Source organism: Budorcas taxicolor, chromosome 24, assembly GCF_023091745.1.
Source record: "Budorcas taxicolor isolate Tak-1 chromosome 24, Takin1.1, whole genome shotgun sequence".
Classification (NCBI taxonomy): domain Eukaryota; kingdom Metazoa; phylum Chordata; class Mammalia; order Artiodactyla; family Bovidae; genus Budorcas; species Budorcas taxicolor.
The window spans coordinates 20,700,491-20,988,848 of NC_068933.1; the positions used below are offsets into that span (position 1 = coordinate 20,700,491).

Consider the following 288,358-nt stretch of genomic DNA (forward strand, 5'->3'; position numbering starts at 1 on the left):
AACTGGGGTCTCCTGCATTGCAGGTGGATTCTTTACCAACTGAGCTATCAGTGAAGCCTTTTACTCCTATACAAAGGCACAAGACAACAGGAAAAAGAATGCATTCAGAAGCAATACTTCTTTTCTGTAAAAAGTATTCTGCCTTTTTATCATTATGAATATTTTGTTCATATATACACATGTATGTGTAAGGATCTGTAAATCTACCTTTTTGGCCATTATGTACCTAATTTGGATTTTAAAAGTCCAGATAAGGGGACCATGTCTTCTTGAATAGCATTGGATTTTAGCCCCCCACCCCCCACCAATTCTTTAAATAGTTATAGATGGTAAAGAGTCTGCCTGCAAAGCAGGAAACATGGGTTCGATTTCTAGGTCAAGAGATTCCCTTGAAGAAGGGAATGGCAACCCACTCCCATATTCTTGCCTGGAGAATTCCATGGACAGAGGAGCCTGGTGGGCTACAGTCCATGAGGTTGCAAAGAGTTGGACACAACTGAGTGACTAACACACACACATACGTAATTTTTTGTGGTAGTGAAATAAACATAAAATTTACCATTTTAATGAGTATATTCAGTGCATTAAATACATCACAATGTTGTGCAACAGTTATCACTATCTAGTCCCAGAATATTAGTCACCACACAAAAAAAAAACCCTAAAATTGTTGTGAACTGTGGTGCTGAAGACTCTTGAGAGTCCCTTGGACTGCAAGGAGATCCAACCAGTCCATCCTAAAGGAGATCAGTCCTGGGTGTTCATTGCAAAGACTGATGTTGAAGCTGAAACTCCAATACTTTGGCCACCTGATGCGAAGAGCTGACTCACAGGGAAAGACCCTGATCCTGGGAAAGATTGAGGGCAGGAGGAGAAGGGGACGACAGAGGATGAGATGATTGGATGGCATCACCGACTCAACGGACATGGGTTTGGGTAGACTCCAGGAGTTAGTGATGGACGGGGAGGCCTGGCATGCTGTGGTTCATGGGGTCGCAAAGAGTCGGACACGACTGAGCAACTGAACTGAACTGAATCTCACCCCATCTTTCTGCTACCCCCAGCTTCTGGCAACCATTAATTTGCTTTCTAAGGGTTTTCCTATTGTGGGGATTTCATATAAATGGAATTATACAGTATGTGACTTTTTGTGTCAATCCTTTCATATACATTATAGTGTGTATCAGCAATTCATTCTTTTATATGGCTGAGTATGGTTTCATTGTATGGATACACTTATTTTGTGTATCTGTTCATCAGCTAAGAGTCATTTGAGTTGTTCCATCTGTTGACAGTTATAAAGACTGCTTGCTGCGTGCCTTCATGAATGCATTTTTGTTTGAACATCTGTTTTCAATTCTTTTTCAATTCCCAGGAGTGGAATTGCCGGGTCATATGGTATGTGTGGGTGCTTAATCCTATGGCATATTAGTCATATGGTATGTTGTATGTTTAATTCATTGAGAAACCATCAGATTGTTTCCAAAGCAGCTTATTCATTTGACATTCACACTGGTAAGGTACAAGGGCTCCCTAAGGTACTTTTCCACATGCTTGCTAATACTTGTTGTTTTTCTTTTTAAGTTATGGCTGTTCTGGTGAAATGGTATCTCATTGTGATTTTGATTTAGCATTTGCCTAATAACTAATGACTCTTGAGTATCTTTCCAAGTGTTTGGTTGGTTGGTTTTGTATCTTTGTCCTAATGTTTACTCAAGTCTCTGTCCATTGTATTAGATTCTCAGGGATTCTGCAATAAAGTACTACAAATTGATGTTCTATTTAAAACAGCAGAAATTCATATTCTCAGTATTCTGGAGGTTAAAAGTCCAAAATGAAGGTGTTGGCAGGGCCATGTTCCCCTGGAAGTCTACAGTGGAGTACACGCTTGTCTCTTCTTAGCTTCTGGTGGTTTGTTGGCAATCCTTAGCATTTATTAATCTGTAGCTGCATCCTGCCGGTCCCCCATATGGAATTCTTGCTTTGAGTTGCCTTTGTCTAAGGACATGTCTTACAGTATTAGGGGTCTACCCTATTACAGCATGACCTCATATTAAAAAATTATATCTGCAACAACCCTTATTTCCAAATCAGTCCTTCTTAGGACTTTCATGTATCTTTCTTGGGTAGAACACAGTTCAACCTACAACACCCATTTTTAATTGGGACTTTATCTTTTTGTTGTTGACTTGTAAAATTTCTTTATACAGTCTAGATATTAGATTCTTATTAGATTTGATATACAGATATTTTCTCAAATTCTGTAGATTATCTCTCTTGAAAATGTCCTTTGCACAAAAGTTTTTAGTCTTGCCAAAGTCAAATTAATTTTTCTTGCTTGTGTTTTTAGTGTTATAGCTAAGAAACCATTGTGAAATCTAAGATCATGAAGATTTTATGCCTATGTTTCCTTCTGAGAGTTTGAAATTTGAACTCTTACATTTATTAACAGATCTTTGATCCATTTGGATTTAGTTTTTTGTCAATGGTATGAGGTAAGTGTCCAACTTCATTCTTTTGACTGTGGAATCCACTTGTCCCACTACCACTTCTTGAACAGACTGTTCTTTCTTCATTAAAAGGTCTCAGCACCCTTGTCAAAAATTAAAAGAACAAAGACTACATGTGTATTTGGGGCTCTCAGTTTTATTCTGTTAAGCTACGTGTTTATCCTTATGCCAGTGCCTATTTTGGGGACCTTGTAGTTGTCAGTACCAATGTTTCCATTACCATAGTAAATAAATCAGTTTCGATATTGGGACCGTTCCTCTTTTTCAACACTCTGTGCATGTGTTAATCACTCGTTTGGGTCTGACTCTTTGTTACTCCATGGACTGTAGCCCACCAGGCTCCTCTATCAGTGGAATTCTCCAGGCAAGAGTACTGGAGTGGGTTGCCATTCCCTTCTCCAGGGCATCTTCCCAACCTAGGGATCAAATCTGGGTCTCCCACATTGCACGCAGATTCCTTGCCATCTAAGCCACCAGGGAAGCCTTTTTCAGCATTGCTTTGGCTATTCAGGGCCCCTTGCAATTCCATGTGAATTCTGGAACCAGCTTGCGTATTTTTGCAAAAAGCCCAAACACTGATGGATTTTAATAGTATTGCATTAAACTTGCAGATTGCTTTGGAGAATACTGCCTTCTTAACAATATTGTTTTCCAATAAATGAACACAGGATAGTTTTTCCATTTAGTTGGGTGTTCTTTAATTTTTTACAGCAATATTTTGTATTTTTAGGTCCTTGACTAATATTTATTCCAGGGTATCTTACTGTCTTTGGCACTACCTTAAATGGAATTTTTATTAATTTCCACTTCAGACTGTTCATTGTTAAATGTATAGAAATACAGCTGATTTTTGCATGCTGACCATGTATCCTGTAATTGTGATGAAGTCATTTAAATTTTAAAAACAATTTCTTTAGGATATGTTTAATATGTAGAGATCATGTCATCTGTTAAGAAAGATATTGTTTTGGTCTTCATTTCAAATTTGGTTGTCTTATTTCGTTTTATTTTTCTGGCTAGAACATCAGTACAATGTTGAAAAGAAGCGGTGAATGTGGGGTACTCTCCTGTTCCTTAGGGGGAGAGCTTTATTAAGCCTTCCACTGTTCAGTATAATGCTACCTCTGTATTTTTCACAAATATCCTTTATCAGGCTGAAGAAGTTTTCTTCTAACTTGTAATATTAAGACTTTTTAGAACCAAAGGGTATTGAATTTTGTCCCAATGATTTTCCTTCATCAACTAATGTTATTATGTAGCTTTCCTGCCTTCATTCTTATTAATGTGATCTGTTACACTGATTTTTTTCTAAAATCAGTTAAACCACCTTTACATTGCCAGAATAAACTCCATTTGGTCATGCTGTATCAAATCTTTAATATGCTGTTGGATTAGACTTGCTGATATTTTGTTGAGCATTTCTGCATTTTTTTTTCCAAAAAACATTTTTCTTTCTTTCTTTATTTTGTTTACTTTACTTTACAGTACTGTATTGGTTTTGCCATACATCAACATGAATCTGCCACGGGTGTACATGAGTTTCCAATCCTGAACCCCCCTCCCACCTCCCTCCCCATACCATCTCTCTGGGTCATCCCAGTGCACCAGCCCCAAGCATCCTGTATCCTGCATTGAACCTAGACTGGCAATTTGTTTCTTACATGATAGTATACATGTTTCAATGCCATTCTCCCAAATCATCCCACCCTCTCCCTCTCCCACAGAGTCAAAAAGTTTGTTCTATACATCTGGGTCTCTTTTGCTGTCTCGTATACAGGGTTATCATTACCATCTTTCTAAATTCCATATATATGTGTTAGTATACTGTATTGGTGTTTTTCTTTCTGGCTTACTTCACTCTGTATAATCGGCTCCAGTTTCATCCACCTCATTAGAACTGATTCAAATGTATTCTTTTTAATGGCTGAGTAATACTCCATTGTGTATATGTACCACAGCTTTCTTATCCATTCATCTGCTGATGGACATCTAGGCTATTATAAACAGTGCTGCGGTGAACATAGGGGTACACATGTCTCTTTCAGTTGGTGTGTATGCCCAGCAGTGGGATTGCTGGGTCATAAGGCAGTTCTATTTCCAGTTTTCTAAGGAATCTCCACACTGTTCTCCATAGTGGCTGTACTAGTTTGCATTCCCACCAACAGTGTAAGAGGGTTCCCTTTTCTCCACACCCTCTTCAGCATTTATTTCTTGTAGACTTTTGGATCACAGCCATTGACTGGTGTGAAATGGTACCTCACTGTGGTCTTGATTTGCATTTCTCTGATAATGAGTGATGTTGAGCATCTTTCCATGTGTTTGTTAGCCATCTGTATGTCTTCTTTGGAGAAATATCTATTTAGTTCTTTGGCCCATTTTTTGATTGGATTGTTTATTTTTCTCTGGAATTGAGCTGCATGAGTAGCTTGTATATTTTTGAGATTAGCTGTTTGTCAGTTTCTTCATTTGCTATTATTTTCTCCCATTCCGAAGGCTGTCTTTTCACCTTGCTTATAGTTTCCTTTGTTGTGCAGAAGCTTTTAATTTTAATTAGATCCTATTGTTTATTTTTGCTTTTATTTCCAGTATTCTGGGAGGTGGGTCATAGAGGATCCTGCTGTGATGTATGTCGCAGAGTGTTTTGCCTATGTTCTCCTCTAGCAGTTTTATAGTTTCTGGTCTTACATTTAGATCTTTAATCCATTTTGAGTTAATTTTTGTGAATGGTGTTAGAAAGTGTTCTAGTTTCATTCTTTTACAAGTGGTTGACCAGTTTTCCCAGCACCACTTGTTAAAGAGATAGTCTCTTCTCCATTTTATATTCTTGCCTCCTTTGTCAAAGATAAGGTGTCCATAGGTGTGTGGATTTATCTCTGGGCTTTCTATTTTGTTCCATTGATTTATATTTCTGTCTTTGTGCCAGTACCATACTGTCTTGATGACTGTGGCTTTGTAGTAGAGCCTGAAGTCAGGCAGGTTGATTCCTCCAGTTCCATTCTTCTTTCTCATTTCTCATAAGGAATTCTGGTCTATAATTTTATTATAGTGTCTTTTCCTGGTTTTAATATCAGGGTAAATGCTGGCCACTATAAAATTAGTAGGAAGTATTCACTCATCCATTTTTGACGAAGAGTTCAAGAAGGATTAGTATTCATTTTTCTTCGTTGGTGAATTCTACCAAATTCTTGAAGCCATCTGGTATTGCATTTTTATTTACTGAGAACTTTAAAAAATTGCTCTGATTTTCTGGTTACAGGTCTGTTCAGATTTATCTTCTTGATTCACTTTTGGTAATTATGTTTCTAGGAATTTGTCTTTATCATCTAGGTTATTTAATTTATAGTTGTACAGTTGTTTATAGTACTTTTTATAATTTCTGTAGGGTAGGTGTTAATGTTTCCACTTTCATTTCTGATTTTGGTCATTTTTTTTTTTTACTTAGTCTGAAAAGGTCAACAAAATTGACAAACCTTTAACTAAAGAATCAAGTTTTGGTTTCCTTGACCTTTTCTATTGTTTCTCTATTCTTTGTTTCTCCTTTAGTCTTTATTATTTCATTCTTTCTGTTACCTTTGGACTCAGATTGCTATTCTTTCTCTAGTTCATTAAGCTAAAAAGTTAGGGTACTGGTTTGACATGTTTAAAATACAGACATTATGACTATAAATATTTGACTGTTGTTTTCACTGCATCTTCTAAGTTTTGGTATAAAGTATTTTTTGCTTTATTCAAGTATTCTCTAATTTCCTCTGTAATATTTTTTTCCTTTGATCCACTCACTGGCAGCTTAAGAGTGTGCCATTTAATTCCATGTAGAATTCTTCATTGACCCTTGAACAGTGTAGGTTTGAACTGTATAAATCTGCTTATACACAGATTTTTCAATAGTAAATAGTAAACAGTACTACATGGCCTGTGATTGGTTGAATCCCTGGATACAGAGGGCTGACTATAATTTATATGCCCATTAATCCCTGCCTTGTTCAAGTGTCAACTAACTGTGAGTTTTCTAGTTTTCCTTCTTTTACTGATTTTTTGGTTGGTTTCATTCCATTGTGTTTGGAGAAGCTATTTTGTATTATTTCAATATTTTAAAAATTACCAAGGCTTTTCTAAAACAGTCTATCAGTTCAGTTTGTTGTGCAGTCATGTCCCATTCTTTGTGACCCCATGGCTGCAGCACGCCAGGCTTCCCTGTCCATCATCAGTTCTCAGAGCTTGCTCAAACTCATGTCCATTGAGTTGGTGATGCCATCCAACCATCTCCATCTCATCCTCTGCTGTCCATAGTCTATACTGGAGAAGATTACCTGTGGAATGGGGAAGAATGTGTATCATGCTGGTATTGAGTGTTCTGTATATGTTAGAACTTACTGGCTTATAGCAGTGTTTTTGTTTTCTATTGGCCTTTTTATCTTTGGTTACCATTTGCATGGAATATTGTTTTCCACCTATTAACATATTTGTATCTTTGGATATAAAGTGAGTTTCTTATAATCAGCATATAGTTAGATCATACACACACACACATATATTTAATTTCAAAAAAATTACAAAGTATAATGAACAATATTTTATATCCCTCAAATTTTTTCTGAATATATAGGGTCACACTTGGTGAATCTAAGTAGAAGAATATTAGATATCCATTCTCAGAAAAGTACTTTCCTACATGTACCATACAATTTTTTTATATTCCCCTTACTAAAAAAGTGGAAAAGATAAAGAGGAAAGAAGGAAAAAAAAATTAAAAAAATAAAAGAAAAAATACAAGGCAACACTGATCTGTAAAGTATTTCATGTGTACATTCTATTTCAATTTCACTATACACTGCAGTGTGTTTACCACCAAAAGTTTAATTTCCATCCATCACCATACCATTGGCCCCGATTACCCATTTCATCCTCCCCCACCTCACTCCCTCTTTTCCTCTGGTAAACACTAATCTGTTCTCTGTATCTGTGTTTTGTTTATTCATTTATTTTTTATATTCTACATATGAATGAAATTATATGGTATTCACTTTATGCTGTTGGACTTATTTCACTTGGCATAATACTCTCAAGCTCCATGTCATGTCAAGATTTTATCCTTTTAAAGGCTTATCTGTATTCTGTTGTATATATGTGTGTATCTGTTATACACATCCATGACATCTTTATCCATTCATCCATCACTGGGTACTTGGGTTGTTTCCATAGCTTGTCTGTTGTAAATAATGCTACAATGAATATAGAGGGGCATATGTTTTCAAGTTACTGGTTTTGTATCTGTGGGTGAATACCCCAAAGTTGAATACTGGATTCTATAGTAGTTCTAGTCTTACTTTTTTGAGGAACCTCCATACTGTTTTCCAAGTGGTTACACCAATTTACGTTTGACTAACAATATATCAAGGCTATGGTTTTTCCAGTGGTCATGTATGGATGTGAGAGTTGGACTGTGAAGAAAGCTGAGCACTGAAGAATTGATGCTTTTGAACTGTGGTGTTGGAGAAGACTCTTGAGAGTCCCTTGGACTGCAAGGAGATCCAACCAGTCCATTCTAAAGGAGATCAGTCCTGGGTGTTCTCTGGAAGTTCAGTTCAGTTCAGTCGCTCAGTTGTGTCCGACTCCCTGTGACCCCATGGATCGCAGCACGCCAGGCCTCCCTGTCCATCACCAACTCCCGGAGTTCACTCAGACTCATGTCCATTGAGTCAGTGATGCCATCCAGCCATCTCATCCTCGGTCGTCCCTTTCTCCTCCTGCCCCCAATCCCTCCCAGCATCACAGTCTTTTCCAATGAGTCAACTCTTTGCATGAGGTGGCCAAAGTACTGGAGTTTCAGCTTTAGCATCATTCCTTCCAAAGAAATCCCAGGGCTGATCTCCTTCAGAATGGACTGGTTGGATCTCCTTGCAGTCCAAGGGACTCTCAAGAATCTTCTCCAACACAACAGTTCAAAAGCATCAATTCTTTGGCGCTCAGCCTTCTTCACAGTCCAACTCTCACATCCATACATGACTACTGGAAAAACCATAGAAGGAATGCTGCTAAAGCTGAAACTCCAGTACTTTGGCCACCTCATGCGAAGAGCTGACTCATTGGAAAAGACCCTGATGCTGGGAGGGATTGGGGGCAGGAGGAGAAGGGGACGACAGAGGATGAGATGGCTGGATGGCATCACTGACTTGATGGACGTGAGTCTGAGTGAACTCCGGGAGTTGGTGATGGACAGGGAGGCCCGGCGTGCTGCAATTCATGAGGTCACAAAGAGTCGGACACGACTGAGCAACTGAACTGAACAATATATGGGGGTTCCTTTTTCTCCACATCCTCTCCAACATTTGTTATTTCTTACCTTTTTGGTAATAGCTGTTTTGATGGGTGTGAGGTGATATCTCATTGGGATTTTGATTTGCATTTCCCTAATAGGTAGATGTTCAACATCTTTTCATGTGCCTGTTAGCCATCTGTGTCTTATTTAGAAAAATGTTTATTCAGATCTTCTGCATATGGTTGTTGTTGTTTTTTTTTTTTTGTTATGCTGCTGCTGCAAAGTCGCTTCAGTCGCGTCCAATTTTGTGCGACCCCAGAGACGGCAGCCCACCAGCCTCCTCCGTCCATGGGATTTGCCGGACAAGAGTACTAGAGTGGGTTGCCATTGCCTTCTCCTTTCTGTTATGAGTTATTTCTAAATTTAGGATAACACCTTATCAGATATGACTTGCAAATATCTTATTTGTTATTCTTTTGTTGATGATTTCCTTTACTGTACAGAAGCTTTTTAATTTGATGTTTGTTTATTTTTGCTTTTGTTTCCCTTGCCTGAAGAGCCATAGCCAGAGAGATATTGCTAAGACCTAAGTCAAGGAGCATACTGCCTGTTTTCTTCAAGCAATTTTATATGGTTTTAATCTTATATTCATCTTTAATCTATTTTGAGTTAGTTTTTATGTATGGTACAAAAAAATAGTCATTTCTTTTTCATGTGGCTGTCCAGTTTTCAAACATCATTTATTGAAGAGAGAATTCTTTCTACATTGTATGTTCTTGTTCCTCTGCTGTAAATTAAATGTCCCTGTGTGCCTGGGCTTATTTATGAACTCTAAATTCCCTTCCATTGATCTTTACATCTGTTTCTTGACAATACTGCACTGTATTGTTTGCTATAACTTTTTAGTATAATTTGTAATCAGGGAGTGTGATATCTTTTTTTTCCCCCCCAGAATTCCTTTTTCCAAGGTCTTTTGTGGTTCCATACAAATTTTTGGATTTTATTTCTATAAAAATTGTCATTGGGATTTTGATAAGGATTTCATAGAACTTGTAGATTGCTTCAGGTAATATGGAAATTTCATAACATTAATTCTTCCAATCCATGAGCACAAAATATCTTTCTACAGTGTTTAGTGTACAGGTGTTTGACCACCTTTGTTTGACTTTTCGGTATTTTATTCTTTTGCTGTGATTGTAAATGAGATTGTTTTCTTAATTTCTCTTTCAGTGAGTTCTTTGTTAGAAGAGAAGCAACATCTTTTTGTATACTGATTTTTATACCAAGCAACTTCGTATTCATTTATTATTTTTAGTGGTGTTTTTGATGGTGTCTTGATGGTGACAGCTGTGGGTTTGTCATATATGGCCTTTGTTATGTTTAGGTATTCTTCTATACCTGTTGTGAGTTTTTTAATCATAAATAGATTTTGAATCTTGTGAAAAGCTTTTTTTGCATTACTGAGATGATCATATGCTTTTGTTTTCCTTTTTTTTAAAACGTGGTATCATGTTGGTTGATTTGTAAATGCTGAATCATTCTTACATTCCTAGAATAAACCCCACTTGATCATGGCTATAATCTTTTAAATTTAGTATTGTACTTGGTTCACTAATAATTTTGTTTGGGATTTTTGCATCAATGTTCATGTTTGTGTTGTCTTTGTCTGGTTTTGTTATAAGGTAATATTGGCCTTGAATTTGAGTAGGAGGCATTCACTCCTCTTCAGTTTTTTTGAAAGTGTTTGAGAAGGATGGTTAATAAATCTTCTCTGAATGTTTGGTAGATTTCACCTGTAAAGCTGCCTGGTCTTGAACTTTACTATTTTGGGAGGTTTTGATTACTCTTTCAGTCTCCTTACTAGTAACTAATCTATTCAAGTTTTCTATTCCTTCTTTATTTAGTTCTGGAAGTTTGTATGATACAACAAACTTACCCATTTCTCTCAGGTTGTCCCAGTTTGTTGGTATATAGTTGTTCATAGTATTCTTCATAATCTTTCATGTTACCATGGTATCCACTGTAATTTCTCCTGTTTCAGATTTTTTATTTACCTGAGCTTTCTCAATTTTTTCTTAGTGAGTCTAGTCAAAACTGTCAGTTTTATCTTTTCAAAGAAACAGCACTTAGGTTTCATTGATCTTTTCTATTGTGATCTTAGTTTTTATTTCATTAATTTCTGCTCTGATCTTATTTCCTTCTAACTCTAGGCTTTTTTTTTTTAAGCTGTTGTTTTTGGTTCTGTTTCTGGTTCCTTTAGCTGTACGTTTGTTAGTGTTTCTTGTATCATGAAGTAGGCCTATGTAGCCATAAACTTCACCCTTAATGCCACTTAAGCTGTATCTCATAGTTTGGTATCACATTTTCATTTTTACTTGTCTTCATTTTTAAAATTCTGCTTTTGAGTCCATAGTTGTTCAGTAGTGTATTATTCAGTTTCCACTTATTTGTGATATTTTTCCAGCTTTTTTATGCAGTTGATTTTTAGTTTCATACCATTATATTGGAAAAGATACTTGATATGATTTGAAACATTAAATTTACTGAGGCTTGTTTTGTGTCTCACTGTATGGTCTATCCATGAATGTTCCATGCATACTTGGGCATTTTTATTCTGTTGCATTTGGATAGAATGTTCTGTATAAATCTGTTATATCATCCTGGACTAATTGTTTATTTAAGGCCACTCTTGCCTTGTTGATTTTCTGTCTGAATCATATATCCATTGATTTAAATGGTGTCTAAGGCCCCTACTTCTATTGTGTTGCTGTCAATATTTTCTTTACTGTTAATAACTGCTTTATATATTTTGATGTTCCTATGTTAGGTGTATATATGGTAATAAATGCTATGTTTTCTTGAAAATTTTTCCTCTTTTCTTTATATAATGTCCATCTTTGTCTATGTTATATTTTTTGGCTTAAAGTTGGTGGTGTCTGAGAGTGGCTACACCTGCTTTGTTTTGGCTACTATTCAGAGGATCATCTTCCATCCTTGCACTTTGAGCCTATGTTTGTCTTTAGAGCTGAGATGAATCTTGTAAAGGCAGCAGATAGTTGGCTTTATTTTTTTTTTTTAATCCACATAGACAGCATGTGTTTTTTGGCGAGTTCAAAAAACATGTACATTTAGGGTGATTATTGATAAATGAGGAATTAGTAATGTTATTTCACTTTTTCTGGTTGCTCTATATATCCATTTCTGTTTCTGTAACTTTAATTTGGTGGTTTTGTATGTTTTTATCAGTTTCCTCTTTCTAAATATTTTGTGTCTCTACTCTAGGTGTGTTTTGTGGTTATCATGAGGTTTGGATAAAATTTCTCATAGATAAACTAGTCCTTTGCTGACAGCATCTTTATTTGCCTCTACAAATGTAGTTCTTTTCTTTCCCTGATGTTTTTGTTGATTCAAATGATCCTTTTGTGTTTTGGTACCAAATTGAAGTAGCTCTAGTTATTTTTATACTTTTTCTCCCTTTAATTTTTATGCTATAATTGTTTCACAACCTGTTCTGATACAGAGTTTCAGTTTTCTGTCTCTGTCCACCTCAGTTTTATGTACTTTAGCCTTTTTCCTTTCAGATGGAACTTTCAATACTTCTTTATAAGGCACGTCTAGTGGAGATTAACTACCTTGGCTTTTGTTCATCTGGAAACTCTTCTATTTCATATCTGAAGAATGACTCTGCTTAACAGTATTCTTGGCTGACAGTTTTTCTTTTGATATTTTGATTCTATCATTCCATTCTCTCCTAGCCTATAGAATTTCTGCTGGGAAGTCAGCTGATAGCCTAATGGGAATTCCTTTGTAAGTTACTGTCTTTTTCCCTCTGGCTGCTTTTAAAATTCTTTGTTATTGACTTTTGCCAGTTGCAATCTTCCCAACCCAGGGATTTAACCTGCATCTCTCGCATTGCAGGAAGATTCTTTACCATGTAAGCCACTAGGGAAGCCCAGTATGTATTGGAGGCCTTTTTGTGTTGAAATAATTAGGTGTTCTCTTAGCTTCATGAATTTTATATATAGTTGCTTCCCCAGAATTTGGAAGTTACCAGCTAGTATTTCCTGAAACGAACTCTGTGCTCTTCTTCTTCTGGATACCCATTATTTTCATGCCGTTCTTTCCTAGCAGAGTCAAATAGTTGTCATAAAATTAGATTTAAAAAATATTCTCCTCTACCTGAATCATTTTTGGAGTTCTATCTTAAAACAGACCATGTAAAAGAGACAATTAGCAACTCATTCCCAATGTTTTCGAATATGGTCTATCTATTTCTTCAGCTCCAGAATTTAAGAGTTTAAATCTGGTAAAGTGTTCTTTCTGTTCATTAATCTGATTCTTGAGCTCATTGAACTTTCTTATTTTTTTCATAGCTTGCTTCTTCATGACAACTATTTTTAATTCTCTTAGATTGCAGTATTCTGTGACTTGAAGTTTGGCGTCTGGAGAATTGTGCTTTTTCTCTTTGTGACACTGTTACCATGGTTTTTCATTCTGCCAGCATATTTTGAAGTAGGAAATACTTTTCTTCTTTAGGTAAAGCTTGCCTTTTACTCTGATTTTAACAATTCAGCAAGTTGATAGCTAGAGGCCTTTGTTTTTCAGTAGGTGGCACGATAGCACACGTTACTGGTGGTTTCTTCTACCTGGACTGCCTGTGGCTATGCTTGAGAATCAGTACTTTTTACTTCATGGTGTTTGATAGGTCTCTTAGGTCTCATAGACTTTGCTCATTTGTCCTTCATTCCTTTTGGTTTTATTCCTCAGACTGGATCATTTCAGTACATCTCTCTGTTCTGCTGTTGAGTCCCTCTAATGAATTTTTTAATTATGGTATTTTTTAGTTTCATGATTTGTATTTGATTCCTTTAATAATTTCTATTTCTTAATTCATAGTCTGAGACATTGCTAACCTTGTTTCCTTTAGCTAATGGTTTCATTTAGCTCTCTGAATATGTTACAGACAGGTGGAGTTTTTATCTAGTTAAGTCCAATGTCTGTGATTTCTCAAGGATAGTTTTCTGCTAATTTTTTTCTCTCCTGTGAATAGACTGTTTTCTTGTTGTATGCTTTTTTGAAATTACTCATTTTAAATACTATAATATGGCAACTCTGGAAATTAAATTCTGCTCCCTCTCCAGAGTTTCTGCTGCTTATTGTAGGTTGAACTTCTTTAGTGACTTTCCAAAATTGTTTTTGTAAAAACTGCATGTGGCAAGTGAAGCTTCTGTTTCATTAGTGGTCAGCTAGTGGTGTGACAGAGCTTTCCTTAAATGCTTAAAGTCAAAAAGAAAAGAAAATGAGAGAAAATACTCTCCTGGTCTTTGCAGATTGACTGTGTTTGTTGCCCCTTCAACACTTACCTAGGGTTTACACCTCCACTTTGGCCTCCACCTCCTGCTTGGGCTTCGGTGTAAAGACTGGCAAGAGGTAAAAGCTGAAGGTCTTTGCACACTTTTTATGAAATGTATTCTGCCTTGGGTTACTGGCGGGGCCTTCTAGATTCCTTAGAATATGAGGGTGCTTTTTGAAGCCCTTATTTCCCAGAGTATGTCACTCCCCAGTTTTCTGGCCAGGCTTTCAACTCTGTGTGTGTTGTTTGTCGCAGCTATTATCATTTGCCTGGGCAGCAGCAGCATGTTCATTTACCTTCAGAGTTTTTAGAGAAACACCCTTTGTGTGCAGCCCTTTTGCTACCCCGAGTGACTTCTGAGTTAGGTGAAACAAAGCCAAGCCCCTTGCCTCAGTTTTCCTAGAAGCCTCCAGAAAAATGAGAACACTGTTCCTTGGGAACAAGGTCCGTTCTGCTTCCTCAGAACCAGATGCCCATGCCAGGAAGACAAGCTGCCATTTTTTTGAGGCTGACTAGGGCAGAAGGCTGAGGAAAAGTAAGATGAAATGCCATTAAACTATCCTCCTGGGTTTCAGTTTTTATTTTTTTGCTTTTTAAGCATTTACTTGGCTCCTATAAGACTTAAACTACTTTACAGATTTTCAACAAAATTAACAGCAGCCAGTTTTTGTCAGTTTTTCTAGTGTTTCTATGGAGGGGCTAGGTCCCTAGAGTTCCTCATTACGCTATTTTTGTATGCATATTTTTAATGGAAGTAGATGCACCAACATTTGGGTGAATGTAACATGGCTTTCCTATTAGTCCGAATATGTGATCCTTTATTAAAACTTTGTGTACTTATACTCTAGTTATATCATAAACATCTGCATATAGTCCAGAAAAAATAAGTAGGTAAAGAAGGAACATGGAAAATTTTCCATGGAAAATGACAGATGTGCTTATGAATCATATAAGGAAATTCAGGAGTGGATTCATGTACATACTTGTACCCTTTGAGTATAACTGGCTACTATGCTCACCCATTTTCCACTATTAGAAATTAAGTCAGTTTGGCTTCCTGCTGGAATAGGAAAAACATCTTGTTTTAATGTTTTAAACTTACTCAGTTCTGTGGACTCTGAGGAACATTAAGTCTCTAAGAGGCCACTCAAATGTTTTGACCCTAGAGGCCAGAGCTCATGTGTTTGCCCCGTAAACCAGTTCTTCGTGAAGCACAATGTTCAGTGTCTTTGATCTTGGTATAGAGTAACCACTCTCTTCATGTACCTTTGTGGGAGGGTCTCCTAATAGCAAGAAAGGGAATACTCGACAAGCTCTTTGGTTATAAGTTCTCATCTCCCCAAATCATCATGCTTGCTGAATGATAACTGACAAGGATATTCCTTCACATGACAGAAAAAGAAAAATTACAGTAAACACACAACACTATTGGGCTTACTCATGTGAATATCTAACGTAAGGAACAATGTGCTGAGGAAAATGGAACACTTTATTCAATAGATGTTATTACATTAATAGATGAAATTTTCATACTAAGATTTAAATGGAATTTTACTCCTTTAGATGGAATTTTATATTAAGATTTTTCTCTCCAACTGAGTAGGCGAGTTAATTCCTTTTATTCTAACTGGAGATGGTTAAGCATAAAATCTGTTTTTAAGAGAGACTTCCATGCAGTGAATCTAGCTGAAGTAACATTGAAGGATGTAATACACCACATACAGATTCATTTTTCAATTTAAATTATTTGACAAAAGTGAAGATATCTTATGTTTTGTATGTGATTTTCCACATGCTACATTCTGAAAACAGACTACATTTGAGCTAATTCCTGTAGTTTTGTCTGTAGCACTTTCCAGGAATGACTTATTTTGACGCAGACTTTTTTCCTTTCCCTAATTCAATAATTGCCTACTACAAAGCAACAGCTTTTCAAAGTGAAACTCAGGGCGGGGAGGGGGGGTAGTCATAGGTGGCATATATTTAATATTTGGAGAAAATTACAGAATATAGGCTAGAAATTTTTTACTAATCTGGGATAGGGAAGTTCTCTTTACCTCAGTCACAGTGTGTGAGAAGTAGCTGACTTTGGTCATAATTAAACATTATTAGGCAGGCAATTAAACAGAGAAGGCAATGGCAACCCACTCCAGTACTCTTGCCTGGAAAATCCCATGGACGGAAGAGCCTAGTAGGCTGCAGTCCATGGGGTCGCTAAGAGTCAGATACGACTGAGCGACTTCCCTTTCACTTTTCATTTTCATGCATTGGAGAAGGAAATGGCAACCCACTCCAGTATTCTTGCCTGGAGAATCCCAGGGACAAAGGAGCCTAGTGGGCTGCCATCTATGGGGTCGCGCAGAGCCAGACATGACTGAAGTGACTTAGCAGGAGCAGCAGCAGCAGCAGGCTTTATAGAGAGATTAGATGTGTGCTGTTAATAAGAATTTTGAGCTTTAAAGGAACAAGCAAAAGTAATTGTGTAAGATAAAGAAGCTTTTACTCAATGTAAAATTTGGCCTCAAACTCCGAATTTTGATGCTCATCCTGAATAAACTTTAGAAAAGAGAAGAGGACTCTAATGGATTGAGATTTACAGGTCAAATGCTACCTAGGTGTAGACATTAAACAAATTATTATGATCACTTACTGCTTTCCCATAAATGCCATTCCAATACTGAATTGATCATTTTGTGTACAGAAACTGGGAGAGTAAACGTGATTTTAAATAACAGATTTTGGGAGCATGTGTTAACGTTAATGTAGTTGAGAATTTACATCATGATTTTTACTGAATATCATCGTGTTCCTTCCTGCTAGCACGCATACTATCCTGGGATTTAACTTCATATATCCTTGCAGGTTTTTATATTTCCCATTCTTTACTGAATTTTACAGGTACAAAACGTGTAGTTCACTGGACATGCACATGAGCCCTGGTTTGAGACTACATAGCTGGGGCTCCCAACTAACACAGATTTCCATGGTCTGTTACTGAGACCTTAAGGAAAATTTGATAACAAAGGCTAAAAAAGTTTATTGAGCTGACTAAAATTAACTGTGCTTCTAAATTCTTTAGATTGCATCACAGAAAATGGAAATTCAGGTTTGAGAGTCTGAAAGCCCACTCATGAGCTCTATTTTTCCTTTGTGGCTTTCAGCTTCCAGTACTTAAATAAGTTAGATAAAATATACATTTCCTGTCTAAATGCCTAATTTACAGAGTTGCTATGAAGAAAAAAATACCCTAACAAATGGGAAGGTGCTTTATAAGCTAAAAGACAATATACAAACATAATAATGGTTAGTCTCCTATATTTGCTTTTCAAGAAAGTTTCACTAAGTCCCTCACTCATATTAGGATAACTACTCTCTATCAGGGCTTACCAGGTGGCCCTAGTGGTAAAGAAACTGCCTGCCAGTGCAGGAGATGTAAAAGATGGGGGTTCAATCCCTGGGTTGGGAAGAATCTCCTGGAAGAGGGAATGGCAACCTGCTCCAGTACTCCTGCTTGGAGAATCCCAGGGACAAAGGAGCCTGGTGGGCTACAGTCCATGGGGTCACAAAGAGTTGGACATGACTGAAGCGACTTGGCACACATGCACAGAGTCTCTGTTCAGCTCTGGGAATAAGGTTTTGATGACTAGCCTCTTCCACAGGACACAAGGGGATACCGTCCCCAGTGGGTGGGTTTTGTGGCTGCAGGTCTGGATTTGTGGGCCACACTTCTGAGTTGGGGAAGACTTCGCTCCTGGCTCTGGTGTGCTGCTCCCGTTGCCTGTGCCCTGAGGCATGCCGATTTAGTCATGTTTGCTGTAGATTTCTATCCCGGGAAGGACCTCCGCTTCCCAGGGCAGGCATCCGTGTACTATTTGTCCAGCTCTCTGCCCCATCTCCTTCATCTAGTTATGATTAATAAGAACAAAACGCTATTTGTAACCATACACATCCTTTATACTGAGACTGAGGAAAGTATAATTTTTCAGTACATGACATATTTTCATGCATACACCTATCTCTGTACAATCCCAAGAATTTTTGAGGATACATTTCATAGTTTCTCCTTTACTAACATTATAGTTTTCTTTACTAATGAGTGAACAGCTTAAAAGCATGAATTCATAATTACATTGTTGTTTATTTCGATCTATAGCATACATATACTGTAATTTGCTGGAAAACTCTTCACTGTTGCCTTTATTCATTCCATGTTAAATTTAACCATCCGTGTCTATAAATTAAGTTTACTAGGAAAACTCACATTAAAAAAAAATCAATTGTACAAGGAACAGCTGGATTATCACAATCAGCAAGGAAATGGACTCAAGAATTGGAACTAGTATGTCTGGGACACTTTGTCTTCATGGTAAACAGTCACTTAATGCAAATCCCACTCGGCTTCACTTAATTAAAAAGCTGAAAAAGAAAGAAAATTCTTTGCTGAAAATAAAACACAGTGTGCTTTTTATTCTATATTAACTTAGTACAGATAAATATAAAATAAAAATGTAATGTCATATACAGTTACATTAATTCACTTCATTGTAATTTTATATCAGGGCAATTTCTGTGAACTAGATCCTGTAATGGGATCAGGTGAGACTAGGTCAGGGGTGAAAGCAGATGTTGATAAGAACTTGAACATATGTTGGTTAAGTTTGGTTAACTTCTGTGAGCCATTCTCAATGTTAGCAAGACTACTAGTTAAACTGGCATTTAAACTGATAACACAGGGGAAGAAAGGGAATGAGCTGAAACATACACTTGGATCAGGTCATTTCAATATCTTAGACAAAATACTTTTTCTGGTTATTTAATCAATATGCACTTACTTAAAATAACTAAGAATTTTATAATTTCACTATATTGAACAGTCAAAAATAATTTATTATAAATCATAATAAAAGTATCATCAGGTTCTGATGAAACAACACAAATAGATGTTTATACATATAGAAAGTAAAGTAACTCTTTTTGCCTTTATTGATTTCCCTAGGCAACACTTTTATCTATGAAAAGAAATGTAAGTTTGTAATACCATAAGTCAATTTCAATAACATCATTAAGCTTTTGTTAGCTATTTGTACCTTTCTGCTAACGTGTAGCAAGTTTGCTTTTTATAGTCTTGACAAAGTTAACTTTAGGACAACCAGATATGAACCAATTGTTAATTAATATTAAAACATTAATATTAAAAATATTAATGGTTACTACAGTTGAAAAACCATGTAGTTGGGAAACTGTTCAATCTAATAAGTTTAATACTCGAACACTTAAATTATAATATCCTAGGCATATGTTACTTCGTCTTTCTGAACCTCGGTTTCCTCATTAGTGAGAAGAATGCTTGTTTTGGATGATCTCCAAAGTTCTTTCCAGTGCTAATGTTTATTTTAATCCTGTGATACTATATAAATAAATAGTAAAAAAAAAATACACATTATATAGCATATATATACTATATAGTGAATATAATATACTGCATATACTATATAAACAGTAAATATAAAGCATATATTTAAATATATATTATCTCTGTTAGTTTATAATATATAATAAAGCAATTATGCAGTACAGCCTAAACTTTTCATTACCCTATCTTTTTCTGAGGAATTACATATTACAAGATAAAAATCAAGTGCTGATGTCTAGAGGCAACAAGACATTGCTTCTGTTTTTTGACATAACAAGTTATGACTTAAGTACTGCAAGGGTAACACTGCCATGAAGATCAGCAGTAACATTCCTCAGAGCATTAAGATACTGCTGCTGTTCAATCCACCCAATCTTTAACAGTGGTGGCAAAGCAGGTGTATATTATATATATTATATATATATATAAACGTGTAGATGAACACTTTGGCTTTCTCTGTCCTTAGATATAAGGTTGCCCTCAAGATAAAGCTAACTGACTGACAGTTAAAAAAGAAAACATCACCATAAAATATTTAAAACTGTAATGAAAGCTGCAAAACTTACAATTTAAAAAATACCTGACAATTTACAGGATTTTTTTTTTTAAATAAAAATAGTCTGAACATTTCAAGCTATGGAACACTAAAGATCACCTTTTATAAAAATACTACTATCATAAAAGCAAGAATATGACCCTTTATGATCATTTTATGCTTGCTAACTTTTTGGTTCTGGGAAGATTAAAAAGGTTCTACTTTTATATGTTGTATGATTGTAACAATAACAGTGTGTTAGGGAACATGGGCAGAAGAGACCTGGGTTTGGAGCAGGGATGAGCCTGGCTTTGGAGCTGAGGCTGAGGTGACAGTGTGGTCTGAGGTCTGGTTCTAGGCCTTAGGTCAGAATTTGGCATGTCTGTTGGGACCGAGAAGTCATCTGTAAGGAAAAAGGAAGGTCTAGGAGTATCATGTTACAAAATCCAGGGCATAAGATATTCAAGAGGAGATAGTTAACTAGAATCCTAGAAGGGTTATGTAGGTTGCCACATGAGAAAAGGCATCTGGTTTGATTACTAGGTGGCCGCTGGAGACCGTATTACATGTGAAACATGTTCCTTTTCTCCTCCTGTGAAATATGAAGGAGGCACCAAACAATGGTTGGTATTTTGTTTAGACTTCTCTTTGAGTAACTAATTCACCTGTTCCCCAGTGTTTTAAAACATCAGAATGGATGCAGTGCTCTTGAATGAATGAATTCTGTCCAATTGAGATCAGGTTAAATTCTCTACCGAGATCTTCAGCTGGCCAGAATTTTCTTGGCTAAGGTTCTCACTTCCTGTTCTCAAACTAGGAAAGAAGTCAGAGACTTCTGGGCATGTCCTGGCACTCTGTCACACAGAAATTGCTTACATGGCTAAGGGGCAGCTGCTGATGTCATCTTAGAGCCAAAAAGTATAAAAGGGAGGAAAAGCCTTGGTTCTTTACTCAGAACAAGGATAGGCCACTAGCGAGTTCATGCCTGTTGCCCTGGCCTTGGAGTTAGTAGAACTTAATGATTCCCTGTTCTTGGGATTTTCTAACCTTTATCTTCACAAGCGTTCTAAGGGATGCCAGGGAGAAGTACATGATGGCTGCCAGCCAGGCCTCTTTGGCCAGAAACCCTGGGGGCTCTCTTCTTTGTGACAGAAACTTACCAAACCCCGAAAAATCTTCAAGTCTTAAGTACATGATCTAAAATAAAGGCCTGAAGAAATTCAGGATTTTATTAGGAGATGGGAAACAGATCTTTGCGAGCAGTAAGCTTTCTGTATCTGTGGCTACACAGGGTGACAGCTGTCAAGTCTTACAACTGCTAAGGGCACATCTGTATAGCCTATAGAGAGGGGGATGTTTTGGAAGAGGCTGGTAATTGTTCATAACTCTGTGTGGTCAGAAACATGGGTGCTGGGTCTGGGGGAAAAGACCAATAGAGCTTGTATGTGGGAAGAGGTTGGCGGTCAGATAAAAAACAGAACTTAGGGAAAACAGGAGTTTTCTCATCTTTCCCTGCTTTCAGGGGGTTGCTGAATGGTGGCATTTCTGCTGGAGTAAGAGAATTGTATTTACACAATGGAAATAACCCTCCAGAGAGCTTCCTTTGCTGTGTGTCTCTGCTTAGACCATGTCTTCTGAGGTCTGAGGGGTGGGAATGTGCGCTGCAAAATCAAAAAGCCTAGATTCTGAGTTTTCTATTAAAATCACGTTGGATTTATATAGAGGTTCCTAATATCTAGTTTTGAATTACCAAACGTTGATTAAAAAATTAGTCCATGTTTAGAAGACTTGTATTTTATTATTGTGAACATTAAGACTTATATTGTTAGTGGGAAAAAGGCATCTGACTACATTTTTCCTCGGCAGAATTCAATATATTTCTGTCAGCTGTATAGTTCTGTTTTCTTCCCTAAAGTAATAAAACAGAAATAACCAAATGCAATCATATTTTGTTTGAAGTGGAGGGCATACACATGCATATGAATATTATTGTTTAAAAAAAAAAACACTGTGCTTGTCAGTGGTTAATTCTGTGGGCCAAAGTCTATTGCTAGAAAGTTTATCTAAGGACTTGTTCCTGTAGCAGCTAAGTACAACAGCATGACTGCAATATGAGATCTCACAGTTCAAAGTTACCTTTCATTTGTGAAACAACAGTCTGCCACAACTTGTCTTAACTTATGAGATAAAGATTATGGCTGTTATCTGAAAGATGAGGAAAACTGAGGCTCAGAGAAGATGAAAAGACTTGCCTGAAGTTACAGTTTTAAAGTGCCATGGTCCAAATCTCATCTTCTCACTCAAAGTCCAGATCACTTTCCAATACACCACAGTGAAATACAACAATATGGAAAAAATAGTCCTTGAGATTTGATTTCCACTTGTAAAATAGTATTACAAAGACAGCACTGTATTCTTTATGTCGACCCTCTCCAGATCTTCACTGACTCATCTCTAAGTCTTTGGTCCTTCATGGTACTCCTCAAAGCTGGAACTCAGCATCAGAAAGGCAATCCCAGTGAAATTATTATCAATGACACATATTGTGGGTTGATCACCACACCATTTCTCTGCTTTCTATTTGTATAGCTTGAGACCGTATTTTCTATTTTCCCTACAGATAAAAGATCTACATCTAAGTAAGATATAGAAATGAATGGGATATTGTTACATACTGCATGTCCTGGGATATTTTGCCTTGCTGTGCTGGTTCATTAGTATACTTGCCTCAAAATTCATCAGGAATGTCTTTCATGTCTAGCTATTATTTTGTACTTTCCATTATGGAATGTAGACTGATTTTTTTTTTTTAACTCATTATTTCTCAAAGTAACTCAAAGGAACCAAAGACATCATGAATTACAGGTATCTTGTTAACAGTTTCTATGTCCATTGAAAGCTTAATCAGTGTATATTTTTTGATGCCAGCCAGCTCAGGGTCGATTTGAGGTTGCAATAAGTATCTTTAGAGCCCAGGTTTGAGGGACACTGTTTGTGCACACTGCACCCCTTCAGTGTGGTGGAACAACAGGACAACTCCATGGGGGTGTCCTGTGACGTGAGTCCACCTTCTGGAGTTGTGCAGTGTGGCAAACCAACACTCTTCTGTCCGCTGTGTTTCTATCTTAATGGTTCCTGTTGCATTTACATAAGGAGTACATTTATAAGATGCTTCTGAGTAAACATATTTGGTTAGTAAGTACACGATGAGCACCTACTATGTGTAACACTCTGGAGATATTAAAAAGGCACAGCCATGACCTTCTGTAAGGCACCTTACAGTACTCTAGAAAGAAAAGAATGCCAACACACAAAAGTTACATATGGATATTTAATGAAAAAGCTAACGTGGTAAAGTGCTATTGAATAACCAAGCGCTGAAATGGCTAAGGACAGGCAAGAGGTAGGTAAGCTAATTTCTTCTGAGAACCTGCAACATTCCATGAACTATAAATTGATGATGTAATTTATCCCCTTAAAATTCTCAGATACATATTAATTATTACTCCAAGTTTACAAATGAAGAAATAAGCTTAACAAAGCTGTTACCCAACCCCATAAAAACATACTTTTACAGGTGAGGAAAAATGAGACTGAGAAGTTAGTCCCAAAGTTAGTGATGAGAGGGTGTAAGATTCAAACCTGTATCTATGCCTGCCGGGCCAGAGTTCTTAACTGTCATACAAAATGATATACTGAATTTGAATTCATGTCTTGGATTCTAAATATTTTCCCATCATACCACACCATCTCTCCAAGACAATTAAAGAATCATAAACAGGTAGCAAAGTGAGAGAATTAGTAGAGAATGCATAAACAGGTAGCAAAGTGAGAGAATTAGTAGAGAATGTTCTATGCTATTTTCCTACTCAGAGACTTGATCTTTCAAATAGTTTTATAGAAATCTTTTTGAAGAAAACTTTTGAATCAAAGTATGTCAGGGGCAACCAGTGGGAAAGTAATTAATTACCCATAAGAGACGATATTCATGCATGAACACTAGCACTTTGCTCTTGGAAAATGGAACAAGCCCTAAAGCTAATCTTTATTTAATATACAAAATGAATTCTTGCTACCACTAGAATACAATTTCTTTTTCTGAACTATGGGTCAGATGGTAATTAGATCAAATTCTTAATATCTTTGTTATTTCACTAATTTCAAAGGTTTTGAGAGCCCAATTAAGTTCCTCAGAAGGTTCAGGGAAAATCTAATCTTCACCCCACTGAATCATGCAAATAAAAAACAACACTTGCTTAATTTTTAGCATAAAAAAAAATCCTGCTCAGGAAAAATTAAATAGGTAAAATATTTACATCAGAACTAATAATAATAATTAGCAGAAAGTAGTTTTTGAGTAAGTAATACTATGTGCCACATACTAAGTACTAGGCAATGTGCTAAGTGACATGATGTCAAAGAATGTAAACATTTCCCACTTAGAAATGAGAAAACCAAGGTTTAGAAAAGTTACTTAACTTTCCCAAAGTCTCTGAGTTAGTAACATATAGATTAAGGATGTAAATGACGGAAGTTTGCTTACTGAAACTTAAAAGATGATCTGGGAGAATTTAGTCATAGTATGAAAGATGCTGATACTGTAGGGAAAAAACCCTTAAGACCAAAATGTGGGGAAGATTTAAGGAAATAGGGTAAACATATAATAGACTTTTATCCCTTTCAGCAAGCACACAGTTCAACAACAAAAATATCAGTGTGAAGTTTTGAGAAAATAAGAAACACATGAATGTTTAAGGTTCTGTGAAGTTTAAAATAAAAATGGAAAAGCAGAAAGATCATTCCATACAGAATAAATTAGACTGTCGATCAATTAAAAATTGTGAGGCAATAAAAAATTATAGACATCCGTGGCATTTCCTGGTATAAAAGTTAAAAATCGCAAACCTAAAACAGACATCAAAGGCCACCAAAGGCTATGGTATTACACCCAAGAGTGGATTATGGCATTGAAGCTGAAGCCCTTGCTAAAGATGTTTTTCAATTAGCAGAGGGAGTTATGTTCAAATGTGCATTTTCAGTAAAGGATATCGCGCATCTTATCCAGCATCAACCAGAGTAGGTAGAAGAGGGAGGGTTTTCCATTCTTTTAGAAGAAAACTGTTTTTTTGTCCTGGCAGCTCATCTCAAGGACAAGGAAATGGTCTTGTTTAAGAAAGTCTTTTTTTTTTTCCCGTACAAGCGTACTTCAGTGTATATTGGTAAAAATGATTGGGGGTTGACTTACCTCTTGGTCACGAGGGTTTATGATACATTATAATAACCACTAACTCCCTTTGAATATGGACGTCCACATGGTCTTTTCAGTAATACGAGGCCAGGGCATATCTTCTGACATATGGAATAGCCTTTCTCTCGTTATTTTCTCCTTCCCTACGAACTATCATTTTCCAATAGGAACAAGGTTTTTTTTGTTTTTGTTTTTTTTAATCAAATCATATTATGCTGGTGCCACAGAAACATATGCTGCTGGGATTGCAAAGCGTCCCTCCAGAATATGGCACTATGTTCATCACTGACCGAGCCTCTCCCACAGAGTAGCTCAGAAGGAAAAGGTTTCTTTTTTCTTTTGTACTGACATCTCATCTTTTAACTCCTGGAGAAGGAAAAGGCTACCCACTCCAGTATCCAGCTGGGGTTGCAGAGTCGGACACGACTGAGCGACTTTCACTGTTCAACTATTCCCAAATGACTTCTCTCTTCCTTTTTCTCATTTATTCCTCCTCTCACTCTGGCTTCTGCATCACGTTTGCTTTTTCTCCAGTGAACTAGCTGGATAGATACTTTCCTCCCCACTATGCTACCTGGTTTCTAGAATTTAGCTCAGGATTATTCCAGTTCTCTGGTGTATACTCTCCTCCTAGTCCTTTGGGCCACAACTGCTCTTGATTTGTTGTTATTACTGTTCAGATGCTCAGTCCTGTCTGACTCTTTGCGACCCCATGGACTGCAGCACGCCAGGCTTCCCTGTCCTTCACCATCTACTGGAGCTTGTTCAAACTCATGTCCATTGAGTCGGTAATGCCCTCCAATGATCTTGTCCTCTGTCATCCCCTTCTCCTGCCTTCAATTTTCCTAGCATCAGGGTCTTTCTAATGAGCTGGCTATTTGAATCAGGTGGCCAAAGTATTGGAACTACAGCATCAGTCCTTCCAATGAATATTCAGGATTGATTTTCTTTAGGCTGGTTTGATCTCTTTGCAGTCCAAGGAACTCTTGAGAGTCTTCTCCAACACTGTGGTTCGAAAGCATTTAATTCTTCGGTGATGAGCTTTCTTTATGGTCCAACTCTCACATCCACACATGACTACTGGAAAAACCATAGCTTTGACTAGATGGACCTCTGACGGCAAAGTAATGTCTCTGCTTTTTAATACACTGTCTAGGTTTGTCAGCTTTTCTTCCAAGGAGGTTGAGTCTTTTATTTTCATGGCTGTGGTCACCATCTGCCCTGATTTTGGAGTCCAGGAAAATAAAATCTGTTACTGTTTCCATTGTTTCCCCATCCATTTGCCATGAAGTAATGGGACCAGATGCCATGATCTTAGCTTTTGAATGTTGAGTTTTAAGCCAGCTTTATCATTCTCCTCTTTCACTTTCATCAAGAGGCTCTTTAGTTCCTCTTCACTTTCTGCCATAAGGGTGATGTTATCTGCATATCTGAGGTTATTGCTATTTCTCCCGGCGATCTTTATTCCAGCCTGTGCTTCATCCAGCCTGGCACTTCACATGATGTACTCTGCACAGAAATAAGCAGGGTGACAATATACAGCCTTGACAAACTCCTTTCCCAGTTTGGAACCAGTCTGTTGTTTCATGTCCAGTTTAAACTGTTGCTTCTTGACCTGCATACAGGTCCTCAGGAGGCAGGTAAGGTGGTTGGGTATACCCATCTCTTGAAGAATTTCCATAGTTTGCTGTGGTCCACACAATCAAAGACTTTGGCATACTCAATGAAGCAAAAGTAGATGTTTTTCTGGAACTATTTTGCTTTTTCTATGATCCAACAGATGCTGGCAATTTGATCTCTGGTTCCTCTGCCTTTTCTAAATCCAGCTTTAACTCTTGATATGAATAATATGTTTATTATCATAATCATTCATAATAAAACTGATTAAATTTCTGAGAAAAACTTTATTCTGAAGGAAAATGATGCAATGAATTGAAAACAAATCCCAAAGCAGTATATAACATTACTAGGGTAACCTTGGCATATATCCATGGGTTAGATTAATAAGAGCATAAAAACGTTCTAATGCAAAGCACATGTTTTTTGTTCACAATGCTCCCATCTGCCATATTTTGTTAGCTCTAAGGGTTGCTGTAAATGTGATAAAAGGAACATATATAACCTGTCCTACCAACCTTACAAAGCAAGAAGATGAATGACTGGAGAGGGATAGTATAAGAGGGTGGGATGGATTTATGGAAGCTTGATGAATGATGCATCACTATATCCATGGAAAAGACACAATGCAGAAACAAGCAGAAGTTCTTAAGAGTCTGATGAGGAATACTAGGAAGCTTTAAAGTGATAAGAGATGGTGAAACCAAAAGAACGATTTAAGTAGGGTCCAGCCCAGCAAATCACAGAGCTCGCGAGAGCTGGGCCACAGCCGGGTCCCTGCCTTCACGTCTCTGTAATGCCAAGTCCCACTCTTTCAGTGTACCTGTCTTCCCAGGCTGCTGCTTGTTTTTTAATGCTGGGTTCTGTACTGATGCTGTTTCTTGGCAGCACTTTTAGGGGTTTTCATCTAAACTATGTCAAATTTCATATTCATAAGCCACCCTGGGGCGTGATTTCCATCTGACTTCTTACAGGACATTTCATCTTACTTCTCAGTCTTGGAGATGGTCTTGATCCCTGCCTCCTGTACAATGTCATGAACCTCCGTCCATAGTTCTTCAGGCATAGTTCTTTAGCTCATACTCTATCAGATCTAATCCCTTGAATCTATTTGTCACTTCCACTGTACAATCGATAGGAATTTGATTTAGGTCATATCTGAATGGTCTAGTGGTTTTCTCTACTTTGTTCCATTTAAGTCTTAATCTGGCAATAAGGAGTTCATGATCTGAGCCACAGTCAGCTCCTGGTCTTGTTTTTGCTGACTGTATAGAGCTTCTCCATCTTTGGCTGCTAAGAATAGAATCAATCTGATTTCAGTATTGACCATCTGGTGATGTCCAGGTGTAGAGTCTCTTCTCTTGTGTTGCTGGAAGATGATGTTTGCTATGACCAGTGCGTTCTCTTGGCAAAACTCTATTAGCCTTTGCCCTGCTCCATTCTGTACTACAAGGCAAAATTTGCCTGTTACTTCAGGTATTTCTTGACTTCCTACTTTTGCATTCCAGTCCCCTATAATGAAAGGACATCATTTTGGGGTATTAGCTCCAGAAGGTCTTGTAGGTCTTCACAGAACTGTTCAGCTTCAGCTTACCAAGAGAGCTTTCCATGCAAAAATGGGCACAATAAAGGACAGAAATGGTATGGATCTAACAGAAGCAGAATATATTAAGAAGAGGTGGCAAGAATACACAGAAAAACTGTACAAAAAAGATCTTCACGACTCAGGTAATCATGTATGATCACTGACCTACAGCCAGACATCCTGGAAAGTGAAATCAAGTGGGCCTTAGGAAGCATCACTATGAACAAAGCTAGTGGAGGTGATAGAATTCCAGTTGAGCTGTTTCAAATCCTGAAAGATGATGCTGTAAAAGTGTTTCACTCAATATGCTAGCAAATTTGGAAAACTCAGCAGTGGCCATAGGACTGGAAAAGATCAGTTTTCATTCCAATCCCAAAGAAAGGCAATGCCAAAGAATGCGCAAACTACCACTCAATTGCACTCATCTTACACACTAGCAAAGTAATGCTCAAAATTCTCCAAACCAGGCTTCAACAATACGTGAACTGTGAACTCCCAGATGTTCAAGCTGGATTTAGAAAAGGCAGAGGAACCAGAGATTAAATTACCAACATCCGCTGGATCATCAAAAAAGCAAGAGAATACCAGAAAAACGTCTACTTCTGCTTCACTGACTATGCCAAACCCTTTGACTGTGTGGATCACAACAAACTATGGAAAATTCTGAAAGAGATGGGAATACCAGACCACCTGACCTTCTTCCTGAGAAATCTGTATTCAGCTCAAGAAGCAACAATTAGAATGGGACATGGAACAACAGACTGTTTCCAATCGTGAAAGGAGTATGTCAAGGCTGTATATTGTCAGCCTGCTTATTTAACTTATGTGCAGAGTACATCATGCGAAATGCTGGGTGCAATGAAGCACAAGCTGCAATCGGATCAATAACCTCAGATATGCAGATGACACCACCGTTATGGCAGAAAGCAAAGAAGAACTAAAGAGCCTCTTGATGAAAGTGAAAGAGGACAGTGAAAAAGTTGGCTTAAAGCTCAGCATTCAGAAAATGAAGATCATGGCATCCGGTCCCATCACTTCATGGCAAATGGATGGGGGAACAATGGAAACAGTGCCAGTCTTTATTTTCTTGGGCTCCAAAATCACTGCAGATTGTGATTGCAGGGTAGCTGAGACAGTAAAGCGTCTGCCTACAATGCGGGAGACCCAGAATCGATCCCTGGGTCAGGAAGATCCCCTGGAAAAGGAAATGGCAACCCACTCCAGTACTCTTGCCTGGAAAATCTCATGGACTGAGGAGCTTGGTAGGCTACAGTCCATGGAGTCGCAAAGAGTCAGACACAACTGAGCGACTTCACTTCACTTCACTTCCTTGGAAGAAAAGTTATGACCAACCTACAGCATATTAAAAAGCAGAGACATTACTTTTCCAACAAAAGTCCATCTAGTCAAAGCTGTCGTTTTTCCAGTAGTCATGTATGGATGTGAGTTAGACCATAAAGAAAGCTGAGCGCTGAAGAATTGATGCTTTTGAACTGTGGTGTTGAAGACTCTTGAGAGTCCCTTGGACTGCTGGGAGATCCAACCAGTCCATCCTAAAGGAAATCAGTCCTGAATATTCATTGGAAGGACTGCCGCTGAAGCTGAAACTCCAATACTTTGGCCACCTGATGCAAAGAACTGACTCATTTGAAAAGTCCCTGATGCTTGGAAGGAATGAAGGCAGAGGAGAAGGGGACGACAGAGGATGAGATGGTTGGATGGCATCACTGACTTGATGGACATGAGTTTGAGTAAACTCCGGGAGTTTGTGATGGACAGGGAGGCCTGGCATGCTGCAGTCTGTGGAGTCGCAAAGGATCAGACATGACTGAGCAACTGAACTGAACTCAACTGATTCTTGTTGGCTTAGGTGCTCTGATGTGTAAGGAGATCTGGAACTTGCTCTTTACCTTCCTCCGTTTTCTGTCAACTAAATAGGTTTTAAGAATCATATAACTTATGACACTTTCCTTTTTATAATTTAGATACCTTTCATTGACCCCATAAATGCTGTAGGTTGAAATGAATAAGTGTTTTTTAAGTAAATGAAAACTTGAATAATGGAAATATTCTTCTTCAGATTCTGTTAATGGAATACATGCAAGTCAAACTGAGACTCTAATCATACAGAACCATGATCCTCAATCTTAGGGTAAGGGAGAAGAAGAACAGAAACTTCATCTTTCTTGGGCCTACTTCATCTTGGATTTGATTCTTCTGACTTCGTATTTTCAAAACCAAAATGAGATAGCCAGACAGCATCAAGAATAAAAACCAAGAAACTGGAGACTTTACTTGGCCTTTCTTATTAAACTTCTTGCCCTGAGACCTCATGTTTTTCAAAAATTATCTTATACTGCAGACCAGATTAAAGGCAGATGGTCCCACAGCTCACATCTGATATTCAGATTTCTTCTACTCCTTGAGTACATTTATTTTTAATGGATGTGAGAAGTCCTGGAAACGTGCCTCTGCCCATATGAAAAGATACAGAGGCAGGGTTGAAGTGTTTTACTCTTTATGATAAGCCCTTAATCAGATCTGTCATGGGAATAGTTCTATGCCCCAGATAAAGCTACACATGGCTGCCATCACCTATGAAGAAACATTTTCTTGAAGTAATTGCCCAGTTCACAATGGCAACCCACTCCAATATTCTGGAGAATTCCACAGACACAGGAACCTGGCAAGCTACAGTCCATGGGGTCACAAAGAGTCGGATACTACAGAGCGATTATCACTCATTCACTCACCTGCAAGAGGGATGTAAATTATGAGATTTTATTTTCTGTCAATATATCATGAGCTCTACTATCTCAACAGAAAGTGCTCAAAATCTTGGAGGAAAGGGACCTTTACTTCTTCACTGGGGAGGAGGATGCTCCCTAGAGAAAGTGGAATACTTATTCCTTTGAGACAAGTTAAGGGAGGAATGGTCAAGAAATGAACCTGTGCCTACTTCCTGACCTGGATAACTGTAATCTGGTTTGTTAGCTGTATTTTGCTTTAGTAACAATAATAGTTTGGTTATAATAACATTGCTTCAGAATGAATTTTCAACATCTTCCCATCCCCAGTTATCAAACTATGTTGATGAAAATCTTAGGAGATGTTCTTTTATGACAGCTTGTAGTGACCAGAGATTCTTTTATCATTTCATTTTCCATTCATGTTGCCATTCTTTATTTGAAAAAGCTAAAACTTTGAAGAATTCAAACTATGATGGAGTTTACTGGACACTGAACACTAGATTATATGAGAAAAAATTTGTAAATGAAGTAAAAATCATGAATAGGCAAACCAAAACAAGAAATTTTGATAAATTCCACAAAGTTGAAAACTCATTTTGTTATGTGTGTGTCTGTATATATATGTAATGTATACATACATGTATATATCTGCACACACATACATACATATGTATGCAACATATATCTAAAATGAAACCATCATATACGAAGGAGGGCAGGTACCATGCCTTATATATATATCTCCTTCATTTAATCTGTGCTGAACACATAGTAGGTGCTCAAAAACCTGCTTAACAGAGTAACATGACTTTGCAAATAAGGTAGCTACTTTATATTAATCCTTAAATACATGTTAGAAACATAAAAACATGAAATTCGATTTATTCTATTAGTTTAAAATGAAAACATTCATATTAGTATAATGATATTACCTGTAAGGGTAGCCGTGGTACTTGGAACGAAATATTGAAAGTAAAAAACTGAAGAAGAAGACCACCAGGCCTAATCCCACGAGACAAATAACTAGAAAGAAACAGAAAACTCCATTAGTGTAGACACACACAACACAAATGTTTATATTTTTAAAAAGCACTCAGTTAATTACACATACTTACATGTAACAGCTCATGGCACATACAGGTACCACAAACCAGATAATCATTATTTTCCACATTCTTCTCAATGACAATTTACTACTTGGAGTATGAAAACAAAACAAAACAAAAGTGGTTGATCTAAGTTTTTGGATGGTATTCTTCTCTTACCGAATTCCTACAAGTACTAAAACGCCCCCAGAGGGAAGAAAACAAAACACAAGAAAATGTGATCAACCACAAATGAGATTATTGGTCCCTGCACTGTGAAGTACTGGTTATATTAGCAGAGACATCTACAGTATTGGAATGTGCAATATAATTTTATTTTCAGATGCCATGCAATATTTACAAAGAAATGTAATTTTAGATGATTGGCTAGATTATTGCTTCAGTAAATGCCTGTTACTTACAAGTGATAGTTCATCCCAGCATACCGAAAGCCGGTAACAAAGGCTTGGGGTGTGAGAAAATACAGACTGTGATAGTCAAAGAGGGAAAACCAACCCTAAATAGCTGGTGATAGTGTTAACGCATTAGTGTTCGTTTTACAAAGGAGCAGGTGGTGAATGTCACAGCAGAATACGCTGTGATTTAGGTTTCCAGCATCACTTTATCCCTCACAAGTTGACAACAGGGACATTTTTTCCCTTTCTGTTACGGTTAGGAAGATTTTACTCTAAAGTAGGTGACTAATCAAATATATATTATGAAATATATGCAAATACATCTACTAGATTTTTAATTAAATTTGCTAGTAGTAAAATCTTTAAATGCTTAAAAATATGAGCCAATTAAATGCAGGTAGGTTTAGAATAAAAGAAAATATATATTTAGAGAAATGGAATTTTACCTAAAGCTGCTCTGTAAATAAGTTCTTCTAATAAGAAATACCTAAATATTCCTTAAAAATAAAAATTATGCATGATACTTATATCCTTTCATTAGTTTCAGGGAATTCTTTAAAAACACTGGACTATCTAATATGATTAATTATAAAAGAAAGGGGAAGATAAAAGAGATTAAACACACCAAGACAGAAGAAAACAAGGGAGATTAAATAATTCTATATGCTTCTATAGTGATGAACTATAATTTTTAAATTATTCTAGCATATAAATTAGACCAGGTTTAATTACAATCCTAGAAATCAGTAGAGACTTTAGGAAATTGTTAAGACATGATCCAGAAGCCTGTTGATCAGTTTTCCTTCAACTCTGTAGGAATATCACTCTCTCAGGTTTGAGAACAAATTGTGAAAAATCCTAAGTACTTAATAGCATTCAGTTGCAGCCTCTGTGACATTTCATATATAACACACATGCAGGTGAATTCCAAATGAAATTTGGCAGAAAATAAAGCAAAAAAAAAAAGGCTGCTGAATACTGCAAAAATGAAAACCACCTTTTCCCCCTGAAATTGTAGAATGCCCAAATAGACACCAGCCACTTGATGTAGCAACTTTGCTTATAATAATCTTAGTGCACCCAGGATGAATGACATGATGCTTTACATCTTCCTACATTTGGTATGACCACACACTTCTTCCTTTCCTCAGTCTTTTTCCAGGAGCTGAGTAAAACACTTTATCACTCCCTTTGCTGTTGACAGTATGAAAAGGTAAAAAGATAGGAAACTGCAAGATGAACTCCCCAGGTCGGAAAGTACCCAATATGCTACTGGAGATCAGTGGAGAAATAACTCCAGAAAGAATGAAGAAATGGAGACAAAGCAAAAACTACACCCAGCTGTGGATGTGACTGGTGATAAAAGTCAAGTCTGATGTTGTAAAGAGCGATATTGCACAGGAACCTGGAATATTAGGTCCACGAATCAAGGCAAATTGGAAGTGGTCAAACAGGAGATGGCAAGAGTGAACCTCAACATTTTAGGAATCAATGAACTAAAATGGACTGGAATAGGCGAATTTAACTCAGATGACCATTATATCTACTACTGTAGACAAGAATCTCTTAGAAGAAGTGGAGTAGCCCTCATAGTCAACAGGAGAGCCCGAAATGCAGTACTTGGATGCAATCTCAAAAACGACAGAATGATCTCTGTTTCCAAGGCAAACCATTCAATATCACAGTAATCCAAGTCTATGCCCTGACCAGTAATGCTGAAAAAGCTGAAGTTGAACATTTCTATGAAGACCTACAAGACCTTCTAGAACTAACACCCAAAGAAGATGTCCTCTGCATTATAGGGGACTGGAATGCAAAAGTAGGAAGTCAAGAGATACCCGGGGTAACAGGCAAATTCGGCCTTGGAGTACAAAACAAAGTAGGTCAAACGCTAATGGAATTTTGCTAAGGGAACGAACTGGTCATAGTAACATCCTCTTCCAACAACACAAGAGAAGACTCTACACATGGACATCACCAGATGGTCAATACTGAAATCAGACTGATTCTATTCTTTGCATCCAAAGATGGAGAAGCTCTATTCAGTCAGCAAAAACAAGACCAGGAGCTGACTGTAGCTCAGATCATGAACTCCTTATTGCCAAATTCAGACTTAAATTGAACAAAGTAGGGAAACCACCAGGCCATTCAGGTATGACCTAAATCAAATCCCTTACGATTATACAGTGGAAGTGAGAAATAGATTCAAAAATTAGATCTGATAGAGTGCCTAAAGAACTATGGATGGAGGTTTGTGACATTGTACAGGAGGCAGGGATCAAGACCATCCCCAAGAAAAAGAAATGCTCAAAGGCAAAATGGTTGTCTGAGGAGGCCTTACAAATAGCTGAGAGAAGAAGAGAAGCAAAAGGCAGAGGACAAAAGGAAAGATATACCCATCAGAATGCAGTGTTCCAAAGAATAGCAGGAGAGGTAAGAAAGCCTTCATCCGTGATCAGTGCAAAGAATAGAAGAAAACAACAGAATGGGAAAGACCAGAGATCTCTTCAAGAAAATAAGATACCAAGGGAACATTTCATGCAGAGATGGGCAAGATAAAGGACAGAAATGGTATGGACCTAACAGAAGCAGAAGATATTAAGAGGTGGCAAGAATAAACAGAAGAACTATATCAAAAAGATCATGACCCAGATAACCACGATGGTGACTACAGCCATAAAATTAAGAGACCCTTGTTCCTTGGGAGAAAAGCTATGAGGAACCTAGACAGCATATTAAAAAGCAGAGACATTACTTTTCTAACAAAGTTCAGTCTAGTCAAAGCTATGGTTTTTCCAGTAGTCATGTACGGATGTGAGAGTCTGACTATAAAGAAAGCTGAGTGCTGAAAAATTGATGCTTTTGAACTGTGGTGTTGGAGAAGACTCTTGAGAGTCCCTTGGGCTACAGGGAGATCCAACCAGTCCATCCTAAAGGAAATCAGTCCTGAATATTCATTGGAAGGACTGATGATGAACCTGAAGCTTGAATACTCTGGCCACCTGATGCAAAGAACTGACTCATTGGAAAAGGCCCTGATGCTGAGAAAGACTGAACACAGGAGGGGAAGGAGATGACAGAGGATGAGATGGTTGGATGGCATCACTGACTCGATGAACGTGAGTTTGAGTAAACTCCAGGAGCTGGTGATGGACAGGGAGGCCTGGCGTGCTGTAGTCCATGGGGTCGCAAAATGTCAGACACAACTGAGTGACTGAACTGAATTGAACACTTGATATGCACCGTGGGAAATGTGTCTCAAAATGTGATCAAGTAAAACAGAAGCTATTTACTTGATTCTATGTGGTAAAGCAAAGTAATGGAACTGAGGTACAGGCACATGGGGAAGGAAGAGGACTCAGGAGGAGTCAGTGGTGACCCAACAAACCATGCACTGCAGCCGTTCCCAGATAGCATACTTGTGAGAAGAAAGTGCTAAGAGGGCACAGACGGATTCTGACCTGGGCAACAGTAACCACAGCACTTGCATTACATCCAAAATAAAAACCACACTGGGATCAAAAGGGCTAATTTCAAAATATATTTCCCATTCCCCACTCCTTCTCTCTCTCCCATGCACTCGCTTGTGCACGCTCTCTCGCACACACATACACAATTAAAGTGGCAGTGGGTGGGGGTTGAAGTGATTTTATATATATATGTTACACACTCTTACTACTTTAATGTGACAGGATGTATGATAAGTAAATGAACATGTAAGAATTTGTCCTTATATAAATACTATTCATTGGTCCCAAGAACATCACATTCTTTATGCAAATGATAAATCATAAAGTGATGTTCTGAACAATGTTTAACTAAACAAAGTAAAGCATCCATTGCTTCTGTGGTTTCTTTATAACAGTATGTAAATGGCATCAGGGGAAATGAGGGTAAAAGATCTATTGCATCCAAAATGTTTCAACACTCAAGATCCCTAAGGATTGTATTTAGAAATCACTATGACTGACTGACATTCGTGTCACCATAGCTAAAATTCCCACAAAGAAAATAAATCTGGATTTTTATTTTAATCTTTTTAATAGGAGTCTTCTCCAGATGCCTATGTTCCTCATACATACATTCTGGATTTTAATAGGGTTCGGAAATGCAAAGCATATTGATAAAAATCTTAATTATAGGTTTGTGGAAGCATAATCATAAACTCACATAGGGACTTTATGTCAATTATGGAAAGATTTGTGGCAAGAAATACTGAATTTAAGGCTCTCAGACATTCTTTGACCCATGCTCCTGAGGGCAGAAGATTTTCCTATGTGTTTTTTCCCTTTTCCTGCCAAACACACTTCATAAAAATGTGTCATCTCTTATTGGAACTTCCTGAGGGGAACAGTTCTGTCAAAGGATAAAACAGTCACCTGGTTGAGACACAAAGCTGAAACTCAGTAGAGCTGTGAATGTTGGAATATCATTGGAAAGGCAAAAACCCTGAAAAAGACAGTACCAAAAGATGCCCCCTTTCAAATTGTAGCTCAAAAGAGGTTTTGGAGGTAGTTGGAAGGCATTTTAACACTTCGGGGTACAACACTTATGCACAGACTTCTCTGTCTGAATCAGTCCTTGAATGCACAGATGACTCTTGTTGGCATAGGGGACACATTATTAGCCTATAAATCCTCTGAAGACTCTGTCCCTAGAACTTTCCCCCTCTTCCTGTACGGTGGACATGACCAAAGAGACCATAACTTCAGCAGAGGTAAATCAAACCACCCCCAACAAGGGCAAATAACAGCTTTTCTTTATACCCAGTTCCACAGAAAAGCACCAATCCCATTTTGGAAGAAATGTATTTTTAAATATTTGTGCATATACCACACATCCAAGAAAGAGAAAAAAGTAAGAAACACTGCGGCTGTCTTCAAACCAGAACCTTCCTTTAGAAGTTCGTTTACAAAGGACTTTTTATCTATTTCCTATTTGATTTAAATGAAGCTTGACTAAAACAAACTTACAAAGATACCAACACAGAGACTTACTCCGTCTTTTTCCAACATCTCCCTTGGATGTTGCCGCTTCATTTAGAAGAACCATCCCCATGGTGATAGCAGCATCTATAGTAATTGTCAAGGAAACATTAGAAATAGATGCAAATAAAATCTATTAATTGTTCTGGACCTGAACACCATGTGTTCTGTACCAGAATGATTGAATTACACATGCACACAGAGGTGAATGCTACTTACTCTCCTGATATAAAATTACTGCTTTTCATGTATTTAAATAAATATGCCTTGATTTTTAGATTCCTGCTGCTGCTGCTAAGTCGTTTCAGTCGTGTCCAACTCTGTGCGACCCCACAGACGGCAGCCCACCAGGCTCCTCTGTCCCTGGGATTCTGCAGGCAAGAATACTGGAGTGGGTTGCCATTTCCTTTTCCAGTGCATGAAAGTGAAAAGTGAAAGTGAATTTGCTCAGTCATGTCTGACTTAGTGACCCCATGGACTGCAGCCTACCAAGCTTCTCCATCCATGGGATTTTCCAGTCAAGAGTACTGGAGTGGGTTGCCATTGCCTTCTCCTACATAACCTCAAACTTTGCTTGGTGAGACTTTTAAGGTCTAATTCTAAATGCTCTTAAATTCCAGGACTGTAATAGTGCATATGAATTATATACTCTCAAAACCAATAAAGATATTTTACCTTATACATAAAGATATACATACACTAGTTACACTTAGAATGACATTTCACTGGACAATCACAGAAAATTAGAATATACTCAGCATGGAACCAACCAACCAGCCTTGGTGAATGCCTAATATGTGCAAGAGAGAAAGCTACTAAATACCATCCCCTTGCCTGACAAAAATGTTCCTGTTGTTGTTTAGTTGCAAAGTCCTATGTGCCTCTTTGCAAACCCATGGACTGTAGTTCGCCAAGCTCCTCTGTCCATGAGATCCTCCAGGCAAGAACACTGGAGTGGGTTGCCACTTCCCTCTCCAGGGCACCTTCCCAACCCTGGATTGCCATTTCCCTCTCCAGGGCATCTTCCCGGCCCTGGGTTGCCACTTCCCTCTCCAGGGCATCTTCCCGGCCCTGGGTTGCCACTTCCCTCTCCAGGGCATCTTCCCGACCCAGGCCTCTCTTGCATTGGCAGGCAGGTTCTTTACCACTGAGCCACCAGGGACGCCCACCCGACACACATATATACATACCACTAAACTTTGAGGAAATTCATGATAACAGTTTGAAAACTTCTGAAATTTAGATAAGTGTAAGTTCTTTGAGTTTCGATTGTGTAGTGATGGGGATGTTACCAATAATTAACTGATAGAAAAATTAAAAGCTTGTTTCACTGAAACTGCTGATAAACAGGAAATTGACTGCTTAACTTAGTTCTTTGAAGCAGACTGATGGGATTGATGTAGATCCTTAAAAAGGAGTTCAATTAGGATTCCCCTTCCATTTTTTTCTGGCAACATCCTTTTATATTCATGTATAATTCTAATCTATCCACCTAAGTGTACAGACTTGAGCTACTGACAATTCACACAGACTTCTGGATTAATTTATCTCAAAAACATTTTCTATAAATATTCAAAATATAAATCACATTTAAAAATTATTTTATATAGATATTACAAACAAAACAAATATTTATTTTATGATGCCATCTACTGAGAAGCTTCCAAAATTCTTTCCAAAATATAACATTGGGGGAAATAGCACTATTTTTTATTTCTGGGGGAAAATAAAGTTTAGAAATTAGATGCTTTAAAATTTTAACTAGATGAAAGCTGTATATTAAAACATTCTCAGGATAAAACTGGATACGTAAACACCCATGTGTACATTGTATGTAAGTGTTATTAGCAGACAGAGACAGAAATAGTCACTTAGGGCGAAGTTATTAAGCAAATTACATTTTATTAGATATTAATTATGGTCACTCAAGTGTAACACATACCCCTGTTAATGGCTTTGTAACATATATATATATATATACTTACAAAAAAATTTACTACTGTTCCCTCTGTAGGGCTTCCCTGATAGCTCAGTTGGTAAAGAATCCACCTGCAATGCAGGAGACCCCAGTTCGATTCCTACATCAGGCAGATCCGCTGGAGAGTGGATAAGGCTACCCACTCCAGTCTTCTTGGGCTTCCCTTGTAGCTCAGCTCGTAAAGAATCCACCTGCAATGTGGGAGACTTGGGTTCAATCCCTGAGCTGGAAAGAGCCCCTGGAGAAGGGAAAGGTTACCCACTCCAGTATTTTGGCCTAGAGAATTCTAGGGGTAGCAAAGAGTCAGACGTGACTGAGCGACTTTCACTTTGTCAAAAATTGCTTTGTCACTTTGGCCCTCTGTAGATTTGAAAACTGTGTGACCAACGTGTTTCTCATTTGATTAATTTTGAACTTCACACAAATTCAAACAGTGTTATTACAAATCTGTAAGATTTTCATCAGAGTATACTGTTATTCGTTTTCTTACTCAAGGGCATTTGTTTCCAAGTGTTTGCTATTAGAAATACTCCTACAAGGAATATCTTCTTATATATACATGTGAAATATTTTTTCTAGGGCCTACACCTAGAGGTAGAGTTTTTGAGAGGCTGATACGTGTAGTTTCAAATTTACTAGGTATGATCATATTCTGTAAAACAAGTAGTGTTAAAAGAATTACCATTTCTTTACACTGCACTAACACAGTTTTGCTGAACTATTGATTTTATCAAACTGTTGAGTAGAGATCTGTCTCACTAGTGAGTCAGAGTTTATCTTTTGATATGTTAATTCCTTTTTTTGCTTAATTTTTTGTATTATTTGTACTTTTTTTTTGCCCATTCCCCATAAGTATATTTGCCTTTTCTTATTATCTTTGAAGATGCTTCAGTTTTTTCTGAATATGAATGTTTTGAAGTGTTATATACAGATTCCTCTACTTGTCTTTTAAATAGTTTACTTATGCAGAAGGTTGTCATTTCAGTATGGTCAAAATTGTTATTCTTTTCCTTTATGAGCTTTGGTTACTGTTTCTTACTTAGGAAATTAATTCCTATCCCTAAGTCTTAGAAATATTCTGTTAGTTTTAGATATACAGTATTAAGTGTCTGGACATTTAAATACGTTAGGAACTAATAATCACCAGAAGTCGAGTAACCACATGTCCCATACAGAGTTACTGCAGATTATCAGCCATATTCCTTATGTTGTATATTACATCCCCATGACTACTTTAACACTGTAAGTTTGTGCCTCCTCATCTCCTATCATCTCCTCTACTGCTCAAGCCCTCACCCAGCTGCCCTTTGCAAACACCCTGTTTTCTGTATCTATGAATCTGTTTTCGGTTTGTTGTTTGTTCATTTGTTTTTTAGATTCCACATACAAGTGAGTTCATAAAGTACCTGTCTTTCTCTAGCTTATTTCACTTAGCAGGCTCTTTTAGATTCATCCGTGTTGCTGCAAATGGCAAGATTCTTCTTCTAACGGTTGAGTGTTTATGTGTGTCTGTACCTCGTATCTTCTTCACCCGTTCATCCGCTGATGGGCAGCTCGGTTGTGTCCATATCTTGGCTACTGTAAATAATGCTGCACTGAACAAAGAGGTGTATATATCCTTCTGAGTTATTTTCATTTTCTTCATGTAAATATTCAGAAAATTACTGAATCATATGCTGGTTCTATTTTTATATTTTTAGAAACTTTCCTACTATTTCCCATAGTGGCTGTACCAAATTAGATTCCTCCAATCCTCATCAAGGATTATTTGTTGTCTTCTTGATGACAGCCATTCTGACAGGTGTAAGGTGGTACCTTACTTGGATTTTATTTGCAGTTCCTTGATGATTAGTGGTTTAGACTATCTTTCCACGTGACTGTTGGAATTACGTCTTCCTTAGAACAGAGTTTAGTCCACTTAAGTCCTCTATCTATTTCTAAAATGTGTTGTTTGTTTCTTGATACTGAGTTGTATGAGTTGTGCATCTGGATATTAACTGCTTACTGGATATATAAACTACAAATATCTTCTCCCTTTCAGTAAGCTACCTTTTCATTTTGTTGATGGCTTTTTTTCCAACGTGCAAAAAGCTTCTTAGTTTGATGTAGTCTCACTTGTTTATATTTGCTTTTGTTTGCCTTGTCTAAGGAGACAGAGCCAAAAAATTATTGCCAAGATCCATGTCAAAGAGCATCCTGCCTGTGTGTCTTCTTTGAGGAATTTCATGGTTTCGGGTCTTACCTTGAAGTCTTTAATTCATTTTGACTTTATTTTGTATATGGTGTGAGAGAGTGGTCCAGGTTCGCTCTTCCACATGTAGCTGTCCAGTTTTCCCAACACCATTTATGAAAGGGGCTGTATTTTTCCCACTGCATATTCTTTCTTTTTGTAGCTTAATCAGCCATAAGCGCCTGGGTTTATATCGGGCTCTCCAGTGTGTTCTGCTGGTCTGTGTCTCCACTTTTGTGCTGATTCTATACTGCTTCTATTACCATAGTGTTTTGTGCTGGGTCCTCATGGCTGTGTGGGCTTTTCTCCGGTGTGGAGAGCAGGGGCTACTCTCTAGGGGTGTGCAGGCTTCTCGTTGCAGTGGCTCCTCTTGTTGCGGAGTGTATGTTCCAGGGCACGCAGGCTTCAGCAATTACGGCACGTGGGCTCAGTATTCGTGGCTCATGGTCTCCAGAGTGTAGCCTCAGTAGCTACGGCCCAAGGGCTTATTGAACCGGTGTCCCCTGCATTGCAAGGTGAATTCTTAACCACTGGACCACCAAGGAAGCCACACAGCTTTTTAATATAGTTTGGAATCACGGTCTATGATACCTACAGCTTTGTTCTTCTTTCTCATGATTGCTTTGGCTAAACAGGGTCTTATGCAGTTCCGTGCAAATTTTAATTATTCTAGTTTTGTGAAAAATGGCATTAGTATTTTAAAATCTGCAGATTGCTTTGGGCAGTATGGACTTTCTAATATCTTTAACATAAGGCAGGTAATGTCATTCTTTTCCTCAGAGTACTCTTTACTCACAGTGAGATGGAAAGTTAATAATTTAAAGACCTCAAAACGACCTCCAGGTGGCACCTCATTTGTACTGATCCACTTCCTATACTGCTCTGCCCTTGTGGGCTCTTACTCGTGTCCATGGTATTTTTTCAACAAGAAAAATCCTCTGCCTCAGGATCTTTGCACTTGCTATTTCTCTATCTGAATGCTATTCCCCTCAATGTCCATGTAACTCACTCCCTCACTTCCTTTGGGATTTTGATCAAATGACAGTAGAGAAGCCTCCTTTGAACACTGTACTTCTTATCCTGCTTTATTTTGCTCTGTTATCATTATTTTTTAAAAGGAATTTAGAACATGTATCTTTATTTACTGTCTCTCTCCTGTCACTACAGTGTTAGTGCCCAAAGGGTAGGGAGTTTATTTTCTTCACTATCTTACCCAGTACCAACTAGGCTCTGATATACATGATTGTAATCCTCAGTTTACACATAAGGAAACTGAAGCCATCAGAGAGATCTAAATAACTTGTGCAAAGCCACAAAGTTAGTGAGTAAAAGGTGCAAACCAAAAGAACATAGAAGAATTGAAGCAGGATGGTAACAGGGTTAGAAGAAAATGATGGAACAGCAAAGGAACAAAATAGTTAAGTCTGTTTAACCATGTATATCTTTATGCTAAGCATAAAATTTTATATCAAGTGAAAATGCACTTAACAATATAATTGCATCTCTTTACAAATAATAAGAGAAATTCAGGCAAAGAAAGATAATAAGTTAAAAGCAACTGTCTTGGGGTAATAAGGTTGTGGGGTCTTGTTTTCTATTATTTATACTCTACAAAATAGTAGTTTGCAGACTTTTCCTGTGAAGGCCCAGAATGTAAATATTTGGGGCTATGCACACTGTACGGTGTATTGTTACTATTCAATTCTGCTACTGTAGTGCAAAGTAATCACAGACAATTCACAAATGAATAGGTGTGGCTGTGTTCCCATGAAACTTAATTTATAAAAATAGCAGTCAGGCTGGAATTGAACCTCGCTGGTCCTAGTTTTCCAACCCCTGCTATAGAGGATCTGAAACAGTGCCAAAGATACTCTAAACTGTTATGTCTGAGAGGAAGTTAGCTTTGCTCTTATGTGAAAATGAAGAAATGCAAAAATCCTTGTACACATAATCTCAAAGTAGGAACTTTAAAGCAAAGAGATTATTAGATATAGGTGTTATGTACAACCCCAATGTAAAATATTTTATTAGAGAGCAGCAGGATCAGGAACTAAGTGTGAGTTTTTTACTTAGAATGTTTCCCGCAAAAGTGAGTTTTCTAGTCATTAACAAGGAAAGAGCTGTGAACCTACTTTAAACTTCATGGCTGTAACTGAGATACATGAATTACACTAAATGGCTTTAAACTGGCCAACCCTCCTCTTTTATCTAAAAATACTTTGGAGCTTAAAAACTTTGAGTGTTGAGAATTATTTAGGTCAAGTTTTATTCTGTCAATGAAAATAATTTTTGGCAAAAGAGAGCCTACATAATACTTATCATTTGGGGAAAAAAATCACATTTGTAATGTAAACATTTTTAGATAATGTACTGATTTATAAACACAGGAAGAAGCTTTGACTCTAACATCTGTCAGAGTTAATGTGTAGGTCTTCCTTTATTGGGTGGAAGGCTGACTGATTAATGAAAGCTACAAATCTCTGAGAGATTCTGTGTCAAACTCTGGAATAACAAATACATTTCTGTCATTAAACTGATGGGTGTAACCATTTGACTAAGCCTTATTAAAGAATCTCAACATTAAGAGATATAAGTATATACCAGCTAAATGGTAATGTTCCTGAAACTTTTTCTGTTGTCCTGAGATTAATGACTATGCCTACACAGACACAAACACACACACACCTTTGTTCTACTTCATGTATAACTTTGCACATCTGTATTGATTAATATCATATCATTATACACTTCAGCTACTATGCACTCTCCAGCCCCCTGCTTATCCTGTCAATCACTTTCTTACTGCTAAAAAAGTCAAAATATTGACATGATCCTACATAAAATAGGAGCTGCTGTTTGTGTAAATAACAAAATCCACAGAAAATGAATATCCTAGAAATGTATGTGCACAGAGATGCACATACATTTGCATTACATTATAATCCATTCTCAATCACAAACGATGTTAGGTTTACTATGGCTCCTAAGAAGAGACCCAGGATTGTCAGTTTAAAGATAAATGTGAACAAATGTTGGGGAAAAGTCAGCATATTGTAGAAGACTTTATCTAAAATATCTTCAACTTGTATCCATCATTAATTTTTGTTCTGTAGTATGTTTCCCCTTGGATATAACACATAAAAAGAAACATTTGCTGTCTATCATAGATTCAAAATAAGTCAGAGTAAAACTATACTTTCATAATAGATGGAAAGCAAATGTTTTTCTCATAGGAAAAGCAAATGTGATCTTTATGAAAACACATATTTTATAATATTTAGAAACAGTTGTTACTGCTAGTATAATCTTTGCCTTTTATATCAAAACCTTTACTTCTAATTGGTATTTATCTTATGTTATCTTGACATCCCAGATAGAGGATATGCAGAATTAAGGGACAGGTCAGAATTTGTATACTTGACAGTAAAGCCAATCCAAGAACTCGTGTGTCTGGTTTCCACTACCATGTAGAACATGTCTTGGTGAATTTAGATCAGATTCAAATTTCTTAGCAACGTATGGAAAGATATTTATTATCCAGCCAACTAACCTTTCATCAGTCTGCCCTGCACAGTCTTTGAATACTCTTTCATTTTATGTCTGTCTACCTGTTACACCTTCCACTGGAATATTCTCGCCCACTCATTCTCCACCTGGGGAGAACTCCTTTTGTACTGTATAAAAACCCGGCTAAAAAGTCAATTCAACTTTTCCATGCAACAGGTTGCCTCTTGATGCCTCATACTAATAATAATTATTTTTCTATTAGCCTACCTTCTTCCAAACAGCAAATATATTTACACCAGGTGTTAAAACATAACTGAATCAAAAATTTTAAAAATATTTTATTTGGAAAAATATAGAGATTTATATATTAGCCTTAGTTCATATATTCCTTATTAAAATGTCATAACATTTTTTATTATTTTTTAAAATAGCTTTCTCTCAAAGACTACTTAGGATTTCTTTCCCCCCTCCTAAATAGGGTACTGAAATAAAAGACTACTAACAGGGAAAAAAATCTTATTTTTACTAAATGTCATTCTATAACCTATGATATCAAATGACTCCCATCTGTTCATTCTTAGATTTTTTAAAATAAATTTTGTATGTAGCAACTGCATCTAATGATCTGGCTTACTAAATTAGGAAGAGAAAACCAAAAGGCAGAAATATTCTCCAAAGATAAACAAGAAGTTACCACCTGGAATTTGCATTTTTTTAACCCACTCCAGTATTCTTGCCTGGAGAATCCCATGAACAGAGGAGCCTGGAGGGCTACAGTCCATGGGGTTGTGAGGGTCAGACACAACTTAGTGACTAAACCACCACATAAAAACATACATGCAAATTACAAAAAAAAAATTATAAAGTAAGTTTTAAAAAATTAGTAGATTTTGCCAAGTAAAAGTAAAATCAGAAATTACTATATAATGGCTTCTTCTAAACTTTTATTGATGATTTTAATGAGCCCACCATTTTAAGACATTTTCTCTTTTCATAGATATAGGCAAATAAAAAGAAGAGCAGCGATAAAGCAACAAATAGTTACTGGCAGCAGAAAGATAATACATTTTACTGTTAAAAATCTACATGGAAGACGTCATACTGTTTGTAAAATTTCTTTGCGTCCTAAATCTCAGCTTGAGGTCAATGAGCCACGAAATGAAACCTTGGGGAATTTCTGCCATACAATGGAATGACGGTCTTAACACACCTTTTCATTCCTTCTGCTAGATATTTCTGATTTAATAGCTGCTTTGAAAGAAGTATATTGCTAAAAAGCTACATCATGGATTGAAAACAGAAAAAAAAAAAAAAAACAAACTATACAAATAAGAACCAAAAAGTTACCTGCAAAACATATTTCCCCTTTTCTATAGGTTCACTTTCTATAGTTTCAGTTACCCACAGTCCAAAAACATTAAATGGAAAATTTCAGAAATAATTCGTAAGTTTTAAAGTAAGATTCAAATGCCATTCTACCAGCATGATGAAATCTCACATCTTTCTGCCCTGTTCCATCTGGATGTGAACTGTCCCTCTGTCCAGAGTGTCCACCCTGTGTTCACTACCTATTCAGTCATCACTCAGCAGCCATCCTGTTACCAGATCAGCTGTCGTGGGGTCACAGGGCTGTGTTCAGGTGACGCTGTTTACTTAATAGTGGCCCCAAAGCACAAGAGTAGTGATGCTGACAGTTTGAATATTCTCTTACTATGAGAATATTCAAAGACTATTTACAGACTATTTACAGAGAATATTCAAAGACTATTTACAGACTAGTAAATAGTCTGTAAATTAACCTGTACCAAAGGTATGTATGTCTAGGAAAAAACACAGTTCTTTCTCCAAACTAAGGCAAGGCAATTAAATTTTGTGGGTTTTAGTTTTCCTAGCTATAAAATGACGTTTTGCTCTAGGAGAGTTCTAAGAATCCTTAAAGGTTTAAATAGTTATGGTTATATCAGATACTAGAAAATTGAGTCTAGACTGCTTTATTTGAAGATGAACCTTGGTAACCAGGAGAGTAATCAAATTTTATAAATGACACTATAAGGCACACTTTAGATCCTGACAATGACTCAGTACATTCAACTCTATAAACTTAACATACAAACGTATCCACAGGACTCACACAAATGTCAGTGTTCCCCCAAAGTACAGCTGTTTGCCCCCAAATTAACCTTACTTCATTCTAGTAATATGTAATTTGTTTTTTGAAAAGTGAATCGTACCTCTTTCTTCTACCTGTAAGTCATAAATTGTACTGTATTATCTGATTCATAACATTTAGTCTTCCATGTTCCAAAAAGATGTCTAATTATCCTAAATCTTCCTCTCATTTACTGTAACATTTAAGGGAACTAAGATAATTTTTTATCCTGCTTTTTATATAATAGAACACTTCTTTTTCCCCTTTCCCATTAAGATTCTAAAGGGGAAAACCATACAGACATCACAAAAAAAAACTCTAGCCAGAAATAATCAAAAGCTATACTTCAAAATTCAATAGTAAAAAAGAGAAAATTATAACCTATTAATGATTTAGAATTTTAAAAATTACATGGTAAGAGAAAATAGCATAGGAATTGGAAAATTAGTCACATGGTAAAGTTTAAAATTTAATGTCTCAAAAGTCTTGATTATTTGTTAGGAAAAAAATCAATTTGATAGCATGCAGCTCTGCTTTGTTCTTCTCAACCCATCAGTATTTTAAAGGATACTTAGTACCAGAATAATGTGTGACTCTGCCACGAATTGGACCTGGCTGCTCCCATGAATGTAGCTCTATAAAACAAGACAGAGAAGCAAAAATTACAATCTGGGGAAAAGCAGGGTTTTGGCAGCTTTTTCTTTGTAAAATTCTATACCTTGAAGATTACAATGGATGAAGCTATGAATTAAGTGCCTATTTATGGTTTTGGAATGAAATAATTAGTTATTTTTGAATAAAATAATTATCAGTTAACTAGAAGTAACAGATGAAGCACCGGTGGCTAATGTCACTGTCAACTGTAGAAAGCAACCTACTATCAGAAGTAAACTTAGTATAATTTGTTAAAAGGTTTACCACAAAAACAAAACAAACTGTAATGATTCTTCCAGAGCCTCCATAAAATGTACTTAATATAATGTAAGGCACAGATTAGAGGAACTAAGATTAATGACTCGACATCCCTTAAAGTAAATAAAAAATGACCAATCAAAAGTTAATATGACTCTTTTCTACACTATCAAAGTTTTTAAATTAAGGATAGCTTTATAAATACGTTTATTTTTAACTGATTTTTTTCAAAACATAATTATTAAAATTGTTTCATCCTATTGAGAAAGGTATAGTTTCCTACACCTGGTAAGAACTATATTAGTTGATACCAGTCAATTATAAAAATTTGACAAATATCTCCATGCAATATTATTTTGCTTCCAAAAACCTGATTCCCACAGTAGTTTGGCTTTAATGGAAAGAGTATTTAACTAGAAGTCAGGACATTATTCCTTTTTGTCCTTAACCCTGGGTATGTCACCCAGTCTCTCAGATCCAATACCCCTCATCCATAAAACTAGAACTGGATTAACCAAGTCCTCTGATCTTTTTGAAGCATGTACAGTCTTGTGTGTACTGTTATCGATTTTGTCTTGGTATTTTCATGTAGAGACTGCTCTTGGTACTCCAGACTAAGCTACCTTTGTTTGTATCTCTAATTTCTCATTCATAGTGCAGCTGCCTCATTCATGTATTTGGACATATTTTTAAAGAACAACTTCAAGCAAACCAACTAAAAAATAACCATGTGTGGTTTATTTACACTATAGCTTATAAGGAATACTGTCACATATATTTTCTATTAAATATTACTATATTAACAACAATGTAGCAATAAAAATACTATAAGCAATGTGTTTGATATTACTTTAAGTCTGATTAGAAACTAAGACTCTCATATCACAGAAATGAAGGTTTTATTATTCTAATAACTATAGCAGCATAGATAATATCAAATACATTGATACCAAGTACTAATAACAACTACTATTAAGCACTCATTTTGTGTTTAACACAAGTTCTACATGCAATATTGCATTTAATTCTAATAGTCATAACAAAGGTATTTTTATTACAGCCACTTAATCAATAAGGTAACTGAGGCTAAACAGAGGTTAAAAATTGCTTAGGTTTTCACATCTGCTGTGTGTAAAATCTGAGATTTGAAATTAGGTCTGTATGATTTCAGATCCTGAGCTCATATTCACTATACTATTAATACTTAGTTATTTGCTGGACATTTGACAGAATGCTTCATTCATATAGATTATCCCATCATTTCTTAATAACTATATAAAGTAGATATTATCATTGTATCTTCCAAATGAGGAAACTGAGATATGGAGAAATGAACTAAATTAAGATAGCACAACTAGTAACTGGTGAAATTTGCAGAGCAACTTGGGTTTGACCTCCAAGGTCCATGCCTTTCCCATCATATAATAACTTATCAAAAGACAGGAAGAAAACCTAGTGGAAAGTTTTATAAAAGTTTTTACTGGTGATCACAGTTAAATATTGACCATTAAAGTAATTAAAAAATCAACATTTATGTGACTGACTAAAATATCTGACTCTAACAACACAGAATAAGATGCCCAGATGTATGTGACAACTGTGAGGAACTCTGCCTGGATTAGAACCACAGTGCAGATACTATGCACTTATTTAGGCAATGGGGATATCGAGTGTAACAAAACAGCAAACAAAATGAAACAAACAAAACCAAAAAAATGCTTTCACAAGCTTACACATTCAAACTGTGAGAACACATTTTGTCTGCCAAAGTGAGACAGAGACATTACTGGCACATATAAAAGTCAGAAGAGCAAACACAAGAATATAAGAACAAGCAAGCACTCCAGAGGTCTTAAGTGCTGACCTTGGAGGGTATGCTTCATTTACAGGGTTACCTAAAGCAATGCTTAACACAATTAAAATCTAACTAAGCTCACCATTTTAAGCTAGTCTTTAATATATGTATTTAACTGATGCATGTACTTTGAGAATACTTTGGTAAGAAGGAACAGAGTAATTCCTTGACAGCTTTAGCAAGCATGATGTTCATTTATATTCTTTCCACTTGTGATTTTTACTAATTCTGACAAGGGAAATGTCAGTAACTCATGGAAATTTAATCCTAAATATTTATTTAACTTGGAAATGGCAACCCACTCCAGAACTCTTGCCTGGAAAATTCCATGGACAGAGGAGCCTTGTAGGCTACAGTCCATGGGGTCGCAAAGAGTCGGACAGGATTAAGCCACGTCACTTCACTTCACTTCACTTACAAGTGCAATGGGGAAAATCTGCATGCTTTTTGATATAGGATATCTCTTTTTCCCATGGAGATCTATTTTGACAAACCATTAATATAAACATTTTTTTCTTGTCCAGTCAATTGAACGCTTACTTCAGAGCATAGGAACCAAAAAGAATGGGTCTTAAAAATTATCATAAAATTAATTACTATATCTTATTTGAAGTTTGCATAGCATAATGATATAAATAACATATCTGAATAATATGCTTAATTTTAGTAACATACTTGACAATAAAAATTAGTACACTTAAATATAATAGTTCTCTTACACAAGAGTATCAGAAAAGAAATTGGAAATTAAGCTAAATATAGTATATGTCAATGAGGAAAGAAACCTCGTTCCATGTAACTCTTTCCTTTTTATAATGCAGAATTTTTATTTTTATCAGAGTATAATTACTTTACAATGTGTTAGTATCCACTGTAAAGTGTATCAGCTGTAGGTATACAAGAGTGCGTGTATGCTCAGTCATGACCAACTCTCTGCAATCCCATGGGCTGGGCTCCTCTGTCAGTGGGATTTCCCAGGCAAGAATACTCGAGTGGGTTGCCATTTCTTTCTCAGGAGATTAACAGTGTATATGTGTCAATCCCAATCTCCCACTTCACCCACCCCCCTTTTCCTCTTCATCTCCATACATTTGTTCTCCATATCTATGTCTCTATTTCTGCTTAGGAAATAGGATCGACTTCACCGATTTTTTTGGATTTCACATATATGCCTTAATATATGGTATCTGTCCTTCTCCTTCTTACTTCACTGTGTATGACAGTTTTTAGGTCCATCCACATCATTCCTGACTTCTTGGGAAGATGGTATCAATCATATTGCTCTGCTTTTTCAATATTATTTCAAAACTGTGTTGGTAGTGAGTGATCATTAAGGAGTCTTTTATAAACATAGTTCTGAAAATATTAATGACCAGTATAGACCAACACTGTTGTTAGGTTTCAGTTAAAATGTCTGAGTCGGTATCTTTATCCTGGATCTGCCTCAAGTTGTGACCTTGAAAATTACTCTAAACTTCAAATTGTTCAACTGTATAATGAAAAAACAAAATGTGAGAAATGAATTATTAATAGGTAATTCATGTAAAATACTTAGGACTAGGCATAAAATCTGGGTTCTCCTGCCAGTGAATAATTTTGTTTTAAAACTTCTTATTTAAGTTTCTAATAAACTAAGATTAACTTTATAAGCCTCAGGCAGAAGCAAGATAGAAAAAAAAAATGTGTTTGATTAACTTTTGTAAAATGTGTGCATACGCGCTAATTCGCTTCAGTTGTGTCTGACTCTTTGTGACCCCATGGACAGTAGCCCACCATGTTCCTCTGTCCTTGGAGTTCTCCAGATGAGAATACTGGAGTGGGTTACCATGACCTTCTTCAGTGGATCTTCCCTACTCAGTGACAGAACCTGACTTCAGTTAAATGGACTTTGGAGCAAAACTAAAGATGCTAATATAAGCAGAGTACAAAAAGTTGTTCAGATAATATACAAAAGCAGGAAGTCACTCCTGTAAAGACATTAATAATAGGATTCAATCTAGTTATTTTTCCCTGAAAAGTGTTAGTCATTCAGTTATCCCCAACCCTTTGCAACACCAGGCTCTGTGCATGGAATTCTCCAGGCAAAAATACTGGAGTGGGTAGCCATTCTCTTCCCCAGGGAACTGTCTCGAGGCAGAGATCAAACCCAGGTGTCCCGCTTTGCAGGCAGATTCTTTACCATCTGAGCCACCAGGGAATCCCAAAGTGTTACTTTCCCCTACTCACTGATAAAATATATACTGGTCTCCATTTGCTTTGGTGTAAGTTCCTTACAAGGAAAAAAAAAAAAGCATGCTCACACCAATCCCAGAGAGATGTGAGTTTGAATTCTGATCACTGAAAAAATGTAAGTTATTTTAAAAAGAAGCATTTATGACACCTGGGGTCTCTGTGGTAAAGAATCTGCCTGCCAATCCAGGAGACGAGGACTTGATCCCTGGGTTGGGAAGATCCCTTGGAGAAGGAAATGGCAACCCACTCCAGTATTCTTGCCTGGGAAATCCCATGGACAGAGGAGCCTGGTGGGCTATAGGCCATGGGGTTGCAAGAGTCGGACATGACTAACTAAAAAACATTTTATGACACCAAGAAAATGGCACATAGAAACTAAGATTTGATATTGTCTGGTGTTATACAGATGCCACTTTCAGCTTAACATCAAATCCACAAAAGCACTTTTGGTCCCTTCTTTCACTTTAAAATACATGATTGTAGGATGAACTAAGAGCTTGTCAACAGCTAGAGGATACACTGCTGTGATTATCTTTTACTATCACGTGGATTCTTTCTGTACCATCTTTTCATGCAGCTGGATATCAGTAGGGAATGTAAACTTTATTTCTGTTCATTTTCTTTCCCTTCTTGTTTACATCAGAAAAAATTACCTGTGTGAACCCTTTCAGCTTTTTTCTGTGCCTCATTTACTATCCTCCAGTACAAGGAGAGCAGACACATGAAATTTAAGAAAATATTTAAGTGATAATCCCTCAACTGTCTAGCATATGATTCTCACTCTGCAACAGAAGTACTGTAACAGCAAAAAAAGAAAACATGATGATTTATTATCAACATGAAGACAGAATGTAGGAGAAAAATCTTGTATTTCCCTTGGCAGGACTTCCAAGAAGTCAAATGAGTTTCCTCCTTGCTCTTAAATAAACTTGTGTCTTTAATCTTGGCTATTTAAGATCTGCCAGTAGAAGAGTAACTGCTTTCCTGATCAAAGCCTACATACAGTGAGGGATCCATTTTTCATATGTGATTGTCAATCTTTTTTTTTTTTTTAACCACATAACTCTAAATAAAGAAGATGCTATTTTAAAATGTACAAGTTCGCAGGAATGCAGTAATGACACCATAGTCCTGAGTCTCCTTTGTGTGCTCAGGCACCCAGAATACTAAAAGGAAGTAAATCTTTATTATTTCTTTCTCAGTTTCTTTGTGAGAAGACAGACATCTAGGAAGAGGTTTTTTTGAACTGTTAAGACAAAATATACTTTTTTATTTAGTGTTAAGTATAACAGAAGTATTCAGGGGCAGTCTATGACCTTCCTAATGTATGGTACTGTGATCTTTGGAGCCAATTACTTGAGTCTTTAGTAAAAACAGTGTGAGAGCAGGCAGCAGGTGGGCAGGCTTCTGCTGGCAAATGGGAGTGTCTGGATCACCACTGTTGGTGCAAAACGAGTGGGAATCCCGAGGTACTTAGCACTCTGACAGTCTAATGAAAGATTTCTCTATTTCTCGATACTTACATATTCCTAGTCCTTTCTTTGAGGCACTGTTACATAGTCCCAGTCCTTTCTTTGAGGTCTTCCTATACATCAAGCTAGATAAACTTCTCTGAGGTAGCACTGGTCCTTACAAGGCTGTGACACCGAACAGCAGGTGTGATATAGATCAGACAATAGCTCGGCCAAGTCCTTCTGGACTTGCCTGAAGTAAGAGATATAAATAGGGATTACCTACATCCAGATGGCAAAGAACACCACTGTGTTGGATTTCCCCAGGCTAGGTAGGTATGATTGGTCTTATTCAAACTCTTCTCTACACAAAGCGTCAGCCCCGCTAGTACAGTGGAGACACACCTCTCCTTATGAGCTTTACCTGAATTCAGTGACAGTAAGATCAGTAGTTGAGGTATTGTAAACAGGGGAGGTACGGGAGAGAACAAGTAACAACACAGAACAACCAAAACAAAAAGCTCCAATCAATTCTAAGGAAATCATAAGCAGAATATGCTGAAATAGTTCATCATAACTGCTCCTCCCTGGAAGGTCAGGCAATGAGAACCCAAAGTGCAGGCAGGCCTGAAAAATTCTGAGGAGACTATAAGACTACCCTAAAGCCCAGACACTAGTGAGACAGCTACTGGGGATAAACTGTGCTTGTAGAAGCACCTTCTAGTTTTTGAACAACAAAACCGATACTATGACTGATGAGAGAGCTTCTCATATTCACTGTGCTTTCAAAATGTCGAGAGGTTAAATATATGACAACATAGTATGACTGTTTCTTTCAAGTGTACAGCAGAGGCTGACTTAAAAGGTCCTATGACTCAGCTTCTAAGTACATTTTAGTAATTAATATTTTCTTGACAGCCCATTTTCTAGACTTATCAATTCTTCTATTCATCAATGAAAGAAAACCTGGAATGCTTAACAGAATTACTCTCATGGAATTTTTTTGGTAACTAAAGTAGTAAGTTCAAAATGAAAAGTTACTTGTTAGATTCTTTATTTTTAAATCCAACTGAATAGCTTTTGATATGAGATACACTGAATATGTAAATTTACAATGCAAATGTTTTGGGAGCTCTGTCATATCAGATATATATGAAAGGTGTAATAGAGTAAAAGTATATATGGGCTTTTTTCCTTTTTATCTTTCAGAAAAAAAATCACCATCAAGGAACATTACTATTCTCATGTTGTTATAAATGTAATCTAAAGTACAACAACAACAACAAAATACAACCAAGGTAGCATGAAGCTTACAAGTCACATTATTCTATGTTAAACAGTAAAACCACTCATTTCATATCACTAAATAATTTCTATCTGTGACTGGCCTAAGAAATGCACTAGGAAGATAGCTTCTCTGCCCTTCTAACTTTGCAAATAAATTGAGTGATTTCCCTCAGGAAAGCCATTTAACCTCTCTTTAATTCATTTTCCTGGTACAGATCATTTTTTGTTGTTGTTTTTACTTATGGGCCTATTAGGTGATAAAAAAGATGTTATTATCAAGAGAAGTCTATAAGATGGATTTAAACAAAAAATAAATAGGACCAAAACAAATATAGGACCACTGTCTTTTGAAACAGTCTCTCATATTTTTCTTCTTTTTTGGATTATCTGTGAAAATGGATATTTACATCTTCCCTCTCAGTGCTCACATGATAAGTCTTTGATAATCCTCTATATGAAAGCATATTCATGTGGATGAAAGCACCCTGAGATGCTAGGCAATTACTCCTTAATGATGAGTCTTGTAGTGTGTTTATGAGATAATTCCCTGATCACTGTTTGTACTTGGTATTTTTCCCTGTCACTTCCTCACTGATTGCGACCGGAGTGAAACATCGCTCAGTCTGGATCCTGTTGCATCACGTGATACTACCTGCTCTGACGGGTTTTCTAGTCCAGTTTCTTCAGATGCCTTTAGTTCATATCCTTGAAACTTCTTGTATATTGTCTTAGAGTGATACTCTCTCTAAAGTTCACCTAATGCCAACTGATTTAAAAGTCCAGCGTTATCCGTTTTCTCCGGATGTCCAGCATCACTGCATTCTGATGAGTAAGTCTGGAAAATCACTGCCTCTAAATCTTTGACATTAGAGACTTTATCTTGACATTTGATGTGAAATATAGCACAATGGGATGATAAATGAAACCTGTCTCAGAAATGAAAATGACACTGATAAGGACTCAGATATTAGACCCATATAACACTGCTGACAGTACCCTGGATCTGCAGGCCTTGAGAATGGGTTTAACTCATGATGGATGGGCCTGGTTTAGCCTGCTCATCTGCCAAATGAGACATCAAATTCTTGGGTGTGATTTTCTGTTTCTTTAAGCTTACTACTTTGAAAGCTTCAAATCAGTTGCATTTACCTTTATACTTAATCAATATACTAACAATGTGAATCCAGGTATATAGCTAGTATTTTGTATCTAGAGGCTAATATACAGCTTCTGGTTCTTCCATAAAGACTTCACAGAACCAAACACAGCAATCGTCTTCAATAGAAGCACCACACTGACGGCTGGGGACTCTGGTTACAGACCAGGCTGCTGTGTCGGGTGGGGCGTGTTAACCAACCTGTGGATCAGTTTCTGCATCAGTAGATCAAGGGTGTTATAATAATGTACAGCATTCAGAAAAGTATGACAAGTGAGCCTTCCTTAAGTGTTGGCTATCATTATTACTATTTATTCAACTGATATTTATTGAATGTCTGATATGTGATAGGCACATTTCTAGGCACTTGAGAAAAGAGTGACTAGAACAAAAATCCCTGGCCTTGTGGGGTTTATTGGAAAAGGAAATGACAACCCACTCCAGTATTTTTGCCTGGAGAATCCCATGGACAGAGGAGCCTGGAGGGCTATAGTCCATGGGGTTGCAAAGAGTAGGACACGACTGAGCAACTAACACACACACATAGGGTTTATAGCCTAGTGTTTGTGCACATGCGCGTGTGTGTTGGGGGGCAGGAAACAGCGGGGGAGAAAAGCCCAATGAATATAAATAAAAATAAAATATATGGATATAATAAATAACAAAATACTAATATATGGAACATTAAATTGAGACATCAATTTAAAACAAAATCTACATACTCATTTATGTATTTGGGCTTATTAAAAAGGTCACTAAAAATGGTAACATACTTTAATTAGTAAGGGCTCTATAACTGAAATATCGAAGAGATAAGTTACATCATTTGTCCTTGACGTTCCTTTCTCTTCTCACATTTTCTCCTTTAGATGATTCATACTCTTCAATTCAACAGCTCTTGGTATGAAAGACTCCTTCTTAGCCAGGTCTGTAGTGTTACATCTTATGGAGTAACCACTAATTGGATGTATCTACTTGAACACTCTAAAACCAAATTTTTTTCAAACATGTCACTATTCTCTGCACAAAATTATTTATCTTGGCCAGACTTCTGTACTTCTGTCAATAATGCAACATTTCTTCTAATGATCCAAGTTTCAACTTTACCTACATCAATCATAATGCCAGTGAACATGTCCTATCCTGTATTTGCCTTTTTTTCTATCACTTTGACACAACTGACTGTGTATGGATGTTTATCGTATCGTGCCTGAATTATGGGCACTCTAATCTTTAGTCTCCAATCTCTCATTTCTAGCTAAATCTTCCAAAATCTCCACTTCCATCAGTCTACTGCTTACAAACCTTTGAAAATTTAAAAATGCTTAGAGGCCACAGCTCTTGGCAGTAAAGTCAAACACTTTTGAATCAATCGATTAACCAATCAAGCCAACGATCTAGTCAGTACTTAACAGTGAGAGATGCTATATTCCATAAAATGAGAAAACAAGTACATGTAAAAAACCATGGTGCTTTTTTTGCTGAGAAAGAAACACGGAACATGCACACGGAGATCTCCAACCATACAGACAAAATAAGGGCAGTGTGCTTAACATTCTAGAATTAGTAAACCAATATTTGAGTCTGTGCTTGAGTTGCCTCTTTGTAAATCGGGATAATAATTGTATCTTTCTTACTGAAAACTGCTACTGGAGTGAACAGATCAGAAGTTAATTAGCTACTAAATTATACGGTATTTAGTAAGGACTCTATAATTTAGCTATGTGTTCAGTGAGTTCTAGAGACATATAAAAGATGAAATTACTGTTGGGTGAAATGGAAGGAAAAGGCTCCAAAGATGGTTAACTATAAACAGGGTATTTCAATAGAGATTATGTTGAGATACATTAGGAATGTGCAGAGGGGACTTTAAACAGGTGGACAGTGACAAGGAAATTAACAGAGGATGGGAAGGGGTTTGAAGGTAGACATGATTGGGATGCCACAGTAAGTACACTTTTTCTAACACTATTTCCATTAAAAATTATATCTCAAAAAAAATTATGGTCCCCAAACATCCTATCCTCATTTTCACCTTTGTATGGGTTTTCTTAAGGCTGTTCCATTTTTCTTCTTTCTGATCCATATCAAGGAGCAATCATTATTCGTACTGGGTAACCAAAATTTAGCGTGATTTAATGCCAACTCTAATTCTACCTCTTCTAATAAAACTTTGCCTCAGGGTAATGAATAGTTAATGCCCTTAAATTAGTATAATACTATCTATAACATTTCATCTGTATCTTAGTCACATATGGATTTATAATTAGGATTCTAGCCTTAAAACTCACATGAATAACACTGTCTCAGGAAAAAGGATATATTACTTGTAGAATACAGAATATTTCAAATTTTTAAAAAAGAGAACAGGCTTCAAATACTTGCTTCAACATATTTTAAAATAATTAAATACAAAATATATTTAAACCCTAAAGTAAAATGTGAAATGACTGTAAAACTCTATTTAGTGTAATTTAGGAATTTTTAAAAAAATCTAGAGCATTTATTAATAACTGTATTTTTAACATCTTAGATGAAGCTAACAAATAAAGTTAAATTCCTCAAAATAGCATAAAGTACAGTTAAGCTCAGGAAATATAATATATATATATATATATATATATCTTAGAGAAAAAGTAATGTTTTAAACAACTATGTAGAGTGAATGTTATTTAAAATTAATAAAAGCACTGTGTACTCTTTTCAAATTTAGACTGAGCTCATTAAATAATATTTGTTTTAGTAAGAAATTTTTGCCAATAAAAATATTAACAAGTAAACATTGATATTTGGTGGTTATTAGTATGTACTATAAGCACATAATTTCAAAAATCGTATCTCTCCAGAGATTTCAAAAGTGTATTCCCAATCCAGGGATCGAACCAAGGTCTCCTGCATTGTAGGCTGATTCTTTGTTTGTTTGTTTGTTTTTTAATTTTTATTTTTACTTTATTTTACTTTACAATACTGCATTGGTTTTGCCATACATTGACATGAATCCACCATGGGTGTACATGCGTTCCCAAACATGAACCCCCCTCCCACCTCCCTCCCCATAACATCTCTCTGGGTCATCACCGTGCATCAGCCCCAAGCATGCTGTATCCTGCGTCGGACATAGACTGGCGATTCGATTCTTACATGATAGTATACATGTTACAATGCCATTCTCCCAAATCATCCCAACCCTCTCCCTCTCCCTCTGAGTCCAAAAGTCCGTTATACACATCTGTGTCTTTTTTGCTGTCTTGCATACAGCGTCATCATTGCCATCTTTCTAAATTCCATATATATGTGTTAGTATACTGTATTGGTGTTTTTCTTTCTGGCTTTCTTCACTCTGTATAATTGGCTCCAGTTTCATCCATCTCATCAGAACTGATTCAAATGTATTCTTTTTAACAGCTGAGTAATACTCCATTGTGTATATTCTTTACCAACTGAGCTATCAGGGAAGCCCTCCATCGTTAGTAATGTACTACAAATGTTCTTGTGTAGTAGTATTTGCAAAGGAGTATCTATATGTACTTCATTTTTTACACATAAATTATTTTGTATATAATTCCATTTTTAAAACATATACTTTTTCTTTATAGATTTTAAAAATCTTACCTGAGAGATTGCAAATATCAAAATGTGAACTTAGCCTCACATATTGAGAGTTTGTGACACTGCAAGTATACACGATTGATCTAAAGTCTAAAAGCTTCTTTTCACTGTGCTTTTTCTCTTTTTTAAAAACTGGCTAATTCATAATAAATTACTCAGATTTGTTCTTCATCAAAAATACACAATAAGGGGAAACCAGGCACGCACAGATTTTGTATTGGGATAGTTAAGGCCAATCAAAACTCAAACTATAGATTTAAGATTTTGTAATTTTCTGTATGCAAATTATGTCAGTTCTAAAGAGGTATATTTTAGAAGAAATATTGTCTGGAAAAAATAAACAGAAACAAGTGTCTTTCCATCATATCTATAATAAAATTCTTCCATGAGTTTTTCATTATAATCAGGAAGGAAGCACTTTTTTCCTAAAAGCCAACGCTACTAGGAGAAATTTGAAATGACATTTTACTGATTATTTTTCCATCAGAGTATCTTTTACACTATTTTTTTTAAGTTTATCAGAGGACTGTTGATCTACAATGTTAGTTTCAGGTGTATAGCAAAGTGATTCAATTATACACACACATATATGCACACAAACACATCCTTTTTTAAAATTCTTTTCTCATATAGGTTATCACAGAATAATGAGTAGAGTTCCCTATGCTATATAGTAGGCCCTTGTTGAGCATCTATTTTATATACAATAGTGTGTATATGTTCATCCCAAGCTCCTGATTTATCCCCACCCGGCCAAGTTTCCCCTTTGGTAACCGTAAGTTTGTTTTCTATGTCTGTGAGTCTGTTTCATAAATATGTTCATTTATCATTTTTTTCTTTATTTTTATTATTTTTAACTTTACAGTATTGTATTGGTTTTGCCACACATCAACATGAATCTGGCATGGGTATACATGTGTTCCCAATCCCGAAACCCCCTCCCACCTCCTACCCCACACCATCCCTCTGGGTCATCCCAGTGCACCAGCCCCAAGCATCCTGTATCCTGCATCAAACCTAGACTTGCGATTCGTTTCTTATATGATACTATACATGTTTCAATGCCATTCTCCCAAATCATTCCACCCTCTCCTTCTCCCACAGAGTCCAAAAGATTGTTCTATACGTCTGTGTCTCTTTTGCTGTCTCGCATACAGAGTTATCGTTACCATCTTTCTAAATTCCATATATATGCGTCAGTATACTGTATTGGTTTTTTTCTTTCTGGCTTACTTCACTCTGTATAATCGGCTTGTTTCATCCACCTCAGTGGAACTGATTCAAATGTATTCTTTTTAATGGCTGAGTAATAATACTCCATTGTGTATATGTACCACAGCTTTCTCAGCCATTCATCTGCTGATGGACATCTAGGTTGCTTCCATGTCCTGGTTATTATAAACAGTGCTGCAATGAACATTGGGGTACACGTGTCTCTTTCAATTCTGGTTTCCTCGGTGTGTATGCCCAGCAGTGGGATTGCTGGGTCATAAGGTAGTTCTATTTCCAGTTTTCTAAGGAATCTCCACACTGTTCTCTATAGTGGCTATACTAGTTTGCATTCCCACCAACAGTGTAGGAGGGTTCCCTTTTCTCCACACCCTCTCCAGCATTTATTTCTTGTAGATTTTTGGATTGCAGCCATTCTGACTGGTGTGAAATGGTACCTCACTGTGGTTTTGATTTGCATTTCTCTGATAATGAGTGATGTTGAGCATCTTTTCATGTGTTTGTTAGCCATCCATACATCTTCTTTGGAGAAATTAGATTCTACACAAATGGTATACATGATATTCGTCTTTCTCTGACTTACTTTCAGTTCAGTTCAGTTCAGTCGCTCAGTCCTGTCCAACTTACTTGACTTAGTATGATAACCTTTAACACCATCCATCTCTAGGTCCATTCATGTTACTGTAAATGGCATAATTTCATTGTTTTCTTATGGCTGAGTAATATTCAACTGTATTTATATACCACATCTTCTTTATATACTCTCTGTCAATGGGCATTTCAGTTGGTTCCATGTCTTGGCTATTGTAAATAGTGCTGCAATGAACACTGGGGTGTATGTGTATTTTCAAATTATGGTGTTCTTCTGGATATATGCCCAGGAGTGGGACTACTGGATCAGATGGTAGTTCTACTTTTAGTTTTTTAAGGAATTGCTTGCAAATGCTATGTACAAATCTGATTTTTTATATGACTGAAAAATGTCCATCTGGTATTTAACAACATGGAAATCCCTGGTGAACTAGTGTGATTTTCAGATAAGTGATGAATACAGAAGCCAGACGGAAGGACACTGGGAGCGACCAGAATGAACTGAGATCATGGGCACAGACAACCCTCACATAGTCAATTAGGTCATGTTATGACTGCAAAGACCAGGAGAGAGGTATGCTACTGAGAAACTTTAGCAACAAACCATGTGGAATACATTAAATCAAACTTTATTTATGATTTTCCAAAATATCTTACAAGTGGCAACCAAGTAGACAGTAGACCTTAACAGGAAACGGTGTTGACAAGGAGGATATGGTTGAAAAAGAGGATAGAGATTCTCAAGAAAGGTTGATCTTCATGTTCTTGGGGGACCAGTTAAGTCCCTTGGAAGCAGGTGAGAGAACAGAAAATAAGAGATCAAAGAAAATGGACAAAGATGGAACAGCAGAATAAGCAGGAGTAAGAGAATAGAAGAAACTGAATTCAATGATATTAATTCCAAGTTTGAAAGCTTGGATTTGGAACTATTACAGATTTTGATGAGGTTTCAGGTAGTTCCCAAGTGAGCAGTTTAAGTGAAATGAACAAGTAGGTTATAGAATTTAAAGAGAAAAAATTGAAAATATGAAGCCAATATGCTAAACAAGTAGACAGCATGGGCATTCTGAAGAAAGCAGTTTTAGAGAATATATGTATCATGCCTGGAGACAGAGTGAATTAGATACCCTTTAAAAGTCTTTTATCCCTCTAATCTTATTTTTCAAGGAAGTTACTACATGATTGTCTTCAATATAGTAAAAAATAGGTCTTTTCCAAAAAGAGTATAAATGACACAAAGAATATTCAGTCCTAGCAGCATCATTTTTATAAGTGCTACAAATCAACTTAATGGGATTTTTTTCCTCTTGAAAATATTTTTTTAAATGGCTGCACAATTCTAATTTATCCTACTTAATTGAAATTAATATATCATATTGTGGCTACTGCGATGTTTAACAAATCACAGCAATATACATTCGTACTTTCTTATTTATGATTTACTTTTAAAAGGTTCCTAAAAATATAGTAACAACCTGACTGTATCAAACTGGGGAGAGAAGGAAGGAATAATTTTAAAAACAAATTCTCAAATAGAATAATGAATTGTCAAGTAAAATTTTGAAAGTGGAAAACTTGTTCAGTAAAAGATAAAATATGGTGGCAATTAGTATCATCTTTAAGGATTTAACAATCAAGGTAATACTGTGCACCTAAAAATATTTTCTTGAGCAAACTAAACGAAACTCAGTCAAAACTATTTACAGCCTTAAATTGCTTAGTACACGAGGCCTGCACAGCGCAATACACTTATCTAATGTGAAACTATCAGAAATTCTAAAACTGAGTCCTTTTTTAGTTGAAGGAGAGGTGATTTGCAATACTGTGTTAGTTTCAAATGTACATCATACTGATTCAGGGTTTTTGCAGATTATATTCCATTACAGGTTACTACAAGATATTAGGTATAATTCCTTGTACTATACAGTAAATACCTGTTGCTTACCTAGTTTATGTAGTTTATATATATGAATCCCATATATATTGAGTCCTTAATTACTGCTTAAAGCAATTAAAAATATATATACCTTTCTTTTTCTTTTATGTGCTTAGTCGCTCAGTCGCATCCAACTCTTTGCAACCCCATGGACTGTAGTCTGCCAGGCTCCTCTGTCCATGAGGATTCTCTAGGCAAGAAACCCTGGGAGGGGACCTTCCCAACACAGGAATCAAACCTGGGTCTCCTGCACTGAAAGCAGATTCTTTACCATCAGAGCCACCAGGGACGCCCAAGAATACTGGAGTGGGTAACCTATCCCTTCTCCAGTGGAACTTGCCAACCCAGGACTCAAACCAGGGTCTCCTGCATTGCAGGTGAATTCTTTACCAGCTTAGCTACCATAAGATATGCTTTTGGTTTAGAAAGAATCAATAGCACATATGCTTTGCAATTTTTATCCTTTCAATCTTCCAAGTAATGTTTGAGGGGGGAAAATAAGTAGAACCTTCTATGCCTAGTAGACTAATTCTGGAACCATACAAGAGAAGGGGGAGAACCCCAAAATGTGATTTTAGGGCTTAAGGAGTTCAACACTGGGTAGAAACTTTTTCAGAAGAAAAATGTTATGAATTTTTATTATGAAGGAGAAAGTTGGTATGGAGGGAAGATGACAAGAAAACAAAGGGAGAAAAAAGAAAAGGAGGATATGGTTTGGGGAGTGATGCTTATTACATGGCAGTACCAGGAGCAGGTCTGCACTGAGCCAGAAGGCCTTAAGCTTCTTGTATACAAAACACAGGAACCTCCTGAGGGGTCTGGCTCAGCAGTTAAAGCATCTGCCTCCAATGTGGGAGACCCAGGTTCAATCCCTGGGTTGGGAAGATCCCCTGGAGAAGGAAATGGCAACCCACCCCATTATTCTTGCCTGGAGAATCCCATGGATGGAGGAGCCTGGTAGGCTACAGTCCACGGGGTAGCAAAGAGTCAGAAAGGACTGAATGACTTCACTTTCACTTTCTTTTTCAAGCAGAGTGTGGCCTGGCTGCTGGAATGCAGGCTACCTTCTGTTTCTTGATCTGGTGCTGGTTTTACAGGAGTGTTCTCTCCATTAAAATGAACTAAGCCTATTCTCTATGTCAGTTTCAGGAGGAGAGGGTGAGATGTATGGAAAGAGTAACATGGAAATTTAAATTACCATACGTAAAATAGATAGCCAACAGGAATTTGCTGTATGGTTCAGGAAACTCAAACAGGGGCTCTGTATCAACCTAGCGGGGTGAGATGGGGTTGCAGGGGAGCTGAGAGGGGGGTTCAAAAGGGAGGGACTATATGTATATCTATGGCTGATTCATACTGAGGTTTGACAGGAAACAACAACATTCTGTAAAGCAATTATCCTTCAATTAAAAAATTATTAAAAGTTTTTAAAAAATGAACTAAGCCACACATGATTTATGCACTTTCTTAAATTTATGTAATGTTTCTATTAAAAAATCTCAGATATGTAAGTAAATAAACTCAGGATTGTGCTACTAGGGTACATTTCTGGATACAAGTTTCTGGAATCTGCATTTTAACAAGTACAGGGGGGTGTATACAGCCATTCTAAGACATAAATGGAAAAACAATAGTTGAGAGGTTCAAAAGTAAGTTCTTTCATCCTCTCAGCAAATGCTTTCTCCTGCCACAGGCATTTCTGAGTATTCAACAAATCTGCTGATTTGAAACCCTTTACTCCAGTCATTTAGAAAGCAGATGGATTACTGACTATAGACTAGGGATCAGAGATCATTTCCGTCCTTACTTTTTACTTACCCAGGCTTAGGATGTACCAGGCCCTACACAGGATACCATAAAAATGAGAAAAAATCATAGTTTCTGCCTTCAAGAAGTTTATAATCTACCTTAAATAATTCCATAGTACCTAAAATACAAAGCAAGCAAAAAATTAAGTGGTATAAGCAGCAGCAAGCAAAGCACTGTAAAAGAGGAAGGATGCAGAAGCAGACAAGGCCTCCTGGAAGACAGCATCAAAACTACATAAAACTTAAGTGTAATTTCAACAGATGCGAGAAGAAAGAGGAAGCACTCCTGAAAGTGCAGGTAGGAGCACTGCTATGCTAAGGACAGCATAGGCTGTAGATGGCGCTGCTGGGAAAGAAGTAGTCAGAGATGAGGCCAGAAATGCAGGCTGTCACTACCTGTAGGAGTCTTGGATAAAAGGCAGAAATAAGTATGCCTAATTTTAATTTTACAGGAATAAGGAAGTCACAGAGGCCATTTGAACAGAAAGGAGACACGATTGTAAGTCACTTCAGGAAGGTGAATCCGGAAGCCACAAATTTAATCAACCGTGACAAGATGAAGGTAAGTCACCATGCTACGTATCACAGTGATGGTGAATCAAGGCTACACAGATCTGGGTTCTGTTGCTACTCTACCTGATCGAGCTGCTTAACCTGAGACACAGCTACCACTTGTAATTAGGGGATGGGAGAGAAACGACTTCATATAAGGGCACTGCAGACACTGAAGGAGGCCAACATGTCCATTTCCTAGCACCTCAGAGGTAGTTGGTCATTGTGATCATCATCGTCATCCACTTTTTCACATGACTCAAGTTTTTCCTATGCTAAATATGGTATATTTAGATGGTTCACCTGAGTTTGCCTGCAGCTAAATCCTGATGAAGAAAACAAAACGTTAAGACTTCAGAGAAAAAGTGAAGAAGGTGTTAAGATACATGTAAGAAGTTCAGATTGCTAAAGAAGAACTAAGATGTATGTGAAATAGTCAAAAATACACAAAATGTAACTTTTCTAGTAGTGTGTTCTCATTTTGTTATACTTGGATTTGGGCAAAAGCTTCAAGGTTGGCTTTGATATCTCTAATTATAGAACTGTATGTTGCTGTCAAGAAATACAACTAAAAAAAACTTTCTTTTTTTCAGTGGCAAATAAATCTGCCTACCTGACCTCCCAAGATAGATTACACTGTTTTTACATATCCTCGAGTTTTATGTATAGTGTTTCCAAATGTAACATGGTTGAATATTTGGCTGCTCTCTTTTTTCTAGTCAGGCTATCTTTCCTATAAAACACATCATTTTTGTTTCTGACTTCTCATCGTAGTGTATGTATGGTCACTTAGCATCTGGAGTACTTTCTATTTTCTTTTGAACCAACTGAAATATGACTTATCAAATATTAAATTCAGTACCACTTCCAAAATGACACTAACAGATGAGGATGTATAATTCATATGAGTCAATGATCAGGATTAGCATTCTTATAGTTATCACTGTTTATAATGTTGCTCTGGATGGCTGAATCAATTTTGTGACTTCACCTGCAGCTTAATTTCCCAAATTTAAAAGCTCAAAATAATGGAATAAAGAATAAAATAAAGTTGACAGTTTAATACATGCTTCTCTGGAAGTACTTTAGTTTTGTGAAGTATTGAAACTGTTGTACAGTGGAAGGGTGTTAAGATGTTCATGACCAGATCTCTGCAGTCAAGAGTTCAATGTGATGTATGTGTCATCCATACAGAAGGAGTAATTATGATTTTATGTTCCTGTTATGAAATATTTATTATTGCATTAACATGTTTTATATTACAAAACACATTTTAATATAAGCAACGTAAAACTGTGTACACCACAGAAACATTGATAGTAGTGTTATCTTTTCTCCACTCCTGCAAACATAATTTCAGAATGGAACCTTCTTCTACTGACATTTCAAATGCTTAAGTATTCTCATCATGACTCTGTATCTGTTTGACTGGTAAGTACAACATAATGAATAAAGTTTGGAGAAAACCATCTTAATAAGCTTACTTAAGAACCAGTATTTTTGTACCTAGTTAAATATCTTTGCTAGATTATATATAATGGGTCTTTGTTCCATTTCCTGGGGAAATTGCACCTCAAAATAAAGTGCTGTTCATGGGAAATAACATTTTCTTCCTTTTCTTCTTTAACTGACCTTTTGATTAAAAAAAATACATAGAACTAGGTTCTAAGATGAAAATAAGAGGCAGATATAAACTAATACATCAAGAGATACCATAAATATGGGGTATAGGGTATGGTACCTTTTTAATTTTTTATTTTAGAGTATTTGATTAGCAATGTTACATTAGCTTCAGTTGTATACAGCAAGTTTTACATATACATGTATCTATTTTTTTACGAATTCTTTTCCCATTTAGATTATTACAGAATTTTAAGCAAAGTTCCCCATGCTACACAGTATTTCTTGTTGGTTATCTATTTCAAACACAGAAAAACATACACATCAATCCCAAACTCCTACTTTATCCCTCCCCTTCACCTTTCACCTTTGATAACCGATTTTTTTTGATGTCTGCTTCTATTTTGTAAATAAGCTCATTTGTGTCATTTTTTTTAGATTTTGCACGTAAGTGCTATCATGTCTTTCTCTGACTTATTTCACTCAGTATAATAATCTCCAAGCCCACTATGGTACTGCAAATGGTATTATCTCATTGTTTTTAGTGGCTGAGTAATCTTCCATTGTGTGTGTGTGTACACACATCATGTATTCTTTATCCAGACATTTATGTCACTTCCACGTCTTGGCTACTGTATCGGCACTGCAGTGAACACTGGGGTGCATGTATCCCTTTGAAACATGGTTTACTTTGGATATGTGCCCAGGAGTGGGATTGTAGGATTATGTAGGAACTCTATTTTTAGTTTTTTAAGGAAACTCCATACTGTTCTCCATAGCAGCTGCACCGGTTTACGTTACCACCAGTGTAGGAGGGTTCCCTTTTCTCCACATCCTGTCCAGCATTTATTGTTACTTTTTTTAATGATGGTTATTCTGACTGGTGTGAGGTGATACTACATTGTAGTTCATTTACATTGCTCTAATAATTAGCAGTGTTGAGCCTCTTTCATGTGACTTTTGGCCATCTATTTGTCTTCTTGGGAGAAATGTCTATTTAGGTCTTTTGCCCATTTTGATCGGTCTGTTTCTTCACATTGAGCTACATGAGCTGTTTATAAATTTTGGAGATTAATCCCTTGTCGGTCAAACTGTTTGCAAATATTTCCTCCTGCTCTGGGAGTTGTCTTTTCTTTTTGCTTATGGTTTCCTTTGCTATATAGAAGCTTTTGAGTTTAAGTTCCAGTCGTTTTTTTTGTTTGTTTGTTTGTTTTTATTTCCATTACTCTAACAGACGGGTTGAAAAGATACTGCTGCAGTTTATGTCAAACAGTGTTCTGCATATGTTTTCCTCTAGGGAATACTCTAATTTAATTCTTTTACATGTAGCTGTCCAGTCTTCCCAGCACTGTTTATTGAAGGGACTGCCTTTTCTCCATTATATAGTCCTGCCTCTCTGTCACTGATCTATTGACCATAGATGTTTGAGTTTATTTCTGGACTTCTTATCCTGCTCCATTGATCTACATTTCTGTTTTTGTGCCAATACCACACTGTCTGACCGAATTCATTGATGAGCTCTAGTAGTTTTCTGGTAGTGTGTTTAGGATTTTCTACATATAGTTTCATGTCATTTGCAAACAGTGACAGTTTTACTTTTTCTTTTCCATTTTGAATGCCTTTTATTTCCTTCTGGATGCATTTTCTTCTCTGACTGCTGTGGCTAGAACTTTCAAAACTATGCTGAATAAAAGCGGCAAGAGTGGACATCCTTGTCTTTTTCCTGGATCTTAGAAGAAGTGCTTTCAGCTTTTCAATATTCAGAATGATGTTAGTTGTGGGTTTGTCATAAATGGCCTTTATTATGTTGAGATGGGTCCCCTCTATGCCCACTTTCTGGAGAGTTTTTTTAATCATAAATGGGTGTTGAATTTTTTAGAAACCTTTTTCTATATCTACTGAGATAATCATATGATTTTTACTTTTCAGTTTGTTAATGTGGAATATCACACTTGTTGATTTGCAGATACTGAAAAATCCTTGCATCCCTGGGATAAGTCCAAGTTGATCATGGTATATGAGCCTTCTCATGTATTGTTGGATTCAATTTGCTAGTATTCTGTTGAGGATTTTTGCATCTGTGTTGATACTGGCCTATAATGTGCTTTTTTTGTGGTATCTTTGTCTCGTTTGGGTATCAGGGTGAGGGTGGCCTCACAGAATGAGTTTTGGAGTGTTCCTTCCTCTGCAGCTTTTTGAGAAGAGTTTCAGAAGGATAGGTGTTAACTCTTCTCTAAATGTTTAGTACAAGTCACCTGTGAATTTTATCTCTATTATATTATATTGCATTATATTCAGTAATTAAGTCACATGCAAGCCAAGCAAGGAGGATGAGAGTTTGCCATCATCTGGGGAATTGACAAGCAAGAATCTCAACAGTTCTTCCCTGTACTAAGGTCTGAATTGAGCAAAAATAACAAGAGCATCAGTGCTGCCACCCTTGAAGAGCTGTTTGCAAAAGACTAGCAGAGACAAATGCATTGTATGTATCTCTCCGTGCCTAAGAGTTCACCACCAAAAGGACAGAGATTTATTTAAATATATAAGAAATCCAAATACCATGCATTCTTCGGGCTTCTACTGACAATGTTTTGTAATTTCTCTCTAACCACTAATTCTTTCAAGGGGCGTTCCTTCAGAAATTTCTCTCTTGAAACTTGCAAAGGCATGGTTTTTACTTACACCAACTCATTACAAAAATGTCCATTCACTATTTGATGGTACAGATATGAAGCAAACAGTAGATACTCTCTTTTCATTTAGTAACTAGGGACAGTGCCAATACTGCGCACATAAACAGGTACTTTCAACTCACCTCTCTGGAACCCCATTACCTATCGTTCTCAACCTTGCCTAGTAACACTGAAACCAAATGAGCTGATCAAATCATTAGAAAGTTCCGAGAAAGTCTGTTCTGTTTCTGTTGTTCAAATGTGTAAGTCTGGTACCCAGAAATCAGTACTTCTCCTCCCCATTCAGACATATATAAAGAATAACAGTCAAGCTTGAACACTGCAGTCAGTAAGAGTGGCACTGACAGAAAGTAAAGCAGAGAACAGTACTCAGGACAGTGAGGACTTGCATGTCTGCCCTGGGGCAACAGCTGACAGAAATGGAAGCATGTTGCCTAGAAAAGAGTCCAGAATGATACCCCACCTCACATTTGTTCAGCTGACGTACAGAAATAAGAAGGCACTTAACTATGAGATTTCAGTGCCTGGGGAGGAGAGTACTGGTATTAGGTATGTCAAAGAAACAGTCTTCAACCCAATATAAGAAATACCTTCCCAACAAATGAAGCTACAATTGGCTGTTCGTGAGAAAGCAAGTTCCCTCTCATCTAAATTGTTTAAGAGGCTCAGAAATTATGATTTAATATGGATGTTATAAAAGGGCTCCTTACTCAGAGAATTCTGGCCTTGATAACTTTAGAATTCCTTCCATCTGTAAGATCAATAAGAAAAGTCTGAAAATTAAATGCCACAATAAAAAGTCTATAAAAATAAAAAATAAGCCCCATGAGACCCTGGAAACAGAATCTCTCTCTCTTTTTCTTTACCCCAAATGTGCCATACTGATTCCTTATCTAATGGTTCTTCCAGTCTCATCACATCACCGTTACCTTGGCTGCAGCCTTAATAACTTGAAATTCAACAACAACCTTTTAACTTATCTCTGAGAACCGAGACCATCTATGTCAACATGACTTAGTAGTTAGTTCAAAGAAATCTTTGCCTGGCAAAGATAAGACTATAAACCAAAAAACAACCTCATTGTGCTTCACGTAGTTCTTACAGATCCATTTATCAGAAACAATAGTCTGGACACCTGGATGAACAGCTTACTTGAAGATTTTCACCTCTAGGTGTTCAGTAAACCTATTCTTGGAAAATTGTGGGCAATTCAGATCAGCCATCTGCTTTGAAATGGCCAATGTAAACTATTTGAGTTCAAATCCCAAGACCCTTATAAATACCCCACTTCTGCTTCCTACTTCCAAGACATTGCTAAGGCTTCCTTACTGCAGGAAGATCTAATACATTTAGTTTTGCTTTATTAATGACTGGTGACAATGTGGGGAGTTCCACATCTCCATGTACCAACCACCCCTCACCCCCAAATACCTACTATACCTACTGTAAAACCAACTCCCTTCCTAAAACATTACTAATGTATTGTTCTATGGTTTAAAATATTTAATAGTAAAACTATATATTTGTGTGTATATATCTATAAATACACACACTCACAAAGCATCTTAAATCGCAAAAACACTGTTAAGTAAAAATATCGAAATATATACTCTGCAATTTTTTCCTTAAGTTTTCAAGCACAGGCAAATTAATCTATGGCAACGGAAATCAGAACAGTGATGTCATATGAGGGAGGGGGGTGCATATGGAAGAGGGCCAGAAGAAATCCATGGTGGGGGGAGGATACCAATAGTGTGTATCTTCATTGTTATGGGTATATAGTATACATATTAGTATATGTGTGTGTGTGTGTGTGATGCATGTCCAACTCTTTGTGACCCCGTGGACTGGAGCTTGCCAGGCTCCAGTCCATGGGATTCTCCAGGCAAGAATAACGAAGTGGGTTGCCACGCCCTCCTTTAGGGATATATGGGTATATGTGTGCATATGTATACACACACACACACACACACACACGCACACATATGTGCATCAAAGCTTCTCAAGTTGGAAGTTAAGATTTGCACATTAGACGATACATTTTACTTCCATAAAAAATTTGTGAAAGTCAGTTTTTAAACTTGTGGTTCTGGGACTTCCCTGGTGGTACAATGGGTGGGAATCTGCCTGCCAATGCAGGGGACACAGATTCTATCCCTGGCCCAGGAAGATTCCACATGCTGTGGAGCAACTAAGCCTGTGAGCCACAACTACTGAGCCCATGTGCCTAGAGCCTGTGGTCCATAATAAAAGAAGCCACTGAAATGAGAAGCATGTGCATATCGAGTAGAGAGTAGCCCCTGCTCCCTGCAGCTAGAGAAAACCCGCGTGCAGCAACAAAGACCCAGCACAACCAAAAATAAAAATACACAGAAGTTATAAAACAAAAAACAAACCAAAAACACCTTGTGGATCTGGACAAGATGGAATGGATGTCATTCTTCTCATTCCTCATGCTAACTATTGCCCCAAACCCTGAATGTTATTTATATATGAAACATAAGAAGGCTCTGAAAGGTAGAGAGAAGAACCCATATAGGCCAGGGACCTCAGGAACCAAACAACAATACATCTTAGGGTCTCTTTGTACTTATGTCCTGGACTGGATGATACTAGGTAAGCAGGAAGGCCAGAAACAATAGCACAGACGGAAAAAATCTCCAACAAGAGCCTGCTCTTTCTAGTCAAAAAGGAACAAACAGAAAGCAGGAAAGAGCCACCTCACAATACAAAATCGTTTACACATTCTCTCACAGCACACCACATCACTCTGTCTTCACATCATCCCACGATTTCCTACTGCTCTTATGATTAAGAAAAAATTGCCACAAGGTTCTCAAGGTCTTTCATAATTGAGCACCAAGTTATCTTTATAGCCTCAGTTTTCAACATTCACAGACACTAATCACACATCAAATTACTTCTTGTTCTCTGAATGAGGCATATGGCTTTTGTTCACTCTGTCTTCTCTATCTTGAATACATTTTCCAGTTGTCTTTTGCCTGATAAAATTTTATTTTTCCTAAGATAACCAGCTGGAGGAAAACATCTTTCATTCCTTCTTACTCTGTGTGCAAACATCACTTTGCTTTTTATCAGGATTACAGCTTTTGTCACACTGTATATGAAATGAATGCTATGCTGACCTACATCCTTACCTGAACTGTATAAACTCAGACTATTGTTACAATGCTGGAGCAACATAGAGTGAAAAGCACACAGCAGTTAGTTCTTGAATTGAACTTAAATAACTTGAAATGTAAATATTTCCATGGTATCACAGAGATGATAATTTCACTTTCTGATAACAGAAAATGATAACCTCATTATTTCCTGAGTCGATGCCACTGGTTTCCTAGACTCTGAGTTTATCTGAGTACAAGTGGATTTGGATAGTTATAATATCATCACCAAGGCTTACTGCTATTTCCACAATCTTGTCCATTTCTGCAGTCTCAGGTACATGCAAAGGACAAGGTATTCAGTTTCCAAAACAGATAAGGAAGTCTAAAAAAAACTGGAAAAACTAGCTTAAAACTCAACATTCAGAAAACTTAAGATGATGGCATCTGGTCCCATCACTTCATGGCAAGTAGATGGGGAAACAGTGACAGACTTTATTTTGGGGGGCTCCAAAAATCACTGCAGATAGCGACTGCAGCCATGAAATTAAAAGACACTTGCTCCTTAAAAGAAAAGTTAGGACCAGCCTAGAGAACATATTAAAAAGCAGAGACATCACTTTGCCAACAATGGTCTCCCTAGTTAAAGCTATGGTTTTTCCAGTAGTCATATATGGATGTGAGAGTTGGATTATAAAGAAAGTCAAGCACTGAAGAATTGATGCTTTTGAACTGTGGTGTTGGAGAAGACTCTTGAGAGTCCCGCATACTGCAAGAAGATCAAACCAGTCCATCCTAAGGGAAATCAGTCCTGAATATTCACTGGAACAACTGATGCTGATGCTGAAATTCCAATACTTTGGCCACCTGATGTGAACAACTGACTCATTGGAAAAGACCCTGATGCCTGGGAAAGACCGAAGGCAGGAGGAGAAGGGGCTGACAGAGGATGGTTGGATGGCATCAGCGACTCAATGGAAATGAGTCTGAGTAAACTCAGGGTGATGGACAAGGAGGCCTGGCGTGCTGCAGTTCACAGGGTTGCAAAGAGTCGATCACAACTGAGCGACTGAACTGACTGCCATGAAGTGATGTGACGGGATGCCCTGATCTTTGTTTTTTGAATGTTGAGTTTTAAGCTAGTTTTTTCACTCTCCTCTTTCACCTTCATCAAGAGGCTCTTTAGTTCCTCTTTGCTTCCTGTCATTAGGGTGGTATCATCTGCATATCCGAGGTTGTTGATAATTCTCCTAGCAATCTTGATCCCAGCTTATAAGTCCTGGAGCCAAGCATTTCGCATGATGTACTCTGCATAAAAGTAAAATAAGGAGGGTGACAATACACAGCATTGACGTACTCCTTTCCCAACTTAGAACCAGTCCGTTGTTCCATGTCCAGTTCTAACTGTTGCTTCTTGACCTGCATACAGGTTTACCTGGAGGCAGGTAAGGTGGTCTGTTAATCCCATCTCTTGAAGAATTTTCCAGTTTGTTGTGATCCACACAATCAAAGGCTTTAGCATAGTCAATGAAACAGAAGTAGATGTTTTCTTAGAATTTCCTTCCTTTTTCTATGATCCATGGGATGTTGGCAATTTGATCTCTGGTTCTTCTGCCTTTTCTAAACCTACTTTATACATCTGGAAGTTCTAGGTTCACATACTGTTGAGGCCTAACTTGAAGAATTATGAGCATGATCTTGCTATCATGTGAAATGAGCACAATTGTGCAATAGTTTGAACATTTTTGGCATTGCCCTTCTTTGGGACTGGAATGAAAACTGATTTTTTCCAGTACTGCGGCCACCTTTGAGTTGCCAAAGTTGCTGGTATATTGAGTGCACCCCACGTATTTAACTTATATGCAGAGTACATCATGAGAAATGCTGGAGTGGAGAAGCACAAGCTGGAATCAAGATTGCCGGGAGAAATATCAATAACCTCAGAAATGCAGATGACATCACCCTTATGGCAGAAAGCAAAGCACTAAAGAGCCTCTTGATTCTTGATGAAAGTGAAAGAGGAGAGTGAAACAATTGGCTTAAAACTCAACATTCAGAAAACTAAGACCATGGCATCCGGTCCCATCACTTCATGGCAAATAGATGGGCAAACAGTGGATACGGTGACAGACTTTATTTTGGGGGACTCCAAAGTCACTGCAGATGGTGATTTCAGACATGAAATTAAAAGATGCTTGCTCCGTGGAAGAAAAGTTATGATCAACCTGGACAGCATATTAAAAAGCAGAGACATTACTTTGCCAACAAAGGTCAGTCTAGTCAAGGCTATGGTTTTTCCAGTAGTCATGTATGGATGTCAGAGTTGGACTATAAAGACAGCCAACCACTGAAGAATTGATGGTTTTGAACTGTGGTGTTGGAGAAGACTCTTGAGAGTCCCTTGGACTACAAGGAGATCCAACCAGTCCATCCTAAAGGAAATCAATATTGAATATTCATTAGAAGGACTGATGCTAAAGCTGAAACTCCAATACTTTGGCCACCTGATGCAAAGAACTGACTCATTTGAAAAAACCCTGATGCTGGGAAAAATTAAAGGCTGGAGGAAAAGGGGACAACAGAGGATGAGATGGTTGGTTAGCATCACCAACTAAATGGACATGAGTTTGAGTAAACTCCGGGAGTTGGCGATGGACAGGGATGCCTGGCATGCTGCAGTCCATGGGGTCACAAAGAGTTGGACATGACTAAACTTGAGTGCAGCACTTTCACAGCATCATCTTTTAGGATTTGAAACAGCTCAGCTGGAATTCCATCACCTCCACTAGCTTTTTTGTGGTAGTGCTTCCTAAGGCTCACTAGACATTACATTCTAGGGTGTCTTGCTCTAGGTGAGTGACCACACCACCATGGTTATCCATGTCATCAAGACCTTTTTCATATAGTTTTGTGTATTCCTGCCACCACCTCTTAATCTCTTCTGCCTTGGTTAGGTCCTGGCCATTTCTGTCCTTTCTTGTGCCCATCTTTGCATGAAATGTTCCCTTGATATCTCCAATTTTCTTGAAGAATCTCTAGTCTTTCCCATTCTATTGTCTTCCTGTTATTTCTTTACATTGTTCACTTAAGAAGACTTTCTTATCTCTCCTTGCTATTCTCTGAAGCTTTGCATTTAGTTGGGAATTTCTTTCCCTTTTCTCAACAATTTGTAAACCATCCTCAGAACACCACGTGACAAAATGTGGTCCATGTCAACTGTGTTTATTTCACTCTGCCATAAATTATACCCCCAGGATATACAATGCTATGTTTTTTTCAGGCAGACCTTCAAGATACTTATTTTATAACTTGAAATTCATAATCTTTGGCCAGTATTTCCCTATTTCTCCCACCTTCAACCCCTGGTAACCAACACTCTACTTTTTCTCTATATCTGGCTTTTTTAGATTCCACATATAAGTTATACCACACTGTATTTGTCTTTATCTGTCTGGCTTACTACACTAAGCACTGTAACCTCAAGATTAATTAAAGTTTTCAGAAATGGCAAGATGTTCTCATGGCTGAATACTGTTCCTTTGTGTGTGTGTGTTTATATATAACATGAGATCTGTATCTATATCGCACACTTTATATATCCATTCATCCACTGACATACGTTTAGGTTGTTTCCCTATCTAGGTTTTTGCAGATACTTACTTAGCAGTGAAATTGTTGGATCATATGGCACTTCTATTTTTGATTTTTGGAGTAAGCCCATACTATTTTCTTCACGGCCCAGATAATCACGATGGTGTGATCACTCACCTAGAGCCAGACATCCTGGAATGTGAAGTCAAGTGGGCCCTAGAAAGCATCACTACGAGCAAAGCTACTGGAGGTGATGGAATTCCAGTTGAGCTGTTTCAAATCCTGAAAGATGATGCTGTGAAAGTGCTGCACTCAATATGCCAGCAAATTTGGAAAACTCAGCAGTGGCCACAAGACTGGAAAAGGTCAGTTTTCATTCCAATCCCAAAGAAAGGCCAATGCCAAAGAATGCTCAAACTACCGCACAATTGCACTCATCTCACATGCTAGTAAAGTAATACTCAAAATTCTCCAAGCCAGGCTTCAGCAATATGTGAACCGTGAACTTCCTGATGTTCAAGCTGGTTTTAGAAAAGGCAGAGGAACCAGAGATCAAATTGCCAACATCCGCTGGATCCTCGAAAAAGCAAGAGAGTTCCAGAAAAACATCTATTTCTGCTTTATTGACTATGCCAAAGCCTTTGACTGTGTGGATCACAATAAACTGTGGCAAATTCTGAGAGAGATGGGCATACCAGACCACCTGACTTGCCTCTTGAGAAACCTATATGTAGGTCAGGAAGCAACAGTTAGAACTGGACGTGGAACAACAGACTGGTTCCAAATAGGAAAAGGAATACGTCAAGGCTGTATATTGTCCCCCTGCTTATTTAACTTCTATGCAGAGTACATCATGAGAAACACTGGGCTGGAAGAAGCACAAGCTGGAATCAAGATGCCAAGAGAAATATCAATAACAGATAGGCAGATGATACCACCCTTAAGGCAGAAAGTGAAGAGGAACTAAAAAGCCTCTTTATGAAAGTTAGAGTGAAAAAGTTGGCTTAAAGCTCAACATTCAGAAAACGAAGATCATGGCATCTGGTCCCATCACTTCATGGGAGATAGACGGGGAAACAGTGGAAACGATGTCAGACTTTATTTTTTGGGGGGCTCCAAAATCACTGCAGATGGTGACTGCAGCCATGAAATTAAAAGAGGCTTACTCCTTGGAAGAAAAGTTATGACCAACCTAGATAGCATATTCAAAAGCAGAGACATTACTTTGCCAACAAAGGTCCATCTAGTCAAGGTTATGGTTTTTCCAGTGGTCATGTATGGATGCCAGAGTTGGACTGTGAAGAAAGCTGACTGCCAAAGAATTGATGCTTTTGAACTGTGGTGTTGGAGAAGACTCTTGAGAGTCCCTTGGACTGCAAGGAGATCCAACCAGTCCATGCTGAAGGAGATCAGCCCTGGGATTTCTTTGGAAGGAATGATGCTAAAGCTGAAACTCCAGTACTTTGGCCACCTCATGCGAAGAGTTGACTCATTGGTAAAGACTGATGATGGGAGGGATTGGGGTAGGAAGAGAAGGGGACGACAGAGGATGAGATGGCTGGATGGCATCACGGACTCGATGGACCTGAGTCTGAGTGAACTCCGGGAGTTGGTGATGGACAGGGAGGCCTGGCATGCTGTGATTCATGGGGTCGCAAAGAGTCGGACACGGCTGAGCAACTGAACTGAACTGAAACTATTTTCCATAGTGGCTTTATCAATTTACACCCCACTGACAGTTCACAAGGACACCTCTTTCTCCACATACGTCCCCAACAATGTATACCTCTTATTTGTGATGATAGCTATTCTGACAGGTGTGAGTAATGTCTCAAGGTGGCTTTCATATGCATTCCCCTAATGATCAGTGATACTGAGCATCTTTTCATGTATGTTTAGATCATTTATATGCCTTCTTTGGAAAAATGTCTTCTCAGTTCCTCCGCTCATTTTTTCATCAGGTTTATATTTTTGCTATTGAGTTGTATGAATACTTAATGTGTTTTGGATGTTAATCTTTTATTGGATATATAATTTGCAAATATTTTTCCCATACTGTAGGTTGCCTTTCCATTTTGATGATTTCTTTTGCTGTGCAGAGATTTTTTAGTTTAATGTAGTTAGCCCCACTTATTTTGTTTCTTGTGACTTTGGTATCACTTCTAGAAAATCAATGCAAAAATCACTGTCAAGGATCTTTTTCCCAGAGTTTATTCTAGGAGTTTTATGGTTTGGAGCCTTAGCTTTAAGTCTTTAATTCACTTGAACTTTTGTGAGTGATCTCAATAAAGGGGTCCAATTTCATTTTTCTGCTTGTCCTTATCTAGTTTTTCCAACATCATTTATTGAAAAGAATATCCTTTCCCCTTTGAGTATTCTTGGTTTCCCTGCCATATATTATTTAATTTTATATGCAGGGGTTTATTAATAGACTCTCAAATTATATTCTGTGGATCAATATATCTATTTTCACCAGTATCATACTGGCATAAAATTGCTATAGCTCTGTGATACAGTTTTTCAGGAAGTGTGATGTCACCTGTTTTGTTCTCCTTTCCCAGAATCACTCTGGCTATTCAGGGTCTTTTGTAGTTCCATATAAATTTTAGGATTTTTCTAGTTGGTTAAAAATACGACGGGAATTTTGAAAGTGATTGCACTAAGTCTATAGATGGCTTTGGATGCCATGGACATTATGACAATATTAATTCTTCTGGCCTATGACCATGGAGTATCTTTCTTCTAATTATGCTCTCTTCAATTTTTTTTCACCAATGTCTTCAGTTTTCACTATACAGTTTATAGATCTTTCATTTCCTTGGTTAAATTTGCAGTTTTAAAAATACTTCTGTAAATTTTCTTTCCCAGATATTTTGTTGTCAGTGTAGAGAAATGCCACTGATTTTTGCCATTTTAATTCTGCATCCTGCAGTTATGGTGAATTGGTTGATTAGTGCTAAAGGTTTTTCGGTGGAGTCATTAGTATTCTCTATACGTTAGATCATACCATTTACAAAGAATTTTACTTCTTCCTTTCTGATTTGGATGCTTTTCATTTCCCTTTCTTCCCTGATTGCTCTGGCCAGGCCTTCCAATACTAAGAGTGGGCACCTTTGTCTTATTTCTCATTGTAGACAGAAACTTTTTAATATCACACTGTTAAGTACCATATTGGCTGGTGGTCACACATGGCTTTCATTGTGTTGAGGTATGTTCCTCTTACACACAATCTGTTCAGGTTTTTTTTTTTTTTTTTTTTTTTCATGAAACAATGCTGTAATTTGTCAAACTTGTTGCCTTCACTTATGGGGATGACAATATGGTTTTTATCTTTCATTCTATTAATATGGTGTAATATGGTCACTGATTTATATATGTTTAACCACTTTTGCACCTCAGAGATAAATCCCACTTGATCATGGTATATGATCCTTTAATGTGCTGTTGAACTTAGTTTGCTAACAATTTGTCAAGAAACAGTGTGTCTATGTTCACTAGCAATATTGATCCATAATTTTCTATAGTGTCCATATATGGCTTTGGTGTCAGGGTAATTTTGGCTTTGTATAGTAAGTTGGAGAGTATTCCCTCCTCTTCAGTTTTTTGTAGGGGTTTGAGAAGGATTGATATTTATTAATTTAATACTTTTTGAATTGTTTGGTAGAATTCACGAGTGAAACCGTCTGGTCCAGGGCTTTTTCTGTGTTGGAAGGCTTTTGGTTAGTGATTCAATCTCCTCACTTGTTACTCAGTCTATTCAAATTTCCTTTATCTTCATGATTCAGGCTCAGCTAACTGTATGGTTCTAAGAATTTTTCAGTTTCTTCTAGTTTATTGATTTATTTTTGTTCACAGTAGCATTTTATGACCCTTTGTATAGCTGTGTTATCAGTTTTAAAGTTTTCTCTAATTTTACTTGAGTCTACTTTTTCTGAGTTACTCCAGCTAACATATTATTTATTTTGTTTATGGCTTCCAAAATGATCATTTATTTTTGTTGGTTTTTTGTTTTGTCCATTTTATATTTTATTTATTTTTGCTCTGTTATTTCCCTTCTTCTGCTGAGTTTGACCTTAGTTTGTTCTTCTTTTTCTGCTTCCTTAAGGTGAAAAGTTTATTTGCCTGGGATTTTTCTTTTCAACTAATATGAAGTTTATCACTATAAACTTCCTGCTTAGAAGCACTTGTGTATCAGCACACAGGTTTTCATATGTTGTGTTTCCCACTTCTTCTGTTTCATGATAGTTCTTGATTTCCTTTCTGATTTCTTCTTTAACCCACTGGTTGTTCAGCAATGCATTATTTAATTTCAATATACAAGAATCCCTTACTTTTCCAAAGTTCTCTCTATGCCACTTCACTTTTACAGGAGGCACATGATGCTAGTATAAAGTTTCACTCCATGAAAGAACTCGAAAGAGGATTTTTGCTTTTATGAAGAAAAAAAAAAGTAATTGCTTCTGCACTTTCTTTGCACCATTCTGGCCTACTGAAGTTTTCACGGGAATGCCCTACTTTCAGATACTGAAGGAAACCTGTATTTGTGACTTTTCTAGGTTTATTCCTATTATTGATTAACAGTTTCATAGCACTATAGTCAGAAAAGATCCTTGGTGTGATTTCAATATTCTTAAATTGCAGAGATTAGTTTCATGACTTATATAGTCTCTCTTGGAGAAAATTTTATGTGTGCTTGAGAAGACTGTGTATTCTACTGCTTTTGGGTGGAATGTTCTATAATATATGCAACTGTTAGATCCTTTTGCCTAAATATTAGGCTCAGGTCCAATGTTCCCTTACTGATTTTAAATCTGCATGATCTATCCACTGTTGAAAGTGGGGGCACTCGATTCCCCTACTATTATTGTATTTTTGTCTGCTTCTTTCTTTAGATCTGTTTACTAATATATTGTTTAAAATAAAAGTAAACTTAATGATCCCCTTTATCATTATAAAATGATCCTTTTCTCTTGATACTGCTTTTGGCTTCAAATCTATTTTCTGATACAGCTATAACTACCCCTGTTCTCTTTTCCTTTCTAATTTCATGTTGTATCTTTTTCCATCCATTTTTTTTTTTTTAAGCCTCTGTCCTTAAAGCTGAAGTGCATCTTTTGTAGGCAGCATATGCTGCTGCTGCTGCTAAGTCGCGTCAGTCGTGTCCGACTCTCTGCAACCCCATAGACGGCAGCCCACCAGGCTCCCCCGTCCCTGGGATTCTCCAGGCAAGAACACTGGAGTGGGTTGCCATTTCCTTCTCCAATGCATGAAAGTGAAAAGTGAAAGTGAAGTCGCTCAGTCATGTCTGACTCCTAGCGACCCCATGGACTGCAGCCTACCAGACTCCTCTGTCCATGGGATTTTCCAGGCAAGAGTACTAGAGTCGGGTACCATTGCTTTCTCCAGTAAGATAGGTCTAGTGATGATGAATTCCCTTAGTTGTTAAAAGAAGTCTTCGTCTTGCCTTTATTTATGAAGGATGACTTTGATGGGTAAAGTATTATTGGTTGGTGCTTTCTTTCTTCTGCACGTTGAATATAACACCCCTTTTCCTCCTGGACTGCAAGGTCTTTGCTGACAAATCTCTGATAGTCTTCTGGGGATTACCATGTATAAGAAAATTTTTCTCTTTCTACTTATAAAATTCTGTTACTTTGATTTCAGTAAGTTTGTTACAATGCATCTTAAAGAAGATCTTTTCAACTGAAATTTTGGGTTTACCTATTAACTGCAGAACTTGGAATGTCCAAATTGCTCCATACTTGGGAAGTTCTAAGCCATTATTTCTTTTTCCTTTTGGCTATGCCATGTGGCTTGTGGGATATTAGTTGCCCAATCAGGGATTGAATCCAGACCCCTGGCAGTGACAGTATAGAGTCCTCACCATTGGACTGCCAGGGAATTCCCTATTATTTCTGTAAACAAGCTTTCTATCCCTTTCTTCTCTTTCTGGGACTTCACTCATGCATACATCATTTCCCTTGAGGGGGTTCTGTCAGTCCTGTAAGTTCTTTATTTCATTTTATCCCTCTGATGATTAAAACTGATCTGTCTTCTAGCTGACTTTTCTATCTGGTCAAGTCTACTTTTGAAACTCTACGGAATTCTTCAGCTCCAACATTTCTGTCTGGTTTTACTTAATGTTTCCTATCTCACTACTGGGGACTTCCCCAGTGGCTCAGATGTTAAAGCATCTGTCTGCAATGCAGGAAAACTGAATTTATTCTGTTCTTATATCATTTTCCTGGTATTTCAAAATCATCTACCTTTGTTCTCTTACAGCTCTTTGAGTATCTTTAGAGCAATTGCTTTGAATTCTTCGTTGGCAGTTCCTGGATCCCTACTTCTTTGGGACCAATTACTGGAGGTTTACTGTATTCTTTGATGGAGTCATGTTTCCCTGATCTGTGATTCCTGGAGACTGGCATAGATGTCTAAGTATTTCTAAGAAGCAGTCACCATTCCAGACTTCATGAACTAACTTTGATACAGAAAAAGCTATCATGGGTGGGGCATAATGGCATCTGCTGTTACCCTGGGTCTAGTGGTCCAGGGCACCAGGTATGTATGTGTGCTCATGTGTCTGTGTTTGTGGTGGGGACCAGACCTAGTGCTGCTTCTACTCAGGTTTCTGGACCTGGTGGTAGGGGTAATTAGCAGGGAACCTAGGCTTGCACTTGCACGCCAGAGCCCTGAACTAACTGCCCACATGGCTCCCAAGTTCCTCGGAAGCTGGCTGGGACTCAGGACTGCTGATGTCTTACCCTGTGCAGATGCAGAGGACCGAGGTGACTGCTGGTGCAGTGCAGTCTCAGGGCTGCAGCAGGAGTGGGGAGGGGCTCAGGTGGCTGGTGTCAGCAAACAGAAACACCCCTGGAGTGGAAGACGGCAGAATGTTCAAGGAGTCCCTGGTGGCTGTGCTGGCTACTGGCTTTGTCAGTGGCAAAATCTGCTGAGTTTGTCTTCAGAGCAGGTCTCTGTGAAATGCAGTCTTTAGCACTGCATTTGTGCTGGTAATAGCCTCTGCTTTTCCTCCTTGATTTTGTTGGCTCTGTAAACCTCAGCTTTGTTGTTATGCATGGGGTAAAGTTTAAGCACACCATTACACAGGGCCTCCAAAGGATTAAGAAGCTATTTGCTTTTCCTTTGTAGGTTAGAGGAATTCTTTCTAGCTGGGAAGTTGCTTCCTGGTGCTGAACAATGCCAGCAGGAGGGATGGAGTGATGCAGGCAAAATGAAACTGTTTTCCTACTAGTGAGATTTTCCCAGGTGTTCTGTTCTACTGTGTTGCTAAAACTTACCAAGTAGACTTTTTAGGTCTTCCAGAGCAATTTTTATTTGTGGATAGCTGTCCAATCATTGATTTTTATGGGGGCACATGAGGGATTGGGGTACCAGGTTTTGCTACATTGCCATTAGCACATTTCAGTCATTAATTATGTTGTATCATACTACTACTCCTATTAATGCTAGATTTTGATAGTTGGAGACTTAAACAAATCCAGGTTGTCTAGAATTTTATTAGCATTAATGAAATAGCAAAAAAAAAAAAAAAAGAAAGAGATAAAGAGAGCTATGAAAGTTTGAAATTTTCTAGAACCATAGCAAATGTAAGTGTTTGGAAAACAAGACAAAAAACTTTCTCTAAAATGAGAATGTCTTTAGTAATGACTTAATAATGAGTTAATGAAGTACAGATTATAACTCACTGAGGAAGTATAGTTAAATAATTGTTAGTTATATTTACAATGTATTATTATAAAATATATTGAAGATGATCCATGCTTTCAGAACTCAATATATTAACCAATAAGCAAACTAAAGAGAAAGAATGGTTTCTCGTCATCAGAACTTAAATATAAGCCATCTAGGAATATCATGAAGGCTATCACAGTAAAATATTTGAAAACCACTCATTTTAATATAAAAATGTAAAGTTACTGAAAAATATCTTAAATATGAAAGTAGTGTTAGATACTACAACCTAATAGCAAATGTTATTTTGAAATGTAATAGTTTCAAACAATTTAGGTGCCATACATTATCACTGGATCATCGAAAAAGCAAGAGTTCCAGAAAAACATCTACTTTTGCTTTATTGACTACACCAAAGCCTTTGACTGTGTGAACCACAACAAACTGTGGGAAATTCTTAAAGAGATGGGAGTACCAGAACACCTTACTTGCCTCCTGAGAAATCTATATGCCAGAAGCAACAGTTAGATCTGGAGATGGAACAACCGAGTGGTTCCAAATCAGGAAAGGAGTATGTCAAGGCTGTATATTGTCACCCTGCTTATTTAACTTCTATGCAGACTACATCATGCAAAATGCTGGGCTGGATGAAGCAAAAGCTGCAATCAAGATTGCAGGGAGAAATGTCAATAACCTCAGATATGCAGACGACACCACCCTTATGGCAGAAAGTGAAGAAGTATTAAAGAGCCTCTTGATGAAAGTGAGAGAGAAGAGTGAAAAAGCTGGCTTAAAACTCAACATTTGGAAAACTAAGATCATGGCATCTGGTCCCATCACTTCATGGCAAATAGATGGGGAAACAAAACAGTGAGAGACTTTATTTTGGGGGGCTCCAAAATCACTGACTTCCCTGGTGGCTCAGATGGTAAAGTATCTGCCTACAATGTGGGAGACCAGGATTTAATCCCTGGGTCGGGAAGATTTCCTAGAGAAGGAAATGGCAACCCACTCCAGTATTCTTACCTGGAGAATCCCATGGATGGAGAAGCCTGGTAGGCTACAGTCCATGGGGTCGCAAAGAGTCGGACACGACTGAGTGACTTCACTTTCACTTTCAAAATCACTGCAGATGGTGACTGCAGCCATGAAATTAAAAGATGCCTGCTCCTTGAAAGAAAAGCTATGACCAACCTAAACAGCATATTAAGAAGCAGAGACATTAGTTTGCCAACAGTGGTCTGTCTAGTCAAAGCTATGGTTTTCCCAGTAGTCATGTATGGATGTGAAAGTTGGACTGTGAAGCAAACTGAGCGCCGAAGAATTGATGCTTCTGAACTGTGAAGTTGGAAAAGACTCTTTGAGAGTCCCTTGGACTGCCAGGAGATCAAACCAGTCAATCGTAAAGGAAATCAGCCCTGAATATTCATTGGAAGGACTGATATTGAAGCTGAGACTCCAATACTCTGGCCACCTGAAGCGAAGAACTGAAAAGACCCTGGTGCTGAGTCTTTGAAAAGACCCAGATGCTGGGAAAGACTGAAGGCGGGAAAAGGGAATGACAGAGGATGAGATGGTTTGATGGCATCACTGATGCAATGGACATGAGTTTAAGGAGGCTCCGAGAGTTGGTGATGGACAGGCAAGCCTGACATAGCACAGTCCATGGGGTCGGAAAGAGTTGGACACAACAGAGTGACTAAACTGACATTATCACATATATAATAATGGAGACATTTCTTTTTCATTTTCATATGAGGCTTGAGATTGTATAAAGTTACCAGTTGCAGGACTTCCAAAGAACAATAAAATGGTATTGCATTCTATATTTTATCTTACACATTTTAGGTATTATTAAAATTTTAAAAAAACATGTACCATATAATTTTGAGGAAATGAGTAGAAACCTTAGGTATTAGTTTGCATATCAAATTAAATTGAACCTGACAGGTATGTACCTCAAAATAAGAAGAAGTGGTGTGTTACAATTTCATATAATGGGAAAAGCATTCCTGATGATTTACAGTTTACATTTTAAACCTGAAATTGTTACTTAAAGATTTAATAAGTTTATAGATTGCACATCAAATTTCAGACAAAATATACTTAGTGACTGCTTATTTCATAATGTTCCCTTTATGTAAAAAAAAATACTATTTTATCTTTGAATGAGAGAAAACTATAATGTTACCTAACTTTCAGAGCTTTTCAAGGATTCTTGCAAGATCTGATGTAGGACACAATAATTCTGTTTCTTGGCAGAAATAAAATGTTGCTTTTCACAGTAAGTGTTTCTTCAGGAGAGAATTAAAGCACCTTTGCATTATTAACATAGCAACTCTGCTAGTACATCTATTATAGGATTCATTTTAGGCATGAGGCTTCTTTAGAGTAGTATAAATTAGTTTTTTAAAAGTTACACTCAGATAAAAGATCAGAAGTTATAGTAGAGGCAAGCAATATTTAAAAACTGCTTTAAAACATTTTATGGTACTTTTCTGTGAGAGTCCTTTTGTTCTTTTTTTACTTAATTGGAGGATAATTGCTTAACAATGTTGTGTTGGTTTCTGCTGTACAACAGTGTGAATCAGCTGTAAGTGTGCATATATCCCTTCCCTCTGGAGTGTCCATCCCACACCTCTAGGTGGTCCCAAGCAGCGAGCTGAGCTCCTTGTGCTACACAGCAGCTGCCCTCTAGCTGTCTGTTTTACACACGGCAGCATCGGTATGTCAATGCTACTCTCTCCATTCGTCCTACCTTCTTGTTCCCCCGCTGTGTCCAAAAGTCTATTCTCTACATCTGTGTATTCTGCCCTGCAAACTGGTTCATCAATACCATCTTTCTAGGTTTCATGCGTGTGTGTTAATATATGATATTTGTTTTTCTCTTTCTGACTTACTTCACTATGACAGACTCTAGGTTCATGTACGTCTGTACAACTGATTCAATTTTCTTCATTATGGCTGAGTAATATTTCACTGTATACTTTGTATTTTAAAATACAATAAATCCAAGTCAGACAAGTCCCAATTTTTCAAACTGATTAAATTTTAGCAAGGAATAAACAATTACAACTCATATAAGTAAAACCAATGGACTATTAGATATAATCATATAGCTAGAAATAATTTCATAAATAATCATTTGTATACTAATATGCAGTCAACGGTCTCCTAGTGAGTAAGTAGAACAAAATTAAAGCATTATTTTCTCATATTAACCTAAGAACAGGCCAAAAGGAAAACTCTGCATGTTATAAATAGCTAGAATACAGACAGCCTTATCAGCCCAAATACAGAATAAAATGTACAGAATCCATCAGGTTTGATCATTTTGTGTGAATGTTCTTTGGCTCATTCTAGTCATTCATTCAAGTCTGTATAAATCTTATAAAAAAAGAATTACAAAGATAAGTAACATTTCAATTCTGTGTCCAAGGTAATTTCATTTTCTGAGTGGACATGATTATGCAAAAATATTTAAGATTGAAAAAAATGAATATGACAAATAACTACCGTGGCCATTCAGAATTGGAGAACTCTGTATTCATCCAAGATAAAAAAGACTTCATTCAAAAAAACAACATGGGTTTTACAAGTATAGAAAAGGAGGAATGCCATTCCACAATAATATTTACAGTAAAAGAAAATGTGCGATGTCTTCATTGTTAACAAGAATTTAACAAAATACATCAGACTGGTTTTTCTACATGAGTCCTATTCTTTGGGCTATTTTACTATTTAGCTAAAATGACACCGAAAGTTTAATAATAATATTTAGGGGGAGGGAAGAAATGAGTTAGAGAGAATGCAGGAAGTGGGACACACACAGAGAGAGACAATGATTTTATTGTTACTTCAAAATATTTAGCATGATGTCTCCAAAATAATTGTGCATCTCTCCAATGCAGACCTATTGTTTCCTTCTCTTACGGTTTTTTTTTTTTTTACATCAACTTTATTTTTATTTATTTATTTATTTTATTTTTTATTTTTATTTTTTGATAAGGTACCAACATTTTCATTAAGAAATATCGAATTGCTTACAAAATACAATAGGGGTTATAGTGATAGATGAATAAAGAACACTAATCTTAACAAATCATTCACAAATTTTAGCATATGTGACCAAATCGCACTGTGCCATTTTTTTTTTTATATGAGGGACAAAGTATATTTTGAGTCTCTGTTTTGGTAAGTATATGTGACACATTTGATGTAGTGCTTAAGATTTTATGGGGAAGAAACATTAAACATACAGAAACACTAAAACTTCTTTTAATGTAACCTAATACTTAAATTTTACACAATTTTCTCATGGCTCCTAATCTTTATATGGAAAGGTGATATGAATATGAATACTGAAATAATTTTGGACTACTAAATTTCATGCAAGCTTATAAAATTAATTCTTTTTAAATCATTGATTGGCATTTTAGAGAATCAAAATATAATGATACTGGAAAATACACAATGAATAAGACATATTATGACTTACTGAAATTTACATGGTCTTATTTTGAGGTTGGAGAGATACAACTCTAAATGCTTTTTTTCAAATTAGAATATATATGCTTATTATGAATTATGTTTAATATAATTTAATTCAATTTTATTGATAGTATGAAAATAATTTCCTTGGTTTTTAATGACCACAGGGGTCTATTTAGTACATTATTCTTTACAATATACTAAATAATTTACCAAAACTGGGGAAAATTTAAATAATGCCAACCAGTCAGCAAATAATTTATCCCTTTCTTTGTGTGTGAGTCAATTCTCCTTGCCTTTGCTTTTTTACTCTTTTCTCTGAAATCACATTTATTCTGGATTCTCAGTGTTAGATGAAGTTTGACATCGTAAAACACTCTCATTTTGTAGTTCTATAATCCCTTTGGGTATGTGCTTTAAAGATTTTAATTACAAAATACAAACAAACCTTAGGAGGGAAACTACTTTTTTCCCCACACACAGTTAATATTTTTGAAAGACTGAAAATAAACTTGAGTTTCTATTTGCAAAGAAAGATTTATCTATTCAGATTTATTTTTATTTAATACATACATAGCCTGTGTGAAATGTTTTGATAGACGGTGAGGGTACAAATCACATGGTGGTGATGGTTTAGTCGCTAAGCCGTGTCCATCCACCTCTTGTGATCTCATAGTCTGTAGCCTGCCAGGCTCCTCTGTCCATGGGATTCTCCAGGCAAGAATACTGGAGTGGGCTGCCATTTCCTTCCTTACAAATCATTCACATGGCCCTTCTTTAACTAACTGTCAGGATTGTTAGCAGCAACAGTTAAAAGAAAGTAAAGGAACAGTTTGGATTGGCTTCAGAAGCTGGTGTAGATGAGTGAATTTAGTATCAAGAATGCATACTTGATGAAAGTCAAAGCCAGGTGTAGAGACAGCATAGGGAAGCAGTAGGTGCTAAAGACAACGGCAAGGACCTTTACCAGTGGCCAACTAGACACAAAAAGTGTTAAAAACCTAAAGAAATAAAAAGGCAAAGCTTGTCAAGAAAAAGATGCAACCAGGGAACTGAGGCAACAGTTTAAAAAAACAATTCAGTTTCTAATACAATGCAAAGCTTTACTGACTGAGACATTGGGTAAACTAGATTCACGCTGCATTTCTCCACTGGTCTATCAGTTCTGTGATGTAGCTGTACTATGAGAGCAAATACAGTACCTGCCACTTAATGGGCCCTCAACAAACATTTATTGGATGGAAAAATAAAGGAGTAAATACATAAAAAGGCAGAATTGCAATTCCAAACTGTCCTGTAAGTTTTCTGCATACCTTTATATTATCTTCCTGATATTTCTGTTTAAAATTTGTCATTACATGTTGACTTCTCTTTGCTGGTGGTATAGAGATGGGAATAAAACTACTGAATATCCTAGATCAGATTAACTGTGTTAGTTTAAATAAGCCTATACATTTTTCAATTTAGGACTAAACACATGTTCCTCAAAGAGGTGGCATATGCGGAATTTCTAAGGCATGAGAGTGTGTGTGCAGCACTGGGGAAAGTATGAGACTACCTGACACAGAAAAAGTGCTACATTATCATTAACAAGAGCAGGCATTTTTGCAACAAAATGCTTTTGCATGTGTATGTGGAACACAGCTCTTGGTTACATTCATAACTGAAGTCTAATACAGTGAAATACTGGGAGTATATATGGTAAAACGATAGCATTCCTCAGGCAGCAGCTAAAAGCCAAATCCTAAAAACAAGAGGCCAGTACATTTGTTTATGGTGGGAGTTATCATCTAGGCACAAGCTTTATTTTACTGAATGCGTGTTATTTGAGATTATTGGTTTTTTGTTGTTGTTTTTTTTAACAGCAATTGTCTTAATGTTCCATGTAACCATACAGTTATATAGATTCCCTTTAGCTACACAGTAATGACTGTTTTTGTGATGACTTTCATGCTGTTAAGTAGACCATTAGTACTTGACTTGGCCATTATATAGCAGCTTAATAAAAACAAACAAAACAAACTGGCAAATCAGCGTAGTATCACACTGCTTGCAGTATTAATTTTCTTTCCATTCTTTGTATTCATTTACACGTCAGTTCAATGCAGTGAAACTCTGATAACATTTTTAGATCCTGCAGACAGGTTTTATTTTACAATTAATATATGAAAATGGGAACGGTCACAAGCCTTACAAGTACATATTTGCTAAGCTGATAGCTAAATGCAGACCCAACAGCGTATGCCTCGGTCTTTTAAGCTTGTCTGATCCAATTATCTCAGTTCAGTTAGAAAAAGGGACTATTAAAGCTAAATCAGAAGTTCAGAGCTGACACAGGCCCATTATATGTTGATTCTGTTGATGGCCATGAACTTTGCACCACTCTGCCCAGTGTTTCCCAAGGAGTATATATATGCTGATCCCAGGGCAAATGAGCAGTGTGGGTAGATGGCCGAGAAGCCTGCAATGCAGTCCCCTTCCGGACAATACAATGCAAAACACAGGCCCCCTTAACAGCATCAGTAACCAGTCTTTTATAAGGGAACAAAATATAGGCTAAAACCATTTCTGATAGATATTTCTAAGTGTGAATAAATGTTTACGCTTTTCCCTAGAGGACTGTCTACAAGACAAACACTACATTGACTTTAAAAAACTATCCATAATTGGTGAGACATTTTTATTATTTGTCATTTTTTTTTCAAAGAATGGTATATTAAAAACACCAACTGAAAACTAGGCCTCTTCATGATTTTCTCCTCTGCTTTGGAATCTACTAACAAAGAATAAACTTAGAGCATTATTGGAGGTGGTGGTGTAAGCCATCTACAAGGGTACCACCTGGCAGCCCAGCCCCACTTCCCCCAGCAGCACCTGCGTTTCTGTATCTGGGGGGCTTTAATACCTGAGGTCCACCAATGCGGGGGAACAGCACTCAAACAATGACTGGTGAGAGCTGGTGTTGAGCTTAGGTCCCCTCGCCACTTGGACAGGAAGATCACTGGGTGTGCTCTGCACTGGCTCCCAGAGGCCCCTGAGCAGTATTCGGCTTCAGTATTCGCTCACTGCTGGGATAGGCATCCTTTTTGACTGCCCTCCCGTCCGGAACCCAGTTTCCCACCCCTCTCCCACGTTTCCTTCCTCCCTATGAACTACTTTGAACTCAGCTGTTGTCTCGGGGTCTGTTTTGGGAGGAACCCAAACTAAGACTGGAGTGTCTTCAACTTTTAGAAGTGCTCATACATCTACTGTCATACTTTATCTCACAAACACAAGGTGAGAAAAGCAGTATCAGACTCGTTTCATGTAAGAAAAGAGGCACCAAGTAACTTCCCCCCAAGGACACAGCTGGTAAGAGGCAGAACTTGGGAAGAAACCAACCCTGTTTCCTTTCCTTCTGTTTCTCTTTGCTGGACATTTCAGGACAAAGACATAAAAATGACTCTGTGGGCCTGAGAGTCATTTTTACTCTGTTATGTAAGCACCTCTTTTTAAGCATATACAAAATGTTCGAGGTTAAACCAAGTTTATTTACTAAGACAGATTACAGGAAACAACTGTAGCCTAAGCACTGACATGTAAATCATATTTAGTGACGGCATTCAATATACACAGCCATCCCAAACATTAAACCATAGGTCAGTGTGATCCTATGCACTCTCGGGTTACTTCAATTTCTAAAAAAATAATTTTTAAAAGAAAGTCATCTTTTAGGTATAAATGCTACATGGGATGGTTTTCTGGGATGCAAAATAGGGAAACAAAATTACATTTAAGGTTCTCACAGCTCTGAAACACAGCTTCTCCTCAACGCTGACCTTTGGGCCAGGTGCTTCCTCCTAGTGAGCCATAGGCGCTGCACTGCCAGAGGCTGCACGCCATGCCTGGCCTTGAACACTAGGGGCCAGTAGAGAGCGCGTGCCCCCACCTTGTGACAACCAAAAGGAATCCAGAAACTACCAAGGGTCCTGAGGCAGGGGGTGGGGGTGGGAATTCATCCCCTGTGGTATGATGCATAGTTCCACAGCCCAAACACCCCCCGACTATTTCACCAGACAGCTCTAAGGGCAGTAGAATTTAATGTGGCATCAGAACAGAAACCATTTAAACCTACCTTGCAATTTTACAAATGAGGAAAAGTTGAAGTCCTGGTAACACTCATCTAACATTATAGGGTTCCAAAGTTATTAAAAAGAAAAACTTTATAACTTTGTGGAAGTGGAAGAAGTAACAATGGGCATGAAGCTAATCCTTCTGAAACATTATTTAATGCTGCTTTACAGAAAGAACCATTGTTTTTCATGTTTGGGACCAACAATGGAATCTGTTATCATTTAGCTTGTCTTTCCCAGGCTTCCATAGTGACTCAGATGGTAAAGAATGTGCCTGCAATGCTGGAGGCCTGTGTTTGCTCCCTGGGTTGGGAAGATCTCCTGGAGAAGGAAATGGCAACCCACTCCAGTACTCTTGCCTGGAGAATCCATGGACGGAGGAGCCTGGTGGGCTACAGTCCATGGGGTCGCAAAGAGTCAGACAGGACTGAGCGGCTATCACTCATCACTCATCCCACTAATAGCTCTATACAATCCTGATAGCATGAGGAAGAACAGGAGACCTCTGGTAAGATGAAACATAGGACATGTGAAGTAAAGTAGATGTAAGCATACTGATGGCAACTTAAAAGAAAATTGTGAGGAAGCTCAGAAGAACAAAGAAACTATATGCCAATGTCCATTTCAATAAATTCAGATGTTAATATTATATGAATAATAGCAGTTAACAATATCCTGTGCTTTGGGATGATTTGGGCTTAGTTAGCTTTACTTGGTAACTCTGCTGCTAGCTTTTCATTTTGATGAATCTCTATGAGTATTTAACAAGAAGGAAGGCAGATGTATATCAGGCCATCATCTTAACCCTGAAACTCTCTTTACTTCTGTTTCACTGTCATCTTTATGGTATCATCTCAGGAACATTGTTATTCAGTTGCTCAATAGTGTCTGACTCTTTGAGACCCCACGAACTGTAGCATGCCAGGCTTTCCTGTCCTTCACAATCTCCCAGAGTTTGCTCAAACTCATGTCCATTGAATTGGTGATGCCATTCAACCATCTCATTCATCCACTGTTGTCCCCTTCTCCTCCCGCCTTCAATCTTTCCCAGCATCACAGTCTTTTCCAAAGAGTTGGCTCTTTGCATCAGGTGGCCAAAGTATTGGAGTTTCAGCTTCAGCATCAGTCCTTCCAGTGAATATTCAGGGTTGATTTCCTTTAGGACTGATTGGTTTGATCTCCCTGCCTTCCAAGAGACTCTCAAGAGTCTTCTTTAGCACCACAGTTCTAAGGCATCAATTCTTTGGCGCTCAACCTTTTTTATTGTCCAGCTCTCACATCCATACATGACTACTGGAAAAAACATAGCCTTGACTGTACCAAACTTTGTGGGCAAAGTAATGTCTCTACTTTTTAATATACTGCCTAGGTTTGTCACAGTTTTTCTTCCAAGGAGCAGGCATCTTTTAATTTCATGGCTGCAGTCACCATCGACAGTGATTTTGGAGCCTAAGAAAATAAAGTCTGTCCCTGTTTCCACCGTTTCCCTATCTATGTGCGATGAAGTGATGGGACCAGATGCCATTATCTTTGTTTTCGAATGCTGAGTTTTAAAGCCTGATTTTTCATTCTCCTCTTTAACCTTCATCCAGAAGCTATTTAATTTCTCTTCACTTGGTGCCATAAGGGTGGTATCATCTGCATATCTGAGGTTACTGATATTTCTCCTGGCAATCTTGATTCCAGCTTGTGCTTCATCCAGCAGGGCATTTCGCATGATGTACTCTGTATATAAGTTAAATAAGCAGGGTGACAATATACAACCTTGATGTACTCCTTTCACAGTTTTGATCCAGTCCATTGTTTCATGTCTGGATCTATTGCTTCTTGACCTGCATACAGGTTTCACAAGAGACAGGTAAGGTGGTCTCAGGAATGTACATAGACCCATTCTCTGTGTTAAACTGTGTGTATGTACGTAGGTTTTGTATGGTATTTATATGGTATTTTATTGATGCAAGAATAGGCCATTCAGTTCTCAGTGGCCTTTCAATCTCTCTGCTTATAGTATGAATGACAAGCCTGGCATTGAATGTTCTGCATCTCCTATTTCTCATAACTTTACAGCTTGTTTCAACAGCATTCTCTTTAATCTTTTACCTATAAGAAGACAGTTTGCTTAAATATGTGCTCTCTCTCTTTGACATGAAAACTACAAAGGGGTAGCATTTATTGATACCTATTTTTTTATAATACTCTCGATTTTCATAGTGAGAACTTATTAATAATTTAAAGATCAGAAACTTCAAAAGCAAAAGCTGAAAGAAAAAGTCAAAGATTCGTATTTCAAAGAATAATGAGAGGAATCAGATAATAGAGAAAAACAGTATCTTTAAACCTCTAGGGTCTTATTAGGCATTAGTCATTTTATTTAAAAGGATTATGTTTGTCAAGGTTATGGAGCTTTCATGACATTTCAGCCTTATTTAATTAGTCAATCTCCATGCAGAAAACAGTAGGTACCAACTTGAATTCATAGACTGCTCAGGGCCCTAAGATTTCCTGGAATTTCTGTCAAAAATTTAAAATAGATTTTAGCATTAATGACCCATTAATAACCCATTATAACCCATTACTAATATTTATGTCTAAACTTTATAAATATGTATTTTAAAATATTTTGTGTGATTATTATCAACTTAAGTCTCTGAATGACTCTCAATCACATTATGAGATCTACCATTTTAATTCTGGCTTCTACTTAGTCTATTATATTTCCTCAAAAGTAAAATATCTGCTCTCTGATCTCAGAGCATTATGCCTAAAAGGTATAAAACTAGATATAACAAAGCCAAAACCCATTAAAAACTCCCATGTTACAGGAAAGACAGCAAATTTTTAAAGTCCAGCATGAAAGAACTCACCATCATTCAGAATTTAACTTTTTTTTTAGAAACCCAACTATTTCTAGAAACCATAGAGACATTCTGAATATAATTTTAAAGTATTAAGAAAGTTAACTCACTTTACATTGAAATAATTCTTTATAAACAATTTTAATAGTTTCTCAAACCAACTATGACAAATCAAATAGTTGAAGCAAAACATTTTTGAAACTTCAGGAAAAATGAAAAATTAGCATTCAATTAGTTATTTATGTGTAGCACCTACCTAAAAATAAATCTTTAAAATATAAATGGTTATTCAATTATGTTACTAGTATGAAAAACACAATATAAATACTGTTTCATACCCTTACTCCACTAAATGTGCACTGGTCATCAAGAATTACTGCCAAATTACAAAATTCCTATATAAATATTCATAAGATACTCATCTGTCATTGTATTCCACTGAAAGAGATAAATAGCCTAATTATAGCTATTCTCAAAAACACAAATACTACATGGTAATTTCTTTTCAGAAATATAGGTTAACATATGAAGAAATTACCAAAGAAGGACAGTGCTGATTTTCAAGTTGTATCTTGAAATTTAAGCACATCTATTATCCAAAAAAAAAACCTATTCACTATTATTATTCTAATGGACAAGCATTATTTAAATTATAACTCTTTGCCAGTAACCAGTTGATGTTATAAAGCAAAGTTAATCTTCTATTTTGTTCAGTAACAGGAAAACACATTATTATGCAGATCAATTCATTAAAACAAAACTTAAACCACGGTTTTCTGTTTCAGTATATGTTGACATTAAGCATAAAAGAATGCAGGAAGGGATGTTCTTCTAAAAGATGTTAAAATTTAAAACAAGAAGAGAGCTATATACCAAGGGATGACTTTAACCTGCCCCTCTAACCTGCCTTTGTCTACACTGCTTAGCGATTAACATCTCACATTAGTCTAAAGCTGGATCCACATCTCTGGCCAAGAGTACATACAAGCAATTGATTTTGTCCAAGAAGCCTCATACGTTTCCAAGACTTTCATGATTTTTTCCCTGCAATCCTAATACTTTCCTCAAATATAAGAAAAAATTATATTTTTTAAAACAGAAGATGGTGGAGAGTTTGGGACAAAATTCATCTTTTTGAATATCTTGGTTATAGGTATAAGTCTCATCATTTCTGTAACTTTTGATAAGGTGCTGAAAAGATAAGGTCCTGAAAAGCTAAAGTATACACATTAAAAGTTATATACACTTTCAATGTATGTATTTTTCATTAACATACAAAGGTAAAGTTTTTTTCTTTTAAAAATATAGAAAATTCTGTTTTCTTAATGTGTTCCTCTGGGCCATTACAGGACCTCTACCTACTGGCCATGCCATTCTCTACCTACAAAACAGTAATACAACAATGTGGAACAGGATAAAAAATTGTCTAAAATCAATAGAGAAAATTTCTTTCCAGTCTAATCTGAACCTTAAAATAAATGTTCCTGTCAGGTTAAGGTTACTAACTGGTTTATGCTAAATTAACAGGGACATGTTGATCCTATTACTCTTCTAACTAGTGAGAAAAAATAAATGGAAAGAATTAAGATAATCCAATTTAAGAACACATCTCCTAGTGTCTTTATAATCTTTTAAGAAAACATTTATTGAGGACCAGCTGTATGTAAGTGTAAAGATGAAAAACAAACTCAATGGTAAGAATTTGACAAATGTATAATTAAGGATTATGATGATAAAGGAATGCAGAGATACGTAAATAGGATAACTACATGTTTATAAGTAGGTAAAGGAAAAAAGAATTTCTAATGTAAGTAAATAATGCATTTCAGAGGGATGGCAGATTAGGTGGTGTTTGACGATGAGCATGTTTTGATAGCAATTCTGGGTGGGATGGAAGAAGCAAAAGCAGCACATACATAGGGGACAAGGGGCAGTACAGATACACTAACATGGAGTTTCTCTGCAAAGTAGCAGAGTCTCAGAATGCAACTGAAGATTACAATGGGGGTATTAGTGGAGAGCTACTTAGGATCTCCCACTTGACTGGAGATAAGTTAGGTCCACATATATTGATATTTTGACTATAATCAATGTGCTTTAGCAATGTTCATCTAATGGCCTAAAATACTCATTTGTGAAGTCTAGTGCCCAGCATATGTTCAGTTAGCAACAGATGGCATCCATGTTGTTGTCACTGTTTGTTAGTGCAAACTTTCTTGGCGCTTACTCCAATAAACTACATGTGAAGGGATTAGAGTTTCATGATTTATCAAAGATTGAAACGGTTAAGAAGATGAGAGAATGAAGGATGATAGAATATGACACTCTAATATGCCACTTTGGCCTAAGAATTAAAGCTGCAGGCACTGAGATAAAGCAGAGATGAGATGAAGCAGATATAAGAAAATTTCTCTGCCTTCTCCCATCTCCCTAAAAGCAGGACCTAAATTTACAAAGGTGTCCCTTCTCCTTTCTCTACCAGGAAGGACAAAGGTTAACCCCTGGAGACAACTTTAGCTCCTTATCAACTGCAAAGGTACCCGCTAAATTCTATCTGCATAGTAAACTTAATCTTTCCTTTTCCTGGTCACCTCCACATAACTGATTTTCCCTCAGTACTTTTCTTTTTGTCTTTAACAAAAGCTGGTACCTAAGCCTGAGGTCTAAGCCACTTCTAAGTGTTGTTCTTTTTTTTTTTCTTTCCTGAGTATCTTCCATGTATACATGAGGTATACATGGTAACAGATTTGGTTTTCCCTTGTTACTCTCTTTTTATTACAGGGACCTCAGCCAAAGAGGGGCTCAGAACAGGAGAGGAAAAATTGTATTTCCTTCCCCTACACAAGCTAAAACATTTCATAAGGTTATTTTTCATATATATTAGCAAATAATAAACAATAACAAAAAGCAGTGCTTCATTATTTTTACCTAAGGAATATTATTTTAGAAAAATATTAAGAGACAGGAATAAAAATAAAAGATTTCCTAAATTTATACTTTTAAGTATCACTGACACCACAGTGATCAAATCTTTTGTGTCAGGCCCTTCTCTATGAAACAGGAATATATCAGGGACTAAAACAGATATAAAAAAATCACTTTGTGAAGTGCTTATATCCTACTGGGGTCCTGGCAAAAGACAAACAAATGTAACACAAAATAAATACATTATATAGCATGTTTTAAGTGATAAAGGAGAAAAAATTTAAAGAGGAAAGGGTGACAGTGAGTATGGATAATTTAGGGGAGGGCAGAGAAAACAACCACACTCTAAAAAAGGACAGTCAGGAAGACTTGAAGAAAAGGGGACAATTTATTGTTTGATAATTACTTCCATTATTTTTTCTGTAAAATCTAATTCTGAATAGTTGAGATACTCAAATCACTTCTCTAAGTAGTGACAGATTTCGAAAATACACAGTACATCTAACAAAAAGCATATCTGGTTTAGAGTCTAACTTTGAAGCTATATCCTAGACACCTGTAGAAAATATCTGAAAATGATGACGGCAATATGAGACCAAACTGGTTACTTTAATATGTAGTCTTAGTGACTGCAACTCTGCTCATTTGCAACTAGTCCTTAAAACCTCATTGAGTCACCAGGGAGCATACAATAAATAAAATGAATTATATCCCTAAATTACAGTTCCACAAAGAAGTTCAAAGAAAGTCACAATCAATTTAGGAAGAAGAAATGAATAACTTGTTAGCTTTCTTTAATATTAAATATATGTGAAGTACTGTAAGCAATGAAGAATAACCCTCACAAGCTTACATTATACCTTTATAGAGAAATCATAACATTATTTGGCACAGAGTAACAGTATTCCATTCAGAACCAAATTTCAGAAATTAAGAATTTATTACCATTTTATGTGTGATTGTGTGGTACTATCGTTAGATTTTAAAAGATAATCTTATTTTTTATAATTACCTACTGAAATATTTATGTGTAAATGAAATGATATTGGTAAGTTATTTCAAAAGAATCCTACAGCAGGTAAAGAGTACTGGGCAGGAGAATACATGGAACACGGCAGGTTATGAAGTGGCAATTAAGCTTGGTGATGAGTACATAAGGACTATCATATTCTTCTCTCAAAAATCTGTATAAAGAAAAAACTAGAACAAAGAGGCACATTTTAAAACAGCTAATAATCTTCGGTAACCTCTAATACTAAGCCTCAGAGACGGTATTTTGTAAAGTCGATCTATGACAATATGTGCCACTGGCCATTTTTGGTGGAAAGGGAAGGCAATAAGATAGTAGCAGTTACTAAAGTCAACTCTGCTACTGACAGAACTGCACGCCAATTTCACTTTCAATTTTGTGGCAGACTGTTCCTGGCATTCTAATACAATGAATACCAGAGTTTTTAATGATCTTCTAAACTTAATTAAATTTACCAATGCTGGGATGCTCGTTAAAACTTTTTCTATTTCCTCTTTGGGCATTACATATTATTGCCATAGAAGTCTACAAAGTTGAAAAAATAATTTATGTATGTATACTTGGTATGGTAGGTACACTGAATTTTTTTTTAATCCATGCTAAAGCAGTCCTCACCATAAAATATATATGTACATACATACATATATATGTGTGTGCATGTGTGTATGTACATAGTGGAGGAACATGAGAAAAAATGGAACATATATTTAGACTTATAAATAACCTCTTTCTTACTAAATATGAAATTTCTGACTGCCGTGTAAACAGGATTCAAGTTCATAATATTGATGCTTACAACATGCACTTACCACTTGTCCATTGTGTGGGTTTTTATGAGCATATGGTGGTCCACGGATGTGATTCCACATCTGGCCAGAAGTCATAGCAAAGACTATACACTGAAAAGACAGGGTACAGTGTTATACCATGCAAACTAAGAAATGGGGGAACACTGCATTCTTTAAAAAATGGTCATTAAACTACTTTCAAATACCATGTATATCAGCTCATCTGTTAAAAGCATTTTCATTTACTAATTATGGGACCTTTGGTAAGTAACTTATTCTTCTGCTGTCAGATTTGGTATCTATAAAATGGTGATACCAACTATGCTTAAGACATATATTAATGACCAAATTGGGTAACATATATAAAGTATCTGGCATGGTGACTGATAATCTCATATGTCCTAACCAGAGGTAAAGCATAGTTAAAAGCATAGATGAAACATGATGCTTTTAAATAGAGCCAGGAATAATTCACAGAAACCACATTACTGCTAGATCCAGCAAGAAAAGCTGTATTTGGAAAACTAATCTTAAAAATCTGAGGCATTATGGAGAGGGTAGAGGAGAGAGTATAAACCAGAAGTCACAGTCAATCTCTGTAACTCAGATGTAAGCATGTTTTGTTTAAATCACCTATGCTTAAATTTACAAACTTAGCATCTTTAGACTAAAGTGTCTTCAGGTTAAACGACTTCTGAATGTCTCAGAACTTGCCCAGCTCACTGTTTTTGAGCTGCCTGCCTCTGGCAGGTAGCTGAGATGTATCAACAAAATTCAAGGTCAGACTAAGCAATGTGACTAGGGATCTAAACATGTTAGATCTGCACAATTTGTAAAGGAGATAAGAGGACACAAAAGGGAACCAGTAGGATTGGGGAAATTACGGAGAGTTTTTAAACCCAAAGAATAAATCCAGATTCTGTTTCATAACTTCCTGGCAACCACTGCATTTCAGAAGAAACTGAAAATGATACACCAAGATTAGAGAGATTAATATGAATCCTTTCCCTGTTTTCTTGATAATAACTCTGAACTTAACACAAGCTTCTTAAAAGCCAGATTGGACCTCCAGACTTTCCCTGGCTTGAGATATTTTCTGAAAACCAAGATTTTATAGAATACTTGCACTTTAACCTTAGAAAGTACACTAGAATACTAGGCCCAGAGTGACATAGAGAATGATGTACCATCTAAAACATCATATAAAAGTGGGAAATTGTTATATGAGAAAAATAAATTATATCTGTTTACAGAGGATCATATCAGTGATTTAAAGAATATATGAAAGTCAAATATTCTGTAGATTATAATAGTGTGAAAGGCAGAGTATATTTTAAAATCCAGGCAAAGATGTACCTAGTGAATAAACACATTTATAGTATAAGCAAATGACATTTTTGTTTTTATTAGACACTGTAAGATTAGGGTTCTGAATTTTTGAGGATCAAACTGTTGTAGTCACTAAATCAGCACTTAAATTGTATGTATTTCTGGTTTTACTTTTACCCATCTATATTCCTTCTCTTTTACTGCTTCAATTGATATTCCTAACTGTGGTGGAAAAAATGCATGATCAAGTCTGTATTTTAGAAGGATGGTACTAGCCACTGTGGAGAACAGACTGGGGAAAAGTGTAACTTGAGGCACAGACATCAGTTTGGAGGCTGATACACAAAACTGTTTGTGAGACTAGAGTGGCCAATTCCATGCCTATTGTTGTTCCTTGTTCAGTTGCTAAGTCCTGTCCGACTCTTTGCGACCCCGTGAACTATAACACACCACGCTTCCCTGTCTTTCACTATTTCCCAGTGTTTGCTCAAATTCAAGTCCACTGTCATGTCATCCTCTGTCATTCCCTTCTCTTGCCCTCAATCCTTCCCAGCATCAGGGTCTTTTCCAATGAGTCACTTCTTCCCATCAGGTGGCCAAAGTATTGGAGCTTCTGCATCAGTCCTTCCAATCAATACTCAGGGGTGATTTCCTAGGACTGGCTGGTTTAATCTCCTTGCTGGCCAAGGGACTCTCAAGAGTTTTTCCAGCATCACAGTTCAGAAGCATCAATTCTTTGGCACTCAGCTTTCCTTATGGTCCAACTCTCATATCCATACTGACTACTGTGAAAACCATAGCTTTGATTATATGGACCTTTGTTGGCGAAGTGGTGTCTCTGCTTTTTAGTACACTATCTAGGTCTGACTCATTGGAAAAGACCCTGATGCTGGGAAAGATTAAGGGCAGGAGGAGAAGGGGACAACAGAGGATGAGATGGTTGGATGGCATCACCGACTCAATGGACATGGGTTTGGGTGGACTCTGGGAATTGGTGATGGACAGGGAGGCCTGGTGTGCTGTGGTTCATGGAGTCGCAAAGAGTAGGACATGACTGAGCAACTGAATTGAATTGATCTGAACTGAACTAGGTTTGTTGAGGCTTTTCTTCCAAGAAGCAAGCGTCTTTTAATTTCATGGCTGCAGTCACCATTCACAGTGATTTTAGAGCACAGAAAATAAAGTCTGTCACTGTCCTTTTCATCCAAAGTTCATCCACTTTTCATTCATCTATTTGTCATGAAGTGATGGGACCAGACACCATGATCTTTGTTTTATGAATGTTGAATTTTAAGGCAGCTTTTTCACTCTCTTTCACCTTCATTAAGAGGCTCTTTGGGTCCTCTTGGCTTTTTGCCATTAAAGTGGTATCATCTGTATATCTGACGTCATTGATATTTCTCCTGCCATATTGATTCCAGCTTAAGTCATTACTTAAGCATTGTAATGACTGGCATTTTGCACAATGTACTGTGCATAGAAGTTAAATATGCAAGGTGACAATAAACAGCTTTGACGTACTCCTTCCCCAATTTGGAACCAGTCCATTGTTCCATATCCAGTTCTAATTATTGCTTCTCGTCCTGTATACAGGCTTCTCAGGAGATAGGTCAGGTGGTTTGGTATCCCCATCTCTTTAAGAATTTTCCATGGTTTGTTGTGATCCACACAAAAGTTTTCGTGTAGTCAATGAAGCAGTAGTAAATATTTTTCTGGAATTCCCTTGCTTTCTTTATGATCAAACAAATGCTAGCAATATCATCTCTGGTTCCTCTGCCTTTTCTAAATCCAGCTTGTACATCTGGAAGTTCTCAGTTCACATAATGCTGAAGTCTAGCATGAAGGATTTTGACCATTAATTTGCTAGCATGTGAGATGAGTGCAATTGTGTGGTAGTTTGAGCATTCTTTGCCATTGCCTTTCTTTGGGATTGGAATGAGAACTGACCTTTTCCAGTCCTGTGGCCACTGATGAGTTTTCCAATTTGGTGGCATATTGAATGCAGCAATTTAACAGCATCATCTTTTAGGATCTGAAATAGCTCAGCAGGAATTCTATCATCACCTCCACTAGCTTTGTTCATAGTGATTCTTCCAAAGACCCACTTGACTTCTCACCCCAGGATGTCTGGCTCTAGGTTTGTGACCATACCATCAGTTATCCAGGTCATTATGACCTCTTTTGCACAGCTCTTTTGTATATTCTTGCCACATATTCTTAACCTCTTCTGCTTCTGTTAGGTCCTTGCCATTTTTGTACTTTATCATGCCCATCTCTACATGAAATGTTCCCGTGGTACCAAGGGAACAATTCCATAGTAATGACATAATTGAGCAATTTAGATAAACAGAAATATTTACGAGATGGAATCAACAGACTTCATTGATTGATTGACGTGATAGAAAATAGTAAAAAATTAACCTCTGGGTTGCTGATCTGAAGAACAATGTACAGTCAGTAGTGCCACCCAATGAGATAAAGAATAAGGAAGAAGCTTGTGAGGGTAAAAAGGAACAAAGTCACACAGATTTGGAGTTGAGTGTTTTTAATTATTTTTTTTAACAATAGGTCTTTGTTGGTAATTTATTTTAAACATAGCAGTGTGTACATGTCAATTCTCAATCGCCAATCTGTCCCTCCCCACAAGCCCTTCTCTCTGGTAACTGTTGTTTCTAACATCTGTTTCAAAAATAAGTTCATTTGTATCATTTTTTTTAAAGACTCTGCATGTAAGTGACACCATATATTTCTCTGTCTTCAATTAGTATGATAATGACCGGGTCCATCCATGTTGTAGGCAGTGGCTACATCTACATCTTGTTAATGCCACACCTGCCTAAGATTCCTACAGAGCCAACCTCTTTATATTTGGGGTCTATATATGGTTTTCTGTGAAGCCTTTCCAGACTAATTTACTCATTTGACAATTGTTTACTGGACAATAGGAATATAGCAATGAATAAGGTAAAAATAATCCCTGCCCTTAGGTGAAGATCCTCAGTAAGTGACTTGTGCTCTGAGTCATAAAAAATAAGTAGGCATTCCTCCTTCACTCATTCAACATTTATATACCAAGAACCGACTATATATTCAAGAGGGCATCCCTGCTGGCTCAGATGGTAAAGAATATGCCTGCAATGCAAAAGACCTGGCTTTGATCTCTAGGTCTGTTTAAGAAGCTGAGAATAAAACAAAGAACAAAAATACAAGGTAGACACTATCCTCATGGAGCTTGCATTCTATAGGGAGAAAATAGTAAAAAAAAAAAAAAAAAGAAAAGTAATTAAATTATATGATGAAAATGTTAGTTGCTCAGTCATATCTGACTCTCTCCGACCCCATGGACTGTAGCCCGCCAGGCTCCTCTGTTGATGGGATTCTCCAGGCAAGAATGCTGGAGTGGGCAGCCATTCCCTTCTCCAGGGGAGTTTTCCTTGACTGAGTGACTGAACCCAAGTCTCTTGCATTGCAGGCAGATTCTTTACCATTTAAGCTACCAGGGAAATCCAAAATAATTAGAGACAATGAAAAATGAACAGCAGGGAAGGAGAAAAGAAGTCTTGAGAGAAGGATTGCAGTTCTTATGAGTGGTCAGCAGGGGCCTCTCCACGACAGTGGAGCTTTCATCAGAGATCTGAAGATGTTGACAAGCCAGGAAAATACTTGAGAAAAGAGGGAAGAGCCAGTGAGCCAGGCTGTGTTGAAGAATATCTGGCATATTAAGAGACAGTAAAGAAGCCAAGAGGACTGAAGGACAGTTGCTGAGGAGAGAAGAAACATAAGGTTTGGTGAATAGTGCAAGGCCAGATCCCAGAGCCCCTGGGTTGGAAAATTAATCATATGGTGTGTAAAGGTGGAAGCTGGGATACAGTTCAAATGCTATTGCAAGAAGTGGACTATTAAATAATTAGGCCTTAAAGGTGGTAAGTAGGGTGAGAAGTTGTTGGAATCTAGATGTATTTTGGAGGAAGAACCAAGGGGATTTTCTGAGATTAGATGTAGGGTATAGGAGGAAAGAAGCGGTGAGAAAACACAGGTTTTTGACTTGAACAACTGGAAAAATAAAGTTGCCATTAACTGAGAAATCAAAGGTGTGGGACAATTAGGTTTGGGGACTGAGCTTAGGAGTCTGTTTTGAGACACCTGGTAGGCTTCCAGGTAGAGATGCAGGATGAACAAGTTAGATTTATCATCAGTCTGGAGTTTACAGAGATATCTGGCCCCAAGATAAAACTTAGGACTCAATAATAAACAGCATTTCCTGAAGGAGAGCACGGCAACCCACTCCATTTTTCTTGCATAGCTGGAGAATCCCATGGACAGAGAGCCTAGTGGGCTACAGTCCATGGGGTCACAAAGAGTCAGGCATAACTGAAGCGACTTAACATGCACACAACAGACAGTCTTTAAAGCTAGACACCAATTAAATATAGATAGGATGAGCAAGATCCAGAAGACTCTCCAAAGTAGGAAGTGAAGGAGATAACAAACAAATGAGCAAAGATGATTAAGAAGTAGCAGTGAGAGAAGTGTGGCCCCCTGGAACACGAGAAAGTGGTTGTGGACGAAGAAATAAGTTGTGTAGATACTCTTGCAAGACCAGTGATGTGAAATAAACCCAGAACTAATATCTGAATTTATGTCGCTGGAAAATATCTGTGCCCTAGACTAGAGCATTTTCAATGGAAAAGTGAGTGAGACAAAAGCCTTATGAGAAAAGAAGGAAACAATATAGACAATTGTTTCAAGGAGTTTTGCTATAAAAGGGATCAGGTAAATAGGACAGTTTCTGGAAGGGAAAACAGCAATATGTCTCTTCAGGATGAATAAGGAGCTGTGTGCCTTGCTAATGAGAAAGGTTCAGTAATAAAAGAAAAAATAAGGATGACAGAGAAAGAGGGGAGATTGTCAGTGCACTGTCACTGAATACCAGTGCAGAGCAGGAATGAGACCTAGTACCCAAGTGGGGGTGTTAGCCTTACAAAAGAGTAGAAATGGTTCAAGTAACAGAGAACAGACTCCAAGGGGCCATGCATAGAATGCAGGGGTGGAAGGAGATCTGGGTACTTAAAAGAGATAAAAACAAAACTTCATTTTCACTGTCTGATAAGTATGCAGTTGACCGATCACAATAGTTTTAACAGCACCTGTTTCATACTCTAACATTTTCATATTATAACAGTTACAGTGGATATCTCAAAACATCTGTTTATACTCTTAACTACTTCAAAACTGTGGTAGTTACTGGATCCACACTAGGTTTGGTGATTTAATCCATTAATAAGGAAAGGTATAGACTACAGTATTACAAATGTTATATACACATGAGAAAATGCTCAAATTTTAAAATGAGAAGTTAAAATTCAATAGCAGTAGCTATATTACATATGGTTTGTTATAGAAGTTTTTAAAAATCCATCTTAATACATAATTTATTCAAGATTCTAAGAAATGGTTCAACAAAACAAAAGCAGGCTTAAACATGGCAAACTTGCTTGATCATTTGAAGTAGTGACAGATATATTTACAGTATTTATAATTACACACAGAGCTGTGGGCACTTCTCACAACATAATAAAATACCAAATAAACTTTGACAGTGCAAAATGGCCTCGATTACAATTCTTTCTCTAAAATAAGTATAAATGGTATTTCTTATTTTTTTACGTTAATAATGGAAATGTCCAGCACTTTGCCACTCTAATTTGGAAATTTTAAATTTTTATAGTTAAACTACAAGTTTACTCTTGTATCTTATTTACTAAAATATTCATGCAAAAAAGGACATGATTTAAAGGGTATAGATTAATGAATTTTAACATGAATACACCATTATAACTAACACTGAGATCAAGTAGAATACTATTAAAAAACAGTCCACTGGTGCCTTTTCCTAATTATTTCCCTCCATAGACCTCTGAAGGGGTAAGAAAATTTTCTTGAAAATGCTGCATCATACAGTATGTGTATACTAGGCTTTAGTGGCTTAACTACCACCTGTATCTCTCTTTAGAACAATATCTCTTCTGATTCTGTGTCTAGTTTTTTTTTTTTTGTATGCATATTTCACAGTTGGTTTATATATTCCCGTTTATGGACACTATGGAGAAGGCAATGACAACCCACTCCAGTACTCTTGCCTGGAAAATCCCACGGATGGAGGAGCCTGGTGGGCTGCAGTCCATGGGGTCCCTGAGAGTCGACACGACTGAACGACTTCACTTTCACTTTTCAATTTCATGCACTGGAGAAGGAAATGGCAACCCACTCCAGTGTTCTTGCCTGGAGAATCCCAGGGACGGGGGAGCCTGGTGGGCTGCCGTCTATGGGGTCGCACAGAGTTGGACAAGACTGAAGCGACTTAGCAGCAGCATGGATGCTATATTGTTTCTTTCAAAGTATACTTGTGAATAAAACTTCTATGAATATTCAAAGACAAGCCTTTGTATGTACACACGTTTTCATTTCCTTTTGATAAATAATCAGAAGTGAAATTGAAGAAAGATACCATTTAATATTTCCACCAGTAATATATGAAGACTCATTTTCCTGCATATCTGTCCTAACCCTAATGTCACCTTTCTTTGAAATTTGAGCATATTTAATGGGCTTCTATTGGTAACTACTTTGGTTTTAATTTACATGTTCCAAATGACTAAAAATGTAAGCATCTTTAAATGTTTCTTGGGACCATTTCTACATCTTCTTTTACGAAGTGTCCAAACCATTTACCCATTTCTCTCTGCCTGTTTTTCAAATTAATTTATTTGTTGTTTTTGCTATCGAGCTGTATGAGTTTTTAACCTATCCTGGGTTGACGTTCAGTTGCCCAGTCGTGTCCAACTTGACCCCATGGACCACAGCGTGCCAATACTTTATTCTGGGTATTAACCCCTTAACAGATACATAGTTGGCAAATATTTTCTCTGATTCAGATGATCTTTTCATTTTGTTGATGGTTTCCTTTGCTGTACAGAAGCTTCTTGGTTTGATGCAGACCCCACTTATTTTTGCTTGTTTTGCGTTGGCATTTTATGTCAGATACAAAAATTTATCACCAAGAACAACGTCAAAGATCTTACCACATATGTTTTCTTCTGGGAGTTTTACAGTTTCAGGTCTTGCATTCAAATCTTTTCTCCATTTTGGGTTAACTTTTTTTGTGTGGCTAAGGTAGGGGTCTGGTTTTATTCCTCTGCATGTGGCTGTCCAGTTTTCCCAACACCATTTATTGATGAGACTGTCCTTTCCTGAACACCTATTCTTGTTTCCTTTGTCCCAAACTGATCACATATGTGTGTTTATTATTGTGTTGTCTATTCAGCTCCATTGATCAGTATGTCTATTTGTAAGTCCAGTACCCTTGTATTTTGATTACTACAGTTTTGTAATAAAGTTTGAAATCAGGGCGCGTGATGCCTCCAACTTTGCTTTTAAGAGTTCTTTGTCTATTCAGCATCTTCTGTGGATCCATACAGACTTTAGGATTGTTTCTTCTATTTCTGTGAAAAGTGCCTTTGGAATTTTGATAGTAATTGCACTGAATCTGTAGACTGCTTTGGGTAGTATAATATTTGGTAGTAAATATTTTAACAATACTAATGCTTCCAACCTATGTGCAAAGTGTAACTTTCCCTTTGCTTGTGTCATTTTCAATTTCTTTCATCAGTGTCTTAGTAGTTACTTGTGTACAGGTCTTTAAACTCCTTGGTTAAACTTATTCCTAAGTTATTTCATTCTTTTTGATGAACTGTGAATGAAACTCGTTTTTTAGTTTAACTGATAGTTTGATATTAGTATGTGGAAGTGCCTCATTGTTCTGTATACTGATTTTTTTATCCTGCAACTTTACTGAATTCATTTATTAATTCTCAGAGTAAGAGTCAGACACAATTGAGCAACTAACACTTTCACCCCTAGAAGAGGAAACGGCAACCCACTCCAGTATTCTTCCCTGGAAAATTCCAGGCCAAGCAGCCTCATGGATTGCAAAAAGTCACACAACACTGAGCGACTAACACTTTCACTTTCATATACAGTATTATGTTATCTGAACAAGTGACAGTTTTACTTCTTCCTTTCTGATTTGGATGTCCTTTTTCTTGCATAACTGCTCTCACTTGAACAGCGAATATGTCAAAAGTGCTGAAAGTGGACATCCTTGCTTTCTTCCTGATCTTAGAGGAAAAGCTTACAGCTTTGTACCTCTGAATAACATGTTAGCTGTGGGTTTATCATATAAGGCCTTTATTATGTTGAGGTATGTTTCCTCTGTTAAGAAATTTTATGATGAATGGAGAACAGAAGCTAGGGGATCACTCCATGTACTAGATATTCACACTGAGGCTTATTTGTAGCTTTATAATAAGCAAAAAACTTAAACAAGCACATTCAAATGCAAAAGAAAGGGTAAGTTCATCTGAGTAACTTTTAAATGTCTGAGTTTATATAGGCCATTACCTCTCCTCATTAAAGAAAATTAAATGCTAAACGTATTAAGAAAAGTATACCCTAATAAGATATTAACTCATTTCATTATATTGTTGTCATACTCCTGACATGAACAAAATTATACATTTGGCTATATACAAAAATTACCTATAAACAGACATGAGTGAGTAAGTTAAGTTGCTTAGTCGTGTCCGACTCTCTGCAACCCCATGGACTGTATAGCCTACCAGGGTTCTCTGTCCATGGGATTTTACAGGCAAGAATACTGGAGTGGGTTGCCATTTTCTCCTCCAGGAGATCTTCCTGACCTAGGGATTGAACCTGGGTCTCCTGGATTGTAGGCAGAAGCTTTACTGTCTGAGCCACCAGGGAAGTCCATAAACAGACATACCTATCTTCAAATGGCCAAATGATTCCACTACCTAATGGGAAAAGCTGTTTGTTAGAAGTTACGTCACTGGAAACAAATATTATCAGCAGTTATTTGCTTCTCACTTGTAAATATGCCACAGAGATAATACCTATATGATATTACAAAGTATTAATGCATAATTTTATTCAAGAAAAATTTGAAAGAAAAAGGAGCTTATTCCACTCTGAAATCAGAGCTGCCCTATAGTTCAGAATGCTCACAAAAAACACATTTCTACTGATATAACATAATGTACAGATGCCAAAGAAACTTTCATAAATTGTGAAAATTATGTAGTAATAAATATATTAATCTGGAGCTTACATTTTTCATAGAACATAATTAAACCAATATAATGTGTTTGAGACAGAAGAAATATTATGGCATATGAATCATCCTACAATGCAGAGCACTGGTGTTAAAAAGCAGAGAACAGCTTCTATCCTACTGAGATTTACTGTGATAATAAGGCTTGGGTTATTAGATCTTTTTAAATGATGTTTTTAACTTTCACAATTTTAATTGTGGATTTTTAGGAGGTTTTTGTGTTTGAAATGGATGCAACTACTCATCACATTCATACTCCTGGTTTGAAATGACAGTCATCTATGAGGAGCATTAGCCTGCTGTAGGAGAAGGCAATGGCAACCCACTCTAGTACTCTTGCCTGGAAAATCCCATGGACAGAAGAATCTGGTAGGCTGTGGTCCATGGGGTCGTGACGAGTCAGACATGACTGAGTGACTTCACTTTCACTTTTATGCGCTGGAGAAGGAAATGGCAACCCGCTCCAATGTTCTTGCCTGGAGAATCCCAGGGACGGGGGAGCCTGGTGGGCTGCCGTCTATGGGGTCGCACAGAGTTGGACACGACTGAAGCAACTTAGCAGCAGCCTGCCATAAAGCTCTGCATTAAGGGCTACAAAACATAGCATTTTACACAACCATTCGACTTTAAACTCATCATGAAACAGGTACTCTGTAGGCTTTTTATCATCCTTCATCTTAAGGGGGTGGAGGAAGTTTGGAAAGCAGAGTGAAACCAAACCAGAACCAATGCTTTATTTAGCTCTATAAACAACCAACAGTACCTAATATATACGTTAACAAGCATTTTTCCCCCTAGGAAGCATGAGACCAAGAACAACTTATGACTATTTCTTCACATATTTTTTTTAAAGCTCAAAACCAGGAAGCTATAATATCTATGTATGTTTTAACATTTGCATATGTTACTTCCTCTATGCCAGGCAACTGCAAGCTTTGTCTCTATCCTACACCTTAGAGCACTATGAATAGATTTCTCTCCCCAGCATACACTTGATTCTTAATCCCATGACTCATATACAATTATATGAAATAATAATGAAAAAGAAAAAAAATAAATTACCAGCCCTAGAATACAGTCTGCTCAGAATTAAGGACTCAGAGGTACTCCGGCATGTGTTCAAAGGTAAGACACAACTGCTACTTGTATGTATACTAGTTCTTTACTAAGACACAGAAATTCTCCACCAAACTGCTTTTCTCATTATTTCCCTTGTGCATACAGTTTTCACATTACAAAAATGCTGCGCTGTTGTACAGAGTTCATTACTATTTTAAGAACTTCATTTTACTGTGCAAGCCAAGGATTTCAGCGTTTCTGCAAATCAGATAACAGTATTTTGCCAAGAATTATTTCAAAGTATATCATTTCCAAAGAAGAATGAGATATTGGTTGTTTTAAATAAATAAATGTCTAGCAATCTTAGTAAATGATTCAGCATTTTGGATGGCCTCTTAACTTTGTAAGGATATCTCAAAAATTGGATTAAAAAGGACTGGAATTGGGCAAATCCAGTTTTGCATGTAAAATAGTTTTGCTTTACAAAGAATCAAGTTTGGTGGTGGTAATGGTGACAGAAAATGGTAAAGGGGATTTAAATTATTTCTGACCTCACTGTTTAAGCTTCATAAGCCATCAGCAGATGAGAAAAAAAAATGTTTAATTCAACATTTTATATTCAGAGTTTTTAAGCATATTGTTTGAAAACATGTCTGTTTTCTGCAGCCTGTTATGGCTTCTGAAAGGCTGCCATTGGGGAGAAGACATACCTGCCAACATTTCCTTCTCAAGTATGTGTCTATGAATGTTAGAACATCTTCTGTTATGCCAAGCTCATTAGCTTTCAAGGATTCAAAGAAAAAAAAAATCTGTGTGATGTGGCAGAGGGTGTGAGAGAACTGACCATTTAAGTACTAACATTTATTTGCCATATAAATGTTCTTAGACATTTATTTAGAGTCGTAATGGCTCACTGCATCCACTGGATTAAACATCCAGCGTATGAGGCACAGGCCAGATTTGGAGAACTCAACACTGTGAAAGGGCTTCCTTGGTAGCTCAACTGGGAAAGAATCCGCCTGCAATGCAGGAGACCCTGGTTGGATTCCTGGGTCAGGAAGATCCCCTGGAGGAGGGCATGGAAACCTACTCCAGTATTCCTGCCTGGAGAATTCCCATGACAGATGAGCCTGGCAGGGTACAGTCCATGGGGCCACAAAAAGTCGGACACAACTGAGCAACTAGGCATAGCACTGTGAAAAGTACAAAGTCTTAAGTTAGATGTACACAGAATCCTATCCCAGCTGTGAGGTTCTGCAAATTGAGTTTACTGAATCTGTTTCCTTGTCTGTAAAATGATGATGACAGAAATTCCTTTTCATAGTTATTATACAGAATAAGCATAAGAAACATAACCCCCAAAGAAGGAAGAGATGCCCTAATGTCCATTATTACTTACGTCTCTTCTTGAGGAGTGAAATTTAGTCATTTAGTTGTGTCCGACTCTTTTGTGACCCCACGGACTGTAGCCCACCAGGCTCATCCATGGAATTCTCCAGGCAAGAATACTGGAGTGGGTTGCCATTTCCTTCTCCAGGGGATCTTCCCAACCCAGAGATCGAACCTGGGTCTCCCACATTGCGGGCAGACTCTTTCCTGACTGAGTCACCAGGGAAGCCACTTCTTGTGAGGAGGGAGAATAGCGTAGGCAGGCTTATCATCTGGGTCTACTGCAGACACACGGTTACATTGTAAGCAGTCTTAGTTTTTCAGTAGACTGAAACAGTGACAAAATTTGGTATAATGCTGAAATACTGAAGGAATTTTAACCTTCCAACAACACTTTGAAAGAAGGCATATATTTTTTTTTCACCAAGACAGTGGGTGGCTTAACTGCATGAAGCAACCTGAAAACCAGACTGAGCAACATCTAAAACACTTTTAAACTTAATGACTATGGTGACTGAGATCACCCACTGGATCCAATTACAGTAACTGGAGTATAACTAATAAATCTCTTTAATATTTTTCTCACGTTTTGATAACCTAGTTAAACTTTCCTTGAAAAATCTTCCTCACACTAAAAAAAATATCCGAACTTCAAAATCTTATTTCTCTGTCTACCACAAAGCCACAGAGGATCTGCTTGAATTTCAAGACATTAGCTATTATTGCACATGATGGGTGCTTTAAGGTGAGTTACCTGGGATGCTCACTTATCAGTCTGTCCTACTGTATCTAACTCAGTCATAAACACCACTGTTTGCTGAAAAATGGAAGGATGGAGGGCTACTGCATGAAGGTAAAGCCAACAAACTGACACTTAGCTGTAAACGCATATATATGGATACATACACATATTAAATAGCTTCATTTTTTATATTGTTTATAAATGTTTTATACATCTTTTGTTACTTTTAAGTTATCATTAAAGTACCATTATTTTCTTCTTCCTTTTGGGAAAGAGATTTTATTTTTAATCATCGAAATTGTTTACGGTGTAAAAATCTTAATGATTACTGGAGACCTTGAATCCAGAACACTGTTCAACTCTAGTATTAATTTTATTTTTCTCTGTAAATTGTGATAAAATTTTCACGTAGACAGTCATATAGGCAAATCACAAATTAAGTAAATAGTAACATCTCTTTCTTTACAGTTTTTTATTCCCTGTATTTCTTTCTCCGTATGCTTTGACCAAGATCACAAGTAAAATGATGAAGAGCAGATGACTGTAGGCATCATTACTCAGATACTTGCTAGAGATTTTAAGATACTGTTAACCTAATAAACATGAATGACGTCACACACTCCAGGAAGCCTGTCATGACTTTTCGGTACTCAAGATTAGGTGTCCTTCCTATGTAGTATGTAATCCTCTAATCCTGTGTGCTTACTTTATCTCTTGATTAGTATGATTAGTATCCCTGCAGTGAATTACAATCAGGTGGGGTGTATGTCTTACCTTTATATCTCTGGTACCTAATAATTATCAGGCACATAGTAGAGACAAAAGAAGAGAGTTGCTGGGAAAAAACTGCTGAATGAGTACATTTCCAAGTGCTTCAGACTCAAACAGTCTAAAAGTATTTTCAGTGTAATTAGTAAAAATACAGTAATCCCTAGTGTATTTCTAAATGTATTCACCAAACATTTATTTAGCACTCGTAATATGCCAAGTACACATGGAAAGACATTACATTTTAGTTGTGAAAATTGAAGGAAGAGAGCACAATCTACATTAACAGTGAACTTAAGTTATAGCACCTAAGTCCTAAAAGTTAATTCTTCTAATCCAGATTTGATTTTCATTACAGTTATAATCTGGATCACTTTGTTAATATTATACAACTTGGACCATTACCCAAAGAAACAGGGTGAATGTGTTAACATACCAGAGACACCATGGCCCAACCAGTCTTGTTATAGATGAACTCCAAGTTGTTCCTTCTTAAATAGAGCAAACCACCCACAAGTGACACCAACAAAGCCAAAGCAATGGTGCCAGAGTAGTTGGGTGGCCTGAAGACACGAATCTGTAACAACACAATGAAATGTTTTAAAGTTAAAGAAAAATATTAATTTTTTCTCTGATATTCTTTTCCTTCTGATCTTTAACACATGTAATTCAGAAAGGTACCACCTTACTTTTCATACCAGGCACTAACATTCCTTTTGTTCTTTATGAGTCAAAAATATATGCCCTAAAACATCATGGCTATGTAACAAAACATGCTCTTCTGGTGCTTTTAGGTGAATACAGTTAAATATATGCAAAACCTACTTACATTCAACCCAGAGCTATGGTTCATGATGATTAAGCAGATGATCATGATGATCCCAAACACGGGATCATCTGGTAAAAAGGAGGGGTGAGATGGGGGGACTACTACTTGTATTATTTCATATTGGAATTTTTTAAGACATTTTCTTTTAAACAACTTTATTGAGCTTTAATCCATATACCATACAATCCACCCACTGAAAGTGTACAATGCAGTGTTTTTTTTTTTAGCATATTCAGATAAGTACAGCCATCACCACAGTCAGTATCAGAATATTTGAATAACTTCAAAAGGAAATCCCATTCCCTTCTGGCATCCACTCCCTTATTCCTCTCACTCTCCAGCCTTAAGCAACCATTAATCAATCTACTTTCTGACTCCATACATTTACTCTGCAATTTCATATAACATGCAGTCTTTTGTAACTGGCTTCTTTCACTCAGTATGATCCTCTCAAGGTTCATCCTTGTTGTAAAATGTGCCACTGCTTCATTCCTTTTCATGACTAGTATTTCCTTGTGTGGATATCACACTTTGCTTATCCATTAGCCAAATAATCAGTTGGATATTTGGGTTGTTTGCTCCTTACAGCTCTATATGAATAATGCTGTGGTAAACATTTTGCATAAGTTTTTGCGTAGTGTATGTTTTCTTTTCTCTTACATATGTATACCTAGGAGTAGAATTGCTGGGTCACATAGAAACTCTATGCTTAATGGTTTGAACTGTCAAACTGTTTACCAAAGTGGCTGCACTATTTTGCATTCCCACAAGTGGTGTATGAGGATTCCTATTTCCCCAACTTACTTTACAAGGTGAAATACTTTACAAGAACAAAGAGGCCAGCATGAAGGGGCTCCCACTAATCATGCCTAGAACAATTTTGGTACCAAAATATTTAAGCGTAGTACTAACAATCACTGGAGGGAAAAAACAATATAAGATTGTGTACCAATGCACGAGTGAAATACAAAGAGGGGAGGGCTCTTGCTTACAGTAAAATGCCAAGGATCAATCTGAAATATGGACAAAGTGCTAGAACGGGAACATCATCACTCTACAACCAGCATGATGGAATCTGGATCAGGTAAAAGTCATCAATGGATGCTAAATACCGAGAAAATTTTCATGAGGAGCAGCATATCTGCATGACCCTCAATGTCTCCATACAGGGAGCTTACTATTTAGGAGGGAGAGGGTAGGTCAACTGAGAAAACTAGAATATGTACAGAAGCTCAAATAGAAGTAGTATATTAATGTGGGTCTGTGAACGTGTTAACCGTATGGTCCTGTACTTCTTAGGAAAGACAATACACCTTAAAATGATTCAGAAAAAAATGTGTGTGGGTATGTAAGTATGTGTGTAGAGACAGGGTGAGGATGGGTAGGAGAGTAAGAATGGCAAAGCAAAAGCCATAAAAAGTTAAGAGTATGTGAATCCTGATATAGGGTATACATTGAGACGAGACTATTTCCATTTGTAGAACTACTTAAAGTTTGAAATTATTTCCAAATATGTATTTTTTTTTTACAAATGTGGATCTGTCAACAACATATAAGTGTGATAAATAGTTTTAATCAGAAATTATTCTAACCTGAGTATTTCTTATAAAGAACTAATAGTACTTTCCAATGTTACATTTAATATTTTGTACCAAATAAATGATACATTGTAGAACTGAATATCTGCCTAAATATTTTCACCAAAATATCATTAATACCTATATTATGTACAATGATAGTAGTATGAGAGACAGCTATCTCAAATGAGAAATATGCTTACACAAAATTAATATCCCTGTACTATGTCTAAGGGAAATGTAATTTTAAAATAGCTGGTTAGAATTGCTCACTGTAAAAAATTCTAGTGACATTAAGGAACAAAATAGCCACAGCCCTCCACATAGACATTAACTACCATCAACATTTTACATATCTCAGTAATATTTTGCTTTTCTAAATCAACTATAAATACTGTTTTTCTATCCTACTTTTTCACTTGTTATCCTTTGAGCTTCTTTCTATGTCAAATAATGTTGCACACCACTGTTTGTCTAGACTGTACACATTTAATTCAATTCTCATTTTTAGATATCTGATTTCTGAGTGATTTTCTTCTATTAAAATGTATAATTTTTTTCCCCATAGTTAATGGTTGGGGGAGAAGGGAAGGAAGGGAAGAATTATACTGTTAGAATTTATGGTCCTGAGAACAGCGTATGCCAGTGACATTGTCTCATATGGCTCATGAAAAGTGGGTATTATCCTATTGTTATTTGCCCAAAGGATAGATAAAAATTATACACCTGGTTTTTTAATTAGAGTGTCTTTGATTACTAAGACCACTGAGCAATATTCAGTATATTCTTTAGCCTCTGAAATTACTTTGTGCCTAACATGTATTCTTTAATGGTTCATTGATATTTTAAGAACCATTATTCATTTATTATTTAAATTCACCTAACTCAAAGTTCAGCTTACAGCTATCAGATGCAGTTTTCCTAAAGCAGGAGAAACTGAAAAAAATCCTGTGGCCTTATTATAATGTTATACCAAAACAAGCTAATTAGCCTATTATTAAAACTTCGGGGAATAAAAACATACATGAACATCCGTTCTGTCAGCAATCCACTTTGCTAGTTGTTCAGCACCAAATCCAATTCTTTGAAGGTCAAAAGTATCAGCTCTCTTAGGTCTGCCTTTTGGAGGAAAATGCATGAACGTAGGAGCGGAGTTAATGTTGAGCTGTAAAACATGAGATAAAAAGACTAAATCTAATATCCCAGCTTTTCTTTCCTGCGTGAATTTTGGAAAGACAGCATTTATTATGAAAAATCCAAGTGGATTTCCAGAGCTTAACTACTGTTTTTATTCATCTTGATATACTGCTAAATAGAAAAGAACTTATGAATTAGGCCAAGTTTGCTGAACCTTCACATACATCATTCATATTCTCAGCTGCATCCATCTATTTCATTGGTCATTTCCTTCTTTATTTTCTAGAATTCTACAACTAGAGAATGAAATGATTCAAAGTGAAAAACAAATACTGTAATTTGGGGGTACACGGATGATTTTCACTTCTTAAGCAGTTGTTAAACAAAAAGGTTGGTATTTGATAAGAGATATAATTATGTTCTGTAATTAATTTCGAGTATATTGACTTCTTTTTTAATTAAAAAAATTTTTTCTGTTCACCTCCTCTGTTATTTCAACTGTCTTAAAATGGTTACATCTCATTAATTATTTTCTAAAGGCAAGTTTCATTTGAAAAGTATATTGAATACACACCACCCTAGTATAAATGGTGTTTATTAATAATAATCTAAGAACAAACATGAGGTTAATTTGCATTGGAGAGTAACCTGGAAAGCATAGATACAGATTAAATTCTTGCTGCTCAAGAATTATGAAAAATGCTTCAAATGAAAGGCAAGGAGCTTTTTGGCCCCAGCTTACAATATATATAGTTCAACATTCTGCAACAATGAGAAAAAAAACATTCAAGTAACAACAAACATTAGATCATGGTTCAAGGTAAAGATACAGCAGTACCAGCTGGAGCGTACATGTTATGGACATTTAGTAATTTTTACTAAATTGAACAAAACACAGTCACCAATTCCTTTCTCCCACTCCACATTTTGTTCATGTGTGTTTTCCTGATAGGTGCACACGAAACAGTTACAGCCAAAATGACTGCTAGTGCAGAGCTCCCTCTAACACAGCTCTGACTTCCTGGTCTGTTGTCAGACACTTAGCCTCAGCCATCACACGGGAGTCACATACAATTTACTTCTGAACAAGTCCCTAACAAGCCCAGGACTATCAAATTTCTACATGACATCATTTAACCTGATATACCCCCCTTAAAGCTCAACATTCAGAAAACTAAGATCATGGCATCTGGTCTCATCACTTCATGGGAAATAGATGGGGAAAGAGTGGAAACAGTGTCAGACTTTATTTGGGGGGGCTCCAGAATTACTGCAGATGGTGATTGCAGCCATGAAATTAAAAGACACTTACTCCGTGGAAGAAAAGTTATGACCAACCTAGATAGCATATTCAAAAGCAGAGACATTACTTTGCCAACTAAGGTCCGTCTAGTCAAGGCTATGGTTGTTCCAGTGGTCATGTATGGATGTGAGAGTTGGACTGTAAACAAAGCTGAGTGCCGAAGAATTGATACTTTTGAACTGTGGGGCTGGAGAAGACTCTTGAGAGTCCCTTGGACTGCAAGAAGGTCCAACCAGTCCATCTTAAAGGAGATCAGTCCTGGGTGTTCATTGGAAGGACTGATGCTGAAGCTGAAACTCCAGTACTTTGGCCACCTCATGCGAAGAGTTGACTCATTGGAAAAGACTCTGATGCTGGGAGGGATTGGGGGCAGGAGGAGAAGGGGGCGACACAGGATGAGATGGCTGGATGGCATCACCGACTCGATGGACGTGAGTTCGGGTAAACTCTGGGAGTTGGTGATAGACAGGATGGCCTGGTGTGCTGTGATTCATGGGGATGCAAAGAGTCGGACACGACTGAGTGACTAAACTGAATGAATCACAGCACGCCAGGCCTCCCTGTCCATCATCATCTCCCGGAATTCACTCAGGCTCACGTCCGAACTGAACTTCCCCTTAAATGATGTCATAAGGATGAGACACTAATTGAAAAAGACTCATGTCCTACTTCTTATAAGGATACCAATCCTATTGAAATTTGTCAAGATTATATCATCATCACTGCTAACATTGAGTCTTTATATTCCAGGGACACTTCTAAGTGGTTCATGTGTTTTCTTTCATTTAGTTTCACAACAATCCAAAGAAAAATATATCATTTTTATCTGTTTCGTACATCAAGACATTAAGGTATAGAGAGGTTACGTCCCTTGTCCAAGAATACAAAGTTAATATATGGAGATGATAAAATATGTAGATAAAATCTGAGCTCAACTGTCTGGCTCCCTGATCCCTGCTATTAACCTATAGTTATTAATTTTTTGTGTTTATCAGTACTTGACCATGCCTTCAAATGTACAACTCGTTGCAGTACCCAGCATGGATTAGTTTGGGTATTCTCATCTCTTTTTTCTCCTCACATTGTCTGACCCAGTTCTTTACCAGGTCATGGAAAAGCATTTAGACTCAAGCTAATTTTAAGTGGACCATTAGTGAATATTTTTGCTTGCTTGCTTTCAGACTGATAATTCATTCTTCTTCACTGATTTCTAGTTTTATCCTTATGACACCATTTAACCTTAATTACCCCCCTTAAAGGGCTTCCCTTATGGCTCAGCTGGTAAAGAATCTGCCTTCAATGCAGGAGACCTGGGTTTGATCCCTGGGTTGGGAAGATCCCCTGGAGGAGGGAACGGCTACCCACTCCAGGATACTGGCCTGGAGAATTCCACGGACTATATGGTCCATGGGGTCACAAAGAGTCGGACATGACACCAACTTTCACTCACACTCACCCCCCTTAAAGGCCTTTTATCCCCCTAAAACAGCTTAAAGGTTAAGCAAAACTTTTTTGTTGCTATTTAGTTGCTCAGTCGTACCCTACTCTTTGGCAACCCTGTGGACTGTAGCCCACCAGGCCCCTCTGTCCATGGGATTCTCCAGGCAAAAATACTGGAGTGAGTTGCCATTCATCCTCCAGTGGATCTTCCTGACCTAGGGACTGAACATTTGTCTCCTGTATTGCTGGTAGATTCTTTACCATCAAGCTACCAGGGAAGCCCCATGTAAAACTTACCTTGAATCTTGTATAAAATTTCACAAATTTATGCAAAATACCACCCAAAGCACATACAGTTAAATATCAAAATAAAGTTAATGGGTCACACAGAGTCGGACACGACTGAAGCAACTTAGCAGCAGCAGCATGTAAACTGCCACTGTATGACGGGGAAAAAAAAAACGTATTTCCTCTATGATGGAAAAGCTAAAATGTGTTTATTCACTAATGGCAAAAACTGTACTGATAAAGATAATATTAACTGTAATTAATCATATCACAGAATTTAGTAACTACTCATTGGAGTCGCTAAACTGTGTTTTTACCTGGCACACAAAGACGTATCAACCATAACCAACTCTAATAAATATGCTATTGAAACAAAATATAACTCTCTTACCTGTTGAAAAATGTCTGTTCCCTCATCATAGTCCACTTTACTGAAGAAGAGTTTGTTACAAAAGGCAGATGAATAGCGCCAGGAGTTAGCCAGTATTTGATATTCTTCGTTAGCTAGTCTGATAAGGATAATGGGACAGAGTGGAAACATTATCAGCATTCAAATGTTAACAAAGCTACTAATAAAAGAGGAATTCTGGGGCAAAAGTTACCCTGGCTTTAGTAAGGACTGCAAGCTAAGAGCAGATTTTATATTTTAAATGGCTGTGGGGAAAAAAAAAAAGAATATTTCATGACACATAAAAATTATATAAAATTCAAATTTTTATCATTCATGAATAAAGGTTTCCTGCAACACAGCCACATTGATTCATTTACTTATTGCTGCGGCTGCTATTAAGCTACATAAGGGCAGAGTTGAGGAGTTCTAGTAGAATGTGTGAGGGCAAAAAGCTCATCCTGGCCCTTTGTATAAGAAGCACGACAACTCTTATTCTAGGGGATAAAATCATTTTGTGCCATTTCCTATATATATATAACTTAAATCTTCTAATGATTTTTAGTAAAAAGCACAGAGCAATTTTTAAGAATTTTACAATTCACTTTAACAGAGAAATAAATATCATGGATGTTTTAAAACTGTAAATATCAGTTATACTCCACCTTTATGTATTCTATCTATCTAAAAACGCATTTACGTTTGCACCTAAAAGTAAGCAAAGATTTGATTAGCTAAACCAAATGCCACAAACAAGCCCTCCTCTAAGAGCATCTTTACTCTTATTTTGAATTCATTTCTATTGGACATTTTGTTGATACACCAGATACAGAAGCTCTATTTTTTGATGTAGGCACGGAGGAGAAATAAGGAAAGGCTGGTTGCAAAAGGATGTAGGCACAGTCATGGAAAATGAAGCAACAGTGATTGCTAAAACTTAAAAAAAGGAGAGGGAGCTTCTTCCATGTAGTTGACTCTTCACAGGAGATATGGTAAGTCCCTCTCCCAAAGAAATATAGATAGAAAAAGGTCTAATCCTACAATCACAAAAAAACTTGGAAAGGAGTCACCAGCAGATAAAGAGATTTCAAGGAATACCTGGAAAACGTAAGGCTAGTGGAAAAGTTTTGATGGACGAAATTACAATCTCCAAGAAGACGGCAATACAGAAGAACCTAGGAAAATACTGGATGAGAAGCGCAAAGCTGCTGGGTTGGAGGTTTCGTCTTGCTAACAAGCCAGCCTGTTACTGTCTCGGGTGCTGGCAGAAGCCACAGGACTCGGGGCCAGAGACCTAGAGGACTTTATTCTTCACGTTTGTATGCACCAGTTCCCTGGGCCCCCCGAGTTCACGGGATGACACAAAAGGCCCTTCTTGGATGTCCACACACACAGCTGACTGGGTTACAGGATTGCACTACTGAGTTAGGGGACTTACTATTTTTCTAGTACATGATGACCAACTCTGTGCTCTAGGGAAAGACATAACGCCACTCCTTAAGGCTTGTCATTGCACACACAATCCTTTGCTTTCTTGGTGTGCCCAGCAAGAACAGGCAGGATGATCGCAGCCCATGGTTGACTGCTTTTCCCAACAGTAGTCATAAAAAAAATAACAATGCCATATAAAAAAGAGCAAATAAAATGAGAGGGCACTTTAAAGAGGAAGTATAATTTCTCAAATACGGAGTTAAATAAAATTCACAGAACAAAAAGGATATAGGTAGACTATGCTACAGGGAGGAAGGAGAAAGGGACCTAGATATTTAATCCAATAAATCCAACTTTCAAACAGAAAGAGCTCCAGAAAGAGAAGAGACAAAGGAAGTATTTCTGGAAACATAATACAATTAAAGGGACTAAGTATTCAAATTAAATTACTTGCCAGGTTCTGAATAAGTGGAATAAGAAAAGAACAACATGTTGTGATACTTTAGAACGTTAAGATAAAAAGAAGGTCCTAAAGACTTTCCGAGGAGAAAAGTATTTAACAAGGGCAAACAGTGAGACGGGGACTGGACCGGCTAACGGCAGCGCTCGGTGCCTGCAGAGTTTTGAGGGTGTGTCATTTTCCATCTAGAATTACATCAAGCCAAACAACTGATGAAGTTTGAAATAAACATGTTTGAAGAAATGTAAATTATGTGAACTTACCTTAAGATATAATTAACAGAAAGGTACTAGGAATGGGAAAAAAATGAGAAAACCTGAGAATATATTAAAGGAACTGTAAGAAAAAAAAAAAAAAGGATGACTAGGCAGGATATGGTGCAGGAGGAAAGGCAGGAGATGTGTAAGAAAGCTGAGATCCGACTACAAGGCTGTGAAATACAAATCAGAACAGGAATTTAATTGGACCTCGAGATGAAGAAGAGAATAGATTCTAAGCAACCATTATAATTAGAAAGCGTTGGACGATATAAAAGACTGTAGGGAACGTATTTGGCCCCATAACAGTAAGAATGATGACAACAAATTGAATATAGAAGGCAATGTCTAAGTAAGAAAAAAATTAAAATGTATCATTATCTAGATTAATAGGTAATGGGAAAAATTAATTATTTTGAACATTTTCTTTTACACAGAAGTAGAGTTATAAGCAATAGCACGACACTGTAGAAAAGGAACCATAATAAAAACCTACTACTTTGCAACTGATGTTATTTATGTGGAAACAATAAGTCAACCTACAGACAGACATGATGATGGTCTATCAATGATGACAATGCTATCAACGATGACAATATAGAAATAGAGGTAACAATATAGAAATAGAGGTAACAGGGATTTGGTGGGTAAGAGGGGAGGAGAGGTTATACTTGCTAACCTTCAACTTATGGAATCAAGAGATATCACTTATGAATAAGTAACAGAAGGTTGCTCTTTACTGTTATAATAATAAAAGAAAAAAGCTATAAAAATGATAAGAGGTGAGATGAGTTAAATCCTCACTTGTTAGAACCAGAAATGTAACGATTAAGTGTACTGTATGAAATATACAAAAGTAACCTTTAGAGATTAAAAATAAAAAAAAACCCAAAGCAATAACAGATTGCCTATGGCTAACTGTGCGAACAGGTGAATGCAAGGGCTAGGGATAGTGTAAGCCCTTTTTTATTAACAAGGAGCCACATGACATTGCTATGATTGAAATATATCTATTTAAAAGAGCTAAAAATGAACAAAGCTTTGATCTTCGGTCATTTAGCATAAAGACCTTAAGGGCACATTTTATGGTAAAACAGTGCAAAAAACCTACCACTGTAAACATCAGCCTGAAACTGCATTATGTTCAGTAGGCAGAAATCTGTATTATATATATTCTGTATCTGTTCAATGAAATAGAAGCTTGTAAAGCTTTGGTGCTTAAATAACATTTAACATGAGCATCTAATAGCAAAAAGTGAGCTATCTCCAAGGTTCCAAGGCCTGCTTTCATGGAGCTGAGGTTTTACTGAGGAGACCAACCAAATGAGAGAAAATGATTCAAAGCTAAAATAAATGCTGAGAGAAAAATTACACAGAATTGTATTACAGAAAACAATGGAAGATCTACTTAGATGACATGGTTATAAAAGGCTTCTCAGATGAAGGGACATTAATGCTCAAATTCCAAGGAAGAGAAAAATCCATCGCTGCAAAGAGCTCAAGAAAGAACATCTCAGGGAGCAGGAGTAGCAGGCATGAGACCCTAGAGAAAGAAAGAATTTAAGATGCTGATGAACTGAAGCTGTGATATAAATGAGAACATGCTCTCTGTTTAAACAGTGCCTCACAGCTTCTCTTCGAATCCTAAGTGAAAACAGAGTTAGGACGAACATGAGCTCTAAAATCTGATAAGATTTTTGTCATATGGAACATAATATCGGGGCTTCCCTGGAGGCTAAGTGGTAAAGAAGCCCCCTACCAATGCAGAAGACGAGGGTTCAATCCCTGGGTCAGGAAGACCCCCTGAAGAAGGAAATGGCAACTCACTCCAGTATTCTTGCCTAGAGGATCCCATGGGCAGAGGAGCCTGGTGGGCTGCAGTCCATGGGGTTGCAAAGAGTCAAACATGACAGAGCAATCAGACAACAACAAATTCACCAGTTATTTTCAAAGAAAATATGTATAGTAACGTCATACAGTGAACTGGCACTGATGATTAAGTGAGCCTGAACATTTCTGTAGACTGATAAACTTGAAGAGAACAGTGCTCCCATTAAAAACATAAATAAGTCGTTAACAGGACGTCATTACAAATTAGGAAAACAGGTTATTTTTATACAAAGGAACATTTTACACAAAAACACATTTTAAATTTTAAAACAAAACAGGGAAATGGCAAATCTTCAAAAACTGGCATTCTTACAATGATGATATTCTAAGAAATGAAAATGCTTCATTTTGCAAAGCAGGAAGAGAACAATCAAATTTTAGTATTCAACATCGTGTATAATATCTTAAGGAATGATATGACTAGGATAATCTTGAACTTTTCCCTCATCATGTGATAACCAACTGCAGACCTGTTAGATTCTATTAGGTATACATTCATTCACTCCACAAATATATTCTAGTGCCAACAATGTGTCAGGTAATGAAGGACTGAATAATAAATGGAAGGGCCCTGACCTCAAGAATACATTCCATGAAAAAAAAGATGCCTCATCCAACTACACACAAAATGTCAGATAATTAGAAATACTCTGAAAAAAATAAAACAAGAAGATGTGATAAGTGGTATTGAGAAACCAAAGAAGACGGTTTCATTTTGCTGTCAAACTCTGTTTCCACACTGTCCACGTTCTCAGTTTAATTTCCAATAATCAACCGTGGGTTCTATCGTCTGCTCCAAAGTCCTAGATAATGGCCTACATAACGAAGACCTTGGGCAGAACAGAACACAACGTCTCCCACCCCCTGGCCACAATTTACATCTGCAATCTATGTCCATATGAACATACCACACACTCAAAGGGTCTCTCTGTTTGACACTCCGTGTTCATTCTTTAAGCTTTAAAGTATTAAATCCTTTGCTTAATATGTCCTCCATTCTTTCAAAAAGCTTGCTCCAAAATGCCCCCCTTCAAATCTCTACAGTTTCTCAGCTACCATGCAGCGCTATTTATGTACATATTGTTCTGTTTATGCATTTTATGTTTATGCACTGATTGTTCAGTGGCTAAGACCTAGTCCAGAATAGGTATTTAAGGTTTGATGATGAATAATATAATTTCCTACAGAGTCTGTGCATATATACAATACACACACAACCCCACACACCCTAAGTAACTCTAAATTAGAGACTGTGAAATCTGGAGAGTCTGACTAAAAGCCTGCTTAGTCAGATTTATGTCACAGATTAATGTCCCTTTCAAGATCAATCTGCTTCACTATACTTTAGAAGGAAAAAAGAAATACCTCACACCATATACCATCACAAATATATGCTATTTGTCAAAGGAATAGTGGTCTTGACCTGAAAGATTATAATGACTAAAACAGCTCCTAGTATGTTCCTAATATCAATTTCACATGCAATACAGAATGTACATCTTAATCATCAATGATATGTATTCAGTGTTTTCATATGTTCTGCAAATAATAAAAGAGATACATCACAGTCTCCACCTCTAAGATGCTTGTGAGAGAATAGAAAAGACACACACTAACATACAAATGAGATACATATACTGAAAAAAAAAAACTGCAGACTGCAGGTGCCATACAGCATATAAAGAAGGAAATCACAGTGAGATAGAGCAGCGGGACAGAAGTGTGAATGTGAAAATATTCAGGAAAGAATGGAAGGGCTAAATAGTAAGCAAGGAAGGACCGGAAGAGGATATTAAGGTAAGAGAAGAGAATAAACAAAGACTACCCAGTCTGAAATGTGTATTACGTAGTTAAATAATAGAATATAAGTTTCATGTCAAAAAATAGGAAAGAAGAAACTGATACCTCTCTTCCAATAGAAAGATAAACAAGATCTTAACTTTATTGTGTAAATAGTGAACAGCTACTGAGTGTTTTGAAAGAAGTAGATTATGTAAAATATTGATTAAGAAAGCTGTAATTGGCAGCAGAGGGCATAATATATTAGAGGAAGAGAAAATAAATGTTTGTAAACCACTTAGAATGTTACTATAATGGTCTAGTTGGGAAAATCTATGAGGCTATTAAAATAGTATATAAATGAAGATATGACCTGTTTCTTACACATACTCCTTTAGCATCTACCACGCAAAAACAACCAGCAAAATTTTCTACACATTTTGCTTCTAGTTAGGAATCCATCTGGCTGGAATAAAGAATTCCAGGGGAGCTGAGAAAATTACATTTTTTTTCAACACAAATACAATACTTAGTGAAAATTTAATACTGACAAGGTAAATGGGGCTTTCTTCTGTTGAATATAATTTAGTAGCAATCGGACTAGAAACCAGATATGTCTGTCACAAAAAGTAATTCAATAAGCCTAAGAAATACATATTTCAATGTTGATAATGTCTATTTAGAATATAAAAGACTTGGTAGAAGGAATGTGCAAATATTAACATATGTCCAATAACATAAACCCTGTTCTCTAAACTTAACTCCATTACATCTTATCCCTCCATTTTCCAACTTCTTCATGCTTAAGCCTAACTAATGACAAAGGAAGTCACTGGCTTCTTGCAAAGATTTGTGTCAGCTTATTCTAATGAGCAAAGGCATCACTAGTACTTATTAGAACCCTACCAACTTCACTGTCTCCTGAAACTGAAAGCTGAGAACCACAAGTGCTCTAAGCACTTAAATAAGCACTTTTCCAACACTGATAGCTAAAAAGTATTTTCTTTTTTAATAGTTCATAGGAATATTAGAGATGCAAGATCATGAATGGAGGGTACACTGTAAACGTTTCTAATCCATTCACATGTAGCCTGAAGAAGGCAGTCAAGTTATGGCCAAGCATCCAGAAAGGCTTAAGCAGCAACTGCAGGGCACAGGTCTGATAAAGCTCTTCTATTAAATTTTTCCAATCTTTTATTATGAAAACAAGAAAAAAATCACTTAATCCAAATGATCTGACATTTTATATTATCATCAAGTATTATTAGCTCATCTATAGTTGTATATACTTAACACAGCTCCTATAATGAATGTATATTTTATCTTTTTATCCCTTGAAGGGATTTTTAAAGAAACATGGTTTCTCTTTTTAAGGTTAATCAAATTTCCTATAAAGTAACAGACATCAAAATCCCAATGTATGCTTTTTACAGTTATGTTTATGATGAATTATAAAGACTGAATTATAAAATTATAAAGATTGAATTCAAAAGAAGAGGCAGCAAAGGATGAGATGGTTGGATAGCATCAACAACTCAATGGACATGAGTTTGAGCAAACTCTGGAAGACAGTGATGGACAGGGAAGCCTGGTGTGCTGCAGTCCATGGGTCAAAAAGAGCTGGACACGACTCAAGTGGCTGAACAACAGCTACTTAATATATTGCATAGATAAATCAGAGTATGTCTTCATAAAACATCAAATTAATACTGGAGTGGGTAGCCTTTCCATTCTCCAGGGGATCTTCCCAACCCAGGTCTTCTGCATTGCAGGTGGATTATTTACCTGCTGAGCCACAAGGGAAGCCCAAGAATACTGGAGTTGGTAGCATATCTCTTCTTCAGCAGATCTTCCCAACCAAGGAATCAAACCAGGGTCTCCCACATTGCAGGTGGGTTCTTCACCAACTGAGCTATCAGGGAAGCCCCAGTTAATCTCTATGGATGATTTTATATGGAGAGAAATCTGGGTTGAGCAGAACCACCTACTACTTATGGTTCTAGTATGATGAAGAGAGAAAAGTTGGTAAACAACATGCTGCACCAAGATTTCGACAGTGATTTCTCTCTGGTTGTGCCACACGTATTCAGGATACTACCTAATACATGGAAATATATTAAATAGACCCAATGCCTCTGAAGGGCTGCAGACTCACTACCACTTTGTAACTGGCTCTGTACAGTTCACTACTTCTATGATAAAGATGTTGTGTCCATTACACTATGTTTTCTGTGGATCTATTTTTTCCTCAGAAAACTATTCTAACATGAATATATGATTCCAACACATATCTTACAGCAAAAATGTATATGAACATAAGAGACACTAAACTGTATCTAACATGCACATACAACTCAGTTTATGAGTCAGGAGAATTTTTGTTCTCAAGAAAACTGGTAACACAAACATACAAGAAAGCTTAAAGGTTGTATGCTAAGAAAACTGACACATAATGTAGGTAAAAGAAAGGAATGGCACAGAGACTAAGTCCAGTCCATAATTTGTTTTCAAAGATCATACTGGCATTGAAATTCTGCAACAATTGTATAAATACGGAAAGAGAGCCCAAATGACCAAATACATAATATTGGTGGGATCCAGGGTTTCAACTTGTAGAAAGCAGATAAAACTCAGAATGAGGAAAACAGAGGAAAAACCCTACAGTATTAGCTTCAGTTCAGTTCAGTCGCTCAGTCGTGTCAAACTCTTTGCGACCCCATGAATCGCAGCACATCAGGCCTCCTTGTCCATCACCAACTCCCGGAGTTCACTCAGACTCACGTCCATCGGGTCAGTCCAATTAAAGTAGTAAGTTATATATATGTCTTTATTAATTTATATGACACATACATACACACACATATGTACATACATCTTAGCTCTATTAAAAAAGTCTGAAAACGATACTATCGCTACAGTAAAGAGTGTAACTTACCCAGGTGTTGCTTTCTAAACATTGTTTCCTACAAAAGGAGGAAGGACTCCTCAAAAGAAAAAGAAATGCTTCTTTCAGTTCCAGGAATAAGTATAAAGTAGGCTTAGAATATTTTACTGAGCCAGAAAGCAAAGACTAACAGAGGCATTCAATGACATGGGAGTTGGTCTCCACCGGAAATTTAGGGCAACTTGAAGAGTGAAGAATAATCACAGTAATGGGTTAATGAATAAACAAGAAGCTTTGAATAGAGATACTCCAAGGGGAAAATGGAGGAAGGAAGAGCTCTCCTTTATAGACAAATACCAACTAATTAACGTAGATGCAAAGACAGAATGTTCAAAATCACCCTTTCACAATCATCAATGAAACACCAAATTCAGGCAGAGATTATCAATGGATGTTACAATCACTGAGTAAAGTACCAAGAAATAGGATAGTTACATAATTTCTAAGTATTCTCCCCTCTTAACCTATTCACCTCCTGCAAACACTTATTACCAGGGAAGGATATACTTGTACAACACAAAGATGCAGGGATCCCCACCACGATCAAGTAATTGATTTCACCTCTGGTATCTGAAAGAACTAACATTATATCTAGTGAAAGCTATTGTTTTTCCAGTAGTCATGTATGGATGTGAGAGCGTGACTATAAAGAAAGCTGAGCTACGAAGAATTGATGCTTTTGAAGTGTGGTGTTGGAAAAGACTCTTGAGAGTCCCTTGGACTGCAAGGAGACAGAACCTGTACATCCTAAAGGAGATCAGTCCTGAGTGTTCATCAGAAGGACTGATGCTGAAGCTGAAACTCCAATACTTTTGGCCACCTGATGTGAAGAACTGACTCACTGGAAAAGACACTGATGCTGGGTAAGATTGAATGCAGGAGAAGAAGGGGACAACAGAGGATGAGATGGTTGGATGGCATCACCAACTCAATGGGCATGAGTCTGAGCAAGCTCCTGGAGTCAGCAACGGACAGGGAAGCCTGGTGTGCTGCAGTCCATGGGGTTGCAAAGAGTCAGACACAACTGAGCGACTGAACTGAAGTGAACATTATATGTCTCCTGATATAATGCAGTAAAAAGTACACAGATAATTGCTATAGTACTTGTGTAAAAATTAGTCACTGAATTTAATCGTGAGGAAACAAGTAAATCCAGATCATGGAACAATATACAAGGCAAGTTGTCTGAATTCCTTAAAAAAAAGAAAAAGCAGACTGTATCATTGAACTAATGCAACTCATTTAAAAATGATGTTATTCTGATTATGTAAGAATGTCATATTAAAATATGCAAACTTAAATATTTAGTGGTGATATTTCATGATGTCTATATTTGCTGGTACGTGACTCATCTGCTTCAAGATGGCGGAATAGGACAGGGAGACCACTTTCTCCCCCACAAATTCATCAAAAATCATTTGAATGCTGAGTAACTTCCACAAAACAACTTCTGAACACTGGCGGAAGACACCAGGCCCCCCAAAAGGCAGCCCATTCTCTTCTAAAGGAGGCAGGACAAAATATAAAAGACAAAAAGAGAGACAAAGGAGTTAGGGACAGAAACCTACCCTAGGCAGGGAGTCGTGAATGAGAAGTTTCCACACAGTAGGAAACGCACCCACATGCGGGGGAATACATGCCTAACTGCAACTGCAGAAAAGAGAACTTTCCGGCCAAAGGCTCAAACATAACATAACAACCTAATGCTCAGCCTGGCCCACTCACAGAACAAAGGTTTGAGCAAACACCAAAGAAGAGCTAGCCAGCTGCATACAGGTCCCTCCCCACCCAGAGGCAGAGAGGAAGGGTGCCTGAAGAACTAAGGACAGAGGTTCTGACAATGTACAGTCATGTCCAACTCTTTAGGAACACATGGACTGCAGCCTACCAGGCTCCTTGGTCCATGGGATTTTCCGGGCAAGAGTACTGGAGTGGGTTGCCATTTCCTTCTCCAGGGGATCTTCCTGACCCAGGGATCAAACATGGATTTCCCACATTGTAGGCAGAGGCTTTACCGTCTAAGCTACCAGGGAAGCCCTGACAATGTACAGGGGGGTGGTAATCAAGACCATTCCCAAGAAAAAGAAATGGAAAGAAGCAAAATGGCTGTCTGGAGAGGCCTTACAAATTGCTGAGAAAAGAAGAGGAGCAAAAGGCAAAGGAGGAAAAAAAAAAAAGATATGCTTATTTGAATGCAGAGTTCCAAAGAAAAGCAAGCAGCAATAAGAAAGCCTTCCTCAGACATCAATGCAAAGAAATAGAGGAAAACAACAGAATGGGAAAGACTAGAGATCTCTTCAAGAAAATTAGAGACACCAAGGGCACATTTCATGCAAAGATGAGCACAATAAAGGACAGAAATGGTATGGACCTAACAGAAGCAGAAGATATTAAGAAGAGGTAGCAAGAATACACAGAATTATAGAAAAAAAAAATCTTCATGACCCAGATAACCATGATGGTGTGAATACTCACCTAAAGCCAGATATCCTGGAATGCAAAGTCAAGTGGGCCTTAGGAAGCATCACTACGAACAAAGTTAGTGGAGGTGATGGCATTCCAGTTGAGCTATTTCAAATCAGATGATGCTGTCAAAGTGCTTTCAAAGTTGAAAGTAAAAGAAGGTGAAAGTTGCTCAGTCGTGTCCGACTCTTTGCAACCCTGTGGAATTCTCCAGGCCAGAATACTGGAGTAGGTAGCCTTTCCCTTCTCCAGCAGATCTTCCTGACCCAGGAATCGAACCACGGTCTCCTGCACTGCAGGTGGATTCTTTACCAACTCAGCTATCAGGGAAGCCCAATAAGCCAGCAATATGCAGCCCAATATGCTACATTCAATATGCCAGCAAAATCTGGAAAACTAAGCAGTGTCCACAGGACTGGAATAGGTCAGTTTTCACTCCAATCCCAAAGAAAGGCAATGCCAAAGAATGTTCAAAGGTCCGCACAATCGTACTCATCTCACACACTAGCAAAGTAATGCTAAAAATTCTCCAAGCCAGGCTTTAACAGCACATGAACCGTGAACTTCCAGATGTTCAAGCTGGATTTAGAAACGGCAGAGGAACCAGAGATCAAACTGTCAACATTCACTAGATCATCGAATAAACAAGAGAGTTCCAGTAAGCCATCTACTTTTGCTTTATTGACTATGCCAAAGCCTTTGACTGTGTGGATCACAACAAACTGTGGAAAATTCTGAAAGAGATGGGAATACCACACTACCTGACCTGCCTCCTGAGATATCTGTCAGCAGGTCAAGAAGTAAAAGTTAGAACTGGACACGGAACAACAGACTGGTTCCAAACTGGGAAAGGAAAATGTCAAGGCTGTATATTGTCACCTGATTATTTAACTTATATGCGGAGTACATCAATGCAAAATGCAAGGCTGGATGAAGCACAAGCTGGAATCAAGATTGTCAGGAGAAATATCAATAACCTCAGATATGCAGATGACACCATGCTTACAGCACACAGTGAAGAAGAACTAAACAGCCTCTGGATGAAAGTGAAAGGAGAGTGAAGAAGTTGGGTTAACACTCCACATTAGATCATGGCATCTGGTCCCATCACTTCATGGGAAACAGATGGGGAAACAATGGAAACAGTGACAGACTTTATTTTGTGGGGCTCTAAAATCACTGCAGATGGTGACTGCAACCATGAAACTAAAAGATGCTTCCTCCGTGGAAGAAAAGCTGATCAACCTAGACAGGGTATTAAAAAGCAGAGACATTACTTTGTCAACAAAGGTCCATCTAATCAAGGCTATGGTTTTTCCAGTGGTCATGTGTGGATGTGAGGGTTGGACTATTACAGCTGAGCGCCAAAGAATTGATGCTTTTGAACTGTGGTGTTGGAGAAGACTCTTAAGAGTCCCTTGGACTGCAAGGAGATACAACCTGCCCATCCTAAAGGCAATCAGTCCTGAATATTCATTGGAAGGACCAATGCTTAAGCTGAAACTCCAATACTTTGGCCACCTGATGTGACTCATTTGAAAAGACCCTGATGTTGGGAAAGATTGAAGGCAGGAGGAGAAGGGGATGGGACGACAGAGGATGAAATGGCTGGATGTCATCATCAAAGCGATGGACTTGAGTTTGAGTAAGCTATGGGAGTTGGTGATGGACAGGGAAGCCAAGCATGCTGCAGTCCATGGGGTCACAGTTAGACACGACTGAGTGACTGAACTGACTGACTGACGGACTGAACTGACTGACTGATTTTTTACTTATACTTTAAAGACTGAACAGAGAAACACAAAGAACATCTCTCATCACCCTGTTCTATAAGAGTTAAGTTGTAACCACAGCAGTCACCCACTGACACTACCATGGAGAGGAATTCAGGGTGAAAAATGCCCAGGCGCCCTGTGCTTTGGATAAACAGGTCCTTAGGTAGTTAGACCATTGAAATTCAGGAATAATTTCAATGACCAGATTCTTGCATCTTCCCAGAAGCAGAAAAGCACTAAATCATTAATTTGAGATATCTGTTCTTTGGGATGAGCAGTAATCTTTTACCACACTGTGTGCCTCACTGCATGCATTTCCCAGCTAAAACATACATTTACTGGCTCTTCCCCTATCTTTTCAGAGCAGCTTCTCAGGATTGAGTGGCTGTCTCCCAGGGTATAAAGCTTAAATTCACACAACTCCTGTGTGTCTTCCTTTAAGTCGATGAGCAAAATCAAATGTGACAAAATATTAAAATTATGAATCTTAGTAAAGGGTAGACAGGCGTCTTTGTATTAATACTACTGTTTCGACTTTCTGTAGCTTTCAAATTATACGATGGATGACTAAAACTGGGCTTTATATACAAATAATACAGAAAACAGAGGTCAGAGAATGCTACAATGTCACACAGATAATGAAAGTTCATTAAAACATTCATCCATTCACTGTAAAATAGTCGGAATTCGCCAAACTGGGGAAGAGACACCTAGAAAGAAATTCAGTACAATGAAGTTATATCATATGCCTTAGACATTAAAAAATAAATAAACTAGACAGAGCTCAACAATAACCCTAAAACGTCATTTACATTAAATTGCTTATGGATTCAATCAAGTCTGAAACAGTCCTCACGTATTAGACAAGCCAGGCAAAGAATGTGTGAATGGCATGAGAGTTTGATAGTCTTGGGAAAGTGAAATACTTGTCCAGGTAGCCAGGCATATTTGTGACTTTGGGAAAACTGTATAACCTCTCAGCCTAGATAGGCTCATCTAAAGAAATGATTTTTTTTTAAACTCTTACCACGTAGAGTAGTGAGAATGCCATGAGATATTACATATATAGACGACTTAACCTAGGACTGCCCAAATAATTTATATATAGTAAATAATAATTTTATTTATTTAGAGAAGGAAAGATATTAACCAGTTAATATCTATCAATGCAATAATTTATTCTCCCTCATCTTTAAAATATCTTTACAATGACTAATTATATCTTCTTTTATTTGACATTCAATAATATATTAATTTCTAGTATTACTAGCCTTTGATGATATGTGCACCCAGACTGATTCCGTATATACTTTTTGATTTTCCATCACCAGGACGTTTTTCCTTACTTCTACTGAACCATAGTAATAACCTGGGAAGAAGATATTTTGTCCTTAGAATTTTTAGTGAATTCTGGAAAAGATGAGTAACTGTGTGGTAGAATACATCTAAAAGATTTAGCAATTACGGAGAATATTCCTCATAGTACATACAATCTGATAAAGGAAGTTTGGAGTTAACACTTACGAGAGGTGAGAATTGTACTGAGTAGTCTTAATTAACAACTTTATTTGGCAAAGAAGGTTGATGTTCCCACTGAGGAAGGTGAGAATTGAATTCTGAGATTTGTGAATAAACTGACTGTGTGAAAGAAGAGCAGAGTGATTTGCTAAGGGGGCTTACAAGGAAGCCAATAGCTCATTCACCAGCCTTTCAGCAAAGAAAAGCAACTGGAGAATCTCAGTGTGTTAGCTATAGAAGAAAATTTCACTTTTGCTTAAAGAAAACAAAAAAAGCAAGAGAGGTCTCACAAAGGAAAAGCACTAATCTTTTAAAATTATAGTTATTAACATTTCAATGATTCTATGGATTATAAAAATATTACAGCAGTATTACAAGATGGTCCCAAATTACACTGACACACAAAAGTACCCAGGAGAATTCAATTCATGTATTTTTTTTTAATTAAAAAAAAAAAAGATTGCTGTTGATGGGTTGCCTTTCTCAATGAATCACAACTCACTTTGAAGCTTAATTTATAATACAAAATATAATCTGAATACTTGTTTTTGAAATTTTTTCCGTGAAACCCTTCCTTATCTTTTCATCTTAGTTGTCCCCTTGAGATCTCTCTGATGCACTCTGTCCATATAGGCCACAATTGGTAATCTCTTGGCTCAATGACAGTAGATCACAAACCACTGTTCGATCAGAATTATTTAACAAATTCTCCTTTTAAATTTGCAGTATTCTATAAATCTAATATCCCCATCCAACATACTCCAAGGCATCCCTCTTTCAGCTCACTTACTGTTTCCCCCTCCAGTTCCACTAAAATCCGGAGTTATTTTGACGTGTGTTTATAGTGTACAAATGACCCCAGCCTTATTACTCCTAAAGCTTCTCTATTACATCAACAATCATCTACACTGTACCTCAGCAATTTACTTATTTATTAAATCAACCCTTTACAACTTCCTAATTTTCAACTCCATCCCCCTTTCACACAAAACCTCATATGAAAGCCTATAAAATAGGTAACTAATGAGAACTGTCTAGCACAGCAAACTACGCATGCTCTGTGGTGACAAAGAAGGAATTATAAATATATATGTATAGCTGATTCACTGTGCTGTACAGCAGAAACTAACATGTAAAGTAACTAAGAACCAATTAAAGAAAAGAAAGAAAGAAAATCTAGCTTAATTGTATCACACCTAGTTTATCAACTGTCCCATGGCTTCTCTGATGCCCTATGCAACTTCTAACTCACATTTATACATACTCACATTTATACATTTCAAATATACTCTTGTTAGCACGGTTAGAATATTTGCCTTGTCTACTTAACAGAATAAAGCAAACAGCTTAGTCCCTACAGAGGATGCTCTTGCTCCTCAATTGCTGAGTACTGGGGAAGAAAATCATTTAATTCCGGAGATTCTTCACTAAAAATCTGAGTGTTCTAGTTTCATCAAGGATCCTTGTCAATGCCATACGGTTATTCCATTTAGTTACGCTTCCTACTCCAATTTTTCCTCAATGAAATTAAATTTTTAAAAGCTATGAATCACTAAACTGCTTCCCACCTTCCCTTTCTCTATCCTAGCTGCATACCAGGATTACCTAGAGCATTTTGAAATGTCCTCCCTGCCAAAAAAACAAATCAAAATATCTGGGCATGGAACCACATATCTACTCTATCCTTTTATTTGCCCCAAAAGCTTCACCTGTTCTTTCCTCTCTAAAAACTTCACCCTCTTTCTAACCTGTGAAATGACTTTTTCTAATAACTTCAATCTTTTTCTCTCATAAATCTAAAACTACTCTAAAATTTAAAAATTTATTCTAAAACAGGCTGTAATAAACAAGTAAATACAGGTTATTTTGAGCTAAGCATCATTAAAAAGTTGAGGATCAATATTTAACAATTTAACAACATAATGCATTAAGTCAACTACTATCTACAGGATATACCATTTACATTATGTTGTGGTTTATGTTATCAAATAACATACAAATATATGTAACTGTGAAATAAATACTTGGATAATAAAATCTTTCTAGATTGTTGTTATTTAGTCACTAAGTCATGCCCAACTCTTTATGACCCCATGGATTGTAGCCAGCCAGGCTCCTCTATCCATGGAATTCTCCAGGCAAGAATACTGGAGTGGGTTGCCATTTCTTTCTCCAGCGGATCTTCCAGACCCAGGGATCGAACCCTGGTCTCCTGCATTGCAGGTGGAATCCTTTCTAGATTACAGTTGCAAAAATATAATAATAGATCTCTTCATAATAATGAAGACAGAAAATCAATATATTCAGTTTTTAGAAGCAAAGAAATGATTTCCCTAAATTATATATGGCACTGTAGGATGCCAGAGGATAGTCTGAATTTTTGTGGAATTTGAACTATTACACCAAATGCCAGTTAAGATGTATCTTTGCTTCACAAGGGCTGAACAGCCCTTGTTTAAGAACATAAACATACCCTGTTCTTAAGTGCTAGCCCAATGCTGACAAACGTTAATGTCCACTTAAGTACGAGTTTTCAAATTGATAGGAAGGGGACTCAGAATCATCTGAAATGCTGTTTTTCAAAATAGTTTGCTCATCATCTTTTTTAACCTACCTTGACCTGTCTCAACATACACTCATTACTAGATTGTGATGAAATCTTTCATAAAAATTTCAGAACACTGAAATTCCCTTTCTGCAAGCTAGTCTATGGGGTCACACAGAGTCAGACACGACTGAAGTGACTTAGCAGCAGCAGCAGCAGTCTGACAGGAACTGATTAGATTTTTTCCACTGGCTCATGTTACAAATGATTTTATTTTCCACTAAAGTTCAAAATGGTGTAGAAATCTAAATGAAGTCTACAGATAAATACACAATGCCAACAGTCTGAATGTGGAGTCACCACATAAAAAGTATTTGTTCTTGAAAAGAAAAACATTCATCCAAGAAGAAACAGGAAAATCTGAATTATCCTTAACAATGAAAGAAATGGAATATGTAATTTAAGAACTCCAGGTCAAGACAATTTTACTGGAGAATTTGATCAAACATTTAAAGAAGAATTAACACAATTTCTAAAACTAATTTCCCAAATCATTTCCAGAAAATAAATGAGGGAACATTTCCCAATATATTTTATGAAGTATTACCATGATACCAAAACTAGACAAAGACAATATAAGTAATGAAAAATATAAACCAATATCTGATATAACTTAAAATATAAAAGTCTTCAACAAAATATCAGCAAATTCAATTCAGCAATACTAAAAAAGAATATAATAATCAAGTGGGATATATTCCAAAATGCAAAGTTGATTCAACAGCTGAAAATCAATCAATGTACTCTACCATAGTATTAGTCACTCAGTTTTGTACAACTCTTGGCAACACCACGGAGTGTAGCCCGCCAGGCTCCTCTGTCCATGTAATTCTCCAGGCAAGAATACTGAAATGAGTATCCATTCCCTTCTACAGGGCGTCTTCCCAACCCAGGGATCAAATCCAGATATCTTGCATTACAGGCAGATTTTTTACCATCTGAGCCACTAGGGAAGCCCATGTAATCTACCATATGAACGACCTAAAGAGGAAAAATCCTATCAATTAACTCCCCAAATTAGGCAAAATTCAATACCCATTCATGACAAAAGCTCTCAATAAACTAGTAAAGAATACTCTCAATTATAAAGAATATTAGTAAAAATCTAACAGCTAATAACATAACAAATGATGAAAGACTGAATGCTTTCTCCCAGAGATCAGATGAAAATGTAAAACATAAAACTTTTCAAATTTTTAGAAAAACACATAAGAGGAAAAAAAAATAAAATTGGTGACTGAGGGCTAGGCAAAGAGTTCAATTTGACAAGACAAAATCTGTAAAAGATAAACTTAAAAATTGGACTCACTCAATTGAAATCTGCATAAGATCTTATTATGAGGATGCAAAGACAAGCCACAGACTAGGAAGAAATATTGAAGAACCGCTTCTTGCCTGGAGAATCCCCATGGACAGAGGAGCCGGGAAGACTACAGTCCGTGGGGCCACAAAGAGCAGGACATGACTGAGCAACGAAGCACAGCACAGAAGACATGAACAGATATTTCAGTAGAGAGGTGATACACAGATGACAAAAAAGTAAATGAGAAGATGTTCAGCACCATTACATCAGTAACATGCAAAATAACACCAGAAAATAAAACTACATACCCTTGGAATGACTAAAATAAAACAATGACAACACTGATGCTGGTAAGGATATGGGAAAACTAGGCCCTTCACACACTGCTGGTAAGACTATGTAAAATGATGCAGCCACGCTGGAAAACATTTTGGCATGTAACTACCATGCAACTCAGCCATCACACACTCTGGCAATTTATCTCAGAGAAATGAACACTTCAGTGCACACAAACCTGTACAAGAGTGTTCATAACAGTTGTGTTTCTAATAGCCAAAAACTGGAAACAACCCAGGATTCTTTTAGCAGATGGATGGTTAAACAAACTGCAGTTCTTCCATACCACAGGATGTTGTTGTTTAGTCGCTAAGTCGTGTCCGACTCTTTGAGACTCCATGGACTGCCTCCCACCAAGCTCCTCTGTCCACAGGGTTTCCCAGGCAAGAACACTGGAGTGAGTTGCCATTTGCTTCTCCAGGGGATCTCCCTAACCCAGGGATCAAACCTGTGTCTCCCGCACTGGCAGACAAATTCTTTACCACTGAGCCATCAGGGAAGCCCACCATAGGATATTACTCAGTAATAAAAACAATGAAGTACTGATAAATGCAACAGCCTGGATAGGTTTGAAGGAGTTACAAGTAAAAAAACATAAAGCCAAATCCAAAAGGTCATGTGTTTTATTCCATTTACATAACAGTCTTGAAATGATGTAATTACAGAAATGGAGAATAAACTCAGGAGGTGGGGAGATGGGGTGGGTGTGGCAATAAAGGACACCAGAAGGGATACTTATTGTGAAGAACTGCTCTGCATCTTGACTGTATCAATACTGCTTATAACTGTGCTATAGCCTCACAAGACGTTAGCACTGGAGGACACTGAGTAAACGCTATACAGGATTTCTCTGTATTGTGTCTTAGAATTGCATGGAAGACTACAATTATCTCAAAATTAAGATCTAATTTAAAATAAGCACTGTTGTATATATATTATATTTATACTCCTCCAAAACTTTCGTTGGTGTGTTCCCACTGAAAAATATTTCATTCATTTCAAGTTGTTTACTTCTACATCACAAACAAAATTCTCAACATCAGAGGTACTAAAAGGTAAATGGACTTCCTTAAGTCCATTAAAATCTTTCTATTAAACAATTTAAGTAGAGTGTATTTAATGGGGCTACTTCACAGCCCCTGAGATATAAGTTGATGACCTACAAGGCAATATTCAAACTGAATTCCATAACATACATAACTTTACACAGGACATAAAGCCAAAAATCTGTTTTATGACTACTTGTGGATTGGTCTACACAATATAAAAATATTAGCCTATCAAAATCACTTCCTAGGAAACACTAAGTTTGAGTTTACATTTAAATGTACTGAATTACAGTTGACGACAACATCGAACAAATGTTTAATTCTTTTTTTTTTTTTTTTAATGCCCCCTGCAGCATGTGGGATCTTAATTCTTCAACCAGGGATAGAACCCGTGGCAACCCCCGGAACTGGAAGCAGGGAATGTTAAACACTGTACTGCCACAGAAGTCCGAACAAATGCTTACTTCCATTATACACGTTTATCTTAACTGTAATAAGTACACAATAATACAATAATAGTTAATTTTTTAAATACATACATTACCTGCACACAGAACACTGGCGCTGGGGTTGAAGAGCGGTGAACATAACAATCATGGAATAGTTTCGAGGTGGGGCCTTTATGAACTTCCGGAATTTGTCACCATTCATTCGGAAGACTGAGCGCCTCGAACTCCATTCCATCAGCTGTTCTACTTTCTCGGCTAAAAGATTCTGCAGGAAACATAAGGATTTAAATTTACACAGGGTTCAAATCCTCTGGTCTGTACTTTATATATATATAAAAAATTCCATGGGGTTATATTTTACCAAAAATTTGTTTTGGTGAATACATAGTTAGCTGACCACGTATGCATAAAATATTTCATTTATTTTTCCTAATGACTGTTTAAGTTTATTAAAAAGGTATCAAGATAAAACAGACTTCCACTTCCAGAAAAATGAAATACATGTGCTTCTCCCTAGTGAGTGCTAAGTCGCTTCAGTTGTGTCTGACTCTGTGCAACCCTGTGGACTATAGCTTGCCAGGCTCCTCTGTCCATGGGATTCTCCAGGCAAGAATACTGGAGTGAGTTGCCATTTTCTTCTCCAGGGGATCTTCCCGACCCAGAGACCAAGCCTACATCTCTTGTGGCTCCTGCACTGGCAGGTGGGTTCTTTATTACCAGTGCCACCTGGATGCCAGGGTGCTTTTCCCTAATCCTCCACTAAACACAGCTAAAACCTCTGGTCGCTGTATAAAAATACAACCCTAAGAAGGCTCTGAAAAGTAAAAAGAAGAGGAAGGATGGCAGGGGAATCCCAAAATGAAGAGTGCCAAAGCAGTGAGTACCCTAAGTTTTGTTTCAGCCTCATCCATCCCAGACTGGTAGCTAGAGGAGTTGGCAAACCAACACCACCGGTGGACACATACACACACACACAGCCCAAAGAGAAGCCTGCTCTCTTTACCCAAGGGACAAAGAGGGACAACCTAGTAAGCCAAGAAGCAACTGCTCTAGTCTAGCCAAATACCACAGAAGAGACGCTGCCCTTACTCTGCCTCCCTCACTACGAAGGGCGGAATGAATGAGATGCCTCAACCCAATTAGAGTTAAATCCCCGCTAAGCTTTAACATGCAGCAGTATGGAGGGAGCTCGTGAAGATAAGGCTGAGTGAAAGACAACGTACAAAACAGCACTGCTGCATGATTCTGTTAATATTTATAGCAAGGTCAAAAAGGGGAAAAACCCTACTGTGCTAGAAGTCAGGACAGTGGCTAAGTGCAGCAGGCACTGCAATGGTGGGAGGCATGGTGAAGCGAGGTGGTTCCATGGAGCTGGGGAACCAGGAAGGTTCTCTTCCAGGATGCGGGTGAGAGTGAAGTAACTCTCTAGCCTCTGTAGACTATGTTCTTAATCTTTACATTGCCCATTTTACCTGAAAAAGTCTGAGAAGTAAAAAAAGCATGGGGTTGTATTCCTACAAGAAATCTGTTAGCCTTGGAAAACCAAGAAAGCATGAGTGGGCCGGGAAGAAAGGCTTCAATTATGCCATTTAAGAAAGACTAAGGACTTAGAGAGAGATATAATCTTAATTGATGAGATGTATGATACCTAGAGGACTTCCCATCACTGCCAACAGTAACTGCAGCCATGAAATTAGAAGATGATTGCTTCCTGGAAGGAAAGCTATGACAAACCGAGAGTGACTATTAACAAGCAAAGACATCACTGTGCCAACAAAGGCCTATACAGTCAAGGCTATGGTCTTTCCAGTAGTCATGCGTGGATGTGAGAGTTGGACCATAAAGAAGGCAGAGCACCAAAGGATTGATGCTTTTCAACTGCAGTGCTGGAGAAGACGCTTGAGAGTCCCTTGGACAGCAAGGAGATCAAATCAGTCAATCCTACAAGAAATCAACTCTGAACTGGAAGGTCTGGTGCTGAGGCTGAAGCTCCAGAACTTTGGCTACCTGATATGAAGAGCTGACTCACTGGAAAAGACCATGATTCTGGGAAAGACTGAAGGTGGCAGAAGAGGGCAACAGAGGATGAGATGGTTGGATGGTATCACCAATTCAATGGACATAAACTTGGGCAAACTCCGAGAAATGGAGAGGGACAGGGAGGTCTGGCATGCTGCAGTCCATGGGGTTGCAAAGAGTCAGACATGACTTGGCAACTGAACAACAACAGTGATAGCTACATGACTTCCCAGATGGCTCAGCTGTAAAGGATCTGCCCATCAACACAAGAGATGTGGGTTCAATCTCTGGTCTGGGAAGATTCCCTGGAGAAGGAAATGGCAACCCACTCCAGTATTCTTGCCTGGGAAATCCCATGGAGAGAGGAACCTGGTGGGCTACCGTCCATGGGGTTGCAAAAGAGCAGGCAAGAGAGCTGGTCCCTCAACAGGAAAACTTGGACAAGACACTTCTCCTCTCAGAACCTAGGGACTCATCTGTTAACATCTGACCTTCCAATAAATGAGCTTCCCAGGTGGTGCTAGTGGTAAAGAACCTGCTTGCCAATGCAGGAGACCCAAGAGACCCAGGTTTGATCCCTATGTGGGGAAGATCCCCTGGAGAGGGACATGAAAACCCACTCCAGTACTGTTGCCTGGAGAGTCCCATGGACAGAGGAGCCTGGAGGGCTACAGTCCATGGGGTCACAAAGAAACAGACATGACTGAAGCAACTTAGCACGCACACAGCATTTCAATAATTACCAAGATGATTTATTGAGAGGTGATAGACAAAAAAATCTTTGTAAATTATAAAGTACTATAAAACATAAGGTGATATTAGTAGAAATATTGTTTTTACTATTGTGAAATAATGAAGGGTGATCACTATCATCCTATATATAATCTATAATTCCTCTCCCATCAAATTTCCCACCTCTTCTGAAATACATTAAAACAACACACAAGTGAGAACCACAGTTTTAATTCTGGCTATTACCAAAGAACTGTATATATTCAGATTAAATATTAAATGACAAAAAATGAGGTATTTTTAAAATAAAATCTTTCTCTAATTACTGTCTCAGAATATTAAGTGCTTCATATATGCTAAGCGCCACACTGTGGACATCACATATGCCACCTTATTAAACCCACATAGCAGTCAAGCAGCAGACAGATAACACGCTTACTCCACAAATGAGAAACTGAAGTCTAAAGAACTGCAGCTCTCACCACTGCTCTACCCGGAAAGGTTTTACTTGCAACCGACTCTAAAAAATACGCCAGTTACCTTACACCAACAACCAACACCTCTAGTGAGTGCTCAGTTTTATTCACCTGACAAGCTTCAAATCCCCCATTATTAGAGGAAAAGGTAATGCTGACCTATTATTGTCTGAGATAAAACACATCAGCATGGTAAGTGATAGATAAGGAAACATTTCAATTTTTAAAAGACAAGTCAATAAAAAAAGGTAAGTCAATAATTTCTATACGTGGAGAAGTAATTTTTATCATGTAAAGATATTCAGCTACATTAACAAATTAAGTCTGGACACAAAACAAAAGTTAAAACTGTAAAACACAGAAGATATGCAGCTTAAAAATCTGTAGTATTAGCAAACCCAGCGAACACTTACTTATGCTTACTATGGGCTAGGCACTGTACAAAGTGCTTTCACTAGGTAATAAACTCATCAATCCCCATAACAGTCCTTGGGGGTGACCCCTGTTGTTCCAAGTTCAGAGACAAGTACACTGAGGCACTGAAACCTAAGTAACCTCTACGAGATTATACAGCTAGAAAATGGGAGAACTGGGATTCCAGGTCTTAATCCAAACTACATACTCTAAACTTCTGTACATATAGAAATAGCTCATGTAGCTCAAAAATATACATATATACAAAAGACCCAATCAGAAAGTGGGTGGAAGATCTACACAGACATTGCTCCAAAGAGGAGATGGCCAAGAGAGGCATGAAAAGATGCTCAATATCAGTGATCATTAGAGAAACGCAAAACTACATTGAGGTATCAGCTCACACCCATCAGAACAGCCATCATCAAAAAAATCTACAAACAATAAATGCTAGAGAGGGTGTGGAGAAAAAGGAATCTTCCTACACTGTTGGTGGGAATGTAAACCGGCGCAGTCAGTATGAACAGTACATAAATTCCTTTAAAAAAGTAAGAACAGAGGTACCACATGATCCAGCAATCCCAGTTCTGGGCATATATCCAAAGAAAAGCACAATTCAGAAAGATGCATGTAGGGACTTCCCTGGCAGTCCAATGGTTACAACCCCACCTTTCAGTGCATGGGGGGCACAGACTCCATTCCTGGTCAGAGAGCTAAGATCCCACATGCTTTGTGGTCAAAAAACCAAAACATAAAAACAGAAGCAATACTCTAACAAATTCAAGGAGAGACTCAAAAAATTTTCTTAAAAAAAGATACATGTAGGCCCAATGTTCACTGCAGCACTATTGATAATAGCCAAAACATGGAAACAATCTCAATGTCTGTGGACAGAGGAAAGGATAAAGAGGATGTGATACGTGTGTGTGCATGTGAGTGTGCATGTGTGTGTGTGCTTAGTCTCTCAGTTGTGTCTGACTCTTTGCAATCCCGTGAATTGTACCCACTAGGCTCCTCTGTCCATGGGAATTCTCCAGGCAAGAATACTGGAGTGGGTTGCCATGCCCTCTCGAAACCAGGGATCGAACCCAGGTCTCCCACATTGCTGGCAGATTCTTCACTGACTGAGCCAGCAGGGAAACCCAAGAATACTGGAGTGTGTAGCCTATCCCTTCTCCAGGGGAACTTCCCAACCCAGGAATCAAACTGGGGTCTCCTGCTCTGCAGGTGGCTTCTTTACCAGCTGAGCTACCAAGTAAGCCCAATGCAATACCTACATACAATAAACAGAATGAAATAATGCCATCTGCAGTGACATAGATGTCATACTGAGTAAGTCAGACAAAGACAACTATCATGTGATATCACTTAATGTGGAATCTTAAAAAAATAAAATAAAAGATACAAATGAACTCACAAAATAGAAACGGAGTCACAGATATAGAAAACAAACTTATGCTGTCCCACAGGGGGAAACAAGAGGATAAATTGTGAGACTGGGATTGACATAAACACACTACTATATATAAAAGAGATAACCAATAAGACCTCCTGTAGAGGACAGGGAACTCTACTCAATACTCTGTAATGACCTATATGGGAATATAATCTAAAAAAGAGTGGATATATGGATACATATTAATACAGCTGACTCACTCTGCTGTACAGCAGAAACTAACACAACATTGTAAATCAACCACACTCCAAAACCAATTTTTAAAAACCTTTACACACATGGCAGAATCTTAAAGGTTTTAGAGATTACAGAAAAGCCCATGCAACCAGAAGCCTAATATTCAAAAAGCACATACTGAATTCAAAACAAAATTGCTAAGTAGGAAAGTCTATGAAATGAAGAGGGGATAACACTACTACCCAAACAAAGAAAGGCCTCTTCACATCTTCATCTAGTAAACTTTGCACAGAAAAAGAAATGGCTTAGAAAGGTAGGCTTTTTGGGCATCATGGTTGACTGAAACTTTCAAGAGCATGTATTATAAAGAAGGCTAAGCTAATTCCCAGAGAAAAATGTTGCAAGGTGACAGAGCAGAAATATTCAGTAAGGAAAAGAAATCTGAGTAATGTGAATTCCAGCTTTTAAAATCTGAGAAAGATCACAGAAATTAATCTACCGTTACATTTCTCTGTGACAGGACTATGACCTTACTGAAGGAGAAGGTTAGGTACATCTGTTCCTTCGAAGCATCTCCCTTTTTAGGGACACTTGTACTCTCTTTATTAGTTCTTTTTCTTCATGATATCGTTTCTCTTCTCCAGGACTACTCTGAAGACTTTACCACCATCTCTGATTGTGTGTCCCTTTGGGTCTCTGATGCTCATGAATCTTAACTCCATATTCCTACTGGAGGATGAAACCTAGAGCAAAATCAGGCCCAAGGGAATTCTGTGTGGTAAAGGGAGCATAAAAACATCCCTAGCATGGACTATAGCACAACTTTTAAAAATTGAGAAGGCACCATATGTTCATTTTAAAAACAGAAAAAGAATTTGATAGCTCAAGTTTAAATGATGATTCTGTGTTTACATGCAATGTGACTTGACCAAATTGTTTCTCTGAATCCCAGTTTCTTCATCTATAAAATAATCTCACAATGATATCGATAAAATTATGAGTTACTGTATGGAAAACTAGCACAGCATCCTTCAAAGTACTGGCACTCAAATTTTGTCCCCTTCTCCTCGGGTTAAATTCTATCAGCAATACTGATTCGGTTGCTGAAGGAATACCTACCATGGGAATTTTTTTTTAATCTTATTAGTATCTTCAAGTGGCACACTGGTAAAGAATCTACCTGTCAATGTAGCAGATGCAAGAGAAATGGGTTTGATCCCTGGGTTGGGAAGATACCCTGGAGAAGGAAATGGCAACCCACTCCGGTATTCTTGCCTTGGAAATTCCATGGAGAGAGGAGCCTGGTGGGCTACAGTCCACAGGGCTGTAAAGTCACGACTGAGCGCGTACAGCACAGCACAGAGTTACCAAATGTTTTCTGAGTACTCACTACATAACAAACACTGTGCTTAAGTCTATAAACATGCACTGTGGATTACCAATCACATGACAAGCACTATGCTCAATTTACAGAGAATGAAAGATAAGCACAACAGATTCTACTCTTAAGGCTTTATAGCAAATAAGCTCTAGCATTAAAAAATATACTTATATTGATGTACTCTGGTTGTGGCTTTGCTGTTAAATAAATGGCTCAGTGTCAAGTCAGGAAAGGATGGCACAAAAGATCTTACTTCCATGAGCACTAAGTGATTGGCAGTGGCTAATTTAAAGTCAGTACAATGCAAACTTTTGAAATCCAGACTGATAGTATCAGTAAAGAGTGTGTGACCAGTTGGATTTAGTCTGCTGCTGGCAAAAACTGGGAAATACATCTACCATTTCCAAAGGAAAAAGAACTCTAAAACTTAGACTCTTCAAGGAAAAAACCCTGTCCTTACCTGTTACCCTGTAAAAAGCATGGGCTGGCAGGTCCCACATATTAACAAAGTTAAGACACTCAGTCATACCAACAATAGGTGCCCAAACTGGCATAATTTATATATACCAGTCCCCAACATATGACATTATTTAACTTTTCCTCAATTCATGTTTTATTTTTTAACCAATTCATAACAAAATGCAAAGAAATGGTACCTTTCATTTAAACACTGTTCAATGAAATTTTAGTTCCAAAGTGAAGCTCAAACAGGAAAAATAAAATCTCAGTAATTTAATACTTTTACACCCATACTTTTTTTTTTTTTTAGCATTTTGTCCCAATTTTAATGATGACCAGATGCACCAAACTAAAGATATGTATGTGGCCTCATGTCTTAAAAAAAGATACATCTGCCAGAAAGATGGCTGTTCACATGTCTTTGCCCTAGTCACCTACACAGTATTTACAACCATATAGCATTCGTTTAGGCACCCACTGTCTTCCAAGTAGCCACGATATAACCTGCTTATAATAATTCACAGGACATAAATTTGGAATGAGAGTAAGAAGTACATCTCTCGGTGACACAAAGAAACTTCATCACCTCTCTGTCCTTCTGTGTTTTTTCTTTTTTTAGAATATAAAATATTTACACATTTCCTCTTTTCTAACAAGAAAAGAGAGTTTTCCTTTTCACAACTTGAATATCCAAAAGGTTCAATCAAAGCCAAATGATAAAGCAAATAAAAGTAGCCAGACGCATATTTTAGCATTTGGGAGAAAATCAGTTTCAACTTCTACAATTAATTGATCCTCAACCTCTTTTATTCAATTTTCTTAATATTACAACATTCCTCTCAGATTTGAATAACATGTAAGCGGCAATGGATGTTTCCAGAAACCAAACTTTCACACTTTATACCACCCCATGTACATTACATTTAGTCACTAAAGATCACCAGCAGTCTTAAGGGCCCTCAGAAGACCACAAGTACCTAAACAATCAAGAGGACAGACCGTTTTATCAAAAATAGAAAATGCACACAGTATACATGCCATAAAAAGTGCAAAGATTCAAAAGAGGAGTTAGTTAAGAACTTGGCAATCATGGTTATCTCTGCAGGAAATATAATCTACACACTGTAGGAAACCCTCAACCATCATTACTTCAAAAGGTGAAAGAGGGATTCAAAATTACATTAAGTAAATCATACTGAGAGTCAATTCCTAGGCAGGTTGATAAATCCTGGGTCCCCAAGGAGGAGAAAGGGGTTTGGGGCCATCAAGGAGGAGATAGGGGTCTGGAATTCTCCAGGAGGAGGAAAGGACAAACTTTCTTTTTTTCCCAACATTCCTTAGTCTTAGCCACATAAAAGTTTTTTTCTTTAAGCCTGCAACTGATGATTACACAACAAACAACTGTTTAAACTCTGTACTAAGGATTATATAACAACAATGTATCCTCCTTGAGGACAGTTTCTCCTTGCTGAAAACCTTCTGAGTAATCCTGTTATCTTAAAATGTACATTATGGGGGTGGGCTTCCCCTGTAGCTCAGTCAGTAAAGAGTGTGACTGCAGTGCAGACCTGGGTTCGATCCCTGGGTTGGGAAGATCCCCTGGAGAAGGAAATGGCAACCCACTCCAGTATTCTTGCCTGGAGAATCCCATGGGCAGAGGAGCCTGGCAGGCTACAGTCTATAGGGTCGCTAGAGCCGGACATGACTGAGCAACTAAACTTTCTATTATTAAGTTCTAATCCTGTTACCTTAAAATGTAAATTGTGGGAGTGAGTCTGGTAAAATTTTTACAACTTTGAGACATCCTTTTGATTTACTGTAATAACTAATTAAGAAAGTATATAATTCCATTGCTAACACTAGCAAGGCGGGCACTTTCCGTCCCCCTTCTGATGTCTGTGTCACAAGCTTTCCCTGACCGTTTTCATACTTTTAATAAAACTTTGCCACACAAAAGCTCTTGAGTGATCAAGACTGGTCCCTGGTCCTGAAGCTAAATCTTCTTCTTCAAAGATCAAGAATCCAACACCATTTATCATAAGCTATCACTACTGAGAGTTCTCTTATGTATTTGAAATCAAATGCTTTAGAATTAAAGAAAGAAATACTGGAGAACCCCAGAACAACTGCATCTCAGCATAGAGTCTAAAGAGAATCTGGGTAAATACAGAAAAGGGAATTGGCTACCCATGGCCAATACCACAGCAGCTACAAGCTTACATGGGGGAGAGAGTCTTACATAAGTTGTTAAGTCCAACATGTCAAAAATAATATCTAATTAAATTCAGATCTGAATGAGAAATGTAGAAATAGTTATTTAGGAAAAAATTTTTTCAAATGTTCCTGCCTTTTTATTTTTTAGCACGGAGAAAACTTCAAACAATGGTTCAAGTGAATTAACACTCAGTTAAGTAAATTTTTCTTAAAGAATCAATAAAAATATTTCCAGTCTAACAGTCTTTTAAGCAATGGCTTTAACCTGAACTCTTCCCAGAAAATCTGCCTGGGAAAAGATAAAAACTATTCCATGGTTTTGTATCATTCGAAGCCTCCTCAGCATGGCAAGCTTCTGACTGGTCCTGATGCTTGCTCTACACACACTGTTCATCTACTGAGTGGATAATCTGTAAAATTTTAAAGAGGTAATCTAGGAACTGATCATTTATTAACTAATTTCTCAACTGATATAAATTTATACCTATGATATAAAATTATGTCTATTTAAAAATGCAATTTTAAAAACAAGGGTTTCTAAAATTCAGTTTAATCATAGACTGTTTGCTCTATCTGCTCGCTACTTCAAAATAGAAAGAGCACTATAAAAGAAGCAACTTGCCTGCTGAACTTGCATATTTACAGTATATATAATTAACAAAGCTAGTGGAGGTGATGGAATTCCAGTCAAGCTATTTCAAATTCTAAAAGATGATGCTGTGAACGTACTGCACTCAATATGTCAGCAACTTTGAAAACTCAGCAGTGGCCACAGGACTGGAAAAGATCAGTTTTCATTACAATCTCAAAGAAAGGCAATGTCAAAGAATGTTGAAACTACCACAGAACTATACTCATCTCACATGCTAGCAAAGTAATGCTCAAAATTCTCCAAGCCAGGCTTCAACAGTACGTGAACCATGAATTTCCAGATGTTCCAGCTGGATTTAGAAAAGGCACAGGAACCAGACATCAAATAGCCAACATCCATCCACTGGATCAAAAAAATACAAGAGAACTCCAGAAAAATATCTATTTTTGCTTCACTGACTACCCCAAGCCTTTGATTGTGTGGCTCACAACAAACTGAAAAATTCTTAAATTGGGAATACCAGATCACGATACCTGCCTCTTGAGAAATCTGTATGCAGATCAAGAAGCAACATTTAGAACAGGACATAGAACAATGAACTGGTTCCAAATTGGGAAAGGAGTGCATCAAGGTTGTATATTGTCATCCTGTTTATTTAACTTATATGCAGAGTACATCAATGTAAAATGCAGGGCTGGATGAAGCACAAGCTAGAATAAAGATTGCCAGGAGAAAATATCAATAACCTCAGATAATACCACTTGCAGATAATACCACCCTTATGGCAGAAAGCAAGGAGGAACTAAAGAGCCTCTTGATGAAAGTGAAGGAGGGGAGTGAAAACACTGGCTTAAAACTCAACATTCAAAAAACTAACATCATGGCATCTGGTCCCATCACTTCATGGCAGATAGAAGGGGAAACAATGGAAACAGTGACATACTTTATTTTGGGGGGCTCCAAAATCACTATAGATGGTGACTGTAACCATGAAATTGAATGATGCTTGCTCCCTGGAAGAAAAGCTATGACTTACCTAGATAGCATATTAAAAAGCAGAGACATTACTTTGCTGAAAAAAATCTGTCTAGTCGAAGCTATGGTTTTTCCAGTAGTCATGTATGGATGTGAGAGTTGGACCATAAAGAAAGATGAGCACTAACAAACTGATGCTTTTGAACTGTGGTGTTGGAGAAGGCTCTTGAGAGTCCTTGGACTGCAAGGAGATCAAACCAGTCAATCCTAAAGGAAATCAGCCCTGAATATTCAAAGGAAGGACTGATTCTGAAAATAAAACTTCAAAACTTTGGCCACCTGATGAGAAGAACTGACTCACTGGAAAATAAATACCCTGATGCTGGGAAAGATTGAAGGCAGGAGGAGAAGGGGATGACAGAGGATGAGATGGTTGGATGGCATCACTGACTCAATGGACATGAGTCTGATTAGCAAGCTCTGGGAGCAAGTGATGGGATGGGGAAGCCTGGCATGCTGCAGTCCATGGGGTCACTAAGAGATGCACATGACTGGGCAACTGAACTGAACTAATAATTGACAAAACCATAAGAACTTATATTACTGTGGTAAAATTTACAATTAACAGTTCAAGAATTTAATATCAACTTTAATTATTTTAGGATATCCTAATTCACAAAAATAAAAATAGTGCATTTACATTAACAGATGAATATAAATTCTACAATGAAAGATATCAAAATATTTTGTTCCATGAGAAAATTAACTATCCCAAGCCAGTAATACATTTTAAGATACTTAATGTTAAATGCCGTCACACCTTAATTTTATCAGAGAAAACAGCAGAAACTATCACTAGGTGTTTTGAAATATTTTTAAATTGATATTCGTAGTATTAATAGTAACAGCACTAGATTTGTGAATGTATGGAATTATATAAACTCAGGTATCCCAGAAATATGCCTCATCCTGCAAAAGTTAAGGTCCACACAAAACCACTGATACAAAATACATCACACCGATAACAATCTACTAGTAGTTAATCATATCTACTTTAACATCCCCTAAATATAATTCCAAAGGAAAAATCTGAACACAGTTGTGTGATTAACATCAAAAAAAATTAAAAAGGCAGGAAATAAAGAGCATATTTAAACAATAAAATACTAGGTACTAGAATAATTACATATGTGGTCTCTAGCAAAAAGATTTTATAACATTAAGTAGAAAGAAGGTAAAGTTCCCACTACAACTAAATGACTACTATCTACAGATAAATCACACAGTTATGTAAACAGTGGAAAACTGTCTTTTTTAGCATTGGAAGTTATTCTGCTTTATTTCTTACTGCAAAGTAAAAACAGCCTTTCTGGGTTTTTGGAGAAGGTTTCCTTAAATTCATGTGGGTTGACTTTGTGACTGTTTTTCACTGTAAAACTGATTAAGTACAATACTCTCCTGTCAGGAGCCAACATCACTAAAATAGGGATTATGATGTTTTCACTTGAATGATCAAAATATGAAGTCATTTTAATAAGGAACAATCATGATATGGGCTAGATGAGCATCTGATATCGATTCCACCATTGCCTTCATTTCTGATACCTTCTTTCTTGAACTACATATCCTTCTGTTGGACATCTATTCTTGTATAAATAAATATCCCCGTTTAAAATAGGTACCAGATACAAAGATAAGAAATGTATGAGCAAAGAAGAGACTATAAACAACCATCTGGCCTTACTCCCTTGAGAGCATGTGCTACAATTGAAGAAAACCTTTACTAAAAGAATATGAAAAAATAAAAACTTTGTTCATAAATTGCAAACTTAGATGAGTTTTTCAGCAGGATTATTCTTGAGTCACACGAGCTAATCAGTAAAATCTGTGATAATGAAATTATTAAAAGCAAGAAAAACTTATCAGAATCCAAAGAAAGTGAGCCGAGAGGAAAGCAAAATTTTCAATGTGCTTTAAAGCTTTCCAATATCTTTTCCATTAACCTACAGAAAATATGGTCTACCAAATTACTTCCAAATAGCAGCAGCAAGCTGTTGGATAGAACAGACGATCTGGTTTGGTTATTTCATATAAAAGGTACACTATCAAGAATTATCACAAAGCAGCCATGAAATTAAAAGACACTTACTCCTTGGAAGAAAAGTTATGACCAACCTAGATAGTATATTCAAAAGCAGAGACATTACTTTGCCGACTAAGGTCCATCTAGTCAAGGCTATGGTTTTTCCAGTAGTCATGTATGGATGTGAGAGTTGGACTGTGAAGACGGCTGAGCGCCAAAGAACTGATGCTTTTGAACTGCAGTGTTGGAGAAGACTCTTGAGAGTCCCTTGGACTCAAAGGAGATCCAACCAGTCCATTCTAAGGGAGATCAGCCCTGGGATTTCTTTGGAAGGAATCATGCTAAAGCTGAAACTCTGGTACTTTGGCCACCTCACGCGAAGAGTTGACTCAATGGAAAAGACTTTGATGCTGGGAGGGACTGGGGGCAGGAGAAGAGGACGACAGAAAATGAGATGGCTGGATGGCATCACTGACTCGATGGACATGAATCTGAGTGAACTCCAGGAGTTGGTGATGGACAGGGAGGCCCAGCGTGCTGCGATTCATGGGGTCTCAAAGAGTCAGACACAACTGAGCAACTGAACTGAACTGAGCCATTGAACAACCATCAATAGGAAGACAGTAGAACCTCCCCCACAAAAGAAAGACACCCCACATTCAAGAACAAAGGAGAAGCCATAACCAGACAGTATGAGGGGCACAATTATAATAAAATGAATCCAATACCCACTGAGTGAGCAACTCACAAACTGGAGAATAACAACAAAGAAGTTTTCACACTGTTGTGAAGGTTCTAGGCCTCAAGATCAGGCTCCACAGCCTGGGCATCCAGCCAAGGGACTGGGAATCCTATGGAATCTGACTTTGAAGGTGAGCGAGATTGATTACAAAGCTTCCATAGGATGGGAAGGAGCTGAGAATCTTGGAGGACACAAACAAAATCTTGTGCACACCAGGACCCAGGAGAAAGGAGGAGTGACCCCACAGGAGACTGAAGTAGAACTACCTGTGACTGTTTGAAGGTCTCCTACAAAAACTCGGATTGACAGTGGTCTGCCACAGAGTCAGGGGCACTAGTAGCAGCCATCGTGACAGATGCATCCTGGCTTAAGTCCTCTTGGATGTCACCAACAGCCCTACTATAGAAGCCTACATCCTTCAGGACTAGGTTGCCTCAGGCTAAACAACAGAGAGGGAGCTCCCATCAGGAAGCTTCCACAAGCCTCTTATCCTCACACACCAGAAGGCAGTCAGAAAAAATAAGAACTACAATCCCATCAGCCTGCAAAATTAATATGACAATCACAGAAAGATACCCAAAATGTAAAGAAACAGAATTATGTCCCAGATGAAAGAACAAGATAGTTCAGTAACAGTATCAGATCAGTTGCTCTGTCCTGTCTGAATCTTTGCAACCCCATGGAATACAGGAAACCAGGCTTCCCTGTACATCATCAACCTCCAGAGCTTGTCTCAAACTCATGTCCAGCAAGTCGACAATGCAATCCAACCACCTCATCCTCTGTCATTCCCTTCTCCTCCTGCCTTCAATCCTTCCCAGCATAAGGGTCTTTTCCAAAGAGTTACTCTCTTCACATCAGGTGGCCAAAGTATTGGAGTTTCAGCTTCAGCATCAATCCTTCAAAGGATATTCAGGACCGATTTCCTTCAGAATGGCTAGCTGGATTGCCTTGCAGTACAAAAGACTCTCAAGACTCTCTCCAACACCACAGTTTAAAAGCATCAATTGATCAGCACTCAACTTTCTTTATGGTTCAACTCTCACATCCATACATGACTACTGGAAAAATGACAGATTTGATGAGACGGACCATTATCAGGAAAGTAATGTCTCTGATTTTTAATATGCTGTCTAGGTTAAGTCATAATAGCTTTTCCTCCAAGGAGCAAGCGTCATTCAAATTCATGGTTACAGTCACCATCAGCAGTGATTTTCAGTTCAGTTCAGTTGCTCAGTCATGTCCAACTCTTTGCGACCCCATGAAAAACAGCATCCCAGGCCTCCCTATCCATCACTAACTCCCGGAGTCTACCCAAACCCATGTCTATTGAGTCGGTGATGCCATCCAACCATCTCATCCTCTGTCATCCCCTTCTCCTCCTGCCCTCAATCTTTCCCAGCATCACGGCCTTTTCAAATGAGTCTAATCTTCGCATCTGGCGGCGAAAAGTATTGAAGTTTCAGCTTCAACATCAACCCTTCCAATGAACACCCAGGGCTGATCTCCTTCAGAATTAACTGGTTGGATCTCCTTGCAGTCCAAGGGACTCTCAAGAGTCTACTCCAACACCACAGTTCAAAAGCATCAATTCTTCGGCGCTCAGCTTTCTTTATACTCCAACTTTCATATCCATACATAACCACTGGAAAAACCATAGCCTTGACTAGACGGACCTTTGTTGGCAAAGTAACATCTCTGCTTTTTAATATGCTGTCTAGGCTGGTCATAACTTTCCTTCCAAAGAGTAAGCGTCTATTAATTTCAAGGCTGCAATCAACATCTGCAGCATCTTGGAGCCCAGAAAAATAAAGTCAGCCAGTATTTCCACTGTTTCCCCATCTATTTCCCAGGAAGTGATGGGACCAGATGCCATGATCTTCGTTTTCTGAATGTTGAGCTTTAAGCCAACTTTTTCACTCTCCTCTTTCACTTTCAAAGGCTCTTTAGTTCTTCTTCACTTTCTGGCATAAGGGTGGTGTCATCTGCATATCTGAGGTTATCGGTATTTCTCCCGGCAATTTTGATTCCAGCTTGTGCCTCCTTCAGCCCAGCGTTTCTCATGATGTACTCTGCATATAAGTTAAATAAGCAGGCTGACAGTATACAGCCTTGACATACTCCTTTTCCTATTTGGAACCAGTCTGTTGTTCCATGTCCAGTTCTAACAGTTGCTTACTGACCTGCATACAGGTTTCTCAAGAGGCAGGTCAGATGGTCTGGTATTCCCATCTCTTTCAGAATTTTCCACAGGTTATTGTGATGCACACAGTCAAAGGCTTTGGCACAGTCAATAAAGCAGAAATACATGTTTTTCTGGAACTCTCTTGCTTTTTCTATCATCCAGTGGATGTTGGCAATTTATCTCTGGTTCCTTTGCCTTTCCTAAAACCAACTTGAACATCTGGAAGTTCACAATTCACATACTCCTGAAGCCTGGCTTGCAGAATTTTAAGCATTACTTTACTAGTGTGTGAGATAAGTGCAATTGTGCGGTAGTTTGAGCGTTCTTTGGCATTGCCTTTCTTTGGGGTTGAAATGAAAACTGACTTTTTCCACTCCTGTGGCCACTGCTGAGTTTTCCAAATTTGCTGGCATATTGAGTACAGCACTTTCACAGCATCACCTTCCAGGATTTGAAATAGCTCAACTGGAATACCATCATCTCCACTAGCTTTGTTCGTAGTGATGCTTTCTAAGGCCCACTTGACTTCACATTCCAAGATGTCTGGCTCTAGGTGAGTGATCACACCATCGTGATTATCTGGGTCGTGAAGCTCTTTTTTGTACAGTTCTTCTGTGTATTCTTGCCACCTCTTCCACATATCTTCTGCTTCTGATAGGTCCCTACCATTTCTGTCCTTTATTGAGCATCTTTGCATGAAATATTCCCTTGGTATCTCTAATTTTCCTGAAGAGATCTCTAGTGTTTCCCATTCTATTGTTTTCCTCTTTTTCTTTGCACTGATCGCTGAGGAAGCCTTTCTTATCTCTCCTTGCTATTCTTTGGAACTCTGCATTGAAATGGGTGTATCTTTCCTTTTCTCCTTTGCTTTTCACTTCCCTTCTTTTCACAGCTATTTGTAAGGCCTCCTCAAACAGCCATTTTGCTTTTTTGCATTTCTTTTTCTTTTCCTGTCTCCTGTACAATATCACGTACTTCCATCCATAGTTCATCAGGCACTCTATCAGATCTAGTCCCTTAAATCTATCTCTCACTTTCACTGTATAGTCATAAGGGATTTAATTTAGGTCACACCTGAATGGTCTAGTGGGTTTCTCCACTTTCTTCAATTTCGGTCTGAATTTAGCAATGAAGAGTTCATGATCCGAGCCACAGTCAGCTCCCAGTCTTGTTTTTGCTGACTGTATAGAGCTTCCCCATCTTTGGTAGCAAAGAATGAAATCAATCTGATTTTGGTGTTGACTATCTGGTGATGTCAATGCATAGAGTCTTCCCTTGTGTTGTTGGAAGAGGATGTTTGCTATGACCAGTGCATTCTCTTGGCAGAACTCTATTTTTGCCCTGCTTCATTCTGTACTCCAAGGCCTAATTTGCCTGTTACTCCAGGGGTTTCTTGACTTCCTACTTTTGCCTTCTAGTCCCCTATAATGAAAAGGACATCTTTTGGGGATGTTGGTTCTAGAAGGTCTTCTAGGTCTTCATAGAACTGTTCAACTTCAGCTTCTTCACTGTTAATGGTCAGAGCATAGACTTGGATTACCGTAATATTAAATGGTTTGCCTTGGAAACAAACAGAGATCATTCTGTCGTTTTTGAGATTGCATCCAAGTACTGCATTGTGGACACTCTTGTTGACTATGATGGCTACTCCATTTCTTCTAAGAGATTCCTGCCCGCAGTAGTAGATATAATGGTCATCTGAGTTAAATTCACCCATTCCAGTCCATTTTAGTTCACTGATTCCTAGACTGTCGATGTTCACTCTTGCAGTCTCCTGTTTGACCACTTCCAATTTGCCTAGATTCATAGACCTAAGGTTCCTATGCGATATTGCTCTTTAAAGCATTGGACCTTGCTTCTATCACCAGTCACATCCACAACTGGGTACTGTTTTTGCTTTGGCTTCATCCCTTCATTCTTTTTGGAGTTATTTCTCCACTGATCTCCAGTAGCATATTGGGCACCTACCAACCTGGGGAGTTCATCTTTCAGTGTCGTATCTTTTTGCCTTTTCATACTGTTCGTGGGGTTCTCAAGGCAAGAATACTTTACTGGTTTGCCATTCCCTTCTCCAGTGGACCACATTCTGTCAGACCTCTCCACCATGACCCACCCATCTTGGGTGGCCCCACACAGCATGGCTTAGTTTCATTGAGTTAGACAAGGCTGTGGTCCATGTGATCAGATTGACTAGTTGTCTGTGATTGTAGTTTCAGTCTGTCTGCCCCCTGATACCCTCTCTCAGTACCTACTGTCTTACTTGGGAGCCCCACAAAATAAAGTATGTCACTGTTTCCATTGTTTCCCCATCTATCTGCCATGAAGTGTTGGGACCGGATGCGATGATCTTAGTTTTCTGAGTGTTGAGTTTTAAGCCAGTGTTTTCACTCTCCTCCTTCACTTTCATCAAGAGGCTCTTTAGTTCCTCTTTGCTTTCTGCCATAAGGGTGGTGTCATCTGCATATCTGAGATTATTGATATTTCTCCTAGCAATCTTAACTTCAGCTTATGCTTTATCCAGTCCAGCATTACACATGATGTATTCTGCATATAAGTTAAATAAGCAGGATGACAATATACAATCTTGATGTACTCTTTTCCCTATTTGGAACCAGTCTGTTGTTCCATTTCTGGTTCTGTTTCTTCTTGACCTGCATATAGGTATCTCAAGAGGCAGGTCAGCTGGTCTGGTATTCCCACTTCTTTGAGAATTTTCCAGTTAGTTGTGACCCACACAGTCAAAGAGTTTGCTGGAGTCAATGATTAGAAGTAGATGTTTTCATGGAATTCCCTTGCTTTTTTGATATTCCAACATATGTTGGCAATTTGATCTCTGGTTCCTTTTCTAAATTCAACTTGAACATCTAGAAATTCTCAGTTCACTTACTGTTCAAGCCTGGCATGGAGAATTTTGAGCATTACTTTGCTAGCATGTGAGATGAGTGCAGTTGTGCAGTAGTTTGAACATTCTTTGGCATGCCTTTGAGACTAGAATGAAAACAGTGGCCTGCTGACTTTTCCAAATTTGCTGCCAGTTGAGTGCAGCACTTTCACAGCATCAACTTTTAGGATTTGAAATAGCTTAGCTGCAATTTTTTCACTTCCACTAGCTTTGCTGGAAGCAATGTTTCCAAAGGCCCGCCTGACTTCACACTCCAGGATGTCTGGCTCTAGGTGAGTGATCACACCATCATTGTTATCTGGGCCATGAAGATCTTTTTTGTATAGTTTTGCATATTTTTGCCACCTCTTCTTAATATCTTCTACTTCTGTTAGTTCCATACCATTTCTCTCCTTTATTGTGCCATCTTTGCATGAAATGTTGCCTTGGTATCTCTAATTTTCCTGAAGCAATCTCTAGTCTTTCCCATTCTATTTTTCCCTATATATTTTGCACTGATCACTTAGAATCACTTAAGTTATGACCAACCTAGACAGCATATTAAAAAGCAGAGACATTACTTTGTCAACAAAGGTCCATCTAGTCAAGGTTATGGGTTTTTCCAGTGGTCATGTGTGGATGTGAGAGTTGGACTATCTAAAAACTGAGCACCGAAGACTTGATGCTTTTGAACTGTGGTGTTGGAGAAAACTCTTGAGAGTCCTTTGGACTGCAAGGAGATCCAACCAGTCCATCCTAAAGGAGATAAGTCCTGGGTGTTCATTGGTAGGACTGATGTTGAAGCTGAAACTCCAATACTTTGGCCACCTGATGCAAGGAGCTGACTCACTGGTCACATTCAGATGGATATAGCTTTCCTTTTGTCCTTTGCCTTTTGCTTCTCTTTTTCTCTCAGCTATTTGTAAGGCCTCCTCAGACAACCATTTTGCCTTTTTGCATTTCTTCTTGGTGATAGTTTTGATCACTGCCTCCTGTACAATGTTATGAACCTCCATCCATAGTTCTTCGGTACTTGATCTATCAGATCTAATTCCTTGAATCTACTTTTCACTTCCACTGTATAATAGTAAGGAATTTATGTCATACCTGAATGGTCTAGTGGTTTTTCCTACTTTCTTCAATTTAAGTGAATTTTGCCATAAGGAGTTCATGATCTGAGCCACAGTCAGCTCCCAGTCTTGTCTTTGCTGACTGTATAGAGCTTCCCCATCTTTGGCAGCAAAGAACAAAATCAATCTGATTTTGGTATTGACCAGCTGGTGATTTCCATGTGTAGAGTCATCTCTTGTGTTGTTGGTAGAGGGTGTTTTCTATGACCAGAGCATTCTGTTGGCAAAACTCTGTTAGCCTTTGCCCTCCTTCATTTTGTACTCCAAGGCCAAACTTGCCTGTTACTCCAAATATCTCTTGACTTTCTACTTTTTTGTTCCAGCCCCCTATGATGAAAAGAACATCTTTTTTGGTGTTAGTTCTAGAAAGTCTTGTAGCTGTTCATAGAACCATTCAACTTCAGCTTCTTTAGCATTAGTGGTTGGGACATAGACTTGGATTACTGTGATACTGAATGGTTTGCTTTGGAAACAGAGATCATTCTGTTGTTTTTGAGACTGTATCCAGGTACTGCATTTCAGACTCTTCTGTTGACTATGAGGGCTACTCCATTTCTTCTAAGGGATTCTTGCCCACAGTGGTAGATGTAATGGTCATCTGAATTGAATTTGCCCATTCTGATTAACAGTTCACTGATTCCTAAACTGTCAATTTAGATCACAATTCCTAAAATGAACATCAACATTTTGACCACTTCCAATTTATATTGATTCATGGACCTAACATTCCAGGTTCCTATGCAATACTGCTCTTTATAGCATTGGACTTTACTTCCATCACCAGTCACATCCACAACTGGGTATTGTTTTCACGTTGGCTCAGCCTCTTCCTTCTTTTTGGAGCCATTTCTCCACTCTTCTCCAGTAGCATAATGGGCATCTACTAACCTGTGGAGTTCATCTTTCAGTGTCATATCTCTTTCTTTTTACATACTGTTCATGAGATTATCAAGGCAATAATACTAACGTGGTTTGCCATTTCCTTATCCACTGGACAACATTTTGTCAGAACTCTCTGTCATGACATGTCCATATTGAGTGGTCCTACACGGCATGGCTCATAGTTTCATTGAGTTAGACAAGGCTGTGATCCATGTGATCAGTTTGCTTAGTTTTCAGTGACTGCGGTTTTCATCCTGTTTGCCCTTGATGGATAAGAGGCTTGTAGAATCTTCCGGAATGTAGGGACTGGCCCAGAAAAACAACTAAATTAAAGTGACATAGGCAACCTCCCCAGAAAAAGAATTTAGAATGATAGTGAAGATAATTCAGGATCCTGGGGGGAAAATGGAAGTAAAGATTGAGAAGGTGCAAGAAATGTTTATCAAGGACCTGAAGAACTAAAGAACAGAGATGAACAATATTCTAGAAGGAATCAATGGCACAGTAATTGAGGCAGAACAGATAAGTGTCCTGGAAGACAGAATGGTGGAAATTAATGCTGCAAGACAGAATATAGAAAAAGAATGAAAAGATATGAAGATATCCTAACAGACCTCTAGGACAACATTAAATGCACCAGTATTTGCATTATAGGGATCCCAGAAGGAGAAAAGAGAGAAGAAGGACTTGAGAACATATCTGAAGAGGTAATAGCTGAAAACTTCCCCAACACGGGAAAGGAAATAGTCAAACATATCCAAGAAGCTCAGAAAAGTGCCAGGCAGGATAAACCCAAGGAGGACACACTGAGATACATTATAATTGAACTGACAAAAATTAAACACCAAGATAAATTATTAAAAGCAACAAGAGAAAAAAGACAACATGTAAGAGACAACCCATTAGGTTATCAGCCGATTTCTCAACAGAAACTCTACAAGCCAGAAGGGAAGGGCATGATATATTTCAAGTGATGAAAGGGAAGAACCTACGAACTATCTAGCAAGACTCTCTTTCAGATTTGATGGAGAAATCAAAAGCTTTCCAGGCAAGCAAAAGTAAAGAGAATTCAGCACCACTAAACCAACTTCACAACAAATGCTAAAGGAACTTCTCTAGACACAAAACACATGAGAAAGAAAAGATCTACAAAAAAACCCCAAACAATTAACAAAGTGGTGATAAAATCATACATATCAATAACTACCTTAATTGTAAATGGATTAAAGGTATCAAGCAAAAGACACAGACTGGCTGGCTTGATACAAAAACAAGACTGTTATATGTTGTCTACAAGAGACCCACTTCATACCTACGGACACTTCAGACTGAAAGTAAGGGGATGGGAGAAGGTATTTCACACAAATGGAAATCAGAAGAAAGCTGGAGTAGCAATACTCATATCAGATAAAATAGACTTAAAGACTGTTATAAGAGACAAAGAAGGACACTACATAATGATCAAGAGTTCAATCAAAGATGATATAACAATTATAAATATATATGCACTCAAAATAGGAGCACCTCAATATGTAAGGTAAAAACTAACAAATATAAAGGCAGAAATTGACAGTAATGCAGTAACAGTGGGGGATTTTAATACCTTACTTTCATCAATGGACAAATCATCCAGACAGAAAAATCAATGAGGAGACAAAGGCCTTAAATGACACTTTAGATGAGTTGGATTTAACTGATATTTACAGAGCACTCGATCCAAAAGCAGCAAACTACACCTTTTTCTCAAATGCACATGGAACATTCTCCAGGATTGATCACATACTGGGCCACAAGGCAAGCGTTGATAAGTTTAAGAAAACTGAAATCATATCAAGCATCTTTTCTGATCACACTGTCAGAAACAAGAAGATTAGAAGTAAACTACAAGAAAAAACTCTAAGAGACACAAACATGTGGGAGCTAAACAATATGCTAATAAATAACCACTGGATCACTGAAGAAATCAAAGAAGAAATTAAAAATTACCTAGAGACAAATGAAAACAAAAAAGGTCTAAGTTATGGGATGAAGGAAAAGCAGTTCTAAGAGGGAAGTTTGTAGCAACACAGTCTAACCTCAATAAACAAGAAAAATCTCAAATAAACAATCTAACTTTACACCTAAAACAACTAGAGAAAGAACAAACAAAACCTAAAGTTAGTAGAAGGAAGGAAATCATAAAGATTAGAGGAGAAATAAATGAAATAGAGACAAAGAAAACAATAGCAAAGATCAATGAAACTAACAGTTGACTCTGTGAAAAGATAAACAAGATTGATAAACCTTATTCATCAAGAAAAGGAGAGGACTCAAATCAGTAAAATTAGAAGTGAAAAAGAAGTTACAACTGACTCAACAGAAATACCAAGAATCCTAACAGACTACTATGAACAACTGTATGCCAATAAAATGGACAACCTGGAAGAAATGGAAAATTTCTCAGAAAGGTACAGTCTATCCAGACTGAACCAGGAACAGAAACTATGAACAGATTGATTACAAGTACTGAAATTGAAACCATAATTTAAAAACTCCCAACAAACCAAAGTCCAGAACCTAACACTTCACTGGCAAATTTTATCGATCATATAGTGAAGAGTTAACACCTATCCTTCTGAAACTGTTCCAAAAAACTGCAAAGGAAGGAAAACTTCCAAACTCATTTTATGAGGCCATCATCACCCTGATACCAAAACTAGACAAAGATACCACAAAAAAGAATATTACAGGCCAATATCACTAATGAACATAGATGCAAAAACACTCAACTAAATACTAGCAATCCATGTCCAACAATACATTAAAAAGGTCATACACCATGATTAAGTGGGATTTACCCAAGGATCCAAGGATATTTCAAAATCCACCAATCAATCAATGTGATACACTCCATCAACAAATTGAAGAATAAAAACCATATGATCATCTCAGTAGCATTGGAGAAGGAAATGGCAACCCACTCCAGTGTTCTTCCCTGGAAAATCCCAGGGACAGGGGAGCCTGGTGGGCTGCCGTCTGTGCAGTCGCACAGAGTCGGACATGACTGAAGCGACTTAGCAGCAGCATTTACGATAAAAAGTCTCCAGAAAGTGGGCCTGAGAGGCTATATGCTGCTGCTGCTGCTGCTAAGTTGCTTCAGTCATGTCCGACTCTGTGTGACCCCATCGACGGCAACCCACCAGGCTCTTCTGTCAACTGGAATTCTCCAGGCAAGAATACTGGAGTGAGTTGCCATTTCCGTGTCCAATGCATACATGGCATGCTAAGTTGCTTCAGTCATGCCCGACTCCATAGATGGCAGCCCGGCTCCCCTGTCCCTGGGATTTTCCAGGCAAAAATACTGGAGTGGGTTGCCATTTCCTTCTCCAAGAGGGTACATGCTGCTGCTGCTGCTAAGCCGTGTCAGTCATGTCTGACTCTGTGCGACCCCATAGATGGCAGTCCACCAGGCTTCCCCCTTTCTGGGATTCTCCAGGCAAGAACACTGGAGTGGGGTGACATTTCCTTCTCCAATGCATGAAAGTAAAAAGTGAAAGTGAAGTCACTCCATTGTGTCTGACTCTTCATGATCCCATGGACTGTAGCCTACCAGGCCTCTCTGTCCATGGGATTTTCCAGGCAAGATTACTGGAGTGGGGTGCCACTGCCTTCTCCTACCTCAACATAATAAAGGTCATATATGACAAACCCACAGGTGGCATCATACTCAATGGTGAAAAGCTGGAAGCATTTCCTCTAAGATCAGAAACAAGTCAAGGATGCCACTCTCACCACTTTCACTCAACACAGTTTTGGAAGTCCTAGCTACAGCAATCAGAGAACGAAAGGAAGTACAGGGAATCCAAACCAGAAAAGAAGGAAGTTAAACTGTCACTGTTTCCAGATGACATGACACTATACACTGAAGATTCTAGATGCACCAGAAAACTACTAGAGCTCACCAGTGAGCATGGGAATGCTGCAGGTTACAAAATTAATACTCAGAAGTCTGCTGCATTTCTATACACTGACAATGAATTACCAGAAAGAGAAATTCAAGGAAAAATTCCATTTAACGTTGCATCAAAAAGAACAAAATACTTAGGTATAAACCAACCTAAGGAGATAAAAGACCTATACTTCAAAAACTGTAAGATGCTGATGAAAGAAATCGAAGGAGACATAAACAGATGGATGTACCATGTTTATCCAAGGATATACCATGTTTGTGGAAGAATCAATATTGTTAGAATGACTATACCACCCAAGGCAATATACAGATTCAGCACAATCCCTATCAAATTACCAATGGCAATTTTCACAGAACTAGACAAAAAATTCTCAAAATTTGTATGGAGGCACAAAAGACCCCAAATAGCCAAAGCAATCTTCAGAAAGAAAAACGGAGCTGGAGGAATCAGGCTCCCTGACTTCAGAGTATACTACAAAGCTACAGTCATCAAAACAGTATGGTAACATCACAAACACACAAAAGAAAAACAGAAATATAGGTCATTTCAGCAGGATAGAAAACCCAGAAATAAGCCCATGCACCTATAGTCAATTAATCTATGACAAAGGAGGTGAGACTACACAATGTTGGAAAGACAGTCTCTTCAACAAATGGTGCTGGAAAAACTGGACAGCCACATGTAAAAGATGAAATTAGATCATTTCTTAATTCCACACACAAAAATAAGCTCAAAATGGATAAAGGCCTAAACATTAAACTGGATACTATAAAACTCTTAGGAAAACATATGCAGAACATTCTCTGACATAAATCACAGCAACATCTTTCTTATTCATTTCCCAGAATAATGTAAATAAAACCAAAAATAAACAAATGGGACCTACTTAAACTCAAAAGCTTTTGCACAGCAAAGGAAACAATAAACAAAACAAAAAGACAGCTCACAGATTGGGAGAAAATATTTGCAAATGATGTCCTGATAGGGGACTAGTCTCCAAAATTTACAAACAGCCTATGACACTTAACAGCATCAAAACAAACAACCAACTTTAAAAAAATGGGCAGAAGACCTGAATAGACATTTCTCTAAAGAGAACATACAGACGGCCAATAGGCACCTTAAAAGATCTTCAACATCACTAGTTATTTGAGAAATGCAGGTTAATCAAAACTACAATGAGATATCACCTCACACTGGTCAGAATGGCTATCATCAAAAAAATCCACAAACAACAAATGCTGGAGAGGCTCAGGGAAGAAGGGAACCCTCCTGCACTGTTGGTGGGAATGTAAATTGGTACACCCGCTATGGAGAACAGGATGGAGGTTTCTTACTAAAAGTAGAGCTACCATAAGACCCTGCAATCCCATTCCTGGGCATACATCCAGAGAAAAACATGACCCGAAAAGATACATGCACCCCAGTGTTCACTGCGGCACTGTTTATAAAAGCCAAGACATGGAAACAACCTAAATGCCTATCGACAGAGGAACGGATGAAGAAGATGGGGGGTGTGTGTGTGTGATGCTATACTACTACAATGTCATGTGTTATACTGCACAATGTTATATTACTCGGCCATTAAGGAGAATGAAAAAAGGCCAATAAGGCCATTTGCAACAACATGGACAGACCTACTGAGTGTCATATTGAGAGAAGTTAAGTCAGACAGAGAAGGAGAATCCCTTATATGTGGAATCTAAAAAACCAAATGATACAAATGAATTTACAAAACACACAAAGAGACTCACAGACTTAGATAACCAACCCATGGTTGTCAGAGGGGAAGGGATAAGTTAAGGACACTGGGAAGGTCATGTACACACTGCTTTATTTAAAACGGATAACCACCAAAAACCTATTGTACAGCACATGGAACTCTGCTCAGTGTTATGTGCCAGCTTGGATGGAAGGAGGGTTTGGGGGATAATGGATACAAGTATATGTATGACTGAGTCCCTTCACCATTCACCAGAAACTATCACAACACTGTTATTCAGCTACACTCCAATACAAAACGTTTTTGGTGTTAAAAGAAATAGAAATTAAATTTAACAAAATTATCACAGCTACCTACTAACTGAAATCTGAAATCTGTATTACTGACAGAGACCTCAAAATTGGGGCCATTAAAAACCTCAGAAGAAACTTCCTGAGACTTCATGTAGGTAACACTGAATAATATTAGCGACAGTATTCTAACCTCACACTGTGCCCCCACTTCTGGATAAGCAATACCTCTACTACTGTTTCATTTATCCCTATATAATAGGGATAATAAAAGAACAGTATCATACTGAATTATATTATTTATTAAAAGCACAAAAATAATGTAGGGTAACAAACCAAGCAAAAATTATTAATGAATTCAGTACAAATTAGACCCAGTCAAGGAGGTGGGGGAACTACTTAAGGACAAAATCCAAGGGTCATAAAAGGGTAATAAAATGAAAATAAATATCTCAGGAAAAGAGAAGCTATGGATAAAATCAAGAACCTGAGAAATAAAGAAGCTACAGTAAAAGACTAAATGTTGACTATTGTGTTTATTAAATACAAACACATTTAAGTATAAAATTGAGAATAATTACTCCAGCAACAGACAGTCTGATCATTATATGTTTGCCTAAGAGGACCCAAACTATATTCACTGTCCCTGCATAATCACTAATATGACCTCCTTTTTCTCTCACAAATATCCTTGGATGGATATGCTCAAGATTTATAACACTTACATTATGTTCCAAAATTAGAAAAAGTAATTTATCAAGCATTTGGAGACAGGGGAGGGAATGGAAGAGTACAAAATTTTTTACATTTTCTACAGTATACAGTTAAGTTAGACTTTAAGTAAAACACAGTATTATTTAAAGCAGTAGGTAATCTGCGCATTTGAAGGAAAGAAGAATACTTATGTGTGCAACTTACTTTAAAAAAGGTGAACAGTGATGACAGGATAGACACATAATAAAGCAAGCACAATATAATGCTGATTATATTCAAAGACTCTGGGTGGCAGTGTTTCTGAGTATTCACTGTAAAATTCTCTCAACTTCTATGTACAGTTTGAAACACTCAAAATATTGTAGGAAAATGAAATTCACCTAATATTAATGACAGTTGTTTCTAGGTGATTAAATTTAGTGAATTTATTTATTTTTTTGCTCTCATCTGTGAACATTTCTAATTTGGCCTTTTGTGATAGGGTATTATTTTACAAATGTCATTTTATAACCATAATGCTAGTTTCTTAAATAGTTGCCCGATACCAGCTGCATCAGTTTGCCAACAAAAGTCCATATAGTCAAAGCTATGATTTTTCCAGTAGTCTGTACAGATGTACAGTTGGACCATAAAGAAGGCTGAGGACCCAAGAATTGATTTTTTTTTAATTGTGGTGCTGAAGAAGATTCTTGAAAGTCCCTTGAAGTGCAAGGAAATCAAACCAGTCAACACTAAAGGAAATCAACCCTGAATATGAAGAATCAAAGCTACTCCTTTTTGTAAAGTTCCGGGAAAAGAGCCTTTGGAAATCCCCTGACCTCACCCCACCACCTGCGAACCAATCAGAACCCTTGGCCAGCCCGGGAAATTCAAATCAAGCCCGGGAAAGGAGAACCAATCAGAACTCAACACCTAACCCTTCACCAGAAGGTGACCAATCAGACCCAGAGACTCCCGTTTTTCAAATTTTTCACGGGATAATACCCTATATAAGCAATGTAACCCAGAGCTCAGGGCTCCTCCCTATAGCTGCTGCGTCGGTATCGGTGGGAGCCCCAGCTCAAGCTTGGTAATAAAAACTCTCTTCCTTTTGCATTGGATATCGGCTCCCTGGTGGTCATTGGGAGATTTCGCGACTTGGGCATAACAAATATTCACTGGAAGGAATGATGCCAAAGCTGAAGCTCCAATACTTTGGCCACTTAATGAGAAGAGCCGACTCATTGGAAAACACCCTGAGACGCTGGGAAAGATTGAAGGCAAAAGGAGTAGGGGGCAGCAGAGGATGAGGATGGTTAAATAGCATCACCAACTCAATGGACATGAATTTGAGCAAACTCCAGTAGATAATGGAAGACAGAGGAGCCATGGGGTCACAAAGAGTTGGACAACTTAGCAACTGAACAGCAACAATCAATTACTTATCAGTTTCTACCATTACATTATTAAAATAAAGCCTAGTATTGCATCTCATTCATTATGTCCTCGGTGACCAGCCTGGCACTGGACTCCTAGATGAATACTCATACAGCCGAGTAACTAATGGAACAACTTACTAGAAATGCAGAAATAGAATAAAACAGCTCTCTCATAAGTAACACAGTCCTGGGTCAAGACACCTTTCTCCATCCCCTTGTGGCAGGAGAATTACTCTTTCAAAAACATTTGTTGTTATGTGTCAGGAAGTATTTAACAGGAGGCTTCCTGTGTGCTGTTTTGGATCTGTCAGGAATTCTCTGTTCCTTCTTAATTCCTGAATAATCGGGAATTAAGAGGAGAGGCAAGCTTCTCCCAGGGGCTGAGGAATCCAGGCATTTCGTTCATTAGTTTTTCTATACGGTGATAAGTACCCTCTTCCTTCTTGTGAACCGTACAGTAAAAGTGATTGTTTACAACTCTCTCTCTCTTTAATATGGATCGCCTATGTTTTGTAAGTCTGGAATTTTAATCTTTATCTTTGCTGAGAATAGCTACCTTGTAAGACAGTATATATGCCCACATCATGTTGATTAAAACACCGTTGCTCCATCAGAGCTTTCTTTTTCTTTCTCTCTCTCTTTCAGGCTATTTCATTGGAGCGCAGAGGCCCTCAGAGTTCACTTTCCTGCCCAGGCATCTAAGACCCTCTCGAGAAGGCGCTCTGCGCCTTCACCCCATCGAGAGGGCATCTGAGGCCTCCATGAACAGAGGAAGCCCCGTGCCAGGGGCTTTATTGGCTTTCTACGTAAACCAAGGAATATCAGCCTCTTTCTCTCCTTTACTTTCTTATCGTCGATTATGGATCAGCAGGTTCCGGTCCATTAAAGGACCTCAACAATTATGATAAGAGATAGCAGCCCAAGATGAAAGGTGATCATTAAAACTTGGAAGGAGTGTGTACATAAGGTCCCATATGTTTGGTGGTAATATTCATTTGGTAAAAATATTACGAAAACAAAGCATTTTTTCCATTTCACATATGCATCTTATATTTGGAGATAAGATGTGTGTCCACAAAAAGGAGATTAGTTAGATCATAAAATAGTATGAAATGAAACACTATCACAGTCATTAACAAGATGAGACAAACTTACCTAAAAGGACAGTCACAACTTACCTTTAAGTAAATCCAAAAGGATTACGTATCACAACACTATGTACAGAAACATTTCATATTTTAAAAATAAACATGTGTGCCTACTCATTCCTTAACTTATTTTATACACTGTGAAGTAAAGTGAGGTGTTAGTCACTCAGTCATGCCCGACTCTTTGCAACCCCATGGTCTGTAGCCCACCAGGTTCCTCTGTCCATGGGATTCTTCAAGCAAGAATATTGGAGCGGGTTGCCACTCCCTTCTCCAGGGAATTTTCCCCACTCAGGGATCAAACCTGGGTCTCCTACATTGCAGGTAGATTCTTTACTGCTGACACACTGTTCATGCTAAATATCTTAAAGGATATACAGCAAATTGACAGTGTTTATTTCTAGAGGAGAAGATTATAGGGGTGTATGTATTCTACTTTATAAATTTGTTATTTGAAATACTCACCTGTGTTACTTTATAAACAACAGTTACTACCAAATGGAAATACACAGTGAAAGATACACCCAAAAAGGAATAGTTAAATGCCAAGACATTCTGATTTTTCTAGGAAGAAATGTGTGACACAGCCAGGGACTGCCTCAGATACTCCATAGGTCTTTGCTGTTCCTATATAACCTTCCAATCTGTGGACTGACTCTGCTCTCTTTGAAGCTTTGTTCATTTCACTTCAATCTAATCTTTACTTTCTAATCAGACAGGTAACTGAGAAAGTGAAGACATTTCAATATATTCCAACTTGAACAGTTACCACTACATTCATTTTTATTGAAAAACAACTCAGATCATTTCAGTAAAAATGACCTGGAATAAGTATCAAAAGCTCTTCTTCAAAAACCAAGATTTTATGTATCTCTTTACTGAGAAACTGAAGAAAGCAATCCCAGATATTTCAGATCTAATTTAGTGAACCATTAGAAAGAAGAGATACAAGAAACCAATATAAACGCAACAAATAAAACCATTTTCCTGAGTCTGGTAAGATATACTTTTGAGCTTTTCTGGTGATAAACATGCCAGAAATTGACAAATTTAGGGTTACTGAGTTACTGCAGAGGAACACAGTCCTACCCATGTTAATTGAGTTTTCATTCTGCTACCATAAACATCGATTGGTATTTAAAGGCTTTCTTTTACAGTCTAAGTACACGGTTAGCCAAAAGGTTCATTTGGGTTTTTCCATAAAACCAAACAAACCTTCTGTTCAATGCAATGGAAAAGCAAAAAGCAGACAAATGTTTGAGTTAGTCACAAAATATCAACTACACAATTATGGACAGAGGTAACCCATACATACCTGAAGAAATCAGTACCCTTTCAACTAACCTATCTCTGTACCACTTCTTTTTTATTTCAATCTTTTCAACATTACAGGTGTGTCTGAACACTTTTATTCCATCTTATTCTCCTCTCTCCCATTTAGGTAAAAGTATTATTTCTTTTAAATCTATCTTTATAGAGGCAAACACCAAAACAGGTACATAAAATAATCAGCAATATAAAATATAGTTTTATATATTTTTAATTGGCATAATGTTCTCTTCTAATTTCATACTGAAACTTTTAAGCCAAAGTTTTGTTTTAGAAATTTATGCATGTTGACACATATAGGTATAATCATTTATTTCCATTGCTGTAGAGTGTTTATAAGAATTATAAGAATTTTTAAAATTCTTATGAACAGTGAGCACTGTTCACGGTTTTGAGACTCTCTCCATAAGACTTCTTAAACTGGATCTTCACTGCTTCCATAATCAGAATTAAGACAGACCATGAACTTAGAAAGAGATAAAAATATATTTTTATTTTCACAAATCTCTAACTAAAATTTAACATTTCAATTATAAATGGAAACAAGCACCAGAGAATAAACAGTATCTGTGACTCTATGACCAATAAAAATCGGGAGTCTTCTCTTCCATTCTATTTGTCACACATGGCTCTACATACTGTAATACTCCTCAGTACTTAGAACTCACAACAGTTATCAGACCTGTCATTAGATTCTTGTTACGACTTCAAAAACAAACATTATTGCATCACATTTATATTTTGATAAGAATACTTCAATGAGGTTATCATCCTTTGTACTTCTACATACATTATTCATTTAAAAATTATTCTGCAAAGAAGTGCATAGGCTTTGCCAGACTGTTAAATCTGCCCACAGCACATAAAAAAGTTAGTAACCAATTAAAAGATATTGCCAAATGGTATATCCAAACTAATAATGCTAATTTAGATTCTCATCAACAATATATGAGTTCCTATTTTCCTACATCTTTATCAACACTAAAACTGGCAGATTTTTTAAGAAGATTTTCAGTCTAATGAACCAACAGTATCTCAATCTTCTTGTAATTTCCACATCCCTGATGATCAATGATATCATATGCAATTTTTTTGAACTTATTTTATTTTTTTTTTTAATTTTTATTTTACTTTACAATACTGTATTGGTTTTGCCATACATTGACATGAACCCACCATGGGTGTACATGAGTTCCCAATCCTGAACCCCCCTCCCACCTCTCTCCCCATATCGTCTCTCTGGGTCATCCCAGTGCACCAGCCCCAAGCATCCTGTATCCAACTTAGACTGGCAATTCATTTCTTACATGATAGTATACATGTTTCAATGCCATTCTCCCAAATCATCCCACCTTCTCCCTCTCCCACAAAGTCCAAAAGTCTGTTCTATACATCTGTGTCTCTTTAACTGTCTTGCATACAGGGTTATCATTACCATCTTTCTAAATTCCATATATATGTGTTAGTATACTGTATTGGTGTTTTTCTTTCTGGCTTACTTCACTCTGTATAATCGGCTCCAGTTTCATCCACCTCATTAGAATGGATTCAAATGTATTCTTTTTAATGGCTGAGTAACACTCCATTGTATCACACGCATTTTAATGTTTACTTACCACTCAGATTTCCTCTATGAACTGCCTATTCAGATCACTTACCTATTTTTCAATTGAGTTGTCATTTCTTATCAAATTGTTGTAGTTCCTTACTAGTAATTAACTAGCAATGTATTAGTCATTAATATTAATCATGTGCATAAGTGACAATTATCTTCTGTCATCTAGGACTTGGCATAAAATTTTATTTATGTCTTCTGTCATACCCTTCTGTTCCTTAATGTGGTCAAAATCAATCTTTTCCTTTATAACCTGCACTCCTTTGTAACTTATCCTTCTCTCTCCTTTAACATCATAAAATATTCTCCTAAACTGATAACATTAAATCTTTGTTTTTATTATTTTTATCTATGGTATGAGGTAATACTCTTATTTTTCTGCAGATCACTTTCACTGTCTTTTTTCTTTGTATAAAACAACCAAGAAATAGCTAACAGAGATTAAATGCATGCTACATTCTAGGCACTATAGTTAACAGTCTGTGTGTGTGTTTGTGTGTATGTATGTGTATGTGTGTATGTATATGTGTGTATATGTGTGCACGTGTGCATGCTCACATACTGTTGCAAAGATGAGGCAATTTGCTCAGGACACAAAGATGGTTACTTGTGCTGACTGACCACAAACTCTATGCTGTGTATCACAGACACTGCATCACCTCATTCCACCATTAAAAACTGCCTCTAATAAGCTCAACAATACTTTTAACAAGTGAGTATAAAAGTGTGAAGCTATAAAAAATGCAATCATTTAAAAAATTCTAGGGTAATAAAACCTATTAAATCTTTTTCATCATAGCCGTATTAAAGTTCATTTAAAGGAGATTTTTTTGCCAGAGAAATCAGATTTTATCATATACTCTATACAGACTCCACAGAAAGTAAGTAGTTATGTGTAAACAACAGGCAATAAAAAAATTATTTACTAGTAAATGAAGTTCTAAATAATCCAATACTGATACTGCATTTCAGTTAATTCTGGAAATTAAAAAAACACAATAAAAATAACAACAGCATCTGAATAAATTCTTACAGTATCTGCAAACAAAGCAAACATATTCATAAACATTGGTGTGATAAAAGCCACAGAATGCAGTAAATGTATAACAGTTCCTACTAGGCTATAGGGAGTCACAGAGTGTGTTGAAAAAAAAATTTTTCAGAGAGAAAAAGTGGCCCAAAGCATGAAAGTCGTTCAGTCGTGTCCAACTCTTTGTGACCCCATGGACTATACAGTCCATGGAATTCTCCAGGCCAGACAGAATACTGGAGTGGGTAGCCTTTCCCTTCTCCAGGGGATCTTCCCGACCCAAGAATCAAACCAGGGTTTCCTGCATTGCAGGCAGATCTTTACCACCTAAGCTATATGGCCCACAGCACACATCTATGCAATAAACTGTAAGAACTCCCAACATTATGCTCACACATGTATTAAAATCAAATGTTTCAGTTCGTGTAATGTGCATCACAACTAAGAACAACATAAATGAATTCTAAAAGAAATTCATACATACATGACTTGGAAGCAGAAATATTAATATGTTTTTATCTTCAAATCTAGAAAAATCATTCCCAAGGTCTCAAAAGCCATCATTCTGAAGTTCAGGCAATCTCTTCATCAGAAGCTTCTACTCCATGAGAACCATCACCACTATCTTTAAAGTACCACCTCCCTACTTCCTTCAGAAAAATCTCCTCAGATTTACGTTGAAGCTAACATTAAAGCGACACCCTCCCACTGCTACAGGTTTTATACAGGTTTTATAGTGGATATATATATATATATTGTGTGTGTGTGTGTGTGTGTGTGTGTGTGTGTGTGTGTGTGGTGGATACAGTGCCACAGGTTCTATAAAGTGGATAATGAGATGGCTGGATGGCATCACCAGTGCACTGAGCATGAATTTGGGCAAACTTTGGGAGATGGTAAGAGACAGGGAGGCCCAGCTGCAGTCCATGGGGTCAAAAAGTCAATCACAACTGGGCGACTGAACAACAACAGTAAATTTAAAGAGGAAGTACTGAATTTAATCAAATTGTTGCAGAAGCAACCCAAATTCTACCTCTGATGAATTGTGTGGCCTGTGGCTTATTAAAAAAAAAAATCTCCACAGAATGGGATCCCTGCCTTGCTCTACATGTTGGGTTACCAGGTTTCACCACTAGGTGGGAGTATCACCACTATGGTCTTTCTGGCTCAGTGGGCTTGCCTCTCTCCTCATAGGGCTTCAATCTACACACCTTAGCACTTAAAACTTCCATCCCTACTACAAGAGTACACTGCTCACAGAATAGTTTGGGGAAATGTTTGTGTGTTGTTTTTAGGGGGTAATGCATTTATATCCTTACAATTATGAAGTAGATAGCCTCTATATGATTAATGAAAAATACAGATACAACTTATTAAAATAACCATTCTCTAAAATAGATTAAGATCTCTTTCTCATTTCATTTTATGAACCCACTATAGACCTGCTACCCATGGATACCATAACAAATCCACTGACAATATTTTACAAAGTTAACTTGTAATTCAGAATTCTGCAGTGTTAGGGACTTGGAAGAAGTACTTCTCTTGATTTCAGTGAACCTGTGGTTTCCCTGCTGAAATGACGCAAAAAGATATTTCCACTAACACATAAGGTATTTAAAGCAGTGTCTACACACATAAACTCTCAATATGGATAATTATTAATAAATTCAGATTAGTCATTTGTTATTATGCAACAATTTCATATTGATATTCCATTCATCCTATCTACCAGAAGTACAATTCCTTTATTAGCAAAATCAACAATGCCAACAAACTCAAAATAAATTCTGGAATCTATATAGCAAGTAGCTGAAACTATTCATTAATAGGGTTGAAGAAAGTGACTTCAGTTCTTAAATGGCGAAACAATACATCATACCTTGTATCTTTGGGCATCTGATGCAGAGATGACTCATTTGAAAAGACCCTAATGCTGGGAAAGATTGAGGGCAGGAGGAGAAGGGGATGACAGAGGATGAGATGGTTGGATAGCATCAATGACTCAATGGACATGGGTTTGGGTAGACTCCAACAGTGGGTGATGGACAGGGGGGCCTGGTGTGCTGTGGTTCATGGGGTCACAAAGAGTTGGATATGATTGAGTAACTGAACTGTATCTCATGGCTGATAAGTCATTTTAAGTATTCATGTATGTTTTTTCCCTTCTCACCTAACTGTCCCTCCAACTTGTGCAACCCATTAAGACAAAACAAACAAAGTAAAATGAGATCTTCTATATATCTAACAAACTTAAGAAGAAGAAAAATGAAAAAAAAAGTTAAGGGAAACAAAGTTATATACAAAAAAAACTATAAGAATCATTAGCTATCTCTAACTCTCCTTCTCCAAGTTAACACTAGACTTCCCTGGTGGCTCAGACAGTAAAGCGTCTGCCTACAATGTGGGAGACCTGGGTTCATTCTTTTTTGTTCTCTAAGGTTACCTAAATTCTAATCAAACTTGTAGCTTATCCTTAAATACAAGGGATTTTCCCTAATTCAATCATACAATCAATTCAGTTCAGTCACTCAGTCATGTCTGACTCTTTGCGACCCCATGAACCACAGCACACCAGGCCTATCTGTCCATCACCAACTCCCAGAGTCCGCCCAAACCCATGTCTATCGAGTAGGTGATGCCATCCAACCATCTCGTCCTCTGCAATCCCCTTCTCCTCCTGCCCTCAGTCTTTCCCAGCATCACGGTCTTTTCAAGTCAGTCAGCTCTTCCCATCAGGTGGCCAAAGTACTGGAGTTTCAGCTTCAGCATCAGTCATTCCAATGAACACCCAAGACTGATTTTTAGTATGGACTGGTTGGATCTCCTTGCAGTCCAAGGGACTCTCAAGAGTCTTCTCCAACACCATAGTTCAAAACATCAATTCTTCGGCACTCAGCTTTCTTTATAGTCCAACTCTCACATCCATACATGACTACTGGAAAAACCACAGCCTTGACTAGACGGACCTTTGTTGGCAAAGTATTGTCTCTGCTTTTTAATGTGCTATCTAGGTTGGTCATAACTTTCCTTCCAAGGGGTAAGTGTCTTTTAATTTCATGGCTGCAGTCACCAACTGCAGTGATTTTGGAGCCCCCCAAAAAATAAAGTCTGACACTGTTTCCACTGTTTACCCATCTATCTGCCATGAAGTGATGGGACCGGATGCCATGATCTTCATTTTCTGAATGTTGAGCTTTAAGCCAACTTTTTCACTCTCCTCTTTCACTTTCATCAAGAGGCTCTTTAGTTCTTCTTCATTTTCTGCCATAAGGATGGTGGCATCTGCATATCTGAGGTTATTGATAGTTCTCCCAGCAATCTTGATTCCAGCTTGTGCTTCCTCCAGCCCAGCGTTTCTCATGATGTACTCTGTACATAAGTTACATAAGCAGGGGGACAATATACAGCCTTGACGTACTCCTTTTCCTATTTGGAACCAGTCTGTTGTTCCATGTCCAGTTTGAACTGTTGCTTCCTGACCTGCATATAGGTTTCTCAAGAGGCAGGTCAGGTGGTCTGGTATTCCCATCTCTTTCAGAATTTTCCACAGTTTATTGTGATCCACACAGTCAAAGGCTTTGGCATAGTCAATAAAGCAGAAATAGATGTTTTTCTGGAACTCTTTTGCTTTTGCGATGATCCAGCAGATGTAGGCAATTTGATCTTTGGTTCCTCTGCCTTTTCTAAAACCAGCTTGAACATCTGGAAGTTCATGGTTCACGTACTGCTGAAGTCTGGCTTGGAGAATTTTAAGCATTACTTTACTTTTTCTTAAATACTATTATGAGTGCAATATCATCTTTTACTTTCATTGCAAATGTCAGTATTCCCCTCCTACACTGCCAGTTAAATGTTCTTCCATGGGCTAACTATAGTTTTCTAATAGCAAACATACTGAGACAACTAGTTAGAATTTTATACTTCAAGTGCTTACAAAAGAATTTTTAAAATAAAAATTTTTGCAAAATAACATATCCTATATAGAAATGTGAAATCTTGTCCTACGACACAAAATTGTACATCTTTAAGAGGAAAGTCATACTAAAAAATCAGAAAATACCACCTATTTCATATAACAAGAAAATATGTCCTAAATCATACAGCATAGATTAAATATCAGATCAACAGTAAAATTCTGAATTATATTTCTATGCTGACTAAAAGAAGATTATTTAATTCTAAGTTAAATGACTTAATAAACCCTGCTGCAAACTTATTTTAAAATATAGGAATAAAAGAAGATGGAATAATTTACTGCAGTACTTATACTTATGGTCCAATGTGCAATGGAAAACATAACATGACAGCTTTGATTAACTACAAAATATAGCAAAATTTTTAACAAAATGTCCTATCTTTAGGTTGTAATAAACTTAAAGGTCATCTAACTCAAATCAAAATTTCAGTAAAAAGGGATATTATCATGAACCTAAGTACATAAAAGCAAGAAAAGCCAAAAGAAAAACTTTCAGTAAACATCTGGGTGGAGTGCTGGGGGGAGGGGATGAGATCCAAGATTATAACAAGAAAAATTATATGAAATTCCAACCTACATTATACTCTCCAAATCACCTTTTCAATCACAGTTATTCAACCAGAAACTCCTGAAGTTTGTAAATAGCTAGATTCTCATAGCAATTATATATCTTAAACCTAGTAAAACCAACCTTACATGAAAAGCACTTCCTAACTACCAATCATGGGCCGTAGTGTTTCATGCACACACTTGTATGTGTGTGTACATAATACATATATAAATGCTGATCAATAAGCATTACTAAAATTATATCCTATTACCAAAAAAAATGCTCAGTAGCAACAAAAGTTCCCCCCCCCCCGCCATATTATCAAATTGGAATGTCAATTACTTTAAAAATCTAGGTCATACGTATTTCTGACAAATGATAAATATGAAAGAAATAGTTGGAGAGCAGTAAGTTAGGATTTACATATATGTTTTAGTGTGTGTCCTTAATTCCAATGACAGATATCTGGTCATCATTACCCAAAAACACATTCATGAAGGTTTTTCTAACTAGTATCAGTCTATTTTAAATGTATATTTAGTTTATTATACATATTCCTATGTGCTAGGCTTTTGAAATGAGTTTTTTACATTATAGCTTGTCAGAATTTTATAAAGCTTGGTCATTTAAAGAAATAATTAGCTAAGAATTTTATTTAACTCAAAATTCATTGTACTAAGAGAATAATTTGAAGACAAAGAAAGAAGAAAACACATAAATTTACTCAATAAATTATGAAATATACTGACAAACTGAAACTAGTAATTAATGTTTCACGAATCCAGCACCTAACTGGCCCAAGAACAGTACAAAATTTACCTTAAAAGAAAAAACAAAAAAGAATTATCCAGATTATACTCAGAAAAACCAAATGATATTGGTTCAGATCTTTTAGGTTCCAAGGGCCACTGAGCCCTCGGTATCAATACAGACATCTCCTGGGCTAGATGAGAGAGACTTAAATTAACACCATTGCAATCTGCAGCAAATCTCTCTTATTAAGTTAGCTCCTCTTCCCACTCGTAATTCTGACCTTGAGCAAGATGCTACCTCAACTCAGTATGTCACTTTTTGTTATATTTTGGGCTTTTTCTTCTTGCTGCTTCTTATCTACCACTGGTGGTAATTCTCAGGCAACAATTCTTACTTCTGCTGAACTGATCCAGTTTCTCCTAGCCTTCCACAACTAATTATTAACTTTCAACTCCTGCTAATAGGGAGAAGGCAATGGCATCCCACTCCAGTACTCTTGCCTGGAAAATCCCATGGACAGAGGAGCCTAGCAGGCTGCAGTCCATGGGGTCGCTAAGAGTCAGACACGACTGATCGACTTCACTCTCACTTTTCAATTTCATGCACTGGAGAAGGAGATGGCAACCCACTCCAGTGTCCTTGCCTGGGGAATCCCAGGGACGGGGGAGCCTGGTGGGCTTCTGTCTATGGGGTTGCACAGAGTCGGACACGACTGAAGCGACTTAGCAGCAGCAGCAGCTGCTAATAGAGCAAGCTTTTAACTATCAGCGCTGTCACCTACCACATATTCTCCATCACAATCTGTAGGCCAATTCACTATGTTAAATTTAAAAATACTTTCTATTACTTGAAGTGGTATATAATTAGAAGATATTCATTTCATGAAACATTCAGGGAAGGAAGAAAAAGAGCTATGAATAATAAAACTATATTGAATCCCAATCAGCAAACTGTATCTACTCATGTAAAGTAATGTAAATGCTCCCAATGCCCACATTCTATAGCTCATTTTCAAAATCTCTTTACGAGTCAATGAAATTTACAGGGGAAACGTCACTATAATTAATGTATGAAGACATTACCATAGTAGAGTGAATAAAGTTAAGGTTACAATTTATAAACAGTATACTCCACAACTGGGGCTTCCCTGGTGGCTCAGGCGATAAAGCGTCTGTCTGCAATGCAGGAGACCTGGGTTCGATCCCTGGGTTGGGAAAATCCCCTGGAGAAGGAAATGGCAGCCTATTCTTGCCTGGAAAATCCCATGGAGAGCGGAGGCTCCATAATTAGCCTACAATTACTATTGTAAGACATATGCAAGTATCAATACTACTTTGGCAAGACACTCTTAAAAACATGGTAATTATTGTCCTTTCTGTAAGCAATTATGCAAATAAAGTCAACTTTTAAAAAGTCATTCATTCCAGAAACCATCTCATTATTCACAGACAGACTATATGCCCTCAATAAAACATGTGACTGTAAAATGAAAAGGAATACTTAGGTCTTTAAAGCCTTTTGCAAACTCTGAGAAAATAAATGTTATATTACTTTAGGTGAGAGATGAGAAAACTGTCAAACTAAGTGTAGGGAATACTGTCTTCCTAGAACTATTTTACACAGAACCTAAATTCTGAAGACCTGGAGAACTGTATTAAAGATATACTCTGAAACCTTTAATATTCAACTGGTCAAATTATAGTCATTCACTAAAATCACTAACCCCTTAAAGCATACCTTGAACTTATTAACAGCATCAGTTTAGTTCTTAAAGGAAAGATAGGTAAAGTAAAACTTGTGAGGATAAAAGAATTAAAGTCTTTTATTTCAACACACATACTAGAAAAGACCTTTACTTATTTTTCAGATGCCTTTAGGGAAATACAAAGCTAAAATGACTACAACTTTGAATTGCACTCAGCTTAAAATAATTACTAGCTTTTAAAAACTTCTCTTATCAACCTCACAATGCTTTTCAAAAAGCAACAACAGATACTTCCATCTCTGGCCAAGGTAAGTCAACAAGGAATATACTGACTCATCTACTTGAAACAAAGGCAAACACATACATGAAAGAAACAACGTTTAAGACACCTGACAAAAAGAAATTAGACAGTTATGCTTAAGAGACATCAAGCAAACAAGGTAAGCCCTATGACTATTCTACTGCACTGCCTTGAAAGAGATCCATGGCTGAGACACAGAGAGGAGGAACATAGGCAGAGTTCATCTGACTCCCAAAGAGAAACCTTGGAGACCCACAGATGGGCCCCCTTAAGTATTCAGCAAACTGCTGATCAAAACTTGCATCTGATAGGCAAATGAAAACAGTATGGAGCACTCACACATGCCTCAGAATAGTGCCTAGTTCCACCAGGCAGGCTGAAAGTCCTAATGCACAAGGTACTGAGTGGGTGCACAGAGGCTCTTGCCTTAGAAGTGAGGAACAATTGCCCCTAGGCTGAATGCCATTCAAGTATACCTAATAAATCTCAAAATAAAAACACAGAAGGATCAAAAACACCTGCATCCCAGAACAATGCTCAATGATACTGATAGGAATACAAAAATAACCAACATCCAATAAGATAAATGTCTAGAAGCCAATCGAGTATTATTAGGCATGCAGAAAAGCAGGGAAATATATTCTATAATAAGGAGAGAAATTAGTCAAAACTGACCCAGAACTGACACAGATGTTAAAATAAGCACAAAAGCACTTCACAATGTATTCAGTATGTTCAAAATGTTAGATATGAAAATATTAAAAAGACACAAATTGAACTTCTGGAGATGAGAGCTACAATATAAGCAGTTACAATAAGATGAAAAAAAAGGGTTGGATTAATGGCAGATTAGACATGCACAAGATTACTGAATTTAAAGATGAAACAATAAAACTATCTAAAATGAAAGACAAAGGAAACAAACATTGCACAGAAAATCAGTGAGATGTTCAGCAACTTTAAGTGGCCTAGTAACTGTATAATTATAGTTTTGAAATGTCCCATGATTTGATGAAATCATGAAGATCTGCTGCTCCCGTTAAATCCCTTCAGTCGTGTCGACTCTGTGCAACCCCACCGACGGCAGCCCACCAGGCTCCCCAGTCCCTGGGATTCTCCAGGCAAGAACACTGGAGTGGGTTGCCATTTCCCTTTCCAATGCATGAAAGTGTAAAGGGAAAATGAAGTCACTCAGTTGTGTCTGACTCTTAGCGACCCATGGACCGCAGCCTACCAGGCTCCTCCATCCAAGAGATTTTACAAGCAAGAGTACTGGAGTGGGGTGCCACTGCCTTCTCCGCATGCAGATCTAGACAGTGCAATAAATACCAAGCACAAACAGACAAAGAAAACTACACCAAAGTACAGCACAAATTGCTTAAAGCTAGTATTAGAGAGAAAATCTTAAAAATAGAAAAAAAGGCACATTAGACACAGAGGCACAAAGATAAGGATGACAGCAGATTTCTGTTTGGAAACAATCTCTATGGTACTGATACAATATATATAGTCATCCAAGACGTTTCTTATTTAGAAAGAAAGAAAGTGAAGTTGCTCAGTTGTGGTCCAACTCTTTGCAACCCTCTGGACTGTAGTCTGCCAGGCTCCTCTGTCCATGGGATTTTCCAGGCAAGAATACTAGAGTGGGTTGCCATTTTCTTCTCCAGGGGATCTTCCCAACCCAGGGATAGAACTCAGGTCTCCTGCATTGCAGGCAGACTCTTTACCATCTGAGTCATCAGAGAATCCCTTCTTATAAAGAGATCTTATAATAAATCCCAAAGTCTCTGTGCCCCTCCCAAATAAGAAAATTCTATGTTCTACTAAATAAAATGAAGCTCATTATTAACAACAAAATATTTCCAGTTTTGTTTCCCTTCATCCCTCAAACTTACTTTTAACATGTTAGTCAATAAATACACATCAATTTTGATTCTGAAGTAATTACCATTAGCCCAAAAAAAGCATGTTAACATCCATATCTTCCAAGAATAATGTATCTCAACAGAGTGGCCCTGGATACTAGCAGAGCTATTAGGGTTTTGATTTCTTGACTTTCTCTTACCTCAGTGCATGAAAGGACTAAAAATAAATAAATGCCTGGATTTGGGGGAATTTAAAAAGGGCTCTCTCAGGTTGGGACACTGGGATTCTGATCATTATAGTAAAAGATATGAACATATAATCAATGATCATTATATTTTCAAAAGTCACTTTAAACATCAAAAGTTCTTCAGTGAGTACCTTCAAAGGACACAATACTATACTATGCCAAATTCTGAAAGTTAAAAATTTAGATACAGTTCCTGGCCTCAGGAATTATACAAGTTGGGGAGAAAAAAAGTACATGTATAAAACAACTAATAACATAGTGTTGTTAGTACATGCCAAAGACAGTGATACTGAATGAAAAGAAGATCAATACTGGCTATAATAGTCAGGGGCGACTTCCCAGAGTAGTTTAATGCTTCCACTAGGTCTTCAGGATTGGTTAACATTTCAATTCATGAAGAAGTAAAGGAAAAAAGACAGCAGTAATTAAAAGGCAAGGGAGAGAATAGAAAAGGAGGGACTGAATAATGATAACCAGTAGTGCACAGGGCATAAAGAATAAAAGGATGAAAAGGATCCTGGATACGGAAAGGAGGAAAACAATGAAAATCAAAGGAGTCATGTCAATATAATGGTGGAAACTGAGGAAAAGATGGCAAGAAGTTAGGAAGGTATGGAGAGAAGAGCTACAGTAAAAAAAAATAATAATAAATTAAAAATCTGACTACTGGAATTATAAATGTATCATTAATCTTTGGGAACAATAGGTGGCAAATCCTAATTCAAATGGCTTTTTATATTAAATAATTCTTAAAATAAAGAACCTGAGATGACAATGTATACACAACTATTAAGGACTCATTTAAATATCTCTATGAAAGTATGTAAGAATGCTCTGACCATGCTACTGGCCTGGTGAAAATGTAGCCTGCATTATTTTAATAAGGGATAATCATTGTTTAAAAGCACATTAATACATAATGAAGACATTATTATCTATAGGCTTATAAATCCCAAAATGTCTGTAGCTCCAAACCTGATCTTTCTTTGAACTCCAAACTCATAAATATTGAGGGATATTAAAAACTGAGTTTATCTGAGCAAAACCCAATTTGTCTTTTGATACTGAGCTGCTTATACACTTTGAATATTAACCCCTTATGGAACGTATCATTTGAAAATATTTTCTCTCATTTCACTGGGTTATCATTTCATTTTGTTGATGGTTCCCTTTGCTGTACAAATGCTTTAAATTAAGTCTCATTTTTTAAATTTTGCTTTTGTTTGCTTTGCCTGAGGAGAAAAATGCAAAAAACAATTATTGCTACGATTTATGTCCAAGAGTGTTTCATGTTTTCTTTCAGGTGCTTCAGGGTTTCCAATCTTACATTGAGGTTTTTAATCCATACTGAGCTTTTTCCCTATGGTATGATAAAATTCTCTGATTTCATTCTCTCACGTACAGCTATCCAGTTTCCCCAGCACCAGGAAAAGCAACTTTCTAAAATTTCATTGCCAGTCAATGGCAAAGCCATTTTTCAAGGTCAAGTTTATAAAACAAAATTCAAGAGTCTGTCCTATCTCTATCATTGACACTATAAAATAATAAATTCTTAAGTCAAATAAAAAATGTGTAATTTCAGTTCTCTCAGAATACATGTACAATCAATTCAAAGGGCAACATTTACTGCTCTTTTTAATTTGGTATCATGACAAACTTTCACTAATACTGTAGGGGGAAAATCTCAAACTTCTTCATCTGATGAATCAATAAGATTTATCTTCACAGAGGAGAAAGCAAAAGAATAATTTATAAATATTTTGGAAGTGGTGAGGGTATGTAAGTATTCACACCGTTAATTTACCAACAAAAGACAGAAAGATCAGTCACATATCGTCAAGCAGTAGAAGTCCCCCAAAGAGTGAGTGTGGGGATGTTTCCCAAGTCAGTATCATCATAATGGTCAAAGAAACAAAATATTAAAGTCTAAAGGAAACAACTGTGAAAAATAACAAAGTACAACTACTACTGGGGTAAAGGTAAAGTTGAAAAAAAAAAACCACACACACACACATTAAATACCACCTGGAAGGTAAGTAGCTCTCATTTTCTACCCTATCTAGTTCACACAGTTCATTTACTAAGTGAGGAATTAGCAGTAGCAGTAGTCTAGTCACTAAGTCTCGTCCAACTCTTGTGACCCCATGGACTGGAGCCTGCCATGCTCCTCTGTAAATGGGATTCTCCAGGCAAGAATACTGGAGTGGATTGCTATTTAGGTTGTGCAAAAGTACTACAGTTTTGCACTGCTGAACTCTGCCATTTGATATTGGAATACATTCTTAAATAAATGTCATTATGTTATACATCATTTTAATGCACGTTTCTTGCTTTATGTTTTTTGCTAATCAATTATTACTTGCTGGTTATTTTATATGTATTTTAGACTATGGAAATTATGTTGGACAAAAAGCAAATTCGAGTGATTTTCTTACACAAGTTCAAAATAGGTCCTAAAGCAGTGGAGACAACTCAAAATCAACAAGGCATCTGGCCCAGGAATTGCTGACAAATGTACAGTGCAGTGGTGGTTCAAGAAGTTTTGCAATGGAGACAAGAGCATTGAAAACAAGTGGCTGGCCATCAGAAGTTGACCATGACCAACAGGGGATTACTGAAGCTGATCTCTTACGACGACAAGCGAAGTTGCCCAAGAACTCAACACTGACCATTAAATGGGTTGTTTCGCATTTGAAGCAAACTGAAAGGTGCAAAAGCTAACTGGGGCCATCATTTTTTGATGGGCTGACTGAAAACCAGAAAAAAAAAAACAAAAACTGTCATTTTGAAGTGTCATCTTCTCTTATTCTACACAACAACAACAGATCATTTCTTGATCCAATTGTGATATGGAATGAAAAATGGATTTTACATGACCAAGAAGAAGCTCCAAAGCACTTCCCAAAGCCAAACTTGCACCAAAAAAAGGGTCATAGTCACTGTTTTGTGATCTGCTGAGCCACTGAATCCTGGTGAAATCATTACATCTGAGAAGTATGCTCAGCAAATCATTGAGATGCAATGCTTGTAGCCAGCACTGGTTAAGAGAAAGGGCCCAGTTCGTCTCTGTGACAACACCCAGCCACACATCTCACAATCAATGCTTCAAAAGTTAAAAGAGTGGGCTATGATGTTTTGCCTCATCTGTATATTCACCTGACCTCTCACCAAATGACTACCATTTCTTCAAGCATCTTGACAACTTTTTGCAGGGAAAACGCTTCCACAACCAGCAGGATGCAGAAAATGCTCTCTTAAGAGTTCGTAAAATCTCAAAGCATGGATTTTTATGCTACAGGAGTAAACAAACTTATTTCTCATTGGCAAAAATGAGCTGACTGTAATGGTTCCTATTTCAATTAATAAAGATGTGCTTGAGCCTAGTTATAATAATTTAAAATTTAGGGTCCAAAACCATAATTACTTTCCAGCAACCTAATACATAACAAAGCTCTCAAGATTCAGAGAACCAAATTTACAAGAACCTGTTTATAAGTAATAAGACATTTTTGGATAAATTGAAAAGAAAATCCAGGATGACTATTTTTAAAATTCAAATATTCATAAATGTTGTCTATTGTCTACTTTATTCCAATACAATAATATGTCAGCCTAAATATTAAGTCAGAAGCTTTTAACAGAACATTAATAGAGTGGGGTCTAATTCACACATTAAATGGTAATCAGAAATTAAGAGCTATAGTACAAAGTGAAATCTATCCCAACAACATGAGCAAGTTTACCTCAAAGAAGGCTTAAGTTTGTTTGTTCTTTCTTATTCCTTACTAGAGATGCTGAGATTTTATACTCATTTACTTCTACATGGAAGTAGTTTTTTCTCCCAGCTTTTCCAGGAGAGGTTCCAGAATCAGAAGATTCTAAATCATTCCTTGGCTCAGCCATGAACTAACAGTGGAACAGTAACTACATTATGTAAGTTCTCTAAGGCTACTTGCTCATTTGTAAGATGATAAAAAATGATGGTGGTTGTAAGTAACCTACCAAGAGGCAAATAAAACACTCAAATCTGTATTTTTCTTCTGTTTTTAAGCTGTAAAGGTTATTCCTTTCCAATTTCACTCTCAATTTTGAAACTTTTTAACTCAAATTTACATAAAATTTCCAAGTGATCTAGGGTGGCAAGCTTGGCATTATACAAAGAATCTGAACAGGACCTAAAAAATATAGGTTATAATAACATTAAGCTTATTGACCTAGTATACTACTTATGAATCTCAATGAGACAGAAGGCTTATTTTCCATCTCATGATAAATGTAACATTAAATAAAAATATAAATTTTAATTACCCATTTTAATGTTATGTTAGATTAACTCTGCCCCATACTATACTCTTCCTTCCTAAACTTTATCCTACATGTCGAATTGATCTAAAAATTTACTAAAGTCAGCCCACATTCTAATTGTATCCTATTCTTTTATCTCAAGCTCCTCTCAAACTTTAAGGGGCATAGAATCATGCCCTTAAGATGCTCAGGACTGTGCTAAAATGAAGATTCAAAAAATGTTGGGAATGTGAGTCTCAGATGCTATAGTTTAAGCTCCCAGGTGAAGCTGATACTGCTAATTCATAAACCACATTTTATTATTTAACAATTTCAACATTTAGATAAGTTATTTAACTTAATTTCAATATACACTCATTAAAAGTATCAGAAACAATAGAGAGAAGTAACAGTGTATATATCACCTATTTGGGCCAAATCTACATCTAGACTTGAACAGCACAGGAAAGTCTGAAGTGACAGCAATCTGGAGTCTGAATTGGGAAAAGGGTCTGGTGGTGTGTACACTCCAAGGGTGAGACTTCAAATTACAGTTTTGAGGGCTCCCACTTATAATCCCAGGCCAAAAAACTGGTATCATCATCAGTTTGTGTGCAAAAATACCGCTCAGAGTTTCCTTTACCTTTTACAGTAACATTTGTTTCCCCTTGTGAGTCCCAAGATTTTCTAGACGCTGCAGGGTTCTGGGGCTCAAGCAATTCCAAGACCCACTCCCTCTCTTATCTAAGGCACCATCTGACTTGTTGATGAACCACACTTTAAAGAGCAAGGGTCAGGACTTAGAGTGGTCCAGTGATTAAGACTTTGCCTTCCAATGGCGGGGCTGTGGGTTCAAGCCCTGGTTGGGAAACTAAGATTCCACATGCCTCATGGCAACAACAACAACGAAAACAAACAAACAAACAAAAACCATAAAATAGAATACTGTTAACAGGGTTTCCCTAATGGCTCAGATGGTAAAGAATTTGCCTGCAATGCAGGAGACCCAGGTTGGGAAGATCCCCTGGAGAAGGAAATGGCAACCCACTCCAGTATTCTTGCCTGGAGAAATCCAGGGACAAAGGAGCCTGGCGGGCTACAATTCATGGGCTTGCAAAGAATCAAATACAACTGACTAACACTTAGTGGTGTAACAACTTTAATAAAGACTCTTAAAATAGTCCACATTAAAATATATATATATATATATACATATATATATATATATATATATATATCAAGAGTCAAAATACCTAACAGCCACAGAACAATCACCTGTGTTTCAAGATCTGATCACCCTAGGACCCCTACCACGCCACTCTCACATCATCTTGTTTTACTGGTTCCTTCCGAGGTTTTTCCTACAGACAAGTTCCAGCCTCTCCCATTTAAAATAATAATAACAAAACTGTTGACTTCTTAACCCACAACATTCAATCATAGTTATTACTCAAAGTTCCCGACAAACTAAAGATGAACTAACACATCTGATGCACACTGTTCTGGTTTTGCCTTATTTGAACTCACTATCTGGAACCATTAGTCATCCTCTCCTTAGACGTTTTTCCTAGTCTGAGATCCCACAGATTCCCAGTTCTCCTCCTGCCTCCCCCTCACTGCTACTTCTCAGTCTTCTTCACTACTGTGTTTCTTTCCTTCCCTCCCGCCCGGAATTCTGTTTCCATTGTCTTCATTCTATTGTACTGATACATGAATTCACCTGGGTGATTTTATCTACATTTGTGGCTTTAACACTTACTATGGAGCCTGAGCTATACTGCTCACCTGAACCTTAAATGAAATAGCCAAGGACCTCAATTGCCATGTGTCTAAAGTTGAACCTCATGTTCCTAACACCAGTGAATTCACTAGTTGCCTAAGCCAGAAACACAGAATCCATTGGTAATCACCATTCTCCTTCATTCCTCATATCCTAGTAGCCATTCCACCTTCTGAAAGGTTTGACTATCTCCTTCTCTCCAATCCTTCTTCAGGAATACCAGCAGCCTTTCATTATCTCTTCCAAATTAATATTTTCATAACCTGGATTGGCCTTTATTCCAAGAATCTTACATTAAAACATCTCCAACCTCAAATCCCTTCTACATTAGTGTGTTATCTTTCTAATGGCAGATATGCAGAGTCTCTCATCTCTGGATATTCCCCATTCAAGGTCTCATCTCCTACAATACAAATTTCAGTTGCTTTGAATAGTATTTCAGGACCTTAAAGCCTTGGTTTCCGTTCATACCATCCAGACTCACTTCATGTTAATTCGTACAGACCTCTAATTCTGTATATGCAAAAGGCCCCACCATTTGAAATTCACTGAACTTAGTATATTTTCAGATTGTACCTTCATGAATCCTGTCCTCACCACCCAGGATTCTCCATTCACCTCCCATTACCACCATACTCTCTCTCTCTCTCTCTCTCTCTCTCTCTCACTGACTCTCTCTGACTCCATAACAACCTGCAGCCTACAGCCTTCCTCAAATGGTCTAGCTCCTGCTTGAAGAGTCAAGACTAAATTAAGTCAATCAGCATGCAGGGATATCGACTTATTCTTACAAGGTCATAAAGTGAATCTACCTAGCACTTAATCATGTTTTCTTAGTTTTTATGTCTCTATCACTGGTAACTGGAATCTTTCCCCACTTTTACAACAGAATATAAACACACTCTCATTCTCCTTGATCAGCAGGCCATTAAGACAATGCTCTGCTGAGATTAACAATTTTACAACCATTCACTGAGACATCTATACATTTGTGCTCCATTTACTCAAATTAACTATAATGATATTTTCATGAGGTTCACAGTGAAGAATATGCTAAAGAAATATTAAGTAAGTTTAACAGCAATTAAACATCAAAGTCTGATTCCCACAAAAATACTAGTCATACTCACATTTCCCATGAAGAGCTATTTTTAACATTTTCATGCAAAATATTGCCCTGTTAGTAGAAGGCAGTCTAGCTACATCATCTATCTTAATATTTGATTCAGTGCATCTGTTTATTAAGGTGATATTCCCCTTCCTTCCTCCCATTTCCCATCTTCCCCCTAATGTGTATCCTCATTTTAGAGGAGTCTCTTCTCAACTAAGAGGGTTGTTTTGGTTTTTTGTTGCTTTTTCTTGGCCTTCCTCCCGTTTCCCATCTTCCCCCTAATGTGTATCCTCATTTTAGAGGAGCCTCTTCTCAACTAAGAGGGTTGTTTTGGTTTTTTGTTGTTTTCTTCTTGGCTCCATATATATACATGGATCATGCTCCATTTAACGTACTTTTAAAACAGTTGTCCAACAGGTTACTGAAGAAATCAGAAGAGAAATCAAAAAATTTCTAGAAACAAATGACAATGAAAACATGACAACTCAAAACCTATGGGATGCAGCAAAAGCAACCCTAAGAGGGAAGTTTATAGCAATACAATCCTACCTCAAGAAACTAGAAAAATATCAAACAGACAACCTAACTTTACACCTAAAACAACTAGAAGAAGAAAAAAAAAAACCCACAAAATTAGTAGAAGAAATCATTAAGATCAGAGCAGAAATAAACGAAAAAGAAATGAAAGAAACAATAGTTAAGATTAATAAAACAAAAAGCTGGTTCTTTGAGAAGATGAACAAAACTGACAAACATTTAGACTCATCAAGGAAAGTGAGAGAAGAATCAAATCAACAAACTTAGAAATGAAAAAGGATTACAATAGACAACGCAGAAATACAAAGGATTATAAGAGACTATTACGAACAACTATATGGCAATAAAATAGATAATCTGGAAGAAATGGACAGACTCCTAGAAACGTTCAATCTTCCAAGACTGAACTAGGAAGAAACAGAAATTATGAACAACCCAATTACAAAGCACTGAAATTGAAGCTGTGATCAAAAATCTCCCAAAAAACAAAAGCCCAGGACCAGATGGCTTCACAGGAGAATTCTGTCAAACATTTAGAGAAGAGCTAATGTCTATCCTTCTAAAACTCTTCCAAAAAATTGCAGAGGAAGGAACACTTCCAAACTCATTCTACAAGGCCACCATCACCCTGATACCAAAACCAGACAAACACAAGACAAAAAAAGAAAACTTAGGACAGTATCACTAATGAACATAGATGGAAAAATCCTCAGCAAAATTTCATCAAACAGAGCTCAGCAACACATCAAAAAGCTTATATACCATGGTCAAGTTGGGTTTACGCCAGGGATGCAAGGATTTTTTAATATACACAAATCAAACAATGTGATATACCATATTAACAAACTGAAAGATAAAAACTTTATAATTTCAATAGATGCAGAAAAAGTCTTTGAAAAAATTCAGTACCCATTTATGATTAAAACTCTTCAAAAAATGGGCACAGAAGGAACCTACCTCAAGCCTACAGCAAACATTATTCTCAAATGTGAAAAACTGAAAGCATTTCTCCTAAGATCAGAACAAGGCAAGGGTGTCCACTTTCACCACTATTATTCAACATAGTTTTGGAAGTCCTAGCTACAGCAATCAGAGATGAAAAAGAAATAAAAAGAATCTGGATCGGAAAAGAAAAAGTAAAGCTCTGTTTGCAGATGACATTACACTATACATAGAAAACCCTAAATATAGTATCAGAAAATTACTAGAGCTAATCAGTGAAGTTAGCAAAGTTGCAGGATACAAAATCAATACACAGAAATCACTTGCATTTCTATATTCTAACTGAAAAATCAGAAAGAGAAATTAAGGAAACACTCCCATTCACCATTGCAACAAAAAGAATTAAATATCTAGGGATAAACTTATCTAGGGAGACAAAAGAACTGTACACAGAAAATTCTAAAACACTGATGAAAGAAATCAAAGATGACATAAACAGATATTCCATGTTCCTGGGTAGGAAGAATCAATATTGTGAAAATCACTATACTACCAAACGCAATCTACAGATTCAATGTGATCCCTATCAAACTACCAATGGCGTTTTTGACAGAACTAGAATAAAAAATTTCACAATTCATATGAAAATACAAAAGACCCCAAATAGCCAAAGCAGTCCTGAGAAAGAAGAATGGAGCTGGAGGAATCGATCTTCCTGACTTCAGATTATACAAAGCTACAGTCATCAAGACAGTATGGTACTGGCATAAAAACGGAAATATAGACCAAGGGAACAAGACAGAAAGTCCAGAAATAAACCCATGCACCTATGGGTACCTTATTTTTTACAAAGGAGGCAAAAATATACAATGGGGCAAAGACAGCCTCTTCAATAAATGGTGCTGGGAAAACTGGATAGCTACATGTAAAAGAATAAACTTAAGACACTTCCTAACACCATACACAAGGATAAACTCAAAATGGATTAAAGACCTAAATGTAAAACCAGAAACTATAAAACTCTTAGAGGAAAGGCACTTGATAATATAAATCAAAGCAAAATCCTCTATGATCTACCTTCTAGAGTAACAGAAATAAAAACAAAAGTAAACAAGTGGAACTTGATTAAACTTAAAAGCTTTGGCACAGCAAAAGGTATAGGCAAGGTGAAAAGACAACCCTTGGAATGGGAGAAAATGAAACAACTGACAAAGGATTAATTTTCCAAAATATATAAGCAGCTCATACAATTCAATACCAGAAAAATGAACAACCCAATCAAAAAGTGGGGAAAAAACCTGAACAGACATTTCTCCAAAGAAGACATACAGATGGCTAACAAACACATGAAAAGATGCTCAACATCGCTCCTTATTAGAGAAATGGAAATCAAAACTACAATGAGATGTCACCTCACACCAGTCAGAATGGCCATCATCAAAAAGTCTACAAACAGTAAATGCTGGAGAGTGTGTGGAGATAAAGGAACCCTCCTGCACTGCTGCTGGGAATGTAAATTGATACAGCCACTATGGGAGACGGTATGGAGATTCTTTATAAAACTAGGAATAAAATCATCATATGACCCAGCAATCCCACTCCTAGGCATATACCCCAAAACTGAAAAAGACACGTGTATCCCATTGTTCATTGCAGCACTATTTACCATAGCTAGAACATGGAAGCAACCTAGATTCCCATCGACAGATGAATGGATAAAGAAGTTGTGGTACATATACACAGTGGGATATTATTCAACCATTAAAAGGAACACATTTGAGTCAGTTCTAACGAGGTGGATGAACCTAGAGCCTATTATACAGAGTGGAGTCAGAAAGAGAAAGATAAATATCATATTCTAATGCATATATACGGAATCTAGATAACTGGTGCTGAAGAATTTACTTCAAGGAATAGACTTATGGACATGGGGGGGGAGTGCGATGCACTCAGAGAGTAACGTGGAAACTTACATTACCATAAGTAAAAGAGACAGCCAATGGAAATTTGCTGTATGTCTCAGGAATCTCAAACAGGGGCTCTGTATCAACCTAGAGGTGGGATGGGGAGAGATATGGGAAGGAGGGTCAAAAGGGAGGGAATATATGTATACCTGTGGCTGATTCATTTTGAGGTTTGACAGAAAACAACGAAATTCTATAAAGCAATCATCCTTCAGTTAAAAAATAAATTAAAAAAAGAGTTCTCCAATAAAGATAATTTTTAAAATTTCAGTTTGGCCTCTTGGGTCTCTCCTGCCTTCTGAGACGGCCCACAATCTATGTACAGAGTGCATCTCCTCCATGAATAACCCATCTTTTCCTTTACTGTGGCTACTCTTGAATTCCGTCCTACACGAATCCAAGAATTCACACCTGGAGGATGTCCCAGGGAAATCAGAAGTGACTTCAGATGTCACCATGCTGTCATGCCCCACATACTCTTTCCTGCAACAGTTACATGGAAGTGATAAATTGTGATAATTCATCCACTGTTCTTTTATGACAGCTGTACTTTTCTGTATGTATGCTGTTGTTCAGTTGCTCAGTCCTGTTGGACTCTTTGGGAGCACATGGACCATAGCACACCAGGCTTCCCTGTCCTTTACCAGCTCCTGGAGTTTGCTCAAACTCACATCCATTGAGTAGGTGATGCCATACAACCATCTGATCCTCTGTCGCCCCCTTCTCCTCCTGCTTTCAATCTTTCCCAGCATCAGGATCTTTTCCAAAGTGTCAGTTCTTTGCATCAGGTAGTCAAAATATTGGAGTTTCAGCTTCAGTATCAGTCCTTCCAATGAATATTCAGGACTGATTTTCTTTAGGATTGACTGTTTCAACCTCCTTGCAGTCCAAGGGACTCTCAAGACTCTTCTCCAACACCCCAGTTCAAAAGTATCAATTCTCCAGTGCTCAGGCTTCTTTATGGCCAACCCTCACATCCATACATGATTACTGGAAAAACCACAGTGTTGATTATACAGACCTTTGTAGGCAAAGTGATGCCTCTGCTTTTTAATTTGCTGTCTAGGTGTATCATAGCTTTTCTTCTAAAGAGCAAGCATCTTTTAATTTCATGGCTGCAGTCACGATCTGCAGTGATTTTGGAGCCCAAGAAAATAAAGCCTCTCACCGTTTCCATTATTTCCCCAAATATCTGCCATTAAGTGATGGGACCAGATGCCATGATCCTCATTTTTTGGATGTTGAGCTTTAAGCCAACTTTTTCACTCTCCTCTTTCACTTTCATCAAGAGGCTCTTTAGTTCCTCTTTGCATTCTGCCATAAGGGTGGTGTCATCTGCATACCTGAGGTTATTGATATTTCTACTGGGAATCCTCATTCCAGCTTATGCTTTATCCAGCCCAGAATTTCACAGGTTGTACTGTGCATGTAAGTTAATGAAGTAGGGTGAGAGCCTTGATGTACTGCTTTCCCAATTTGGAACCAGTCCATTGTTCCAAGTCTGGTTCTAATTGTTGCTTCTTGACCTGCATACAGGTTTCTCAGGAGGCAGATAAGGTGGTCTGGTATTTCCATCTCTTTAAGAATTTTTCACAGTATGTTGTGATCCACACAGTCAAAGGCTTTAGTGTAGTCGATGAAGTAGATGTTTTTCTGGACTTCTCTTGCTTTTTCTATGATCCACTGGATGTTGGTAATTTGATCTCTGGTTCCTCTGCCTCTTCTAAATCCAGCTTGAACATCTGGAACTTCACGGTTCACATACTGTGAAGCTTAGCTTGAAGGATTTTGAACATGACTTTGCTAGCATGTCTTCATGACCCAGATAATCATGATGGTGTGATCACTCATCTAGAGCCAGACATCCTGGAATGTGAAGTCAAGTGGGCCTTGGAAAGCATCGCTATGAACAAAGCTAGTGGAGGTAATGGAATTCCAGTTGAGCTGTTTCAAATCCTGAAAGATGATGCTGTGAAAGTGCTGCACTCAATACACCAGCAAATTTGGAAAACTCAGCAGTGGCCACAAGACTGGAAAAGGTCAGTTTTCATTCCAATTCCAAAGAAAGGCAATGCCAAAGAATGTTCAAACTACCGCATAATTGCACTCATCCCACATGCTAGTAAAGTAATGCTCAAAATTCTCCAAGCCAGACTTCAGAAATACGTGAACCATGAACTTCCTGATGTTCAAGCTGGTTTTAGAAAAGGCAGAGGAACCAAATATCAAATTGCCTACATCCGCTGGATCATGGAAAATGCAAGAGAGTTCCAGAAAAACATCTATTTCTGCTTTATTGACTATGCCAAAGCCTTTGACTGTGTGGATCACAATAACCTGTGGAAAATTCTGAGAGAGATGGGAATACCAGACCACCTGACCTGCCTCTTGAGAAATCTGTATGCAGGTCAGGAAGCAACAGTTAGAACTGGACATGGAACAACAGACTGGTTCCAAATAGGAAAAGGAGTACGTCAAGGCTGTATATTGTCACCCTGCTTATTTAACTTCTATGCAGAGTACATCATGAGAAACACTGGACTGGGAGAAACACAAGCTGGAATCAAGATTGCCAGGAGAATTATCAATAACCTCAGGTATGCAGATGACACCACCCTTATGGCAGAAAGTGAAGAGGAACTAAAAAGTCTCTTGATGAAAGTGAAAGAGGAGAGTGAAAAAGTTGGCCTAAAGCTCAACATTCAGAAAACGAAGATCATGGCATCCGGTCCCATCACTTCATGGGAAATAGATGTGGAAACAGTAGAAACAGTGTCCGACTTTATTTTTTTGGCTCCAAAATCACTGCAGTTGGTGACTGCAGCCATGAAATTAAAAGACGCTTACTCCTTGGAAGAAAAGTTATGACCAACCTAGATAGCATATTCAAAAGCAGAGACATTACTTTGCCCACTAAGGTCCATCTAGTCAAGGCTATGGTTTTTCCAGTGGTCATGTATGGATGCCAGAGTTGGACTGTGAAGAAGGCTGAGCGCCGAAGAATTGATGCTTTTTAACTGTGGTGTTGGAGAAGACTCTTGAGTCCCTTGGACTGCAAGGAGATCCAACCAGTCCATTCTGAAGGAGATCAGCCCTGGGATTTCTTTGGAAGGAATGATGCTAAAGCTGAAACTCCAGTACTTTGGCCACCTCATGCGAAGAGTTGACTCATTGGAAAAGACTCTGATGTTGGGAGGGATTGGGGGCAGGAGGAGAAAGGGACAACCGAGGATGAGATGGCTAGATGGCATCACTGACCTGATGGACGTGAGTCTGAGTGAACTCCAGGAGTTGGTGATGGATAGGGAGGCCTGGCATACTGCGATTCATGGAGTTGCAAAGAGTCGGACACAATTGAGCGACTGAACTGAACTTGCTAGCATGTGAAATGACTGCGATTGTGCGGTAGTTTGAGCATTCTTTGGCATTGCCCTTCTTTGGGACTGGAATGAGAACTGACCTTCTCCAGTCCTGCAGCCACTGCTGAGTGTTCCAAATTTACTGGCCTACTGAGTGTAGCATCTTAACAGCATCATCTTCTAGGGTTTGATACACATCAGCTGGAATTCCATCACTTCTACTAGCTTTGTTTGAAGTGATGCTTCCTAAGGACCACTTGACTTCACACTCCAGGATGTCTGGCTCTAGGTGAGTGATCACACCATCATGATTATTTGGGTCATTAAGATCTTTTACATCAATAAAAAGTTTTTTTATTGCCCTTTTTTTAACCCATTAGCATTCTCCTTTACTTAGAATAGTACTGGCACTGGAGTATATGTAATTTCATTAAAACTCCCACATAATATGCTATATACAGTATCCAGAGAGTTGATCACCACAGGTGAACACTTTTAGTAACAAAACAGCTTGCTTTCTTACCAGGCAGTCAATTTCATTTTAAAACAGTGATAATGTTTCAAAAATTTCCCTTACATTAAGTGCATATACTTCACCCATGTTTCATCCATCCGTTGGACCTCGTGTCCCCTCTGGAGCGAGTTACACAGAATAAGTCCTACCCGCAGAAGATACACTTTAAAAAGCTGAAAGGGAATAACTACCAGCCTTTATCTTTCTAAGCTAAACTTGCCAAATTACTTTCAATATTCCCCCATGTAACATGGTTCTCACTCTTTACTTTACTCATTATCTATCTTCTCTGCCCTGGCTCTAACTTTCAAATCTAAAGTGAGTTTTATTAGTTCTTCATGTTACTACAAAGTGACTATGACTTAAACAAAAAAACGCAATGCAGAAAATAATCCAAAATAGTACTGAACCCTATAATTATTGCGATTAAATATTAAATATTTACTGGACTACAATTAGTAGAAAATCAGAGGACTATGTTTATATTTTTAAGTGCGTTAGAAGTTGTCTGTCACCTAGCTGTACTTTGTTAAATGTTTGACAAATAAAATTAACCCATCCATGGTTTATTATCTTCAAAGTGATAAAGAACTATTAATATATCTCATATGTGTGTATAATCACATGAAGGAACAGTTACTCTAACAGTGAATTTAAACAAAACAATTCTACTTTCTTAAATACCAAATCACTAATAATTGAAGTTTAGAAACCTGCCAAAATAATGGAGTACTATAGGACCACAAAATCATTAGAATCAAGAGAAATATAGGGAAAAAGGATGAAATACTGTGTTTTGCAACAACATGGATGAACCTAGAGAATATCATACTAAGTGAAGACAAAGACAAATATCACATATCACTTGAAAGTGAAAGTCGCTCAGTCGTGTCCAACTCATTGTGACTCTTTGTGACCCATGAACTATCCAGTCCATGGAATTCTCCAGGCCAGAATACTGGAGTGGGTAGCCTTTCCCTTCTCCACGGGATCTTCCCAACCCAGGGATCGAACCCAAGTCTCCCACATTGCAGGCAGATTCTTTACCAAATGAGCCACAAGGGAATGAAATCTAAAGAATAGTACAAATGAATCTATACAAAACAGACTCAAACAGAAAACAAACTTATGGTTCCCAAAAGGGAAAGTGACAGGGGAGGGATAAATTAGAAGTATGAGATTAACAAACAACTGTACATAAAATAGATGAGCAAAAAGGATTTACTGTATAGCACAGGGAAATATATTCGATATCTTGAATAATCTATAATGGGAATTAACATGAAATATATATATGTATGTAACTGAGTAACTTTGCTATATACCCGAAATTAATACAATATTGTAAGTCAGCTATACTTCAATAAATAAATAGATAAGCCAAGATTTTAAAAAGGAAAAAGAGAGAGAGATTCTAGAGAAATTCTAAATCATATTCAGAAAAATAAAATTTGCTCAACTTCCCAGGATGGAATGGAATGCAGATGACTCATCACCAATGATTCTCCTCATACCAGAAATGTAACTGCTGTTCTCCAACATACTTACTGATTCCTGACTAGGAAATCATAAAACCTATTTTAAGGATGTGAGGAAACACAGCCCAGGATGTACCTTAATGCACTACTTTGTGTCATTCATAGTTGTTTGAGACTGGTGTGTTTTTTTAAATTTATTTTTAATTGAAGGATAACTGCTTTACAGAGACTGGTGCTTAGAATAATCTTCTGCGGGGTAATTTTTTTTTAATTTTATTACAGTTTGAACCTTTAAGATCTACCCTCTCAACAAAATTTTAATTCTATTATTATTGACCACAGGCACAACAGACAGCAGATCTCTAGAGCTTATCCATCTTGCTTAAATGGAACTTCAGGCCTACTGTAATGCCCCATTTTCCCCCTCTCCTCAGGGTCAGACAAGTACCATTTCTCTCTTTGAGTCTATGAATTTGACTATTTTGGATATCTCATATAAGAGGAATCATGGAGTATTTGTCTTTTGATGACTAGAATCTCACTTAGCATAATGTCCTTAAGGTTCATCCACAGTGTCACATATCCTTCCTTTTTTTAGGCTGACTACATGCACCACACTATCCATTAATTTGTCAATGAATATTTAGGCTGATTCTACACCCTGGCTGTTGGTAACTGAGTGGCAATGAACAGGGAGTGTGGATCTCTCTTACAAAATTATGATTTCAACTAATCTGAAAATCCCAAATGTGGGATTGCTGGATAATGCCAGTTATATTCTTAATTTCTTGAGGAACCTCCATACTGTTTTTTCATAGTGTCTGCACCATTTTGCTTTCTCATCAACAATAAGCATTTCTATACACTACTAACAAGAAACCATATGAAAAGAAAATTAGTAAGCCAATACCATTTACAATAATAGCAAAAAAAAATTACTTACAAATAAACTTAACTAAGGAGATGAAAAACTTGTATAATAAAAACTATAAAGCACCGAGGAAAGAAATTAAAGAAGTAAAGGACAAAAAGGTATCTCATGTTCTTGGACTGGAGGACAACATTGCTAAAATGTCCATACTACTCAAAGGGATGTATGGATTCAGTGCCTATCAAAATCCCAAAGGCATTTTTTTGATAGAAATAGAAGAAACAACCCCACAATTCATGTGGAGACACAGAAAACTACAAAGTCAAATCAATCCTGACAAAGAATAATCTTGAATGTCTTTAAAATATTATACATTTAATTACAAGAAAAGGTAAAAATCATAACTTCCACATAACTGTGTATGCTATAAACTCAAGAAAGAAAATGTAAAAAATGGACAACTGTAAGAGGGTACCAGTTATGGATGTTAATTTTCCTAGGTTTAATTTTTTAATATTGTTCTGCCATTTATTAATAAAATAATTTTAATAGGTACTACCAACTTGAGTCGGGCCATTTTAGTGGGCTGCACAACTGCCATATATACGTATTTTTAACAAAAGACCTGACTTCTCTCACCTGGGAGAAAATACAGATACACATGGAACAGTAAGAGAGAAGGGCATATCAATCAGGCTCTCAGATCAACCCTGGTGTTCACTGCCGAGAACGATTTTACAGCTCCATAAACCATATTCTGGCTAGCTTGTTTTCAGGATATCCCACTCTACCTGAAAACTGAATTTTGGTATTATGTGAACAATAGTTTGAAAACCATGGGAATTACAGAATGAGTAGAACCTAAAATCAAGGGGGAAACAAGGTCAGATGTAAATTTCAACAGAAAAAAAAATCTAAAGCTCAAGTCTCAAAATCTGAAACTGGTAATTTTATTCAGTTGCCTGGCAAAGCTACAGTCCATGGGGTCTCAAAGAGCTGGACGTGACTTAGCGACTAAACAGCAACAACAAGGAGAGTAAAGTTAAAGATACTGTAAATAACTTGTAAAGGTACATATGGCTAGGTGCCCACATAGTTGAGCATCAAAACTGTAACACATTTGGGAATGAAAGGAGATGCTTACAGTAGTTATACCATAGCAGTAGGAGTAAACCAGGGCTGTCCCAAGCATATCTGATGCAAACAGCCTGAATGGTGTTAATGGTGTTATTTCCTGAGGACCACATTACATGGTATATTTTGGTTCAGACATTTTTAAAAGCAGATTTGCCATCTTACACAGTGAATCCTGGAGTTAACGGTCAATTATATCCATTACAATATACATTTTTAATATATAAATCAAATTTCTGATTCACTTTTAAAGTTCATTTTTACCTTGGGTATAAAAGTATCTTTAAAAGTCTAAAATATGTATCATTTACACCAAAAATATAAATTATATATTTGTAAAAGAAGTATATCTCAAAGGAATTTTTGAGATAAAATATATTATTCCCTAAATTAATAAAGCATATATACATATTACATCAGATATTCTTAACATTTCAATTGGCTGCCATAAAATGATGGTTGCCATTTAAAAAAAACAAGTTTGCATAATCACTGCAAAATAAAATCAAATTATTCCAGTTCAGTAGGTATTTTTTATTACCCATTGGCCATTTATGAGGACATCTTGGTTCTTTTTATTTACTCGTGTTTCTGGCTTCTCCACACAGCACAAGGGCTCTCAGATCCGCGACCAGGGATGGAACCTATGCCCCTTGGCAGTGAAAGCAGTACAAAGTCCTAACCACTGGACCACCAAGGGATTCTCTTTAGTCCTTTTTAAAACAAAGTATTAAGTATCAAATGCAAAGTAAACAACTGTTAAAAATTCCTATTTCCCAATATAGAGTACATGTGCATATATGAAATATATGAAAACCACAAAAATTATCCAATTGATGCAATATGTCCTATACAATTAATCGCATTTTAAAAGACAACATAGTATATTTTAAAAATCACTCATTGTTTTTGATGAGTAAGCTTATGGTAAATATAAAAATTTTCTAAACAATCATTTTAAAAAAAACTAAGCATTCTGTTGAGGGGGGGGAAGCTAACCTATATTTTTCTACCTCAAAATAATCTTAAAATGTAGTAACACTAAGACAGTTAGTTCCATAGCAAAAAAGAACACTTTTAACAGGAAATACAGATCTTTCTCAACTTATGATGAGACTGTTTTAATAAACAAACCCAAATTTTAAATATCACAAGTCAAAAATGCATTTAATACACCCGAACTACCACGTATCATAGCTTAGCCCCATCAATCTTAAATGTGCTCAGAACACTTACACTAGCCTCCAGTTGGGCAAAATTATCTAACACGGAGTCAATGTTACAATAAATTGATGAATGTCTCAAGTAATTTTCTGAAAACTGTACTAAACGTGAAAAAAATAATGTTTGGGTACAGAATGGCTCTAAGAGTACCAGCTGTTTACCATGAGGTCACAGGTGGCTTCCTGAGAGCTGAGGTTCACACCAATGCCCAGCATCAGAGTGTACCTACTGCATAACAGTAGACCAGGATCAAACCTCAAAATTCGAAGTCCAGTTTCTACTCAGTGCATATCACTTTCGCAGCATTATAAAGTTAAAAAAATTATAAGTCAAACCATTGAATCTCAGGGACTGTCTGATGAAACCAATCATGCTTATTATGTTCCAACTGGCTGATCCCTCTAAATGTTTCCCAAGTAATTTACACCTAGATGAAAACCAATCTGGACACGAAGTATACCATCTAGCTGAAAATAATATTTGACTGATCTATTTCTCTAAGGTGGTTTCAAGGGACTGAGTATTTGTACCCCTACTCCAGTACTCTTGCCTGGAAAATCCCATGGACGGAGGAACCTGGGTGGCTGCAGTCCATGGGGTCGCACAGAGTCGGACACGACTGAAGTGACTTAGCAGCAGCAGACACACACACACACACACACACACACACACACACACACACTCACACATTGAATTTCTAATCCCCAATGTGGTAGTTATTAGGAGGTGGAGTCTTTGGGAAATAATTAGGTCATGAGGGTGGATCCTTCATGAGCTGGATTTGTGCCCTAACACAAGGGACCTCAGAGAACACTCTTACCCTCTTTCTCCCATGGAAAATACAATAAGTCAGTTTTCCGAAACCCAGTCACACCTTGATCTGACTTCCAGCCTCCAGAACTGACAAATTTCTGTTGTTTAAAATCCACCTATTCTACGGTACTTGGTTACAACATCCCAAAATGACTAATTCGATGGTATGCTGCTGCTGCTGCTAAGTCGCCTCAGTCGTGTCCGACTCTGTGCGACCCCACAGACGGCAGCCCACCAGGCTCCCCCATCCCTGGGATTCTCTAGGCGAGAATACTGGAGTGGGTTGCCATTTCCTTCTCCAAAGCATGAAAGTGAAAAGTCAAAGTGAAGTCCCTCAGTCATGTCCGACTCTTAGCAACCCCATGGACTGCAGCCTACCAGGCTCCTCCATCCATGGGATTTTCCAGGCAAGAGTACTGGAGTGAATTCAATGGTATAAATCCACCCAAATTCTCAGGATGAACGAGACAATGTTAGTTACAAAATGAGCTCTAGGGATTTCTCTGGAGGTTCAGTGGTTAACACTCAGGTTCAGTCCCTGGTTAGGAAACTAAGATCCCACATGCTGTGCAATAATTAAAGTAATAGAAAAAAATTAAAGTTAAAAAAACAAGTGAGCTCTAGCTGAAAAACCTAACAAACTGTGAATGAAAACTCTAAAATAAACTCTGTGAGGCAGAGTTATCAGAAAAATTATTACCATGCAAATCACTCTCAAGGGGTTAAAAGGCAGCTGAATGCTCTACTAAATCATATCGATTATCCAGGCCCACCTTAACCTATCTGCTCAAAGTGGAAAAGAACTGCCAATTTTAAGAATGTGCCTGAACCAGAGGGAGAACTTGATGAACACTAACTACCCTAGGGAAGAAATGAGAGCAGGATGACAACAAAACATAGAAAAAAGAAGCTGAGTACTAGAGGAAGGGCAATGCCTCTTGACAATTTTCTAACCATCACAATTTTCCCAGGCTCACAAAATTCATTTATACTTATAATCATAACTGCTACTTGTGGTAGCAACAATGAGGAGTACAGGAGGTTAAATCTCTGCAGACCCTGATGGTGAGAGTCGAATGTGCACAAAGGGCTATCAAGTGAGTGCACAAAAAATGAATACGTGACCATGAAGTGGACAAAGAGTAAGACTGCCAGTGAGGCTCTCTTCACAGCAGAACACTGAACTTTCCTCTCTAAGTCCATCTAAGCCAGATCAATTAGTCAAAAAAAAATTTTTTTAAGGCTGGAAAAACTTCCAGGAACAAAATATCACTCCAAGATGACAACAGAAATAGCTAAAATTACCTAGAGAAAGAATTGAGTTAGCCAGCTTCTTCAACTCTCTACCTGGTATTGTGAAGATAAGTGTTTTGATTTTTTTTTAATCCATTATATTCAGGATTTCTAAGAAGCTGCAAGATGGAATGTACTTGGGAGACAAATCTCCAATTTCTGCATGTCCTGTCCTGTGAAAGCTGTTCTTCCAGACAATCTTTTCAACGACATCTTTTGTTTGTTAAACAAAAAGTCTGGGAAGCTAGACACTGAGTTTCCCTCTGGGTCAGGGGAGAGATTTGCTTCCTAACCAGAATGATAAAGATATATCTCTCCAGGGCAAAGGATGAAAGGTTTGCTAGAACCTTTTAATTTCCCCATTAAAAGATGGGAAATTTCCTAAACTCTGGGATCCTCAACTGTGACACAGCCCTACTGAGCTGAGCACACAGCATCCATCAGAGCCCAACTCTGCATCACCCCATTGGATGTAACGGGAAAAGACAGCCCACTCTAACCTGCAGGTCATTCTGTCTGCTGTGTCTGGAGTAATAAACTATCTAAAGCCATTTGGGCTTCCTGTCTCCTTCCAGAACAATCTACGGAAGCATGGCAAGCAGCTGGGGCAACCTAGCAGCTGCCACTAAACCACTGTCTAGAAACCATTTAACTGCTTGACATACAGAAGCCTGTATGACTGAAGCTGTAATAGCTTTGGAAGTGGCTTCTATGAAAGGCAATACAGTTCTGATTCTCTTGGTTCTCGAACAGAATAGCCCTAAGCACCCCAGAGGTGACTTGATAGTTTGCCAAGAAAAACATAATAGTACCATCCTGAAGTAACTCATATTCAACAACTGAGGGTACACAAAAGAGACAATCATATTTTTAAAGTTAAAAAAAAAAAAAACCTAATAGATAATGTGATAGAAAGCAAAGTCTGCAGAATGTTTTAATACAACACATAAGATCTCAAAGACAATCTGAACAGTCAGGTGGCTTCATGCTGCACCTACAGATCCCTAGAGGTATGTATTCATTCTTCTGCCTCTGTATGAAAAGCAGAGATAGAGTAATTTAATCAAAAGAAACAGCTTAGAAGTCAATTCTTTATTTCAATATTGGTACAACTGCCAGCTGCATTACTGAGGGGAAATTATTTCAAATCAAAGAGTACAATCTTTTAACCAATCTCCATTGAGCACCATTGTCTCATCACTCAGAGGTGTGTGTGTGTGTGTGTGTGTGTGTGTGTGTGTGTGTGTGTGCGTGCGTGCGTGTGTGCTTGCGTGCGTGTGAAATACTGTTTTAACACTAGGAAAAGACCAAAACATGTGCTACCATGTTTTGTGAAATAAATAAGTTACAGGGAAGATATATAATGTGCAAATTCAGAGTTTCATTGTACTTAGAAAATTACCAACTTTACAATGTCATTGACAAGCTATAAACAATAAATGAGTAATGATAATGTGAGTATATTTTTACCTCTATGGGCCTTTTCAGGAAAAAATTTCCACCAGTATTTTGTAAATACAATTTAAAGTTCATTATTTATAAATGCATGGATACAAATTAACATCTATTTTTAATGAAAATGAACTGCTTAATTGAAGAAAAAGACAAACAGTAGGGTAAAATTTTAAATTTGAGTTTAAAAATTAGAGAAATAAGCAGCACTAAAGGAACCAGCACCACACACAAAACTCTTGTGCAGCACAAACTGGATAATGAGTCATACACCAGAGTGTAAACATAGTGCTTAAATGCAGAGAGAAAGAACTTTTTGATCAAAATCCCTATAAAATAATTCTAATCAATGAAAATGTAGTAAACATTAACTGTGTGTCCCCTTTAAAGCTCTTCTCTCCCAGTCCGAGAGAGTGGCTGTGTGTCCTGGTTAGCCCAGGGCCAGTCCCAGTCGACTTCTGCTCTCTCACCAAAATTATCAATTGCACCTTCTTTCACTCTCAAGCATTATGGTTTCACTCTCAAGCATTATCCTCCAACTTTTAAGTACCTGGTTCCTCTGGCCACAAGTGACTATCTTTGCCCTGGTCCAGATGTCAGGATAATAACACAAACATTCTAAGGTAGGTAAACTTAATATTATGTATATGTATAATGTTACTTCATTACCATTAGGCTATAATTTATCTCAAATTCATATGGTAAAACTTCCTCTGATTCTCACATCAATTAGTCTTAAAAAGCATATATTTTGTAGAAAAACAAACTGCCCATACATTTTCCAATAGGCACCAAGAAAAACTATATAAAGAAGGTATTCTTACCTAAAAGAATTAATTACTAAAAGAATTAAATTGCTTACCTATCATACAGTACTTGTGTGAAATACAGAAGCATCTAGGACAAAAGTATTTCAGCAATTTTAAGGGTGCAAACTCCCATCTCACATATTCTTCATCATATATAACAGCAATAAAAGAAATTAACAAATTGAAGTTTTATTTCTAGTTCTCAATATCTGTACATCCAATACGCAAGTAATCATTCAGTACTCTTTAAAAATGATTTACCAAAATAACCTGTGCTGCCTAAAACAGGTCTACTGAAAATAACTACTGAACAAATACTTACATCTTTCTGAATGACTAAAGAAAGAAGTCAGCCAGAAAGCTTTAACAGAAAACCATGACGTTTAAGTCTGGAACAGAACAAAAGAAAAAGACAGGATAAGGTAATCTTCATTTATTGAAAACTGGGGGAAGAGTGTAAAAATATGTGACAAGAGTTTTACCCAAATTCACAAATTGGAATTTATTCATATATTTTAAAATTTGTCATCTTCTTAATGAAAGCTGAAATTATGCATGGCTTTCATATTTACAAAAATGACTTTTACTAAAACTGACATAAGGGTAGGGACTTCCTCGGCATTCAGCTGGTTAACACTCTGCGCTTCCAATGCAGGGGTCATGGGTTTGATCTAAGATCCCGCATGCTGCACAACTCAACCAAAGGAAAATGAACTTTTTTAAAAAATGACATAAGCCTAATTCAGTCTAGCTTGGGCAAAAAGGGGCTGTGTAAGCACACGTAACAAAGAAGGAAGGAGATAATCTGGTTTCAGGCATGGCTACATCCAAGAACTTGACTGTATCATCAGTACTCCCTCCAGCCACAGAAGGGCGACAATTTTTATGTGTTATGTTTATTTCTGTATTGGTGGCCCCTAGAACAAAGACTGGCACTGAGTTAGCATTTTAGTATTTACTGAATCTGTGAAAATCTCTGTTTATCTGCTTAGCTTCTGTACATCAGAGTTCTTCATGCCAGGAGTGACAGACAACCTAAAATCCCATCCTTCTGACTTCATATACCAATCAGCAAGACAACCTACTAGTTCCATTTAGAAAATCTCAGTGAATGGCTCTAGGGCACCTGCCCAACACTGTGCCAAATACAACAAATGAGTTAGTGGTATGACTTGATAGCCTGGTAACATATGTACCTCAGTGGTCCTTAAAGAGGGAATTAAGATGAAAACAAAGAGAAGCGAAAGGAGTGACCGTAGGCAGAGGACGAAAGTAAAAGTCACCACATCTTCTTTACTAGGTCCTTCCTTACCAGCAATCCAAACATAAGCAAACCCTCCATTTCAGCAATTTCACAGCACTTTCCTGTCCTGAATATGCCACAGGGGCATCTTCCTACCTAACTACTCAGTATGTGCACACAAAAATACCAAGGTATATTATAGCAAAAGCAATCTACTAAGGTATATTCACTGATGAATCAACCACTTATAAATGTAATCCCTATGCAGACATCCTTCCTGATTTCAACCAAGCATTGATCCCAACACACCATGTCACATTGCTTTTTGGCCATTATTACACTTGACTGCAATCTTATAAACGTCAAAGGATTTCATTAAGTTAATTTTTAAAACTGATGCAGCAGAACTACTCAGATTATATGCAAAACCACTAACAAATGAGTATCTGTCAGAATTATAATGATTAACATATGAAAAGAGAAAACCAACTAGGAGGATGACCTTAGGTACTTCAAAAAAGACTGATATGAATATCAAAGAACTGAGACTCACCCTTGAGAAAAGTGGTAAACATGAAAATATTTTTATGAAACTGACCTCCGGAATCATGCTCCAAATGTCAAGCATTAACTGAAAATGTCTGACTATGCTATCATATAATTTTAATTGAGAAAAATCACACCAAAGAATATGAGAACTTTTTCATTGTTCATTCTAACAGATAATGATTAATTTCAATTTAAGTGCTAAATGTTAAGCATATGACCAAATGAATAAATTTTTACAGTTTTAATTTTAGACAATTACACATCTATAAAATATTGTTAATCCTTAACTAGATTTGTAAGCTAGCCTCTTTCAGTTCAATTCAGTCGCTCAGGCTTGTCCAACTCTTCGCGACACCTGGACTACAGCACGCCAGGCCTACCTGTCGATCACCAACTCCCGGAGCTTGCTCAACTCATATCCATAGAGTTGGTGATGCCATCCAATCAGCTCATCCTCTGTCGTCCCCTTCTCCTCCTGCCTTCAATCTTTCCCAGCATCAGGGTCTTTTCCAATGAGTCAGTTCTTCACATCAGGTGGCCAAAGGATTGGAGTTTCAGCTTCAGCATCAGTCCTTCCATTGACTATTCAGGACTGATTTCCTTTAGGATTGACTCGCTGGATCTCCCTGCAGTCCAAGGGACTCTCAAGAGTCTTCTCCAACACCACAGTTCAAAAGCATCAATTCTTCAGTGCTCAGCTTTATGGTCCAACTCTCACATCCATACATGACTACTGGAAAAACCACCATAGCTTTGACTAGACGGACCTTTGTTGGCAAAGTAATGTCTCTGGTTTTGAATATGCTGTCTAGGCTGTTCATAGCTTTTCTTCCAAAGAGCAAGCATCTTTTAATTCCATGGCTGCAGTCACCATCTGCAGTGATTTTGAAGCCCCCAAAAATAAAGCCTCTCACTGTATCCATCGTTTCCCCATCTATTTGCCATGAACTGATGGGACTGGATGCAATGATCTTAGTTTTTTGAATGTTGAGTTTTAAGCCAAATTTTTCACTCTCCTCTTTCACTTTCATCAAGAGGCTCTTTAGTTCCTCTTTTCTTTCTGCCATAAGGGTGAGTAGCCTCTTCCAATTACTATTTAATTTCAGTTAAGAGGCCTTGTGTACCTAAGAAATGCTTGCTACTGCTCAGAACTTGCTACCACTGAAACACCTGCTTAAGTGAGCACCTAATCTGAGAAAGATACTCGACTAAGTTCTATGTGAGATTTGAGGATGAATAATATAAAGAACATTACGCTAATATTTGAAAGAAGATTTTTTAAATGGGCTGTATGAGAGTAATCAATGGTGGCTAACCAAAGAAACGCAAAGGGAATATTTTTTTAATTAAAAAATATTTTTAACTGAAAAATACTAACTTTTTTTAAAATAAAGGTTCCCCGACTGCCCTGAAGTATTATCAATACTTTCATTAAGAGCAATGATAAGATATGAAAGCTGAAAAGCATCTTGCATCTAGCTTAACTATATATTTTAACTAACAAAATTTTGTGACCCAAAAGGTCACAGTGACTTAATCAAAAGAACAGAGTCAAGAGTTTAAAGAGCTATGAATGGTGCTTGGGGTGAGGTGGGGGGGGAGAGAAGAGAGAGAATTATAACTAGAACCCCTGCTATAGATTTCCAATGGGCACACCACTCTTAGCCAAGAGCACCTTCAATACAAATATAAATCTATTAATCCCATTTTTATTACAAATTTTGTTTTGTGTTCTCTATTAATCTTTATTTAGAAATGTCAACAGGAGAGGCTTCTATTGACAGATACACAAACTATATATAAAACTGCACTCATTTCACATGCTAGTATGATTATGTTCAAAATTCTTCAAGCTAGGCTTCCACAGTACATGAACTGAAAACTTCCAGATGTACAAGCTGGATTTAGAAAAGGCAGAGGACCCAGAAATCAAATTGCCAACATCTGTTGGATCACAGAAAAGGCAAGGGAATTCCAAAAAAAAAAAAAAAAAATCTGCTTCATTAACTACGTTAAAGCCTTTGACTGTGTGGATCACAACAAACCATGGAAAACTCTTAAAGAGACGGGAATACCAGACCACCTGACCTGCCTCCTGAGAAATCTGTGTGCATGACAAGACGCAACAGTTAGAACAGAACGTGGAACAACAGACTGGTTCAAAACTGGGTAAAGAGTACGTCAAGACTGTATACTGTCACCGTGTTTATTTAACTTCTATGCAGAATACATTATGAGAAATGCCAGGCTGGATGAAGCTTAAGTTGCAATCAAGACTGCCAGGAGAAATACTAATAACCTCAGATATGCAGATGATACCACCCTTATGGCAGAAAGTGAAGAAGAACTAAAGAGCCTCTTGATGAAGGTGAAAGAGGAGAGTGAAAAAGCTGGCTTAAAACTCAACATTCAAAAAATAAAGATCATGGCATCTAGTCCCATCAGTTCAGTTCAGTTCAGTTGCTCAGTCGTGTCCGACTCTTTGTGACCCCATGAATCGCAGCACGCCAGGCCTCCCTGTCCATCATCAACTCCTGGAGTTCACTCAGACTCATGTCCATCGAGTCAGTGATACCATCCAGCCATCTCATCCTCTGTCGTCCCCTTCTCCTCCTGCCCCCAATCCCTCCAGCATCAGACTCTTTTCCAATGAGTCAACTCTTTGCATGAGATGGCCAAAGTACTGGAGTTTCAGCTTCAGCATCATTCCTTCCAAAGAAATCCCAGGGCTGATCTCCTTCAGAATGGACTGGTTGGATCTCCTTGCAGTCCAAGGGACTCTCAAGAGTCTTCTCCAACAACACAGTTCAAAAGCATCAATTCTTCGGTGCTCAGCCTTCTTCACAGTCCAACTCTCACATCCATACATGACCACTGGAAAAACCATAGCCTTGACTAGACGGACCTTAGTCAGCAAAGTAATGTCTCTGCTTTTGACTGTGCTATCTAGGTTGGTCATAACTTTTCTTTCAAGGAGTAAGCATCTTTTAATTTCATGGCTGCAGTCACCATCCGCAGTGATTTTGGAGCCCCCCAAAATAAAGTCTGACACTGTTTCCAGTTTCCCCATCTATTTCCCATGAAGTGATGGGACCGGATGCCATGATCTTTGTTTTCTGAATGTTGAACTTTAAGCCAACTTTTTCACTTTCCTCTTTCACTTTCATCAAGAGGCTTTTTAGTTCCTCTTCACTTTCTGCCATAAGGGTGGTGTCATCTGCATATCTGAGGTTATTGATAATTCTCCCGGCAATCTTGATTCCAGCTTGTGTTTCTTCCAGTCCAGGATTTCTCATGATGTACTCTGCATAGAAATTAAATAAGCAGGGTGACAATATAGAGCCTTGATGCACTCCTTTTCCTATTTGGAACCAGTCTGTTGTTCCATGTCCAGTTCTAACTGTTGCTTCCTGACCTGCATACAGATTTCTCAACAGGCAGGTTAAGTGGTGTGGTATTCCCAATCTCTCTCAGAATTGTCCATAGTTTATTGTGATCCACACAGTCAAAGGCTTTGGCATAGTCAATAAAGCAGAAATAGATGTTTTTCTGGAACTCTCTTGCATTTTCCATGATCCAGCAGATGTTGGCAATTTGATCTCTGGTTCCTCTGCCTTTTGTAAAACCAGCTTGAACATGAGGAAGTTCACAGTTCACGTATTGCTGAAGGCTGGCTTGGAGAATTTTGAGCATTGCTTTGCTAGCATGTGAGATGAGTGCAATTGTGTGGTAGTCCCATCACTTCACGCCAAATAGATGGAGAAAAAGTGGCAACAGTGACAAGTTCTACTTTCTTGGGTTCCAAAATCACTGTGGACAGTGACTGCAGCCATGAAATTAAAAGATGCCTGCTCCTTGGCAGAAAAGTTATGACAAACCTAGATAGCACATAAAAAGCAGAGACATCACTTTGCCAACAAAGGTCCGTAGAGTCACAACTATGGTTTTTCCAATAGTCATGTACAGATGTAAGAGCTGGACCATAAAGAAGGCTGAGCGCTGAAGAACTGATGCTTTTGAACTGTGTTGGAGAAGACTCTTGAGAGGCCCTTGGACAGCCTGGAGATCAAATCAGTCAATCCTAAAGGAAATCAACTCTAAATATTCAACGGAAGGACTATGCTGAAGCTGAAGCTCCAATACTTTAGCCACTTGATGTGAACAGCCACCCACTGGAAAAGACTCTGATGCTGGGAAAGACTGAGGACAGGGGGAGAAGTGGGCAACAGAGGACAAGGTGATTGGGTGGCAACACTGACTCAATGGACATAAGTCTGCGCCAACTCCGGGAGACAGTGAAGGACAGGGAAACCTGGTGTGCTGCAGTCCCTGGGCCACAAAGAGTTGGACATGACTCACAGACTGAACAACAACAAAAATATAAAACAGATAAGCAACAAGGATTTACTGGATGACACATGAGACAATACTTAGTATCCTGTAATATCTCTAATGGAAACCATTCTGGAAAAAAATATACTTTTTAACTGAATCACTCTGCTGTACATCTGAAACCAACACAATACTGTAATTCAACTATACTTCTTGACTATGTGTTTTCTGTGAGGAGAGGTAAATAGTACACATACCTGCTGTGAGGCCAGTGCTTAGTCACTCGGTCATGTCTGACTCTGTGTGACCCCATGGACTGTAGCCCATCAGACTCCTCAGTCCATGGGGATTCTCCAGGAAAGAATACTGGAGTGGGTTGCCATACCCTGCTCCAGGGGATCTTCCCAGTCCAGGCTTTGAACTCAGGTCTCCCACATTGCAGGTGGATTCTTTACCGACTGAGCCACCAGGGGAGCTTGGGGAAAAGTCATGAACTGAGAGCAGGAAGATCATGTTTGAGGCCCATGACTTTCCCTTGCCAGCTTTGTTACCTTGGTACCAAAATTCCTGAACTAACATATGTTCTCTCATCTTACAGAGCTAACAATACCACCTGTTCAAAATAATCCCATGAAGAATAAATGATATGATGGATGCTTGGGGCTGGTGCACTGGAATGACCCAGAGGGATGGTATGGGGAGGGAGGTGGGTTCAGGATTGGGAACACGTGTACACCCATGGCAGATTCATGTTGATATATGGCAAAACCAATACAATATTGTAAAGTAAAAAAATAATAATAATAAAATGAAAGATACTCAAAAAAAAAAAAAGGAAGAAAAAACCGCCACTGAGATTTGCTTCTGAGCTCCTGAAGCACACTTTAAATCTGATGATGAAACCGCTGCATCCCACGAGAGTATATTATCAAAGAACAGCCACTGAGTCCTATGCTTTAGACATTACAAGTACATTACATGAGGACACTGTCCAAATATGCAAGTAGCCCCATCCAAATTAGCAAGTAGCCCCCTCACCCAAAAATGAAGAGAAGAAACTGAGCATGTATACCAATGAGTTCCTTCAGATGCTGAGACAGTAACTTTTTAATAAATGACAGACACAAATGTTTTAAGTCTGTTGTCCTTGTATGATACATTCTTATATGGAAAAATGTTCTACTGTGAATCAATTGTGTTTAAACACAAAGAGAGAGATGGGACTTGTTTTATATTAAGTTTTCAACCACAACAAACACCTCTATTATTAAGAGTAAACTAGGCTGTAGACTTGGAGGAGGAAATGGCAACCCACTCCAGCTCTTGCCTGGAGAATCCCAGGGACAGCAGAGCCTGGTGGGCTGCCGTCCATGGGGTCGCAAAGGTCCAGACACCACTGAAGCAACTTAGCAGCAGCACGCTGTAGACTATAGTGTGACACAGAGCCCCAGTTTGAGTGACTCACATCCATATAACAATGCAGTGCAGAATTCAGGGCAGCAGGGGGCCTCCCCTCCACACAGTCATGACCATGTAAGCTGATGGCTGCTCTGCCGTATCAACACATTTTACATTGTATTTTCCAGATCACTCTTTACATAGCCAGCAACACAGAAAGAGCTTTGGATCAGTCAGGGTTCAGTTAGGAAAACAAACAAACAAAAAAAAACCACTCATGTCCTCCAAATATAAAGGGATTTAACACAGGAATTAAAAGCAGTTTAGAATGTCATTGAGAAGTGCATAAGAAATTATGGTTAAGACAAACAGCCACCAACAAATTCAGAGCATGGGATTCTCAAGAGCTCATCTGGAAGCTCTTAAACTTCTTGGAGGCTTCCACCAAGTATCTTGGTCTGTAAGATCCAAGTGACCAGTGACAGGCTAAACAATGTGCTCCCCTCCCACCCCTGCAAGGTGTTCATATCCTAAGTCCCAGAAACTTGAAGCATGTAGTAAACGGAACTGAGCAGATGTGATTTAGAATCTTGAAATAAACAAGGTCCCACTGTATAGCAAGGGAACTATATTCAATCTCCTGAGATAAATCATAATGGAAAAGAATATAATAATGTGTACGTATACACACATATGTGTACATATTACATATGTGTATATATTTAACAGAATCACTCTGCTCTACAGCAGAAATTAACACACTGTAAATCAACTACACTTCAATTATTAAAAAATAAAATCTTGAAATGCAGAGATATCCTACATTAGCTGAGTGGGTCCAATATAATCATCAGGGTTTTATGAGAAGCAGGCAAGAGTATCACTCAGTATAAGATGTGAAGATGCAAGCATGAAGTTGGAGTGATTCAACTAAAGAATCATAAAGTACCTTTATAAGTTGAAAAACACAAGGAAATTGATTTTCCCCTCAGCTAACCAAAGGAACACAATTCTTACCACACCTTGACTTGAGTCCAATGAGACTGATTTTGGATTTCTGATCTCCAAAACTCTAAGATAATAAAATAAGCCAATAAGTTTGTGATAATTTGATACATAAAATTGGAAATGAACACATGTAGTCATCTGGACTTTCCAGGACAATACTTCAAACCTTACATTTGTCCTCCAACCTGCCTCAATTACTTCTGAAGAACAGCGGTCTCGCCCCCTATCTACCTTCCAAATCTGAGAGGAAAACTAACACAGACTCTCAAAGGAAGCTTGTGATACAATCCTGATGAGTCTTCCAAACAGGGTCGTGGATGACCAGCACAAGCTGAAGGACCATCTTTATGGGCAGGCTAGAGATGGCACGTATCACTTCCATTCACTTTCCATTAATCATGACTTGGTCACATGGCCCTAAAAAATGTAGAGGAGGCTGGGAAATGCAGTCCAGCTTGTGTCTATGAAGAAGAAAAAACTGATATGGTAAACAGCTCTGGCATACCAAAGAATTTTTTTAATGTAATAAAATCTGATAAAAATATGAAAGCCACAGCAGGAAACCAAGATGAGAAGTAGTTGTAAATTACTACTGAGCAATTTGTATTGCTCAGATACACGCACAAATAAGAGCTGCTATCACAGAGACATACATATCTTTACAGTATAATACCATATAAATTGTCAACTTTATTAAGGCATTATCTTGAAATCCTACACTCGTCAGACTTAGTAATAATAAAGTAGACATGGATTATCCCATAGTTTACTTTTTGATAATACCAGTTAGCAGCTAGTATAAATATTTCAAATGAGATGAGAAATCACTTTTTTATTTTTTATTTTAGCTGACAGAGAAATGTTAATTCAAAAAACAACATGGCTATCCTAACTCAGGTTATTTCCCCAACGTTCTCTATAATATTAATAAGTGCAATTTAGAAATGCAGGGTCCCTTGCTATGAGGCTTACCAAGATATATAATGTATCAGCCATAAAAATGGAAAAAAATCTGAACTTAATTTTTCTATTTTGAGATCGCAAGTAAGTAGAGGAATGGTGACTATCCTATAATGGGGTGGGTGGGAGGGAAACATTTCTATACAGCATTGAATGGGAAGAAATGTTATTTTTAAAATATACTCCACTCAACAATTATGTCAGACAGATTGAAAATTTCTTTTGAATATTAATGTTTAATTTTAATTGTAATTTTCCCAAGTGAAAAAGAAAATAAAATGTCTATTACTCTTAAACTTATTTACCAGTTTAACTGGCATCCTGAGGTTGCAAGATACATTATCTGTTTAAAATAATTCTCATCATTTCCAAATACTTATTTCCGTGAATAACTATTCTCTCCATACTGTGCAATTTCAGAAGTGAGTTTTAAAATCACTAGGAGGATGGTTTCACTCCTTCCTCAGAGGTTTCAGCTTGTTCTTGTTCTTCCCACCAAAGAGCTCCCACCACTGCATGAGGTCAGATCCCTGTAACAAGGACGGATACATGCGCGCACGCACACGCGCATGTTCATCTTCTTGCACTCCTGCTCATCTGACTGAACTGATACTTCAATTTTATTATCACTTCAATATTTTCACTTCAACTTTATAGCCTTACTAAAAATCTTTTATTAAATAATGTTGTTCTATACACTGACTATCATAACTATGTCGATTTTGTAAGCCACCACTTTAAAGTACAGAAAAATCTCAAAGTGCAAGCTCACCTAGGTTAGTAAGCAGAATTCTAAAATAATCCCCAGAGACCCATCACCTTATATAATTCCCTCCCCATGAGTATGTACAAGACTTGTGAATGTGATGGACTAGCGCTTTTGTAATTATGTTACCTTATACAGCAAACAGGAGAAGGCAATGGCACCCCACTCCAGTACTCTTGCCTGGAAAATCCCATGGATGGAGGAGCCTGGTGGGCTGCAGTCCATGGGATGGCTAGGAGTCAGACACGACTGAGCGACTTCACTTCCACTTTTCACTTTCATGTGTTGGAGAAGGAAATGGCACCCCACTCCAGTGTTCTTGCCTGGAGAATCCCAGGGACGGGGGAGCCTGGTGGGCTGCCATCTCTGGGGTCACACAGAGTCTGACATGACTGAAGCGACTTAGTAGCAGCAGCAGCAGCATACAGCAAACATGTGCTGATGTAAAGTCAGTTAATTTTGAGTTACTCACAAGGGAGATTATACTGAGTGGTCCTGACCAAATTAGATGAGCACTGTAGAAGAAAGTGAAGAATCAGAGAGGCGAGCCTACTGGCCTGGAAGAAAGCAAATGGCCACGTTTTAAACTGCCCATGGAGAGAGCCACATGGCTAAGAACCAGAGGGTGGCCTCCAAGAATGGAGAGAACACAGCCAGCAAGAAAATACACAACCAGGTTCTTCAATTCCAGGTGCCGGGAGCCAGCATGAGGAATCCCGCCCGTGGCAAAGGTAATGAGGAAGGAAGCTTGACAAAATGCAAGGGCATGATCACGCTTCAGGGGTTCCCCCTGGAATTTCCTGAGCATCCACCCCAAAAAACCAGAGTCTGCCTGCTTTACTGTGTTATGCTTTCCACCTACTCTTCTGACATTAACAGGGGGCTGTCCCCCCACCACCTTTTTCTGGAAAAAGTTAATTTAGAGCTTTTAGATAATAAATCTCCTGGGCATAATAAGTGTTTCAATCCAAAAACCCCTCTGATGGCTTTCTAGCCTGCCTGCCGTACTCTTACAGCTGCGCATGTGATTGTTTGCGGCCTCCCGACCGTGAGAGGCACAGGAAGCTTAAAACATCCTAGGAATGTAGGGGCTTCCGAGCAGTTAAAATCATTAGAATAGGACTGATTAAAGGTTTCATTTTTGAGCCAATACTTGCTGCCAAATTTTCATGTCTTTTATTTGTAGATCTAGTTGGTATATAGAAAAAACAGGTAGTAGCCCTGGTATTGGCAACATTAGTTCTTTGAGTTAAGTACTTTCTTTGTTATAATCCACTGCACCTTTGTTCTACAGGAATGTAACTTTATTTAGTACTTTGAGGGTGATGCAGAGTAAAGAAAAAACACTTCTAGGGAAAAAGAGTTTTCTGGTTGATAGACATTTATCTAGGAAGAGAGCCATAAAAATGTTAACAGGCCTCTTGGCCAGAAGATAATGTAAACCACCTGAGACCTTTTGTATACGGGAAGGTATGCAAAAAGAAAGCCTGGTCTCAATGAGGGTCAGGACTGCTGCCCCTGCATAACTCTGCATATTCCATTATTTCTTTATGTACAACTTGTCTGCATATTCCATTATTTCTTTATGTACAACTTGGGTTATATAAGCTGCTTTTGAAAATAAAGTTGTGGGTCTAGCACCAATGCTGGGCTTCCCCATGTCGTTCTTTTCTCCCCTTTTCCGGCTGAATTCCCATCTGGAGCGTGGAGGCTCGCCAAGTCTACTTACTTGCCCTGGCTTCTAAGATCCACGCGAGAGGGAGCCCAAGGCGGGGCACCCTCCACTATTCAAGTGGGCGCCGGTGGTCTAACGTAGATGGTGCAAACCTCTTGTCTCGAGGTTTTATTAGTTTTCCACGTAAACCAAGTTATTCAGCCTCTTTTCTCCACTAATTTTCCTACTACACTATTCTTTCCTAATCTCTTTATATTTCTAATTAAATAGTCCTTTCCCAGACTCTGACTCCGTCCCTGCTTCGAATTCCCTGAATCCACCGGGGCTGGACCCTGGCATCCAGGAACTGAAATCTACCAACAACTTGAGTGAGTTAAGAAGAGGCTCTAGAGCTCCTGATGAGAACACAGCCTAGCCACACCTGAACGTCAGCCTGGGAGCCTCTCAGCAGAGAATCCAGATCTGTTACCTGTAGAAACTATGAGAGGCAAAGAAAAAAAAAAACAAAAACAGGTAACATTTTTAGTCACTAAATCTGTGGTCATCTGCTATGCATCAATATAAAACTAATACAGTCACAAACCACCTTTGTATTTATAGCCTATTTCTGAATGCTCCTAGGGACTATTCATCTGAAGAGGAAGAGATAAGTGTGATGGAGAGATACACTAAAAAGCAGCTCTATTATTACAGCACACTCCTAAGATTACTTCAGTAATAGAACAAGACACATTATATACAAACCACAAATGATAACGTCTCAGAAGAAAACCATGAGAAAACAGTGGTTGGTATATCATCACAGGACTCAACCCCCCGTGATAATTCTGTAACAATACCCTGGTTATAACAAAATGCTGGGGATGGTTTTTATCTCCAAAATCTCTGAAGACAAGAGACTCCTGCTTAGTTGTCACTGCGGCTGTTTTTTCCATTTCTTTCTTAGGTCTGAAAGCTGACTTAAAATCAATTCTTACCTCTTTTTATTAATCGTTCTGATTATCTATATCCAGAAATCAATTCTTATTGATGCATTTTAAATCAGAGACCAATGAATGATATGAATTCATATTGGCTTATATCTCATAAAATGATCCAGAGCTGAAACAGTCTGTAAGAAATTTAGCTAGATTTAATACTCTTACACAAAAGGCTGCAATTTGTAAAGGATAAAATGTTGCCAAATTTCTACAAGATCATTTAAGCAGAAGCAATATTCCATACATCCATGAAATACTGCAGACATGAAAAAATTTATCTGGTACATAAAAATGCTGAAACATCAGGAAATTGGTTTGAGACCTTGGAAGTATGATATGGAGGAAATGAAGGTTACTGTTAACTGCCTAACAATTTCTTTTTTTAAAACTGCAATACTGCCACCTAATCAAAGAAAAAGCTTATATAAAATTTTCAAGATCACAACTGATTCCTTACAGTTTTTGTATCTACAGTGAGTATTCCCCTAATCTCTTAACTAGATCCTCTCGGGCTACTAAAATGAAAACTTTTCACTGTCCTTAACTTTGCGACCCCATGGACTGTAGCCTGCCAGGCTCTTCTGTCCTTGGGATTCTCCAGGCAAGAATACTGAAATGGGTTGCCATGCCTTCCTCCAAGAGGGAGAAGGAGGTTCCCAATCCATGGCTCAAACCCAGGTCTCCCTTATTGCAGGCAGATTCCTTACCATCTGAGCCACCAGGGAAGCTGTGTGCTCACATAAAAACCTCTGCTGTTGTATGAATCAGACCTTCAAAACCTTAAGTTCTCCATCTTGTTCAGTCACTGTCATGTACGGAACTCTTAGTCACTACCCTTCATCTTTCTTTTACTCTGAGTATTGAGTAAAGTCCACATAAACAATCTTACCTCCTAGCCTTTCAGCTCTTTATCCTCATCACTTCCAATAACTAACCTCAACTCCAGCCCTTATGAGCAGGGTCTCACCTGGTACAGTTTCACCTCTGCAACGGTACACTGATATAACCCAGTAATGACAAAAACCAGCTCTCCCAGTTCCCTCACTCTGGTTTCCCCTACAACATTCCGACCCTCCACTATCACTGGGGCCTTGCTTCTTTCCCCTCTCAGCACGGACAGTCTTTTATCTTCCAAGTCCCTCATCCCACAGCATGTCTGTTAACTCCCCCTGCCACTCTTTCCATCTCCCACCTGAAACCTCCAACCCTGAAGCAATCCAACTGCCTACACTTCTTGTCCCTGCAGTTTCCCTTCTGGGTCAGTTACAGGAAAAGAAAATCAAATAAGGATCATACAAAACTCATGATTTCTCAAATTATCTGACCCTTCCTGTGACTTAACAATGCTTCTTTGTTTTCCTATTCTGTGTAAACTGGGTAATTCTAGGCAAATTACCTGATGCCTATTCTCGCTACTTAAGACTAGTCACTGTCCTAGACAACTTACTCCTCCTTTTCAGTTCACCTTCCATTTCATAGAGGAAACAGTCTCGGCCACCAAAGGAACAAATGTGCCTGCAACTGTACCCCTTCTTTCACCCCCTTCTCTCATCAAAAGGTAAGAGAGGTCGCTACTCCTTGTAAACAATCCAACAGCTTGTATTACAGAGCACTACTGGCTCCAATCTCAGCGTTTAAAAAATAAAGGTGGATTTCACCAACTCATGGGCTGGCAGGGAGACTGTGCTCACCCTCTTCACACGAGGACCCAGATAATAAGAGTATCCACTGCATCAAACACTCCCAGTCCCCTGCCAGAAGGAAAGAGACAATGGTGGAGCATGTAGTGACTCTCGGAGCCTCTGCCTGTCACGGACACATGACACCTCTGCTCACATCTCAAGAGCCGAAGTCAGTCATGTGGCCAAGCCCGAGTTCACAGGAGTGGGGAACTGCAATCCTATCACGGGCATGGAAGAAAAGCCAACACTATCTGCAGCTCTGAGAGCTGCCACAGTGCCTATAAAGCTAACCCCACCCGAGTCTCCAGCTCCCACTCCCCTCTCCCCACCCAGCTCTGCTTGGGTTACCTTCTCTCTTCACCTGTCAACCTCTTCTCCAGCTCCCACCCACTTAACTCTCCATCCTTCCCCGGCAGAAGTGCCTGATGAAGTGCCCCGGCGGAAGAGACACTGGCTGTCTCCGCTTCCTCTTGACCCACTCAGGTACTCACCCACTCCCTTCCAGTTGCCGGCTTAGCACTGCAGTCAAACGGCGCTGGCTAAATCCAAAGGGCTCTTACTAGTTTTTGTTTAGCCTGTTGCCATTCACCTCCACTGACCCCTCTCTTGCTGGAACATTCTTCTTCTGTGCCATCCCCTCTGCGGGGCTTCTTCCTAGCTCTCCGGTGGCGCAGCCTTGGTCTCTTCTGCAAGCCTGCCTTCTGGAGGACAGTGACACACTGGTATCCCTGAGGGTCTGCCTTTGCTGTCTGTTTTCACCCTACGTACTCTGGCAGGGTGATTTTTAACCACTAACAAAAATTCAATTACCACTGATGCTAATGATTTCCAAAGCCATTTCATCTTTAGCCAAATCAAAGGTCTGTATTCATACATTCTACCACCTCTCAAACACCTCAGTTTGGATTTCACCCATGTATCACACACAGTCTTAGCAGGGAACGTTATCTTCCTTCCAAAATCTCATCTTTCTCTTGTTTCCCATTTCAGTAAATAGAATTTCTGTTTTACCAAGAAATGGAGTCCTTATTCTTGCCACCTTCTTCACCCCACACACAACTGATCACCAACAGCTGCCAATTCTGGCTCACAGAGTTCAAAAATCCAGTGACCACTCTGTATTCTCACTGCCACAAACTGCCATCAACTCTCATGTCCATTCCTGCCAGAGCCTCTTGAGCAGACTGCTGCTGTTGCTCCAATTTCACATTCCCACCGAAGCTGATTGCCACAGCATTGACAGAGCAATACTCCTCAATGTGAGCCTCATCACCTCCAAGATAAAACCTTTCAATTCCTCCCACTGACTTCAAGGTCAATGCCCACAGAGACCCTTGGGATTTGACTCCAGCTTCCATTCCAGCCTCAAGCCCTGTCACCCTGCCCACCCTGTGCATTCTAAGCCAAGCCATGTCGACCTACTTTGAGTTCCCTGAATTTGTTGTGCTTTTTCATATTTCTGGACCTTCACAGTACTAGTTCTTCTTCTTAGAACACTCCTTCCTTCATTAAATCATTTCCTATGTGTACCTTCCATCCTAAAGGAAATCAACCCTGAATATCCATTGGAATTGCTGAAGCTGAAGCTTCAGTACTTTGGCCACCTGATGCAAAGTGCCAACTCACTGGAAAAGACCGTGATGCTGGGACAGAACGAGGGCCAAAGGAGAAGGGAGCCGCAGAGGATGAGGTGGTTGGACAGCATGATCGACTCAATGCGTATGACTCTGAGCAAACCCAGGGAGACTGTGGAGGACAGAAGAGCGTGGTGTGCCGCAGTCCATGGGGTCACAAAAACCTGGACCTGACCTAGTGACTGAACAACAAATAATGTGTACCTTCAGTTTTCAGCTGACCCCAATGTGCTAACCTACCACCACGGCAGCCATCAGTTTCCAGTTCATTCATTTCTCACACCACACTATAAATAACTGTTTTCCTGTCTGAATCTCCTTCTAGGCTAGGAGCAACAGAAAATGTCAGAACAGTGGCTGTCCTATTCGCTACTTTACCTCCAAAAGACAGCATGATATCTGACATGCAGTATTCATCAACAGATGATTGTTGAAAAAAAGGAACAACAGATCGCATTTCAGAGAAATGTCAGTGACATGGCCCTTTACTCAGTAATGTGTGCCATCTTTTAGGAAGATGACACTCAAATAAAATTATTTTCTACCACTTACTTCAATTATATCTACTTAAAATAATCCAAAAGGACATAATGTGAAAAAAATTACATTATTTAAGAAATCAATAGCCAGAAGAACAATCACAAAATTTAAAAGTCTCCTCTACTTAGGACTTCTGTTATGACTGTAATTACTTACAGACAAGTAAGACTAGGAACTCCGTACAATAAAGAAGTTCAGATTTTGGTAAGATATGAGTAAAATAATACAGAAAGGCTCCCTGGGATCATCTATTATGACATGAAGGAATCCTGTGAAAATGCAAAAACAAAAAAAAATGGGCTGTAATCTATGTAAAAATGCCATAGAGCTAACCTAACTTTACAAAGGAAAACACCACTGTTTCCTTCACCAATTCCTTTTTAGATAATGAAGTATGTTTTTTCTGTTCTGATAATATGTATCTCGAACCCTAGAGACTGGTGCTAATGATGGTACTCAGAAAACTGACTACTTCTTTAAGGTTTCTTATCTATCATGAGTTACTACAGAAATAGTAACTATGCCATATTGAAAACTAGAGTGGTGTACAGAAATAGCTTATTATTTTAATTTGTGGCTTTGTAGATTAAAATGGGAAAAGATAAGGCAAGTGTAAATCTAATTGCTATTTGACAGTCAAATAAAAAGAACTTACGTAGCTCTGCCACCATTAGTTTTAGTTATCCTCTATGGATCATGTAACTCAAACTGTTAAAAACTAGTATTAGTCAAGGTTCTTTATAAGGACATTATATTCAAATCAGAGCAGAACTATTACTAAGATTCAACCTCTAAGACAAAATTACCTTTGATATTTAGCAAAACTACCATAAATCATTCAGATATCATATTTCATATAATTTTACCATCTAAAAAGGATCTAAGCAAATGTTTAATCCAATAGCTTTTAACTTTTTAAAAATCTAATAAACAGGACAGATGCTCATGCCAGAAAAATCCATTTATGATATAAATGAAAAATGTTTATAATTTCAGAGGGCCAATGGGAAGCTTTTCCTATTTAACCTAGATTCAGACATCCTGATCTTTTTCAATGTTCTCATTTTACAACCGAACTGATGTTTCAAAAGGTTAAGTGCCTGGCCCAAGAGCACAGAGTTTATATCAAAGAACCTGGAACCCATAGTTCATTTTCTGGAACTAACTTTTATTAAACCCTTAACCTTTTGTAAAGTTCACATTTCATTTCCTCTTCAAACCAACTTCAAGTTGGGAATTACTCTAATTTATAAAGACGGAAACTGTGGTCTAAATAATTGGCAAAGATGAACAATGTGGCTAGAATTCACATTACGGGCTTTTCACAGTTTCATTCCACTCTATAAAGACTACCCAACAGTAAAATAAGAAGAAAAGACAATGAGAAAGCAAAAGAGCAAATTATACAGCCACAGACTTTCAATTGAAGGCCAAAGAGAGGCGACAATTAAAATCAATAGCAAAAAAAAACCAGAGGTGACAGTGGCATTCCAACAATCTCTGCTATCCATCATTCTGCCACAAAGCCATGTGTAAAGTCAAGTCGCACAAGTCAAGGCTGATGAACTTTCAAAAAAGAAGGAAAGAAGAGTGACGTCAGCATCATGTCAGCATAAGACGACCTTCATTTTATCATTCCCTCCCCTCAACAACAAAAATTCAGCACCCACTGAAAAATAAAAGTAACTCTGTAAGAGCTGAGGAATCCAGAAACCCAAACTGAGCTGACTGGTGGAGTACTATCTCTGTCAGAGCAAACATTCAAAGTCTGGAAAAGGAGAGAATTTACTCACATATGCAGATATCAATGTAAGGAACCAAGGATCACAAAAATCAGGTAAACATGATACCACCAAAGGAGACTAATAATGCTTTGATAACAGATACTTAAAACGTGCAGATCTAAGAACTGTCAGACAAATTTCTTAAAGAATTTGATTGACCTACAAACACATGCAGACAAATGAAATTAGGAACACAATGCTTCAACCAAACGAGAAGATCAACAAAAAAAAAGAAATTAAAAAAACCAGAAATCCCAGAGTACAAAAATACAATACCTGATCAGAAGAATTCAATAGAGTTTCAAAACCAGACTCAATCACAGAAAAGAAAGAATCAGGACAACTGAAATCATCCAGTCAGAGAAACAAAAGATTGAAGAAAGCCTACAGGAATTATGGGACACAATCAAAGGAACAATGCTTGCATTATAGGAATCCCAGAAGGAGAGGAGAAAGAAAAGGGGACAGAAAGTATATTTAATGCAACAACAGAAGAAAACCTGTAGAGGGAAACAGACCTCCAATTCTAAGACGTACAGAGCACGCTAAATATGTTACACCCAAACAGGGCTTCCCAAGTGGCGCCATGGTAAACAATCCAATTGCCAATGCAGGAGATGCAAGTTCGATCCCTGGGTCAGGCAGATCCCCTGATGTAGGAAATGGCAACCCATTCAGTACTCTTGCCGAGACAATTTCATGGACAGAGGAGCCTGGCAGGCCACAGCCCACAGGTTTGCCAAGAGTTGTACACAACTGAGTGTGTACACGGACACAGACACACATACACAGGGCTATACTGAGACACTTATCAAATGCTGTAGGAAAAGTAACCATGATAAAATGGTTACTGCCAAATCTTGAATCATTTGAAGAAAGTAATGATGACATTCTCAACACCCAATTTAGTAGCAGAATCTGTCACATAAGAAAATATTCATGAAAAATTATGCACATCAAATGTCTTTAAAAGTTTCTTTTGAAATGCCAAATCAATATATGCTACTCATGAAAATTCACTTTGGAAACATAAAACCAACCACAGAACATCCTGGGAATTCAGTCACTAACATAAGCACCAAAGTTGGCAATTCATTAAGCACTTATGTTCCAGGCACTATGCTAAATACTTTAGAGGATTATCCCATGAAGGGTCACAACTCTATAGCAGGGACTAACAGACTATCTCTACTTTTCATACAAAGAAGTTGAAGCTTGGAGAGCTTAAGTAATTTGACGAAAGTAGCCTTACTAAGCATTTACCAAGTACAAGGCACTATGCCTGAATATGGAGGATAGAAATATAAAAATAAAACTACAACCCTTCTTCTCAAAGGGCTTGCAGAATAAAAGGAACAACAGACAACAGGCAATAATTCAGCCAAGAGCCATTCAGAAGCAGCACACAGACCATCGATGTGAGCACAGGGCGCATGCGTGCTCAGTCACTCCAGTCGTGTCCAGCTCTGAGACACTATACAACCCCATGGACTATCGCCCGCCAGGCTCCTCTGTGCACGGGATTCTCCAGACAAGAACACTGTCATGGGTTGCCATGCCCTCCTTTACGGAATCTTTCCGCCCCAGAGATCAAGCCCGTGTCTCCTGCGTTGCAGGCAGATTCTTTATCCACTGAGCCACCTGAGAAGCATATGGTAGGAATTCCTGATTCTAAATGGACAAAGAAGGAGTAACCTGTTTAAGTTAACCCTAGAGAGAAGCATATACCAGTGGCGAGATCTAAAACAGGAGAGTTAGACAAAGCCTCACTCAGGAAAAGCACTCAACAGCGTGAGAAGAACACTGAGTCCATTTTATTGGCATTTAAAACAATACTCCTCCAAGACAGCATTGGTTAGAAAAGTCCCAGGGGACATCTTGGGCTGGGGTGAAGGAAGAGGTGGCAAAAAAATCACAAGTGAGTAAAGGTTTGAAACCTAGTAAAATGTGACCTGATTTCGGACTCTGGCAAACAGATGTGTGAAGATGCTTTACTTAGTGTTAGAGATTGTAGGAGACACCACTTAGCAAAGAAAGATGGAATAGAAACTTTCATACTTTCTGAATTCATGTAGGTTACAGAGTTCTGTCTTTTGTGACTTTAGGCTCCCCTCAGCCTAAGTTCATTTATGTAAACAACTTGCTAAAGAAAATGATGGCCTAAGTTTATAAATTATGTTTTCAAAGGGGTCAACTCTAAGTATCATTAAAGTTCATAAAAGATCAGTTATGAAAAGAAAGACAAAATAATAGTGTAATCAAAATAAAAAAGAGGGGAGAGGCAGAAACATGGAAGGAGTAACTGAGCATGGGGATAGGGAAATACAACCCTGGTGGCAGGAAAACTCCTTTCTAGTCCCCGTTTTGTTATTTAGCCTGGAATCAGATTTTCCTGCTTTATCATTCTATAGTGCAGTGTTTAAACCCTCCTCGCCCCCCACACCCCCTCACACACATCCAGTTACTATCCTCTTGATAATGTGGAGTCCACGGGACATCAAAGCCCATGACTCAGGCAGCTCTCAGTAGGAAGCCAAGCTGAATCACAGGGCCATTATGATTCTGTTACACCTTAACTCAGTCACTCTTTCTCCCCATAAAGGCTCCAAAAGGGGGGAAAAATGTACAGGAAACAAGCACAGGACATAGCAAAGCCACTCCACTTTTACGAGTGAGAAAAGTCTTTTATTCCCTTTGAAAGATTTCACTGTAAAAAAAAAAAAAAGGAACCCATCAACACTGCACAAAACCAGCTCTTTGAGAAAGGTCCCTGTTTTTCTGCTTAATCGTAACTCAAACGTTAACTGAGTTTATTAAAATAAGATCTTTTTTAAAAGAAAATATCTTCCTGAATTTTATTTCACATATGTTTAAGTTACATACCAACATATTACATATGCAGAAGCAAAAGAGATAAGTAATTTTTTTACAACATTCACATAGAAAGCAGCATACAGCAAATATATTCAGGTATACCTACTCTCTTCTACTCTTCTTGGGCTAATAGCTTTAAAGGCACGTAACAAATTTACGCCTAATTTCTTTCCCACCATCTTTTGGACATAATTTTTGGAAAGAGAATTTCATTTTATACAATAAAAATGAGATTATTTCAATAAAAGGAACACATGAATATTCACTTCAAAGACAAACACAAACTTCTAATACTGACCACTGATATTCAAAGATTGGCAATGACTATATATACTTAATGGTCCTTCACTAATATTTAATAACTAACTCATATAGCAAAGTACTAGTTAGGTGACTAAAACATAGTGTAGAAAGAGTTCTTTGGAGCAAGACGGTAAACTTACAAGTTGTACAGTCATGTATAAAATTCTTAATGCAAGATGACCTTCCTCAGTAGAATGCTTTCAAATACAAAAATCAGAAAATTCAATTTGAAATGTAAACAATAAGAAGGGCTTCCCAGGCACGCCAGTGGTAAAGAACCCACCTTTCAATGCAGGAGACATAAGAGAAGCTGCTTCAATCCCTCCAGAAAAGATCCCCTGGAAGAGGGCATGGCCACCCACTCCAGTATTTTTACCTGAAGAATCCTATGGACAGAAGAGCCTGGCAGGCTACAGTCCATAGGGTTGCAAAAAGTCAGACACAACTGAAGTGACTTAGCACAAACAATGAGAAAGCTTGTTAACTTAACAAGGAGTCCACAGTAGAGCAATTCCGAGGCTAGTTAAGCCATGCCATCAAGCACACTGGCTCTTCCCTCTTTTCAACTCTGCTGTCATGAACTTACTGGTTCTGACCGCAGGCTTGTATTTATGTGGTTCAAGGTGAGTTCAGCAACTCAAGCATCACATCCTGATACACACATTCAAAGACAGGAAGAGAGAATTAACCCCACCCCAATCTTGGGTCCTTTATAAAGGAGGAGGAGGAAACTTCCGAAAACCCTACGTAATCGTATCATATGCTCACTCCTAAACCAACCATTAGAAAGGTACTGGATAATCGTGATAATCTTCGACGAATGAAAATGACTGCTTAGGGCTTGGGATGGTCCCAATTTCTATTACTTAAATCAAACCAAGGAATACTGTTAACAAAGACAAAGGTAAGGCAAACAAAATTGTCACAACCACCAAGATATTGTGAAGATTATAAACAATTTAAGTGAAATGCCTGGCATTACATCTTCTATCTACACTGACTTTTTCTCATTTCCTGATACAATTTAAGCCTTAATTCTGACTCCCAAGTTTGTTAAATTCACCAAATTACAGGAAGGCTTCTCATTCAATTTAATATTTAATATTAGTAAGCAGAGTTCACAATTTGTAATCAATTTTGTACCTTAAGTTTTACCCACAAAAATCCTATGAACTAACTTTCCAATGGTTTGCCTTTCTTCTGGGCAGAGAGGACACAATTTTTCCAAAAGTTGAGTCAAATCATGTTGACAACAATATTAAGCCACCTCTAAAAATACATATCTAAAATAAACAGACAACAGTTCCATTAAATAAAATCAATACCACAATTTACCTAACGTATAGTGTGGTGTCCCCCTTTTCCTTAAAGGTAGCTGAGCTCTCACAGTAGCATTCAGGGGAAAGAAACGTCCTTTTCCACTTTCAAACATCAAAATATTAATAGGTATCTTCACATAAGCAACCAAAAATGTAGTAACAAAAAAAAAATTTAAAAATGCAGTAACAAATATGTTAGAAAATACTTCCTTTCTTTCTTAACTTTTCTCAATTTATTAATGGCTTCAGGATGCTATGCTTCTAAGTTAGGACTTTTCATCACAGATTTGTGAAACATGCTGTAATATAAGCTCACTGTTGACGCTGACTTTTTTCTTTTTGACATTAAACCGAAGCAGACAACCAGGTAGGTAGGTAGACAGATACCTATTACTACAACAATAACAAAAAGATACTCTCTATTCTTCGTAATACTATTTTGAAGTTTCACAATTCAAACTAAGTCTTTCTGTGTTTTACATCTCTATGTGTAGAATTTTGCAAGATGCTCTCCTTAAATCTATGTAAAACTTGGCAAGAAATTACGTGAAGTCAGCCTTTATGTACAGTGTGCAAAACATAAGAGCTACCAAGATATATATATATGGCAAGTGATTACTAAATTAGGTTAAAATGTGTTCCCCATAAAACAGCACTGTTAACAGCAATGAGAAAACAGATGGGCAGAGGCCAGGACAGTTTCCCCTTAGATATGCTCAATTAGAGAAGCAGCAGAAATCTAGCCAATAGATAGAAAAAAAAAAAAAAAACTAGAGAGATTAACATAAACACTACTTATTTGGGTTCATGACCTACCTGTCCTCTAGCAGGAGAAATGTCACTCTGACACTAAGCCCAAGGTAAATTTTCTGGTGGGATTGGATCATGTTGTTGTTCAGCTGCTCAGTTATGTCTCACTCTTTGCAACCCCACAGACTGCAGCACAACAGGCTTCCCTGTCCTTCATCATCCCCCAGAGTTTGCTCAAATCCATGTCCACTAAGTGGGTGATGTCATCCAACCATCTCATCCTCTGTCACCCCCTTCTCCTGCCTTCAACCTTTGCCAGCATCAGGGTCTTTTCCAATGAGTGGGCTCTTTACATGGTCTAATACACCAATAAAACCTGGAGGCTACTTAAGGTAGTCACAGCCATACTGATCACTCTTACATCCAAACTCACTGTTTAAGTCAAAAGAAAACATGCGCAAGTAAATGTGGACCCCCCTCAAAAAAAGTTAACACCTGATGAATCTGTGGGTCAAGTTTCACGCTGCTGTCCGCTGTCACCGTGTCCTCCATGTGAAGAAAACACCTACAAGGGACTGAGCATGCAGGTGCTGTGTCTATGCACAGAAAGCTATCCTGAAGCGCTCATTTTGACAAAGGTACGGTCCTTTACGTCAGCAGACAGGTCACAGGTTTCCCCGTAACTTGAAAGCACACGCACTGACTGACTTTGTTCTACAGGATCTTTTCAGGGATGTCTGTACAGCACACAACTTTGCGACACGGGGTCCCTTCCAGAACACCCAGCAGCTCTGTTCACTTTCTACTTTAATGAAGATGCTGTCTTACGGTAGAGCTGAAAAGCCAGCTAAGTTTACTGCCCATTATGAAAGATCTGGTTCCACAAGCTCAAGGTTCTCTTCTGCTCCAAAATATACATTCCTGGTGTCAGCTGGCCTGTGTCACCGGCACAAACGCTGATATTGTGGCAATTCTACCGCTGTAATAAACTGTCCAGCTGTGACCCAGGAGTCCTGTGCCTTCTGCCATTACCCATGAGACTGCAGCAGGCAAAACATTCACCGTTACTGACAAGCAGTTTTGGCCATACTAAGTAAGACCTGTCATTTCCAATTACTCTTCAAGGAGTTACTGTACACAAAATATAATCTACACGACACAACAATCTGACATCACCATGACTGCTGTACATGTGGATACATATCAATGTATAATTACTACATTTCTTAAAGTTGTACTCATATGTTTGCAACCTATTTCTTCCACCTAAGTTCTCTGCTTAAAGGTAAAATCGAAATCCACTGCTTGGTTTCATCCTTTCCTTACCATTTGCTAAGACAGTGAAGTATTAAGTAACTGGATACTGGATACATACATCTTATTGTAGAATGTGCTTACAGAAGTTATCTCAGAGGCAACTAATACTGTTAGTTCTCTTAAAAAATATGAGTCACTCAATGTTTCATATTGCATGTTCATTGTTATCTACATGTTCTAGCCTGTTAGCTAATCATTTGCTTTGCAGAAAGTATAATATATATTATAGTTATCCTTCAGTATCTGATGGAAAGACCCTGATGCTGGGAAAGATTGAGGGCAGGAGAAGGGAACGACAGAGCATGAGATGGTTGGATGGTATCACTGACTCGATGGACATGAGTTTGAGCAAACTCTGGGAGTTGGTGATGGACAGGGAAGCCTGGCGTGTGGCAGTCCACAGGGTCGCAAAGAGAAACGACTGAGAGACTGAACTGAACTGATCTGATGGAAATTAGTTCCAGGACCCAGCAGATACCAAAATCTGAAACTACTCAAGCTCTTTACCCTACCAAATGGTGGGGGGACAGCTGGCCCTTTGTGTCTGCAGATAACAGGATCCACTGATGGAGAGCTGACGGCAGCTACTTTTGATGGTGGCAAAGTCACTAAGTCCAATGGAAATCATTACAGAATTTGAGCTCTTTTCATACTATTAGAAGTCATACAGACTGAAACAATTCTAAATGAAACTGATTAAACAATGTAAGAAACAGAGAAACTGTTAAAATAATGGAAACCCATGAGACACCAGAAATGCAAATGATATTAAGAAACTAAAGTCTCCTGCAAATCCATACCACTTAACATGAGGATTTAAAAATCAATTAACAGGACTGTATTCAATGTAACTAAGGAAATGGACTATAAAAATCTCTAGTTGATTTTCTTTCCCTATTCACTTATTTCTCTTGACTATATTCTTAAATAAAGAACATAGGAAAGCTAACTATATTTAGTGAGTGAAAATGTCTTCACAAACAAATAAGTATATACAAATATAGACAGACACACACATAACCATATCACCAACTGTTCCATGATATAAAAACCTCCTTTTGGGAAGTTCTCAAACAATGTAAGAGTTTGGAATTCCCAGTGTTTCAAAATAAAATAAGTAACAATTTATTCCATAAACCATAATTTAGTTATTACAAAGTCAGTTAACTTAGCAAAAAAAAATTTTACGTTATTTTCGGATTTCATTATGTCTATCCTCTTTCATTTAAATCAGGACACATAATTACAGCACCCAAATTAGTGATCATTTGTTATGTGCACTGTACTAAACACTTTAAATTTAGTCTTATTTAATCCCAACAACACTGAAATGTAGGTATTATGTCTGTATTTTTAAGAAACATAACTAAAATTCAGGAAGTTAAGTGATTTAAGATATTCTATTTCAAATAATTAGACCGGGTATGAATTGTAACCACACCACCGGTTCTATTAAAAAACCTACAATGGTAACTGTCATAAATGTGACTTCCTTAAAAGCATCCAGTGTCCAGTTTCTGATTCCAGGTTCAACTGGAGGTTTCCATTTGGATTCCCCAGCACAAAAGAAAACACCATCCATGCCAAGTCAGATGTTCTGGCACTTATGTTTGTAGTATTTATTGTAGTAAATTAAGTTCCAACTGTTATATTTTTCTGGTTCAATGGTGTCAAATCTCATACTGGGCATCAGGTTCTAATCTAAGCAAAAAACAAGCCAAACAACCACATATGGTCAAAACAACACTGTAATAGTCCTAGAAAAAAAAAAACACTTGAGACTAATCACTTTTCAGTATTTCCAATAAAGAATGTTTCTCTCTCAGTATTTGAAGAGACCATAGTTTGTTTTTTTTTAATTGAAGGATAACTGCTTTATAGAATTTTGTTTTCTGTCAAACCTCAACATGAACCAGCCATAGGTATACATATGTCCCTTCCCTCTTGAACCCCCTTCCTGTCTCCCTCCCCATCCCACTCCTCTAGGTTGATACAGAGCCCCTGATTTGAGTTCCCTGAGGCATACAGCACATTCCCGTTAGCTATCTATTTTACATATGGTAATAAGTTTCCATGTTACTCTTTCCATACATTTCACCCTCTCCTCCCCTCTCCCCATATCCATAAGTCCGTTCTCTGTGTCTGTTTCTCCATTGCTGCCCTGTAAATAAATTCGGTACCATCTTTCTAGATTCCATATATATGCATTAGTATATGATATTTATTTCTTTCTGACTTACTTCACTCTGTGTAACAGGGTCTAGGTTAATCCACCTCACTAGAACTGACTCAAAGTTGTTCCTTTTTACGGCTGAGTAATACTCCACTGTGTCTATGTACCACAACTTCTTTATCCATTCCTCTGTCAATGGACATCTAGGTTGCTTCCATGTTGTAGCTTTGTAAATAGTGCTGCAATGAACACTGAGGTACATGTGTCTTTTTCAATTTCGGTTTCCTCGGGGTATATGCATGCCTAGGAGTGCAACTGGTTGGTCATATGGTGGTTTTATTCCCAGCTTCTTTAAAGAAATCTCCATACTGTCTTCCCTAGTGGCTGTATCAATTTACATTCCCACCAACAGTGCAAAAGGGTTCCCTTTTCTCCACACCCTCACCAGCATTTATTGTTTGTAGACTTTGATGGTGGACATTCTGACCGATGTGAGGTGATATCTCATTGTAGTTTTACTTTGCATTTCTCTAATGAGCAATATTAAGCATCTTTTCATGTATCTGTTAGCCATCTGTATGTCTTCTTTGGAGAAATGTCTGTTTAGGACCATAATTTTGTAACTGAGCATCAGAAAGAGAACTAGACAATGTTTCAGAAATATGCATGCTCATTGCCGTTTCCTTCTCCAGGGGATCTTCCCAACCCAGGGATAGAACCCAGGTCTCCCACATTGCAGGCAGACTCTTTACCGACTGAGCCACCAGGGAAGCCACTTATACTAAATTAATGCTTGTTGTCACATGCTAAAGTAGTCATACTTAGAGATGCTAAGATGCTTTTTTGAAGATGTACACTTTTCAGACTTCTTTGGGGGCTTTTTTTTCCTTTCAAGCGCAAGTAACCATAGTCACAGAAGTCTATCTAGGAGACAAATCATAAGAATTTTCCTGGAGTTCCTCATCGTTTTAACTGCCCTCTGCTCTGGTAATTCACACAAAAACTACTTTTCAAAATCTCCTCCTTTTCTCAAGAAAAACTATGAAATCTAAAACTCTAAGAATGTATATAAATACCAAGTGGTAGGAGGGGGGAAATCATTATATTTGTAAATACAGTCTTAACAGCGGTTCTTCACCAAAAATCTTACCAGAACTCCACCAAGAATTTCGCTAAGGCCTATTTTCATGTTGAAATTTAAAAAGTTAAAGGAAGAAAATATATTAATCCAAAATTGTTTCAAGCAAAGAGTAAAGAGAACCAGAATTATTGTGTGTGTGAGGATGTTTTTTCACGCTCTCAACCCAGTTATCAAGAAAGTTGCGGTAACATTTGAAACCAGAATTAGAGCCAGGTGTATGTAAGTAAAACTTCACCGGGAAAAACCATTTTGAAAAAACCTCATTAATATGAGGAGATGCTCTCAGTAAACGACGTACAATTAGAAACCTTACTCACATTTCCTAATTTTTTTTTCTAATCCTTATAGATCGAGCATCCAAGGTAAAAGTTATCCAAGGACAACTGAAATTCACAAATAACTAGACAGTTACTTTAAATACGGTCAGTTACTTCAATCCTCGCCCTCGTCAAAGCTGTGCGTGTGTGCTGTGTTCCTCAGTCCTGTCGCCACGCCACTGCTGAAGCCCACCAGGCTCCTCCGTCCATGGGATTTCCCAAGCAAGCTTCTGGAGTGAATCGCCATTTCCTCCTCCAGAGAATCTTCCCGACCCAGGGATCGAACCGAGCCCCCTCTGGCTCCTGCACTGACAGGCGAATTCTTTACCACTAAGCCACCAGAGAAGCCCCTCATCAAAGTTATTAGAGGGCTAAGACTGAGGTCAGGTGATCTGAATTTCACAAACAAATGTGTGCAACCTAAATAACGTGAGGTTACTGGCACAATTATACCGTGATTTTAACCTAAGGAAAAATAGACAGCTTTACAAAGGTTTAATAAAACACAGAATAACTTTAAACACAGTCTCAATATGCTGTTGCCTCCTAAACAGATAACGAAGGGCGCAGGATAAGAAACACAAGGAACAAACCGTTCCTTCGATGCAGGCTTCAAATACTCCTAAACGGTATTTTCACATCCAACAAACCCCTTTTTACTGACTAAGGGGCCCCGAACCTTAGCCTTCAACTAAGGGTCAAAAGCGCGCCGTGACCGAAGAGCGAGGGGCTTGGCGTTGTTTTCTGAGGAAGGACATGGCAACCCCACTTTTGAAACTGTGGGGCTCAAAGGACATGCGCAAAAGCCTGCCCGCAGACTCCGCCAGCACCCCCAAAATCAGCCATCGCCCACGCCCCGCGGCCCATCTGCCTAGCAACGCGGCTCGCCCACTCGGACCCGCCCCGGCCCGCCCAGGAATGCCCACGGGATTCGCCCTACCTCCTTTTTCTTCTGTCCTCCGCCGAGCTGGATGCACAGGAGCAGCAGGAGGAGGAGGAAGGGAAAGCTCCCGGTGGGGAGATACCGCGGCCGCCGCCCCGCCTGCCTCCGGCGTGAAGGAGCGCCCCTGGCACCCATCGCCGCAGGGCAGTGTCTCCTCCACGCGCGGTAACCGTGCGCGCCCAGCTCCTACCGGCGCCCTATACCTGCCAGGCCAGCCTCCGGGAGCCCCCTGCCCGTGCCCCCGTGGATGCCTACGGCCTCGCCGGGCAGTGGGAAACCAGCGGAGGACGCTGAGGAGAAAACTGACGGCGCATCCGGTTCACCGGGAGAGGAGACCTGGAAAGACCCGGGATGGGGCAGGAAGTGGGCGTGGCCAGGGGGCCCCGGCGAGCCGCGCTGCGCGGCGCACGCAGCCCGCGGCTTGCGGGAGACCCGCGCGGCGGCGGAGGGCGTGGTCCTCTCTGCTGGCTCGCCGATCGGAACCCGAGGCTGACCTGCCGCTGAAACCAGCACCTGCTCCCGGCGATGTGCAAGGGTCCTGTTTATCCAACGCTCTACCTGGAACCAGAGACATACATAAGAAAATTGCCTTCTTCGGTGATAGAGAAGATCTCTGAGGAATTAGTAAGGATCTGGTCCTTCTAGCTCATGGCAACCCTCGGATCTCCTTGGGACGTTTTTACTCAAAAATAGTTCAGAGAACTGAATGATACTGTGATCAGAGTATTCTAAAACAGTATCTATTCCTGCTTGTTGTGAACAGAGTTTCTTAGCATGTAACATGAACAAAAATCTAAAGTAAGAACAAGTGATGCTGCATATTATCTCCTAGCAATGATTATTTATCCACAGGTACATAAACGAATTTTTAAATGCTTTATCTTTACAAGTAATGTTTTCTCGATACAGTTTTGCTTTTCATGTTTATTAGTTTTCTCATATTCATCATACATGTTATTTTGATAAATTGGGCACTACTAATAACTAATGATAACAGTACAAAACATAAATTTTAATATAGCCTTATGGTCACAGAAGTTTGTTTAAATAAAATTTCAATGTATACAACTCTTTTTGCAGAGAAGAATGACTTTCCAGCATAAAAAAATAAATCTTTAAAAGACTTCCAAGCATGAAAAAAGGTATATTAGGATAAAATTCTATCAGATTATACTGCCTCTGGGAGAGTAAATGGATTCAACCACCTTGAAGAACTGTTTAGCAGTATCTGCTAAAGATAAATACACCTAACCAAGATCCCAAAGTTCCACATGAGCATATATTCACTGAGTTACGTGTACAAATTTGGATAGCTGCTTTATTCAAAAAAGGCCCAAGCTGCAAAGAGACCAAATATCCATCAACGGTAAAATAGAGAAATAATTTGTGATACAGTAACACCATATAACAGTAGAAACAAACTAATGACATTTATGCATATTAATATATGGAATGAATTTTACAACATAAAGATCCACACACAAAAGTAATATATTAGGGTTTGTAGAAATAAAGATCAAGATCAACCAGGTGTAAATAGGCAAAGGCTGCTTATTCGGTGCTTGCAACATCAAGTGACAGCTGACATCACTTGAGCTTGTGCACAGACTCAAAGGCAGGCAGAAGAGTAGGAAACAGCAGTGGAAAGAGAGGAAGGCTTCAGGTGTGCTGTGATTGGAGGCTGTAGACATGACAAAAGCTATAGGTGAGCTAACTAGAAAGGGGAACTCCTTATGTGACTGCTTAGAAATGTGTATTTGGCTTTCCATAATTAGTCTTAAATTGGAGGCATGGCCAAAAATTAGGGAGACTGTCAGTTATTAATCAAGTACTGGCCATTTGGGATCAGTTGTTAGAGAAGTCATGGTTTGTTCTTGAAAAGTGAAAGTCACTCAGTCATGTCCAGCTCTTTGCAAAGCCATGAACTATACAGTCCATGGAATTCTCGAGGCCAGAATACTGGAGTGGGTAGCCTTTCCTTTCTCCAGGGGATCTTCCCAAGCCAGGGATCTAACTCAGGTCTGCCACAGTGCAGGTGAATTCTTTACCAGCTGAGCCACAAGGGAAGGCCATTAACAAACAATAAAATGTTAACTTCCCTAGTGGTCCAGAGGCTAACACTCTGTGCTCCTAATGCAGGGGGCTTGGGTTTGATCCCTGGTCAGGGAACAAGATGCCACATGCTGCAACTAAAACCTGGACAGCCAAATAAATAAATATGCATTTTAAAAAGAGGTGGTCCAGAGGCTAAGACTCTGTGCTCCCAATGCAGGGGGCTTCAAGCTTCGGTTTGACCTCTGGTCAGGAAACTAGATCCCACATGCTGCAACTAAGATCCTGGATACTGCCACTAAAACCTGGACAGAAAGTACATAAATACACATTTTAAAAAGTGATCTAATAGTTCATTTACTCAGTCATGTCCGACTCTTTGCGACCCCATGGAATGCAGCACACCAGGCTTCCTTGTCCTCACCAACCCCTGAAGCTTGCTCAAAGTCATGTCCATCGAGTTGGTGATGCCATCAAACCAGCTCATCCTCTGATGTCCCCTTCTCTTCTCACCTTCAGTCTTTCCCAGCATCAGGGACTTTTCCAGTGAGTCAGTTCTTCGCATCAGGTGGCCAAAGTATTGGAGTTTCAGCTTCAGCATCAGTCCTTCCAATGAATATTCAGGACTGATTTCCTTTAGGATGGACTGGTTGGATCTCCTAGCAGTCCAAGGGACTCTCAGGAGTCTTCTCCAACACCACAGTTCAAAAGCATCAATTCTTCAGCACTCAGCTTTCTTTATGATCCAACTCTTAAATCCATACATAACTACTGGAAAAACCATAGCTTTGACTAGACGGACCTTTGTTGGCAAAGTAGTGTCTCTACTTTTTAATATGTTGTCTTTTTAATATGTTGTCTAGATTGGTCAGGGGCTTCCCTGGTGGCTCAGAGGTTAAAGCGTCTGCCTCCAGTGAGGGAGACACGGCTTCGATCCCCGGGTCAGGAAGATCGCCTGGAGAAGGAAATGGTAACCCACTCCAGTATTCTTGTCTGGAGAATCCTATGGAGAGAGGAGCCTGACAGGCTACAGTCCACGGGTCACAAAGGGTCAGACATGACTGAGTGACTTCACTTCACTTCACTTCACTTCACTTCACTTCTAGATTGGTCATACCTTTTCTTCCAAGAAGCAAGCATCTTTTAATTTCATGGCTGCAGTCAACCATCTGCAGTGATTTTGGAGCCCAAGAAAATAAAGTCTCTCACTGTTTCCATTGTTTTTATACCTATCTGCCATGAAGTGATGGGATTGGAGGCCATGATCTTCATTTTTTGAATGTTGAGTTTTAAGTCAGCTTTTTCACTCTGCTCTTTCACTTTCATTAAGAGGCTTTTGAGTTCCTCTTCACTTTCTGCCATAAGGGTGATGTCATCTGCTTATCTGACGTTATTGATATTTCTCCAGGATTGCTGATATGCAGATGACACCACCCTTATGGCAGAAAGTGAAGAGAAACTAAAGAGCCTCTTGATAGAAGTGAAAGAGGAGAGTGAAAATGTTGGCTTAAAGCTCAACATTCAGAAAACGAAGATCATGGCATCCGGTCCCATCACTTCATGGGAAATAGATGGGGAAACAGTGTCAGACTTTATTTTGGGGGGCTCCAAAATCACTGCAGATGGTGACTGCAGCCATGAAATTAAAAGACGCTTACTCCTTGGAAGGAAAGTTATGAGCAACCTAGATAGCATATTCAAAAGCAGAGACATTACTTCGCCAACAAAGGTCCGTCTAGTCAAGGCTATGGTTTTTCCAGTGGTCATGAATGGATGGGAGAGTTGGACTATGAAGAAGGCTGAGTGCCAAAGAATTGATGCTTTTGAACTGTGGTGTTGGAGAAGACTCTTGAGAGTCCCTTGGACTGCAAGGAGATCCAACCAGTCCATTCTGAAGGAGATCAGCCCTGGGATTTCTTTGGAAGGAATGATGCTGAAGCTGAAACTCCAGTACTTTGGCCACCTCATGGAAGAGTTGACTCATTGGAAAAGACTTTGATGCTGGGAGGGATTGGGGGCAGGAGGAGAAGGGGACGACAGAGGATGAGATGGCTGGATGGCGTCACTGACTCGATGGACGTGAGTCTGAGTGAACTCCAGGAGTTGGTGATGGATAGGGAGGCCTGGCATGCTGCGATTCATGGACTTGCAAAGAGTCAGACACGACTGAGCGACTGAACTGAACTGAACTGAATCTTGATTCCAGCTTGTGCTTCAACCAGCCTGGCATTTCGCATGATATATTCTGCATGTAAGTTAAGTGAGCAGCGTGATAATATACAGCCTTCTCGTACTCCTTTCCCAATTTTGAACCAGTCTGTTGTTCCATGTCCAGCTCTAATTGTTGCTTCCTGACCTGCATACAGATTTCTCAGGAGGCAGGTAAGGTGGTCTGGTATTCCCATCTCTTGAAGAATTTTCCACAGTTTGTTGTGATCCACACAGTCAAAGACTTTGCTGCAGTCAATAAAGCAGGAGTAGATGTTTTCCTGGAACTCTCTTGCTTTTTTGATGATCCAACGGATTTTGGCAATTTGATCTCTAGTTCCTCTGCCTCTTCTAAATCCAACATGAACATCTGGAAGTTCACGGTTCATATACTGTTGAAGCATGCCTTGGAGAATTTTGAGCACTACTTTGCTAGTGTGTGGGAGAGTGCAATTGTGTGGTAGTTTGAACATTCTTTGATATTGCCTTTCTTTTGGATTGGAATGAAAACTGAACTTTTTCAGTCCAGTGGCCACTGCTGAGTCTTCCAAATTTGCTGGCATATTGAATACAGGACTTTTTCACAGCATCATCTTTTAGGATTTGAAATAGCTCAATTTGAATTCCATCACTTCCACTAGCTTTGCTCCTAATGACACTCCTAAGACCCACTTGACTTTGCATTCCAGGATGTCTGATTTTGGTGAGTGATCACACCATTGTGGTTCTCTGGGTCATTAAGATCTCTTTTGTATAGTTCTTCTGTGTATTGTTGCCACCTCTTCTTAATATCTTCTGCTCTATTAGGTCCATACTATTTCTGTCTTTTTGTGCCCATCTTTGCATGAAAAGTTCCCTTGGTATCACTAATTTTCTTGAAGAGACCTCTAGTCTTTCCCATTCTATTGTTTTCTTCTAATCCTTTGTATTGTGAGGAAGGCTTTATTTCTCCATGCTATTCTTTGGAACTCTGCATTCAAATGGGTATATCTTTCCTTTTCTTCTTTGCCTTTAGCTTCTCTTCTTCTCTCAGCTATTTGTAAGGTTGTTTCCTCAAACAACCATTTGTCATTTTGCATTTCTTTTTCTTAGGCATGATCTTGATCACTGCCTCCTGTACAATGTCATGAACCTCCATCCATAGTTCTTCAGGTACTCTCTATCAGATCTAATCCCTTGAATGTATTTGTCACTTCCACTGTAAAAGTGTAAGGGATTTGATTTAGGTCATACCTGAATGGGTATGGTTTTCCTACCATGGTTTTCCCTACTTTCTTCCATTTAAGTCTGAATTTGGCAATAAGGAGTTCATGATCTTAGCCACAGTCAGCTCCCGGTCTTGCTTTTTCTGACTGTATAGAGCTTCTCCATATTTGGCTGCAAAGAATATAATCAATCTAATTTCAGTATTCACCAGCTGGTGATATCCATGTGTAGAGTCTTCTCTTATGTTGTTGGAAGAGGGTGTTTGCTATGACCAGTGCGTTCTCTTGGCAAAATTCAGTTAGCCTTTGCCCTGCTTCGTTTTGTACTCCAAGGCCAAATTTGCCTGTTACTCCAGAAATCTCTTGTCTTCCTACTTTTGCATTCTAGTCCCCTATAATGAAAAGGACATCTTTTGGGGGTGTTAATTCAAGAAGGTCTTGTAAATTCATAGAACTGTTCAACTTGAGCTTCTTCAGCATTACCGATTGGGGCATAGATTTGGATTACTGTGATAAGCTTCCATAAGCCTCTTATCCTTCTCCCTCAGAGGGCAGACAGAATGAAAAGCACAATCACAGAAAACTAATCAAACTATCACGTGGACCACAGCCTTGTCTAACTCAATGAAACTGTGAGCCATGCCTGGTAGCACCACCCAAGACAGACAGATCATTGTGGAAAATTCTGACAAATGTGGTCCACTGGAGAAGGGAATGGCAAACCACTTCAGTATTCTTGCCGTGAGAACCCATGAATAGTATGAAGAGGCAAAAAAAGATATGACACTGAAAGATTTGACATGTAGCAACTGTTAAATATACAACGCAACAGTTATTAGAACTAAGCAGTCTAGTCCAACTTAAAGCAACCTGCTTTATTGGGTTATGATAGATAAGGGGTTGGTTTCCTGAGCAAGCAGCTGCAGGTTGTGGATCCAACCTCTATTTTTATATATGATCTGGCCGTTGTTGGTTATTATATTTATTATCACAGATTAGAAGTCAGGATAGTGAAAGAGGTCCCAAGAGAAAACTTCGCGATGCTAAAAATATTCTACGACCTATTTTTTCATCTGAATGCTGCTCATTATATGAATAGATGCTCTTCATAAAAATCTATTGACCAGAAACTTATGATGTATTTATGTGTATTATATCTCAATACAAAAGTTACCTTTTAATAAAGAATTTTATGAAAAACATATATTTAAAATCCCTTGGAGGCAACAGGCTGAAAATACAAGTTCAGAATGATAAAAATGTAATATAAACTATTCAACTATTAAAAAGAAGAGCTCCTTTTTGTTTGTTAATTTTTAATGGATAATGATGACCATTATTTCTATACTTTAAAAATATTTAAAAGAATGCTGTGACTTTTATTTTTTAGATGTCAGTATTTAAAACTTGTGGGAAATGGTTTTTTTGCAACTATTTAAACTTAGTATGAAAATGTTTAGATATTTGCTTTAAAATGCACAAAAGAAAATCTGGTCTTCCGTATTTAGAGAGATGTTATCAAAGCATTTTTGAAGACTAAATTCTGGACATTCCTGCCTCTGTCACTGTTGCATCCTTCTGCAATAATAACATTGTCTATATTCCTTGCCCTTCAAAATCTTGCCCATCTTTCCGTGAACAACCCAGATATCACCTCTTTGTGATTCCTGATTCCTAGCAAGCAGTAGTCAGTCTCCTTTTGCTTCCATAGATATTTGTAAGTTGCTTATATAAAAACACATATTTAGCATTTGATATAGTTGTCAGAAAATACAAGATATACCTTAATATTAATTATGTCATAATTAACTAAGAATAAAAAAATTATAGTCTTGTCAAAACACTAAAATAAACAATTATGATTACTGGGATCTTAACTGTTCTTTCAAAATAAGCAATCTTTTAAAAAATGATTTGAAAAGACGAAAAAAGTGTGATGAAAAGGAACTGTTAATCTAGGCATAAAATAACAGGTGATTTTACAAAAGAGTTTAAAGTTATAATTTAACTCTTCTGTACTTTATTCTGGAAGAAATATGTATATGGTAAATGATTTACTAACGTATCTTCCTATATATGTACTTAAGGTATAAAATGCATAAATCTGTAAATTCAAACTTTTAACTGTAGGTTTAAAATATAACCTGTCAGTATATTAAATAAAACAATGTATATATCATATAAATCTACTATATTAAAAAACTATGATAACTTTCCTAATAAACAGAAAATTGCATGCATTATTTTGTATACATATTTGTCTAACTCTATAATCAGAGTGCCTGGAATAGTCAACCATTTATATTAAATACCTCTTGAAGTAAAGTAGCTACTTTTCTTTCCTTCAGATACAAGAGAAAACTAGAAGATGGAAAAGTAAGAAGTGTTTAGGTATCTTTTCTTCAAAAGCACTTATTTCTTAAGGCACTAGTTTTATAGTAGAGCAGCAAAAACCACTCTATGCATACATGCACACATGCATATATATAATTCACAGATATTTGCATATTTGGCCTATCTCAGCTATTCTAAGTAAGGGTAAATTAAAATTATGTTTACTGATTGTGATATTGTGATTTATAAGAAGTATATATTAGGCCTTCTTCCTGTAAATGGCACAGGGTTCCTAAAACCCTTGGAACTTCCTAAGTGATGAGAGTGAAAGAAGTGCCTTTGTATTAATAACATAGGTAAGGTGAGATCTGGAAAGCACCTAAGAATGGGACTAGCTGCCAGGAGAACCCACTAGGTGATTGAAGAAACTTTGTTGAAACTTTCAGTCTCTCCATCTGACCTCTGGCGGGGGAGGAGAGAAAGGAACTGGAGGTTAAATCAATCCCAGATGACAGTAATTTAAGCAACCATGCCTACCTAACAAAAGCCAGAGTTCAGCGAGATTCTGGGTTGGTGAACACATGGAGATTTGGGGAGAATGATGCACTTGGAGACAACGTGGGAGCTCTACTCACCTTAGCTCATCCCCATCCCTATGCATCTCCTCCATGTGACTGTTCCAAAGTTACATCCTTTTCTAATAAACCTAATACATGAAATGCTTAATAAGTAGTAAGATTGCCGGGAGAAATATCAATAACTTCAGATATGCAGAAGACACCACCCTTATGGCAGAAAGTGGAGAGGAACTAAAAAGCCTCTTAATGAAAGTGAAAGGAGAGAGTGAAAAATTTGGGTTAAAGCTCAACATTCAGAAAACTAAGATCATGGCATCTGGTCCCATCAGTTAATGGCAAATCAATGGGGAAACAGTGGAAACAGTGTCAGACTTTATTTTTTGGGGCTCCAAAATCAGTGCAGATGGTGACTGCAGCCATGAAATTAAAAGATGCTTACTCCTTGGAAGGAAAGTTATGACAAACCTAGATAGCATATTGAAAAGCAGAGACATTACTTTGCCAACAAAGGTCCATCTAGTCAAGGCTATGGTTTTTCCAGTGGTCATGTATGGATGTGAGCTTTGGACTGTGAAGAAAGCTGAGCGCCGAAGAATTGATGCTTTGAACTGTGGTGTTGAAGAAGACTCTTGAGAGTCCCTTGGATTGCAAGGAGATCCAACCAGTCCATTCTAAAGGAGATCAGTCTCTGGTGTTCATTGGAAGGAATGATGCTGAAGCTGAAACTCCAATACTTTGGCCACTTCATGCGAAGAGTTGACTTATTGGAAAAGACCCTGACGCTGGGAGGGATTGGGGGCAGGAGGAAAAGGGGACGACAGAGGATGAGATGGCTGGATGGCATCACCGACTCGATGCACACGAGTCTGGGTGAACTCCAGGAGTTGGTGATGGACAGGGAGGCCTGGCGTGCTGTGATTCATGGGGTCGCAAAGAGTCAGACACGACTGAGCAACTGAACTGAACTGAATGTTTAAAAGCCTATTAAGTAAAATGCTTCCCTAATCCTATGAGACACTCTAGCAAATCAAAAGAATTCAGATCATTAGAACTTACAATTTATGGACTATCACTTAGTAAAGAATTCGCCTGCAATGCAGAACACCTGGTTCAATTCCTGGGTCAGGAAGATCCACTGGAGAAGGGATAGGCTAACCCCTCCCGTACTCTTGGGCTTCCCTTGTGGCTCACCTGGTAAAGAATCTTCCTGCAATGTGGGAGACCTGGGTTCGATCCCTGGATTGGGAAGATCCCCTGGAGAAGGGAAAGGCTTCCCACTCCAGTATTCTGGCCTGAAGAATTCCATGACTGTATAATCCATGGGGTTGCAAACAGTCAGACATGACTGAGTGACTTTCACTCACTAGAAGCACAGATGTTAACCTCGGTTTGTGTCTGGAGTCTGGGAAGGGATGTGGGGAGGGGTAAGGACCGAGGAAGGGAGGTGTGCAGTCATGCAGGGATGAGGACTTAACCTGTGTGATCTGAGGCCATCTCCTAACTATGGGGTTAATAGTGCCAGAACTTTTTTTTTTCAGTTCAACTCTAGGACACCCAGATAGCATTTGAGAATTCCCTGGTGTTGTGGAAAATCCTGCCACACATCAGAATTGATTGCAGAACATTTTCAGTAATCAGTGTTTCTCTATCTTTCTTACTTAAAAATTACCCAGCACCCAAAGATTATTTTCTTATTAGCTTAATCATATGTCTAATGCTGGGAGGGATTGGGGGCAGGAGGAGAAGGGGACAACAGAGGATGAGACGGCTGGATGGCATCACTGACTCAATGGACGCGAGTCTGAGTGAACTCTGGGAGATGGTGATGGACAGGGAGGCCTGGCGTGCTGCGATTCATGGGGTTGCAAAGAGTCAGACATGACTGAGCGACTGAACTGAACTGAAGGCAGTGATATCAATGGAACTCTAATTATTTAAATGTCCTATATGTGTACTGTCCAGTATGGTAGCCACTGGCCATATGTGACTACTGAGCACTTGACTTGTGGTTAGTGCAACTAAGGAACTGAATATTTATTTATTTAATTTTAAATAATTAAATTTCAATAGGTACAGTGGCTATTATGGTAGTCACTACTGTCTTGAATAGTCCAAGTTCTTGTTAAGAAAAGTTAGACTATAATCTTAGTCAATATATTAAATCCTCATGATTGCAACATTGTAAAAATTCCATAAAATTAAACATTTAAAAAGATATCCACTATTATCAGCATATATTATACACATATATGTAGATACATACACATATATGTTTTTATATATGTCTAATTTTTTAAGAAAACAGTAGTAATATACTTAAACCATAAGTTATTTTAGGGAATTTAAGCTGTGAAGTTAAAACCTGGTTTATATAAATCTAAATATTATGCTAATATTTTTATATGATAAACTAAATTTAGCAGACTTCTTTAAATTCTGCCCAAAGCTATTTCATATATTAGAGCTAATATATTTTTATCTCGTAATTATAGTACTGAAGGCTGTTAAGTAAATGCACATTTTCAAACTCTACAATTTTTAAAGCAAATATAACACAATAATTATTTTAAAACAACTTTTAATGTTTGTCTACACTAGATATCCCCAGAGTGCATTTGTACCAGCAAAATGATTTTTATAACCGGTTTCTCTTTAAGAATTTCCAAGCATAAGAAAAAGAGAGTGAGGAACATAAGTAGAAAAATAAGTAAGCAGGGGCCAATTTCCAACAAATATTAAATTAATATCATTATAAAAACCTGTTGCTTGCAAGGAGAGGTAACAAAGTTTAGATGCAAAAAAACCCATTTTGACATGTATACATACAAAAGAGAGAAAAAGTGGTTGGCAATTTTATCAAGCCACTCATTTTAAAAGCCAGGGATTATTTAACCCTGAAGAAATGAAAAAGGAGTCTTCTACATGGAATAAAATAATCTCTTTGTTGTAGACAAGACAATCTCCCCTCGAGTGTTTCTTCCTCTTTTGTTCTAAGGGGGCTATCAAATTAACATCTTGCTAATGTCACAATTCTCCCAGCAGTCATTATGGTTTCACATTACCTCTAGTAATTTTCACCAGTCAGAGGGTATGTCTACATATAATTATAAATATATATATATATTTCTATCTATATACAAACATATATATAGATATTTTACCTTATATTTCGAAAACATAAAGAAAATTGGAGTTTGGCTTGAAAGAGTTGCAGGTTTAGATCAAGAGATGGCCCCATGAGAATTCCAGTGGTCAGTAATGTTGGTGTTTGTGCAACCGTGTACTTCTGAAACTTGCCCTGATCAGGAACCGAACAACCCGAGACAGATGAAACTAAATAAATTATTTCTCACAAGATTGAGGGGAAACTTCTTATAAGTTTTTGAAATGCTGACCTACAGCATTTTTACTCAAAGAACACTAGTCTGATGATACTTTGTGAACTCCTTCCCCAGCACTGGGTGAAAGATAGATTTATCAGGTCTATGTCCATCCCCTCTTTATAGACTTTTCTTCTTATAGAATAAACAAGCAGACCACAGAAATGAATACAATAAGGCCAGAAAACAATTCACTCAGAAACAACATAAATCTGCCCATATAACCAATAAGTCCCAAGAGAATGAAAGAAGTGTTAATCACTCAGTTGTATCCGACTCTTAGCAACCCCATGGACGGTAGCCCACTAGGTTTCTCTGTCCATGGCATTTTCCAGGCAAGAATATTGCAGTGAGTTCCGATTCCCTTCTCCAGCGAATCTTCTCGACCCAAGGATCAAATCCTTGTCTCCTGCTTTGCAAGCAGGTTCTTTACTGTCTGAGCCACCAGGGAAATTATTCCTAAGTCAAAAAAGAAAACAAAACAAAAATCCAACGCCAAAGAATCACAATAAAATAATAATCACAGCTTAGTTCAGAGTGAAATTAGCTTCCCATATGTGGCCAGGGTGACACCTTAAACACTTGAGCGGGAAGAGATTTCAAAGTGACCCCAATGTGCACCTTATTACTGAATCTAGTGTGCTGTCCTGGGTGAGGGTCTCAGCCCAATCTCAGTGGGATCTAACTGATAATATCCTCCAGCTAAAGAACAGACCTGAAGTGGAACCAAGTTGAGTTTATTGGCTCATTGCAAACAGAGAAGATAGATTACCATGAGGAACTGGGGGGATCTCAGTAGGAGGGTGTTAGAACAAACTTGCTATAGGATTTAGGCTTGTTTTTAATTTTTTTGAAGGATTTTTAAAACAATGATTTTCCTCTGGATTAGGAGCAGATAACAGGGAAAAGATCGTCTCTGAAAATTTTTGTCTAGAGGGTTACAGGAACAAAGTAGAGCTCGAGATAAAATTGATCAGAAAAGGGGGCAGTCACTGCTGTTAGCTCAGATGGGGAATGTTTGGTCATTTTTGTGGTTTATACTGTGTTCTTTTTTTTTTTTTTTGGTCTGTGTTCTGACAAGATTATGAAAGGGACTCATTTTTGTCTTGCTCAGTCATAGTCACAAAGTGACCTTGTCCAAGGTCGGTGTGTTCTAAGAAGTTTTTTAATATTCAACAGAGGAAAACTAAGGCCTGTTAAAGCCAGAGGAATCCAAGCTAACTGGAATTTGTAATTTGTTCTTTCTCATCTTGAGCAAATTATCTTAATTTTCTAATTGAAAAAGTATAAGATTCTTATGAAGTTAAACAATGCATGTGCATGCATGCGTGCATGCTCAGTCGTGTCTGACTCTGCAACCCCATGGACTGCATAATGAAGTGTGCTGCCATTTCCCATTTCAGGCCCAGGAATCAAACCCACATTTCCTGCATCTCCTGCATTACAGGCAAATTCATTACTGCTGAGCCACCGAAGAAGCCCAAACAATGCATATAAGTGGATTATTTAAGAGATCAGAATTTATAAATTCTTAATAAATATTTCTAGCTCTATGATTATCTTTTACCATTACACTGAAAATACGTTGCCCTCTACTGAACAGCAAACACTCAGACTGTGTTTAATTTATCTTTGTACTCCCAGCTACAATTACAGTGGAGTGTTTGGGTGCATGGATGCTGGAGCTGGACTACTTCCTGTACTTCTTAGTTAGCTGTGTGACTTTAGGCAGATTATACCACCTCTCTGTGCAGCAGTTTCTTCATTTGTAGAATGAGGATAAGATGGTACAATGGAGATGAAAGAAGTGACTGCATGCCAAGGATTAAGAAAGGTACTCGAAAACATTATAAATCCCATATGTTATCTCTCACTGTGGTCATAGTTGCTCAATAAATATTTAATAGAATCCAGATATAGAAAATGCACTGGTCATAGCAAACACCCTCTTCTAACAACATAAGAGAAGACTCTACACATGGACATCACCAGATGGTCAACACTGAAATCAGATTGATTATATTCTTTGCGGCCAAAGATGGAGAAGCTCTATACAGTCAGCAAAAACAAGACCGGGAACTGACTGTAGCTCAGATCATGAACTCCATATTGCCAAATTTAGACTTAAATTGAAGAAAGTAGGGGAAAACATGAGACCATTCAAGTATGACCGAAATCAAATCCCTTATAATTATACAGTGGAAGTGAGAAATACATTGAAGGGACTAGATCTGATTGAGTGCCTGATGAACTATGGAATGAGGTTCGTGACATTGTAGAGGAGACAGGGATCAACACCATACCCATGGAAAAGAAATGCAAAAAAAGCAAAATGGCTGTCCGGGGAGGGCTTACATATAGCTGTGAAAAGAAGAGAAGCGAAAAGCAAAGGAGAAAAGGAAAGATATAAGCATCTGAATGCAGAGTTCCAAAGAATAGCAAGGGGAGATAAGAAAGCCTTCCTCAGCGATCAATGCAAAGAAATAGAGGAAAACAACAGAATGGGAAAGACTAGAGATCTCTTCAAGATAATTAGAGATACCAAGGGAACATTTCATGCAAAGATGGCCTCAATAAAGGACAGAAATGGCATGGACCTAGCAGAAGCAGAAGATATTAAGAAGAGGTGGCAAGAATACACAGAACAACTGTACAGAAAATACCCTCACGACCCGGATAATCACGATGGTGTGATCACTCACCTAGAGCCAGACATCCTGAAATGTGAAGTCAAGTGGGCTTTAGAAAGCATCACTATGAACAAAGCTAGTGGAGGTGATGGAATTCCGGATGAGGTATTTCAAATCCTGAAAGATGATGCTGTGAAAGTGCTGCCAGCTAATTTGGAAAACTCAGGAGTGGCCACAGGAGTGGAAAAGGTCAGTTTTCATTTCAATCCCAAAGAAAGGCAATGCCAAAGAATGCTCAGACTACCGCACAATTGCACTCATCTCACATGCTAGTAAAGTAATGCTCAAAATTCTCCAAGCCAGACTTCAGAAATACGTGAACCATGAACTTCCAGATGTTCAAGCTGGTTTTAGAAAAGGCAGAGGAACCAGAGATCAAACTGCCAACATCGCTGATCATCAAAAAAGCAAGAGAGTTCCAGGAAAACATCTATTTCTGCCTATTGACTATGCCAAAGCCTTTGACTGTGGATTACAAGAAACTGGAAAATTCTGAAAGAGATGGGAATACCAGACCACCTGACCTGCGTCTTGAGAACTCTGTATGCAGGTCAGGAAGCAGCAGTTAGAACTGGACATGGAACAACAAACTGGTTCCAAATAGGAAAAGGAGTACGTCAAGGCTGTATATTGTCACCCTGCTTATTTAACTTCTATGCAGAGTACATCATGAGACACGCTGGGCTGGAAGAAACACAAGCTGGAATCAAGATGGCCAGGAGAAATATCAATAACCTCAGACATGCAGATGACACCACCCTTATGGCAGAAAGTGAAGAGGAACTAAAAAGCCTCTTGATGAAAGTGAAAGAGGAGAGTGAAAAAGTTGGCTTAAAGCTCAACATTCAGAAAACGAAGATCATGGCATCCAGTCCCATCACTTCATGGGAAATAGATGGGGAAACAGTGGAAACAGCGTCAGACTTTATTTTTCTGGGCTCCAAAATCACTGCAGATGGTGATTGCAGCCATGAAATTAAAAGACACTTACTCCTTGGAAGAAAAGTTACAACCAACCTAGATAGTACATTCAAAAGCAGAGACATTACTTTGCCAACAAAGGTCCATCTAGTCAAGGCTATCGTTTTTCCAGTGGTCATGTATGGATGTGAGAGTTGGACTGTGAAGAAAGCTGAGCGCCGAAGAATTGATGCTTTTGAACTGTGGTGTTGGAGAAGACTCTTGCAAGTCCCTTGGACTGCAAGGAGATCCAACCAGTCCATTCTGAAAGAGATCAGCCCTGGGATTTCTTTGGAAGGAATGAGGCTAAAGCTGAAACTCTAGTTTCAGCTAGAGTTTGTACTCGAGTACAAACTCTAGTACTTTGGCCACCTCATGCGAAGAGTTGCCTCACTGGAAAAGACTCTGATGCTGGGAGGGATTGGGGGCAGGAGGAGAAGGGGACGACAGAGGATGAAATGGCTGGATGGCATCACTAACTCGATGGACGTGAGTCTGAGTGAACTCCAGGAGTTGGTGATGGACAGGGAGGCCTGGTGTGCTGCGATTCATGGGGTCGCAAAGAGTCGGACATGAGTGAGTGACTGAACTGAACGGAGATATTTAGTATGTACAGACACTGACAGGCATCACCCTTGCCTAAGAAACATGGCAGATATTCAGCATGCTTCCATTTGAGAGAGGAGCTGATCAGTGATGTGAAGAAACATACTTCTAGCTTCTGGGTGGAGGACAGATTACGAGGGAATAAGACTATGACCGGAGACTTCAGTCCCACGTTCCTAATACTGTCCATGCTGCAATACAGGAGGCTAGAAAGTTTTTCCCCCAGAAGTGTTACACAGATGCCCCTCTGTGTTAGACAGTGTTCCCCAACTTTTTTTTATACCAGGGACCGATTAATGGAAGACCATTTTTCCATGGACAGAGAGTGGGGAATGGTTTCAGGATGATTCCCGTGCATTACAATAATTGTACACTTTATTTTTAATATTATTACATCAGTTCCACCTTGAATCATCATCCATTAGATCCCAGATGTTGGAGATCCCTTATGTTGAGTAAAGTGTAAAGAGAAAACACACAATGCAGGAAACAGTTTGAAAACCAATGACTGGAAACATTAGGTATTAATGTTTAATTATATTAGCCTTTTCTCATTTTCCTAAACATATTCACTTCAGATAGTATATCTAAGTAATTGTAGTATTTTTCAAAGACTTGGCTACTTAAAACAAGTTTTCTATGATGAGTGTTTCTTAGAAGTATTCTAAAATAAAAATGATTTTTATGTGATCATAAATTATACGCAATTATTTTTAAAGTGTATCTTAGTAACTGAAAAATTTATTTGAAGTACTGTTTCCATGTAACCAACAGGAATTAGATTATTTTTATAAGTATTGTTAAACTTCACCCTAGTGATACTTCCCATAGCATTAAAACATTCCTTTTTATTCATATAATTCAGTAACATTTATAAAAATCCTTTGCATATGATCTTTTCCTTATTGTTAAATATCTGCCCTAGAATATCTATCAAACTCAATATAAATTCATATTTAAAACACAAATATTAAGAAATAGTCTAGTAAAAGATCCACCAAATGGAGTTACAGTATTAAAGAACATGTGTGTACATGCTCAGATGCTAAGTTGTGTCCAACTCTTTTTGACCCTTTGGACTGTAGCCCACCAGACACCTCTGTCCAGGGAATTCTACAGACAAGACTACTGGAGAGCGTTGCCATTTCCTCCTCCAGGGGATCTTCCCAACCCAGGGATCGAACCCATGTCTCCTGCGTCTCCTGCATTGGCAGGCAGATTCTTTACCGCTGAGCCACCAGGGAAGCACTTGTATAATTCTATTTTAGAATCTAATGTTTGTCTTGGGGATGTTTTTAGAAATATCCTCCAGCAAATGATTTGATAATGTAGAATGTTTGGTTATCTCAAATAGCATTTGACTTATTCAGCATGTTTTATGTATCTGGAGCAGCCAGTGGAGCATAAGATGGGGTCAAGAAATATCATTTCGAAGAACTGTGCTTTGGTTAGTCACTGGTGGGTCCACTGTGGGGACCAACAGGAAGGGTGTTATTTTCTTGAATTCTTGTATACCAGATACCCTGAGGTCCAAGTCCAGAATCTTTCTGCTTTTTGGCAGAATGCTTCCCAAATATGCCAGACTCATGAAAAGAATGCAGTTCATCTTAATGAAATTATATAGAAGGAAGATAGAGATACGGACCAATGATTGAAGCTCTTTAATTCATGCAATCGGTAGCAATTCATTTAAAGAGGAAACGAATCCAAGAGGTTCACAGGAGTGCACAGAGAGTATCTCAGAGATTCTGAAATAATTGAAGAACTATTCCACAGAGCCAAGAAAACATTGGAAAGGAAACTATGAAACCAGGTGAGCAGAAGAGATAATTTCACTCTCCTTATTATGCCAAACAAATCGCCTGAGCCTGGACAGAAGAGAGTTTGCTGCAGAATACTTAACAGGGTTATTCTGATTTGTAGTTCTCAGGGTTTAAAAATGCTATAATTTGTTAGGATACAAGTGGCCAATTTAACTTATTTTTACTTTTTTTCAATTATGTCCTCTTTTGAATTATATATAAAAGGTTAGATTGAACTTCAGACTCAATCTTCAGATATTAACACATGGCTTTCTTCCGAATTTATTTCCTAAACTCACCAAATGAGGTAGCTTATATGCTAATATCCACGTGCCAATAATTTTATTTCACTGAATAAATGTTCATTTTAACCTTATCATTTTCAAGGAAAGAAATAAGGAGTAGTTTTTTTTTTAACATCACATATGCTGAGGTAAGTTTAATTTTCTTCATATTAACAAAATCAAGTATTTAACTAAATTATAATCAGTCATTAAGTTTTATTGGTAGAATATTATGGCAGATTCAGTTGATTGCCTGCAAGAGTTTGTCATATTCTAGGAACTAAATTAGTAATTAAGCAATATGTCCAAGGATATTTTTTTTTACTAAAACCAGGACTAACCAAGAAGCTCAAAATGTAAGTAGCCCAGTTTATTAGTTAACAAGGTTTAATCCACATTGACTATTACTAAAAATCATTTTATTCATTAAAATTATATATAAATGAGTATAGGGTAGGATGAGGGCTTCCTTGGTGGCTTAGGGGTAAAGAATCCACCTGCCAATGCAGGAGCTTCAAGTTCAGTCCCTGATCCGGAAAGATCTCCTGGAGAAGGAAATAGCAACCCACTCCATTATTCTTGCCTGGGAAAATCCCATGGACAGAGAAACCCGGAGGGCTACAGGTCAGGGGGTCTCAAAGAGTCCTGAGGGGGTCTCAAAGAGTCCCACAGGACTTGGTGACTGAACAACAAAACAGAGTAGAATGAGGGGAATGCACATGGAGCTTTTAAAGAATGAGACAAAAGGCATTTTAAGTCGGGATTTATTTTGTCCAGTGATTTTGAAGGTGTTGCTGCAAGGAGGTAACTTAGTAACGGCATATAGTGCCTTTCTGACTGAGAATAAAGCAAGCTTCAGGAACATTCAAGCTTCACCTACAAAAGGGGTAATAATGCATGAACAGACCATTTTAAATCAACAAGAAATGTATTTTCTTGATTATGCAGTAAAATAGATCAACAGTTGATATCACTGTGCAAATCATAGCAAACTTTTAGTGACCTAGCATGATTGAAATGAATTCATCAGTTATTCAAATTAGTTTTTAAATGTTTCATATGCTTTGTTTATGAATTTGCACAGTTAAAAATTCTAATCATAAAAATACACAATATTTAAATCATATCAAATATCATTTAGTAGTTATGATTCAAAAAATCCAGCAACCTCTTCAATGGTGATTTATCGTCATTATCATGTTTCCTTTTTTCTTCGAATCCCTCCAGTGTGCTCTGTTTTCCTTAATGTTACTCCATTCTCACCCTTGACTCAGGCTCCAAACCTGAAACGCCATCACTGGTCCTTATCATTTTATACATCTACTCTTAAGATAGCATTTCAACTACTTTCCCTCCATGTAAAATCTAATCCGCTTTGAAAATGAATCTCCCCCAAGCAAAATAACATTTATGTCACCCTCATGCTTAAAAAAGTCTCTGATGCTGGGAAGGACTGACGGCAAAAGGAGATGACAGCAGCAGAGGATGAGGTGGTTGGATGGCATCCCCGATTCAGTGGACATGAACTTGGGCAAACTCCAGGAGATGGTGAGGGACAGGGAAGCCTGGCCTGCTGTAGTCCGTGGGGTCTCAAAGAGTTGGACAGGACTTGGTGACTGAACCACAAACAACAATGTGCTTGAAAACCTTCACTGGCTCCCTAAAGCCAATATGATGAAATTTAAATTCCGCATGTCCTGTGTTCCAGCCTTTGTCTTTTCTTGTCTCTTGTTACTTTCTCATTGTTTTGCTACTACTTGCTTTCCTCTTTTGGTGAAACACATCCGGTTTCTCCACCCCCTACCCGTTGCACGGTTTGCACCTCTGCCTTTGGTTCCCTGACTTTAAGGCCCTTTATATTCTACAAAGCTCAAATCCCCCTTTATCATTTAAGACTCAATTCAAGTACGTATTTCCGCCTAAAATCTTCACAGAATCTTCTAGTTCACCTTGAACTCTTTTTCTGAATTCTTTGCCTAGTCCCATAAGTTCACAAACATTTTGAACTCAGTATACCATAAAGGGTAAACTTCTCAAAAACTACTGCAGGCTCAAAGAGCTTTTGTTTATGTGGGCTGTATTGATCAATGTTTGCCACGTTCTAAATTAAAACTGAGAAAAAATTAAATTTATTTAAAAATAATAGTAAGTGAATTGATTAACAAATAACATTTTTATTTTAAAAAATAGTAGTGAAAAGAATAACTCTTTTATTAGAGTTTTGCCAATCTTACTGTCTGGGTTTATAAATGACAACTATATTCTCATATTGTTTCTTCATTTAATCTGTCATGGTATCACATATATGATCTGATTTATAACTTCTGGAAAACTTCACTGTACACTCATGAGAGAATGATAGAGAAAAGAGTTTCACTTTGGAAAGACAGGGACAGAGGAAAGGGAGCGAATGGGTGATTAAATAGATAATCCTACTAGGGAACACCTTTATTATAAGACACTCAGACATCTAGGCATGCCACTCCATTCTTCACACTCTCCCCCACTTCAGCCACACATTCAGTGACTACTTCCTCCAGGCTTTACACAGATGCATTGGGCAATGCTTCAACTCAGACTGTCTCACATACTTCGCACTTCCTGCCTCAGCATCTGCCTGATACTATGGTAGAGATATCCGCAGATGCAGGGGCTTAATACTATGGAATAACCCTTGACAACTGGGAGATGAGAACCAATAGAGAAATGGTTTCCCTATTTCATCATTCTGGCACATAATTCTGAGTCATAAAATTCATAAGGATTGAGGACTGAGCATCAGTCTCCTCAGGGGACACATCTCTGTATTGTTTTTTACTCTTTCCCTTTTCACTCCCACTGCTTCTTCTCTCCTGCTGCCTGAAATCATTTCCCAAGTAAACACCCTACACATAAACCCTGAAATAGGGCATGTGTGTGGACAAGCTTGAGGATCTTAATCCGTTAAAAGAACCCTTGACGTTGGCAGGTGTAATTCTCTTTTTAAAGGAAAGCAGCTTCTGTTTACCTGGGGACTTTGCAAAAACTCTGCCAGAAGCCAGAGCTTCTCCGATGATGCTTTCTTCCTCACTGCCTCCAGCCCGGATCAGATCTAAGCAAAACTAGAATAGGAAACAGCCCCTATTTCAGGAGGAAATAGCTGGCACACCCAAAGTGTTCGCAGTTGGGTTAGTAGGTAGCCAGGAATAAGTGGAACACATGTGAGAGCGGAGCTTGTGTATGTTGGCTCAAGGTAATTAGGAAAAAAGTCTTGATAGTGGGGTATTTATTGATTTAAGAGCATTTACCCATGACTTGTGGCTTCCCAGGTGGCACTAGTGGTAAAGAACCTGCCTGCCAATGCAGGAGACATAGATGCTGGTTTGATCCCTGGGTTGGGAAGATCCCCTGCAGGAGGGTGTGGCAACCCACTCCAGTATTCTTGTCTGGAAAATCCCCATGGACAGAGGAACCTCTCCTGGTGGGCTACAGTCCATAGGGTTGCAAAGAGTTGGACATGACGGAAGCACGCATGCACACCCATGACTTGGAATGCAATATGTGGGTAAAGCCTCTTGGAGCTGACCTAAAACCTGGTGAAAGATTTCTTTGACACTTTGGTACAATAATCTTCTATAGAAAACACGGCAGGGATTCCAAAAACACTCTGGCATGGTATTGTGGAAGGAATCCTAGGCTAGGGAGGTGAGAATACAGAACTTATTTCTCATTTCCTGCCCCAGTGGCATGGCTTACCTGCAAGATCAGCTAGTCACTCAACCACACACAATTTGAAAATTGAATTAAAGTCTTAGATTAGCCTTGGTCAGTCCACTGACCAATGAGGAAGAAGAGTCAACTGCCAAAAGGGGACATCAGTTTTGAGACACATTCATAAAGTACCTCAGAAGGTCCAATGGGATGGTGTGCCAGTCTCCAAGAGTTGGGGCCAACTGGAGAATGTGTTCTTTGTAAAGACTTTCTCTCTTCCCTGTTTCCTTCCACTACCTACCCCTTACTCATCTCCTATGATTACTTCCCAAATAAAGGACCTGCACATAGCCTTTGCTTCAGATCCTGCTTTGGCAATCACTTTCATCATTGTATTGTATATATTGGTTTACTTTTTTTTTTTGCTCTCCCCACAAGACTATAAGAACTGGAATTTTCATTTATTCATTTCTACATCCCCTAGGCCTAGCGCATAGTAAAACCTTACTGTAATTTAAAAAAAAAACAAAACGTGGTAGCATTTGTGGAAAATTTCTTGAGTAGAAGCAATAGCAGGTTGCAGGCTAGAATTAAATAGGTAGAGAGAAATATGAATGCATGAGCAAAATGATGAGTGATAAACCCATGAATCTACTCTATGATTTCTGTATCTCTATATTTCCAGGTACATGCAATAAAAATTGTGTTTGTTATCATATAATGCAGAGGTTTCATTCAATACAGAGGAAGGGCTGTTTCATGGTCTTCTATAGGACTTTTCTGATTTGATAGAAATACAGATTGATATCATTTAAATAACAAGTAGCTGTAAGTAGCTATTTTTTCAGAACTATACCAGGCACTGGACCAAGTGGTTTGCATGAATCACATTGACAAATGAGGAAATGAAGGCTTTCAAAGGTTTAATATCTTACTCAAGGTCATGATGTTGTTAAGTGGTACAGCTGGAAGTAAAATCCAATTTTACTGTAGCATTACTCTCAGTCTTCATGATGTTAAGGATATTTAAACATGTCTATCTACTTATAAAATCAAAAATCCTTATTGACAGAGACCATGCTTCTTTTTTTTCCCCCCCTCTCTCAGTGTTTCCATAATACCTTTCAAAGAGGGAGTGTTTGTTGAATTTGAATTCACCTAAAATGAGATTAGCATAGATATCATGTGATTAAAGAAAAATTAGGAGATGAAAGGAGAGCAGGCTGAAAAGGTAAACTGTATTATAAAAATCTCGGAATCTGTCTGAATCGTTAGGTATACCAGGGGTATAGAATCTCCTAATTCTTTTATTCATAAGTACATACAGTTTTTCCTTCTAAATATATTGAGAGGTATACTGCATACAACCACATACTAACACTATCACTCCATATTGAACAGGCTAGTCAACGAACTTAGAGAATTTCTATGCATAAAAATATTTTAAAATAGAGCAAGCATCCACTTGTCTTTGATGGTAGATGTAGAACTTTCTACATCTATATGACCACTGAGTCTATTGTAGCTTCAAGATTCTATAACTTATGAGTAATAAACTAGTTGAAAGAATGAACTATGAAAAATGCTGATTATATAAAATATGCTTCTAGGATTAATACTAAAAGATACTAATGTCTTTACAGTCTTCAGTAAGTTTCAATTAGGGTTCTATCTCCAAAAAAGTTTTAAAACTATTCTAAAATTAGCCAAATAAGAGAATAAAATGCAATCATTATTCTCACAATCATGGCTCCTACATCATGCTTCAACAGTTTAATTAAAAAATGAGTGATAAATCTTATGTCGGTAGATGTGTGTATGAGAGTGAGTAGGAAGCCAAGTCAATGAGCCAAAATACAGGATGACACAACACTGTTGTAATGGTGTTTTGTTGTATAAGCAAATGCTATTTTGTGTCTTATTTGCATACAGAGACTTCATTTATTGATTCAATTTTAGGATAGTCTTGTAGTGTCATGGGCATTGCTCAATAAACATTTTCAAATAGAGAAGAGAGAACAAAATAATTTAGATTGATTCTATTTTTACTTTCTATAATAGAACCAATTCTTCATATTCAGATGCATAAAACTTTAGTTTTGTGAAAAGAGGAGGGATGATTAGCATTGCTAACTTAATTTTTTTCTTTAAGTTTTATTGAAGTATAGTTGATTTACAATGTTGCGTTAATTTCTTCTAGATAGCACAGTGACTCAGTTATGGACTATACAGCCTGCCAGGCTCCTCCGTCCATGGAGTTCTCCAGGCAAGAATACTGAAATAGGTAGCCACTCCCTTCTCCAGGGGATCTTCCTGACCCAGGGATTGAATCTGGGTCTCCCATATTGCAGTCAGATTCTTTACTATCTGAGCTACCAGGGAAACCCATCTATATCTATATCTATATCCATATCTCTATCTATCTATCTGTATATATATATACTCTTTTCCATTATAGTTTGCCACAGGATTAGTTTTATAATTTATTTATTTATTTTTGGTCACACCATGTAACATACAGGGTCTTAGTTCCCTAGCTAGGGAATATGTACCCCCTGCAGTGGAAGCATGGAACCTTAACCACTGGACCTGCAGGGAAGTTCCATGTCACAGGTTACTGAATATAGTTCCCTGTTTTATACAGTCCCTGGAGAAGGGCATGGCAACCCACTCAAGTATTCTTGCCTGGAGAATTCTTTGGACAGAGGAGTCTGGTGGGCTACTGTCCCTGGGGTTGCAAAGAGTCAGACAGGACTGAATGACTAACCGTTTCACTTTCATTCTCCTCGTGCTATGCAGTAGGAGCTTGTTAACCCATCCTATATATAATACTTTGCCTCTGCTAATCCCAAACTCCCATTTCTTCTCTCCCAGCATTTCTAACTTTAAATACTCTTTTGCTGCTGCTGCTGCTGCTGCTAAGTCACTTCAGTCATGTCCAACTCTGTGTGACCCCATAGACGGGAGCCCACCAGGCTCCCCCGTCCCTGGGATTCTCCAGGCAAGAACACTGGAGTGGGTTGCCATTGCCTTCTCCAATGCATGAAAGTGAAAAGTGAAAGTGAATAAAAGAACCCCTGAATAAACCTTTTAGTGATATACTTTAACCCTTTATTTTTTTCTCAAAATTCAACTTGACTGCCATGAGCAGTAACTATTCCTACACATATGTGGCTTATTTAATGTCTCCTTATAATTCTGAAAAAAAAAAAAGAGAAAAGGCATAAATTTTATAGAAACTGAGGGTATCTTTTGATAAGTGGCTTGATGATAATCAATTTAATTAGTTAAAATAATTCTTTATGTAATATTCTCCCTATATTAATATATTTTTGTTGTGCTTAGTCGCTCAAGTTGTGTCAGACTCTTTGCAACCCCATGGACTGAAGCTCACCAGGCTCCTCTGTCCATGGAATTCCCCAGGCAAGAATACTGGAGTGGGTTGCCATTCCTTTCTCCAGGGGATTTTCCTAACCCAGGGATCGAACCCAGGTTTCCCGCACTGCAGGAAGATTCTTTACCATCTGAGCCATCATCTATAAAGTAATCTTATATTAAAATAAGATATTATCATATAAATAGGTATGTGAATATATTATATGCATGTATATATCTTACCTCCATTAAGATAATGAAGAAAGATTTGAAAAAGGCCCAATAAAATTTTTTCTACTTCTCTTTTTTCTCTGTATTTCTCTACTTTTTTCTCAATATCACACACTATAAAAGTAAAACCATAATGTGTATAATTTGAGATTATTGTAAATATAAGAACTAGAAAATTCTGAGCTACTGGTGAGGGTCCCTAGAATTCTTTGCTCAGAAGGAAGTTCAGGTTTCCAAGGAAAGTGGGAACATTGATTAATAACAGGTCGCAGCTAAAAGCGAACCTAAGCATTGATATTGGGAACTAGGTGATCTTTAAAGCCCTTCATATCTTTAAAGTTCAATCACATTTATTAATATTTTCCCCCAGTTCTGATATAATTCAAATAATCAGATTAAAAGAAGCATAAAATTATCTCACTCCCTAAAATTAAATGTAAATGATATGACATTCTAACAGTATATATTACTGTTAAAACCACAGATTCATTTAGAAATATATTCTTTGTAATGGATAACCCACATTTTTATATTTTGTCTGATGGTCTATTACTCATCCTTTTTTTTCCCTCAACAAACAGTGAGGGAAGAGTGAACGACATTTTATATTTCATAGAATTCATCGTCTAAATATACCTTGTCTAAATCAGAAGCATTTTTGTGCTCTGATTAATGGTAATGTGACTGTAAGAGCCAACACTTGACATAATGAATGGCAGAACAGAGAGTTTCATGGAGGAACCAAATGCTTTCAGCTCCAATTTATAAACCTACCCACTTTAATTAAGAAAAGTAATCTGCATGGTAATAGAAACTCAAACCATTTGCAGGGAAGGGGGGATCACCTGCCAGAGTACCAAGAAGCAACGTACTTATCAAGAGAAATCCACAGAGCCCAACTGCAATGCACTGTAAATGAATAATGCCATGAAGTAATCAAAGTGAGAAGCAAGTCTTCAACAAAGGAAGCTACTAAACAAAATGAAATTGTCAGTCATTAACGTCAGGTGAGAACACCAGAAACATTTTAATCATTTGCTTTGAAAAGCTGGAATAGATCATGGATTCTAAATTGGTTGGCAATGCATTCCTCTCTAATTGTTTTAATGGCCCCGTATATGCTGAATATATTGAGAGACTACAGGAAATATGTAACAATTCTGAAATGAGTGAAACATTTCTTATTGGCATTTAGCTGCTTTACAATGCTGTGTTAGTTTCTGCTGTACAGCAAAGTGAAGCAGCTATACATATATCCCTTCTTTGTCACCACAGAGCATTGATTAGAGTTCCCTTTGCTATACAGTAGGTTCTCATTAGTTATCTATTTTATACATAATAGAGTGTATATGTCAATCCCAATTCCCAATTCACCCCACCCCACCTGCCTCCTTGGTGTCCATACGTTTGTTCTCTATGTCTGTGTCTGTATTCCTGCTTTGCAAGTAGGTTCATCTGTACCATTTTTCTAGATTCTACATATATGCGTTAATATATGATTTTGTTTTTCTTTCTCTGGCTTAAAATCAATGAAACATTTCTGGTAAGAGAGACGAGGATAAGTCAAACTCAGTTAATCATGAAAGTCAGTAACAATAGGTAACTACAAAAATCTATACTAACTTGACCTTTTTATACATTACTCCAAAGTCCTCTAAAGCTTCTTAGGTTGGATAATTTCACAAAATAGGAAATTCTGGGAAAGTTCCAAGGGTATAGTAAAATTTTTGAATAGTACATCTCTTTTATAATAAACTACATGAATTTTCATATTTGAAAGCACTTGATTAACAAAAACTTAATTGGCATTTTGCTCTATGCTGATGTTAACAGAACAGCCTCCAATTTCGTTTTCAAATTCTACAATTAAAAATGAACCAAGGAAAACATAAGATTTGGACTTTTACTAGAGTCAGGAAGATGCTGAAATAAGGGAGCATAATTTGAGTAAAATACACATCTAGATTATCAGTCACTTTCCCTTAAGTTAGTCTGTTATCCAGAGGTCTTATTTTCATTCCTCAGTGGAGCCAATTAGGGGAAAAATTTTTTTTTAAATATCTCACTGAGGATTGGCAGCTGGCAGAGCTGGATTTTAAAAAGGAACTGTTCTTTAAGAAACATTAAAGTAGAAATTGATGGACTCATCCTAAAATTAATATGGAAATGCAAAGGACCCTAAATAGCCAAAGCAATTTGGAAGAGAACAAAGTCAGCAGACTCATACTTCCTGACTCCAAAACTTTCTACAAAGACACAATAATCAAGAATATGGTCTTGTCATATAGATAGACATACAGATTATCAATGGGGAAAAAATTTTGATTACAGAAATAAACCCAACGTCTGTGGTCTATTGATTTTTCAACCAAAATTAAATAAAAATATCATTTATGGAATATTCATTACATGCCAGGGTTGAGCTAGAATGTTTACATATTATCTTTCTATCTTAACCACACCCACGCAAGTAGCTTTTATTATACTCATTCTATTGATAAGGAATTTGAGGCTGACAGAGTGTAAGAGTATAAGAGAGTGTAAGTTAACACATTAGTTAAGTGGCTGAGCCATTCTGAAGCCAGATTTAGGTGATTTTAGAGCCTGATTCTGGGGTCGGGAGCGCCAGGCTGTGACGGCGCAGGAGCAGCGGAGAGGAGCTACCCCACGCCTGAGGACAGGGGCGGCAGCCGAGAGGAGAAACCCCACGTCCAAGGAGCAGCGGCTGCGTGGGCAAAGGAGGGTGGAGAGGAGCTACTCCCCATTCAAGGTCAGGAGGGGCAGCTGTGAGGAGATACCCCTTGTCCAAGGTAAGGAGCAGTGGCTGCGCTTTGCTGGAGCAGCCGTGAAGAGATACCCCATGTCCGAGGTAAGAGAAACCCAAGTAAGACGGTAGGTGTGTGGCAAGAGGGCATCAGAGGGCAGACACACTGAAACCATAATCACAGAAAACTAGCCAATCTGATCACATGGACCACAGCCTTGTCTAACTCAATGAAACTAAGCCATGCCGTGGGGGCCACCCACGATTGATGGGTCATGGTGGAGAAGTCTGACAGAATGTGGTCCACTGGAGAAGGGAATGGCAAACCACTTTAGTATTCTTTCCTTGAGAACCCCATGAACAGTATGAAAAGGCAAAATGATATGATGCTGAAAGAGGAACTCCCAAGGTCGGTAGGTACCCAATATGCTACTGGAGATCAGTGGAGAAATAACTCCAGACAGAATGAAGGGATGGAGCCAAAGCACAAACAATACCCAGTTGTGGATGTGACTGGTGATAGAAGCAAGGTCCAATGCTGTAAAGAGCAATATTGCATAGGAACCTGGAATGTCAGGTCCATGAATCAAGGCAAATTGGAAGTGGTCAAACAGGAGACGGCAAGAGTGAACATTGACATTCTAGAAATCAGCAAACTAAAATGGACTGGAATGGGTGAATTGAACTCAGATGACCATTATATCTACTATTGTGGGCAGGAATCCCTTAGGAGAAATGGAGTAGCCATCAAGGTCAACAAAAGAGTCTGAAATGCAGTACTTGGATGCAATCTCAAAAACAACCGAATGATGTCTGTTCGTTTCCAAGGCAAACCATTCAATATCATAGTAATCCAAGTCTATGCCCCAACCAGTAACGCTGAAGAAGCTGATGTTGAACGGTTCTATGAAGATCTACAAGACCTTTTAGAACTAACACCCAAAAAAGATGTCCTTTTCATTATAGGGGACTGCAATGTAAAAGTAGGAAGTCAAGAAATACCTGAGATAACAGGCAAATTTGGCCTTGGAATACAGAATGAAGCAGGGCAAAGGCTAATAGTTTTGCCAAGAGAACACACTGGTCATAGCAAACACCCTCTTCCAACGACACAGGAGAGGACTCTACACATGGACATCACCAGATGGTCAACACTGAAATCAGATTGATTATATTCTTTGCAGCCAAAGATGGAAAAAGCTCTATACAGTCAGCAAAAACAAGACCAGGAGCTGACTGTGGCTCAGATCATGAACTCCTTATTGCCAAATTCAGACTTAAATTGAAGAAAGTAGGAAAAACCACTAGACCATTCAGTTCAGTTCAGTTGCTCAGTAGTGTCCTACTCTTTGCGACCGCATGAATCACAGCATGCCAGGCCTCCCTGTCCATCACAATCTCCCGAAGTTCACTCAAACTCATGTCAACCTAGTAGGTGATGTCATCCAGCCATCTCATCCTCTGTTGTCCCCTTCTCCTCCTGCCCCCAATTCCTCCCAGTATCAGAGTCTTTTCCAATGAGTCAACTATTTGCATGAGGTGGCCAAAGTACTGGAGTTTCACCCTTAGCATCATTCCTTCCAAAGAATACCCAGGGCTGATCTCCTTTAGACCTAAATCAAATCCCTTATGATTATACAGTGGAGGTGAGAAATAGATTTAAGAGACAAGATCTGATAGAGTGCCTGATGAACTATGGAATGAGGTTCGTGACATTGTACAGGAGACAGGGATCAAGACCATCCCCATGGAAAAGAAATGCAAAAAAGCAAAATGGCTGTCTGAGGAGGCCTTACAAATAGCTGTGAAAAGAAGAGAAGTGAAAAGCAAAGGAGAAAAGGAAAGATATAAGCATCTGAATGCAGAGTCCCAAAGAATAGCAAGGAGAGATAAGAAAGCCTTCCTCAGCGATCAATGCAAAGAAATAGAGGACAACAACAGAATGGGAAAGACTAGAGATCTCTTCAAGAAAATTAGAGATACAAAGGGAACACTTCATGCAAAGATGGGCTTGATAAAGGACAGAAATGGTATGGACCTAACAGAAGCAGAAGATATTAAGAAGAGGTGGCAAGAATACAAGAAGAACTGTACAAAAAAGATCTTCATGACCCAGATAATCATGAGGATGTGATCACTCACCTAGAGCCATACATCTTGGAATGTGAAGTCAAGTGGGCCTTAGAAAGCATCACTATGAACAAAGCTAGTGGAGGTGATGGAATTCCGGATGAGGTATTTCAAATCCTGAAAGATGATGCTGTGAAAGTGCTGCACTCAATATGCCAGCTAATTTGGAAAACTCAGCAGTGGCCACAGGACTGGAAAGGGTCAGTTTTCATTCCAATCCCAAAGAAAGGCAATGCCAAAGGATGCTCAAACTACTGCACAATTGTACTCATTTCACATGCTAGTAAAGTAATGCTCAAAATTCTCCAAGCCAGCCTTCAGCAATACGTGAACCGTGAAATTCCAGATGTTCAAGCTGGTTTTAGAAAAGGCAGAGGAATCAGAGATCAAATTGCCAACATCTGCTGGATCATGGAAAATGCAAGAGAGTTCCAGAAAAATATCTGTTTCTGCTTTATTGACTGTGCCAAAGCCTTTGACTGTGTGGACCACAATAAACTGTGGAAAATTCTGAGAGAGATGGGAATACCAGACCACCTGACCTGCTTCTTGCGAAATTTGTATGCAGGTCAGGAACTGGACTTGGAACAACAGACTGGTTCCAAATAGGAAAAGGAGTACGTCAAGGCTGTATATTGTCACCCTGCTTATTTAACTTATATGCAGAGTACGTCATGAGAAATGCTGGGCTGGAAGAAGCACAAGCTGGTATCAAGACTGCTGGGAGAAATATCAATAACCTCAGGTATGCAGATGACACCATCCTTATGGCAGAAAGTGGAGAGGAACTAAAAAGCCTCTTTATGAAAATGAAAGAGGAGAGTGAAAAAGTTGGCTCAAAGCTCAACATTCAGAAAACTAAGATCATGGCATCCGGTCCCATCATTTCATGGAAAATAGATAGGGAAACAGTGGCTGACTTTATTTTGGGGGCTCCAAAATCACTGCAGATGGTGATTGCAGCCATGAAATTAACAGACGTTTACTCATTGGAAGGAAATTTATGACCACCCTAAACAGCATATTAAAAAGCAGAGACATTACTTTCCAACAAAGGTCCGTCTAGTCAAGGCTATGGTTTCTCCTGTGGTCATGTATGGATGTGAGAGTTGGACTGTATAGAAGGCTGAGCGCCAAAGAATTGCTGCTTTTGAACTGTGGTGTTGGAGAAGACTCTTGAGAGTCCCTTGGACTGCAAGGAGTTCCAACCAATCCATTCTAAAGATCAGTCCTGGGTGTTCACTGGAAGGATTCTAAAGCTGAAACTCCAATACTTGGCCACCTCGTGCAAAGAGTTGACTCATTGGGAAAGAGTCTGATGCTGGGAGGGATTAGGGGCTGGAGGAGAAGGGGACAACAGAGGATGAGACGACTAGATGACATCACCTACTAGGTGGACATGAGTTTGAGTAAACTCCAGGAGTTGGTGATGGACAGGGGGGCCTGAAGTGCTGCGATTCATGGGCTCACAAAGAGTCAGACAGGACTGAGCAACTGAAGTGAACTGAGAGCCTGATTCCAAAGGAATCATGAATTATGTGCTTACCTTGATGTGTCTTCCTAAAAGAAATAAGATAAGGTGGCTATTAAAATATTATTAACACCAAATAAAAATAAGTGTAAAAATAGTTTAGAAAACAAATATAGGAGGCTATTCCATACCAAGAATCTAAACAAAACACAGCAGTCAGATCCCTTCAATGTTCAAGATGTGTGAAGGTCTACACTATGGAGAGTGGAGTTTTGCCTTCAGTGTGATTCAAGGTGAGTCTGCCTTTCAGATTTATAATCTTCTACTCTGGACCGCTGTAGTTAAGATAATTAAAAATATTACAGCATCCAAGGGATATGTTTTATTTTGCATGCTTTGTAATGAAGACTTTTTTGTGTCCTTGTAAAATAATTACTTTCTTGCTCAACTCACTCTTGATATTGTTATGAAAAAAACCTAAAATATAAGAGTAAATGACTACTACAGATGTGAATGTTATTGTGAAAGAAAACACCTGTTTTGTCAACATATACCTAATGACTCTGTCATCATTCATAACACGCAAAACAAAACATCCAAATGATGTTTCACTGAATCTAGTTAGGTTTGATAGTGTCGATTATAAACACCAACAAAAAGCAACTGTCTTTGTTAATGAGTAACTGAGAAGTGATGGCACCTAGAAGGGAGTTCTAGGCTGCTCAAGTGAAAGCATCATATGTTCCTCTCTGCTATAAGAGAACCACAGGTGTCCATAAAGGAGTGGACGAAGGAAGCTGAGAGCAGAAGAGAAGCAGGAGGAAGAAGGGGGACAGGAAGACAAATGGAGGCACCAGAAAATGGAGGCAAATAGAGGAAAAATTGGGCTCAAGTAACAGGTAGATTGAAAAGAGAGCCTGCCTAACAGCCATAGCCAACTAGAGGTACATTTTGCTTCTGCGATTTCTGCCACCTACACGTGCTTCCTGCTCTGTCCCCAGAGCTCATTTGCTTTTTAAACTGGAAGAAAATCTGCATAGACGCAGGGACACAACACACTCTACCCATAACAGTCATTTATAAGTTGCCTTCTTTCTACAAGCATTTAGAGCATCTTGACATTGCTTCTCGGCCTTCTGGCTAAGATCAAGTTGACAACCATGTAATCTACTGTCAGAAAGACAGCACCTAAATTCTCAATAAAATTCTTAAGTTTAGAGTTAGTTATATTTTGGACTTCCCTGGTGGCCCAGTGGTTAAGAGTCCGCCGGCCAACTGCTCTGTGAAGATTCCCCAGGCCTCACAGAAACTGGCCCCTTGCACCACAACTACCTAGACATCCTTGTCTAGAGCCTGCATGTCATAACTACTGAAGGCCACATCCCCTAGAGCCTGTGCTCCATGACAAGAGAAGTCATCACAGTGAGAAGGTCGCATACGGCAACTAGAGAGCAACCCCTGCTCGCCGTGACTAGAGAAAGCCCACGTGCAGAAACCAAGACAAGACCCAGTGCAGCCAAAACTGAATAAATAAAAACAATATATAAAACTAGCCATATTCTTCCTTTGCCCCTGATCTACAGCTTCATAAAGCACTTTCTGGAAACTTTGAATACAATCTGGTTTCAGATTAGATATGTCTCCATATCTTTAAATAATAATAAATAATAATCTATAATGCTCAATTTATGCCCAACAGATTAAATATTACCTTTTGATTTTCTCCATCAAAGACAAAGAAAATGGAAACTTTATTTCCTACCACCAACTCCCCATCTCTCCATTAATAACCATTTTTAAAATGATTTTTTTCAGAGATTTAAAAATCCAGTACCATCAAGTTATTGTTTATTATATACTATTACTTTTATGAATTAAACTAGACTATATTTGTGGCTATCAAGTTATTTACACTTAATCTATGTTTATTTAAGCTTCCCTGATGGCTCAGATGGTAAAGAGTCTGCCAGCAATGCAGGAGATCCAGGTTCAATTCCCGTGTTGGGAATATCCCCTGGAGAAGGAAATGGCTACTCCAGTATCCTTACCTAGAGAATCCCATGGACAGAGGAGCCTGGTGGGCTACAGTTCATGGGGTCACAAAGAGTCGGACAACAGCAAGTAGTACTTAAATAGCTCACTAACAACTCTATCAACCTGGTTTATGTGGATCTAATTCTCATAATAAGTTTTTATATATTGTATTCATTTGTGAGTTTCTAATTTTTATTTAATATTTGAGTTCAGTTCAGTTCAGTCGCTCAGTCATGTCTGACTCTTTGCGACCCCATGAATCGCAGCACGCCAGGCCTCCCTGTCCATCACCAACTCCCGGAGTTCACTCATAGTCGTGTCCATCGAGTCCGTGATGCCATCCAGCCATCTCATCCTCTGTCGTCCCCATCTCCTCCTGCCCCTAATCCCTCCCAGCATCAGAGGCTTCTCCAATGAGTCAATTCTTCGCATGAGGTGGCCAAAGTACTGGAGTTTCAGCTTTAGCATCGTTCCTTCCAAAGAAATCCCAGGGCTGATCTCCTTCAGAATGGACTGGTTGGATCTCCTTGCAGTCCAAGGGACTCTCAAGAGTCTTCTCCAACACCACAGTTCAAAAGCATCAATTCTTTGGCGCTCAGCCTTCTTCACAGTCCAACTCTCACATCCATACATGACCACTGGAAAAACCATAGCCTTGACTAGATGGACCTTAGTCGGCAAAGTAATGTCTCTGCTTTTGAATATGCTATCTCGGTTGCTCATGACTTTTCTTCCAAGGAGTAAGCGTCTTTTAATTTCATGGCTGCAGTCACCATCTGCAGTGATTTTGGAGCCCAAAAAAATAAAGTCTGACACTGTTTCCCCATCTATTTCCCATGGAGTGATGGGACCGGATGCCATGATCTTGATTTTCTGAATGTTGAGCTTTAAGCCAACTTTTTCACTCTCCTCTTTCACTTTCATCAAGAGGCTTTTTAGTTCCTCTTCACTTTCTGCCATAAGGGTGGTGTCATCTGCATGTCTGAGGTTATTGATATTTCTCCTGGCCATCTTGATTCCAGCTTGTGCTTCTTTCAGCCCAGCGTGTCTCATGATGTACTCTGCATAGAAGTTAAATAAGCAAGGGGACAATATACAGCCTTGACGTACTCCTTTTCCTATTTGGAACCAGTCTGTTGTTCCATGTCCAGTTCTAACTGTTGCTTCCTGACCTGCATACAGATTTCTCAAGAGGCAGATTAGGTAGTCTGGTATTCCCATCTCTCTCAGAATTTTCCACAGGTTATTGTGATCCACACAGTCAAAGGCTTTGACATAGTCAATAAAGCAGAAATAGATGTTTTTCTGGAACTCTCTTGCTTTGTCGATGATCCAGCGGATGTTGGCAATTTGATCTCTGGTTCCTCTGCCTTTTCTAAAACCAGCTTGAACATCTGGAAGTTCACGGTTCACATATTGCTGAAGCCTGGCTTGAAGAATTTTGAGCATTACTTTACTAGCATGTGAGATGAGTGCAATTGTGCGGTAGTCTGAGCATTCTTTGGCATTGCCTTTCTTTGGGATTGGAATGAAAACTGACCCTTTCCAGCCCTGTGGCCACTGCTGAGTTTTCCAAATTTGCTGGCATATTGAGTGCAGCACTTTCACAGCATCATCTTTGAGGATTTGAAATAGCTCTACTGGAATTCCATCACCTCCACTAGCTTTGTTCATAGTGATGCTTTCTAAGGCCCACTTGACTTCACATTCCAGGATGTCTGGCTCTAGGTGAGTGATCACACCATCGTGATTATCCGGGTCCTGAAGATCCTTTTTGTACAGTTGTTCTGTGTATTCTTGCCACCTCTTCTTAATATCTTCTGCTTCTGTTAGGTCCATACCATTTCTGTCCTTTATCGAGCCCATGTTTGCATGAAATGTTCCCTTGGTATCTCTAATTTTCTTGAAGAGATCTCTAGTCTTTCCCATTCTGTTGTTTTCCTCTATTTCTTTGCACTGATCACTGAAGAAGGCTTTCTTATCTCTTCTTGCTAGTGTTTGGAACTCTGCATTCAGATGCTTATATCTTTCCTTTTCTCCTTTGCTTTTCACCTCTCTTCTTTTCACAGCTATTTGTAAGGCCTCCCCAGACAGCCATTTTGCTTTTTTGCATTTCTTTTCCATGGGGATGGTCTTGATCCCTGTCTCCTGTACAGTGTCACGAACCTCATTCCATAGTTCATCAGGCACTCTGTCTGTCAGATCTAGTCTCTTAAATCTATTTCTCACTTCTACTGTATAATCATAAGGGATTTGATTGAGGTCATACCTGAATGGTCTAGTGGTTTTCCGTTTTCTTCAATTTGAGTCTGAATTTGGTAATAAGGAGTTCATGATCTGAGCCACAGTCAGCTCCTGGTCTTGTTTTTGCTGACTATATAGAGCTTCTCCATCTTTTGCTACAGAGAATATAATCAATCTGATTTTGGTGTTGACCATCTGGTGATGTCCATGTGTAGAGTCTTCTCTTGTGTTGTTGGAAGAGGTGGCTGTGTTAATTTCAGGTAATATTTTCGATTAGATCCATGAATACGGTAGTTCACAATTTTTTTAAACATTTAGGATTACTAGAGATCCTCTCTGAGCAGAAACTTTTTGGGTCATATGTTACAGTTCTCCAGAGAAACAGAACCAAGGATACACACACACACACACACACACACACATATTATACATATAATATGTATAGAGATTTACGTGTGTGTGTGCATGCATAAACACACATAAAGAAAAGGGGATTTAATTTAAGGAACTGGTTCATGTGATTGTGGAGGCTTAATGAACCCAAAATCTGATGGATGAGGCTGGTAGTTGGACACTTAGGAAAAAGCTGAAATATGAGTCCAAAGTAGTCTGCTGGTGGGATTTCTTCTTGCTCAGGGGAAATCAGTCTTTGTTCTATTTATGCCTCCACCCCACACTATGGAGCAAAATCTTCTTTACTCAAAGTCCATTTATTTAAATGTTGATTTCATCCAAAAGACACCTTCATAGAAACATCTAGAATAATGTTTGACCAACTATCTGGACATCCTAAAGGAGATCAGTCCTGGGTGTTCATTGGAAGGACTGATGTTAAAGCTGAAACTCCAATACTTTGGTCACCTGATGCGAAGAGCTGACTCATTGAGAAAGACCCTGATGCTGGGAAAGATTGAGGACAGGAGGAGAAGGGAACGACAGAGGATGAGATGGTTGGATGGCATCATCGACTCAATGGACATGGGTTTGGGTAGACTCTGGCAGTTGGTGATGGACAGGGAGGCTCGGCGTGCTGCGGTTCATGGGGTCACAAAGAGTCAGACACGACTGAGTGGCTGAACTGAGCTGAACTGAAATATCTGGGCACCACAGGCCAGCCAAATAGGTGCACAAAAGGATCCATCACATTTTTGTTTTCCCTTCTACTGTGTTGACACTTTGATTTTCTCCTCTACTTCCTCCTCCTCCTGATCCCTCTATTTTTTCTTCATCTTCTTCAATCTTCCAGTTTTGACAGGGGCAAAGTAAGTAACTAAATAGTTAATTCCACTAGGGGATAGTATGTAGAAAAAAATTACGGAAGACCCTGTAAGTTAATGATCACACAAGAAAGCAGGTTTGCTTAGCCATAAACCAAGCAGGCTTGCTCAGCAGCAAAACCATGCAGCAGAAGCATAACACATGGTCCCAAAATAAGAAAACAATGATGGCCTGAGCCCCACAGCCTTCCTAGTGAGCTCAGGAAGTCAATGATTCATAGGAGACACTCCTCTGTGATCACTGAAAACAATAACAACAAAAATAAGGAAAAGGTGACATTATACTGAAACCTGATATGATTTACCATATTTTAGTATATGTTACCATCTTTTTGTTCATTTCCATTGCTTCATGACAATCTCAGTTTGACTATGTAGGGACTATAAAACTCCCCTGCCTGAAATGGAAGAGGAACTGATGATGGAAGCTTGACGTCTACTCAAGGATGAGGGAAAAGGTAGTCGAATGATCAAAATACATTTCTCACATATACTGGGTCTTTGGCCACAGTTCTTGTGCTTCCCAGGTGGTGCAGTGATCAAGAATCTTCCTGCCAATTCAGGAGACATGGGTTTGGTCCCTGGGTCAGGAAGATCCCCTGGAGGAGGAACTGGCAACCCACTCTAGTACTCCGGCCTGGGAAATCCCATGGACAGAAGAGCCTGGTGGGCTACAGTCTATGGGGTCACAAAGAGTCAGAAACGACTTAGCAACTGAGCACACACACCACAGTTCTAGGTGCAAAGCTCCTAAAACCTTCGGAATGTCCTAAGTGTTTGAGGGTAATAAAGGTGTCTTATGTTAGCAAAGTGATTTTTGGAAAATACCTACTGAAGGGGACTGGTGGCCAGGAGAACCAATCACGTGATTAGAAAGTTGGAACTTTCTGCCCTACCACCTGACCCCTGGGGTGGGGAGAGGAGGATGAGTGAAGATTGAATCAGTTGTCAGTGGTCAGTGATTTTAATCAGTTATGCCTATATAATGACACCTCCATAGAAACCCATAAGGACAGGGTTCAGAGAGTTTCTGGGTGGGCAGACACATGAGGTGCTGGAGAATGGCACCTGGAGAGGCCACAGAAACGCTGTACTATTTCTCTACACCCCACCCTATTCATCTCTTCTGTCTGGCTCTTCCTGAGTTGCATCCTTTTATAATAAACCAGTAATCTAGTAAGTAATATATTTCTTTGAGTTCTGGGAGCCTCTCTCATGGTCCACTCATACTGCTTAGCATATTCTTTCTAAGAAAGGACTCTTCATAGGAGCCCCTGGTCGCTGCCTTTTGCAGGGCCAATAGAAAAGCATGATACACCCTTGTCACAAACTGTGAGAGGTCTGGAAAAAAAAATTTTTTTCTTACCATACTTGCAAGCTAACAATTAGCCTATGACAATTTCATGGATGCTGGCAAAAGACACAAGACTTAGAGACAAAGGACTTTATCAATTATGGCACAATGGGCAGCATGGGCTCACTGTTTCTATAGTTTCTCCTTATCCTGCAAGTCTCACAAGGGCAAAACACAGAGTATCCCAGGTGTATACTCTACACACTGCCCAGAGACCCCAAGCTTAAGAAACCAGCAATCTATCAATGGGCTGAGAGCAAATCTGCATAAACTTTGTCCCAAAGAGAGAAATTATCTTTATTATTTTGGTCAAGAAGCAAATATGCCCTCAGTCCTGATGGGAGACACTGTGTTTGTCTTCCAAAGTCTACAACACAGCTGTCACTTCCTTTTACTCAGAAGAGGAAGACAGACAAGCTACCCGTGAAGAATTGTCTCCCCCAAATCTTGACCTGACTGCTCAATTTGTCTCACATTTTAGGGTCTTAATTCTCTGTGACCTCTCATTTTTGTTCTTGTTTGCTTGTTTGTTTTGGTGCATTTTAATGCTGAAATGACACTTTTGTGAGTGTCATTCTAATCCCTGGAAGATGGGGCCTTCCTGATGATGAATCTGGCGGAAGAGGCACACGTTCCTGAGGACTATTTTGCCTTTCTGAGCAGGTGATCTAAGTCTCATTATAGCAGGGCTATTGAGTAGTGAGATGTCATCACTTTTCTCAACTCTCACAGGAGCCCCCAACTGTATAATGGTGAAGAATTACAGGCAAGAATGAATCCCTCTGGGACCAAAGATGATCTGCATAGATGATCATACCATCTACCCATGCTAAAGTGAGTCCATCCATCCCTGCTTTTGTAACTACCTTGCTTTGTTGTAATCTTTCCTTCAGGCCTCATAAATCCAGAACTTACAGTGTGGATGGTATCTCTTCCTAAATCAATAACTTGCCTGTCAAGCAGCACTAATCTGAGACGTGCAAATATTTTTTGGTAAGAAGCGTAGTGTCATTACAGATTCAGGCATCCTCCTGTTGATACATTAGAATGATTCAACTATAAGCAGATATCAGGAGAGATTAGAATATGAAAGATGATGGCTGGAGAAATATTTTTATAACTTTGAAATATGATACAAGAATGAACAATCCTATATTTTATTTATTAAGTTGGTCAGTGTGAAACTGGTGTCATCTTTTCGTCAAACGTTTCATTAAATCCACCAGTAGAACCATTGAAGCCTGGAGTTTCTCATGTAGGATGACTTCAAATCACAAATTCATTTTTTTAAAAAAGATATAGAATTATTAGGTTATTTAGCTCGTCATGAGTGAATGTTTGCAGTTATCTTTCAAGTAAGTTGTTATTTCTTACTAGTTGCTGAAATTATTGGTGTATGTTTGTATATAATATTCTCCAGGTATCACTTTAATACCTGCAATTTCTGTGATTATGTTACCAGTCTTCTTTCTGGTATTGGTAATGTGTATCTTTTCTCTCCCTGATCAGTCTTTTAGAAGTTTATCAATTTTATTGATCTTCACAGAGAACCACCCTTTGGTTTCTTCAATTTTTTTCTTTTTTCTACTACTTTGCCTTCTGCTTTGATCTCTAATAATGTCCTCACTACTTATTTGGGATTAATTCTTTTCATTTTAGATTTTTAAGGTATGAAGCTGAAGGCTTTGATTTTAAGTCATATTTTTCTTTTTCTATCTTAGGTGTTCAGGGCCCACAATTTCTCCTTAAGTATTGCGTTAGCAGCTGACCACATGTTTTGTGTGCTGCATTGTCATTTTCATTCAGCTCAAAATACTTAACTTCCATTTTAATTTCTTTTTTGAATTATATGTTCTTTAGAAGTATGCTATTTAGTTTCCAAATATTTGGGGATTTTCCAGATATATTTCTGTTATTCATTTCTACTTCAATTCTGTTTTCATAGAGAATATATTTTGTATCTCTGGACGCCTTTGAAATCTATTGAGTTATGATTTATGTCCAGAATACAACTCCATCTGGCAAATGTTCTATGTGCACTTGAAAAAATACAGTTATTCTATTTTAAACTTATTTTTATTTATAACCTTAAGGAGTTTAGTTGTTCTCCCAGGGTAATGCAAACTGAACCTGAGTTATAATGCTCCAGTAAATAACTTAAGCCAAGCAGAAGTTTACCCTACAAGTTTCCTGAAGCTGTTCATCATTGGTGAGATGTTACTAAATAGTACTCCCTTCCAATTACTTTGGTAACTTCAGACATGGAGCTTCTCTTTGCCTTGAGGCCTGATTTAAATCTGACTATTGAATTAAACTGGAAACTAGATATTTAAGAAGACAGAAGATTAATCAGATCTTGTTACCCCCAAAGCACTCACAAAACTAAAAGGTTAGTTTTATTACTATTTGACATGTTTGAACTATCAATGATTTCTCAAATCTCCTACTTAGCATTATGTGAATAGAAAAGTGAAAGTGTTAGTCCATCAGTAGTGTCTTTGTGACACCATGGACTGTAGCCTCTGTCCACGGAATTCTCCAGGCAAGAATAATGGAGTGGGTTGCCACTCCCTTCTCCAGGGGATCTTCCTGGCCCCAGGATCAAACCCAGGTCTCTTGCATTGCAAGCAGATTCTTTACCACCTGAGCTGTCAGAGAGACCCATCCTAAATAGAAAATAACTCGCTAAAATAATATATATATACATATGCATATTTTGATCAACTAATACAGAAGAATATAGTCCTTCCATGTAGTCACATTCATTTCACTTCTAAATGATCAGATCTGTCCATTTAAAGGGACGGAATATAAACTTCAAGATAGTTTGCATTTTAAAGATGACTTGAAGCCCAGAGATATTAAAAATTACAAATCCAAAGTTAGGACTACAAGTTCATTCTGATAATACTTAATCTGATGTTTTTGCACTGTTACATCACAATTTCAAATTTCACAGAGCGTCGGAAAAAAAAGGAACTTAACATTGGGTGTTGCTGCCTATTTATTAACAAGTAAAGACATTTTAAAAAGATAACAAAACCGTCACTAATGTTCTCCAATATCCACTCTTTTCTCTTTCACTGGTAAAGAAACTTGATGTTTAACAGACCAAAGGATTTCATCCTTCTCTGGGTCCCCAACGTTCCTCAGCTATTCTTTTCTCTTACTCTTTTAGCTGTTTCTCCCATTCTCAAGACAGTTTATGCACATCGTTCACAGCTTTCCCTAATTGTCCCTCTCCTTCTGAGCCAATGCTCTTTTCTTGGACTACAGCTTCATCAATCAAGACTTGTGCAACCCAGGGCAGTTAAATAATTTCTTCAATTTTCAAATTCTTATTTACTAGAATCAAATCAGTAACAGTACTGATGGGAGGAATTAATTAAGGCAACACATTTAAAACTCTATATTTATTTAATATAAAATGGGAAAGAGAAAGTCTCTTTAGCAACTGGTGCTGGGAACGTTGGGCAGCTGTATGTAAATCAATGAAGTTAGAACAAACCCTCATACTATGCACAAAAATAATGTCAAAATGGATTAGAGACTTAATACAAGAAAAGACACCATAAAACTCCTAGAAGAGATCATAGGTGAAACATTCTCTGACATAAATCATACCAACATTTTCTTAGGCCAGTCTCCCAAGGTGATAGTGATAAAAACAAAAATAAACAAATGAGACCCAATCAAACTGACAAGTTTTTGCACAGCAAAGGAAACAATAAACAAAATCAAAATACAGCTTACCTAATCAGAGAAACTGTTCGCAACCAATGTGACCAACAAGGTCTTAATTTCCAAAACATACAAACAGCACATACATCTCAATAGTAAAAAATAATAAAATAAAACTAAAAAAAAAAAATGGGCAGAAGACCTAAATAGACATTTCTCCAAAGAAGAGTATAAATATAAATAGCCAATAGGTACATGAAAAGATGCTCAAGTCACTAATTATCGGTGGTTTAGTCACTAAGTTCGGTCTGACTCTTTTGCAATCCCATGGACTTGAGCCAGCCAGGCTGCTCTGTCCATGGAATTCTCCAGGCAAGAATACTGGAGCAGGTTGCCATTTCCTTTTCCAGGGGATCTTCCCAACCCAGGGATTGAACTTGGGTCTCCTGCATTGCAGGCAGGTTTGTAACCACCTGCACTACAAGAGAAGCACACCAATTATTAGAGCAATGCAAACCAAAACTATGAGATACTATCTCACACCAATCAAAATGGCCATCATTAAAATATCTACAAGTAACTGGAGAAGGCAATGGCATCACAATCCAATATTCTTGCCTGGAAAATCCCATGGACGGAGGAGCCTGGTAGGCAGCAGTCCATGGGGTTGCTAAGAGTCGGACACGACTGAGCAACTTCACTTTCACTTTTCACTTTCATGCATTGGAGAAGGAAATGGCAACCCACTTCAGTGTTCTTGCCTGGAGAATCCCAGGGACAGGGGAGCCTGGTGGGCTGCCATCTATGGGGTCGCACAGAGTCGGACACGACTGAAGCGACTTAGCAGCAGCAGCAAACACTGGAGCAGGTATGGAGAAAAAACAACCCTCTGAACTGATGGTGAGAATGTCAGTTGGTGCAAGTTCCTCAAAAAACTAAAAATAGAATTATCATATGATCCAGTAATTCCACTCCTGGGCATATATTTGGACAAAACTATAATGCTGATAATGCAAAAAGATACACACACTCTTGTGTTCATAGAAGCACTATTCACAATAGCCAAGACATGGAGACACATGGAGACAACATAAAATGCCCATTGACAGATGAATGGCTAAAGATGTGGTATATATTTATGATGGAATACTATTCAACCATAAAAAAGAATGGCATAATGCCAAATGCAGAGTATAAGCTACTTGATACTCTGATAACTTATATACAGAGCATATCGTGCTAAATGCCAGACTGGATGAAGCAAAGCCGGAATCAAGATTGCAGGGAGAAATATCAATAATCTCAGATGCGCAGATGATACCACTCTTATGGCAGAAAGCAAAGAGGAACTAAAGAGCCTCTTGATGAAAGTGAAAGAGGAGAGTGAAAAACTGGCTTGAAACTCAACATTTAAAAAATGAAGATCATGACATCTGGTCCTATCACTTCATGGCAAATGATGGAGAAACAATGGAAACAGTGACAGACTTTATTTTCTTGGGCTCCAAAATCACTGCAGATGGTGACTGCAGCCATGAAATTAAAAGATGCGTGCTCCTTGGAAGAAAAGCTATGACCAACCTAGGGAGCACATTAAAAAGCAGAGACATTACTTTACCAACAAAGGTCTAGTCAAAACATGGTTTTTCCAATAGTCATATATGGATGTTAGTGTTAGACCATGTAGAAAGCTGAGTGCCAAAGAATCGACGCTTTTCAACTGTGGTGTTGGAGAAGACTCTTGAGAGTCCCTTGGACCGCAAGGAGATCAAACCAGACAATCCCAAAGGAAATCAGTCCTGAATATTCACTGGAATAATCAGTCCTAAAGCACCTCCTTTAAGTGTGAAGCTCGAATAGTTTGGCCACCTGATGCTTTCCTTGGAAAAGACCCTGATGCTGGGAAATATTGAAGGCAGGAGGAGAAGGGGACGACAGAGGATGAGATGGTTGGATGGCATCACTGACTCAATGGACATGAGTTTGAGCAAGCTCCAGGAGTTAGTGATGCACAGGGAAGCTTGGAGTGCTGCAGTCCCTGGGGTCTCAAAGAGTCGGACACGACTGAGCCTCTGGACTGAACTGAATGCCATATGCAGCAACATGAATGGACCTAGAGATGATCAAACTAAGTGGTGTAAATCAGACAGAGAAAGAAAAGTATCATATGATATCACTTATATGTAGAATCTAAAGTATGGCACAAATGAACATATCTGTGAAACAAACTCCTAGACACAGATAACAGACCTGTAGTTCCTAAGAGGAGGGGTTGGGGGAGGGGTACACTGAGAGTCTGGGGTCAGTAGATGCAAACTATTTCATACAGAATAGATAGACAATGATGTCCTACTGTATAGTGCAGGGAACTATATTCAATAGCCTGGGATAAACCATAATGGAAAAGAATATAAAAAGAATGTATACATATGGATAGCTATGTGTATAACTGAGTCACTCTGCTTTACAGCAGAGATTGGCCAACATTGTAAATCAACTGTACTCCAATAAAAATACATTTAAAGCTCTCAACGAAGTGGGTAGCATAGTAAGATCAATAAACTGACTTTTGTTGCCTTTACTAATGTCTTTTTTCCTTTTTTGCATTTCAAAGAAAGTCTAGATTCCTAAACTTCCTCAGCTTTTGCCTTTGGACCATATATTCACCCATAATCTCAGTTAATCCCATTCAATCATTTTGTCAGTTCTTTAAGGAAGAGGCTTCCATCTCCAATTTTAGCTAATTTGACTTTCTGCTCTTTAGATCCTATGCCTTCCTTCCCTCTTTGAGATCTTGTCAATCATCCATCCCTTTTCTTCTCCATAGGGTCCTTCACTTCAGTTTCTGGAATATTCGCAAACCTGTCCCGTGAATAAAGAATGCCCAGAGTAAGTTTCAGCTTATCTTTTATTACTCTGGCTCACTCACTTCCTCTTCTGTTAAGATTTGTTCCCCTCCCTCCTTTCTGTCTGGCTTTACCCCTTGGTTAGGCAATTTCTCACCTTTGTTCCCTATGCATGCTTTTCAATGAACTATAATTCTGTGTGTGTGTCTGTCTGCTCCCCACTCCCAGTATTAACTATAAGAGTTCAAAAGCTTTTATTACTTAAATCTCCAGTACCTATCAGATTCTTAGTGCTTGTGAAATAATTCTTGAATTAGAATATGGGAGGTTACAGAAATCACCCTCATTTACATCTTATTTTCTTTGTTCTTTGTTCTTATAGATTCCTTTGAATTCAATCTTCAAAAGAACTTTATTTAACTTTTGAAAAATTTCATAAAACTCAGAAAAGGCACAAACTCTTAATTTTCTATAACTATAAAAAGTAGCTAGAATCTAAAAGCTACAAGGAAAATGGATATTTTCCCATTTTTTCCAGATCACCATCTGTCTGATTTTCAACAAATATTCCACTTTCAACTATACAGATCTCTATGAAGAGAATTTTGGTAAACAACAAAAATAGCAACCAATAGACACTTCCTCCTCCCAATTAAAAAGGACCTGAGGCCAGGGAATTAAAATTAGCAATAGGAGAAACCATGTTTTAAATGGTAAGCTAAAGCTTACATTATTCTTTCTGTCCATGTAATGAATGCAGATGCCAAGTTCTTCTATAGTTTAAACAATACACTATGTGTTCCAATGTGAAGTGGGAATTAGTCTCTTTTTTACCCACTCTTCACTCAAGGCATTTTTACAATTTTTGGTGCAGTATCTCTCAACTAGAAGCCATTGCAAACACTAGCAAACCAGTTTATTGTGGACAGGGATCACAAGTTGGTAAATTGATTATTTTAAAATTTTGTTTGACTTCTTCACTGTATCCTATTGTTTGCGTGACCGGATTAGTTAAGAATATGTTCCTTAGGATGTTACAGACATCTGCAATTAAGTACAAGAAAGGAATGTTTCACCCTCAACCATGGAAGCCTATCAAATCTTTTCATGTGTTTACTTTCAATCCTTGCTTCCTTTGAGAGTTTAAAGCAAAAAAAAAAAGCACACACAGAAAAAAAACCTCCTGAAAAACAAAACACTGGAACTTTACAAATATAAAGTAGTAAAAAGCAGTGTTCCCAATTTGCCATAGGATTCATCAATTAAAAACATGTTTTTCTGGTCCCTCTTTCAGACCAACTAAATCAGATTCTCCATAGGAGAGGCATGGGTACCTCTCTTTTTAGTTGATAATCCTTAGGACAGACAAGCCTGGGAAATTCTGTGGTAAAGGCAGCCCCAGAGTGAGAAGGAATGACTAGTGTGGCAACGGAACATGCAATCAGGAATAATAATGTTGCTAAGATTATGCAACAGCAATTAACACTCACATTGACTGATAAAGAAATAGCCTTGGTATAAATACATTAAGTGCAAACCTAAAACTATGTCAGAAAATTGGACTTGGTACATTGCCATTTTAGCAGATCAACCCCCTGGCTCTCAAGACTATCAGAATAGCGTGCTGATCCCTCCTTGCCTTCCTCTCTTCCTTCCTGACCCCCTTCCTCCCCCGTCTCTTCCTTCCTTTCTTTTGAACTGACAGTGCAGTTTCACTTACTGACATGGATGTCTTCTTTGGAAGAAATATTCCTAAAATATTTTAGCACAAAAAAAAGTAGCTGTGGCAAAGGGTATGATTCATATAAGGAAACAACTGCAAAGTCAAGCCAGTTCTCATGGTTGATAACTGAGACGATTTATTCTAAGTGATGGATACTTTGTAGGCTTGGTGGATGGAAGGCAATCTGTTATATTTTCATTATGTGGGAGCAGATTTCTTGACTCTTACCATATGGCAATAAGATTTTTAAGATTTTGTTTAATGTTTAATGCATGTTGAAATAGTATTGTTTAGGAAGTCTCTGGGGGCATCCCTGGTGGCTCAGACAGTAAAGAATCCACCTGCAATTCAGGGGACCTGGGTTCGATCCCTGGGTCAGGAAGATCTCCTGGAGAAGGGAATGGCTACTCACTCCAGTATTCTTGCCTGGAGAACCCCCATGCATAGAAGAGACTGACGGGCTACAGTCCATGGGGTTGCAAAGAGTCTGACATAACTGAGTGACTAGCACTTAACTTCAGGAAGTCTCTAACTCTTCTGGAATGGAAAACACATGAATTACAAAAAAGAAAAAATGAATTTCAGTAATGAAGCATATTAACACATATACATGGAATCTAGAAAACTGGTACTGATGAATCTATTTGCGGGGCAGGTCTAGAGATGCAGACAGAGAGAACAGACTTGCAGACACAGTGGGAGAAGAAGAGGGTGGGATGAATTGAGAGCGTAGCATTGAGACATACACTGCCATAAGTAAAGCAGATGGCTAGTGGGAAATTGCTGTGTAACACAGGGAGCGCAACCTGGCACTCTGTGACAACCTAGAGGGACGGGATGGGGTGGGGGTGGAAGGGACTCTCCCAGAGGGAGGGGACATAAGTATACTTATGATTGACTCACGTTGTTGTATGGTAGAAACCAACACAACATTTTCAAGCAATTATCCTCCAATCAAAAATACATTAAAAAAATGTAGCTCAAATGTTATCTTTAATAGAAGAATTTGGTTTGGCAAAAGGGGACATAATCCTGAAGAAAGAGCAGTAACAATATGGCATAATAGGAATCCTTTTGAATAATTTAATAAACTGGTGTTAATAATAATGATAACTATTATCAATTATTTATCCCTATTGAGGGCTTATGCCTACCTTGTGTCAGGCATTATGCTAAGTAGTTTATATGGACTAATTTAATTCTCACAAAACCTCTATGAGTTGGGAATTGTAATGATCTCTACTCTTTTATAATCAAGGAAACAGAAAACTGGCCAGTAGCAGAATCAGCATTTGAATCCAGGTCTATACTGTTTAATCAGTTTTGTGTAGAATTAAAGATTCGCCTTTGCTGGAAACATTGCTTGTCTGACTGAAATCTAGCTTGAAGAGAGCAGTGGATGGTGAAATGAACCATGTTCTCTCTTCTACAGAAATTCTTTTTATAACCATACCTCTTGGATCCTATAACCCAGGCATGTGAGGTTCTTGGTTATAAAGTGAAAGGTCAGTATCAATCTCCCAAAAGATATTGTTACAGAATCAGTCAATAAGTACTATAATTATATGTTAAAATCAGAATAATTATAATCTTGAAAAGTGAGCTACTAAACTGACATTATTTCCTATTTTTGCTGTAATAAAATATCACAATTTTAGTGGCTCAGAGCAATACAAAGTCATTATTTTATAGGTCCAGAAAGTCCTGTGTTCACTGTGAGATGAAAGTGAAAGTTCCAGGAAGTCTAGAGTTCACTGGGCTAAGTGACAAAGAAGCTGCTTGCCGGTGCAGGAAGCAGGTTCAATCCCTGAGCAGGAAAAATCCCCTGGAGGAGGGCATGGCAACCCACAGCAATATTCTTGCCTGGAAAATCCCACGGACAGAGGAGCCTGGTGGGCTACAGTCCTTGGG

The 288,358-nt window shown here is 38.1% G+C and overlaps 1 protein-coding gene across 1 annotated transcript; it reads right to left on the bottom strand.

Moving 5' to 3' along the window:
• Positions 1 to 18,191: 18,191 nt before the first annotated feature.
• On the bottom strand, positions 18,192 to 239,825 carry TUSC3 (tumor suppressor candidate 3). The gene is made up of 10 exons (XM_052661361.1): positions 239,526 to 239,825; positions 142,955 to 143,124; positions 122,604 to 122,721; positions 119,069 to 119,209; positions 116,075 to 116,215; positions 101,183 to 101,272; positions 48,192 to 48,255; positions 37,769 to 37,843; positions 32,203 to 32,293; positions 18,192 to 18,538 (listed from the first exon to the last, which is right to left on the bottom strand). The coding sequence occupies exons 1-10, from the start codon at positions 239,661 to 239,663 to the stop codon at positions 18,523 to 18,525; spliced, it is 1,044 nt and encodes a 347-aa protein (XP_052517321.1). The 5' UTR covers positions 239,664 to 239,825; the 3' UTR covers positions 18,192 to 18,522.
• Between the last annotated feature and the right edge of the window lie 48,533 nt (positions 239,826 to 288,358).

What these genes read in the sequence shown, in the direction of transcription:
- TUSC3 (XM_052661361.1), bottom strand. Translation starts at nt 239,663, where the DNA reads ATGGGTGCCAGGGGCGCTCCTTCACGCCGGAGGCAGGCGGGGCGGCGG. An exon ending in CTGACAGAACGGATGTTCAT is followed by an intron (nt 116,216 to 119,068) that starts GTATGTTTTTAT and finishes GTGTTGTTACAG; the next exon opens with ATTCGTGTCTTCAGGCCACC. An exon ending in GTTGGGCCATGGTGTCTCTG is followed by an intron (nt 101,273 to 116,074) that starts GTATGTTAACAC and finishes CTGTCTTTTCAG; the next exon opens with TGTATAGTCTTTGCTATGAC.